The 282,024-nt window shown below is 40.2% G+C and overlaps 29 protein-coding genes, 1 long non-coding RNA gene and 2 other non-coding genes across 49 annotated transcripts in view; 15 read left to right on the forward strand and 17 right to left on the reverse strand.

Moving 5' to 3' along the window:
- The window catches only part of LOC104426503 (hypothetical protein), a 5,429-nt gene extending 4,104 nt beyond the window's left edge, over positions 1-1,325 (forward strand). The window contains exons 4-5 of the mRNA XM_010039577.3: positions 1-54; positions 622-1,325. The exon at positions 1-54 is cut by the window's left edge and continues 133 nt beyond it. Coding sequence (XP_010037879.2) covers positions 1-54; positions 622-1,235 — 668 coding nt within the window. The 3' untranslated portion in view covers positions 1,236-1,325. The remainder of the gene's footprint in view (positions 55-621) is intronic.
- A 344-nt stretch (positions 1,326-1,669) lies between these two features.
- Positions 1,670-3,735, reverse strand: LOC104426504 (protein SODIUM POTASSIUM ROOT DEFECTIVE 3). Its single transcript, XM_010039579.3, has 3 exons — positions 2,449-3,735; positions 2,095-2,170; positions 1,670-1,966 (listed from the first exon to the last, which is right to left on the reverse strand). Exons 1-3 carry the CDS (start codon positions 3,001-3,003, stop codon positions 1,803-1,805), a joined length of 795 nt encoding a protein of 264 aa, XP_010037881.2. The 5' UTR covers positions 3,004-3,735; the 3' UTR covers positions 1,670-1,802.
- Positions 3,736-7,764: 4,029 nt separating this feature from the next.
- On the reverse strand, positions 7,765-7,867 carry LOC120290100. Its single transcript, XR_005547973.1, has one exon. It is a non-coding gene; the product is annotated as a U6 spliceosomal RNA (small nuclear RNA).
- A 3,594-nt stretch (positions 7,868-11,461) lies between these two features.
- Positions 11,462-13,870, forward strand: LOC104426505 (exocyst complex component EXO70H1). Its single transcript, XM_010039580.3, has one exon. The coding sequence runs from the start codon at positions 11,732-11,734 to the stop codon at positions 13,604-13,606; it is 1,875 nt and encodes a 624-aa protein (XP_010037882.2). The 5' UTR covers positions 11,462-11,731; the 3' UTR covers positions 13,607-13,870.
- A 9,892-nt stretch (positions 13,871-23,762) lies between these two features.
- On the forward strand, positions 23,763-27,592 carry LOC104426506 (ankyrin repeat-containing protein At5g02620). Of its 2 annotated transcripts, XM_010039581.3 has the most exons (4): positions 23,763-24,163; positions 24,367-24,914; positions 25,248-25,657; positions 26,355-27,592. In XM_010039581.3, exons 2-4 carry the CDS (start codon positions 24,581-24,583, stop codon positions 27,246-27,248), a joined length of 1,638 nt encoding a protein of 545 aa, XP_010037883.1. In that variant the 5' UTR covers positions 23,763-24,163; positions 24,367-24,580; the 3' UTR covers positions 27,249-27,592. The 2 variants fall into 2 exon arrangements, with proteins under 2 accessions (XP_010037883.1, XP_039160814.1); XM_039304880.1 differs by lacking the exon at positions 23,763-24,163 and having other exon boundaries at positions 24,170-24,914.
- Positions 27,593-28,882: 1,290 nt separating this feature from the next.
- On the forward strand, positions 28,883-30,668 carry LOC104426508 (protein CANDIDATE G-PROTEIN COUPLED RECEPTOR 7; the record flags this gene model as incomplete). Its single annotated transcript, XM_010039584.3, has 1 exon — positions 28,883-30,668. A coding segment is annotated over one exon (1,326 nt), but the record flags the coding sequence as incomplete, so codon positions are not given.
- Positions 30,669-33,242: 2,574 nt separating this feature from the next.
- LOC104426509 (hypothetical protein) lies at positions 33,243-34,307 on the reverse strand. The gene has a single exon (XM_010039585.3). The coding sequence runs from the start codon at positions 34,033-34,035 to the stop codon at positions 33,574-33,576; it is 462 nt and encodes a 153-aa protein (XP_010037887.2). The 5' UTR covers positions 34,036-34,307; the 3' UTR covers positions 33,243-33,573.
- A 4,440-nt stretch (positions 34,308-38,747) lies between these two features.
- Positions 38,748-39,233, forward strand: LOC104427905. The gene has a single exon (XM_010040915.2). The coding sequence runs from the start codon at positions 38,748-38,750 to the stop codon at positions 39,231-39,233; it is 486 nt and encodes a 161-aa protein (XP_010039217.2).
- Positions 39,234-72,044: 32,811 nt separating this feature from the next.
- Positions 72,045-77,311, forward strand: LOC104426510 (calcium-transporting ATPase 1, endoplasmic reticulum-type). 3 transcript variants are annotated; one of them, XM_039304391.1, is made up of 9 exons: positions 72,052-72,193; positions 72,403-73,826; positions 74,082-74,139; positions 74,236-74,357; positions 74,612-74,893; positions 75,000-75,377; positions 75,794-75,903; positions 76,138-76,366; positions 76,448-77,311. In XM_039304391.1, the coding sequence occupies exons 1-9, from the start codon at positions 72,067-72,069 to the stop codon at positions 77,039-77,041; spliced, it is 3,324 nt and encodes a 1,107-aa protein (XP_039160325.1). In that variant the 5' UTR covers positions 72,052-72,066; the 3' UTR covers positions 77,042-77,311. The 3 variants fall into 3 exon arrangements, with proteins under 3 accessions (XP_010037888.2, XP_039160325.1, XP_039160324.1); XM_010039586.3 differs by having other exon boundaries at positions 72,045-72,182; positions 74,082-74,357; XM_039304390.1 differs by having other exon boundaries at positions 74,082-74,357.
- A 1,806-nt stretch (positions 77,312-79,117) lies between these two features.
- On the reverse strand, positions 79,118-81,672 carry LOC104426511. Its single transcript, XM_010039589.3, has 4 exons — positions 81,296-81,672; positions 80,738-80,913; positions 80,144-80,342; positions 79,118-79,570 (listed from the first exon to the last, which is right to left on the reverse strand). Exons 1-4 carry the CDS (start codon positions 81,357-81,359, stop codon positions 79,347-79,349), a joined length of 663 nt encoding a protein of 220 aa, XP_010037891.1. The 5' UTR covers positions 81,360-81,672; the 3' UTR covers positions 79,118-79,346.
- A 3,058-nt stretch (positions 81,673-84,730) lies between these two features.
- On the forward strand, positions 84,731-85,513 carry LOC104427906 (pathogenesis-related protein 1A). The gene has a single exon (XM_010040916.2). It carries the CDS (start codon positions 84,731-84,733, stop codon positions 85,370-85,372), a length of 642 nt encoding a protein of 213 aa, XP_010039218.1. The 3' UTR covers positions 85,373-85,513.
- A 656-nt stretch (positions 85,514-86,169) lies between these two features.
- LOC104426512 (protein ALUMINUM SENSITIVE 3) lies at positions 86,170-88,434 on the reverse strand. The gene is given in 4 exon segments (XM_010039590.3): positions 86,170-86,969; positions 87,076-87,272; positions 87,275-87,320; positions 88,138-88,434. Coding segments are annotated over 4 exon segments (855 nt in total). The 3' UTR covers positions 86,170-86,654.
- A 26,328-nt stretch (positions 88,435-114,762) lies between these two features.
- LOC104427907 lies at positions 114,763-115,383 on the forward strand. Its single transcript, XM_010040917.2, has one exon. It carries the CDS (start codon positions 114,763-114,765, stop codon positions 115,381-115,383), a length of 621 nt encoding a protein of 206 aa, XP_010039219.2.
- Positions 115,384-125,991: 10,608 nt separating this feature from the next.
- On the forward strand, positions 125,992-130,737 carry LOC104426514 (hypothetical protein). The gene is made up of 6 exons (XM_010039591.3): positions 125,992-126,334; positions 126,972-127,107; positions 127,405-127,489; positions 127,582-127,629; positions 129,102-129,202; positions 130,183-130,737. Exons 1-6 carry the CDS (start codon positions 126,139-126,141, stop codon positions 130,313-130,315), a joined length of 699 nt encoding a protein of 232 aa, XP_010037893.2. The 5' UTR covers positions 125,992-126,138; the 3' UTR covers positions 130,316-130,737.
- Positions 130,738-131,999: 1,262 nt separating this feature from the next.
- Positions 132,000-134,243, forward strand: LOC104426515. 4 transcript variants are annotated; one of them, XM_039304384.1, is made up of 5 exons: positions 132,000-132,305; positions 132,497-132,563; positions 132,638-132,779; positions 132,986-133,362; positions 133,662-134,243. In XM_039304384.1, exons 2-5 carry the CDS (start codon positions 132,508-132,510, stop codon positions 133,894-133,896), a joined length of 810 nt encoding a protein of 269 aa, XP_039160318.1. In that variant the 5' UTR covers positions 132,000-132,305; positions 132,497-132,507; the 3' UTR covers positions 133,897-134,243. The 4 variants fall into 4 exon arrangements, with proteins under 4 accessions (XP_039160318.1, XP_010037894.1, XP_010037895.1 ...); XM_010039592.3 differs by having other exon boundaries at positions 132,001-132,305; positions 132,494-132,563; XM_010039593.3 differs by having other exon boundaries at positions 132,003-132,305; positions 132,494-132,563; positions 132,647-132,779.
- A 693-nt stretch (positions 134,244-134,936) lies between these two features.
- LOC104426516 (nuclear pore complex protein NUP43) lies at positions 134,937-138,126 on the reverse strand. The gene is made up of 5 exons (XM_010039594.3): positions 137,421-138,126; positions 136,678-136,747; positions 135,813-136,038; positions 135,542-135,615; positions 134,937-135,458 (listed from the first exon to the last, which is right to left on the reverse strand). Exons 1-5 carry the CDS (start codon positions 138,044-138,046, stop codon positions 135,405-135,407), a joined length of 1,050 nt encoding a protein of 349 aa, XP_010037896.2. The 5' UTR covers positions 138,047-138,126; the 3' UTR covers positions 134,937-135,404.
- Positions 138,127-139,319: 1,193 nt separating this feature from the next.
- On the reverse strand, positions 139,320-142,386 carry LOC104426519 (pentatricopeptide repeat-containing protein At2g37320). The gene is given in 2 exon segments (XM_039304842.1): positions 139,320-140,129; positions 140,132-142,386. Coding segments are annotated over 2 exon segments (1,584 nt in total). The 5' UTR covers positions 141,624-142,386; the 3' UTR covers positions 139,320-140,037.
- Positions 142,387-142,614: 228 nt separating this feature from the next.
- LOC120289629 lies at positions 142,615-143,140 on the reverse strand. The gene is made up of 2 exons (XR_005547737.1): positions 143,050-143,140; positions 142,615-142,901 (listed from the first exon to the last, which is right to left on the reverse strand). It is a non-coding gene; the product is annotated as an uncharacterized LOC120289629 (long non-coding RNA).
- A 1,818-nt stretch (positions 143,141-144,958) lies between these two features.
- On the reverse strand, positions 144,959-149,408 carry LOC104426518 (protein MODIFIER OF SNC1 11). The gene is made up of 5 exons (XM_010039595.3): positions 148,946-149,408; positions 148,031-148,111; positions 147,809-147,937; positions 147,532-147,660; positions 144,959-147,331 (listed from the first exon to the last, which is right to left on the reverse strand). Exons 1-4 carry the CDS (start codon positions 149,275-149,277, stop codon positions 147,579-147,581), a joined length of 624 nt encoding a protein of 207 aa, XP_010037897.2. The 5' UTR covers positions 149,278-149,408; the 3' UTR covers positions 144,959-147,331; positions 147,532-147,578.
- A 2,533-nt stretch (positions 149,409-151,941) lies between these two features.
- LOC104426522 (thylakoid membrane protein TERC, chloroplastic) lies at positions 151,942-174,126 on the forward strand. Of its 5 annotated transcripts, none has more exons than XM_018865246.2 (15): positions 151,943-152,280; positions 152,373-152,453; positions 152,944-153,065; positions 153,147-153,223; positions 153,756-153,843; positions 153,969-154,049; positions 154,151-154,207; positions 154,663-154,744; positions 156,806-156,855; positions 157,088-157,144; positions 157,314-157,392; positions 157,795-157,853; positions 159,667-159,724; positions 159,805-159,930; positions 173,970-174,126. In XM_018865246.2, the coding sequence occupies exons 1-14, from the start codon at positions 152,142-152,144 to the stop codon at positions 159,894-159,896; spliced, it is 1,122 nt and encodes a 373-aa protein (XP_018720791.2). In that variant the 5' UTR covers positions 151,943-152,141; the 3' UTR covers positions 159,897-159,930; positions 173,970-174,126. The 5 variants fall into 5 exon arrangements, 3 of the variants coding, with proteins under 3 accessions (XP_039161613.1, XP_018720791.2, XP_010037904.2); XM_010039602.3 differs by lacking the exon at positions 173,970-174,126 and adding an exon at positions 160,260-160,677 and having other exon boundaries at positions 151,945-152,280; XR_005547898.1 differs by lacking the exon at positions 159,667-159,724 and having other exon boundaries at positions 151,942-152,280.
- On the forward strand, positions 161,696-164,515 carry LOC104426521 (glutathione S-transferase L3). 2 transcript variants are annotated; one of them, XM_039305680.1, is made up of 10 exons: positions 161,696-161,809; positions 161,936-162,010; positions 162,402-162,462; positions 162,576-162,662; positions 162,997-163,095; positions 163,212-163,314; positions 163,431-163,507; positions 163,657-163,764; positions 164,094-164,174; positions 164,264-164,515. In XM_039305680.1, exons 1-10 carry the CDS (start codon positions 161,796-161,798, stop codon positions 164,285-164,287), a joined length of 729 nt encoding a protein of 242 aa, XP_039161614.1. In that variant the 5' UTR covers positions 161,696-161,795; the 3' UTR covers positions 164,288-164,515. The 2 variants fall into 2 exon arrangements, with proteins under 2 accessions (XP_039161614.1, XP_010037903.1); XM_010039601.3 differs by having other exon boundaries at positions 164,276-164,515.
- Positions 174,127-177,382: 3,256 nt separating the features above from the next.
- On the forward strand, positions 177,383-180,237 carry LOC104426520 (glutathione S-transferase L3). The gene is given in 11 exon segments (XM_010039600.3): positions 177,383-177,484; positions 177,610-177,684; positions 178,076-178,136; positions 178,246-178,332; positions 178,683-178,781; positions 178,899-179,001; positions 179,113-179,135; positions 179,137-179,193; positions 179,334-179,441; positions 179,773-179,853; positions 179,956-180,237. Coding segments are annotated over 11 exon segments (720 nt in total). The 5' UTR covers positions 177,383-177,470; the 3' UTR covers positions 179,968-180,237.
- A 465-nt stretch (positions 180,238-180,702) lies between these two features.
- Positions 180,703-185,588, reverse strand: LOC104426523 (probable serine/threonine-protein kinase PBL7). Of its 2 annotated transcripts, XM_010039604.3 has the most exons (5): positions 185,261-185,588; positions 184,568-184,755; positions 183,896-184,085; positions 183,363-183,754; positions 180,703-181,567 (listed from the first exon to the last, which is right to left on the reverse strand). In XM_010039604.3, exons 1-5 carry the CDS (start codon positions 185,358-185,360, stop codon positions 181,244-181,246), a joined length of 1,194 nt encoding a protein of 397 aa, XP_010037906.1. In that variant the 5' UTR covers positions 185,361-185,588; the 3' UTR covers positions 180,703-181,243. The 2 variants fall into 2 exon arrangements, with proteins under 2 accessions (XP_010037906.1, XP_039161612.1); XM_039305678.1 differs by lacking the exon at positions 184,568-184,755 and having other exon boundaries at positions 185,261-185,587.
- Positions 185,589-187,798: 2,210 nt separating this feature from the next.
- On the reverse strand, positions 187,799-193,169 carry LOC104426524 (WRKY transcription factor 44). The gene is made up of 7 exons (XM_010039605.3): positions 192,834-193,169; positions 192,363-192,445; positions 190,127-190,582; positions 189,916-190,047; positions 189,025-189,746; positions 188,616-188,771; positions 187,799-188,281 (listed from the first exon to the last, which is right to left on the reverse strand). Exons 3-7 carry the CDS (start codon positions 190,343-190,345, stop codon positions 188,122-188,124), a joined length of 1,389 nt encoding a protein of 462 aa, XP_010037907.2. The 5' UTR covers positions 190,346-190,582; positions 192,363-192,445; positions 192,834-193,169; the 3' UTR covers positions 187,799-188,121.
- An 8,023-nt stretch (positions 193,170-201,192) lies between these two features.
- LOC104426525 (adenylate kinase 1, chloroplastic) lies at positions 201,193-205,449 on the reverse strand. Its single transcript, XM_010039609.3, has 4 exons — positions 205,022-205,449; positions 203,942-204,082; positions 203,350-203,622; positions 201,193-202,907 (listed from the first exon to the last, which is right to left on the reverse strand). The coding sequence occupies exons 1-4, from the start codon at positions 205,349-205,351 to the stop codon at positions 202,764-202,766; spliced, it is 888 nt and encodes a 295-aa protein (XP_010037911.1). The 5' UTR covers positions 205,352-205,449; the 3' UTR covers positions 201,193-202,763.
- Positions 204,406-204,489, reverse strand: LOC120290091. The gene has a single exon (XR_005547965.1). It is a non-coding gene; the product is annotated as a small nucleolar RNA U30 (small nucleolar RNA).
- Positions 205,450-206,549: 1,100 nt separating the features above from the next.
- Positions 206,550-210,863, forward strand: LOC104426526 (thioredoxin-like protein AAED1, chloroplastic). Its single transcript, XM_010039610.3, has 9 exons — positions 206,550-206,991; positions 207,086-207,227; positions 207,383-207,428; positions 207,947-208,006; positions 208,435-208,471; positions 209,359-209,438; positions 209,575-209,666; positions 210,035-210,095; positions 210,442-210,863. Exons 1-9 carry the CDS (start codon positions 206,778-206,780, stop codon positions 210,499-210,501), a joined length of 792 nt encoding a protein of 263 aa, XP_010037912.2. The 5' UTR covers positions 206,550-206,777; the 3' UTR covers positions 210,502-210,863.
- Positions 210,864-212,562: 1,699 nt separating this feature from the next.
- LOC104426527 (40S ribosomal protein S23) lies at positions 212,563-214,687 on the reverse strand. Its single transcript, XM_010039611.2, has 4 exons — positions 214,582-214,687; positions 213,221-213,376; positions 212,991-213,117; positions 212,563-212,903 (listed from the first exon to the last, which is right to left on the reverse strand). Exons 1-4 carry the CDS (start codon positions 214,584-214,586, stop codon positions 212,763-212,765), a joined length of 429 nt encoding a protein of 142 aa, XP_010037913.1. The 5' UTR covers positions 214,587-214,687; the 3' UTR covers positions 212,563-212,762.
- Positions 214,688-216,074: 1,387 nt separating this feature from the next.
- LOC104426528 (cell division cycle protein 123 homolog) lies at positions 216,075-219,191 on the reverse strand. Of its 6 annotated transcripts, none has more exons than XM_039304053.1 (3): positions 219,067-219,191; positions 216,728-217,842; positions 216,075-216,439 (listed from the first exon to the last, which is right to left on the reverse strand). In XM_039304053.1, the coding sequence occupies exon 2, from the start codon at positions 217,740-217,742 to the stop codon at positions 216,741-216,743; it is 1,002 nt and encodes a 333-aa protein (XP_039159987.1). In that variant the 5' UTR covers positions 217,743-217,842; positions 219,067-219,191; the 3' UTR covers positions 216,075-216,439; positions 216,728-216,740. The 6 variants fall into 6 exon arrangements, with proteins under 6 accessions (XP_039159987.1, XP_039159986.1, XP_010037915.2 ...); XM_039304052.1 differs by having other exon boundaries at positions 216,075-216,584; positions 219,067-219,190; XM_010039613.3 differs by lacking the exon at positions 216,075-216,439 and adding an exon at positions 218,755-218,954 and having other exon boundaries at positions 216,532-217,842; positions 219,067-219,143.
- A 94-nt stretch (positions 219,192-219,285) lies between these two features.
- On the forward strand, positions 219,286-220,861 carry LOC104426529 (DNA topoisomerase 6 subunit A). The gene has a single exon (XM_010039620.3). It carries the CDS (start codon positions 219,339-219,341, stop codon positions 220,617-220,619), a length of 1,281 nt encoding a protein of 426 aa, XP_010037922.1. The 5' UTR covers positions 219,286-219,338; the 3' UTR covers positions 220,620-220,861.
- A 191-nt stretch (positions 220,862-221,052) lies between these two features.
- On the reverse strand, positions 221,053-226,457 carry LOC104426530 (pentatricopeptide repeat-containing protein At5g02830, chloroplastic). Its single transcript, XM_010039622.3, has 12 exons — positions 225,853-226,457; positions 225,457-225,544; positions 225,100-225,304; positions 224,379-224,486; positions 224,100-224,264; positions 223,386-223,976; positions 223,016-223,081; positions 222,826-222,906; positions 222,234-222,331; positions 221,947-222,157; positions 221,621-221,681; positions 221,053-221,477 (listed from the first exon to the last, which is right to left on the reverse strand). Exons 1-12 carry the CDS (start codon positions 226,376-226,378, stop codon positions 221,221-221,223), a joined length of 2,457 nt encoding a protein of 818 aa, XP_010037924.2. The 5' UTR covers positions 226,379-226,457; the 3' UTR covers positions 221,053-221,220.
- A 15,455-nt stretch (positions 226,458-241,912) lies between these two features.
- LOC120289946 (pentatricopeptide repeat-containing protein At5g02830, chloroplastic-like) lies at positions 241,913-257,729 on the reverse strand. The gene is made up of 5 exons (XM_039305351.1): positions 257,594-257,729; positions 244,037-244,124; positions 242,549-243,122; positions 242,163-242,228; positions 241,913-242,077 (listed from the first exon to the last, which is right to left on the reverse strand). The coding sequence occupies exons 1-5, from the start codon at positions 257,727-257,729 to the stop codon at positions 241,913-241,915; spliced, it is 1,029 nt and encodes a 342-aa protein (XP_039161285.1).
- Between the last annotated feature and the right edge of the window lie 24,295 nt (positions 257,730-282,024).

The raw sequence follows: 282,024 nt of genomic DNA on the forward strand, positions 1-282,024 counted from the left end.
ACGATCTCTCATCGGGTTCTGAATGCTTTGAGAGTCTCAGTGCTGACCTTCATGGTAATCAAATAGCTACTCATTTTTTCCCCGTTCTTGGTACTGATGAAATTTTTCAAGTTATGTTACCTATAAGAGGACTTTTGGGCTGAGAAATATGTGCATTTCTCTTTTTATTTTCCACCTATTTTAGAGGCTGTCATGATGGCGTGACAGTAATTGTTGTGGTTGGCAACCAGTGGAAGTGAAACTGATTTGAGAGTTAAGTAGTTTAAGATGCTATCTACTTTGTCCAGTTTCAAATTTTATCTTTCAGCGGCTTCCGTTCGATAAATTTGTGAGTCACTGGTTTGGTAGAAATGTACCCACTGCTTTAGCCCAATGCTTTTAACGGTAGATTTGATATTTGAGATCAGCATTGAACTTTTCCTGGTTTTGCTACTTCTGTAATTCCAAGTAAATGTTTTTCCTCCAGCTATCGGCTATAATGCTAAAATGCTTCACAACAATTACTGGTCTTAGCCATCAAAGAAAATAGCTAGTTTTTTTTTTTTTTTTTTTAAAGAAAAAAATAATTAGAATTCTTTTTTTTTTAAACTTATTTCTTTCTCATTGTCTACTCTTTTCAAGGTCTTCGCATGCAACTGCACCTACTCAAACTGGAATCTCAAGCATGTACTGAGGGATCAATGCTTATCTCAAGTGATGAAGATGCTGGGGAAGGATTGATGCGTTTCTCAGGAGATAGAGGACTGTACAGAACTGAAGAGAGCTGGGAATCTTCCTACATTGTCAATGTCTTAGTGAGCTCTGGCTACGACAATTCTGATCCTGAAATGTTCATTGCAAAGTGGCACTCTCCTGAGTGCCCCGTGAATCCATTGGTGTTTGAAGAGCTAGAGAAAAGGTACTGCGATGAAAGTTCCTCAAGGTCTGCAAGGAAGCTACTCTTTGACCGTGTTAATTCGGCTCTTGTGGAAATTTACCAGCAACTCATGGATCCGCACCCATGGGTCCATCCACGGGCAGCGAAGTTGGATTTTAATTGGGATAAAGACTCTCTCCAGGATGGTCTGATCCGGTTTCTGACAGGCCAACGGAAGAAGGGCTGCAAAGGCATGCTCGATAAGTTGTTGGCGAGGGAATCACCGTGGTTGAACTTAGGAGATTATATAGATGTCATAGGTAGGGACGTTGAGAGGGTACTGATAGATGATCTTGTAGCTGAAGTACTGTCTATGTAAAGAACTTTATCAGCTTAGGGACTTCCATGTATGCAGATCAAGCTATCGTTCCATGCCATAATAAAGTGAACAAAATTTGTAAGTTCTAAACCCATGCGTGACTGCTTATTTTGGATATTCTCAAAATCAGACAGAATATGAAAATTACTGGCAGATTCGGGATCAGAAATAAATGTTTAGATGTAATGTTAACGGAGCCACCAGAAAAAGCGGGTGCGTGAACAGAGAGCATGTTATATGATTGACTGAAATAAAGCATAACCGAGTCACTTAATTGGATGATGGGCAAGCGAATGATCATGGTTCCTATCTGAAGAATTCTTTGGATTGGTTTTGTTTTGAACCTGGAGAATCCATATAAGAACTAGGTCAGATCGGTCTCTTGGTGCGAAACCAAGCAAGTTAAACCCCAAATGATTTTTAGGACGGCGGAATTGAGTGATGCCTCCAGTGACTTTCATAGAGAAAAATGGGGCAAGTCCATTATGCTTAGCGCAATATACAGTGTACATTTCATCTCGCTTTGGGCAATTTACAATGTAGGAACACTGTTATTTCTTCCAGCATTCAGATTCTGCCGTCCGATCCATTGGTCGAGGACACTGCTGGGGCAAACGGCCAGAACCTAGCGGTTTTCACCTTGGAAACACTTGCCAGGACACTCAAAGGCGTCACATCTCCTACCACCGTCACTTTCTTTGCTGCAGAATCTATGTTGAAGGATGTCACTCCTGCGATTATCGTCACAAAATGAGCAGCTTTCAATCAGTTTAGTTAGAATGACTCCTTAAGAGAACTATGAGACACCGGGAGGGTGCTCCTTGAAAATTTGAAAAGGAGTGATTGCACATGCTCTTACCGGCCATCTTGGACAGATGTTTTCTAACTTTTCCTTCGCACCCTCGACAGTGCAGCGAGACCCTCAATACGACAACCTGCAATTGTAGATCATCACACCTCTCGTCAGTATTCTGTAGAAGGGAATCTGATTCTTAAGTTTCTAAGCTGTGCTCTGAAGAGAACCTTAATAATTCATCTAATGTTTGGATACGAGGGATTATGATTGGTCGAGACAGTCTTAGAATAGTATGACAAGGTGGAACAGTCGTCTTGCTCATCAAATTTGCTTAAAGCTCGTTTCCACTGCATTTTTGTCTATTTAAGATACTTCATACCTCTAGGAAATGTATGTCCGAAGAGAGAGACAGATTACCTGGTCTGAAGTGGGTTTTGAGCGAGAAGAGGATGAGGGATTGGAATTGACGAATCGGTCAAGTTGATCCGAAGGCTGGCTCTTCTTGTGCTCATCCAAAACCGAAGTTAAAACCGAGTCGTCACTGATTAGAACGGTGTCACTTAACAGATATCTGGAGGAACTAGGAGGGGTGCAAAGGTCACCGGGAAGGGCAATTGTCTTTTTGATAGCATCCTTCTGTTTCAAAGATTTTTCCTTGGTGAAATCTTTTCGGCCTTCATTCGATTTTGGTGACGTCTTGCTTTGATCACGAGGAGTTGGCTTGGAAGAGCCTTTCTTGCCGATGTTCTGAAGCTGATGGTGGTGCGGCTTCAGCTGAATTGGTGGTTCATGAGAAGCCGCATGTGCTGCAGAAGCGGGCGATTGTTTGGAGGTCAGTCTCCTCGAATCGGCGATGATGGGGTTGTGGCGGTCGATGGCTCGGCCTCCGAGTCCAGCATAGGAGGATTTATCCATTATGGTGGCTGTGGAAGTCGAAGCTTGGGACGTACAGAGGCTTTGTATTTCCTTCATGTCTTGGGGGGATTGAGGAAAGAGACAGCCAGGGAACTAAAAAGATGATTTGGCCTTCCGCTTCAAAGCTCAAGGCTTCTATTTATCTCTGTCCTCACGGGGGCATTCGAAAATCCTATTGCTCCTTATAAAACTGCCTAGGTAGGACCCGAGTCGAGGTTAAGGTGGTAAACCGCGCCGATCAACGAGTCGAACGGCAATTAGTCCTAACCCCCTAGTGATTCGCCATTGTAAGCCGAAGCACCAGTACCTTAGACCTCGTTCTCTGACTATATTAAATAAAGCGGAAAGCAAACCGAAAGGAGAAGATCCTGGCGCGGAAGTTCAAAAGCATTGATGGGAATAACAGAGGAAAGATGGGCCTGTAACGTTTCTTTTTGGCCAGCGAAAGAGCTGCAACTTTGAAAAGGGGAAACGAAAAGAAAGTGGATAGAGAAGGACGCGGATATATTCTTATGGAACATATTCGGCCAGATAGTGAGCCATCTTCTGGAGAATTTCTTTTCACTGGATTTGGCAAAGATACAGAGCCCACTTTCTTTTTCTTCCTCTCCTTTTTCCTCCCCCCATGAGCTAAGCTCCAAACGCATCTCCTTCACAAGCTTGCAGAATCAGATGCTTCCATGGCTTTCTTCTCTCTTCCTTTTCATTCCTGGGCCTGCCGCTTTTTGAATGCCATCATTATGGCATCCTTGCCGCACTTGAAAGAAGGGTTGCAGTCCTGAGCGTTTGCTTGTACCACAAGATAAAGGAATACATTATTTGCATAGATTGGGTTCTCTTTTGGAGGTATTCTTGTTGCCGGAAACCGCAACAATCAGCTTTGATTCCATTTTGTTAGGAGTACACGCCAGAGGTTCGATACCTTTACTTGGGAAGACCAATAAGAGAGAGCATAAGCCCGAACGCGTTTATTCACTCAAAAGTCTAAGTTAATGACTTATATAAGCTAACTAAGATATAATAATTGCTCTATACTACACTAATTCTTCGGTGTGAGATTTTTCTAACACAACTCATTTACACATGCATCCTAATACTTCTAAATCATCTCTGGTTCTAAACCGATAGGGGAATCACGCAATAAATTTTTTCGAAATATTGATTGATGTGACATTGTCTCACCGGATGAATCAAGCCTTTTCATTTTGTGAATGAAAAAGAATACTCATCTTCAAGATCTAATGAGTGTTTAAGCAAGCGTGATATTTGTGCGTGGAGCTTTCTTAATTATGATTAAAAAGAAAATTGGTGGTTACATCAGGAGGTGACAATAGTGGGAAGTTATTAGAAATGTTTTTTTTTTTGGTAAGGAAGTTATTAGAAATGTTGATTATATCTCTTTTTGATCTTTTTATTATTCAGTGCATGAGCAATTTGAGAAAGTCTCTGAAAATTAGACAAAACTCACTTTTACCTATGGCCAATGGGCCGGCACATTGCACGGCCCGTCACCCTGATGGGCTGGCTCGAGCACATTATGTCGGGCCTAGATTTTGTTTTGTTTTTTTTTGTTTTTCCTTTTATCTAGAAAATTCTTAACAAATTCAAAAATTCAATCTTATTTATACTTCATTCATCATAATTTTGGCAACGAGAATCATAGCAACACAGAAATAAAATTTTCAAATGTCAAGCACAAACTGTGACTTCAATACATCAAATTAAATATATTTATGACTATGTTTGTTCTAACGACTGGGATCTACATACAACCCTTCTCGATGGCAATGACACTTTTTGCCATTTCTTAACACTGTTTGCATACTATGTGACCGTTTATATCTTTGAAGAATTCCCATATGTCCCCTTTTCACCATTGCTTACCCAAAATGGGCACAATGTGGTCAAAATGGGCCATATCTTGTATGGAGAGAGGGAATTGTATACACAGTGTGTTAAACAATCAAATTGTTGAGAACTTTTGAAAGAGGAATACAGGGCGAGAAAAATGAGCAGGAAAAACCTCTAATTTTAAAGAAAATTCTTAGATTTTTTCTAACACTCACGCTGCATCTGTGTGAGGTTTACCTTACTTCATTCAGATGTATTCTCTCAAACGTCCCATCTCCTTTGCTTATGTCCATATATCACTAAACTATCGCATTGATGAAGTATATATTCATCAGCTTCCCCACTCCATTTCCATCTTCTCACCACCATAAAAAGGAGAATGAAAACTTCAAAATTAGACAGTTCGCAAAATTCAGAACTTTCTTCCATTAATTGCATTTTACTGTGGATCAGTCACTCTTCAATGTCAAAAAAAACGCCGCTTTTAGAAGGGTCGAAATGAGTGCCCTTGATAAGAGTCTTTGGTCTGTGAAGGTCCACGCTAATTAGCCTTATGCTTGGAAGAGGATGTTGAGGCTGCCCTATCTGTGTTAAAGCCTTGTATTAGGTACTAAGTTGGCAATCGGTCACGACCCATTCTCATGGTTTCATAATTGCCTAAGGTCTCTTTCGCACAAGTATTCTCATAATGTCTTGAACGGTCCATTACACGGCCAGAGTTTCGGCGCTGTTGGTGAGGGAAAACGACTGGTTTTGGCCAACATCTACTGAGAGATTTGATGCTATTGTTCACATTCAGTATAGGGAGTTTCCACCAAGCAATGAATTGGTTTTCTCAGTTGCTGTTCGTGAGATGCTTGGCATGAATTCAGACATTGCTCGTGAAGCCTCTCGGCATCAATGTAATCTGGTTTTCATGCAACAATTCTAGCCATGGTTCGTAAAGTGGATGGCGATTCTTAACAGTTTGCCCACTCGTGAGTGAACGACTAGACGGGAGGCTTCAGGTTTCAATGTCTTGTTCGTTACGTGCATCTCCTGATGTCTCGAGAAATCATCTGAACTTCAAATTTCCTCTGCCATTTGAAGCACTCCTCTGAAGGGAAAGTGTCTTGATGTTGAAGATGGCTGCAGATTCGTTGTATATATCATCAGCCATTTGCATCAAAATAGCTCTTTATAACCGGATTCCACTGTAAACTCATTCATTTAAAAGTTAATGATCCTCAGATCCATGACCATTAACGCCCATTAGTTAATGATCCTAACACATACTTCAGGATTTTCCTTGAAAAGGCTAATAGTATTCTATGGATCCCTAAAGAGTTGGTCGAGTGGTTAAGTGCTTGAATCAGATATGATAAATCTCGTGTTTAATCCACCTTCAGATTAAACTTGAGGATGAAGCTCACCGTTTTACTGATGGAGCTGAACCTGATGCGTGTGGATGGGTTGATCTGCGTGTTTGCGTGAACATTAATGCGAGGCCAAAGGTTGAATATCTCGTGCTGATGACTTCTTATCCTCTATGTCTGTTAGAGGTGATGGATGCTCTTTGAAAAACTAGTGTAAGTGGCTCGTGGGTGTTGATATAACCTGAAGTCCATGGGTGCTCTTTTCGCTTTCTCTGTGTATTACCGAGACATAACACCTTTATCAACTCTCTTTTGTCGGATATTAGGGATACATGATCAATTCTAATATGAGACACTTTCGCTACGTTTGGTCGTCCAGACTTTTAATAATCATAAGACTGGATTTGATAAGATATGAAATCTAGAGGATTTTGTTATATCTTATTCATTGTTTAATGATTATAATAATAAAGTCGATATATTCACATCATATTATATATATTATTTGGTATAAATGCCATATGAATCACAAATTTAAAAAATGGAGATGGTAAAAATTTCTTATTATGAATATTAAAAATCCTATTCACTTTTATTCCAACTCATTATAAGATAATTTTATCCTATTTGTATCTCTTTTATATCCCACTTTGTCATATTTTGATTAATGACCAAACGCGGGATATGATAAATTTTATTATATCATGAATTTTATCCCGACCGCCAAACATAACCTTTGAGATATTTGTATCGTTGTTGTTTTAAAATAAGACTCAGTATGAATTCTAGGATTTTTAACAATTATAATAAATTTTGGAATTATCCCAAATAAGATTGAAATTTAGGAGATTTTGTTATATCTTATCCACTATTTAATGATTACAATAATAAAGTCGATATATTCACATTATATTATATATATTATTTGGTATAAATGCCATATGAATCACAAATTTTAAAAATGGAGATGGTATAAATCTCTCGCGATACTCTTATCTACTTTATTTTTATTTTATTTTCCTCTATTTTAATTTATTTCTTTTTTATTTCTTTCTTCTCCTTCCATCATTCTCTAATAAAATTTTATTATATAGAAAATTGTACAAATATACCTAAAATACTAAACCACCTAAAATATGTAATAAATATATATCTATATATTGAATTTATATTATAAGAAAAAATAAATTCGAACATATAAATAAAAAAAAATTCTTATTTTTCGTTATTTTGAAATACTATAATTCAAAAATATTATTTATATTGAGATATAATTTTAATTTGTTAATTTAAGAAATTTGTTATTTGACAAAAAAATTTCTTATTATGAATATTAAAAATTCTATCAACTTTTATTTCATCTCACTATAAGATAATTTTATTCGGTTTGTATTCCTTTTATATCTCATTTTGTCATATCTTAAGTAAGCACCAAATGTGGAATATGATAAATTTTATCATATTCTGAACTTTATTCTGACCGCCAAATGTAACATTTGAGATATTTGTATCACTGTTGTTTTAAAGTAAGACTTAGTATGAATTTTAGGATTTATAACAATTATAATAAATTTTGGAATTATCCCAAACATACAAGGAAAAAAAAGGAAAAAAAAATTTGGACCATTTCTCGATTTGTGCGTGTCATCCTTGCGCAGGGGCCATGCTAATCTTCTCTGTATCGTTCCAATTTTAGCGGATGTCTCCGAAGAGACAATCTCTTCCCCCTCGGTTGGACAATATAAACTGAGGCACATGAGTGTCGACGGCCGATGTGGGACTCGTCCTAGCTTTTTACTTGGCCATTGAAGCTTCCTTCGCTGAATTTTCTTTTATTGGCCCACGCCAATACAGACAATGGGCTGGGCTTAGCCCAATGAGTAATCCACTTGAAAAGGGAGGATTTTACCGACCGTGAAGGAGGAGATGGCGGACAAGAGTGGACGGTGCAGAGAAAGAGACGCCTCCTTGGCTTTTCGAGAAGTGGGGTTGTTGTTTGGAGAGAATAAGGATCACATTATGCGGAGGAACAAAAAGGGTATCGGGTCGATCCAGCATATTTACAGGACCGAGCCTGTCGTGTCGATGTTGTCCCTGCCAAGAAGATGAGACGTCGTTGAATTGTATAGGTAAGTGGCTCGACTGTGGGAATGAATGAGACGTCGCAGTTTATGTCCATCAAGATCTCGCGGTTGGTGTGATGTGATGTTCCAACATTTTGACTCGGTCCATCTGCCTTTTCCATCTCTCTTTGAATGGAGATTAATGGCTCACAGCGGGGGACGATGGCTTTGGCATCTCAGATATTATTTTCACGTGGAAAGAACGGGACATTTTGTAAACATTTAAAGTTTTCATGGCGTGCTTCCAAGCATGATACACAAATTCAATTTTCAGAATTGGGATAAGTGTACGGGAAATTTTAAAGTTTGCTGTGAAAGTGTGCTAGTCCTAAAAGTTTCAAAAAAATATAATTAAATCTTAAAACTTATTAAATTGATGCAATTAAGTCGTTCCGTTGATTCTGTTTAAAAGAAAATGATGACGTGTAATTTTTTTTTATTTTCTTTCTTTTAAGTAGCATTTTTTTATTATTTCACTCCCCAAATTTTATATAATTTAGATTTAAAAAAACTAAAATTTCACTAAAGAAATGAAATAAAATAAAATAAAATAAAGAGCCATAAGGCCCTTTGCAGGCGAAGGTCCTTGGGGTCTCGCCGATGAGCATTTTGTTTGCAGAGGATGGTGGGAAACTTGTCAAGAGAGGCCTGACCTCACTTCGAAGACCATTCGAGATCGATTGTTCCGATTTCGAGTCAAATTCGAACACGAGCTATTCGGCTACTCGAACTCATGCTCGCCAGTCGCCAATGCCCAGTTTTATAGGCTCACGAATCTAATCGAGTTTCTATAGATTTTTCATATATATATATATATATATATATATATATAGTTATTAATTAAAAAGTAAACGCAAAGATCCTCCAAGCTACATAACATATTCACAATGTCCAAGCCTTTTAGAATCGAGTTTAAGCTTCTTTATAAATTAATTAACAATCGAGTTTTTTTTTTTTTTTCGTTTTTACTCTATTTTTATTCTAACTCTTACTCTCTAAATTTTGCATTGTCTCATTGCGAGTGTAGGAGTCAAAATCCATACTTGAAACTAAATCGTTTCTATCACAATTCCTCTAAGAAGGTAGAGATTCGAATCTCCCAACTCTCTTCTATGTTGGAAGGGTGGTCACACCTGGGGTAAACCCTAATGGTTAATTAATAATTGAGTTGAGTCATGTCAATTTTAAGTATCTTGATTTTTTTATTAATCAAGTTGAGTTCGAGTAGAAATTTCGACTTGAGTACACCTGCAGGGGAGAACGCATTTGGTTGTCACTTAGATTTGAGCTCATCCTTCCACTTTTTAGTCCCCTTGCGAGAGAAAAGCCTACTAATCACTTACAATAAAATCATACAAAAAATATATATTAAGACTTCGTTCATTTCGTAAAAAATATGACGTTTTTAAAAAATATTTTTCAGGAAATTATTTTTCAGAAAAATAATCATATTTTCCGTTGTTCGGCCTAAATCTAAAAATGAATTAAAAAATATTTTTCATTGTTCAGTAAAGAAGATCTTTTTCTACATGCACCCCTTTTAATACATTTTTTTTTTGAAAAATCGATTTTTTAATTATTTTTATTCAATTTTTTTTCTTCTTCTTCATTGGCCACAACGGCGGCCAACGATTGGCCATAGGCAAGCTAGAGCCTCGCCTGATAAGGTGAGACCGAGTTCACCCGATGCTGGGAGATCGAGTCTCACCAGATACGGCCACCTGCTTTGGCGACCTCGGGTGAGGCTCTAGCTTCGCCCAGGTAGCTTGAGCAAGCTTGGGCCTCACTCGATTTGGACACTTGGAGGGGCTCGAGCCTCGCCGAAAGTCGCTAGAGCAAGTGGTTGGATCTAGTAGGGCTCGAGCTTGCCGGTGTCAGGTGAGCTCAACCTCACCACAAGTCGGCGGCTCAAGCCTCACCAACTTGTGGTGAGGCTCTCTTGCTTATGGCCGATCATTGGCCACCAACATGGTTGCCGACCGACCAAGGCTAATGAAGAAGAAGAAAAGGAAAGAAAGAAAAGAAAATTACAAATTCTATTTAAAAATAAATAAAAAAGATATTATATAAATAGAATGAAGATTAGTTTGGTTAAAGAAAGTGAGGCGCAAGGTGTTATAAGTGGAAAATATTTTCCTCAGTTTTGAGAATATTTTTTCTAATAACAAAAAACGTTTTCCTTGACTAGTTTATTTTCCATAAAACGAATGTTGAAAAATTCGGAAACGTTTTCCACGAAGTTATTTTTCATGAAATGAATGGAACTTTAAATTTACCCTAAACTCCGTGTTACGCGCTATGGGCAAACAAGTAATATTTTAATTTGTGTGATTAATTGTGGCTGCGAGTGAGATATGGAATGAATATATTACCTCCATTTTCAAAATTTTCTCTCCTCATTTATTTTGGCTATATAGAGTGATAACCCAACTATATGGAAGCAATTCTTTTCTTCCACGTTTTCTCAACCTCAACTCTTTTAAAAACACGAAGTTGGAAACGAATTGCAAAATGACCACCATCCCTCAATCCCTTTACTAAGTTAGATTTATGCTTGATATGGAAGGCACGAATAGAAAGAAAAAGAACGAATCCAAACAATTATGAAAGGAATAAAGAGGAATGATTTAAAGTAATTGAATTATACATTCACTTTTAGATGGATGCAAAATTTCAAACTGATACATGTATGATAATTTTTTTATTCCAAATTAATTTTTTAAGTACTAAAAACTCCAAATTAGTATATATGTGAGAAATTCATCTCAAATTAATTTTTTAATTGCTAAAAGCTATAAACGGGTACATATGTGATAAATTTACCGTTCGTTAATTTTTGTAAAATTCCATTAATTTTTGTAAAATTGAATTAATATTACCAAAAATTATAAATTAGTACACTTATAATAAATGGAAGGTGAAATTTCAAACCGGTAAACTCGTCAACTGCGCGTGTCAGCTTGATAAAAGAGAAAAATTGCCAGGATTTATTCAATTCAATAATTTAACGGTAATTTAGTGTGCGGAAGATATTTGGTGGTATTAACCGTTCTTTATTTGTGTGCATCCGACTTTAATGAAATCTTCATTTCCGTCCGGCCACATCCCAGTGCGAGTTCCGATGTTCAACATCCCTCCATCCATCGGGGCAAAACGCGTGGAGACTCTACCGTCGTACCATGACGCATTGACTTCCGAAGTCCTCGATGCGAGAGCCCACCAGACGAGACGGTCCACATACGACGATAAAAATTCCCCAACGACTACGAAGATTCTCCCGGCGCAGCGCCGTTCGACTTGGTTCGTCGATGCTGCCAATCATATGGACCCCGACGACGATTTTACCAAGTCAAAGACATGGTCCAACAAACATGCACACCAACGGTCCCTCTCCGGCAAGACTTTTCCCGACACACCCCGAGCAGAACGCAGCTCCCCTGAATCCGCGCCTAGGCCATGAGGAGCCTCTGCCTTCGCTCCCGGACCACCTCCTCCTCCTCGCTCCCGCCGCCGTCGAGAACCCCCCGCGGGCTCTCCGGCTCGCTAACCGAGAGGATCTTCGAGTCCTCCGCCGCGGCGATCGCGAAGTGGGACCCGGAGTCGCCGTCCCCTCGCGCCAGGGTCGCCTCGGTCTTCCTCGAGGACAGAGCGGAGGCCCTGCGGTTCCTGCAATGCGTCCACGACCTCCGCCAGGAATTGAACTCGCTGGTGTCGGAGAGCCCCGGTTCCGAGATGCTCTTGCTGGGACAGAGGTCGATGCAGACTGCGATGAAGAGGCTCCAGAAGGAGCTGTACCGCGCGCTCTCCGCGGATGCAGCCTGCTCGGACCCCGAGTCCGTTTCCGCGAGACTGAGCGGCTCGGTTCGCATGGACGACGGTGGCTCCGGCGGTGAAGGGTTGCCGCTGCCTCCGACGGCGATGATGGATTTGAGATCCATTGTGGAGTGCATGATCTCTTCGGGCTACGCCAAGGAGTGCATTGCCATATACACGGTCGTCCGGAAACTGATTGTCGACAAGGCGATTCGTCGTCTTGGGGTCGAGAAACTCAGCGTTTCGCAGGTGAACGCGATGGATTGGGAGGTTCTGGAGGTGAAGGTGAAGCTTTGGTTGGATGCGGTGAAGGTGGCGATGACGAGCCTCTTCACCGGAGAGCGAATTCTCTGCGACCACTCTTTCTTTGCCTCCGATTCCCTCGGCGAGTTGTGCTTCGCGGAAATATGCGGAGATGGTGCCGCTCGTCTGTTTAAATTCCCGGAAATGATCGCGAGGAGGACCAAGAAGTCGCCGGAGAAGATATTCTGCCTGCTCGACATGTACGCGGCGATCTCCGAGAACTGGCTGGAGATCGAATCGACGTTCGCGTTCGATTCGACCGCCGGAGTCCGGTCGCAGGCTCTTGCGTCGCTCGTTCGGCTCGGCGAGTCGGTGCGTGCGATGCTGACCGAGTTCAAGTCGACCATCCACAAGGACTCCTCCAAATCCGTCGTCGCGGGCGGAGGAGTCCACCGTTTGACGGTCTACACCATGGACCACCTCTGCCGCCTCGCCGACTACGGCGACACCCTCGCCGACATCGTCACCGAGTGGACGACGCCGGCGAAGCCTTCCCTGCCGGAAGAATACTTCGATGGATCCGACTCCGACGACGAGGAGGCACCGGCACCGGCGATCTCCCTGCAAGTGGCGTCACTGATCCTCGTCCTCCTCTGCAAGCTCGACGGCAAGGCGGAGCACTACCGGGACGTCTCCGTCTCGTACCTGTTCCTCGCGAACAATCTGCAGCACATCATATCGAAGGCGCGAGCGTCGAACTTGCGGTACCTGCTCGGCGAGGAGTGGGTGGCGAGGCTCGTGAGGAAGCTGAGGCAGTTCGCCGAGAACCACGAGCGGATCGCGTGGGGCGACGTGGCGGCGTCGCTGCCGGAGGACCCGAGGGCGGCGATCTCGCCGGCGGAGGCGAGCGAGCGGTTCCGGCGGTTCAACGCGAGGTTCGAGGAGGCCTGCCGGCGGGAGGGCACGAGGGTCCCGGCGGACCCAAAGCTCCGAGAGGAGATGAGGGCGTCGCTGGAGAGGAAGGTGGTGCGAGCGTACGGGGAGTTCTACGACGCGCACTGGCTCACCGTCGGCGGTGAAACCGGCGGGGCGATGTCGATCAAGTATACCCCGGAAGACGTCGGGTATTACCTGGCCAGCCTCTTTTCCGGATCGCCGCATTCAGGGAGCGAGTCGTCATCGTCGTCGTCGCCGTCGCCGTCGCGGCCGTCGGCGGCATTTTCGGCTGCTTCGCTGTCGCCGTCGCCTCGCTGGTGGAATTCGAGGTCTCATTGAGGAAATCATGCGCGACGTGGCAATCGACGTGGACGCCACGTACTCGGTCAAATGATTTGCTCTAAGTAGTGGTGTGTGGTGTACGATCTTTTTCGACACAGGATAAGGGGCAGTTTCATTTAGCACTGTAGATATTTTGACTTGTCCCGGTTGATGTGTCCACCGATTTTTCCTTTTTTTTTTGGAAATTGCTACTATCCCTCGTCGCTCATAAAATCAAAACTTCTTTTATGGGTATATATATGGGTGAAATTCGTGCTGCAATTTTGAACACACATCACAATTCATTTCCCCTTGAATAAGATAATCGAGTTACCAAGTTTTATGGAGAAATTGAATGACGGAGATGGTTCCATTGCTTCATCAAAAGCGACAAAACTATTATATACTCAATTTTCTCGCGTGATATATAAAAAATGTTATATAATATTTCATTATCATCATAAATAAAACATCATAGAATATGGAATTTTAATTTTATGGCATTGTACAAGTGCTTACTACATCTAATCTTACTCAAGTTCAAAATGTTCTAAAGCGCAAATTTCTAATTTACTACAGTTTTGCCCATTGAAACAAAAAAGAAAGGTGTTTTAAGATCATTTTTGTATTTTACGATGTCACAATGTCTAGTCTTTATCTAAGTGCAAATAGGATTTATGTATGTGTTTTACAATATTTTACAAAGACTCGTGGCATTTTTGCCTTGAGTAAGTGCAAAAAGTGGTAAAATGAATTATTTTATTATTGAAGATGTCATGACATTTCGTAATGTACGCAAAATATCAATCTTTTTAATTATACGAGACCATGGTAGTTTGTCATAGTTGTATTGAAATTGTCTTAAAACAATTATAAAAGATTCTATAGTACAACAATTTATTATCTCCATCCTCCGCTTGTGCGATCTTTGAAAAAGTTTTTTGTGGTCATACTTGCACCATTATTAATTGAAAATATTGGTACGGCCTTTCTAGCAACGTTCCATTGACTATTATATGAAATTATCAACCTATCAATTCTCATTTGAATTATTAACTAACCTTTAATTATTTTTCTAAAAATTTACCAACCTTTTAATTGAATGGCCTCTTTGTTATCTGGTTATCAACCATTTTTTACAATCAAATTACATACTAGTTTTTGATTATCAATACTTATTTTAATTAGTTATCAACATTCATTTGATTTATTTTTACAAATTACCTACTTCTCTTGGTCACTAAAAAAAATGATTAAGGATGACAAATAAGCTAAAGTTTATAGTTTAATGAGTGTAGAAAGCCACAAAGCCAAAACGAAAGAAAACAACACTTTATCAAGACACATTTAGAATTAGGAGAAAATTCGAATTATGTTTTTTACCACGAAACAAAGAAGATAAAAGGCAAATTTAGACTTAACTGATTATTTGCTGAATTTATCAGAGAGTTTTTTTTTTCATTTATTAAATTTCAAGAATTCTTTTCGAGATTGAGGATGAATTGTCTAACGTCAAATTAGTCCAATCAAACTATGGGCTGAGAAAAAGTTGTGGAAAAAGACTTTTTGGTCTCTACTCCTACTGACCAATGTGTCGAAATAGGCTCATAAAATTCCATTAAATATTTACAAAAAGTGGACTTACACAAGGTTATGACTTATAAATGAATATTTGCAAATATTTTTCTAAAATTCTTTTATATTGCTTATAATAATGAATGGACAATTTTTTTTTTTCATTTTTGTACAAAAATATTTAGATATTAATTATTGTTGATAATACAAATATTTTTTATTTGCTAACTATTTTAAACGATACAAAGATTATTTTAGAAAAATATTTTTAAATTATTTATTTTATGAAATAATTAGAGAAATGTAATTTTTTTTTTTTGCAAATCACTAATTAATACATTTAAGCACTTCCTTTCGATAATTCTATTTTTTTTTTTTTTGGAAATACTAAGGCATTGAATGGCAACGTTCTATTATTTTTTTTTTTGTTATTTTGTCCCTTGGAATGAAAACAAACAAAAATTTGTTTGATAACGTCAATTATTTTTATATTCCCTGGAATAGAAAAGTGGCCAAGAAATAGATTTGGAATAAAAATAAGAAATAAAAAAAGTAATTTCTTGTTCTCAAAAATAATCTCTGAAAATAGGTTCTTTTCTTTCTTTTCTTCTTCTTCCTTGCCACCAGGGCGGCGAAAAATCTCATAAAAATTATTAAAAAATTAAAAGAAACTATACGTCGCAAAAAAAAATTTGTGGATCATACTAAACACATTCCCTTTTATTTTATTTTATTTCAAGAATAAAAATTTCGTGCAGTTGATAAATGCGTCGTTTTACTTGGAAACTGTTATAAGAAGTAGAAATAATAAAGAACTATTTTTGAAAATAAATTATTTTTGAGAATAGAAATGTTATTAAATGCACTATAAAATTTTGTTCCTACAACGTGTGACGGTAGATGCGTGTTCACTGCTCACAACATGACATCCGATAAAGTTTGTGCATTTTTCAAGATGTTCAAGTCACAACTTGCAGGCACTGTCATTTAATGTGGAAATTTTAGCAATTAGCTGAGAGTGATGACGTTCCCATCATTTTATTCGTTATAAATATGTCTCACTTTGCGAGTCAATGGCAATATCAAATTGTTAATGCCTGTTTCTTGATTGCTACAATAACGTTTCAAATTGTCAATGCATGTTTCTTGATTGCTACAATAACATTTCAATATGAATGATTAGTTAGAAGAAAAGCATACAATTCCGTTTTGCTGAAGGTATTGACGAAATATCTTTGAAAGTATAAATTGATGAGTAAATTGACAAATGTTGTAAATGGTCATTTGTTGATTTTTGGATAGTAAACATAAACAACAAAATTACAAATATTGAGATTGGATGCAATCGTAGCCAACCAAGTAGAGGTATTGGAAATGTAAAGATAAACAAGAAAAAAAAATTGAACAATTGGTGTTCTTTGATTGATTAGCGATTCATCTTACAAATTGGAATTCAAAGCATTTATACCAACTTCGATTGTTGGCAACAGTTACAAAGAAAATAAGCATATGCTAAGTGATTCCTACAATTAAGCAATTCCTATTTACAAATGATTGCTTCGCAATAACCAACTCTACTATTTGATGATTATATTTTATCCAACTCCTTCACGATTACCATTATCAGTCATTTTCGAGATAGTTGACTCCACTACTTGACGATTGCATAATTTCTATGAAATTTCATGAGACTACTGCTAACTGTTTTAAAAGTTTAAGTTGGTAGATAAATACATGACTTATTATATAATTATTTTAACAATCCCCCTCATGCGTAGATTGGACTTTAACCTTAGCCTAAGGCATGGAAATATGTAATTGGAGAGGCATAGGGGCTTGAAAAGATTTGAACTCAGGACTTCATGTTATGATATCATATGAAAGTATTATTTAAATATTCTAACATCCCCGATATCATGTAATAATGTTATTTAAATATTCTAACATCCCCTCTCACTGTTAAAATATTAATCAACCTCTTACTCTGATATCATGTGAGATTTTAAGATTAAATTATTAGAATTGAAATGTTTAGGATTGAATTGGCACAAATATAATATGTTTATGATTTTTTGGCACTTTTTCTAGATTTTCATTATTAACAAAAACTTAAGCAAATATTCTTTTTAGTTGAGAACAAAAATAATTTCCGTTTATGATTAAGTGTTATAAACAATCAAAATTTGAAAAAGAAATTTTTATCATTTTTTTTTTTTTTGCGAAGCGGACAGAGTGAATGGTCAAATGAAATTTTATTAAATCTGAAAGTACTTCAAACACCAAAGCTCACAATTGGGCCATCAAAGCAAAGAAGATCTCAAAAGGGTTGAGAGGGATGGATTACTCAATTAGAAGGTGGAGTTTTTAGTCGATAAGCCTTACAAATTCAGTCTGCCATGCTACTGGACTCTAGTTTGTAATGGACTAAGGAGATATGCTTGAACCGGCCTATGATCTTGTGAGCTTCCATGATAAGAGCACGTGCTTCCCAATTACATTAACCTGAGCTATATAAACCACGTGAACTAAAGATTTTCAGTCAGACTCAAGTACAATGGTTTCTTCCTATTTTGCTTTGAGGAGAGAGAGAATTGTGAATAATCCTAGGATTTAGACTTGAATCGCGGATGATGTTGGTATCAATTCGTCCACCAATGCTCTTGAAGCATCTTGGACAACACGGGCGACTACTCCTGTGTTCGATCCTTCTATGTAAGAACTGCCGAAATTCGCCTTTAAAGTTCATTCCCTTGGAACCTTCCAACATCGAGGTGGGTCTTCTCCGACATCGTTTCCTGTTCTTTGTGATTTCAGTTGCACCAATTACTGAGCATGTTGTGTGCCGCTTCAACAAAAATTTCTCGATTTGGGCGTCTCTTTTTGAAGATGAAGTCGTTTCTCGCCCTCCAAATAAACCACAGGTCCTCGCAACAACCTCGAAAGAAGGTAGATCTGCTGATTTTGCCTTGAATTTGAGCAACCATTCTTTGATTCTCAACAACCCTACTCATGAAATCTTAATTTGCAATACAGGATTCGCCCAGATCGACGAGGTCCGACAGCAGAGCAAGACCAGGTGTTCAATTGTCTCGGGTTCTAAGCTGCAAAAGGGACGCGAGGCTTCAGGTAGTATGTTTCTTCTGCATAAGTTGGCCCTGTAGGGATAGCATTCTGACATAGACTCTAAATAAAGATTCCATTTTTTTTTTTTGTTGAGGGTTTTATATGCCAAATTATATTGGGTTAATACCTTGAAAAACTCCAAATTGGTACACCTGTGACAAATTTACCCCAGACTATTTTTTTGATCATCAAAAATCCCAAACCGGTATATCTTTGACAAATTTACCTTAAACTGGTACACTTATGACAAATTTACCCTCGTTAAATTAAGTTAAATAACACGTGACAATTGACCGGTATATTAATTTGGGATTTTACACTCTGTTTGTCATAGTTTATAATTTTTGTGATTTTTTGTGGTATTAATCTAATTTTTCGGAAGGTATATTAGTCACAAATTTACCAATTTTGGGTTTTTTGTGGTCGAATAAATTAGTTTATGGTAAATTTGTCATAAATGTACAAGTTTAGGGTTTTTTATAGTTAATCGGGATAAATTTGTTACAGATGTACAAGTTTGGGGTTTTTTATGATAAAAAAAATAGTTTAGGGTAAATTTGTCACAAGTGTATCGATTTGGGGTTTTTTAAGGTATTAACCCAATTATATTTCATAACTTACGAGGTAGCAAATATGATGTTGATGGGTACTTTTCCAGAGCCACTTTTTGATCTTTATTATTGGCACTCTTAACGGTGAAATGACCTGATTCAGTCATGTTCAGGCTAACCTATGTCAAGCATTCAAAATTTTCAACGGAATCGCCGGTCCTTCATTTTCATTATCGCAACTTTACATCCTCCCTTTTGTAATTGGATACCGATTTCCAACTATTAATAAAAATAATTACTAAATCACCACTTTCTTTCCCAAAATATCTCTCCCGGTCAATTTTAGATGTCCAACCATCTAGAAACTTTCTGAAAAAAAAGAAAATGAAGAAAAAAAACCACCTAGAGACTTCATACCCAATGTCCAAACCCTAGTTTAGTCACCAAAGCCACCATTGCGCGGCCCACCGCTGGTACCCCTCCCTCCCTCCCTCCCTCCCTCTGTCGGTCTGTCTGTCTGTGGGGGCACGGAGCACCATGACGACGTCAATCTGAGATCTTAAACTGAGGTGTTGGGAGCTATGGAAGACTTCGAGATCTTAAATTGAGGTCATCCACGGTAGCTGAATTCTATATCGATTGACGACCATGACAAGGTCACAATGGTGGCTTTAGAGAGAGAGAGAGAGAGAGAGAGAGGAGTCAGCCTGGTGGGGATAAGGGGCGGCAACGACATCAGGATCAGGCTCGAGGAAGGATGGGTGGCAGCTGGCGGCAGCAGGCGATAGTGGGTGCGTGGCGGGAGAGATTAGATTACGATGCGTGAAAGATTTGTGGACACTGGAGATCGAGAGATTCTGAATGGTTTTTCCAAAGATAAAGGGCCTTTTCAGTCTTGGATTCTTATCGTGTTTAGTGAATGCAATGCATAATAAAGTTGCAAAAGACAAGTAAATGATTTAACTTCACTTCCATAGTTTTTCGTCATAAGTCGTGTCAATAATAAATCACATTATATATATGACTAACCACCTAGATATCTTATTATTTTATATTGAGAAAAAATGACATAAATAATATATCAATTTTGACTTAACGTGTAATGTTGTTCTTGAACTTTAAATTATTAAGTATAATTTATAAACTTTAGCTCAATATGCAATATAATCCTTGAACTTTTAGTACATGTTCAATTTAGTTTCAGAATTATATGAAAATATTAAATACTATCCAAGATATTGAATTAATGTAAAGAATACATTGAACACTTTCACATAGTTTATGGATTAAATTGGACATGTGGATTAGGCTCGACGAAGGATGGGTGGCAACTAGTGGCAGCACGTGATGGTGGGTGCATGGCGGGAGAGATTAGATTATGATGCGTGGAAGAATCCTAGACGTTGGAGATCAAGAGATTCTGAGTGGTTTTTCCAAAGAAAAAGGGCCTTTTCAGTCTTGGATTCTTCTAGTATTTAGTGAATGCAAAATATAAATTATTTAACTTCACTTCCATAGTTCGTACAAATAGTCATTGAATTTTCAATTTATTCAATTTAGTTTCTAAACTTTTGATACATATTCAATTTAATCCAAGACTATATGAAAATGTTCAATATAGTTTTTCCATTAATTCAAGATCATGGATAACATTGAATATTTTCATATAATCAAATAACTAAATTGAACATATATTAAAAGTTCATGAATTACATTACATATTGAACTAAAGTTTATCGATTATACTGAATAATTTAGAGTTCAAGAACAATATTACATGTTAAGTCAATGTTCATGCATTATTTATGTCATTTTTCTCAATATAAAATAACAAGATATCTAAGTAGTTAGTTGTATATATCACATGATTTTTTATGTTGTGATCACAAGTTTTTTTTTTGGGTAATTCAGGGAACCCTATAAGCTCGACAGTTGGCGAGCAAATCTTTAGGGAACGACTGTAAGATCCACCACTATAGTACTCTAGGTATATGATCGCAATTTTTATTATTAAGAAAGAAAAGAAAAACTCTCTAAACTACTTAAGACTTATGAGATTTTCTTCATCAATCGCAAATTTACGTGAATTTAATTTCTTTTCCAATCATGTACAATCCTTTCTTTCCCATTCTCTTTACGTATCACGATTGCAATTGAATTTCAATTTCCTACACGTCGAGTCAAGAGATAATCAGGACGGCACGCCTAATTCGTGTCTCGTGAAAAATTCTCAAAGGGCCCTACGGTCAAAAATCGAGCCGAGCTTTTGGCGGAACCCGCGTGGCCAGGAGCGACACGGCATTAGTACAATCGATCATTTGGCGATTGAAATTCAATATCCAGAGGTCTAATCAGAAAACTCCACTCGGAAATTCACCGGGGTCGACAGAGCATCCCGGCAGTCATTCCTGGTGATGAATGTTACTTTTAGGTTCGTGGGGGCCTTCTTAACGCGTGGGACGCCATTCCTACTGGCTCATGCAGGTCCCGCGTGGGAACGGGAGCTGAAAAGAAAACGCGGCGGGCGCTGCTCCCTTTTTTTTTTGTCGCGGACCGCCCCGAGCCGATCGTGGTTGTCCGTCGTCCGAGAAAACCTCATCGTGGAGGGGCCCCGGTGCTCGATGATTGAAGGCCGCCTCGGCCCGACTGGGTCAAACCGAGGTCGCTGTCCGCTCGGCCCAGCGATCGCGACATCCACTCCTGACTTTGGTGGTGCTCGACCCCATCACCATTTCGGCTTCTGGCATCTGCGTCATGCTCCTTCGCTGTCGAAGGTAAAGATCTTGTGGTGCTCGTTCCAAGAGTCGAGTGGTGCTGGACATCCACCCCTGACTTTTTATTTTTTTTAAAGTAAAATTTGTTTCGCTGGAAAGGCTCCGGGCACCGAAATATCTTTTATCAAAGGGTGGGTCTTTGATTTTCATATGAATCGGGTTTCACAACGAATTCACACAAAAAGTGTTACATAAAATATTGCAAATTACTGTAAAGGAAAATAGGCACGAGAACTGGAAAGTTAAATTGATAAATTGATAACGATTGTGCAGTCGCCATTTTTTCCATTTGAGAAGGAGAAGATGGGGAGTTCGATTTTCCATCTTTTTGAGAAGGTTAGGGTGGGGACATGTGAGTGAGGGAGCATGTTTTACAACCCACACATAGCACATACATTGGCTTGTAAAATGAATATAAAATAGCATTATGCAAAAAAAAGAATTAAAAAAATTAAAAGATACATTGTCTATGTTGTTAATCAGGGAGAGCCTTCTATAAATGATTCAACATGGTGGTATTATGTAGATTTTCAGCTCCATGATGATGCTTCATAATTGTACACTTATATTATATATAAGGGATTACAACTCTTCGGTTATTATTAGACTTAATTTTAGGCTCCACGATCACTATCCAAAATTACACATCAATCTTCTCTACAAACTGTTGTAACTTTTGGATTCGCCTTTTCATCGCTTTTGGTTTTCATCCTTTAATACTTAGATGATTCTACTAAGTGTCAATCGCCAACCAATCATCATCGTATGTCGATGACAATACTTGATGATTGATACTCATCGACGAGTTTCCTTACCCTCAATATCCTATCAATAATTTAATCGATCGACGCCTTTCTTTACATAAGTGTTATGTCGATTATTAATATTCACATTTATTGCCAGGCTTTTCTTCTCATAACCACTGGTCAATAACAAAATTGATTAATGTTGAACTCTGTATCAAAATTGTATGAATTAAAAAGACTTGGTCATTCTTGGGTGTCACTAAATTCGTCACTAATTGAATAATCTTTTGATATGTTTGTAGGACATAAGTTTTCCATGGATAGCTAGTGTTGCCAAAATGAAGATGGGCCTAATGCTAAAGTTGGGATCATTTCATCTATGCCAAACACAATACTTCTCAAGTTTGAGCATAATCATTCGTCATTCTTTTTTTTTTTTTCAGTAAATTGTAAATCTTAAATTTGGAAGGTTTTTTAACTTAAAATTTCCTAATAGTACCTCCTTAAACTTTGAGTCCAAATAATTTTCGTGCGTATTAAATTATTTGACGTGTGAGAGTTTAGTCGAGGAGTTGGACGTCTTGATTATTGATTTGATACATGGTGACTTGTGTTACGTCAATCAATCTAAATGGCCTGCAAATTCAGAGCCACTAGTTAGATATAAATAAAAACAACTTATTTAAATGTGGGATGCTTGCCAACAAAAAAAAAAATGTGGGATGCTTGGTTTTCTTTCTCATTTTTGCAACAAGTTATTGTGCACTTCAATGTGACCTAACTCAAGTTTTTTTTTTTTTTTTTTTTTTTTTGGGCTTACCAACTCTATATCACCATAAGCTATAATAAAGTCAATAAACGGTGGTCCCACTATAAATGCGAAACGTCAAGAACAGTAAATTTGAGATATTTTGGGTATGCTGGGAGTATAGTCAAATCGAAATTAACTATTAAATAATATTTCGGTTCACCTTCCCCGTGTCCTCATTCCAAGGGGCCTCTTGTTAGTATGTACCGAAAGAGTGCGTGCCATGTAGTCAACTTTCCTTTTTTTTGAAAACTAATAAAGGCATTACTAATCGACCGGCGAGGCCGGATGTAATTACCGTTTTAAGTGAATTTTCAAGAACTCTTTCAAGATAGTAACTCGAATTCGACGAGGCAATCTGAACATCACGACACGTGGATCCTATAATTTAAGCTCCAAATTTCGATGATGCCCGGCGTCGGCGAATCCTGATCCTCCGCCAGGCCTGCACGAGTGCCGTAAGGAATCAATGACCGTTGGATCTCCCGCGAAATACCATTGGACCGGTGGGTCCCCCCGCCTTCGATAAGCTTGCGTGGCAACGTGCGGCCGCTTCATAATTTATTCCGCAAGAGACAAAGAGCACGTTTCAGCTTGCGTCTCTCTGTTTTTCTCCTCCATTATGCTCTTTTCTTCCACTCTCTCTCTCTCTCTCTTTCGCTCTCGCTCTATCGTTCTTCATCATCTTCCTTCTTCCATCTTCATTAATTATTTGAAAAAGGTCCATAGATTCATGGCTATGCGACCTCGCTGAGCTCTTGCCCACGAGTCACCAGACTTCTTTTTACGACCTTCCTGCTTCCCCTGTTTGTGCACAAAGTCTTCGACGTCACAGTTATGTGGGCTCTTCCTCTTCAACTCCCCAATCATTAACATCAGTTTCTTTTTCTTTGTTTCTTTTCTCTCTCTCTCTCTCTCTCTCTCTACCCACTTCTTCATCTTCTAGATTGAAGATACAAGGAGAAAAAGAGGGAGACTTCCCGTATTCAAAAGCTCAGGTGAGCCTTTGACCGTCTGAGTTTTTATTGGGTTCAGATCATGTTGCTACGTTCAATGGTCATGTTGTTTACCAATTTTCTCTCTCTATCTCTCTCCCTCTCTCCACTAATTTGTTGTCCGGGCTCATCTCAAAGTAGAGACAAGTGGTTTGTCCTTGTCTCTGAGTATTCATCAATTTAGTCCTTTTCTTCGTTCGGTGCAGATTGCGTGAGGGCATCATTTGGGTGTTCAAGCAATCCGAATCCCAGGTCTCTATAGAAACACCGAAAGTTGATTTGTTCTGGGGTTGACAAATAGTTCGGAGTTCCACTTACCATGTGAAAGAATCAAGAGTTTGATACCTCTAGAAGGTGAAGAGAGAAGGGGTTTCTCGATTTCCACCAGTGCTGTGTCAGACTCGAGAGCGGCTGACTGCGATGGAGGTACTGGAGAGGCAAAAGAGCTTCCCCCGGAAGAAGATGACCAAACAGCCGACGGTGAAGCGAGACGACACTCCGTTGCACTTGGCGGCGAGATCTGGGGATACGGAGGTCTTGTTGGACGCGCTATCCATGGCTGGAGTGGAGGAATGGAAGGGCTTGTTGACCAAGCAGAATCAATCTGGTGAAACCATACTATATGTGGCTGCCGAGTGTGGCCATGTTGATCTGGTGAGGGAGTTGATGCCGTACTATGATATCGGTTCAGCTGGAATCAAGGCAAGGAATGGATACGATGCGTTTCACATAGCTGCAAAGCAAGGAGACTTGGGTGAGGCTCTCATCGGCTGTGCTTTTACTCTATGATTGCTGTGTTTCCCTTGGCTCAAAAGCCATTCATCGAAGGAACGATATGGGTTCTTTTTTTTTTTAACATCAGCAGTGTCTGATGAAAGTTGTTTGGTCGTCTTTGTGTGGAAATCTTTTGCGTTCTCCATGTATGATGAATAAGTTAAGGGACAAAGAAGAAGAGGAAGAAATAGCGTAGGTAAAAAGCAATGATTTTTGGTTCAGATTGAATACGTTTTGCTTCACCATCGTCGGATGTTCGAATTAATGAAGGTAGAACTTCAGTGTTGACATTTCTCGCTTCTTCCTCTTGCAGATGTGTTGAAGATTCTTATGGAGAAGAGTCATGAGCTTTCGATGACCTCCGACTCTGCTAATACCACGGCGCTGCACACCGCTGCTGCACAAGGCCACTTCGAAGTGGTGAAATTCCTCTTGGAGGAATGTGGAAACCTGGCCCTGATTGCAAAAAATAACGGGAAAATGGCCTTGCATTCAGCTTCAAGAAATGGGCATTTGGAGGTTGTGAAGGCCTTTCTAAGCAAAGAACCGGGGTTAGCAACCGTGTGTGATAAGAAGGGCCAAACAGCTCTTCACATGGCAGTCAAGGGACAGAGTCCCGATGTTGTTGAGGAGCTCTTGAATTTGCATCCTTCTCCACTTAACATGGTTGATACTAAGGGGAATACTGCGTTGCATATAGCAACACGAAAGGCTCGAACTCAGGTATAAAAATTCTGCCCGACTCTTTTTCTGGAATCTCTTTCACGGGAAAACTAAGCAAAATATGTTTAGCAACTGCACTTAGATGAATGTATTGCTCAGATCTCTTCAAGTTTCTTGTCAATTGTCTAAGAAGTGCCTCTGGCTTGATTTGTACTTTATAGAACTTGGAAGGAGGATGTCTTAGAAAGAAATTGTATTCGTTTGATGCCCATAATTATAGAGCTACTCCTGTCAATGCTTTAAAGCTGCAAATTTTTGCAGAGAGATGTGTGTTTATCAAAATTTAGCATTCGCATGGTACAAATTGCAACCCACAGCCCTTTAGAAATCATGGGATGCGTATGGTCGTGCTGTTTACATTCCTAAACTGCATAGAGGATCCTCCAAGATTGCTATATTGAGAATCTTTCTTCTCTGCAATGTAACACAGCTCGGGTTGGCTTTTGTACAATCCTGGGATTCTAGGCGACAGACTTTTATCCAATCGGTTGTAGAAGTCCTGTAGGTTGCCATCTCGAGCAATGGAGAGGCTAGCATCCGTTAAATAAGCGTCTTGGCTTTAGGCAGGCTAACTATAAGATTATCTTCTGTTCTTGGTTCTCGTAAAGCATAAAAGCATGAAATGGACCGGATAATGTGATCCATTGCCTCAGTAAGAGTTCTATCTTATCAACTCGTGCTGCTGCTACTCTTGCAGATTCTCTCTAAGCTTTTGAATCACTCGGATCTCGACAAAACGGCGGTTAACAGATCTGGAGAGACCGCCCTGGACACTGCCGAGAAAGCTGGCCAATCCGAAATTGCTGCTGTCCTGCGGGATCACGGCGTTCCTAGTGCTAAATCGTTGAATCCACCAACACCGACAGGGGCCCGGGAGTTGAAGCAAACCGTGAGCGACATAAAGCACGAGGTCCACGACCAGCTGGAGCACACGAGACAAACGAGGAGACGAGTGCAGGGGATCGTCAAGCGGATCGACAAGATGCACTCGGAGGGCCTCAACAACGCCATCAACTCCACCACGGTCGTGGCCGTCCTGATTGCCACAGTGGCTTTTGCTGCCATCTTCAGTGTCCCAGGCCAGTACGCCGATAACCCCAAAGATGTCCCAGCTGGGCACTCTCTAGGAGAAGCAAACATCGCTCCGAAACCTGAATTCATCGTCTTCTTCATATTCGATTCCATCGCGCTCTTCATATCCCTGGCAGTCGTGGTGGTGCAGACCTCGGTGGTGGTCATAGAGCGGAAAGCGAAGAAGCAGATGATGACGGTCATCAACAAGTTGATGTGGTTGGCGTGCGTGATGGTGTCGGTGTCGTTCCTCGCGCTGTGCTACGTGGTGGTGGGGAAGCGCGATTTGGCGTTGGCAGTGGGAGTGACCGTCGTCGGAGCCGTGATCATGTTAGCCACTTTAGGGACGATGTGTTATTGGGTGATCATGCACCGGATAGAGGCTTATAAATTGAGGAGCGTCCGGAGGTCGTCGATGAGCAGTAGGTCGAGGTCGAGGTCGATGTCCATGTCGATGTCGATGATGATGTCGGATTCAGAAATTTTGAACAGTGAGTTTAAGAAAGTCTATGCTCTCTGAGACATAAATCTGCCGGCAAGTCCGACGATGCCGATGATGCCGGAGATCGGGAAACATTAACACGGAGCTGTTGTTGTACATATGAATCGTAGGCTTTTGTAGAATAACCTGCTCTCTAGTCTCTACCACTTATTTGCAGAAGATATCGACTGTAGAAGTTGATGAGAAGATGATCTGCGGTATGACACGCAGGGTTTTTCTGTCAATGAGGGGGTCACTTTCTCCTCAATTGATGTTCCTAGAGTTAGGTCTATGATCATTAATGAATTTGGCTATTGTTGCTGTGAATCTTCTTGAAAATGATGATAAGTAGTGGAAATGATATGAGGAGTTGACCGCGAAAATTCTACATGGAAAATTTACTATTTTGTCAAGAAATTTTGATTGAATGATAATATTGAAAGGCACTTGAATGTATGACAGGTCATATTTTGATTTAATGGATAGATGATTTAAATAAATTGTCACTATTTTCGGGGTCGTATAATTTTAGGAGCGTTGGAACATATACTTACACAAATACTTGATTCATAGTAAATTGAAACTATTTATCCAAGTCATTATGGCTGTAATTAAAAAGAAAAGAAAATCATAAGATGATTCTTATCTTTTCTATAAGTATATTGCCATTAATAGGCATGACATGCATTTATTAATGATTTACTATTAAAAGGAGGTTGGACTTCGTCTCAGTCATAGCTTTCTACGAAGTCATAAATGGACTACCTAATGAGACTTATTAAATCAATAAATCTATGGACTTTAGGTTAAGGATGTATGTCGACATCTTATTACATTTACCGGCCCGCATACAGGCAAAGAGGGCAATTAAATAGTATGATAAGTCCCTTTTTTTTGTCTTATTTGATTTTGTTAGTTTGGTGCGAGATGACAAAAGATAACGGTGATCAAAGGAATTGACCACGAGAATAAGATCCAACCCATTGGAAGAAATCAAATGAATCACGTGCTTTTTTACTATTACGAAAATAAGACTTTCACATGTAAGAAATATAAAAGATAATGAATTAATTTGTTTATGGGTTTTGTAAATTCAATACAATAACATAGAGATTTTTATCGGGTCATATGTGTGAAGCACGGGTTAAGTAAAATCCTGGGAATTGGATGATCAGAGTGTTTTAATTGACCTGTGATTCTTTGAAAATTTTTGGAGAACTTGGGTCATTTTTGTCCGCATTGACTTTCGGAAAATTGATTTACCATTTTTCCGTCGAATGGAATACATACGTGGAGTTTCTGAAAAAATGTAAAAAAAAAATGAAATTCCAGTATTGAGATCCTCATTCTCGTGCTATATAACGTCAGGGACGTGCTCATATAATAATGCGTAGATTACAATTACAAATAGAAGCGACAAAACCCATCTCGAGAACTGTAAATAGACCCGGGAAGGGAGGGTATTTCCGGCAATTCATCGACCATAGTTCGCCCCGCCGGACAAGTCGCTGACTCGCTGCCTTGTATTCCACGCCCGGCGAATACATTTATCCCCACACCGAATCGACAATTCTTGTGCCGCTCCACCACCGCCGCCGCCACCGCCGCCGAGGGCTCGATCTCCGCCGCTGCGATCTCTCCGATGGCTCGGGCCAAACAGCGACACGGCATGATGCCCCTCCCTCCTCCTCCTCCTCCTCCTCCCTCTCCTCGCCTCCCTCCTCATCTCCCCCGCCACCGCCGAGATCAAAACCCTAACCATCTCCGACGACTCCCGCCCCTTGATCCTGTTCGAGAAGTTCGGCTTCACCCGCAGGGGCAACGCGTCGATCTCCGTCTCCGCCGTCAACGTCGCCTCCGCCACCGCCACCGCCACCGCCACCGTCGATTCCTCCCGCCTCGGCTTCTTCCTCCTCTCCGACGAGGCCTACCTCCAGATCCTCCAGGAGGCCCAGCAGAGCCCCGACTTCTGCGTCCTCGACTCCAAATACATCTTCTTCCTCTTCAACTTCCACGACCTCTCTCCTCCGCCTCACGCCTCCTTCAACAAGTCCTACGCCGTCGTCTATCCCAACGAGTACTCCCTCGCCTTCGCCAATTGCCTCGCCGGCGCCTCCGTCTCCATGAAAGTCCGCACCGAGCTCTTCAATCTCGAGGCTCACGACTCCAAAGATTACCTCTCCGCCGGTTTGACGCAGCTCCCGTCTCTTTACTTCGTGTTCTCGCTTTGTTATTTCGGCTTCCTGGGCTTCTGGATCTATTATTGCTATCATAATAAGCGATCGGTGCACCGGATCCATCTCCTGATGGCTGCATTGCTCTTGATGAAGGCGCTGAATCTGATTTGTGCCGCCGAGGATAAGCATTACGTTAAGGTCACCGGCACGCCTCACGGTTGGGACGTGTTGTTCTACATGTTCCAGTTCATTCGCGTGGTGCTGTTGTTTACCGTGATAGTGTTAATCGGCACGGGCTGGTCGTTTCTGAAGCCCTTCTTGCAAGAGAAGGAGAAGAAGGTGTTGATGATTGTGATTCCTCTTCAGGTGTTGGCAAATGTGGCCTCGGTCGTGCTTGGTGAGACGGGGCCTTTCATTAAAGATTGGGAGACTTGGCAGCAGGTGTTCTTGCTGGTGGATATAATCTGCTGCTGCGCAATCATTTTCCCGATCGTGTGGTCGATCAGGTCGTTGAGGGAGACCTCAAAGACTGATGGCAAGGCAGCTAGGAACTTGGCGAAGCTACAGTTGTTTAGGCAGTTCTATGTGGTGGTGATTGGTTACTTGTATTTTACGCGAATTGTGGTTTACGCCTTGGGGACGATAGCAGCATATAAGTATAAGTGGGTGAGCAATGCAGCCGAAGAGATTGCCAGCCTGGCATTCTACATCGTGATGTTTTATATGTTCAGGCCTCTGGAGAGGAATGAGTACTTTGTTCTTGATGAGGAGGAGGAAAAGGAAGCAGAATTGGCTCTCCGCGATGAAGAGTTCGACCTTTGAACTGAAAACGTCGGAGGATTTTTACCTGCTGATGCTAGTGGCATGTTATGCAGAGAACTAGATAATTCAATTTTGGACCATTCACGTAATATCAGGTCTGGTGCTACTGCTCCTGTTAATCCTTTTTATTCCAATTTACACTTTTGACTTTCCTGCTTAAGTATATTGGATTCAACAGTTGCTTGTATCTCTAACTGGTGGAATGTTCACATCATTCCCTTATGAGATGTAGACTCTGGACATAGAGATCATGTTGTCCCTGTGGTTTATTCTCTTGGAATGAGCTCAATGGGGTCTTTATTCACTTGAGTCATTTTTTGAGTTTTCTTGTTTGTTCTTGATGTAAGACAAACTTACAGGAAATTAGGCGAGAAATGTCTTTGGATTTTCTACTGTCTCCTTTTCATGCATCAAACGCTTTGCGGATACAAGGAATGGACTGATATCTCAAATTTGAAAATTTCTTGATGGGGTAGTTTGAGTATAATGCTTTTAATTTGTGGATTTTGAGTCTGTTTCTTTATAGTTCAATGATTCTATAATGTTGATCAAGGCTGTTAAATATTTCTGAAAGATTCATATAGTCGGCAATAGATGCCAGATGGGATTGAGGTGGTATGTACAAAATGTTTTAAATGGCCTGTCCTGTTATAGGACATTGTACTTGGAAGTGATATCTGAAACTCCTTAGATTGGATTGCACTTATAGAATTCCACAGTTAGCTTTTCCATTGTGACTGCTTACTTACGGTGAAGAGTAGAGAGCAGTGTATATGGGCATGAAAATTGCTTTTAAGGGACACAATGTTGTTTCGAGAAAGTGATAGCCTGAAAGCGCCATTGGTGGACATTCAATTATTCTATCCTGCTTGGGGATTCCTATTGTTCTTGATCAAGATGTATCATCTACTTAGAGTTGATTTAGCGGTATGCTGCTGTAGATGATGACCAGATGACACTAATTTCTTTTTACTGGTGTCTCTGGCGAGATTTGCCTTGGTACCGATTACCTGAATGCTGATTAGTTGACCCCATGAGGTGTTTCTCTTTACTTCATTGAAATGTGCCACTGAACTCTTGCATCAGTGAACTCTTGAGGACTTAGAGTGGAAGTCTTGAGCTTCACATAGATAACTACAAGAAAGAGGCAAAACTTTCCTGTCTTTTGACAGAAGTACGAGAGCCATGAGAGTTTGGATGAATCGTGTTATTTCTAGTCCGTCTTTTTCACAAAGCCATGATGGTTTTCAAAATTTCAGCTAGATTCTTCTAGATTAGAACAATATTAAATAGGCACGTACGTAACAAATTTTCTCTGAACTTGGACGTTTCAGTCTTCCTATGAGCAAGGTTGTGTCTCTCAGGGTAACTTTTCTGGACAATTTTAGTTTATCTCCCAATAACGTAGTCATAATGATATGCTCTATGGTTCGATAAAAAAACACTTTTTGTCTGTTTTTGAAAGAGGATCTATTATCCTCCTCTTTTTTGATCTTTGTTGGGAAGTTAGCAATTTTAAAGTTTATTTGCAACTTGCAAGCACTATATACTATTAAGATGTCGCGTGTATTGGAAGTGAGGGACATTTACACTCTCTGTCCTGTGGAAGCTTGGTAGCTTCACCTTCACTATTAGAGCGCCAAATTTGAGACAAGATACAGGTTGCTTGGTTCGAAACAAAAATGTTCAGTGATTACATTCAGCATTAGTTTGGATCAGATGTCGTAAGAGAGTGGAAAATCTAGAAAACCAAATTTTCTCCTTAACTTGGACTTGTAGGTTCAAGAATCTTCCTCGACCAACAAACGTGTCGTTACTCATTGATGTTTAATAGTTGTAGAACACGAAGGTGATTTTAAGTCTCTGTATCTAGTGGCTTATGCTTATATATAAATGCTCATATCTTACATGTTTCATATCTTTTGGTCAATGGAACTTGGGAATTTATATTCGATTAGCTCTTATTGATGATGCCATTCAAACATATAACTAACGATGTATGTACGAGAAATCCCTTGGTGGTTTCCAATTTCATACTTGGGTCCGGTGCTCTTCGTAACGGGAGGGATTTTTGCATTTGGATTGATTGTTATAGATTTGTATTATTGCCCAACTGAAACTCGGGGTGATGGACGGAATCGAGTTTCTTCATTTAAGCTGGACATTTTTTCAGTGACGACCTCCCTCTTGACACCTTTGCAAAGCAATAATGCCACAGCCTGAGAAACGTATTGTTCTTCTGGAAATTGTGATTCAGCTTTTCTATTTTTCCAAGTCGGTCTCATAGAAAAGACGGGTTGCTTCGATTGCTCACGTGGCTACATCACAGTATACTAGGAAATAAATCAAGGTTTGTGCCTGCAATCAGCATGGTTGAGACCATGCAAAGATAGGGCGAGAATAGAGGAGCTGTTCTCCGTGACAATAGGCTTTACAGCTCAGTCCTTGGCGCGTTTTCTTCTTACCTAACGATCCACACTTACCTTTTCCGTCCATCATTTGGTCAATTTGCATGAACGCATTTTATATATTTCGAGAACAGGGTATCCAAAGCAAGTGCAGTTCAGTATAAACTGGGAGATTGAAAAAATTACGTTCTTGAATTCGCAAGCTCTCATGTTAAAAATGGTAGGTTCTACCGGATTCAATTGTTTGTATTTGTATGTATTTCGAGGTCATGGCCTCGGCCTCAATGGACCTGAGCCCAGGTGCCGGAGACTTGGTCCCGGAAGCTGGGGCCGGGAACTAGTGTTGGGTTTTTCTGTGCCTAAATGCAGAATTTTGGATCAAAGGGCTGATATCTAGTTGTATGTTGGAGAATAATTTTTGATTTTTTTAAAAAGAAAATGATTTTTCATGAATTTAAGTGTAGGTTTTCTGATGAAATATTTTACATTAATTTATTTTTCTTAAAAGATATTTTGTGAAATGAATGGAGTTTCAATTTATCCAAAAGCAAGTTGCTTTTTTCCCCGCATGCCACTTGCGCTCACGACACAAAAAGTAAAAGACCAAAACAAGATGGAATTCGATGTTTTCACCACAGAAGTTTCTCTCCCAAATGCGAAACATATACAAATCAAAGTCTCCCTCCATTACTTAAGTCTAACACCATACCTTCACTCTCCTTCAGGTATCCATCGATAAGGAAACAACGAAAGAGGATAAACAAGAAAAACAAGAAGAGAAACGAATAAACTTCTTTAAATTAATATCAGGAAGAAGCACCAAAAACAAAGGCACAGAGGGAAAAGAAAAGCTCCAAGCGTCCAAAGCTTGATACACCTATCTTCTTCTCCTTCTGCTTTTATATCATAGACAAAAGCTTCAAAACAATTAAAGAACGGAAAAAAAAAAAAAGTTTTTCAGTCAACAACATCTACACTGGCGGAGCAAGAGAGCAACCTGTGGAAGATCCTGAACAGAGCAGTCCAAGACGCTTCCTTCACTTTCGTCAACGCCACGCACTTCCTTCTGCGACGCCGTTCCTTCCTGTTCTTGTCGCCTTCGGTTCCTTTTGCCCTGCGACGACGGCCGAAGCACCGGGTCTCGTTGTCCGGCGCGGCGTTATCCTCTCTGGAAAGCGGGTAGCTCCGCAGGTACATTTGCCTGCAGGAGATGCTGTCCACCACCCTGGTGCGGATCACGTGGTGATCGACGGTCCTGCCGCCGCTGCCGCGGTCCCCCGCGCGCCCATTGGAGCTCACCGACCTCACGAACTCCGCGTCGGACTCGGGCCACTTGTAGAGGTTCACATAGGTGGCCCGGACCGGCATCTGCAGGCCGCGCGCGTCGTTGAGGCAGCTCGATATGCAGACCGAGCTCATGCTTTGTTCTTCCTTGAGCTCTCTCTTCTTTGTTTTTGGGTATATGTGATCTAGCGTGCAGTACCGGGCTGATGGGTACTTGTGTTTTCCTCTTTCTCCCTGCCGTCCCTCTGTGAAGTCGTATTAAAGATGGAGGAGGCTTAAAGTCGAAGGAAAGACAAGTGGTGAGTATGAGTTGGGGCTTGAGAGGGAGAGAGAGAGAGTGACAGGATTTTTTTTAGTGGGGAGATGATCATGTCGCGGGCGTAATGCCGCGAATGATGAAGCATGAGTAACACTGAGTATGTTATCCCCTCTTTAGTTTTTATCTCATGCTAGCTGTTTGGTGAAAAGCATTCTAGGCACCATCATAACTAGTCAGAATGGTCCGAGACTTGTTTATGACTGAACCTAATAAGTTCCATTTGTCAATCCACCCTTGATTTCATGAAAACTTAATATATGCCTAGATTTACCGCCATTGGTCTGGGGCGGCTCACTCACATCATGGTGAAGTAAGAACGACGGACTTGTTCGGTGAGCAGTGGTGTATCAACTTAATCTGTGATCTAGATTTGAACTTTCTCCTGTAAATGATTTATGCATGGAAAAAGGTTAAGTAACCGTACCACTATATGGTGTGTTAAGCATAATTGTATTCAGAAGATATTATATTGACTCTACCTTTATATTGTTTTTTAGTGGTCTTTTATACATATATCGAGCGAGATAGTCCCATCACGTTCTGAAAAGTGATGATTTGTTATTGACCGCGTAAACATTGTCTAGAATTGGATAACTTGCTCTACTAGTCCCACGTAAGTTGTGTTCTTTTAAAACACTATATGCCTTCTAGAAGGATATTAAGTATTAGGTTACACACTTAATCAAGCAAAAATCATTAATGATCATTGCCAATCCACCTACATATTAATGCATTACTATTATAATGAAAATCTATCAAAATTAACAATTTGTGACATGTTTACGATCATGCACATTGTAAATAATGTCTTATTTTATAGCATCAACAAAACATTTCAAGGCTCAATATGTGACATTGTCATTTAATTGCATGAACTGCAATTTGTAAAATCGATTGATCTCATTTTTCATCTTTTGAAATCGATAGCTATAAAATTTTCTCGTCTTACCCTTCAAAATAATTCTCCATAAGCTATTGTTGTGTTTTCTAGAATTTGTCTCGTTCAAATAGACTTATATAAATTCTCAGTTATTGAGTTAAACTAAATTATTCAATTCCCTCTAGCATAAAATGCCTACAATCTTTTACTAATTTATTTTAGTTAGATATTAGAATGAATTGGATTTGCTAGGCCGACTATATTTCAAACTCGAGATAGTCCTAAATAAAAATTGAGGCTGTACCAAATTCGAGTTGGGAATCTCACAGACATGCTACTTTAATGTGCCGGTGCACTGGAAAATTAACAAATTTATATAATTTTTTTTTTGTATATTTTGAATGAATAAATATCATCTCAAAAGTAAATTATTACCAAAATAATTTAGTATTGTGGAATCCAACATCCAAAAACCAATTATGTCCTCATTCAGAAGGAATTCACAGCACCTTTGCAGATAAACTGAAAGTTCCAGATGATGGTGCTTGAAGTGTGGAGGAGGAAATAGGGATAAAACTACAATTTTTTTTTTAATTTTTTAATTTTAACAGAAAGAACGGGACCAATCAATAATTACATATATCTGAGAATATTTTCTAGAACTCTTTCCAAATTTGCTCCATGTTCCTTTGTTTTGTAGGCTCCAGTTGCCAATTTCATTTTAATAGAGGGCGTGGTAAAAAAGGAACCATTATTCACAAAGGATAATGATACTGTTAGCTTAGCAGCACTCTTTAAGCATTGCCGACATTGGACATTCTTTCGGCGAGCAAAACGAAAGAATCTTAGAAACTATGTCGAAGCTACAAAAGAATGTAAAAAAATGTGGGTCCTTTTTGGGATTTATATAACTCTTACTGTTTATTGTTGTATTATTATTGGCTTGGCTTGAAAACATACAACCCACTAATTTCTCTAAGTTAACCTCGAGAAATTAACTTATAGGGTAAGGAGTGGACTGGTGTTTACAGATTAGACGCACGAATGTTCAATTCCTCACGCAGCAAAAGTGCAAACAAATAAGATTTGGGCTTTTCCCAAACCGGATTTAGTTGACGTTTTGCCTGATTTCTCAGGCCGTTAAGTGCAAACGATTAAATAAATGCATATAGAAAAATGTTATTTCTCTCTCCTCCAGATATGCCACCTCTCAGCACCTTCTTCGCTTTGCTCTTTCCAATTTAGGGTCTATTTGGGGTGCTTTATTAATTTGTAATTTTTCACTTTTGTCAAATCTCAGAATGCACACACTTTAATTTATTTTAATTTTAAGCACATGAAATTTTTATTGCATATAAATTGGATTTATATATAATTTTTTAAATTTTGTTGAAAAATTAGAAAATTTGCTTTTTTACTTCTGAAAAAATTCAAGCAAACAAGCCTTAAATTACGCACAAGGTGCGTGAGTGATTACTTTTCATTTTCATAACAATTATAAATGGATAATTAAATTCATAACTATAATTGGATGGAGATAAATACTTGACATTTTTTTTTAATCACCATACGAATTTTTTCTTAGAAACCAAATATTAGATAAACATGTTTATATTCTTTTAGTAATAAATAAAAACATACATTAATCTCAGTCGAAAGTTGGTAGTTTACTTTTTTCTTTTACTTTTTTATCCTTTTTCTTTAGCAAACTTTTCTTTTTTAAAGCTAAATGGCATTACAATATTAGAAATTTTGCACATGAGGGCTAATTTTGATCAATACTACTATTCACGCATGCACGGTTTTGAATCTGCACCATGACTCCTTGTGTCCTCTAGCTTTGTCCAGGGTTATGAGGTTTATAATCCTTGTCTTAGTGCTGAATAGGGTAATAAGGTTGATATATATATATTTCATGAGAAGGAAGCCCATCCTCACTCCTCAGGTAGGTCTATCAGATCTTGCTTGTCTATAAGCAAATCTAGCTGCGAGAGATTAGCTACTTCGTATTTAAGTTGACCTTCACCGAGTCAATTGTACGACTTGTAGTCTCCAAACCCCATCACTGCAACTGAGTTTAATTTAATTCTTTCTTGCTTGCATGAACCGTATTCTGTGGAAGTAAATCTTGATCGAAAGAACTCATTTTTGCCATTGGTGCCTTGGTTGGAGCTGGCGCTTCTGTTGATCGTCTTTATGCCATTATTCAGTGATCACTTGAAAGCTAAGCTATAGGAGAACTCCTTAAATGTGTATTGTATATCCTAAAATACTCCCTGCGCATGAAGATTAGAAGAAAGACGCAGGAGCTCTAACATTTGAACTACTTGATGCATAGCGCGTTTGAAAATTAAGGAAAGGGAGTGTGGGATTCGAACACAAGATCCCTTGGCTTTGATGGCATTCATAAGCGGATGTTCATGAATATTGTCTTTGATATTTCTTAGGTTTTCTGAAAGGAGAAATTATTCTTAAACTTCAACTCAACCTACCCTCGCTTCAAGCAACAAAAACAGGATAAGAAAGAAGCACTTCCCAACAGTATAGCAGCTTTCTTTCCAGTCTATCTTCCCCATATCTCAAAGAGAAAAGAAATAAGATATCTGATCACTGCAGTTGCTCACATTATTAGGCCTGGACGTTTTCTTTATCCTTAAATACAAATATCTGAATCTCGAATTATTCTTCAATTGTGGTTTGATGTAGTTGAGAACTGCATTAAGTTTTGAAGAGATCTTAGGTTTGGGCAGATTGAAGTTGACTTTCTTGGACTTGGGGTTTCCTTAGCCGAAGTTGTTTTTTTTATCTTGTGCTTGATGTTTAGAGGTCTTGCTTCTTAGTGATGGTTGTTTTCCACCAAACTCGTGGAGTGAAAAGGGGAGAGTCATTCCTCGTAGGTGTTCATGATTTTAATCGTCATGTGAATGCTGCAGCTTTTTCGATAAAGAAAGGATTGGCTATGGCCCTGGCTGGCCGAGCATGAATTCGGTTGCATTGGGTAATAATTTGCTTTCTATGTTGGAGTTCATCTTCAAATTGCGTTCATTAGTTGTGTAGGACATTGGAGCTTTAGAGATGACTTCAGTGTATTTCTGACAACAGATTATAGAGTTACTCATTTGATTCTTCACTTTTTTTGGCTTCTGCTTTGCGCTGACATAGCCACTCCGTGGAGAACAACACGTCACTTCTATTCGTTACAATTAAGAAAATGAAATTAAAAAAAATCTTCTCTAGGACATTCCCCTATCAGAACCAAATTTTGGTTTGGTTTGCACTTAGACGAGTTTTTAGTTGGTATAACCAATATCAGGCTGTGCAATTGCCAAGTGACAATGTACTCATACTAAGGCACAGGAAATATAATTTGTGAATTACCATCTGATAGCTTAACTTCATTAACACAAAATAAATTGTCCTAGTACCACTATTAACACACTTTTTTGTTAACGGAGGCAATCTTTAATGTCTTGTTTTGGTTTAGGTTGCGTTCTGTTAGATTATGGAGTGAGATTTTTTGATTGAGTATAATTAAAAGACAGTCTGTTTATGTTTTTCCTGTTATTAGAACGCTAGATTTTATCTAGTTTCTTCGTTGTGCATGCATTTTACAGTGTAACCAGGTCGAAGCCACTTCTCTTTGTAACCATGGTGCCTGGCCAGCATTTGGTGAAAGAAAGACAGTATGCCATTTTGAGTGTCAAAGAAAATGAAAGCTGTGAAGAAATTCGCGCAAGTTATCAATCTTCCATCCTTAGTTATCATCTGGATAAACTGCAGACGATTCTGAGTTGGGTGGGTTGTTCTGACAGTAGCAATGCAGATAAGTTGCTGAAGATACAAAAAGCTCGGGAGGTCCTCAGTGATGCCAAGTTTGGAAGCCTTCATGATAGTGAGCTGCTGGCTTCAAGACAAAATAGCAGCAGAAGTCAGCTTAGAGGAGATGGTTTGAAGATTCTGGAGATGTCTTCCAGCTCTCTCATCAATGATGATGTGGGAAATATTTCTTTGTCAATCCTCGAGTCAGAAGAAATGGGTTGTTCAATTTCAAGGGATGGGAGAGGAATGATTGCACCGACAGCAGATAACTTAGCAGTATCTGACAGTTCTTCCTTGTGGTTCTTATTCTCTTAGAATTCTGCTTTTAATTGAGTCCGGTGCTATGGTTTCTGTAGGATGATCAACTTTCTAACATCTCAAGAGCATTTTGCAGGCCTTCATTCGATTCAACTGACTCAATATTTCTTCTGCTTTTATCGGTTATCGTTGTTTCTTTCTTACTCCATTGGGATTATTCACGTCCATGCGCATGTTAAGCATATAAATGTGTGCTGTTTCAACAATCCCTTGATGGCTTTATGATTACAGAACACTTCTATGAATGATACAGTATTGTACCTTACATCATCATCAATTATCAGTCGTTAGATGACATTGCTCGATAAGAGAGTCAAAATAGTCGACAAATCTCAGTTGCTGAACGACAGAGTTGTACCCTCTGTCAAAATGTTTCTCGTTACTTGGACAAAATCCAACAGATGACTAAGATCATGTACATAGAATGGAGAGAGGGAAACGATAATAACTATGTACACATTGTCAAAGAAGATTAAGAAAAATCTCGACTTGCAAATGTTAGGATATAGGCAATGAGAAATAAGCTGACATTGGTTCCAATGATTGAGAAGGCATAAGTTGACGATTAGCTTTAGATTGAAGAAAACAACGCTGCAAAAAAGGGAAAGAAATGAAGAATGTCTTTCTAACCTCGGAAGCCGTTCCCCTCTAAACCTAACTCCCAAATCCCTGCATTCAGGGACGATCCAGATGAAAGAGGACACATGAAACATGGACATCTATAAATCCTTTATGCTTGAAATGAGACGTATGAACGTGCCGAATTCCATCTCCTGTGACACAGACTTATGAATGGAGGGAGGACAGGAGGAAGAAGGTGTAGCCGCACCCCTTGGTCTAAGCAAACTGCCGTTTTATAGATGTCTGTGTCTCTGTCTATGTTCCTCTCTTGGGTCTTGTTTCGTCTGGATTGTCTGGTGAGTAGGGTTTTAGAGAGGGAACAGCCTACAAGGTGAGAAGGACGACTTTGCCTCTTGATTCGTTTCCGCATGTCACAATACGATTTCCATTTCTTCCCCTTCTTTGCATGAAGAAGATATAGTTGCGATAATAGCTATCAAGCTATTTGCTTCAGCTACCTGTTATGTCGTTTAAGTTCACGCATAAAATTTTTGCGAAAATTACTCTAATGTCAGAACTACATGACATAGGGGTAAATATCACTTTAATGGTAAGTTTCATTAACTTCTTTTTTCCTAATGACTAATAAAATGGACGTAATGAGAAAAGAATCTGGTCTTCATTCTTCCATCACACATTCATTAATATGTTTTATTATCTAGATTATAAAAACAAGATAATAGTTTTAACATTATATGTATTATTTATTGCATTTGAAAATATCAATTCTATATATTTACATATGATACTAATTAATCGATTAATGATTAAGACATTTGTGTTATTATCTAATTATGAAATATTGGTAATAATGTAACAACTCAACTCGTTTCACATGGGTCAAGCCTTCAAAATGAGTGCATGAAGTAAATATTCAAGGTGGGGATCATTTGTAGGCCAATCTTATTTGTGAATAATATCACAAGACCCCACTCATTAGATGTGGGAGTTTAGATATTACAAACCCTCTCGCTTAAATCACTTGCGTCCTTGTCAGTTTTGGCCCACATCGCTCAACAATATTCTTCCTATCAATGGGTGGCCCAATCTACTCTTGTCCCCTCCATCATTCAAGAAGGCTGTCAAGAGTCGTATCTTGTCTAAGTTTTCTCGTCTCGATAATCATTTCATATCTTTATCAGATTGGGAATAGGCATAATCCGTTCACAAACCATAGACATACCATACATCTACTGGGCCCTACTCTACCATCTTTTGGTGCTTAATTGAGTTATTTGGTACTTGAGCGCTGGCAAAGTTGTGGTACCAAAATGTACTCCATATCATAATATTCGGACTTCTAGTTTATTTTGTCAGATTTTGCATACTGGCCTTTGAAAATAATTTATATATAAATCATTGCCCGTATAAAAACTGATGAGGGCACTTTTTATCCTTAAGAAAAAAAATTCAAAGATCCACTCAACTTTTGTATTTTGTAGAGAGAAACAGTTAAGTAAAAATCCCTTGACCGGCGAAATTAAACATTTGAAATTTTATCAACATATAAATGTAACGCAGATTCAAATACAATTTGTTCATAATTTTCGAAAATTAAATAATATATTAAACTTTGGTGGGAAAGTAAAAGGTTATCTTTAAACAATTTCCTTGGAATTATTCCATTGGGGTAAGTTCGGCCGTTGCATTTTATACAGTTTCCCCAAAGGGGAAAAATCGATTCAAAGCATTGAGGAATCTTTTTTTTCACCTTTATCTTTATTTGCATGTTAATTCATGGAACCCAATGTCCCTTTCGGTCACCTTATGCATAGCTTGCCAAATGGCGAAATTGAAGAACTTTTAGTTTCACATTTATTTCTTTCTTTGGTGAGATTTTTATCGTGTTCACGTGCTACTTCGTCAGGCTTAATGTCCCTTTGGGTCTTTCTAGTTTGCTTGTCCCATTGAAATTCTACTGGAATAGTTTCAAGGTCTAAATTTGACACTTTCATTTTGTAGATTTTACGAAATGGCAAATCAGTGCGAACCGAGTCTTTTTCTTTACTAAATTTAGCATTGATGAAGCATTAATCTTATATTATTATTATTATTATTATTATTATTATTATTATTATTATTATTATTATTATTATTATTATTATTATTATTATTATTATTATTATTATTATTCTTGTTGTTATTGTTATTATTATTATTATTGTTATTATTGTTATTATTGTTATTGTTATTATTGTTATTATTGTTATTATTATTATCATTATTGTTATTATTATTATTATTATTATTATTGTTATCATCATCATCATCATCATCATTGTTATTATTATTATTATTATTATTATTATTATTATTATTATTATTATTATTATTACTACTACTACTATTATTATTATTATTGTTGTTGTTGTTATTATTGTTACTATTATTACTATTTTTTTATTATTGTTATTATTATTATCATCATCATTATTATTATTGTTATTAGTATTATTATTATTATTATTATTGTTGTTGTTGTTGTTGTTGTTGTTGTTGTTATTATTATTATTTATTATTATTATTATTATTATTATTATTATTATTATTGTTGTTGTTGTTGTTGTTGTTGTTATTATTATTATTATTTTTTTTTTTTTGCAAAGTTCTTTGATATGGTGTTTGGGAAGATGGAATTCATGACTGAGGAAATGGAATGAAAAAGAAATAGTTACGAATAGAATGGAAAATAACAGAATGAGGATTCTTTTGGTTGGTAGCTAAAATAATTATGAAAATATGGTTCTAAGCATGACCTTAAAAGGCTTCCCATTTCAATGGAATCCCCTTCGGGTTGAAAATGGGTATTTCCCACGGGACTCTCCACCACATCTCTTCGGGGGGTGTAAGGATCCCACCCTGGATTCCCGCGATGCCTTTCCCCAATGAAACACCTTGGCGTGGTATAGGAAAATGAAAGGGGCTTTCCCCATAAATGAGGATTCTTTTGGTTGGTAGCTAAAATAATTATGAAAACGGAATGGAAAAAGGATTTTAATAACTTCAAATTATAATTGTGACCTCCTTGCTTAAAATAAAATTATGAATTTACTAAAGTACCACAAGATAATTGGATTATAAGAAAATTTACCAAATATTACTCCACAGTCATGATTAATCAATTAAGCTAGTAACAGTAAAATTGGCGTTACGCTTGTGTTTCACAATATGTTCTTAAACCATGCTTATAATTTATTTTAAAATAGTCTATAATGTCCATAGTAATAAATATACTCATTCAATAAATTAGTTCTTCCAATATAATAACTAATTTTGGTGTTCTCATTAGTTATCGATGATCAATTTATCACCTTATAATTGATTCTCTTTGCAAGAAGTTAATGGAATGCCGAGCGAGCGTGAGAGGTACCGCTTCGCACAGGACTCTTTGAAGCTGCAACGATAGCAATTTTTTTTTTTTTTTCTCTATGATCAATTTATCACCTTATAATTGATTCTCATTCCAAGAAGTTAACGGAATACCGGGCAAGCGCAAGAGGTAGCGCTTCGCATAGGACTCTTTGAAGCTGCAGCGGTAGCAACTTGTTTTCTCTCATTGATTCATTTTATTTCTCTATTCTTCCATTTTTCTATTTTTGGGAACAGCTTTTAAACATAATTCCGTTTGAGAATGAATGGTAAAGCATGGGAGATCGCTTTACCTTTACGAACTAGAGAATTAGGTATAGAAATTTGATTACACTAGATTAAACTATCATCCTTTGATTGATACCTTTTTCCTCTTTCTGGAAAAGCCTTTAACATGCAAATTTTAGTTCACTTTTATTTCGTAAGATGCGTCTACATGTCCTTGCATTTACGAAAAAATAAAATAAAAAAATAATAAATTAAAGAATTTACAATGTGCCGTAGGCCGTTAGAGAACGAAGGAAGAAAAGAAAAAGAAAGAAAAGAAAGAAGGAAAACATAAATAAATAATTCAAAATATATTACAATATCATTAAAAATTATCTCACCGGTTGTGCCACATAATGGGCCCGTTTGGTTCGGTTTTGGAAAAATGCTCTTAGGAGAATGCAAATATCCTTGAGATAAAAGATGTTTTCCGAAATGCTACACCATTTGGTAGTTTGTAGTCTCAAATGGCATTGAAATGCAACTTTAGCATAAATTCCGTTTGGCAAATTTTATATTACAAATGGGCTTTTGCTTTTATTTTATTTTTAAAAAATTGAAAATTAAATCCGAACCGCCGACCAACTCCGGTAGCCAAATCTGGCTGTCCAGCCGCCAGAGGTCGCAACCTCAAGTGACGCCGTCGCTGCTTGGGGGCGCGACCTCAGGCGCCTGGAGGCGCAGAGGCTAGATCTGGCCTTCCGACGGCTAGATCTGGCCTTCGCATCTCCAGATCTAGCAACCTGAGGTCACACGAACCCAGGCGGCGCGACCTCAGGTGACGTTGTCGCCGCCTGGAGGTGCGACCTCAGGCGCCTAAGGCCAGATCTGGCGCCCTGAGGTTGACATTGCTTAGGTCTGTGTGACCTAGGCGACGCCGCCTGGGTCGCGGGTTGCGCCACCCCCAGGCGGTGGTCACTGGGGAAGTGCGACCCTCAAGCGACGATGGTGGCTGCCGAAGAAGCTCGATGGGCGGGGAAGAAGAAGATGCCGGGAAGAAGAAGACGCCGTGAAGAAGGAAGACGAATGTCACGCCCCAAACCCCGAGACATGTGAACAACCTGCCATGGTCATGTAAATGCAACATTCCCAGGTAGTGTCGCCGACCCCATTTAAATTATTATGCGCATGCGGAACGAATTACGAAACCCCTGACAAATAAATTACGGGATAGTACAACAGGAAAATCAAATCAAAATCAAACAAACATACTTTCATACATCATCATCATCATTCCAGGGTTTACATACACCAATAGGATCTAGTGAACTATATTGACAAAAAATGGGTCAGAGTTTATGTGCATAAAAAATGGTCAGTCTACATAGCATGGATCGATCCGCTAAAAAAAAGGAACAATCCTAAGACTACTGGTCGGCCCCGTTCGACGATCCCACATCCTCAGGATCTGTCACCCAAGAGGTCGGGAGTGATGCGTTGATCACTCTATCGTCGTGAAGATCCGCCATGCCCTCACCCAAAAGGGCGTTCATCACAGCCAACGGAATATCCATGCTATCCAGTGGTCCAACCCTAACGCCATCGACTCTAAAACGAAACCAAGCCCTAAACATATAAGGTACCCTAACATCCACGGTCACCTGGACCTAGACAATGGACCTAACCAACTGATAGACCCAAGGACTTCTAGGGTCAGGAGTAGTTTGCGTCATCTGGTCAATCTCCGTTGACATGCCACTCTTCTCTAGGGGGTACCGCCATCTACGGTCTTGTAATATTTTCCCCAAACCGAGATGAGACTTTGTCTCAGCAAGTTCACCCCTCCTAAACCCCTATTAGAAAGTAAATACACCCCAGAGTAGTCTAGCCATGACATCAAGAAGACTTACCTCGCATTAGCCTTCATCTGTAGGTTAGCACAATTTATATAATTCAACCACGTGCAATTCTGATAACCAAACAACTGAGGCACAATTACATTATCAGAACAATTCAATCACTTGGATCGTCTCAACGATCAATCAACTCAGCCGATTACATGTCATTCTAGCAATCAATAATTGCTTTCAATCATGACCTTATAGGAAGGTTTAACGACTAGTGGCAATCACGGCCCCACTCGGCACAACCTTTAAAAGGTGGTAGATCCCGGCCCGATGGGCACGACCTCTAGTAGGTAGTAAATCACGGCCCAATTGGGCGCGACCTCTATCAGGTGGCAATTCACGGCCTTACGAGGCACGACCTCTAATAGGTGGTTAATCACGGCCTCACTGGACACGACCTATAATAGGTGGTCAATCACGGCTTCACTGGGCATGACTTCTAATAGGTGGTCAATCATGGCTAATCGCCCATCAATTTCCACATTTAGGATTTTATAAAGAATCTCTATTCATCGCAATCACACTCAATTTGCCACAACCAATCATCAATTTCAAATTCTAAATGCACAGCAGCGATCGACACAAAATTCGAGCAACCGGGTCAAAAATAATTTTTCTGTTTTTTTTAAAATAATATTTTAATAATTTCGGATTATAATATAATATTATATTTTCCAGAATTTCGAAGCAATTAAATAATTCAAAACTAAAATCCTATTATGTCCCATCAAGGCTTAACATTAAATAACCTCTTTTAACCTTAATTAAATATACTTTAACATAAACCAACCTCTTAATCCAATTTATAATTAAATATACTAATCTACCCACCTAACCTCACTTAATTCAAACTAAACATACTTAGAGCATTATTAACACTCTAATTAGGGTTTAGTGAGGTAAACTTGATTAACTCGCCGCTTGGACCAAAACGACAAGGGCGACGCCGGGATCGACTTTTCCAAAGGCGGGCCTAGCTTCCGGGGCCGGAAAGACGGCCAAAACGGGCCTTAAGTGGGTTGTGAGACCCACTTTTCTTGCTGCACGACGGGCCGGAGGAGAGGAAGAATGGCGACGGCTAGAGGCGGTAGTGGCGGAGGAGAGGCGGGCTATCCAGGCGGTGGCTCACGGCGACGGCTGGCGGCGTGGCTGACGGAGGGCGACGGCGGCAAGCTGCTGGGGATGGCCGAAGCTGCTGGCGCGGCGACGGAGGGCTGAGCGGAGGGAGAGATGGTCGCGGGGCTGGCGGGCGCGGGACAACGCGGCGGCAACGGTGGCTCGGCACTACGACGACGGACGGCGGGGAAGTGGCACACGGCTGCTGGTCGACGGGCGAGCTCCTCCTTCGCTGGTTTTCTTCTCCCCCAAGTCCAAAGGAAGAAGATGATGTTGATAGGTGAGAGGGAAAATCCCCACTTTATAAGGGCCAATGGGCTCTCGCCACTTGTCAACACCCCCATTCACTTGGCCCCCATCAGCATGACATCACCCCTACGATGTCATCTTCCATTATCTCCTCTCCCACAACATTCTTCAATGGGTGAAATATCATTTCCGCCGGGGTCCAAATCCTTGTACATCCAATTTCTTCAATTTTTCTTTCAATTCTCTTCTAATTATCCCATGATCCTAATAAGATGTGTGACATAATCGGGCTTTCAACTTCTAAATTCAATCCAAATTTTTATGGTTGAATTCAATCTGGTGCGATTCCAGCGCGCCTAATCCACTAAGTAGCTTTTAGGGAAATTTTCTTGCATCCGACCCGATGGTGATCAGTCCCCAAGTCTCACGCGGTAAAATTCCTTAATTACTTCACTCAATAGACTAGTTCGCTCGTGAGTGGCCAACTCTGAGAGACGAACTACATGCACAGATGAATTACTCGACTCAATTGACTGAAAATAAAATTAGGAAAAATCGGGATGAATCAAGTTCCATTGTTATCAAAGAAAGGCTAGATCAGATGATGCTATCAAATCCATTAGAATCTTTTCTAAAAGATTTAGGCACCCAGGAACCTGACCCTATTATCCAACAGCCTGAACAGCCTGAACAGCCTGATCCTGTCATTCCAGAAAAACATATTTTGCTCCTTGTAGAGCAAACTTCTCGTGATACTGAATCAGATTCTTCAGTATCCCTCTCTTCTTCTTCATCATTCTCAATTCCTACAGTTGATTCCCTCCCCATTGCACCAGTAACTTCATCAATATTCATGGCTGACCCCCTAGATGATGATATGGAATCCAATTATTCTGACCCAGAAATTGGTCAGACAAGCAATCCTACTCAGCATGTGTCCATAGCATCAAAACAATTCTTCACCATTGATGATATTCCTTATCACAAATGGCTGATAAGGCTTGAAGAATTTCATACGTGGTTGAATACCCGCCTATCACTAACCATGATATGAATGACGTCTGTACAACTTTGTTACAAGGTTCACGGGAAGCCTCAAACTCGTGGCAATCAATTTCGAAACAAGACCGATCCATTTTTTGATGTCACCTAATTTCAGCCATGCCATCACTCTCTTATATCATGTCTTTGTGGGAAAACCCACTGATCTCATAGAGATAAAAAGAAGAGAGTTTTTCGAAAGAAGATGTTGCTCCCTCCAGAAAAACATCTTGATAAGCATTATCGAATAATGCTTCAACTTTTTACCAAGTTGGAAGATAAATGAACATGTTTTCCTTACTTCTATCCCTAAAGAACTATCCCAGATGGTTGAAAGATATTTCTTCGGAAAACAAAGGAGAATACAAGATGTTCCCTTAGGCGAAATACAATAAGAAGTTCATTTATGTCTTGAAGAATTGTGCTTAAAGCGCCAGATGGTCCGTACTTACATCACAGACGACAAGCGTCTTGAATCAGCTTGTTCTCGCCAGAAGTTAAAAATCAAATGTTCCAAGAAAGACTGTGATGGTACATGTGGCAAGTATTCCCGGAAGAAAAACCACTACAAGAAGTTTTGGATAAAGAAATCCAAACATGGCTCCAAGTATTTCCGAAAAAAGAAGAAATGGCGATACCTACGCAAAAGGAAGGATTGCACAAGCCACAAAAAATCAAACTGTTGCTACATTTGCAATCAAAAAGGACATTTTGCCAAAAACTATCCTCAAGCGAGAAAAGGTCAGAATCATCTAATTCATCACATTGAGAACGAAACGGGTATTTCTCTTGAAAATGATGATATTGAATCCTTATTCTCTGCTGATGAAGAGCCATCTGAACAAACTCTTTGTGTCATCCCCTCTTACCAAACTTCCAGTGAAACTAAGTTAGACTTAGAGTTTGAAGATATTTTCCATATATCATCATCATCCCCAGAACCAAACCTTGACATATTTTCAAGTCAAACTCACTGTCCCAATTTCCTTGTAAAAATCATCACTTCAAAGTTTGCCAAACCCATCATTGTTATTGCTCTCATTGACACATGAGCAAGTTGTTCAATATTAGACACCAAAGTTCTTCCTGAAGAATTCTGGACTCCTTACATCCGATATTTCAATTTTGCTTCAGGAGATACTTTCTCCACAAATTTTAGAACCACTCCTGTAACTGTCCAGTTCTTCCCTCAGTGCTCTATAACTGCAAAAATCTTTGGATCAAACCTTCCCAATAAGGACCGATAATTGGGTGGGACATCATGACTCAAATCTCTCAGCTTCGCATCATTCTTGGAAAATGTCTTAAATATAAAGATCAATTCTCTGAGTTCGTTAATATTCAGAGACTCTTTTCCATTCAGATGAGTCTACTAGATCCAGTTATGCAAAAGTTGCTAGAATCTTGTTCAGAATCCCATTCAGAATTCGCTCAAAAGTGTTCCCATCCTTTATGGGTTTCAGAGTTCTTTGTTCGCCTTCCTTTCAAGAAAATGAAGATATAAACCCAACCAGGGCGAGCCACATGGGAATGAAGCGAACATCTGGTTTTAGCTCAAAGGGAATGCTCGAGAACTATTGCAACAAGGCCTTATTGAAATCTCCGATTCACAATGGGCTTGTGAAGCCTTTTATGTCAATAAGTGCGCCGAGCAAAACAGAGGAAAAATAAGATTGGTGATCAACTATCAACCTCTCAATCTTTTCCTCCAAGATGATAAGTTCCCTTTACCATCTAGAGATTCTCTCTTTAGTGGTCTAACTAAGGCCACATCTATTCCAAATTCGACCTCAAAGCCGGATTTTGGCAGTTGGGCATCCATCTTGAAGACAGATCTAAAACAGGATTCTATATCCCAAACCAGCATTTCCAATGGAAAGTTCTTCATTTTGGCTTAAAGGTAGCACCATCTCTCTTCCAAAAGGCCATGTGTCGTATTTTCCAACCGATCTTGTCAAGTGCAGCCGTATACATTGACAATATTCTGCTCTACAGTCCCGATGAGCAGTCACACTGTCAACTCCTTGAACAGTTTGCAGAAATCGTTAAAAAGCATGGTATTATGCTTTTTCAAAGGAAGATGAATATTGCCCAGATAGAAATCGAATTTCTTGGTATGCACCTTAACAAAGGTATATACTACCCAGGGCCACATATCGCTCAAGAATTATTGAAGTTTCATCAAGACAACTTCACAACAAAGCAAGTTCAGCAATTTCTTGGGATAATTAATTATCTTAGGGTTTTTGTCCCAAACATTGCAAAGCTTCTGATTTTTTTGCAATCCATGCTGAAGAAGAATTCCCAACCTTGGGGAAAAGCTCAGACCAAAGCAGTCGCTGAACTTAAGGAGATTATGCAGAATCTCCCACCATTACAAATACCATCAATAGGCAAAAGGATTCTCCAAACTGACGCCAGTGACGAATACTGGGCAGCTATTCTTTTTGAAGAAATTGACAGAAGAGACACCTCTCGTGCTCATAAAAGTGGAAAGTTTTCCCAAGCTAAAATGTATTACCATTCCACTTTCAAAGAAATCTTAGCAATGAAAAATGGAATAAAAAAGTTTGAGTTTCATCTCATCGGCCACCACTTCCTGGTGGAATTAGACATGGCATCTTTCCCTCGATGACCAAGTTTAAACAGAAATGATTCCAAATTCCCAACCGCTTGATGGGCTGAATGGTTATCAAAATACTCCTTTGAAACTAAGCATATTCCCGGAAAGAAGAATGTACTTGCTGACTTCTTATCAAGGCCAAAAGCACAAGCTGAAATCAACATGTACATCAAGAGGCCTGCTTTCCATATGCTCAATCATGGAATGAAATACAAAATTGAGAACATCAAAGATTCGCAAAGCTGGAAATACCCCAGAGATTATTCAGCAAAATCCCGAACCATTGACGCCTTGCCGAGAACCCGGAGAACCTCATGTGGCAAAGTCACACGTACCTATTCGATTCAACGGAGGTTCGATTCTTTATCATTTTGGGTTAACTATGAATTATCCATTCATTCATCCTCTTATCTAGAAGGAAGATGATTTCCCTGAACAGCTCAAAACGTTATTGTGGTACTTAACCAATAAGTACCTAATAGCTTTTGAAATTTCAACCAGAAGATTCATTGCCAACCTCACAAGGATATTCTTGCTCGGAAGAAACATCGAAAAAGAATGTGATAGAAATCTTTTAGATTTTCTAAATTGGTTCTATCATCCTACATGTTGGAAACAAGATTTGGAAAAAGAACTGAGAACCATGATACCGAATCCTGAGGTCCACACCATCCTGTTTTTCCGACGTCCATGGAATTTTTGCAGAAATAATGGAAGTATTCTCGATGCACCACTAGAAATAGGAATCGCATCATATAAACCTGACTTGAACAACCGAGAAGCCCGGATTCACAAATCTTATCCAAGATCTGTTAGATTGCGCAAACACGAATACCGAGAACTCCAGAGAATCCTATGCCAGGAAAACAAGACTATTCCCGAAGATGTTTGGAATAATGTACCCACTACATGGGATTATTATGACCTAGCACCAAGCTAAGGAAGCACTCGGACAATACAAACAAGCCACATCGTCCCAAGAGCTCGAAATGACAAACGAAGATGACATTGTCCAATCCACCCAGACCCCTATGCACGCTTTGGAGGACCTCTGTCCCAGGATCCCTACGAACAATTCCAAAGCATGGACACATCTTTCTATGCACAACCATCCAACTGGCCTCAGCTAAGAATTCATACCGACACTCAGGAAGATGAAAATACAAACTGGGCTGAAGAAGAAGCATCACATTGGGCACATGAAGAAACATCCTCATCACGAAGGCTGAACCAAATCCTCTCACCTGAAGACCTTGAAGCCCTTGAATAGAAATACGAAGCACATCTCCTAGAAGACGCTTCGGAAGACTCGGTTTGTAGCTACAATGCTCGTGACGGACGAGACCGTTGAGTCTCATACAATTTCACCGTAGCAAATCACTTTGTTCACTTTTTACCGTAGCACTAGGCTAGGGAAAGTACTGTTCACAGTACAGTTACTATTCATAGTGTACTAATAATTTCCTCCCGGAAGTTTCCGATGCCTCTGTTTGTTTCTGGACCCGTGAGCTAGGTCCCTGTGTGTGTCCTTGTGACCTCTTATTGCCTATATAAGGTAAGGAGGGTGTAATGTGTTGGGCAGAGTCCCCTGAAGTAAAGTGTGTGCTTTGTTAAAATCTCTCTATGGCTTTCTAAATTCCTCTTCTTCTCCAACCTAGTAGGATCCTCCAAGAAATGTAGCTTGGGTAGGTTAGAAACGTTTCTATTCTGGCATCTCTAAGTGTCTCTAGGCTCTGAACTAAAGGGTTAAGTGGTTTTTTGCTAAAAGGCTATCCCTGAAGGGCTTGAACGGGAGTTGTTCGCCCACTGTGGGATGCATACCTGCAGGAAATTTACTCTCCTTCCCTGGTTCTAAGTCTAGGTCCATTCATAGTTGCATTTGGGAAATGCCGAATGCTCAATGCCGCCCCTCCCAAGCTTTCAGCATTTAGCTTTCGGAATGCTCATGTTTGGGCAAATGGGCTTTCAAAATTTTTGCCAAACACCTAAAATTTCCCTCAAGGGCTTTGGGGCCCAAAGCCCATTAGGAATGCCCAACCAAACACCCCCATAATATGGTCATTGGCCACAATAGCGATTTCCAATCAAATTTGGTTGGATGGATTCAATTGGGAAAAATGTGGAAATGTTAAGAATTAATTAACAAAATTAAATGGTTTATGACCGAATTACCAAAATTGCAATATGTTTAAGATTTTTTTGACAATTTCCCAAAAAAAAATTAAGGTAGAGTTGAGATTGGATTTAAACTTAAGAGTTTTTCAAAAACCGTTCATCTTTTTGCCAAAAAATTAGTATTGAGAACCAAATTCACCCTTTTTTGAAAAATATTTTAAATTATTTATTTTTCACAAAACAAATGAAGTCTAAGAGTTTAATATATGGATGCCCGGTAACCAGAATTTACACCTAAACGCAAACTGGAAGAACAAATCACACGATAAATGATTTTTTTTTTTTGTGTGGACTAAATCCAATTTTCTCTTTAAATTTAACAATTAAGTCAATTTAGACTCAATGTACATACCTAATTCCTCTTTAAAATTATGTGCACGCTATCAATTAAACTAACGGATGTCGTCAGGTCAAATACTCAGCCTGCTCCACCCTACCTCACCCGAATTTAAAAGCTTCTATATCGATATATTCTAATTTTCTGTAATCATTCCGTGGAAGTAATTTAATTGAATTATAAATGAACCTGTTTGTATCTATGCGAATACAATTTTTTACAAATACCCCGTGAAATTGATTTAATGATTAATTATTGCACTTGCTTGTATGCGGACAGATGCTTTAATTCCCCAATATCACCAGCACGAATAACAACAATGTCATCGTCCATATTTATTCTACTCATATTATGGTCGACAATCCTATATTTTATTATCACTTTTTTATATTATAACAAAAAGCGTAGATTGATCTGAGGCCTGAGGAGAGAATTTTAATATTATTTTTATTTAGTTGTGGTGGAATTTTTTTATGGGGTGCACGCTCGCATGGGCCATTTCATCATTGTAGTTATTTAATTCGAAGCGACTAGTAAAAGTCAATTATTAAGACCTTATTATTAGTTTATCCTTTACAGTCAACCTTTACGAAGAGGAACCTTCGCGGAAACCTTCCGATATGCACTGGGGTCACCTCGGCAAAAATAAAGAATAATTTACAATGCAGAATAAATCGAGAATGACCTTCATCGCTATGACGTCCTCAACACATCATGGCTAATGCGGATACTAAAATTTTTCTCACTTGTAAGCGTGCAGAAGCGTATTTGGACCAATAACAACCCAGGACATACGAAATTCGAAGAACGCATGCGGACTTATAAACTAGACTAACGTACCGCATTTCTTTATTTATTTACATTAGCTGACATGATCGATATACAGGGAATTCCAAAAAACGATCATTTGAAAATACATCAAACATCACCCCCGGTACCATCCCGACCCTGAGATAACCTGTACATGTCTAGTCACCTATTCTCTAATACTAGTATGCCCCAAAGTTGTTGCCTGTATCAAAAAATGTGACTTCACCTTCCTACTCTTGCCTTAGTTGATTGTATTGCCACCATTGTTGTCTCCATTGACACCCAGGTGTGGGATCGACCCCATGGGCTACCCACCTACCTGCACGTAGACCGGGAGGAAAGCCAGGAGCATAGGACTCGTCGGGATCCCTATTTCTATGAAATGGTGATGCATCGGATAAAGGTGATACCTAGAAAATCTAGATCCACGAAGTTGGAAAGTGCCAATGAGGTCCACAGGTACTCCATAACTAATGAAGATAGAAGCATGAAGGATTGGCATAATTTCAATTGACCTGAAAAGGTAAAATCAACAACCAGTGGGTCTAGACCTAGCAAGTAGAAAGTCCACCTACATAAACAGATCATTGTACTAACAAGAAAAATCTCAATATAAAGAATATGGAGTCATTTTCAAATCAACTTATCTGAGAACCTTTTTCAAAAACAACATAGCATATTAATAAATGTAGTAGCTTTTCCAAACAGGTAATTAGTAGCTCAATTAGAATTCAGAAGCACTAAGGCCATACTCAATATGAATTCATGTTGCCATCATCATTCAAGGAATCTCGTTACCCTCTGAGCATCTCGCACTCATCTGGCATCGCGAGGACATTTTGGGGAACTGTGTTGCACCCCTAGGCATTTGAGGAACCTAGTTATCCCTCTAGGCATCCTTACTACAACCCCGGGTATCATTATTCCAAGGATCAACGGTATTCCCAATCACACATCTATACCATAATGTAGCAATTTCATAATTCAATTTAAAATGACATTGATGTTATTATTACTAAGCAAACTTGTTTCACTGGTTTTTATTTCCTTGAAAATCTTTCACCAAATGTTGCATTTTGGTTTTATTATAAGAGACTCAGGTTTTGTGTGGAATTTGGATAGAGAATGTCAAATGTAGGGGGAAGTTTTATTCATCAACTTGTGTATACAATCTTGACAATTAATACCTAGGCGACTCGACAATTAACTAATGTTGGGTACAAATTACACCATAATTTAATCAATGATGCAATCTAGACATCAGTAGCTAGTTAATCTATACTTTGAACTCAAACTATGTCGGAATTTAATCTACAACACAACTTGTTTTAGGGGTAAAGCTGGAATTTAATCAATAGCAATAGTCTTGGACAAAAACACAATGCTGGAATTTAATCAACAACGTTGGGCTTACGGAATTCAATTGACGATATTGGAACATATAGAGATGCACGCCGGAATTTAGTTAATGACGGGAATCTAGAAAATTACAGTTAAAATGCTATAAAGTAAAGACAATTGTTGTGTTGTTGGGGGGCTTCTCAATGGTAGGGCTGCGGTATTTATAGAGTGGACTTGTTGTTACTCAGTTGGTTGCTCTTCCTTGGGCACTGCTCCTCACATTCTCCACGTTTTCCATTTCTACTTGATGATCTTATCCTTCAATAACCGCTTCCTGCCCCATCAACGATGCTTGTGCGGCTCGTTCCTCAAGCAAATAGCTACTCCCTATTTTTATGCGCATTTCTCGCAACAGTTATTCTCTCTCAAGTTCTAGTGCTAATTTAGCTTTATCTTAAAATCTGGTGCACTATCCCTGTGGCATGACATGTGGCAATTAATCTCCAGGCCATCAACTCTAGAGTTGGCTTCTAGAAACCCGTTGAGGCTCAACTCAAGTAGCCTTCACGAAAATTATATTACCCTTAACTTTGCGAGTCAAAACGGAGCATTTAGTCCATTGGTTTCTCGTGATTGGCACGTGGTTCCCAGCGTAAGTTTTGGTGTCAACAGAACTCAAGGGTAATCTATTGGATCTTCAGTTGTTTATACTCCCCTAGACTAACATGAACTCACTACCTATACCTGACAAATCGCTAGGAGGATTCCACCTCAAAGTCGCCAAACACGCCTTATAAAGGCGTTCCCTGCCACTTTAGAAATGGTAGCTATTGTCAAGGTAAATAGGTTTAAAAAATTCCAATTTAAAAAAATATTAAACTTTAACATAAGAGAGAGAAGATCTAGAGGGACAATTTTCATGAAGGAATTGAAGTCAAATTCGTTTTATACAACACTACATAAATTTTTGGAAAACCAAACTTAAAAAGTAGGCCTTCTAGCAGCTAACAAGACTAAAAAGAACATTGTTTTGCCAACTAAATGATTTCGGAAAATTCTGAATTTTTCTATGTGCTAGGTTATCATGTATCTGCAACTTTTGTGAAGGTTGCTTGTTAAAATTCTTGCTCAAAAATTCTGTGGAAAATGAAAAGGAGAGGAAGGTAGGTTTAGTAACAGTAAAAACATATTGCATACTTGATAGTTTTTCAAATATATTTTTGTCATAGGAAGTCCAAAAAATCTAAATTTAAAGTATGTCATAGAACAACCAATAAGGATGACTACATGAAGACACCCCATGAAATTCACATCAAGCAAGTCAGTACCAAATTAGAAAGTTCGGAGATCTTATCGGAACTAAACCTAACTTAGACCCCTTAACTAATTTAGCTTAGGTTTTCGGTATTTCCAGCCCTAGCATACACACATCAACAGACCATACTCCTATGATCCAACCACGAACTCAACATTTTAGCTGGGTAACTTGGTTGAAACTTTCAACTAGATGGGGATCTAAACAATGTTTATGAAAATTTCTAGGAAACCATCCTTACCAAACATAATCGATCGACATTGGATAGAACAGAGGATATCCACTTGTCTCGAGTCCTAAAGGGTTGCGGTCACGGCTCGGTGGAATGACAGCGTGGTTGATAGTGGCGGCGCAAGCCCTGAGTTGAAGAGGGAGCGAGTGGCGGTCTTCTCTGTCTTCTGCAAGTGAAGATGGAAGGAAGACTAGAAACGTTGTTCGTTGTCTTTTGGTCTGGTGGTAGAGACGGGAATGAAGGCAACTGAGGAAAACACAACAAGATTGGCGATGAAGGTAGAAAGAACGCGAGCGGTCTCTGTTAAAATATGTCTCGAGTTTGAGTCCAATGTGAAATTCTGAATATTCCAAATTGGATATGTTGCGGACATTCGAAATTGAGCAAAGAAGATCTGAAGATCAACTTCCCAAAATTTGAATTTGTGTTGGAGAATTTGCCCGCTAAAATAGGAAAGTCCAACTTTGACTAGGATTTGGATTTTGTTTAAAATATACAGAGATATGTTTTGGTTCAAGATAGGAAACATAATCCTATGAGAAGTCGGCAAAGGAATAAGGGTCTCACATATATATATATATATTGACTCGTGGCTATGGATGAAAGAGTGTTGATCATGAAGAAGTGTTCTTGAAGCGCCGTCTTGTCGTCGAGTGCTTGGGAGGGATTTTCTTTGTCGTTATTGTTCGTGAATTACATCCAAGAAAGATTTAGTGTTCAAGCCAATTAAATCTTGTAGTAAGATTTGTGTGTAATTCCTTCGTGAGATTGAGAGATTATTTCTTGAGTAATTTTGAGAAATTTCGAGGCTAAACATTGGTGGGTTATTGGGTGTAATTAGAGCTTGGGAAACACCGATAGAATGTTTGAGTGACTTGAGTGTGTAATCTCCTTATATCACTTGATCTATAGTGAAATTCGTTACTGCTCTCCCCGTGGACATAGGTCTTTATGACCGAACCAGGTAAATCCGATGTCTGATTTATCTTCTTCTTTTGTCTATATTATTGTTTGATCGTTTGCCTTATCACAACAGTCTCGTCCCTCTCTTTTCCATTCAGCCCTCATCGTTTCCTTTGTTGCTGATGTGTCTCCGTTTGCTCGCATCTGGTTGAGGAGGGAAGTGATATGCCTCCCTAGGTCGCCGTCGACTTCCATTGCATCACAAGGCTTCGTTGGACTCAGCAACTGGTGTTGAGCGGCGCCGAGGAGTTTGGTGCATGTGGAAAGAAGGCCATCTAGTTGCGTGTGTCGCTCTCTAGTGCCGCCAGGTGGCGTCGACTGAGCTGGCTGACTCGATGCCAGCTGGAGGTGGGGTGGTGTCGTCTGAGAGCTAAGGTGGTTTGAAGATGACGGGGACGGTTGACGCGAGGCATGGTAAGGTTGTGCCGGAATTCAATGGCAAGCTTGGAAATGTTAGGTGGTGGCTAGATATGGTGACTTGTTCGAATGGCAGCTTGATGATGTGGCATTGGGCGATGGAGTGGCGGTTGGCGAGTTACGACGGTGTCGACTTAGCGGACTGAGGTGTCTTGATGGTACTGAAGGTAGGCTGAGACAGCAAGTCTTGTGGTGATGTGAATGGCGTAGCTCGATGATGAGCTTGTTAATATGGCGTGGACCATTAAACATTTGAGGCTCACAATCTATTGAGCGAAAAATTTGGATGTCACAATCGTGGGATGATCATTTATATTCTCAATTTATTATTATTATTATTATTATTATTATTATTATTATTATGCATTCATTTAACAATTTCTTTTTTTTTTGGGTCGGGAATTCATTTAACAGTTTAATCTTATAGAAAGTTGATAATGATTTCATAAAATCTTACATGATATCGAGCAAAAAGAAGGTGCTGAGTTTGAATTTTTCTAGACCTCTATTTGCCTCTCCAATTAAATATGTCAGATTAAGGGTGAATCAAATTGTTAGAATTTTCATTTAAAAAGTTAAGCTTTTAGGTAGTGGCCCTACAAAATCTTACAAACCTAAAGAGATGACTAGGCACAACATATCATCCCGACAGATTGTGTGATCTCTCTCTCTCTCTCTCTCTCTCTCTCTCTCTCTCATCTAATTTTTTTGCTCAATAACTCAAAATTTTAAAAAATGATCAATAAAGTTTCATGAGATATCTGATAATAAATTAAAAATCAATAAAAATAGTCCGCGATTATTTTCGCAGCTCCAATTGCATAATATCAACAAGTATATAAGATTTTTTTAATATCGAAAACTGATTGTGCATATATGACACAAAAAAAAAAAAAACGTACATTTACTAATAATATAAAAGATTGAAATTTAAAATGCCATGGCTATACTAGGTCTGGTGACCCGACTTTACACACGGCCCCCTTTTGTTGGACATGGACGCCCCTCTAGATGGCAACAACCTCATTGGTATGATAACAAATATCTCGTCCCGATCAGTTGGTCACGGTGATAGCTCGTTGCACGCTTAGGCTTTAAAATCGAGGAAATCCTATATGTCTTGTCTCGTCACTTGGTCATCCAAATCAAGTACACTGTTATGGGCACAAGTCATATGTCATATTATTGGAGTCCGCAATGTTGTGACTAAAGCTGCGAAATCAGGAACAAGAATGACAAAGGCTCGGTTGCTTGGTGGATAAACTATGGCGGACATTGCTCGGTGGCTCTGTTGCATCATTGAATTCCTTCAAGAACTCCCTAGAGACTTCAGCTACCATCCAATTTCTATCGTGTCAATGGCCGTAGACCGGTAGTTTTCTGCCATAGTCGGTGGAAAACAATATCGGCATCTCATCTGATCACATGCCTTCCTCAGCAGCATCAAATAAGTGGAATCCTACCTTGGTTTCCACGTCTATCGGCAGCTTCTCGTGTTCCCTTCCACTTTGCCTCCGCAGCTTCCGTATCTTGTACCCTTGAGCTAATGTACTGAGCCAACCTCAATACACATTTTACATCGTCGTCCATCTAGCATGCGAAAGATTAATTAAGTGGCACAAGCATCATACATTAAAAAAAACACCGGTGCAAACTCGCATAATGGATACATATAAGATCCTAGCAATGAGGTCATTCGCACTCGCACTGTTTAAGATAATGGAAATGACTTTGCCCAATATGCTAAAGTCATTGTTTGCTCTTCTGATTTCCGGACAGATATAATCAGAATAATGCAAATATGGTGACGTTTGAGTTCGGTGGTGCAACTTTCTATCTAGTAGCCCATGACACAGTAATATGTGAAATTGGTGTGATCCGTCCATAAATCCAATCGAAAGTTACCCGTGGGAAGAAGTTGCACCAATATCCCTCTTTTCTCGCTGTAAAGTCCCTTACAAATCCTCGTGTTGGTCGGTCGAGAAATGGGCCTAAGATACAGTCGTAGCCTGCCTTGCACGTACCGTAAGCACCTCAGGCTTTCGGCAAACCCGGAGGATTGCTTGGCGGCGATTGTATTAATGTGCAAGTAGCCATTGGTTCCTCGCCTCATCATACTTTGATTAAACTGCAATAATTAAACAGATATATTCATGTCGAAAGACATTTGTATAATTTAATAAGAACAAAAAAATAAAATGAACTAATCTGGTGAAGGGAACTGAATTTTATTGGTAGAATACTTTCTTTTCTTTCTTTTCCTTTTTTTTTTTGCTCTAGTTGTTAAAATTAATTGGTTTGATAAGAAAAGGCCAGTTATATAATAATAAAAACTAATATCTACAAAAATATGAGCGTTATATTAGTATTTAGACCTAATAAAAGAACAGATAAGCAATTTATTGTTAGCGGTGTTTTAAGAGAAGTAACAAATTGATGCGTGAAAATACATGTCATCCCCTTTTATATAGACCCATTAGCGGGACACAGATTAATTGGGATGAATGTTATCGTCATAGTGATATTAAAATATTCTATTTTTATTGTCCTAAATTTGATAAGTCACATAACAAGTACATTCAAGAAAATTGACATGGGTTTTTCATATTTGTCAATTGTAAAAGAATTGTAATCGCATAATCAAATGATAAGCTGGAAAAAATAAAAACAAAAGATAAATTTGTCTTTGATTGGATTGAAAAAAAAAAATAAAGAGGAAAACAACAATAAGTAAAAAAAATTGTAGGAAATCTTATGTTAATTGATAAAAAAGAAAAGAAACAATTTTAGTAAAAAGTGGTCCAACAATTTTGATGATGAAAATTTTGCCGCCTCACCCATCACCACTTTTATTAACAAACAAATAATAAGACGGGACGAGCCAACCATAGCCGACTTTAGTGTTATTTAAAGATTTTCTGTACTTGATATTATTCGTTTTTATAGTATAAAATAATAGTAGATCGACCTGGGGCCAGAGGGGACAAATTTCTATAGGTCCCGGGTTTCTGATCGTTGTTTTAAAATTCGAAGTCATGTCCCTGAGGTTGCACACATCAGATTTATTTAATTGGGTTGGAATATTTTGATGTAACTTGGCCTTTCGTTATCATAATTATTTAATTCAAGGCAACTACCGAACGTTTATTTAACAAGAACTTATTGTTAGGTTATAGGCGAACCTTAAGGAAGAGGAAGGTTCGCGGAAATCTTCAGATATGTGCTGGGGTCTCCCAAAAATTCAAAACCCTGAACCAATCATATTAGAAATATCATTTTCTATTACAATTACAAATATAAACCGTACAAGCATGCACTGTTTTAGCCCCATCAATGGACCACTAATTTAACTTTCTCCTAAATAAAAATAAAAATAATATGGTAATAAAAATTGAGGAAATGACATCACAAGTGTTATTTCACGTCGTATTTTTGCATTTGGGTGAACGTTTTAAAAAGTTACGACATTTAAGTAATTTTTTTTTTTGGTTAGAAGTCATAACACTTTAGTAGACTTAAGAAAGCGCCTCACACACACAGACATGTATAACTGAAATCTTGATTTAAGATGATCTAATATTATTTGACTTCAAGATATTTGAGAAATATTATATATATATGTATGATATTTAAATTTTAGGATGGTTTTAATGGAGTTTTTTCTTCCATGTTAGTAAATTTTGAAAGAGCTGGCAAGTTAAGGATGAATCTAATTTCCCGATCGTCTGCGCCTAAATCATTGTATTAATGTGCACTTTGATCATACGCTAATTCATTGCTTGAAGAGTGGAATTTACTTTAACTTATAGTTGACTTTGAAGAGGAAGAAGAAGCGTTCGACCACAGTATTCCGGTTGTCGAGGTTCCAGCGAACTGAGGGCGATAAAGTTAGGTCGAATCTTGGGAAATTTGACCTGATGGAAGAGGACAAGGTCGGTCAGTTCGTGAAGAGAAAATGGGACAGTTGGCAAGTGTTCCATTCTTTGAACCCTTGATAAAATGCCATCACAATTTCTATGAAAACATGATTTCTTGTACTCGAATATCTCCAAAGCTCCTCATTTGTCTCTCCTTGAATATAATCAAATCCCAAACTACGCATAAGGAAGATTTAAGAATATTTAAATAATAAGTCTCCCCTTCATCTATAAAGGTAAGTATTTAACAATTTGATAATGCATCTCACAAATTCTTCACCCATTGGTCAAAGTTGGTAAGTACGAATGTTTTCATCATCATATTCCACTCATTTCTCTCCCTAGACATAAAGGAGAGAGTTAAGTAGTTTCGAATCATAAGTCTCCCCCTCTGTCTATAAAGTTGATGCTTTTCGAACGATTGGCAATATTTCTTCCCCATAGTCTTATCATCAATATCAACGGTTTAAAACAACTTGCATAAAATGAATGGAATTCTTAAGTAAGTAATGCTTTCATTTTATGAGAAAATGATCCTTCAAAAGACAATATGACATTGACGGATAAGTGTCATGTTTTCCACCATTTTTAATTGGAAGGAACTTTCACCAATTAGGTTTTTGATTGTTGAGTTATAAATACAAACATCACTCGCATTTCCAATTAGAAGGTTGGGTTTTTCTTCATCCTTGGTTGGAGGAAACTTCATTTAACTAGAGCTTTAATTGATGGGTTGTTGTAAATAGAGACATCTACCACATGCAAACTCAGCTGGAAATAAGTGTGGATGACATTTTGTAATTCATCAATCAGAAATCTAGTTAAAGAAACTTATTCTTCGGGTAGGGATAGAGGAAAACATGACCCACCTTTTAAATACAAATTTAAACGTGGGTTGATATCTATATTCATATTCACCAATTAAAGGGCAGTTTTCACCGACCAAGGATGGAAGAAAGTATAAACCAATTATAAAAGGGTAGTCTTTTCTTGCATCATGGTTGGACCATGTCGGAGGAAATTTCATCCAACCAAATCTCTTACTGGTAAGTTAACTCACGCATGAACTTGAGAAAATAATAAATATGGATAATATGTATATACCACCAATAAGAAATCTTGTTGGAGAAATATCCTCTACCTAGAGATGAAGGAAAACGTGGCCAATATTAAGATAAGTTTACAAGTACATGATATCCATATTTTTAACCTACGAATTAGAGGCTAGCTTGCTCCAACAATAGAGGGTGGAGAAAAATATAGTCCATACATAGAAGGATCGTGTTTATCTCTATTTATGATTGAAGGAAACGCAAATCTCGTATTGGTGGTCAATTTTTTTTCCCCCTTCTCAAATGGGGTCCTCCCATTATACCTCTTAAGTGGTGGGTTGCAAGTTATGGAATTATCCCCCTACGAACTTAACTAAATATAAATGTATGTGACGATTGTTTTTAAAACAATAAAACAAAAAATTGGTGGGAAGAAATTTCCTCCAACTAAGGATAAATGTAAATATGATCATTTGTGGTTTTCATTTTTGTAATCCATCAACTAAAGATAGTTGGATGAAGTTCTTACCAATCAAGATGTGGGAAAATTTGGCTCTAGATAAAATAGTCGCCATCATATGTAGGCTTCGAAAGAGAGAGAAGGATAAAAAAAAAAAAAGTATCTGAGGTCAAGCGTGCACAAGGCGTTCTCTCTGAAGTTTCCTTTATTACTTGAAAAAGTATCTGAGGTCAAGTGTGCACAAGGCGTTCTCTCTGAAGTTTCCTTTATTACTTGTTTTCCCAACATAAAACTTTCGAGCCGGTGGGAAAGAGACCGGATAAGCAACTCCCTTACCTTTTTATGTAAAGAAGACGTGCAAGTAGACTCATCTACTTACCATGTCGAGTAGACTGCCTTATGATTGGCAAATGGTAAACTGATCACCTTCCTATCTTGGAGTTTGTCATACCGATAATTGAATATAAGTTTAGCGAAAATCATTCATTTGATCATCTCTTACGTTTGTCCTCGATGACAACAACCCAAGGGTAAGTTCAAATTAGGGGCGTTGGTCATCAGAGTGTGATCGAGCGTTGACGTATAAAATGGTATAAATCTTTAGAAAAGTACATGAATTCATAAGGGAAAATTGTCCAAAAAGTCCTAAAGTTATTGTACGACAGCCAATTTCGTCTTACATCTTTCAATTTTGCAAATTAGTGCCAAACCTTTGATGATTTGTTAATGTAGTCCTTATGACTCATTTCGGAGAAAATTTCTAACTTGGTGGTCCAATTAATGTTGCCCATCTTATATGGCATGGCGGTACTTACATGGATGATGTTTACAATTTTTTAGAAAATTTTATGAATGTTTTTTTTCTTTTTATTCTCTCCCTTTTCTTTTTCCTTTTTTGCCCCCTATTTCCTCCATTAGCCACCAAGCCTTGGCAATGGCTAGTGGAGGTCACTAGCCATCAATGAGAGTTGCCCAAATCTAGCGAGGATAGCTCTTGCCAGTTTGGGCGAGGGCAGCCCTTGCCTGGGGGAGGGTTTGCCTTGCCAAATTTGGCGAGGCATCCTTCGTAAGCCTTTGGCAAGGGTCACCCTTGCTCACCTTGCCAGATCCCGCGAGGGCCGGCGAAGGTGTCCCAACCCTCACTAGTGGTTGGCAACCTCCATTGACTATTGCCGAAGCCTAATGATAGGTAGAAAGATATAGGAAAAAAAAAATAAAATATTAGAAAATATTTTTAAAAATTGCAAAATTGTTCATGTCAGTGTTGGTTGTGCCACATAAGACGGTTACGTCCGTGTTAGTGATTTTTGGCCAAAATTAGTTGAAACGACAATGTTAGGAAATCATCAAAATGTTTAAGATTAAATTGGCATAATTGAGATAATTAGGACATAATTAACCAATGTACAATAGTTTAAATATTTTTTGAACAATATTCCCGAAGTCATAGCATCCCATATGCTTGCTGTCTTCATATTAGGCAAAAAAAAGAAAAAAAAGAAAAAAGAAAAGAAAAGGTCACTATGAATCGTTGTACTTGGTTTGGATTATTAAGTGTAATCTCAATTTGCCTATAAAGAGAATAGAAAGATATCCTTTTGCCATGAACAACAAACAATAACAAAAGATCCATGAAATATATAAAAGCAATTTTATCTTTTTTTTTTTTTTTTTTTTGGGTCGAAAAAGGATAGATTTCTATTCAAGTAGGGAAGAAAGAACAACCCTTAACAAGGGCATCGGTACATATCATATCCAACATAACTTGAGGAGGAGAATGAACCCAGTTTGGTGAAAGGAGGCCTCAACCGTGGGCCTTCGCTCCCAATAAGCTAGGGCATTTGCCTCACGTCGACAGTGCTTCACTGAGAGATTTGGAAAATAGAGCATTAAGGCTGCGCATTCGGCGAACAGAGCACGGCAATCCCATGGTGGCAGATGGCACCGGTTTATGTTCTTGACAAGAATGAGATTATCGGATTCAAGCAGCAGGTGAGATTCGGTTTTTCCTTTCTGCAATAGGTCCTTAAGTGTATACAAAAGGGCTTGGGTCTCCGTCTCGAGTGTAGAAGATACCTGAATGCTGCGTGTAAAACCTTCGATCATTCTGCCGGTGTGATCTCGAGCTATACTTGCGATCGCTCCCATATGATTGGCAGTAGGAAAGGCGCCGTCCATATTTACCTTAATAACACCTTGCTTCGGTGGTTGCCAGATTCGATTAGGGTTCAGTCCGAGTCGTCCCTTTACTCGATTCCTGCTTTTGATTTTGAGACTGAACTAGCAGAAGCATCTGAGGACATTGATGAGAAGATGGAACAAGAAATGTTGGGGATGAAGCAATTCGTGGCTGACCAGGCGCTCCACGTGAAGGTGGCGGGGGAGGAGATCGCTGTAGTAGAGCAAGGTGGCCACGGTGGTTGCCGGCTGAGCCACCAGCCCTGTCACCAGCCTCACCAGCGAAGCCATCATCAACAGCCGGAAGGACATGATTGAGGTGGAGGAAAATCATGAGATGCTGCTGCTGCTGCCGCTGCTGCTGCCGCTGCCGCTGCTGAATTCCAGACTGCACAGTTCTTTCATAAAGATGCAAAGAGGGGGAGGTTTGACTCTTGACGATTTCTGTCGCGTTTGATTTGAGCTTGTCGCTCTTGGGCTGGTGATCTAAGCAATTTTATCTTGAGTTGTTTCAAAGTTGAAAGGGAGTGGAATTGTTTTGCTCTAGTGTGATGTTTGCATCCGAATCATGTGAGCGCTGAAAGAACAATATTTCAAAAGTAGGTTCCCTCGTAGGGAAATTGCCAATGACCATTTCCTCCTTTTTTTTTTTTTTTTTGTCTCGATTTTTTGGAATGAAAACACGGATATCTCCCCAACATAAGCTCTTTTTCTTCGTCACCAACACTACCTACTTCTTCTGTCAGTGCATGCTCCTCGCACACCTTCGAGCAACCCATGCTAGCGTTTACTAAGCCTAAACACATTGTAAAACATTATATTTGGTAACTGCAATGTCAGGTTTATTAATAAAGAAAATCGAAGATGGTTATGTTTTCAAAAGATATGTTTGATAATCATGTCGTCATTGGCATACATCTTAGATCAGCTCTCTTGCTTCTCCGTCCACGTGAACTCTCCTGCAATCGCCCGTTTTCACTTCAAAACTTATCAACTGCACTCCTGGATGATGCACAGATGATGACTCCACGGGATAATTCTATCGGTTTTATTAAACGCTCGAGGAGTGGATGCTCTCGTCAATGATTTCTTCTGCTATATTAAGAATAAGTTATTTGAATGAGGAAAGGATACGTATGACCCATTGCTGATAATATTCACAATATAATGAGTGAAAGGCGTATGATGTAGACAACGAAGCTCGCAAAAAGATGAAGACGGTACTTCTTTGGAAAGATTGAGTTATATATGTTAAATTTTGATATTACTATCAAACTTCAGATTTAGTTATAGTACACTGTTGAGAAGAGCATTGGAAATATAGTTAATAACACGCAAGGAAGGACCACACTTTGAGGAGGAGAATGAGTCTTACTGATCGAATGAGACACCACAGTTCCTCTCCATAACATGAAAAATCTACCAACTCCTTGCTAACCTCTTGTATATCCACTTGAGGATTAATGACATCAAGATACGTAAAACTCCATGCTTCTAATTTGATTATGTAATGACCTAGTCTGACGAGGGCGGAGAGCGATTGCTATGGCTAGAGGGTCTGGACAAGGAGCGGCTCTTGGTAGACTTTTAAGGATAGCGAATGGAGTAGGAATTAATTGAACCGCACACCAAATAGGGAGAGAGTTGCATGTGAAAACTGAATTAACTCATGAAGGTGCTTCTTGATATAACGGTGACCTCCTGAAAAAGTATCTGCCTATACGCCAAAGGATAAAATCGTGAAATTCAATATGGGACAGGCCAAAATGAACAATACCTCAAGTGACTTAATTCGGGGATGTCACGTATTATCTTTTGTACCTTTGTAAGGTGACTTTTGTGTCTTTTCAAGGAGAGTAAACCGAAAGACACAATTAGTATCATGTCAAATGATAAAGGATACGTATCGATTTGTGTTCTCTCTTTGATGTTATGAGGTGGTTGGCCTTTTAAACCGTTAAATTATGTTTTGAGTTTGAACCATGTACAAAACTTGATCCATTGGAAGATTGGACTTATTTGAAATCTGGTATGCCCTGTATTCGAATTAGATTTGTTTAATGTTGAGGGTAATATCAAGATTTAGCAATGGGCGATAGTCTCTTTGTAAATATCCAAGAAAATCAAGAATATAACTTCAGTGAGAGGGACTCTTCTGATCGCACAAAGAAGGTGCTCACTATCCTATAATATAAAAAGTGAAAAGGGTTTGCTTTTTCGGGTTCTCTCTTGGCCAGTGGCCACGGCGGCACGAACAAAGAACAAAAGGGAAGAGGATCTCTACACGAAAAAGCGACGGACGGTCAGAGTTCTTGTTTCCTTGGCTGTGCGTACGTGTTTGGACACAGGTGATTTGTGCTGTGAACTTTACAACCAAATCAAGTTGTTTATATAAAGATTCGAGCGTGTGAACTGTTGTGACTATGATTCTTTACTTATTAATCAAGCTTAACCAAAATGTACAAGTAAATGGCACAAAAACTTATTAATGAATTATTTGTTGTTGGCTCTCTCCATAATATAGGTACTGATACTTGAATCGAACCACGTAAATTTCTAATATTCTTTATTGTTCAACATTTATTTTTCTATTGATTTCACGTTGATTTATTGCAAGATGCATTAATATTACAACATTAACAATCATCAATCATAATATATAAAGCTCTCCACCTGATTCTTCGCTGTTTGCAATGTAGTTCTCTTTCAGGGACGACAACATCTCATGAAAGACTTTCCTCTGATGTGTTAAAGAGATCAAGAATAACTAATACCACAAGAAATTCATAAATCGGTTGCGCTCCTTTTTTTTTTTTATAAAGAAAATTCTGTCGAATTTTGAACTAAAGATCTTGCAATAATGATATTAAAGTATTATCACAGTACACGAATTTTTGCGATTCCTAAGGGTTAGAGGCTCATCAACCACTAATTTGGAAGCAAAGAGTCGAATGAGATTCTTCCCTTGCAATCAAATAGTAGATAAAGCGAAAAGGAATAATATCGTACCATATTATATAAATAAGGGTTTTATAAGACGCATCATCTTCTCACTTGCCAATTTTTTTGGAGGTGGTTTAGTGAACTATCATCCTCTTATTCTTTCTTATGGTATTTCTTTTTTTCTTATTCACTGGATGTGAATTTTCATTTTCTTAATGTGAGAAAGCTAAAAAGCTTATCGTTATTTTATGGATATGGCTCATCTATTTTACAAAATTCTCAACGAGTAGTTATTTTTTAAGAAACTTCATTCACTTACTTAACCATTTCCAATAAATATGCCGTAGTTATGTAATTTGCATCTTTAAGTATCAAGCAAATTGTTTTGCTAACTCTAGTTTGAATTTTATCTCCTTATTTCATCATTTTCAGGTTGATGATTGTTTTCGGGAGTACAGTGTAGTGAATATGGTATTCACTAAACTTAAGTATGTAAATAAATAAATAAAAGCCCCATATTTCTAGTTTCTCACGTACTAAAAAAGTTTTAATATTGAGAGCTTCTCATAAAACTGATAAAAAATTGTTGGTTATTTTAAAGCTGCGATACATGAAATAATCATAAGAAAAAAAATATCCAAGTCCTATGCCAACATATTATATTTTTACTCGAATAAGAAAGATCGGAAGGGATGCTAATAAATACATTATATCGCTTGATTAGATCAATGGCTCTTCTTAACACCATTTTCACATGAAACAAATAGGATAAATAGCCATTACGATATAACGAATTTTCATTACAATAAAATGGTGAGAAAAAGAAAAAAGAAGCAGTCCACGACAAAGCGCAAATCTTCGATTAGTAGATAGAAGAATTCGCATAAATAAAGCATCGATACGAAAGAAAAAGGAGGCTTAGGTTTCTCATTATTCCTCATTAATTTACTAAGCAAAAAAGCATGCTACAAGAGAGAACAGAACCCTAGCTTGAAAACGTAGGATATATAATGAAGCGTAATTATGATGTTTCCTTAAAAGATGACATTGAGAAAAAAGTAAAACCATTATAAAATGGCACATCGATACCATCTGCGGCCTGTTTGAACTACACAGGTACGCGATTTTTTTTTATATTATAAACAGTATCTTTACACTTATCATTTATTCGATGCACATACAGTCATATTATATATAATCATTATTAGTAGTTAATATATAAGGCAGTTGCTTAGGGCCAGTCGTTATATTCCCCCACACATGATAAATTGTACGGATGCGTGGAGGGCCTCAGATTTGACATAAAAGGTTATTTGTATTGTACAAGCAACCTGCAAATCGACCCAACTTATATATGCACGTCATAGCTACATATGGCATGAAATAATTATCAATTAACCAGCTTGATTAATCAATTATTGAAAGATGTTTCAAGTAAAACGTAACCTTATGTATATATTAGTGGTTTTGGCCGGAAGGAGAAAGAGAACATATAAGCTGGACCAGTTAAGCTGGACCATTAATATTGAGAAAATACCAGCTATAGTTATTTTGGTGATTGGTATTGGTATAAATTAGATATAATCATCAGAGGATATGATATAATATATGAACTTCTCCATAGCTGAAGGTCCGGATCATGTTGAGGCAAGAAAAAGGTCCTCTCTCTACCATCTTTTAAATTTGAGACTAAGCTCTTGAAGCTACCGGGCTGTATTTTGTATTAACTTGGAAAGCATTGAAGACAACCGCATTATTTAAAAACATGCGCGGAAGATGATCTATGATCTCTGAATTTTAGTAGAATTTGGAATCAAGTCATGGGGTTGATATATATATATATAGTGGCATGTGTTACTAAGAAAAGTAGTGTTGATGAGGGTAATGGAACCAGGCTCACAACAACTGTGGTGACTCAATTGTCACTGCTGCGGCTGGTACTCAGGAAAAGTGAAATGAAATGGTAAAACATAAAAAGTGCAACGGTCGAAAATTAGGGTTTCTTTTGGTAATAATTGTTCGTTTATGTACAACTATACGAAAGACATGAATGAAAAACGTAAATATTCTTTCTAAATTTAGTGGATCAATATCATGAATGTAATAGAAGTCTTGAAATCTCACAAAACCTTTCTTCGCATGATTTTTATTTCAATCTGAAACCGAAATCGAAAAAATACAAACAGAACCCTATATATAGAAAATTAAAAATAAATAAAAAAACTTATTGTCGTATCTCAGTTTTCCTCATAATTGACCTCACGTTTATGTTAATAGTGTAAGGAAACGTGAAAAATAGAAATTCGTGCATAGATGGGCCTTAACGTGATTGATATATATATATATTATATAGATAAAAGACAAATACTATAATTTAAGTAAATAATTCAGAATCGTAGAACCGTGATTTAACTCCGTAACTCAATAGTGACACTTCGATTGCGTTTCTTGCTAATGAATTAGAGTTTATATCTTTTACCTAAAAGATATAAACTCTAATTTATAAAGATTAATAAAGCAATATAATATCTTTTCATGAGAATTAAATACGAACCGATCAATTGAAACGATATTGACATCTCTAATTAATAAAATTATGAGAATTTCTATAATGTCATGATTTTTTTAACGCTGTATTAGAGATGAAAATAAGAGAGCATAATATAATAGGCCTATTAAATCGTTTAAATGTGTAATAGTTTTCTTTAGTGTGAAAATGTGTTAAAGTCGAATACAAAAATTTAACGTTGTAAATTTATTATTCTTATTTTATTATTTAATAAAATATTAAATAACTTTTTAAGAGATAATGAAAAGAACTTACTATCCAAGAGCTTATCGATGGTAAGCTCAGCAACTCAATCAGCAGATAAAATGCAATAATAGACGCTACCTATCATTATGCTCTTCAAAAAATGCCAAAACAAATTTGTGGAAACATTTGACTTTTGAAAAATCCGTTTAGAATTTAAAGTCAGATCTATATGAGGAGACAATTGACATAGACATCCAATATTTGATTTGACCCTCGGACAATTCTGCTCCACCTTACCCCACCTATTCTTTTTTTTAATTTTTTGGTCAAAATCACCTATCAATGATTCAGATTAACAAAACTAATTAATTAATTAAATGATCAAGTAGGCCCGGGGAGGGGCGGGGAAACAAGTACAGTCGAGGGTACTATTGTAAAAATAGAAAGGCTGCTGCTGCGGTCGCTCCTCTGCCGTGCCAGGGCAGTTGGATTCCGGAGGGAAGGAACCACGTCAGCGTCGGGAACACAGCGAAAGCGACATCGGGCCAATGGGAAGAGTCGAATCATTTTCTGATGCAATGGGAGGACGCCGCGTCGGCCAAGTTGACTTTTTTGTTTTTTTTTTGAATTCCCGGCCGCCAGTTCCAGTTCGCCCTGGATCGCTTTCGAAAGGGCGCGCGCACGCAAGCACAGCGGTTTCTTTTTCAAAAGGAATAAGGAAAGGAAACGAAAACGGTCCCGCCGGTTGAATTCTGCCTGGGATGAATTTCGAAGGAAGAAGTTGCGACGAAGCTTCGCGGGAATGATTAGTTTAATCCGCGGTGGTGTCGTTATTAAATCTCCCCCCCGTCCTGGCGATTTCTGCAACACTGGACCGTGCAACGGAGAGGACCCAGCGACTTGTTCTCGAAGTCAGAGGTACGCAGTTGATGAGTTTAAGGTTTCTCTCTCTCTATCTGTCTGTCCATCTCGACACTGACACCGCATCAGCGGTCTCTTTTGTTATCTAGTTCTGTCGAGTTTCTTTTATTTTCAATCCCGTTTCGCTTTTCATTTGTGTAATGCAATTCGTGATTGGAGTTTTCGTCGCGAACTGACCACCGAGTTTGATTCCTCTTAATCTATTGTCTGTAACTAGAGATGGGTCAGGGAAAACGACAGAATTGTGAAGGCATGGAAGCCATCTCGAAGAAGTTGAATGACCGCGAGGCGTCGTTCCCCGCTTGGGCGAGAGATATCGCTGAGTGTGAGAAGCACTACCGCACCAGCAGGGCCTCGGGGCTGAAGTCCGAGGATGTCGAGAGGAGGCGCAAGCTGTACGGCCTCAACGAGCTGGACCACCATGAGGGGGCCTCAATCCTGAGCCTCATCATAGAGCAGTTCAAGGACACGCTAGTCCAGATATTGCTTGGTGCCGCGGTCGTCTCCTTTGTCCTCGCCTTGTATGACAGCGAGGGAGGAGGTGGCAAAAAGGAGATCACTGCGTTCGTGGAGCCGCTGGTAATATTCCTGATCCTGATCTTGAATGCAACTGTCGGGGTGTGGCAGGAGAGCAATGCCGAGAAGGCCCTGGAGGCGCTGAAGGAGATTCAGTCTGAGCAGGCGACGGTAGTGCGAGATGGGAAGAGGGTTCTGAATTTGCCGGCGAGGGAGCTCGTGCCGGGTGATATTGTGGAGCTCAAGGTCGGAGACAAAGTGCCTGCAGATATGCGCGTCGTGGAGTTGATTAGCTCCACGCTGCGAATGGAGCAGGGCTCGCTGACCGGAGAGAGTGAGGCTGTGAACAAGACGAGCAAGGTTGTTGCGGAGGACGCCGACATACAGGGAAAGAAATGCATGGTCTTTGCAGGGACGACTGTGGTGAACGGTAATTGTATCTGTTTGGTCACCCAGACTGGGATGGAGACCGAGATTGGGAAAGTGCACGAGCAAATCCAAGTGGCGTCGCAGTGCGAGGAGGACACCCCATTGAAGAAGAAACTGAACGAATTTGGGGAGGTCTTGACGATAATAATCGGCGTGATTTGCGCATTGGTCTGGCTTATCAGTGTCAAGCACTTCCTAACCTGGGAGTACGTAGATGGGTGGCCGAGGAATTTCAGTTTCTCCTTCGAGAAGTCCACGTATTACTTTGAGATCGCTGTGGCATTGGCTGTGGCTGCAATTCCTGAAGGTCTGCCTGCTGTGATCACGACTTGCCTGGCACTCGGGACGAGGAAGATGGCACAGAAGAACGCCCTTGTTCGGAAGCTCCCGAGTGTCGAGACATTGGGATGCACCACGGTGATCTGTTCAGATAAGACTGGCACATTGACCACTAACCAAATGGCTGTGTCGAAGCTGGTTGCTGTTGGTTCGTCGTCTGATAAGTTAAGGACCTTCAAGGTTGAAGGGACAACTTACAATCCGTTTGATGGAAAAATTCACGACTGGCCGACTGGCCAAATGGATGCTAATCTTCAAATGATAGCACAAATTGCTGCCGTATGCAACGATGCTGGTGTTGCACAATCGGAGCATAAGTTCATTTCCCATGGAATGCCCACCGAGGCTGCTTTGAAGGTAAACGCAATTTTTTTCTTAACCTTTTGGTCACCTTACTTCATCTTCTTTAGTGAAATAAGCTGTTACAGTTTGTACACGCAGCTGTTTTTTTATTATCGAGTTGTGGCAGATGATTTTTGGGTGAAACGTGCACTCTGATTAGCAAGTTTCCACTTGCATTCTTGTGAGCTTTGCTAGTATAAAAAACTGATGCGGATGCTTACCTTCAAATCTACTAGATGTTTCAATCAGACATTCTTCATTTTCTATCAGGTCTTGGTCGAGAAAATGGGCATGCCCGAAGAGGCTTCTGAGAGCAACGAACTTCTGCGTAAGACACTTATCGACCTACTTCAATTCTCTGTTTCTTTGTCTATTATCAGAGATCTTGTAGTAACTAAAAATGTTTTGTTGTTTGCTTCTAAAGGTTGCTGCAAATGGTGGAGCGAATTTGAACGTCGAATTGGGACACTGGAATTCGACCGAGATAGGAAGTCTATGGGAGTTATTGTGAATTCCCGTTCTGGAAAAAAGTTGCTGCTTGTGAAGGTGCATTCCCTTTCAATCCGTGGACATCCAATATTTTCTAGTGAATTGTTGGATTGATAATTATCCATGCACTTTTTACTCTCTTTCTTCGACTGCTAGAGAATGTGAAATTTCAATGACAAAGTCAAAAAGAGTTAAAGTTTTCCCAGAGATGGGTACTTTGAACATTTATTTTATTTGCCGAATCATTTTAAAGTTGAAATGTTATTTCGACGTGTACATGACTAACAAATGAACCGCTGCGATTTTGACAGGGTGCTGTAGAAAGTATATTAGAGAGAAGCAGCAAAATTCAATTGCTCGATGGCTCGGTTGTGGAACTGGATCAGACGTCAAGAAACTCCATCTTGAAATCTCTTCACGAAATGTCGACCGGCGCACTGCGCTGTCTGGCTTTTGCATTCAGAGACGAGCTGCCCGAGTTCGAGGGCTATGACGGTTCTGAAGATCATCCTGCTCATAAACTTCTGCTCAATCCATCTAATTATTCAACAATAGAGAGTGGATTAGTTTTCACTGGCTTGGTGGGATTGCGAGTGAGTCCTGTTTGTGTTTTGAGTATCCTTTCCTAAGTTTGAAGTAGTAATTTTTTTCCCACTTCTTTTCACGAGCTAATCCTGCATCTCCATACACTCCATATAGGATCCTCCCAGAGAAGAAGTCCATCAAGCCATTCAGGACTGCAGGGCAGCAGGAATCCGCGTCATGGTTATCACTGGGGATAACAAGAACACAGCGGAAGCGATATGTCGGGAGATAGGAGTTTTCGCACACAATGAGGACATCAGCTTCAAAAGCTTGACAGGAAAGGAGTTCATGAATTTGCAGAACAAGAAGGATCACCTGAGGCAAAGCGGAGGCCTCCTGTTCTCCAGGGCTGAGCCGAGGCACAAGCAAGAGATAGTTCGGTTGCTTAAAGAAGATGGTGAAGTCGTTGCTATGACAGGTGATGGAGTGAACGATGCACCTGCCTTGAAACTGGCCGATATTGGCATAGCAATGGGCATTGCCGGAACTGAGGTACTCTTTTGTTACCGCATTTGCTGCTTGAAGTCGGCAAAATCCATAATTGACAATAAATAACATGTAAAGAAAAAGGTGGAAGAAGTCGGTTAATAGTCAAGTACAAATCGATGCAACATCTAAGTAGATCTGGAGGGACCCAACTTAAAGCAATTGAAGATTCGAACCTCAATAAAATACTATGAGAGTCCGTAAATCTTGAACTAAGGAAGTTAAAAGAATTATATGAAATTTGCCTGGTCTGATCAAGTCAGCAGAGTTATCGGCTCATTTTTTTGCCCCTTTATTTGCTGAAGAATCCTAAGCTGGGCCAACTTTCATTTTCAGGGTATCACTTGTCAGTTACTTACTACTGCGCCTTCTATAAATTATTCGTCCTGCTTGATTATCACAGTATTTTTCATCTGCTCCAGGTTGCAAAGGAAGCTTCCGACATGGTCTTGTCCGATGACAATTTCAGCACAATAGTCGCAGCTGTTGGTGAAGGAAGATCTATCTACAGTAATATGAAGGCCTTCATCAGGTTAGTTTCTCTAGGTCCTACTTGGTTTCGAAGTACAAATGTTTGCTGAGCATGTTTTAGGCTAATAATTTGTGGTGACTGACAAATGACGGGATCACTATTGTTTGAAAAGCAATCTGAGCTTCGCTTTCTAAAGCATGAGAGCTGAGCGTATCTGATGCGCTTGCTACTGATAAACAATCAGTGGACATATTATCGTGATTACTGATGTGCTTTTTTGAATGAAATTTTCAGGTACATGATCTCTTCAAACATCGGCGAGGTTGCTTCCATCTTCTTGACAGCGGCTCTAGGAATTCCTGAAGGTCTGATACCTGTTCAGCTTCTGTGGGTCAATCTTGTGACCGATGGACCACCTGCGACTGCCTTGGGATTCAATCCTCCGGACAAGGACATAATGCAAAAGCCACCTCGCAAAAGCAACGATTCTCTCATCAGCCCATGGATTCTGTTCCGCTATCTGGTAGTTATTATTCGCTGGATTTAATCCTTCTAACGCTTCCTAATTGTACTGTGAATTGACCAGCTTGACTACTCTGGACAGGTCATTGGGCTCTATGTAGGGATTGCAACGGTGGGTGTGTTTATCATCTGGTACACACAGGCCTCCTTCTTGGGCATTGACCTTAGCAGCGATGGACACACGCTAGTGTCGTACACTCAGCTTGCGAACTGGGGTCAGTGCTCGTCCTGGAAGAACTTCACCGTCGCGCCCTTCACTGCTGGGAACCAGGTCCTCACCTTCGACAGCGACCCATGCAACTATTTCCACGGAGGGAAAGTCAAGGCTACGACTTTGTCTCTCTCGGTGCTGGTCGCAATCGAGATGTTCAACTCTGTCAATGCTCTCTCTGAGGACACGAGCCTGTTGGTTATGCCCCCCTGGGTTAACCCGTGGCTCTTGTTGGCCATGTGCGTCTCATTCGGGCTTCACTTCCTGATCTTATACATCCCTGTCCTCGCTCAGGTCTTTGGCATCGTGCCTCTCAGCTTCAACGAGTGGCTTCTGGTACTCGTGGTCGCATTTCCGGTGATCCTTATCGATGAGGTTTTGAAGTTCATTGGGAGGTGTATGAACACATGGAGCAGGCTTCAACGATGCACCGGGCAAATACCAGTGAAGCCAAAGACAGAGTGAGACAGCTTTGTTTTCAAGCCTCTAGCTCTCCAACTGTTACTGCTTAATACGTCGACGAGATGCCTGTATAGCGGATGTGCAATATGCATCTCTTTCTGGGTCCTTCCTCTGACTTCCTGTATCGCGGTTCTCTGGTGTTTTTGTTTCGCTTTGGAATCTTACTAATGATGCAATATCGTACCACATAGCTTCTGATGTACTGGCCTTTTACCCAAAAAGTGATCCTCCGCGCACTATGAAATAAAAACGTTAATCAAATTTTGGAGATTATTTTTTCTCGTTTCGTTAGAATCTTCATGGCCTCATGCTGGCAAGTTTGGCCCTGCACGAGCAAGACTAGAGACAGAGACTTTTTACCAAGGCCTCTTCGTGAAAACTATTAAACAAGTCAATCTTCACTTATCTGCAAGCCAAAAGATACTGTACCCCTATCCAACAAATAAAGATGAATGCAGGAACAGAAAAGGGTGATAAAGCACAAGAGTATGGTATTCCCTTATGATACGGGTAGGTATAGGAGCAATTAGGACAAAGAAACTCCTAGGAATCCTTAGGCCAATGTTAGAGAGGTATAATTTCAGCCAGCAAGATTTGACCTTCGAGCTGCAGATATACAAGAGTCACGAATCTCCTCTGTAAAAATTCATCTGAGGACTTATTTCTTCTCCTTTTTTTTTTTTTTTTTCTTTTTTGCGGCTTTTCTCCAATTCAAGCCACGGTGAAGAATAAATTGTTCTAGTGAGAAAATGCGAGAGCTATCCTGCCCTAAAGGACATTCGATCGTTAGTAGCTTTTATCAAAAGGAAAGGTCCCGCACCGACCACCGAGGAGATGTGGTAGAAGAGCAAAAGAAGGAGAGCTTTTATCAGCAACTGAAAGTAGTCATATTGTTTTGGAAAAAAATTTCACGTTAGTGCAGAATCAGATGCTTGTGTGACCGAGCATGACTCGTCTTTCTGCCCAAATGGGCATATCTTCTCACCCCTTTTCACCAGGAAAAAGTTGATTCTAGATGATAACGGTTGCCATGACACAGTGACTATCTACTATATTAGGATGATCTCTCCAGCCTCCAGTACAACATCGCTGCAAGGCCAATTCTCTTTGCGCTGGACTCAGTGATATAGCCTCTCTCTCTCTCATTCCCGATTGGAATAAGGTTGCCCTCAAGCATACGTTCATTCCTGTGTGGGTAAAACAACAGGAACAATTCAATAGAAATTTTCAGGCAGCAACATATAGCTCGGACTTTAGTACCATGGCTTGCAAAGTTCTCAGTCCCTACGAGCCACACTTCACAAGTCACCTCATATGGCCGACTTTGAATGGAGAGCTCGATGATGCTATTGGCAGCGGATCCTCTGAGGACTCTTTCTCATTCCTATCTGCTGTATGTTTTCCCGATGGTAGTTGGAATCCCTCTTATTTTCCACAAGAAGATTTCTCAGGAGGATTCCAGAGCGAGCATCACAGACGCGATTATTTTTATGAACGAGAGGAACTACCTTACGGCAAATATGGAGATTGGCCTAGCGATCATGAGCCCTGCTTCAGCAGTTGCTGGGAACGTTATTTCTTCTTACTTCGAGATGATGATTCCAATGATGATGAACAATGGAATGGCCGACAGAAGGAGAATCTGTATCAGAATGAAGAAGAAAGCCACGATTTTTACCAAATTGGAGAAATGCAATCTTCTGATGAACATGATCTGGCGGCCGGATACGGATTTTGGCCAGAACATATATGGGGAGAGGCCACTCCTGAAACTAGTCAGCAAGAGCCAACAAGCTCCTTCGTTGAACCGACTTTCTATGAGAGTTTCTTTGGTTACTGGCCCTCCTTGTTTCAGGAAGAACCGGCAAAACTTTATGATGATTGAAGAACGAGCTTCGTTACAGGGCCAGGACAACTAACGGTGACCTCCTGGTACCTTTCGGCAGTCCATCTCAGAGATATTTCCTGGCGAATTTCGTCCTCCATTACTATTTTCATTGTTTAATCGTACGAAGTTGCCATCCATAATCAAAGATATCTGACTCCAATCGAGAAGATATTGACGTTTAGTATGAATAATTTCTAAATGCCAAGGAATGGCAATCTTTATTTCCCCAAGCCAACTGCTTTTCTTGTACATACATATGCACCGAAGTTACACCCGCTGCCTTCAGCAATTGTCAAAACAGTGCACAAATATACAGAGTGTGTTTCGTACTGTACTCTATTTCAGGTCCAACTTCACAAGCAAAAATTTTCGCCATTAAGAACGAGCTGTACAATAAGGTTATGAACCAGAATACTAAAGTCATATCACAGTACCCAGTCCTAGCTCATCCTCAATGTCATCACCATCTTCAAATAGCTTCAGAAATCTGGCCTGCTCCTGCTCCCTCTTCTTTTTCTGCCAATACTTGTAAGCTGCTACCGACCCGATGAGCAGAACAGTCGAAACTAGAATGCTAATCATTATGACAAGAGCAACATGCATTCCTTTCCCTTTTTTATGAGCAGCAGTAGCTGAATTGGTATCTGCAAAGACACGATATCCAATTACGGAAATCAGCATGATGATAAGCAGCCCATTAGTAATAGACGAATGTAATGTAAAAGAAGGTAAACTTTCACTATTCATTTTGAATACCCACTGTTCTAATCACAAAAGATCTCCGACACATTTGGAAATGAAAAATAGTGAAAGAAGATACTCTTGTGATCCATCATAGAAAAAAGGAAGAAAATCAAAATCACTAATGATGACTTCTGCAGTTGTTCCATTCTAACAGCTACAGATGCAGTGTTCCTATAATTGACAAATATTCATAGTTTCCTCATGAATTTCCTATCTCAGTAGGCGAAGTTTGGCATCCTAGAATACAGACTTTTCCATACAGAGTGAGATAGATCAGTTAACTATTTCCTGATCTTACAACAATTAAGGTCACACAACACCCACAAAGAAGTTTTCGCAGTTCATCACAAAATATCTATTGACATTTATGACCCAATGTCTATTTGGCCACTATTACTTTAAATCGTAGGAGACATAATTGCTTGCATTAACAGGCTTAAAGTAGAAAAAAAGCAGGGAACATTTAATCTCACCAGCTGTAAGAGGTACACACTGTGGACATAGAAAAGTAGCAGTAAACTCCTTATCCTTGATTCTGGTATATCTTCCATCTGAAGAGCTAAAATCTGAAGGACAGAACTCCCATTCTTCAAATGTATCATCTGATTCTAGAATGTCCTCCTCATAAAACCCACATCGCTTGCATTTTTCATTTGAAAAATTTGTAAGAGGCTGAGAAAATGGAGACCATTTAGCATTAGCTGCCTATATTACAGAATTAACACACTAGCCACTTAAATTGACTAGAATCTGCCCACACCAGCACTTTTAAGACGAGTAATAGAGAGTTAATTCTACCGAAACTATTTATCACTGATCAACCATGCCGAACCACAGAAAAGAAACTTGTCCAATGAAACATCACCGCTGACTGGTAAAGTAGTGCAAGCTCATAAAATCAAACAATAGTACTACCAAAGGAAAAACTCACGCTTCATACCAAATAGGAATTCCAGTTGCAAACTTCAAGTTCCCAACAGTTATATATGGATAGATAGATACTACAATCCGGTTCCAACCAATTACACATCGTCCTACGATAGTCAGGTTATAGAAACAATTCATACCTGCCAAGATTCTTGACCTTTAAATGAGTAGGAGACATTTGCTTCCTTCACATCCGGCAACACAGCCTTGTTCTCCCCCTTACACCTGAAATAAACCGTCGGCTTAGCTTTGAACCACTCATGGGTCCTATATATCTCGATAGAATCGAGCGAAACAACCGCCGCGGACAAGTATCCTGCAAACAGGGGACGCAGTGTGAGACAACCAATTCTGAAGCGGGCAGATGAACAAGCAGCAGGATGCAATTCCAACGCATCGAATCCGGAAAAAAACCCGGCTTTAATCGACGGGAAGAACCGCATCACGAAACCCTAATTCAAAATTCACTACTTCAAGCGGACTCTTCATCTTCCCTTCCTTTCCTTTCCTTTTTTTAACAAGCGGGAGCTATCCCCAGCATCCACCTATCCATCAAACGATCTCGTCGAGCGAGCTGCAACCCATCGCGCATGTACTCTCCCCGATCAATCCCGAAGGGAACAAGCCACAAATCGGACCCGGAACAAGAAAATCAGCTCCCGGATGGAGCCAAACCCGGGACGGATTCCTTTCTTTACCTGGAAAGAAGCCGAGGAAGACCCAACAGAAGAGAGGCGCGGCAGAGACCCTCGGGATCGTCATACACGCGGGAGATGCGGCAGGGCAGGGAGATCGGCGTCCGGTTCCCGATCTCGCGGACCGAAACCAGAGAGAGAGAGAGAGAAGCGGGCGGAATATCGAAAGGAGGGAGGACGGTGGCGTGTCGAGAGGGGGTTTCCCGGGGACGCAGCTCGAGGGGCGAGATTCGACGGGGATTTTGGTCGATGGCGGTTCGACTTCGAGGAATGATGACGACGACGATGATGATGTTGCGAAGGTTCGTCGCGTCAAGAAAATGGCGGTTGAACGAAGCGCCCGCTTTGCGAGGTTTTAGGTAAAGAAGATGCTGGACCCAGACGACGACGGGAACAGACGTTAGCATGGCGTGACAAGGCGGGGCGTTTTTATTCCATTTGCCCGATGAGCATGCGCATTATTACTTTCTAATGTCTAAATTTGTTGGACGGATTAGAAAAATTTTTTTATCGAATGTGTCGGTGCATTTAGCCGGCATTTATTTAGCGAAAATTTAATAATTTGAAAAAATATTTTTCCACAAATAATTGCTTTTATCGCCTATATAAAAGAAAACTATTTTTTTTTTATGACCCGGGAACTCCCGTACAGCCGGCAGCCAACGAGGTAAACCCGGGGTGATGTTAGCATATGATCCATCATCCTGACGTCACACTTAAGATTCCGTGCGGCCAGTGGGATTCAAACTCCTCTCCCCCTAACAAAGGATCACGGGAGCCTTATCCAACTGGGCCACGTGATAGTAAAAGAAAACTATTTTAATAGTCTACAAAAACAATCTAGTGATGTAGACATATTTGATTAACTAATTATTCGAATGACATATGATATCATTTTTAGAAAATATTTTTTAGACTGTTCATTTTTCGCGTAGTAAACAGACCGTAATTAGGATTCTCTTTGGATCCCTTTAAAGGGAGAAGAACACTAAAAGTGTTAAAAGTTGTGGAAGAAACTCACTTTAGTATTAAAAAAAATTTCAAAATACTTGCCACTTTTTTGATAAAAAAATCACTTAAGTACTAACTCTAATCTGAGTTGCTGGAAATCCGATATAATAATATTTGATTAATTTCTCTATGACCCCTAAACAATATTAGTGCTAAACTTTGTTTGAAACTATTACTTATTGCCATGCATCCCACATAGAAATGCCACCGACTAGATTTTTTAAATATAAGTCATATATTATTTTTGGCCGGAATTTCTAATTGTTGGCAATTAAGTGATCATATTTTCTCTAATTTGACAGTCTAGCGAAAACTTTTAACACTAAGCGAGTGTCATATATAACTTTTAGCACTTCTAGTAATCAGAAGTCGATTTTACGATATTAATCTCAACATTAATTAAACCATTTTGAAAAGTCACCGCCTTGACCTAATGGACAAAGTATGATCAAATGAGAAGCTGAAAAAGTGACTAATTGTAAAAAGGCAATAATTGTAAATTTCCATGAAGAAAAAGTTTAGAACTCAATAGAAAGATAGTGTACGAAATTTACCACTTCATGGGAATACCATCTATGGAGGAATGACCTAGCAAAAGCAAAATGATCAGTTGTCCACTAAGTAATGTACTTTTACGTCTGCTATGATGTCTATATATTTGTTTGTGTTAATATTATGAAAAATTCCAAACTGTTATATTTTATAATAAATTTATCATAAATTATTTTTTTTATTATAAAAAATCCAAAATTAGTACACATATAACATATTTATAAAAAATTAATCTTTTAATCATAAAAAACCCCAAATTGATGCATTTATGATAAATTTGTCTTTCGTTAATTTTTGTTAAATTAAATTATTATAACGAAAATCCACAAACCGGTACACTTGTTATAAACGAGAGGGTAAAACTCCAAATAGATTCAACCATTAAATGCCATGTGTCATTTAATGCATTTGGTATTATCCTTGCATGTATTCATCGACGATTAAGGCCTGTTTGGTAACCATCCAAACAGTGCCTGATTCTAATTTTTTGTTCTTAGAATCAGTTTGGGATGAGAATCGCATTTGATAAAAAATTTGTTCACAGGACCAAATTTGTTCTCGAGAAGAGATTGAGAAGAGAATCAAAAAAAAAAAAAGAAAAAAAAATTAATTCTTGTTAGGGAACAAAATTGAGAATCAAAACTCTTATTCTTCTCTTTTTTTCCTCTTCATCGACCGCCATCCCGCGACTGCTACCTACTGCCGCTCGCTGCCTGTCGCCGCTCGTTGCCTGTCGCCACCTGCAGCCGTCCGCTGGCACCGGTCGTCGGCAACTGGTCCGGTGAGCTCCTCGCCGGTGGCCAAGTGGGCCTCATCGAGGCTGGGTGAGGCCCACCTAGCCTTGGCGAGGCTCGCCCCTCATGACGCCCAGCCTCGTCGGTGGCCAGGTGGGCCTCACCTAGCCCTGGCGAGGCTCGGCCGACGAGGGCCGGCGACACTATGGTGAGGTCACCGAACCGGCCTAAAGAAGAAGAAGAAGAAGAATAGGAGAAAAAAAAAGAAAAAAAAAAAAAGGAAAAAAATTATATAAATTAAAATAAATTGATTTAGAACATAATTAATGAACACAGTACCAAATGCAATTCTATTCCAGAATAAAAAAAAATTGTACAGTTATCAAACGCATTCTTTTACTCAAAATCAGTTCCCAGAAACAGAATAAAAAATAATTATTTCTGATAAGAATTTGTTTCCGGGAACAGAATCGTTACCAAACGCGTCCTAATTCAACAAATGATTATGGTAGCTAATGCCAAATTTATGATAAGTTGAACTTAAGTAAGTCCTTAAATTGTTTCGTCTGAGTTTTGTGCAATAGGACTTTGAAGTCCTTGGACATATAAGACCACCTTGAGGATAGAGCCGGAAATAGGACTCAATAAATAAGCCATACCAAATTAGGAGGCTGAGGTGTGCATGCACCAATACGTTTATATCCATTGGAAAGGCGAAGTGGGCCTCAATTGGTGTCGATAGACACCTGCTCCTTGGTGAGGAACCCTGGAAGCAACCAAGGATCCAAGGAGTAGCTCAATTTCATTGATGGACGTGGTATTAACCCTAGGCGTTTTGACCGACGGTTACTTCACCAAATGATTATGGCGGCCAATGCCAGATTCCTAATAATTCAGCAGAAAACGGAGCTGCGCCATCAATCCTGGTGCTTCGACCGCAGGCTCAAATTGGAAAGGAACCGAACGTCGTGACCAGGAAATCAGTAACGACAATTACCTAAAAATAACGATGGAGAGTGTAAAAGAGACGAATCCGATCGCGTAAAGAGCCCCCTTTGTGGGCCCTCTTCCCTTCTTCCTTAGCCCGCCGCTCTCGGCTCATGAGAGCAGCAACAACATCATGACCTTCCCAATGTCCAGAATGCGACACGTCTTCGTCGCCGCCGCCCTCCTCCTCGTCTCCATCGACGTCCTCGTCGTCTCGACCGATGTCCCGAAGCAGGCGGTCGCCGCGTCGGCTCGGATGCCGGGCAAGGGCGCCTCCCTCGGCGGCGGCATGGCCGTCAACCTCAAGAGCGTCGGCGGGACCCCGCGGCGGCCCCAGGGCGCGAAGCTCGGGGTCCCTGTCCCCAGCGCCCGCGAGTTCGTCGAGGCCCACAACAAGGTCAGGCTCGGGCACGGCGAGCCGCTCCTGAAGTGGGACAAGAACCTGGCCAAGTACTCGCGGCGGTTCGCGTCCAAGCGCGCCGCGGACTGCAAGATGATCCACTCCTACGGCCCGTACGGGGAGAACATCTTCTGGGGGGCGAAGGCCGAGTGGTCCCCGTCCCAGGTCGTGGACTCGTGGGTCAGCGAGAAACAGTTTTACGATCCGACGCACAACTCGTGCACGCCGGGAGAGATGTGCGGGCACTACACGCAGGTCGTTTGGCGGGACACCGCCCGCGTGGGCTGCGCCTGGATCCCGTGCCTCAACGGGGGCATGTACGCCATCTGCTCGTACGACCCGCCCGGGAACTACGTGAACGAGAGCCCGTTCGTGTCCACCGCGGACCAACGGTGATGATCTCCATTAGTAATATGACCTGAACTCAATTTGCAAGATTTGGTATACATATGTTTTAATGGCCGAGGTGTTTTGCTTCCGGTACCAAATCGTTTTTGCTTAATTTGGATCTGACGACGACCATGTATCTTTTAGTGCTTAGGCCAATGACATCTCGTGGCATCAGATCCGCATTGCTCGAACTCGAATCAACGCCGGCGTTCATCTGTGATGTGCATTTGTATCTTGTTTCTGGGTATCAATTTTCAGATTCTGGGGATTGCACACCTTCAATCAATGTGTGAACGCATCTTTCTCGAGAATGTCACCGTTTCTTACCGCCCACTGTTTCGTAGTTCTCTCTCTTCTCCATCGAGCAGAAGCCCGCGTTTGGGTTTTTTGAGTGCAAGGTGCGACGAACTAGTCGAGAGCAAAACCGATGCAGATGGATGCAGGCATTAGTTGATCCTACACATGGGGTATACCAGAGGCATCCTTATTATTTCCTGAAACCTGACTTGGGGGATGCATGTACAGACCATTAGTTTGCACCATTGCCTTTAGAAGCATCTCAGACACCCGACCGCTTTTGACAAGTAACAGGAACGGAATCGAAATCGATCTGTGACATTCGTTGCGGTGGCTTGTCTTTGAGTAGTGCATTTTGTTTAGACTTTCCGTTGATGTATAGGATGCTGCAGCCGGATCATATCATTGTCCGAGCACAGCCATGACTAATCCCAAAAGGGCAGAAAATGTGTGCCATAAGAACGTTATTGAAATCCCCAGAACAATCTCTCTACAAACTAAAAACCATGATTCCAACAGACTTACTTTTAATCAAATCGACCCGTTTCTAGGAAAAGACAGAAGAATCAGCGATTGAAGTTCCACAAAAAAAGAAAAAAAAAGAAATCTGGAGATAAACAACAATCTGTACCACTATTGCTGGATTCATGGCATCAACTGTATAAGCATGGTACGAAGCAGACGATTTGGAAACATCTGCTTTATTCGTCAAAACTTGCCGTCGCTCACTCTAGTATGTTCCTGCTGCATTTTGCTGTTTTTTGAGACCAATTGTGTTGTGTGAATCCAGTGTGCGCAACATAGGAGGTTGATTCTCGGCAAGCAATCAAAGCGAAAATGTCGAAAACTTTCCACTTGACTAATGATTGATAACTCAACATGGTGCAAGAAAATGAAGTTGTACAATTTCTGCAATCCATCTTCTGAAGTCCTCCTTAATCCCGAACGTGTCTTGGATTCGAGTTGTGCTAGGGTTATTTCAAATAAAACATCACTCAGAGGAGAAGACCTTAGATTCCAACTGATAAGCCTTGGTGAAGAATCCCGGCCAGCAGAGGTAGGTGGACATGATGCTGCTGACGGTGGACGCACCGATTAGCATGTTCATTACCACAATCTGCAGCTGGATGGCTTCAATTGGAGAAGCCCCTCCCATTATCAGGCCCGTCATCGCGCCCGGAAGCGAGATGAGGCCCACAGTTTTGGCATTGTCGATCACGGGGGAGAGTGCTATGACCAGCGCCCTCTTCACTTGTTGATGCGTCGCTTGGCGCGGGGTTGCGCCAAGAGCCAATGCAGTCTCCACCTGCAACAAACGGAAGCACAAATTCGCATAAATTTCAGAACTTGGAAATGAATTAGTCATTTGTGCTCAGATTGTGGAACATTAGCGGATTGAAATCAAGACTTACCAGGTTCATTTGCGTCCTGATATCATCCCTAAGCCTTTTCATGGTGACACCAGTAACCGTCATCGCATTCCCCACCATCATTCCCGCGACAGGAATGATATACCGAGGAGTGAAGGGGAACACGTTGAGCAGGACCAGCAAGAACATCGTCACTGCAGTTCCGGTGAGGATCGAGGCTCCGGCTATGTATTTGCCCCAGGGACGTGTTTCGCGCGTTGACCAGCCGTGTAGCCAGCGACCGAGACCTACAGGATTCAATAATTAAAGTCAACCAAAGGATTAATGTAAATAAAGGACGGCCAAGAACTTGCGCCTAAAACGACCAAAAGAGCCTGTATTCTTGTCAAGAAAGGAGGCCAGATGCTATGGCAATCGACGAGTAGCGTAACATTTAATCAAAACAACATGTTGTAGAAAGCATTCTTTCATCTTTGCATACGGTGACCTTTTGTCATCTGGTAAAAGGTTAGAGGAATCCTGTAAGAAGCAGGTTGTCCTGAAAATTCATGGGGACTTCCTAAAGAGGAATCCGGGAAGTCTTGAAAGAAGTTGGTGGGTTAATTACGGGAGGACATATTCATTGCTGAAAATTCCTGGAAATCAAAACCAGACAACGTGTCTGCATCTCTTTCTCTGGAAAAGCTATGAGTACGATCATCTGAAGACTAAAGGCGAACAAATAGAGAGGATAACTTTTCTGAAATTTGAATTTGAATCGAGAAAGGTAAGAAAAGGAAGGAACATTCTCTCCAGTTTCCAGCTAATGTTGGCAAGACATTAGCTGGAGCTGGAGAAAACCAAGAAAACAGGGGAAGCTGAAACTTTATGAAAAGTCATTATCTTATCTCACTTCATGATCATCAAGGTCATGAGTGCTTTGATGAATTACATACTAAAAAGTTAAAACTTTTTCAGATGAATTCTTCAGGAGAAGCAACAAGAAACCAAGAAAGCAGAGACACGCTCTGCTTCTCTATCTTGTCGCTAAAACTCCATCCAAACGTAAAAAAAGAAACTCTAAAAACACGAACAGGAGAGGGAGAGGGGGAGAGAGAGAGAGACCATGAAAAGGTAAGCGAGGATGATCCAGAAGCTGTTCTCCCGGTTGAAGATGAACTGGAGGACGAAGCCGATAATGGAGAGCTGAAGGAAAGCCCTGGAGATGGCGTAGACCATCTCCCGTTCAAGGCGGAGCCTCTGGGTGTAGGAGAGGGCCGCCGCCATGAAGACCACCGCGAGCGCGGCCGCCGGCTTCACCATCCCCTTCAGGAACTCCACCATCCACCCCAGGTGCTCCACGTCGAACACCCAATCCCACTCCAGGCCCAGCCCCGTCGCCGCTCCGCTCACAATGTCCATGGCCGCGAGACCTCGTTCTTGAAATCTTGACCTCGTGAAAGACCTCTGAATCTATGAGGGCGGGAGAGAGATGGGACGTGGAGGGGTGGTGTGTGCAGAATTTATGGTGGTGGGAGGCCGGTCAGAGGCGGAGAGAAAGAGAGAGAGAGAGAGAGAGAACCGTCCCCAGATGGAATTTGGCGTTGCGGAACAACTTGGGAGGTTTCTACTTGAGGAAACTGAGAGGAAGAGAGAGAGAGACCACCTCGCTGGCTTACGGCAACGTACGTACGACCTGATACGAAACCGCGAGATCCATATCGCCGTCACGGAAGGTTTTTGTCTCGGTACGCGCAAAGCGCGTGCATGCGCGTACCGTCGTGCGTGGGCCATTCAAAGTCCGCAGGGGTCCATCGAGGCGACTGGCGTTGGTGGAGAGATCGATCGTTATTTCCGCCAGGCATCACATGTTTTACTCGCGCGGCGGCATGAATGTCTGAACAGCTCGTGTGTGGTGTTGTCTAGCCGGGCGCATCTGGTGTGGAAAGATTTCTCGATTGCTATTGTTTTGGTGGGACGACCGAGACAAGTCAAGCTTTGTCAATCTCAAACGTTTGAGTCTATCTGTGGCACAAAATAGTTGAGGTTCAATTTTGATGATTAGTCTTCCCTTATGGTAATGTTTTGATGATTAGTCTTCCCTCTCGACCCTTTTTGCTTATGAAGGAGAAAGTCCGGTGGGGTCTTTTAGACAAGTAAAAGTGGAGTTCTTCGTGGTAAAATGAGATTTTCTGCGTGATGAACTTTTTTCCAAGTAAGGTTTGAAGCTAAAATAGTTAGTTTTATAACAAGAAGCCTGGAGCAAGCCTCGGCACATATTTCGCATGAAGAGAAGTTAGAAATTCGCCATGATAATGCTTTGTTTCTTTTTTCAAAAAGTCAAGATAAAAATCTAGATTTCAGAAATGGCACAAGTTCTGATCCTTCAAAGGCGCGTACAAAAGTTGCAATGCATCTTCGAAATTGCCCCGATCTATTTTTTCAGTGTCAAAACAGCGGTTGCATGGATCGTTATCGATTTCTTTTTGGCAGTATTCTAAGGATGCACGGCTAATAATTAATGAGTAGTCGAACACGAGACATGTCATACCTCAGCGATTACATTCACTCGCTATTTAGATAGAGCTCCTGACGTCGCGAAAGACAAGGGACGATCTCTTGTCGCATGACCAGCGAAAATCGGTGGACCTAATTTTTGGGAAATGAAGAATATGCGGGAGGCGGGCCCAGGTCGTGCGGGCGCGACGTGGCAGGGACCAAGAGATGGCTTGTACCTGTACTTACTTGTCGTGGCAGTGGATTCCCAAAATCACGTGTGAAGGTTGGGAAGGGGTGGGGGACCACCGCTTTAGGAGTTAGGCGGGGACGGGCTTTTTTTTTTTCTTTTTTCCTTTTAACGGGAAAGGATTGATTGCCCAATTAATTTGACGATTAGGAAGGAGTCCTTCGCCGTACTAAACTGGACAGGTGCCCATCAATGACTGGACCCCACTTTTCCATTACTTGCCGATCTTTCTAGAGTGAGCATTGGATCGATGCAGGACGGGGGCTATCAATTTCAGAAAGGACCGATTTCATAAATTGCGCATCGGAAACCACCAGCTAATTCTTGGGTCCACCCGGAAATTAGTCCACCGATTCCAATTTAATTTTTTGGTGGGGTCTAGGAACCTGCAATGGGTACTCCTACTCTGCATTTTGGACCGACAACGATGGCGACCGTAGCAATTTGCAACTCCGGTGAAAGGTGAGCGTGTGGGCTCGGTAGTCTTGAAGGAAGCAAAAGGGCAATGGCATGTGACGGCATAGGCCAAAAACGTCACAGGGATTTGTTAAAGCACTGTGGTGCGTTGAAACATGCAAGGAACTGACTGAGCTAAGGACTGGAGTTTACGGAACGATGCTTGGGCAAAAACCTCCAAAAAAAGGTTTTTGGAGGTTTACTGAAGTTGGGCAAAGAAGTCCAAGTGCCGGTACTTACTGGAAGTCATTCAAAAACCTCCGAAAAAGAGCTTGAGTATGACGGCACGATAATGCTGTTGTGGAGGCATTGGGGACTAGGAACTAGCTAGAGTTTATGGAAACGATGCTTGGATGTTTATTGAAGCTGGGCAAAGAAGTCTAGGCACTAGTACTTATTGGAAGTCATTCAAAAACCTCCAAAAAAGAGCTTGACTGCAATGGCACAATAATGCTGTTGTGGAGGCATCGAAGATTGGGGACTGGCTGGAAATTACGGAAACGATGCTTGGATATTTACTGAAACTGAGCAAAGAAGTCTAGGCGCCAGTACTTACTAGAAGTCATTCAAAGAACTCCAAAAAAAGAGCTTGAGTGCAACAACATGACAACGTTGTTGTGGAGGCATCGAGAATTGGGGATCGGCTGGAGTTTACGGAAGTGATGCTTGGATGTTTATTGAAGCTGGGCAAAGAATTCTAGGCGTTGGTACTTATTGGAAGTCATTTGAAAACCTCCAAAAAATAGCTTGAGTGCGATAGCGTGATAATGTTGTTGTGGACTATGTAGCACCAACATGAATACGCAACACACCACACAACATGCCAACACGTCTTTTCTTTAAAATAGAATTCCGACATATTTTAACAAGTTCCGACATTTTATTTATTAAATTTATGTTTATATATAAATACATAAATAAATAAATAATAAAAGAGCCTAGAATTAATTTATACTAAAATATTAATTCAACATTTGTTAATATCATCTATTATTTTGATTGACAAATTCAACTGCACCATTACAATAATACATAAAACTTAGAGGGAAAAAACATTGTTTAAAGGAAAATACTGAAGTGGTATTTTTAAATTTATTTATTTATCCTATGTGGCATTTTTATTACATTTTTCATAGTAAAAAACTTTTTAAAAAGCTAAAATAATTCTTAAAAAAAAACAAACAAAACTAGAAAAGAAGAAGAAGAAGAAGAAGAAGAAGAAGAGAGGCATGGTCGTGGTTGGGCATCTTTGCTCTGCTTGCCCCCATTAGCGGCGTGCCAAGCCACCTTCGAGGGGGCTGGCGACCTTGCTAACCCTAGGTGGAGGAGGGGTGACCCTTGTCGGCCTAAGCAAATCTAAGTGATGCTTGCCCCAATTTGGGCGACGCATCAGGTGGGGCTGACGAGCTTCCCTAGCACCAGGCAAAGACCGGCGACCCTCATTAGGCCTAAGCGAGCGCACAACATCGCCCAAATCTAGGCGAGCCTCACCCGAGCCTTGCTGGCCCTTGCCTGGCTGACAATGGCAGCAACAATGGTGCCCTGCCACTAGCCCTACCTCTTTTTTTTTTATTTTAATATATTTATATTTTGACCCATTAAGTATCGAAAATGGTTAAAATTGACCCCGTGCGTGTCTAAGTAGCATGTTAGAATTTCAAACTTGTGTGTTGGAGCGTGTCGGAGAGAGTTGACCACGTGTCGGATTTTTCGACACTCGTTGATCGTGTGTTAGAGCATATCGGACACGACATGAAAGCTCTTAGAAAGTTTCGGTGCTACAGTGCTACATAGGTTGTGGAGGCATAGGGGACTAAGACCAAGGGACCATCACTCGAACTACTAGAAGAGGGTTAGAAGGCACTAGCTAACTGGAAAGTATTGGGAGTGCGCAATAAAAGTCCAATACTAGAGGTCGAAGAGGGTTGGAAGGCATTGGCTAACTGGGAAGTGCTGGGAACGCGTAGTAGAAGTCCAATACCAGAGGTCGTTAAGAGGAAGCCCAAATCCAAGTCCGTTAATAAATCCAGTTGGAGCTACCTTCACTCAAAATTTTAAGCCAACGAGTTACAAGCCAACGAGGATATATTAACTACTCTACACAACATCAATTCTTTAATGTTGGATTTTTCTAATACAATTAACTCAAACATGCATTCTAACACCTTCCCCCTCACATGTGAGCTCAGTATTGGCTCTACTTCCCCCTAATTCAAGTATTCTTTTGCATTAACTTATCATATATTGAATCTCTATGGGCCCACATTGCTACACTACAACACCCACTTGTCCAGAACCTGTAACCATCAGCTCCAATACTATTTGCTGGAAGCACACAATAAAAGTCCAATACCTTCTCATGAAGAGATTGTTAAGAGGGAGTTCAAATCCGAGCTCGTCAATATATCCAGCGGACCCACTTTTACTCAATGGCTTAAGTTAATGAGTTATGGGATAACTAGGATATATTAACCATTATACACACTATCAATTCTCCAATTTGGGATTTCTCTAATACAACTTACTTACACATGTGTCCTAATCGGAATCTCCATAGAGAAGGTGAGGACTCTCCTGAACAAGTTGGAATTGCTAGATGTTTGCTTAGGTAGTGAAATGATTAGGGAAGGCCTAAAGGGTACCTTAATTGGAGTTTTGAAACTGTTATATTTCGGATAGTTTGCCCATGATGGAGTGTGTCTAGGGGGCACGGTTTGCCCTAATGCGATGTGCATCCAAAAGGCACTTATTGCCTATGCTGGGGTGTGTTTTGAGAGATACCTTTTGAAGGGGTACGAAGGATTGTCTCTTAAAAGAAGTTATTATAACTTCCTCATTATGCAATCTCGATACAGAAAAGAACATTAAACAAAAAAAAAACGAACATTCCCCACTCTCCCCTCTCTACACCAAAGAATAACATACAGAAGATTTTCATTACTACTTTGAAGAGACAATCGACATTAACACTAAAAAAAATGTGAATACTTTGCTTGAAATTGTATTTGGATCATCGTGAAGTTGTAAATTCGTCTATTGTGTGCTGGTGATTCTACGTATATTTCTAGATAATTGCTTCTTTTGTGCATCAAGAGGTTAGTTGATGCTTCTTCAACTTTTCTTCTAAAGAAACATAAGAGATTGTGTGTGTGTAGTCCAAATGGTGGAACTGGCGGTCGAGTCCTTCTACTTATCCCAATATAAGTATGTGTGAACATACTCCATTTTCATCATATCTGATCATGTGAATCTTGTTAAAATGTAACGATCTCACATGTTCTGAATGCATGTAAGAGTTTTTTGCAATGTTTTACCCTCACCTCTAATGTCTAAAAAGCTGGCACCATTGTTTTCTCAAAAAGATAGCTTCAAAAAATTCTTGTATGGACTCAAATCTATATATATCGAATCCACTGTAGCCATTGATCTAAGTAGGCTTACGTATGGATCTTACACGGCGACAATTGCAATTGTATTGACTCCATATAAGAGTTCATCTGTAACTGCTCAACGGTAATTCCCTAAACCCGCTGGTGACGCGCCGAATTTATAATGACCTTGACTGTCCGAGTAGCTACAGCGGCCATTATAGCTTTTGATGTAAAATTTGGCGACGTTGGGGATGTAATAATCATTTCTGTAAAAAAAATACTTGTGATTGTCGGTAAACATGTAACAGGATCTCTCATGTAACAATCATCGTTGTAATCGAAAGTGTCATAGGTAATCAGTAAAAAGAGCATCATCACCGTCGTCGAGGGGCCCATCTGTCCGTCCTGGCAAATCATGTCCCGAGCAACGTAGGTAGGTGGTAAATCTCGTCAAAGTGATTTCCTTTTTCTCGTGTGGTCGAATCAACTGTTAAGGCGCAAGTGTGTAGGAACTTCTATAATTAAAATATCTACTTAACTCGTGGCTTGATATTTTAAGTTTTTTTATTTTTTTTGAATATGCACCTACGACTATATTAATTAGCTCGAACTTAAGGTTCCTATTGGCAATATCCCCATATGAGGCATCAAAATTTTCTTGTGTTCTGCGGTTGAGTCATTCAACATACTATAATTTTTAATCTCTCTCTTTATAATGGAAAGATCTTATTAGTATTTTTTACGTAGACATAGGTCTAATTGATCCAAATAATGTCAATAGAATGCTTGATAAATATATCTATAAAGTACCTCAAGGAGCATGACAATTACCCTGAATTAGATCCATCTTGGTAATTCATTGTGCGAGTCTTATGTTGATTTTGCATGTCGGGCACACATGATCAATGACCAAGATTTATTCTGCCCAATTAATCACGATATATTTTTCCGGTATCTAGGATATAAGTGTTTGCCAAAAATACATATCAACCTATCTCGGGTACGAATAATGCCGAGGCAAGAAAGGCCGAAACAATAGTTGATTTGAATCTGTCTCGTTGTTTTCTACTTTAATGGTTTGCAAATTGCAATTCGGACCATCCAATGAGGACCATGATTGATACGGGAATCGAGCGAGATGGGGACCACGGCATTTTTGGTCTCGAGTCATTCCGAGTGACGTTAAGCTGGGGAGGTGTCGCGGGAGTGGTCACGGCGATGGCCCTTCTCCTAATTTTTTATTTTTTTGGAATACGGGTCTTACAATAGAAAATTCGAAATTAATGACTTAACACGGAGTAGCATTGCGAGGTTTGTTGAAGAAAAGTTTGTGCCGGAAAGGTAATTAGATGAGTTCATATGACTCAGGATAATTGTCCGAAAAGTGTTAAAGTAAAGGTAATAAGATGAGGTCATATGACTCAGGATAATTGTCTAAAAAGTGTTAAACTTATTGTAAGGTCGCCAATTCAGTTAAAAAAATTTAATTGGTTAGTTTAATTATAAACTTTTTAATAATTTGACTATGCAACCTTTTAGGTCAATTTTGTTTGGAAATCATTGATGTTGACGTGGACACTAGCCATTCTATATGAGACGGTATTGTTATTGATGATTTTTTTTTTAATTTTTAGAATTATTTTCCCTTTCTTTTCTTTTTTTTTTTCCTATTTCCCTTAGACATTGCCGGCCACAGTAAGAACTAGTGAGAACTTGCGGGCCTTCGGCCAAGTCTAGGTGAGGATGTCATGGTCTTCACCTATGGTTAGTGACCTTTGCTAACCATCACTGACACATGCTAGCCCTCTTAAGTCGGCCTTTGATTGGAATGTAAAAAGCTTATGACCAGCTCATTAGTTTATGATAATGATGTATCTTTTCAAATTCTCAAATCACATTCTAAAAAGTCAAGTGGTTTATAATAACCATAGCCGTGGATCGTTTTCTACTAATTTAGAAGGTTAAACGTATGGAGGGACATTTGTGGTATCTACCTAATGTTCACAAAATCTAAGTTATGGAGAATTGAACTCCCCCATATAGATTGAGCAATAGTCGACATTTTAATCCCTCTTAATTATTTCCTCTAATTTTCTTTGTCTATTTTGATTATGTATATCAGATTTGATTTTTTAAAGTTTTCTTAGTTAGTCATCTATTAAAACCTTTTATATACATTGAAATATACACAAAATTTTACAACTTCTCTTCCGCATTATTATTCTCAACTCGATATGAAAGCAAGAGGTCTTGAATTTAAATCTTTCCAAACTCTTACTTGCCTCCTCCATCATATATTTCCACATTTTAAGCTTAAGTCAAATTCCAATCTAAGCATGAGGGGGAGTGATAAAATATTTGAATATTAAATCACATATTTATCTTACAACTTGATAGTGGTCTTGTGAAGTCTCATGATAAGAATTTATAAAAGAGCACAATTCAAGAGTAACTACATTAGATGAACTATGGACGAGGAAAGGCACAATGATATGACACACAAACTAGGTGTCCAGTAGCTAAAATCATAATGATTATACCGATTCTTATACAATCTTAAGCATTCCTTAAAGCTTGAAGCTTAAATTGTTAAAGAAAAACGGTTCTAAATACCCTATCGAGCATATTTCATAGCAACTGTTAACGAAAAGCATGCCATGGATTGTGTCTTTTTCTGTGCTAGAAAATTGCTTAGGATATATTGGACATGAAGGGATCTGAGGAGACTTTTCTCGAACGAAGTGGAAGTCCACTTCGATATGTTTTGTTCGAGCATGTAACACGGGGATTGCGGTGAAGCAATGGCTGACTTATTATCTGGAAACAGATGTGTGGGATGAGGAGAGCATATCCTATGTCTCATGACAAAGCTGATCCAGTAAGTTCGGCGAGGTTGAAGCAAGAGCACGATACTCAGCACGCAGAAGATCTGCTTCTTGTGTGGTCTGCTTCTTGGCTGCCCAAGAAATAAGGTTGGAGCCAATATAAATGTACTGAAGCACATAGTTGATCTTGAGTTTCAGTACATCAGCCCCGTCAGCATCTGAAAAACCATACGAGATGTGGAGAGCTTTGAGAATGAATGAATATGCCAAGGCGATAGTACCTTTGATATATCGCAGAACCCTTTTAAGTCTATAGAGGTCTGCATTAGTTGGTGTATGGTAATTTTTGACCAGTAAATTGGTAGCATAGGCAATGTCGGGCGTGTTAAAGTGAGATCTTTGAAGAGCACCAACCGGGCTGCGGTACTCGGTAAGTTGGATAAAGAAGCAGAATCATTTTGCGAGAATGAGAGGTCTTAGTGGCGAGAGGAGTGGGGTGGTTTACATTCGGACATTTGAGCTCGAGTGAAGATCCACTAGCATATTTGGTCGACACGGGAATAAATGATTAGAATTTTTGTTTGACTTCAATGCCAAGGAAGTAATGTAGTGGGCCAAGATCTTTCATGTGAAACTCGGGCGAAGAGTGAATCAAACCGAGAGTAGTTGAAAGGAACTTCCGTTAAGACAATGTCATCAACATACAACGGTAGAAGAATGGTATCTTGTTTATGATGATATATGAATAAAGATGGATCTGTGGAGCTGCAAAAGAATCCATATGCCGAAAAAAAATCACATGAACTTATCAAACCATGCTCGAGGAGCTTGTGAAGACCATAAAGTGACTTTACTGAGTAAACATACATGAGAAGGTTTACGTGGATCTTGAAAGCCAGGAGGTTGCTCCATGTAAACTGTTTCATTAAGAGTGCCATGTAAAATGCATTCTTAACATCAAGTTGATGAATAGGCCTTTGTCTCATTTTTACTACGAGATAGAACTATTCTAACGGTGGCATGCTTGATTCTTGAATTTGAGAAAGTCTGTGAAGTCAATTCCTTCTTCTGATGAAAGCCTTTGCTTACTAGCGAGCTTTCAATCTATCAAGGCTACCATCGGAGGCAAGTTTCGTTTTAAAGACCCACTTGCAGCCAATTACATTCATGTATTTAGTTCGAGTTAAGTCCAGGTTTTATTTTGATATAATGCATCCATTTCTTGTCATTGCTTTATGCCAACCTTCATGTGCCAATGCTGATTTAATTGACTTTGGTTGGAAGGTACCTTATAGACAGCAAGACATGCATGCAGGATTAGGCTTGATAATTCAGATTGGATCGAGTGCATTGGATGATTTGGAGGTTGCCTCATGTGTTGAGAGAGGCGGAAATGACCCCTTGTGATATATGAGAAGGGATAATTTGTCCAGATCAATACTTGTATTATAGGGTATTGTTGTATCGTTAGTAGACATGTGTTCATATTGTATAGGTGAAGGTACTTCATCGTGTGGTGTTGTTGTAGAAATGACATATTCTTGTGTTATTCTGTTTGTAGTGATTGAAGCGGTATAAGGTACGGCAATTTCTGTTGAGTAAGACTGTGAATTTATTGCTGTATTGTCTTCATTGAGCTGAGATGGGCTGCACACGTCGAGAAAAGTAGAAGGTATAGTAGAAGCTGTTTTCTTGCTTGACTACATTAATTATCGTGTATATACATAGCTGATATAATGTTGTGAGAGATGCATACTTTGTTAGGCACGACTTAGTAAAAGGAAAAACTTCTCATCAAACTTCACATGTCTGCGATATATACTCGACTGTTGAGGGCCAAGACATCTGTAGCCTTTATGGTGTTCACTATAGCCAATGAACACCGGGTGAGAGATCTTGGATCAAACTTGTGCTGAGCATAGGGTCGCAAGCATGGATGGCAGGCACAACCAAATACACGAGGTGATCATAAGTTGGTTCTTGGTGATACGACTTTGTAAGGTGATTGCATTTGCAATTTTGGTGTTGAAGTAGATTGATGACATAGTTAGCTGTAATAAAAGCATCAACCCAATATTTCAGAGGAACTTTACCATGATATAACATGGCAAGACCTAATTCAACAATATGTCGATGTTTTCGCTCAGATGCCATTACGGCGGTGTGTAAGGGCAAGAGATTCTGTTTGATACCACGAGTCTTGTAAGTGAGCTTGAAATCTGTGACTAATAAATTCTCCTCCACCATCACCTTTGAAAGATCTTGATTTTGACTCAAATTGGTTCTCTACTTGCTTTTGAAAACGAGACAAAATCTTATAAAGTCTGACTTCAATTTCAATGGATATACCCAACTAAATCGAGAGAAGTTATCCACAAACGGAGACATAGTATTTGAAATTCTGAAATGAAGTCACGGAGATGGACCCCATATATCACAATGAATTTTCTGTAGGGGCATAGTTGCTACGGGATTCGGATGATGGAAATGGTAAAGCTACAGTCTTAGCAACTTGACAACTACTACATACATTCAGCATTCCACTGCTACACTGAATGAGTTTTTGATTATGCAAATACTTCAAGATATTCAAATTGGTGTGTGCTAATCTTTGATGCCATGTGTCCTCTTCTACTGCTCTATGTCTATGAGCTAGAAAGGCTTGTGTTGTTTGTGAATTCACTTGATATAGCCCTTTAGTTTTCCTTCCGAGCAGCAAAGTTGTGTTGGTCCAGTTGTCCTTTATATATACACCAAATTTGTCAAAAACAAATGAGCAAGGATAATCATCTGTTAACTTGGATGCGCGAGAAGATTTTTTCTTTATATCAAGGACAATTAGGACATCATTTAGTGGCAACAAACTCTTTCCAGTATGTAGCAATGTATCGCCAGTACATGTAACAGACAGGTGTGATCCATCACCAATCATGACAGTATCATATCCAGTATATTTAGAAGAGTTATGAAGTATACCGGAATTAGCTGTGATATGTGCGGTTACGATATCTGGATACCACTCGCTGCCTTTGGCATCTTCAAGATGTATAGCTGCCCAGTGTTGGTATCTCCTCGGCTTGATACGAGTTATCAAATCTATACCAGCGGTGTAAGGCATCATGACCTGTTTCTTGCGGATTTGACACTCTAATTTTATGCTACTAGATGCCTTCTCATCCTGCACACTCTTGGAAAAGAGTTAGATTAGAAGGATAAGACTTCACTTCTTGATATCTCTGTGATGGGCCAGCATGAGGGACGAAATCACGAAGTGAAACCGAGAATCGAAAATTTTGATAAGGTTTGGTTCTCGTTCTCTTGCATATAGCTGAGTATTCTGAATAACCCAATTATTGACTCCTAAATAAGTTTAAGCGGGCAGGTGGGTAAGTAGAATTAGGAAATCTACCTAGTCCGAGCAACTTGAAATGATTCGCGAACTTAGCAATAAACACCGTGACGATATACCTATGCAAACACAAACCTTGTTCGATTTTGAGGACAACCAAGTACCCTGGTTTGGAATTACTTTGTCCCATCAAACAGTCATGAATCAAGTCAAGCTCTTCGATCTAGAGCATGTCAAGGATCAAAGCACAATTCCAAAAGGCCAAGCAACATGATTCGAGAACCTAGTTTAATCCGTTCGACGCTAACTACTCTCCGGATCTAGGGCACATTCGGGTTGTCATTACGTCATATCTGATCCCCAAAATCGATGTGATTATCGAGTTTCAGCATATGCTGCGTGCCCTAGCTTCCTAAAACCACGTGCCTATATTTCATTGTGCTTGCGATGGTGTAATCGTGGCAGGGAATGCTGCAATCAGCCTGCCCGGGTCGCACCCTGCACTGGAAGGGGAAGAACCCGAATCATAGCAACAGAAATATTATTCTATAATTAGAAAGAAGTACTAGGAAAAAGACGCCTGATAAATCTCAATTAATCACACATTTTAAGGTACTGTAAATGGGCGACCTTTGTACCTCTTTCTGGGGTGACCTTGGAAGAATATAAACGACTGCTCGATGAGCACTATTTGAACATACTTGATGAATTGGGGTTTGATTTTTCGAAAAATTAACTGCAAATAATAAAAGATTCGATCTATTGGAGATTGCAAGTTTATTGATAGATTAACTCATTTAATTTTTTTTGCAATAAACCTCTGCCTTGTTTTTTTTTTTTTGTTAGTCCTACTCTATTCCTACTCTACACTCACTTTCACACTTTTGTCTTGTCTCTATATGAGAGTCGAAACCAACTCCTGAAATTTACGTGTCCCCGCCTTATTTGATTATTAAACAAGTGTGGTGGCAAGTGGCAACGTTCTTGAATGCAACGACGACCGAAATTACGCGGATGAAAGGGATCCATGACCGACAGTACCTACCGATCTAGGGGAATTATTTTAATCGAAACGGCTTATTCAATCAATTAAATTTAATGGGTTTGTCAACTCGGAGAGATCCCATTTTGGTTGCTCTAGTGCAATGATGGAATATCCGCGTATGATTGCGGGGGGCATTATCAGATATTGCCTGGCTGGTCCGAATTCAGCTGAAGTCTCCTCGCGTTTTTTGACCAGGTTTTCCTGTTTTCAAGTTTCAACCCCATCCAGTGCAAGAGCGTACTGGGCTGACTCGCCTGCCCTCTCTGTTTCGACCAGTTCAACACGCAGAAAAAAAAAAACAATAAATACAATAATAAATTAATAAATATCATGTTGCATTACCTTCGGTCACCGCAAGTCTCATTTAAGAAAAGTGGTTGGTAACATTAGCTCCAAGATCCGGTGGAGCCACATGAATCTGGACTGATGGAAAGATGGATTAATAAGAAATTGTCGTCATTCATCATCGTGTGTTATCTTGGGACAGTAATTCACCCGGGATGATATATATACACACAAAAGCATAGTGACATATGGGCCGAGTAATGCATACGATAAAGTTTTTTTTTTTTTTTAACATTTTGAAGGACTTTACATAAAATAACACTTCTCTTCCGCACTAATTAATTACTAAATGTCAGTTCAAACAGGTAGAAAGAGCAAACAATACATGCCCACTTATCGACAGAGACTTCGACAGATTTGAGTCTTTTTCAAAGGACGAATCACGAAGGTAGTTAATGAGTGATTTAATTAAAAAAAATAAATAAAGATGTTAATCAAAAAATAAAATAAGGTAGAAATGAAATGAATGAAAAAAAAAGTATTTGGGCACCACATAATGTTTCGTCGCACAAAGATATCAATTTTATTTAAAAGAAACCAGTTTTAAAATTGCTCTAGAAGTATGTTGGACTCGATTCGCATATAACATAATCATTAGAAAAGAATTATTGCTTCCTTATAGTAGAAAACCGCATGTTAGTAGTCAAGAGAATGATATTAAGCGCATAGTATATGTTCAATTATTCACAATATCAAATGTAAAAGAAATATTAGACCATCTTAGAGGTGAACACTAGTCCTATTTAAACCTGAAAAACAGACTTCACCAGCCAGCTTTGGACAGTTTTCTGGTTCATAAAATTTGAAACCGGTGATGATCACGTCAATTGCCAATTCTCGCTGTGGATTGGACCGCTCAAACCAAACCGATATTTTTTTGAAAATTTTTAATTATTACAATTGCCAAAGATGATCGGGGTGCAGAAGCCTCAAAGCCCAGAAAAAGCAACATTATTTGAATATCCATGAGTTTATATAAAATGAACTCGAGACCCTGCAATAATTGCACAACTAATTCCTTTTTTGATGCTTATTTCTGATCATGTGTTATGTTTTTACAACGGTTTTGTTGAAGTGTACTTTCAAACAAGCATGAAACATGATGTTTGCACAGGTAGGATAACTACTTCAAGAATGGCAGCTTGCATAGAGCGAGATGCACTAACAGCTTTGCAATGAATAGAACTGAAAAAAAAAATCATCTATCAATTCTTGACCCACCCGGGAACCGGACCAAATTGGTTTTAGGATCAAATGGGCTGTTTCCCCATTCCAGGTTCTGAGATAGCTATCAACTCACTCTGAAATCAATCACATATATCATCTAATTAGGTTTTAATTCGCATATTACATGATTTGTGAGGTTAGTAAAGTTTTTTCATAATATATATCTATATGAGCAACAAAACGCATCTTTAGGTATTATTTTGAATTACTGAATAAAAAGTAGCTCCACGCTTCTTCTCTCATCATCGATGTTGTCCTTTTTTATTGAAGCAATTTGTTCTTTTGACTTTGCCGAAAAATTATTCGGCAATATTTTTACTATGCGATTACTACTTGATTTGTATGATCATAAGCGAATATATTCGAAATGTATTTTGCTATTCTAATTTTCTTTTTTGCTCTTAGTAATAATTAAGATATAATTTACAATGCATAGTCTCAAAAACATATCATGCGATTATTATATGTAATCATTTATTATCTGGATAACGACATCAATGCGACTGCCCTAATAACTGTTAATGAATTAATAATGATTCTCTATTTTATTAACCCCGACTACCTAACTAATTGTAGAAGGGAATCTTATTATTTTTTATTTTTTTGCTCATAGCAAAAAGAACTTATATCTTTTTTTTTGCTGGATCGATGTAGGGAGATATAGAGTTAGCGCCTCCCCCAGAACAAAACATGCAGTAAGCCCCATCGATGGAGAGAAAGAGGAGAGAAAGTATATAAGCCACATTGATTATCAAACAAAACACCCACCAAAACCACTCACCCATGTCGAAGAATCCATCAGAGATCCCGCAAACAGCAATAACACATGGCCAAAGCACGAGGAATATAAATCCACCACATGTGCTCTTTGGGGTCCTTTTGCCCATGCCATGAGCTCTTAATCTATTGGGGGGGGTCGGTGCGAGTACATTTTCCTGTTGCAGAAAAACTCCATATCTCGCAATTAAAAATTAAACCCATAAGTTTACGTGGCTCGGCCTGAATATCAATATTTACTTCACCCGATAGGTCGATCGCAAAGAATCAACTGTCGAGTTTACTGAGTTGCAATCAACCGCTCAATCACTTGTGTTTCCTTAAACCTCAATCTCTATTAGAATGTTAAAATATTAAACCACGCATTGGTTCTAACCGCTTAAACTTTTACAATAATTGACAATAATAACACAAGCTATTGGATGAAAGAGTGAGCATTGGATGCATCTAATACATGCGAGTTTTACTCTATCTCTATCATTAGATTATGTGGATTCCATATTCAATGGCTTAGATGAAATGATCTCGCCTATTTTGAATTTTGTTAGGATTTTCATTTTTTTTTTCTACCATCCTCTCTAATGTATGAAAGCTAGCACAATCATTTTCCCAAAAAGATCACCCCTAATCGACATTTTAATATCGCCAAGAATTCTTATCTAGACTCACAGGCATAAGAATCAAATCCACAATAACCATTGATCAAGTACGCCCCATATAACCATTGGGATTCGCCCCAGTGGCCACCTTTCCAACATGGAAAGAGGAGGTGAGGGGTTCAAATCTTCACCTTCTCAGGGGGGATGGGGTGGGGACGAGTAAGTTTCAGGAGTAGGTTTCGACTCCCACGCCCTGCAAGAGATAGGGCAAAAGTCTGAGAGTGAGTATAGAGTAGGCATAAAGTATAACTGACCCAAAAAAAAAAAGTACGCCCCATATGGATCCTACATGATTAACAATCACGATTGTACTAGATCCATGCAAAAGTTTCTCCAAATCACCCAGCAATAATTTCCTTGACCTGCTGGTTCTGCGTCCAATTTCCATGACGATCCGAGTAGCAACAACAACTGTGATAGCTTTTCATGTCAAATATGGCTGTAATAGCTGTTGCGATTAAATATTGCGACCCGAGCAATGTGCCTTGCTATTAAATCTTCTCAAAATGATGTTTTTGCTTATGACGGTGATTTCAACTGTTGAGTGTACGAGTAAAAGAGCCTTCCCTAAAGTAATTTATGAGGACTTCACTTCATGATTAAAAATATCTACTAGGTCCGTAACTTGATATTTTAAGTTTTTTAAGTAAATAACTTAGGCTCCTTAGGATTACGTATCGGAATTTATTATGTTCCCTAGTTAAGTTATTCATAAGATCATAATTTATTATCCCTGTCGATCAATCTTTTCATGTCGACATCGGTGTTTTAGGCTCTATAGCCCAGTCCATGCAAACTACCACATTTGTTTTTGGTCGTATTACGTGTTTCTTCCGTACTTTGGCATCACGAACAAAATTGGCAATTATATCCATGAAAGGATCTGGTGGAACAATATGGGGTGCGTTTGGTTGGACTTTTGAGGAAAGCCTTTGAGAAAATGTAAAGAACTTTGAGATAAATGGGTTTTTCAAAATGCAAATTATATTTGGTAAATTGTAATTTGAAAGTCCATTATGAAATACATTTGCATAAAATAGTGTTTGGAAAGATAAATTTACAAATGACTTTGGTGATTAATAAAAATATATATATATATATGAGGCATGGTGGGCACCAGATCGAGCCCCTTCTTTCACCTCCTCGAAGGTCTAGAACACAACGCTGGTGAGCGGCCGGCTGTTCGACTCCTTGCTCGCGCAGACCACCAGAGGGCCTCCACGCTCGCCGCTCGAGAACCGAAGCGCCGTCGGATTCGCCCCCATGGGGGAAGACGACAGCGGCGAGGAGAGGCTGTCGTCAGCGGGGCTGAGGAGCGAAAAAGTAGGGGCGGCGCGGAGGGATTCTTCGATATGGGTGAATGGTTATTACCCCCAACGAATTAATAATGATTCTCTATTTTATTACCCCCAACTACCTAAATAAATTTTGTAGAAGGGAATCTTTTTATTTTTTTTATTTTTTTGCTCATAGGAAAAAGAACACATATTCTTTTGCTCGATAGTTGTGGGGAGATATAGAGTTAGCGCCTTCCCCAGGAGAGCACATGCAGTAAGCCCCATCGATGGATAGGAGGACAAGAGAAAGTATATAAGCCACATTGATTATCAAACAAAACACCCACCAAAACCATTCACCCATATCGAAGAATCCCTCGGAGATCCTGACAACAGCAATAACACATGGCCAAAACAATGTGCTCTTTGGGGTCCTTTTGCCCGTGCCATGAGCTCTTAATCTTGCATTTAAATATGGCTTGGCCTGAAGATCAGTATCTGCTCCAACCGATAAACTGGTGGCAAAGAATCGACTGCCGAGTTTACCAAGTTGCAGTCAGCCGCTTGATCGCTCTTGTGTATCCTTAAGCCTCAATAATCTATTAAAATGTTAGAATATTAAACTATGCATCAATCTTACTGTTTAAACTTTTATAACAATTGATAGTAGTCACATAAGCTTTTAGATGAAAGAGTGGGTATCGGATGCATCTAATACATGCGAGCTTTACTCTATCTCAATCATCATATCATGTGGATTTTATATTCAATGACTAAGATGAAATGATCTCGCTTACTTTGAATGCATTTTAGGATTTTTCATTTTTTTCTATCCTCCTCTCTAATGTATGAAAAGCTATCACAATCATTTTTCCGAAAAGATTGCTGCTGATCAACATTTCAATATTGCCAAGAATTCTTATCTAGACTCACAGGCATATGAATCGAACCCACAATAACCATTGATCAAGTAAGGCCCCATTTGGATCCTACATGATCAATGATCATGATTGTACTAGATCCATGCAAAAGTTTCTCGGAGTCACTCAACAATATTTTCCTTGACCTGCTGGTTGTGCATCCAATTTCCATGACCGTCCGAGTAGCAACAACAACTATGATAGCTTTCATGTCAAATATGACTGCAATAGCTATCGCGATTAAATATTGTGTCCCGAGCACTGTGCCTTTCTAGTAAATCTTCTCAAAATGATGTTTTTGCTTATGACGTTGATTCAGCTGTTGAGGTGTAAGTGTACGAGTAAAAGAGCCTCCCGTAAAGTAATCTATGAGGACTTCATCAATTAAAACTATCTACTTCTCCCATGACTTGATATTTTAAGGTTTTTGAGTAAATGTGCGTCCCATAAAATTTGCTAATTAGCTCGAACTTAGGCTTCCTAGAATGACGTATCGGAATTTATTATGTTCCCTAGTTAAGCTATTCATGAAATCATAATTTCTGATCTCTGTCCATCAATCTTTTCGTGTTGATGTTGGTATTTTAGGATCTATAGCCCAATCCACGCAAACTCCGCATTTATTTTTGGTCGTATTACGTGTTTCTTCAGTACTTTGGCATCACGAACAAAACTGGCAATTATATCATGAAAGGATCTAGTGGAACAATATGGTTGCCTGGTCGAGGATCATCGGTCTAGTTTTGTTAAAAATATGTCTTGAGTTTAAATTAAAAAAAAATTCCTAATTTGATTAAGTTTCTTAGTTAGAGTTGATTTCCTAATTAAGTGGTTTCCTATATTGGATCCAATTTTTGTAAATATATGAGAAGTTTTACTTCTTGTGAATAGCATTCAAGAGACAACGTCTTGTAAATTACGCTCTCAGAGCTCTAGTGTCGAAGATAATTGAATCTTGTGAGTAAGATTGGTGAATTTATTCGTGAAATTGAGAAATTATTTTGTGAGAAATTGTGGAGCTAAACATTGTATAAGTTATTGGGTGTAAAAGTGTTTAAATAACTAAAGTGTGGTTGTAATTTCTGTTGTATTACTTGATTTATATGAAATTTTTTACCGCTTTCCCTATAGAATTATGTCACATCAACCAAACAATGTAAATTTAGCATCCGATTTATTTCATTTTTTTTGTCTATTTCATTGTTTTTTTTTTTTTTTTTTTGGTAACCGAGGATTTGCCCGAGCCCCATTTCACTTACACTAGTCGGGGTCACAAGGCCCTCCGATACCCGGTGGCACCGGCGAATCTCGCCGAAGCTATTTGGACGACTATACCTCAGGGAAAACTGGCCCAACAACCCACCGCCAGGGCCCCCACTTAAATCACAATAGCAACGCGGGGATTCGAACTCTCGACCACATCGAAGCAGGAGAGAACGAATACCAACGCAGCTGCCCACGGGTGGATTTTGTCTATTTCATTGTTCGATTGCTTTTCTATGCAATAATTGGTATCAAAGCTAGGATTAACTAAGTTGAGGTGAATCGATGGCGATAGAAGAAAGAAAAGTGAGAATCGACAATTGTTGTCATGTAATTGACAACTTCATCTTTGAACTTGAATTCGGCTTTTATTTGCATGAATAGTGAATGGGTCGATTCAATCGATGAAGTATGAGTGGAGTTTGAGGTTTGATCAATAGAGCCTAATGCTCTCGCATTATACCATTTGTTGGAAGCATGTAACAAAAGCTACACATCTTTACTTGGAGAGATTGCCAAAAAGAAGTCTAAGTCTGAGCCCATCAACATATATAGTTACAATCACATCCACTTAAAAGTTTAACCTAATAAATTATAAACCAACTTGGATGTGGTAAATGCTTCACAGTTCACACCACACTAATTCTAACGCGAAATTTTTCTAACATAACTCACACGTGTAACTCAAAACTAGTCCTCTTGGGTCAGCATCAAACTCTTAAATCATGCACTCCAAAAAGCTGGGTGATCTATAATAACCATAGCCTTTCACCTATTTCCACTGAATTAGAAGGTTAAAGTTATGGAAGACATTCATGGTATCTACCTTATATCCAAAAATTCTAAATTGTGGAGAATTGGACTCACAATATATATCAAGCAATTAATTCCTCTTGATTGTATGATTGACCTAATTAAAACGAGAATTAATAGAAGAGTGTGAAGTGATTGCATTAGATAAACAATGATAAGAGACGCAAGCTTGTTGTCCCATGACCAAAACCGTAATGATTACACAAATTTTGATTTAACGCTACACGACTCTTTGAGCCTGAAGTTTAAGCCGTAATAAAAATGTTTCATACTACTTATCGAGCATATTTCATAGCCGTAGTTAACACAAAACGCACGGTAGGTTTTGTGCCAGAACCCTCGTCACCAACTTTTAAATAAATTGGAGCGGACCAAATGGTAAGTAGAGACCTAATGCCAGTAGGTTGAAATGGTTCGGGAACTTGTTAATATACACCTCGACCAAATATACGCGTGCACACAAACCATACCCTAGTTTCGGTTTACTTTGTACCAGCCAACATTCATGAATCAAGTCAAGCTCTTTGATCTAGAGCGTATTAAGGATCAAACCACAATCCCAAAACCAGCAACATGATTTGAGAACCGAGTTAACTCATTTTTATTCTAACCCAATCTTTGGATCTAGTGCGCATTCGGGTTGTTCATTATCATGTCAAATCTGATCCCAAAATCCATGTGATTAATAAGTTTCAGCAGATGTTGCCAGCTCTTCCTTCTTGCTTCTAAAATCCATCGAATGATAAGACATTCACTTGCTTACCTTAAAAGGAACGCTATAATCAACCTGCCCGCGTCCAACCCTCCACTAGAAGATGAAGAACCGGAGGCATAGCAATATAAACATTTTCTATTATTAAAAGAAAAAAAAATCAGAAAAAATAAGCCTGATGTATCTAAATTAATTATATATAAATGCACATGGCGGTGTATAGTTAAGAGTAGATATGGGGTACCTTTGTACCTCTTTCTCGAGTAAACCCCAAAAGATATTGTCTTTCCTTAAAAGTGATGAACAGCTACGACTTTATCATGTTCAAAGAATTATTCGCAGATGTCAGATGATATGTACGATGCACGAACAAACTTTGGAATTCATTTTCCATGAAATTAATTGCAAATAGTTAAAATCCTAACTTATCAAATATTACGAGTTTTCTTATCGAGTTCACTTATGTTCATCATCCACAAAATATTTTTAGACATAAAATATTATTAGAGGTGAAATTTCGAGTGATACGAGTAATCACTTTTAGAAAAACTATTTTTTATATAATTCAATTTTGCGAAACAAACATGCCCTCTAATTGAAACAATTTATTCAATTAATCAAATTAATGGGTTTGTTAGCTTTGAGAGATCCCATTTGGTTAGCTATGTCGCAATGAATATGATGAACTACATAATTAGATAAACGAATGTCCGTATGTATATATTATATCTATATATCAGATAATGCCTGGCTGGTTGAATTCAGCTGAGAGCGCCTTCGCGTTTTGACCAGCTCCAACGTACAAGCTCAACCCCATCCAGTGCAAGATCCTACTGGGCTAATTCATCTGTCCTATGTTTCGACTATCTCAACACGCAAACAATAATTTAAATAACAAAAAGAAAAAAGAGTTGTTTGTAACATCAAATTCAAGATTCGAGGAAAGTCACCTGGATGGGATGTGATTAATGTACGGCTTAAGTAGTCGTCTTCATGCATGATCGCGTGCTTGATTGGCTCGCAAATCTGTTTTTCGGGTTTCTAAATAAAAGTGAAAGGGTGCTCGAGCCTTGACCGACCCAAGAGAGCACGGGAGCGTTGTCTGGGGACGGCTCTTTACTAGGGATGGATCATATAGACTATGCTTTCATGGTCCGGTCTTGTACTTGTGCTGCACGTTCTTTTTCCTTCAACTTTTTGATTGGCTTTACTTGATTGACACTTCTCTTCCGCACTAATTAATCACTAAATGTCGGTTCAAATAGGTAGCAACAAGCAAACACACCTACCAACTTGCCGGCCGAAGAAACTCCAAGAGATTCAGGTCTTTTTCGAACGATAAACCCTAGAAATTGTTGATGAGGGAACCAATAAATTGAAAAGGAAGAAGTTAATCATAAATTAAATAAGGCGGAAATGAAATGAATGAGAAGAAAAATTCGAAAAAAAATTAATTAAAGTGCAAAATATTTAAAAAGCTCCACACATTTTATTTCATCATCGATGATGTCCGCTGTTATTTAAGAGATTAGTTCTTTAACTTTGCAAAAAAAAATTTTGCTCCACAATATCTTTAGTATGTGACTTTTATTTACTATGTATTGTCATCTATTTGTCAAGTAAGTTTGTTTGCAATATACATTGCTTTTCTAACTTTTTGGGCCTATAGTATTAGAAAAAAATAATTTATAATTACACAACTTCAACGTCTTTCATGGAATAATCTAATATAATCATTTCTATATGGATAATGACATCAATGCAACTGCATCAATGATTTTTTTCTAAACAAATAAGTAATCATTTACTATTTTATTATTGCAACTATTTTTACAAGTTATATGATTAATGCTACCAAAATCTCAAATTAGTATATCCATGTCATATTTATCTTAAACTAATTTTTGTATTACAAATAATCTCAAACCAGTACCCTCATAACAACTGCACCCCCCTTGTCTCTGTCTCCCCTTCCTCTTTACGTGCTAGAACCTCTTTGAAAATTTCACATAATCTCTCCACTAGTGCATTTTAATTACACATTTCCTTATGATCTTAAGCAGCTCCTGAGCATTTGCTCATTCTGGTACTTTGGTGATGCACATCAAGTTCAAGTTCAAAAGCTCAAGGAACTTGGACTCGGTCGACATCAAAGACGACCAACCTTCTGTTTTGGTTCGTGATCTTATATTAGGATTCATCATCCGAAGAAACTCAATATTTTGTCCGATTCCGGTCTTCTGATCTCCAACACCATCACCGATGAAGGTAAGAGCCTTTTGTGTCGGTTTCTTTTCATAGAATCACATCATTTCGGCTTAACTTAAGCACTTTGAAATGGGATGTTAATTTGAGATGAAATGAGAACTGATATTAACACTATATGTAGATTTGTGGAAGAGATCATATAAGGGAAGAGATCATATAAGAACTAAACATAAATGACAAGTTTGGGGTAAATATGGCATGAACATACTAGTTTGGGAAATTTTATAATACAAAAATCGGGTTGGGATAAATTAGTATACATGTAACAATTTGAGTTTTCCAGCGCCATTGATTCTAAATCTTATAGAGGAGCTGAAACTCCCACAAGAGCCTTATTGGCCTATTCATTTGATGTATAAGGACGGCAGCCTTCACGGATGCGTTTCTTATTCTAACGTGTCGCTACCCTCACGTCTAATATTCCTAATTGAAATAATATCTTTTTCTTGCCTTGTTTTTGGCAATATCTATCCATTATTCTATATCTAAGAGATCTCGAGATTTGAAAAAGAACCTAAACGAAGCCTTTAAAGGAATCATTTAGGTCCAATAAATCTAAATCTGATGGAAGGGAGTTATTCTTTCCATATAGCAAAAAACCGAACTTTAAAAAAGTTCCCACTTTCTAGCCATGAGTCCCACGAGAGGTTGGCCTCACTTCTTCCCTTCCCCACCTCTTCTTTCTTTCCAGTATTTCCTTTATCTCTCTCGCCTTTCTCCCGACACCACCTTTTCCGAAGATAAGTGCGCGCAAGCGGGCCGCGGACACCCACGCGCGCGAGTAACTCGCAAATGCCGATCGCGCGCTCCGTGGATCGCGGAAAAAAAGGGTGGACGGGACGGGCTCGATGTACGGAGATGTGGACTTTCAGTCCAGTAGCGCCTCCCCCGGAAGAAGACGTGCGCAGTAAAAGCCGCATTGATGGAGAGAACGACAAGGAGCGAAAAAGCGAAGAGGACGCGTGTGCATATAAGCGCCGTTGTTTATCTAACTCCCACCAAAACCGCTCACGCACGCATATCAAAGAATCCCCCTCGGATATGCCGAAAGCAGCATTTCAACACATGGCCAAAGCACAAGGGAATATAAACCCATGTGCTCCGAGGCGTGGCTATTCCTTTGGATCCCATTGATTTTTATTTTATTTTTTGAAAAAGAGTATAATACCATTCACTTAAAAAAGTTTAGTGCATACAAGTCTAAACTTTAAAACATAATAAATCAAACATAATAGATGGGAGATTCATAACCCAATTACAAGATGGTCCGTTTATCTGTTGGGTTTTGACAATCTAATCCTATTAATTAAAATGCCCTCTTCTTTAATGTGTTTACTAGAGACTTTGATCTTGCCCTTACCAATTTCCACATGGTTTAAAAAATTTAAGGCTGCATTTAATCATCGGGACTTTTTGGTGGGATGGGATATGGTCACTGGGATAAATGTTAGATGGGATCATGAAGACATTGGTCAAGTGAAAATTAAATATAGGTCATATATGGGTTAATTGAAAGTTAAATATGTGTTAGAAATGAATCAAGTGAAAATTAAATATGAGTTAGAAATTGATTTGAGAAAGTAAAACACAAAAAGAAATGGATCTAAATGAGTTATTAGGAAATCCACTTTAAAATTTAAATCCATGGCCTTTTTTAACTTCATAAAAATGTTTTATTATATAAAAAAATCGAAAGTATAATTATTTTTCATATTTCAATTTTTTTTTTTTTTTTTTTCTTTTTCTTCCTTCCTTACCAACGACCGGCAAGGCGACGGCCAGCCACTGGCCAATGACAGGCGAGGCGAGGCTCGAGCTCGCCAATAGGTCATCGACGATTAGCGAGGCTCGAGCCTCCTCGGATCTGGTGAGACTCGAGCTCGCCAGCGTCGAGCAAGGCCTTGGCCTTGAGCCTCACTTGACACCAGCAAGCTCGAGTCTCACCAGATCTGCTTTGCCTAGCCTCACCAACGACTAGCAAGGCTTGAGCTCGCCGGCATCGGGCGGGGCCTCGGCCTCACCCGGATCGGTGAGATCGAGCCTCGCCGAATTGGCAAGACTTGAGCTCGCCGGTGTCGGGCGAGGCTCGATCTCACCAGATCGGCCAGATCAAGCCCCGCCCAACACCGACGAGCTCGATCTTGCTTGTCGCCGGTCGCCACGGCCGAAGAAGAAGAAAAAGAAAAGAGAAAAAGAAAATATAATTATTAAAAATTTTAAATTATATTTAGAAATTTTAAAAATTCGATTTTTTAAAAATACTTTTAAAAAATTATAAAAAATTTCCATTAAATTTGTCTAATTTTTTTTTTAATACATATTTCAATTTATAGGTTTTGTTTTTAATTTTTTAATTTAATTTAAAGTTTTAATCCAATTAGCACATAACATAAGTGGGTTTTCAATAGGTTTTAGCAATACGGGTCGGGTCGGATCGGATATGAGTTGGATCGAGTATGGGTCACTAGATTTAGACTACAAGAATATGAGTCAAAACGAGTTAAATGGGTCAAATATGGGTCGACTCATTTTCGACCAAACCCATACCCGACCCAACCCACCCATTTGCCATCCCAACTTCTAACATCATGTTTAATTTGGCCTTTTTGCATAAGATTATAAGTTACCAATTTATTGGAGTGACTGTGTAGTTACATTTATCTATTGTGAAAAAAACACATTAAACAGGTAAGTTCCGAGCTCTCATGAGATATTACATTAACTTCATAATTAGCGAAAGTTGACTTATCTTGCAATTAAATATGGAACTCAAGTGGATGGAAATAAGCAAATAAATTAGGAATAATGAAGAACATTAGAGATTTACGTGATTCGATTCAAGTGATGGTAATTGCTCCACAAGCTGGACAACTACGATTAATTAACCACTAAGTTATATAGCTGCAATCAATCGCTCAATCACTCGTATGTTTCCTTGAATCTCAATATTGAAGTATGCCTTAATCTAATAAGTTAAATTTTTAGAACATTGTGCAATGGTCAAATAAGTTCGTAGACGTAAATTTCTTTGAGACTGCTACAGGCTATTCCAAACACTTAAATTGTTAGATGAAAGCGTTGTTAGATATAAATTATTAACACAATCAAATCCTCACAAGCTACATGTGAACTTCAAGATACGGTCAGAGCCATTCGGGTACGACTCTCTCTTCATTGGAAGAGCTTCTCTCTCCTTAGGGCAGAGCTTTCCTCCATGCCTTCAATGGCTGCTTGCACAAATCGACTTCTGAAACCACCATGATTCTGGCTTCGATGCTCTCTCCGGATGGCTTTGAGGCACTCTAAATCTGGTAAGTTGATTCCCGAACCCTAACCCTAACCCTCTCTCTTCCGAGCCTTCCCCTCTGTAATCCACTGAGCCTTCCCCTCCGTAATCCACTAAGCCTTCCCCTCCGCAATCCACCGAGTGTTCCCCTCCGCAACCCACAAAACCACCCATGACCCAAAGCCGAGTGGCCTTCTTCTCCATCAACTGCACCGTATTATACACACTTTTCCCCACAATTGATAGCAATGGCATTCTCTGTTCTTCCATACCAGCCCCACAGAGCCCCCTTCAATCTAACCCCAAACCGTTACTCCCTAAAACTTATAGCACCAGCAAAATCGATAACTCCAACCTTTGCACTTTTGCGGAATACAATCACAAAAAAGCGAGCCCCTATACAACGGAAAAATGGAAGGTGAGAGCGATAATGATTTGAGATTATCAGCATTATGTAAAAGCCTAGGTTCTCTTTGGTTAGCAAGTGATGTGGTTGAGGTCTCCACCGAAATTCCTCCTACTAAAAGGCAGGAATGCAATCTTACTCTCTTTGGTAAGTTGTTCTCTAAACCTAATGTTAATTTCCAAGCCTTTACTAACACAATGAAAAAGGCATGGAAAACAGAATCAGTTGCTTGTCTGCAAAAAGAATCAGGGTTATTCTCCTTCGTTTTCCAGTCTGAAGAGGATAAAGATAGAATTCTAAAAACAGGCCCATGGTCTTTCACAAATAACATTTTAGTTCTGAAGCAATGTGAGCCAGAAATACCAGAGCACTGTTATGAGTTTTCTTGCTACGCCTTTTGGGTTCAAATGGGAGGGATACTTCCAGGGTGGTTTAGAGAGGATGTGGTTGCTGATTTGGCCGAAAGAATGGGCCGAGTAGTAGAGATACAGATGGAGGCTAACGGGAATGGACCACACAAAGCAGGAAAGGTGAGAGTCGAGCTGGATTTGAATTCACCCTTAAAATCAGGAGCTATATTGGACATTGGGACTAAAAAGCTATGGATGAAATTTAAGTACAAATGACTTCCACATTATTGCTACTCATGTGGGAGAATTGGCCGCTATGCCACCAATTTTGAGGAAATCCCTTATGATCAAACTAAATGGGCAGAAAATAAGATAGGGAAATACGGACCTTGGTTAAAGGTGGAGGTACGTGACCACAACCCTCATTGGGAAGCCTTCTATGGAAAATTAGAAACGAATTCAAAAATTGATGAAGTTATCTCGGAAACACATGCGACAGAAAATGAAATGGAAAGGGGCGTGAGAAATTAATCGAAGACAAGGGCTACTGCTACTCGCAACAAGAAAAGACCAAACTGTTATTCTTCAGATTATATCCAAGAAGATGTGGTTATAGACCAAAGTAAAAAAGATAAAGGGAAACATATTATGTGTCTTGATCTTCCCAAAGCAAACTTTCAGCTAGAAGACAGCAACAGAATGAAACTTCTGAAGACCTGGAAAACTAAAAACAGAGGTGATTAGCAGAAAATGCCCTAATATTTGTTGATGATATGGAGCTATTGGAAACCCCTATTCATATGGTAAACGAAGAAAACGATTGGGTTTTGGTGGCTAGCCTTAATAAGCCACCGAAGACATCATGAATATCATTAGTTGGAATTGTCAGGAGCTGGGCAACCCTCTGACGTTCCAAGAGCTGAGAACCTTAGTAGCTCTCGAAAGGCCTACTATGGTTTTTTTTAATGGAGACAAAGAACGAGGAGATGATGGTTGAGGGCGTGGTAAAACGTCTAAAATTTGCTAATAAAATTGTAAATAATCCAAAAGGGATCGCAAGAGGCTTAGTACTAATATGGAATGAAGATGTGGTGTTACGAGTGATTTCCAGCAACAACAACTTCATTGATGTTGACTGTTATAATCCGAATGTAGGTAGCAATATGCATATAACTTTTCTTTATTCTCCTACCAATTATGGGGAGCGACTACTCTTATGGCATCAATTAAGAGAAATTCAGGCACAAAACACACTTCTATGGATTTGTATGGGGGACTTCAACGAAATTTTATATGCTTGGGAAAAGGTAGGAAAAAGGGCAGCCGATTACTACCGAATGGCAGCTTTTCGAGATTTATTGAATGATTGCTCTCTAATTGATATTGACAGTAAATGATGTGCTTATACATGGGCCAACAACAGAGATGGAGAGGAACTGGTTAAAAAAAGATTAGATCGCGCTCTATGTACCATGGACTGGCGAGTGACCTTCTCAGATGCTGAAGTCCAGGCTCTACCAACTATTGGTTCAGATCATAGCCCACTCCTTATTGTGCTTCACCCTGAAAATCCAAAAAGAAAAAAACAATTCAGATTCGAAGCATATTGATTGGAAGAAGCAGAATGTAGGGAGATCATCAAGCAAACATGGGATGGAAGTCTCTTCAACGAAAGTAGCTTCATAGCCAAAGTGCATAATGTGTCAAAACAACTCGAAAAGTGGAGCAAAAACAAGTTCCCAAACGTAGCCACACGCATAAAAGAGTTAAAGCGGCAGTTAACAGACCAAACAAATAGACATCCTGAAAGCAATAGCAAGGAGGAATACTAGCAGGTGGTGGATCAAATTGAAAAATTATGGTGACAAGAGGAAAAGTATTGGGGGCTTAGGGCGCGCATAAGTTGGCTTAAATGGGGAGACAAAAATACGAAGTATTTCCACGCCACCACAGTACAGAGAAAGTAGAGAAACAAAATAACCGTGCTGAAGATAAATGACGACACTTGGTGTAGGGAGCAGAATATGCTTAAGCAAAAAATCCTGGAATTCTATCAAACACTTTATGAAACTGTGGGCCCAAGGAACTTCCAGCCGGTCCTAAACCAGTGTCCCAGTCCAGTAAATGAGGAAATGAACACACAATTGATGGAAAATGTGACAATTAAAGAAGTCCAAGAAGCGGTGTTCCAATTGGGTGCACTCAAAGCTCCGAGTCCCAATGGGTTAAATGTGCAATTTTATCAGCATTATTGGGAGGAACTCAAAACTAAAGTCTTTCAATTAGTACAGCGGTTCTTTGAAATAGGTATTTTCGACCTTACCCTAAACCAAATGCATATTTCCCTCATCCCGAAAGTTAAAAATCTAGAAAGCATAACCCAATTCAGACCTATCAGCTTATGCAATTTTAGCTATAAAATCATTGCTAAAGTGTTGGTGAACGGATTAAAAAGATGGCTTCCAAAACTTATTACTTCTGAATAAAGTGCCTTTGTACAAGGGAGGCAAATTCAAGACAACATCTTCATAGTTCAAGAAGTTATCCACCAGCTCAGAATCAAGAAGAGAACAAAGAAGTTCCAAGCCATTCTGAAATTACATATGTAAAAAGCGTATGATAGAGTGGAGTGAGACTTTCTAAATGAATGCTTGCTGAAAATGGGATTTAATACAAGATGGATAGGGATGATAATGCAATGTGTTTCAACAGTAACTTTTAGTGTGAAAGTAAATGGGGAGCCTATGGAATATTTCACACCATCATGGGGATTAAGGCAATGAGATCATCTATCACCTTATCTGTTTATTCTTGTGTCGAATGTGCTATCATGATTAATGCACAAGGCTATGGCAGACGGGAGTCTAAAAGGGATAACACTGCATTCACATTGCCCTACTCTATCACATCTACTTTTCGCTGATGATTCTATTTTCTTCTTGGATGGAACTATATTAGAATGTCAAAACATAACAATTGTCTTAAACCAGTATTGTTTTGCCACGGGTCAAACAATCAACCTAAACAAATCAGGAGTAAGCTTCAACAGAGGCTGTCCTTTAAATCTTCAGAGGAATTTGGCTCAAGAACTCAAAGTCCCGATCATAGACAAGACAGGAAACTATCTTGGCATCCCAACGAATTGGGGCAGGTCAAAAAAAGAGATGTTCGCCTGGATCCTAACCAGAGTAAATATGAAGATGGAGGGTTGGAAAGAGAAACATATGTCCAAAGCAGGAAAAGAAACGCTGATAAAAAGTGTAGTCCAAGTACTTCCTCAATATGCAATGTCGATATTTAAAATTCCCATCTCAATATGTAAATCGATTGAAAAGAGAACTACATCCTTTTGGTGGAAGCAAAATGAAACCAGTAGTGGATTGCATTGGAAGAAGTGGGAAGATTTGAAAATGAGAAAGGATGAAGGAGGGCTTGGATTCAGAGATTTAATAAACTTCAACAAAGCAAAGCTGGGAAAACAAGCCTAGAGGTTATCTCAATCCCCCACGGTCTTATGGAGCAGAATCCTTAAAGGGGTCTATTTTCCAAATGGAGATATGTGGATGGCAGGAAATGGGTAACGTCCATCATGGGGTTGGCAAAGCATTCTGGTGGGAAGAGAAGTTATTGAAAAAGAGGTCCAATGGCGAGTAGGTGATCATAGACAAGACAGGGAACTATCTTAGCATCCCGACAGATTAGAGCTGGTAAAAAAAAAGAGATGTTCACCTGAATTCTAGCCAGAGTAAATATGAAGATGGAGGGTTGGAAAGAGAAACTTCTGTCCAAAGCAGGAAAAGAAACGCTGATAAAAAAGTGTAGTCCAAGCACTTCCTCAATATGCTATGTCGATATTTAAAATTCCCATCTCAATATGTAAATCGATTGAATTGCATCCTTTTGGTGGAAGCAAAATGAAACCAGCAGCAGATTGCATTGGAAGAAGTGAGAAGATTTGAAAATGAGAAAGGATGAAGGAGGGCTTGGATTCAGAGATTTAATAAACTTCAACAAAGTAATGCTGCGAAAACAAGCCTGGAGGTTATCTCAATCCCCCACAATCTTATGGAGCAGAATCCTTAAAGGGGTCTATTTTCCAAATAGAGATATGTGGTAGGCAAGAAAAGGGCAGCGTCTATCATGGGGTTGCAAAGCATTCTGGTGGGAAGAGAAGCTATTGAAAAGGAGGTCCAATGACGAGTAGGTGATCATAGACAAGACAGGGAACTATCTTAGCATCCCGACAAATTAGAGCTGGTCAAAAAAAGAGATGTTCGCCCGAATTCTAGCCGAGTAAATATGAAGATGGAGGGTTGGAAAGAGAAACTTCTGTCCAAAGCAGGAAAAGAAACGCTGATAAAAAGTGTAGTCCAAGCACTTCCTCAATATGCTATGTCGATATTTAAAATTTCCATCTCAATATGTAAATCGATTGAATTGCATCCTTTTGGTGGAAGCAAAATGAAACCAGCAGTGGATTGCATTGGAAGAAGTGGGAAGATTTGAAAATGAGAAAGGATGAAGGAGGGCTTGGATTCAGAGATTTAATAAACTTCAACAAAGTAATGGGAAAACAAGCCCGGAGGTTATCTCAATCCCCCACAACCTTATGGAGCGAGAATCCTTAAAGGGGTCTATTTTCCAAATGGAGATATGTGGTAGGCAAGAAAAGGGCAACGTCCATCATGGGGTTGGCAAAGCATTCTGGTGGGAAGAGAAGCTATTGAAAAGGAGGTCCAATGAGGAGTAGGTGATCATAGACAAGACAGGGAACTATCTTAGCATCCCGACAGATTAGAGCTGGTCAAAAAAAGAGATGTTCGCCTGAATTCTAGCCAGAGTAAATATGAAGATGGAGGGTTGGAAAGAGAAACTTCTGTCCAAAGCAGGAAAAGAAACGCTGATAAAAAAGTGTAGTCCAAGCACTTCCTCAATATGCTATGTCGATATTTAAAATTTCCATCTCAATATGTAAATCGATTGAATTGCATCCTTTTGGTGGAAGCAAAATGAAACCAGCAGTGGATTGCATTGGAAGAAGTGGGAAGATTTGAAAATGAGAAAGGATGAAGGAGGGCTTGGATTCAGAGATTTAATAAACTTCAACAAAGTAATGCTGGGAAAACAAGCCTGGAGGTTATCTCAATCCCCCACAACCTTATGGAGCAGAATCCTTAAAGGGGTCTATTTTCCAAATGGAGATATGTGGTAGGCAAGAAAAGGGCAGCGTCCATCATGGGGTTGGCAAAGCATTCTGGTGGGAAGAGAAGCTATTGAAAAGGAGGTCCAATGACGAGTAGGTGATCATAGACAAGACAGAGAACTATCTTAGCATCCCGACAAATTAGAGCTGGTCAAAAAAAGAGATGTTCGCCTGAATTCTAGCCAGAGTAAATATGAAGATGGAGGGTTGGAAAGAGAAACTTCTGTCCAAAGCAGAAAAGAAACGCTGATAAAAGTGTAGTCCAAGCACTTCCTCAATATGCTATGTCGATATTTAAAATTTCCATCTCAATATGTAAATCGATTGAATTGCATCCTTTTGGTGGAAGCAAAATGAAACCAGCAGTGAATTGCATTGGAAGAAGTGGGAAGATTTGAAAATGAGAAAGGATGAAGGAGGGCTTGGATTTAGAGATTTAATAAACTTCAACAAAGTAATGCTGGGAAAACAAGCCTGGAAGTTATCTCAATCCCCCCACAACCTTATGGAGCAGAATCCTTAAAGGGGTCTATTTTCCAAATGGAGATATGTGGTAGGCAAGAAAAGGGCAGCGTCTATCATGGGGTTGCAAAGCATTCTGGTGGGAAGAGAAGCTATTGAAAAGGAGGTCCAATGACGAGTAGGTGATCATAGACAAGACAGGGAACTATCTTAGCATCCCGACAAATTAGAGCTGGTCAAAAAAAGAGATGTTCGCCTGAATTCTAGCCAGAATAAATATAAAGATGGAGGGTTGGAAAGAGAAACTTCTGTCCAAAGCAGGAAAAGAAACGCTGATAAAAAGTGTAGTCCAAGCACTTCCTCAATATGCTATGTCGATATTTAAAATTTCCATCTCAATATGTAAATCGATTGAATTGCATCCTTTTGGTGGAAGCAAAATGAAACCAGCAGTGGATTGCATTGGAAGAAGTTGGAAGATTTGAAAATGAGAAATGATGAAGGAGGGCTTGGATTTAGAGATTTAATAAACTTCAACAAAGCAAAGCTGGGGAAACAAGCCTAGAGGTTATCTCAATCCCCCACGACCTTATGGAGCAGAATCCTTGAAGGGGTCTATTTTCCAAATGGAGATATGTGGATGGCAGGAAATGGGCAACGTCCATCATGGGGTTGGCAAAGCATTCTGGTGGGAAGAGAAGCTATTAAAAAGGAGGTCCAATGGCGAGTAGGTGATCATAGACAAGACAAGGAACTATCTTGGCATCCCGACGATTAGGCTGGTTAAAAAAGAGATGTTCGCATGAATCCTAGCCGAGTAAATATGAAGATGGAGGGTTGGAAAGAGAAACTTCTGTCCAAAGCAGGAAAGAAACGCCGATAAAAAGTGTAGTCCAAGCACTTCCTCAATATGCTATGTCGATATTTAAAATTTCCATCTCAATATGTAAATCGATTGAATTGCATCCTTTTGGTGGAAGCAAAATGAAACCAGCAGTGGATTGCATTGGAAGAAGTGGGAAGATTTGAAAATGAGAAAGGATGAAGGAGGGCTTGGATTCAGAGATTTAATAAACTTCAACAAAGCAAAGTTGGGAAAACAAGCCTAGAGGTTATCTCAATCCCCCACAGCCTTATGGAGCAGAATCCTTAAAGGAGTCTATTTTCCAAATGGAGATATGTGGATGGCAGGAAATGGGCAACGTCCATCATGGGGTTGGCAAAGCATTCTGGTGGGAAGAGAAGCTATTAAAAAGGAGGTCCAATGGCGAGTAGGTGATCATAGACAAGACAGGGAACTATCTTGGCATCCCGACAGATTAGGGCTGGTTAAAAAAAGAGATGTTCGCATGAATCCTAGCCAGAGTAAATATGAAGATGGAGGGTTGGAAAGAGAAACTTCTGTCCAAAGCAGGAAAAGAAACGCTGATAAAAAGTGTAGTCCAAGCACTTCCTCAATATGCTATGTCGATATTTAAAATTTCCATCTCAATATGTAAATCGATTGAATTGCATCCTTTTGGTGGAAGCAAAATGAAACCAGCAAAGGATTGCATTGGAAGAAGTGGGAAGATTTGAAAATGAGAAAGGATGAAGGATGGCTTGGATTCAGAGATTTAATAAACTTCAACAAAGCAAAGCTGGGAAAACAAGCCTAGAGGTTATCTCAATCCCCCACAGCCTTATGGAGCAAAATCCTTAAAGGAGTCTATTTTCCAAATGGAGATATGTGGATAGCAGGAAATGGGCAACGTCCATCATTGGGTTGGCAAAGCATTCTGGTGGGAAGAGAAGCTATTGAAAAGGAGGTCCAATGGTGAGTAGGTGATGGCAAGAAAATCAAAATATGGGATGACAAATGGCTGGAATCTGGTGTGATAGGGGGCCCGGTTAACAGAGACGAACCCACAACATTTGCTGAACTAATAAATGAAATAAACAGGGGATGGAAAGAAGCAGAGGTCCAGCACCACTTTGAAAACATAATAGCAAATGAAATCCTCTCTATCCCGCTAAATCCTAATTTGGAGGAAGATACTCTAGTATGGCAAGGCAACAAGTCGAGAAAGTACACGGTGAAAAGCGGATACAACAAAATATGTGCATACAACACAACAACAGACCAAAGACAAAGCATCAACCTCATTTCAACCCCCCGAACCCTATGGACAAAGATCTGGAATTTATCTATTCCCCCAAAGATGCGCATCTTTAGATGGAGTGTTTGTCATAATGCAATCCCAACAATAGAGAATCTTTATAAACGAAATGTATTACCTCATCCCATTTGCACGCTATGCAACAACCATTTGGAGACTACCGAGCACCTGTTTCTTCTCTGCAAATGGACGAAGGAAATATGGACAGATCCACGGGTCAGACTCAAGTGTGAACCTAATAGTATATCCCGCTTTAATAAGTGGCTCATGGACAGGTTTGAAGAAAAAAGGAACCTATCTGAGAAGGAGCTACTGGTGACGATCCTTTGGTTTGTCTGGAAAGCCCGCAACAACTCAATTTTCAGAGCTCAAAAATCGGAACCGAATACTATTGTTGACCTGGCGCAAGCATATCTTCAAAATTTTAGCATATGGCAAAAAAAAGAAGCTATGGAGACTTCAGATCTGCACTCATCGAACCGTTGGAGACCGCTGAAGGAAGGACAGTTGAAGTTAAACATTGACGGCTCATGGAAACAAGGCGAACAGGCCAGATCAATCGCCAGCATCTTGCCAGATCACGCTGGGCAAGTGATTGATGGCTTCGTGCAGCAGGTCCGAGCTTCCTCCCCTGTTCAAGTTGAAACCCTAGCGATTCTACATGGGCTGAAGTTTCTATAGTTCAGAGCAGTTCTACACGAGGGAGAAACAGAACTTGGTAAAGTACAACAAAGAGGAGTGGAGTGCGAAACTGATTGCTTAACTGCACACCAAAGTATTATGGGCCGGGCTGAGACTCCTTGGTAGGTGAAGCCCATTATAGAGTAATGTACAAGCCTGCTATCTCGCTCAACATCGACGACGATGGTTAAATGCTCACGGGACGCCAACAAAGCAGTTGATATGCTTGCGAAATTGCACCGAACTAACTTTTACTACCTCAAAATTGGAGGTCCTTCCCTCCTCCAGCTCTTTCGGAGATTTTATGTTTGGAATCTTACCTATTATCTTCTTGTAAGTCTCGCATTTCATGAATGAAAGTATCTATCATTCCCGACCAAAAAAAAAAAAAAAAATCCTCACAAGCTCTCCTGTTTTTGTCACCAAGTTTCGTTAGAAAATCCTAAGAGGAAGTCTCACAAAGTTGTGTTCGTGCGTTTGAGTGAAATAAGTCTGAAAATTGATTATTATTATCATTATTATTATTATTATTATTAAAAAAATAAAAAACAAAAAACAACAACAACAACAACAACAACACATGCTTTGGAGGGTTGGCGTGAGGCAGAGTTACCCGCTCGAAGTGAGTCAGGTGCTTGGAACATGGCCAGTATTGTACTGGTGTCTCCAGGCAAGTCCATCTCCAACTTGTCCAAACACATCCTTGACTTATCGTATTCTGCGGGCTCTGATCCAACTCAGATTCCACAAGAACTTGAGCCACAACTTTTTCTTTTGCTGTTGATTTGACAATTTTTACTATTTCTATCCAATAAGCTCACGAGTCCCGCAATTTTCTCCTTCAAAAATTCCCTGTAGTGAGACATCGAGAGAGGAAAACACACCATAAAGTTCATAGATCATATAAACTAGACCCATCTTTACCGTCGATCATATTGCTGGCGGAACAAGAATGGCCTCGGGGCTGCTTTCGAACCAGGCCCACCGGATCGACTTCCAGCAAATTAAAAAGGCCCTCTGAGCCTCACAGCTCGTAACCTGCCAACCAAATGGGTGGTTGGAGGGAAAAATATAGAACTCCAGGATTAGACCAGGCTAATTGCTTTAACATGCAAACCAATGTAACTCCTCCTCGTAAAATCTGCCGGATCATTTCTCGGGTCCAGCTCGAACATCTTATAAATAACCAGAACAATCTGTCCTCGCTCGCTAGTATGAGCCCATGGACCGACCAACCACGTCAAGTCATCAACACAAAAGGCCCTTCTTAAATACAATTCGTGATCCGCCAATGGCTACCCAGCTTGGGCTCAACTCATGGAAACGGATGGGCCGCATGGACCCGCTCAAGTTAGATCGCAGGGCCAATAATCAGGCTCTCTTGATTTTTTTAAGAGCTTTTAAATATTCCACACGGGCTTAGTCATAATCTCACTCTCTTTTTTGGGAAAAATTATTCTACATCGCTTGATAACGGATTTTATATACGGATTTTATATATATATATATTTATGTACATGTTATTTCTCTTCACCCTGAATTGAACATCAAAAGGGGTATTAAAATATTATTTTCTATCGTTTGATAACGGGTCTTTTATATTGTATACCCTACCATTCAAAATTTAAGCACATAAATATGACATGTTTACTCAACCAACTTTCCTTTCGTCTTAGCTATCAATTTATTTATATCGATAACTCGGGTCATTGATATTTGACATGTATGATAGGAGAATTAATAAATGCAAAACAAATAATCAAACTAAAGTTGGGTTAAGACGTGTGAGTTTCAAAATAACTATGAGCTTATCGCAACATATTCAAATCTCAAAATAAACTTCTCCCATGTTGTATATCGTGAATTGCTGTTTTTTTTTTTTTTTTTTTTTAACTTAATGATCATGCAAGCTATGTCTTGAACATCCAAAGGGGAGTTGGAAATTGTTGAAGAATAGTCCTACTCTAACCATTTCATCCATCATATTCCCATATCATTAACAAAATCATATTCCCGAGTCAACCTTAAAAAATCTTCATTAGGATGGACGTTCAGTTATTAATATTAGAACTTACAAATATTTTGTCTACACACTCAAATACACATAGTAGCTCACACATAATATTTCGTCACTTTTCAATATATTTGATAGACTCATCATATGTCTGATTTCCCTTTTCTAGATTTTTCTTTCCTTTTTTTTTTTCAGATAACCATTCGTTCCAAAATTTCGTAAACAGGTTTGTAATTAAATTGCCACGTAGGATGCCACCTACGGTGACACGTCAGCATTTAACGGCTACGTCGAGAGCCCTTCTCCTTGGCTAAAGCGTCGTTAAAATAATATGGCTCGGACCCAAAAGAGAACCCGACCGACCCGGACCGACCCGCCGGTTCTGTTTCTGCGTCCGAACCATCTCGAGCAGCTTCATCAGCTGCCACTGCTAGCCTACTGCACATCGTCTTCTTCTCCTTCGAACCCGAAGCGACCTCCGTCGATCCGATTCCTCCCCCGAAGCGTCGAGCATGAACCAGCTCCAGAGCGCAATCAGGTCGACCTTCGCTCTCCGGAGCAGGGGGGGCACCGCCGCCGCCGCCGCCGCCGCCCGAGGCCTCCCCTCGCTTCTCCGGGACGCGCCGCGGCCTTTCTCGACGGAGCCGGAGCAGCCGGCCCAGCCGGAGGACTCGTCCGCCGATCCGTTCCTTCGGCCTCCGAACACTGGTCGCTTCACGTGCTCTTTATCTTCGATTACGTCTCGATCATTCCCCGTCGTGGTTGATTCTGTCTTCTCTGCTCTCGCGTCTGCGTTAGGGTTTATGCCTCCGTTGTGACGAGTGGCAAGTGCGGGCGTGTTTAGTTTTGAATGGAGAAAGGAATTAGAAACAGAGCACATTCAAGCAAATAGTTAGCTTTCTTAGAAGCAATGAGATGGAGTGGTCAAAGTTATGCTCGTCTGATTTCCATTTTGCCTTTTGATCTATCTGGACAGCGGTTTGATAATGGCCTCCTTGGATTTGTATTGATCGGTTCGATGAGTTTTCGCATTGAAATTGGTGGTGGTTTTGGTTCCTCGGTCTTTAGGAGGGAAAAGATTGGATTCATGAGGGGTAAATTTGCAGTGCGGCCTAGTTATTTCAATAAACACACCGAGCCTTTCCTAGAATTTGGCTTGTTTATTTAAAAATAAATTTTGTCTTCCGTCACGTTTTCTCTGAATCTCTGAGAGAAAATGGATGTTGAGTGTTTAAGCTCATTATTCCTCTCATCCATGCAACGTGTCATTGGACTTTGGACGTGCAAATGCTTCCGATTGGTGTTTTTGGTTCATTCTACTAATACTCGGCGCTCCCTCCCTCAGGTCCTGTTTATGCAAAGTTATTTGGAATGTCAAGGCACACCTTGAAGACTGATATTGTAAACCTGCTTGAAGGTTGTAACCTGACCCCGGATGATGTCAGATTCAACTACAACCGGATGTTTGTCCCCATGGGAATGTAATGTTTCTCTCTGTTGTACTTATACTTTCGGTTTTGGTACGATCTACAAACTAAAAGATGCAAATACCTTGTCCTTTTTTGTTGCACACTGGTCAGTCAAACACCTCATTTAGGTTAATCTGGATGTATGTGGGGGTAGAACAGGACAGTTTTTGAACTCTGCCACCTCTTTTGGCAGCTTGAGTGATTCCACAGATCCTCTCCAATCCTTCATGAGTTCTTTCATTGTGTTTGAGGGGATTATATATCAAAGCTTGAAATGTTCATCTTCATCTATATTATTGTTGCATTCAGGATGGTGCAATTTCCGTCTCGGTTTCAATTTGATCAGGCTTTTAAGGTGATTGGTAGGAAGGGTCGCTTGTACAAATTGGAGAGGGTAATTCTTCTCATTGATGTCAGTTTTCCAAGTGTCCTTAATATTTTTCATGATTTTGGCATTTTGTTTAATTGTTGACTCTTGCATCCCAGGCTGATCGTTCGCAGTGGGATCTTCTCATGAATTATGATGGGAAAACGGTAAGCTGAAGCATCAATTTAGAAACAAGAGAAAGAGACATTTAATTAAACTTACCTATATTGATGTGCATAGTAGAAGCCTATTGAGAAGTTGACATGCGGCACTCTCATTGAATGACACATATTCCTACTTCCAACTTTTTTTTTCCTTCATTTTATTTTCCACAAGCTTCCAAGAAATAGCTTCAACCAAAAAAAGTTGTTTCTTAGCCCCAAGGTCTAGTTTTGAATCTTTCACTTCTCAAAGATCATATCTTAATTAGATGAAAAACCCAACGGATAAGACATAAAACTACATATAAAAATTGAGAAATGAGACATGAAGGCATATTGATACCATTCCTTAATGTTTCATAGCATAAGCCAACATATTGCAATCCAAAACCATATTGATTTTTTCTATATTGTACAATAGAGAGAAGAGTGCAGCTGTTAAATATCTCACTTACTAAAACCAATAGACTATCTCATACACATGTGGGAGGGGGAAATTTGATTATTTTGTGCCTTGAGTATTTAAGTAGATAATCTAAGGCTCTTTGGAAGCTACATTATGAGGGGGAAAAAAAAGTCATAATTTTTTACTATCTAAAAGAGCCTGTATTTTGATAAATCCAGGTTAACCAAATTATTTGATTGTACTTGAATTGAAAATTGTGCATTCACTTGTGTGATGCAGGGGCAAATAAATCTAGTGATAGAATTAGTTTGATTCTTTAAGGCTCTAGTTTTTTTTTTTTTTTTTTTGGTGAAAGGTAATCATATTAAGCTAAAACCAATATGTAAGGCTCTAGTTTTTTTTCTTTTCTTTAAGGCTCTAGTTTTCTTCCTTGATTAACTTGTTATTCGTTTGCTTTATCATTGTATGTTGTTCACTGTCATGATTGGCATGCAGGTGCGCTCTTCATGTACCTCTCTCTCTATTTTAAGAAATTCTAGTGTTTGTTCTTCAATCATATAACTATATTTGTTTAGTACATGTGCTTGATTAAATCTTTGCAATTTCTTGATTTTCCTTATGTCTTTAACTGAAGTCATTGAAATGAGGAACTTTTTTTTTTGGTCGAAATTGAAATGAGGAACTTGAATAATTCTTTGTTATATGATATGATCAGTAGAACATGTTCTTACATGTTGTGCTAAGTGATTTGTATGAGATATAGTTAAAACTCAAAGGATACAGAGCTTCTAGGGATTCATTAAATAATTTCCGTGGGATAGATTTGCTACATGTGGTATCATCCTTTGTGCATATGTGTCCATTAAGTGAATTGTTGGTTCGTTATTTCTGAGTGGTTTGGTGCTGGAGTTGCTCTCTTTGGGACTTGAAATTTGCTGGTGAAAAGCAGAGATTGCTTTAGTTTGTTCTTCGTGCATTTTGTTTGCTGGAGATAGGCTCTCTTTATGCGGTTAATCAGTGACATGAAAACATGTGGGAATTGATATGAGCTGATTTCATTTGTCTTTGTTAGCTTTTACTGCAAGGAATCCCTTTCTCTGCTAATCCAAATGATGTGGAACGGTTTATGTCCGGATGTCAATATGATGCATCCTCCATTCAGATGATGGTCAGGTTAGCCAAATAGCTCTCTGTAAAGTATTTTGCTTGATAAAAAACTAGAACAACCTTTCTCAGAGATGATTTCTTTATTGATTATTGTTACTTTTATCGATGTTGTGTGAATAATCCTTTGTTCTAAGAATTTTCTATTTCCTACAAAGCATACTGCACCTATCCAGGAGAGAGATTATCTTGGAGGGATTTATGAGACAGAATCTTCATTTGACATGTCAGCGTATGAAATTTCAATGGAAAGCATGAAATCCAAGTGCCAAACAATAATGTCTTTTGGCACCACTCCCTAAATATTCAGTCATTTGTCTTAATTCTTGCTATTTGTCAACAATCTTGCTCTTGCTGACATGGCAAGAGCAAGATTGTGGGTTAGAAGATATCCATATTCTTAAGCTGGAGTAGATATCCATATTATCAGTCTGCTCTTCCTAAGAAATGCCATAACTTTTTGTTGAATGGCGATGTTATGCCATTGGTTCCAACTAACCTGAGCTATGTGGGTTAGAAGCATGGTCATGATATCTGGCTGCACCTTTGCGTGGGTTATGAGGAAGATGAGTGTGTTTAACCCCTTCCTTGCAAGGAATTCTGAGGGTAATTAGCAATTTCAAGTTCACACAATCTTCTCGTTTCTCCTAAGGCAGCAAGGCTGAAGTAGTACTTGAGATATATCCTTGCATGAACAAAAATGTACTAATGGTGGCAACAGACCGATTAAGCAGTGCCATCATAGCATCAAAGTATGAGAGGCACACTAAATGGAAGAGTTCATTATCTTTGTGGTGATTGCATGAACAATTTAAATGGTGAAATAAAGGATTTTGAAAAACTAAAGATGGAACTATAGGTCTAAAATTTAAAGTCATGAGATAATGACATTGTAAAGCGGCTTATAAGTAATGGTAATAACTGAGCGTGGCTGAAATTTTCCAGAAACATTGGTTTTATGCCCCCCTCATGTTTTAATGCATTTGCAGGCCAGCAAACCCGGATCCAATCAAGATGGCGACTGTGAACTTCCCCTCGCAGATTCAAGCAATGAATGCGTTCATCACCAAGAATAGAGGTTTCTGCCAAAATAGTCAGGTTTTGTTGCGAGTTCTGCAGTAAAGGAGCTTCTCTTCATGTTCCCTTTTCCGATCCATCCACAATGGTTTTAGATATAGTCTGAGGAACTGGGGTATCAAAAATGTTGTTTTTTCTTTTCGGCTCTTCTTTTCTTTGGTTAGGAGCTTTTTCAGCCATTTATCCTCGAGAACGTCCATTCAAGCTGGCCGTTTTAATGAGATTCAGGTTCCATTGGCCCCTCCTATTGTGGAAGTTTTTTTTTCGTCTGTCAGAAAAATTGTTACCATTATCCCCCTCTCCCCTCCTTTCTCTTTTTTTTTTTATTCTTCTCACTTCTTTTTATCATCTTTGAAGTCCTCTTCCTTTGGATTATGAGCTGTACTTCATGCGGTGGAAATTCCCCCACTGTTTGGAGATAAATGGCCAGTGATGCCACATGGTTTATCCGATAGCATGATTTGTTATGGTCGATCCAGAATCAATTGTTGGAACTTGCTGTAGCTTGGATGTGCTTTGCCTCTGGAATGGGAAGAGAACGCTTACCTTTCCTGGGCACATTTTGAAAATCAAATCTATGGTAAGAGTTCGCCGAATGTATAAAGAAAGCATTGACAGAGCGTGCGCGCACTTGCATCTCTTCAATTAGTTGTTGGTGCCCATTTGGTCCTTCTAGCAGCTGCTCGAGTAATCAACAAAAAGGTTCTTCGTAAGTACTATCTGGACTTGGGAATACGCTTGTTGCTCCCATCTTTAGTTCATGATTTAAGCAGCTTGGGTGGGTGGGCGCATTGATTGTGCGAACTCATACGAGGTTGCTTGGCGGTTTCTTAGAGTGAGGTCCAAGGTGTCTTTCAACTGGGACGCAAAGTTTGCAATCATGTGTAATGATAAGAATCGATGATTAGTCGCGACATATTACAAATGCCAAGAATGATAAGAATCGGTGATTAATCTCTTACCTTTCCGTTTGTCTTGGGAAATTGTTTACATGATCTATGAAGCAACAACGAAGTATAGAAAGAACTGTTTCTGGTCAGTCCACTTAAAGCTTTTCCCTTTTCGCGGGCGTCAGATGATGTCGCGTGTGGAAAACTGGTCGTGGTCGGTTCGCTGATGCGGTGCGGTTCATGGGCGTCTTTAATTCCCCGGGCGAGCGGTGTCTGGTCTCGGCCATTCTGCAGGCTCTCCTTCTCAATCTTCCAAAAATTGAATCCGGACCATTAAGGAGACGAGAGGGGACAGGAGCGGTTCAGAGGCATCACGTGACAACAACGCCCAGAATTTACAACACCTCTCTCTTGCGTGGTGTTTGTGGGGGATGGGTCAGTAATTGCATAATTTAATCCAGCTCGGTGTCGCCACTTTTGGTTTTTGGATTTTGTTAACGGGCATCTTGATATCTATCGAGCAATAAAGACGAAGAAAATCTACGGTTTTCAGCGCATGGGTAGGGTCGAATTATGTATACTCGATATCTTGAGAATCGAAACGACATAGTCTTCCTTTCGAGGAAATATTCAGTAGTTGAGGGCTGAGTCTGTGTAAATAAGCAACTACACATTCATTATTCCCGATGATAAGAAAGGAGTCATAATTAGGATTTAGTGTTTGGTCGGTGAAGCAACATGGTTAAGTCACACAAAGAGAGAGAGAGAGAGAGAGAGAGAGATTTGAGGCGGTCTTAAATAAAAACGAGGCACGCTGAAGTGGAAGAGGACAACAAGGTTATTGTCCTTGACATGAAAATCGCCGAGGAAAATGATGGAAGCAGCTCATATAAACTCATTGCTTTGGACAGACCACTGCCGTAAGAGTACAAATAACACTCACAAGGCTCAAAACTTGTGTGTCCCTTGTCCCTTTACCAAACCAACCCAACTTCCCTCCTTAAAACAAATCAAACCCCAAGAAGAAAAAAAAAAGTGAAAAAGAAGACAAGAAAGTGTTGATCTTACGAACGTCCACCACCCAAAGGCTCACATCGCCCAAAGAAGAAACAAGAGCAACAAAAACAGCTAGCTCTACCTGCCAGGTGTGTCACCTCATGAGTCATGGTCACAATGTCTTCCAGAAAAGTACATTGAAAGCTTCATCTTGCATCTTGCTGCGAGACCTTCTCTGAATCTAGATAGGCGTCACTCTCTCTGAATCTTTGAATCTCTGATTTTCCTCCTCTAATGCTGATATAGAAGTGCTTGGTCTTTTCGTCTGAGTTATCAGTAGGAATTTGTGTCATGTGCATGGGTAGAACAGGAATGGCAATCAGCTGTGTAGAAGAGAAAATATGCAGGTGGGCTTTCGATCTTTCATCCCCCCTTTTCTGTTGTCTGTCCATCGGTCTCCTTTTTAGTGCGCTAACATTAGAGTGGCCAGTGTCAATACAATGGAGGACGATGGTGGTGACAACAGCAGTTTGACTCTCTTAGAGTGCCTGAGAGGAAGATTGCTGGCAGAGAGACAAGCCTCTAGAGCAGCTAAAGACGATGCAGAGTTCATGGTTCAAAAGGTTTGATCTCTTCCTGGGATTTTATTCATTTCATTTATCTACGCAAATCTCATTCCTACAAATGTGTGCAAAAGAAAAGGGGTTTAGCGTTTTTCTCTGGATAACAACAGAACCGAGTTTCGCCTTCTAATGTGGCTTGGCTTGTAATGGTGAAATTTCTCTTAATATGATGCCTGTTTCTCACTTTCTTATTTGATGTTGTGAAGTTGACAGAGCTGGAGGAGAAGCTGAGAGAAGAGATCAGATTGAGGGACAAGGCCGAGAAGAGGCTTAAATTCCTTAGGGGAAAGCTTGAAACTGCGAACATCCCATTTTCACCTACATTGGAGGAATCAGAAGAATCTTGCAGATCACCCATTGCTTCAGGCCCCAAAGACGCACGATTAGAAAGAGCCAAGAGGCAGATCTCAGAGCAAGAAACTTCCCAAGACTCGAAAACCGATTCTTCAAATCACCTCAAGTCAAGTGATCACTCTGACACCCATGAAGCTCATCTTGATTGGGAAATTGATGATTTTCCTGCTGAAAAATCTGGCCAGCAAATCACCCCCAGTGATGAAGAGTTCAAGATTGATGACCCCAGGCATGTGTTCTAACTGACACTGTTCTCCAACTAAATATTCCTAGTGATATCACTTCTGTTTTACTACTGCATGCAACTTCAGTGGCCTAGAAAATTATGTGCAGAATTTCTGATTATCACCACTTATCCTAGTATCGATAAACAATTCAATACGCATGATCTTTTTATCTGGTCAGAACAATAAGCATGTTGAGTAATGCTAATTTAATTCATAGGAAGTGTGATCATATGTCAGATGTATTCCATGTTTTGCGGTCAACAGAGTTAATTAATTCAATTTCTAATGTTTCCTCTTCTAGTTCTCCCATGTTGAAAGCTTCAGTGGCAGAGCCAGAGACACGGAAAGGGATTGACAAGCAAGCTCCCAGCTTACTGGCACCGGTCCCAATCAAGCTTCCAGCAAAACCTCAGCCGAGAGAGATGAAGATAACGAGGAAAATCACAAGCCAAGCCCTTGATCCTCTGATCCACGCCAGAGTAAAGACTCGGAGTTCAATGGAAAGAAGGCATATGTTTAAAGCTCTGATCTGTTAATACATGATAGCTGACACCAGCGACATCTTTCTCCGCCTTTGTCCTGCTTTTTCTTATTGTCCTTTCTAGAGGACAAGTTAGGCAATAATATGTTCCAAATTGTGCTTGAAACCTGAGATATTTAAAAACTGGAGGTGGTTTTTCCGGGACGCCTTGATTCTGAACCCAGACCTTAGATATTTTTCCCTTCTTGCAGTTTCGCTGCTCAGTGTATTTATGAAGTCTTATTGAAAGGAGGTTGTCAGTTGCTTCTTGTGACTCAAGTCATGAGCCTAGGATGAATCATTGTACTCCCTTCCTTCATGTGAATTGACGGGAAAGTGTTAAATGTATAATCTATTGGTCAAGCCCGAGAATGAGTGACAAGATAAGACCGAACCATCACCATTACTCACCATGGGGTTGCCAACATAAATCGTTATGTTCCCAATTTAACCGCCTTTAGCCGTAAACGCATGGTTAGAATGTCTGTGTATGCCACAGATCAAGTGGATGGTGCTCACGCAAAAATCGCGGTAAGCATTTAGGGAAGGGGGTTGATCACGACAGCATATAGGCCGAGCATGATTCTTTTGCTATCGATTTTTCAGCTAGTGGGGGGTTCTTTAGGTCGCACCGGGGAGGATCGCTGGTGTTCCTACCCTATGGTTAATTCAGAAAAAATAAACCCTGAATACCGAAACAAATTAACCGCCCCAAAGTAGCAACCGACATGCATACGACCAATTACGCTTGAATAAGCTACTAATGAGAGACAACTGATGTTTTGCCCATAGGAGCAAAAGTAGAAGCTGGTGGTAGAGCTCCTCTATAAGTTTTTCGTTGGGCCAGTACTAGTTGAGCTATTCAGAGAAACCAGTCACTGCAGGCCAATTGCTGCATGAAACAGGGTTTACAATACTACTTTCCGTATTCATGTTAAGATGATTATTACTAGTTTCCTCTCAACACTCTGACAATTAGTTATTACTGAGGGAGTTCCATGTAAACATAATCCTTTATCTTGTTCAGCGGCCCATAGGTGATAGGCAAAAGCACTCTGAATCCAGAACAATCTTTTGGAATTTCTTCACGGTTGAAATGAATTTAGAAGCAAAATGCTTTCACAGGTTCACAGTGACAACATCACTCTCCAGTGTCCCTTAAGACAGTAGCTGTCTAAGATATAGACAGCACTCTGAATCCACAGCAAAAGTAGGCATCACTTCAAAATTCTTGATCTGAATCAGATCGGCATGTGTGGAACGTTTAAACAAGAATACATCCTCATACCCTTCTCAAAAGTCCAAATTGATTTATCCTGAGTTCTGCAAGAACACTAGACACAGAAGAAGAACACAATTTGCTCTGCAAGTTGATGTCGCTTGTGATGTTGATTTGTTGCCCAATAGGCGCATCCTCCTTTCTTAATAGCCAATTGAAGTTTTTGACAATAGATTAGAACTTCCACGCCAACACCAGTGTCTATTTGTTACTTCAGCTTTGACCTTGAACAAGTTCATATCCACCTATGGCCTTGACAAGATGGCTATAGATTCCCACTCCAAACTACAGATTACCTCCTAATTGATGAGAAATGACAAGTATCAGGAGAATAGATTGAACAAAAAAGATAAAAACTTATGACTCTGGGGAAAGCACTTACGGAGGGCTTTTGCGGGTCAAAGTCAAAGCTATTGATGGCACAGGGTTCAGCCAAGAGCTCCACCGGTTCTTTGCCTGAGAAGTCACCAACAGGAATGCTACCATTAGTACACAAGTCCTACTATAATTTAAGAAACACTGGGTCAGCCATTGGATGAGTCCCCAGACTTAAAATTTGACAGAAGCATTCCTTAGTTTTTTGTCATATCAGTTCCACAAGCAATCATCCTACAAAGGGTCAATCATTTTTATCCTGGCCAGACAACTCCTACCTTCTTCCACAACAGCTAGAATCCCATCTTCTGAGCAGATCATGACAGGTAACATTCGTGAGCCAACATTAGAAGGCTTTATACTGCGATCATATTGGATTTCCCAAATCTCACTCTCAGACACCAAACTAGTCACTCCCTCACCCATCCCGACTCCAGATAAAATAATTGGCTGTTGTTGCCGCCGCAGATCCCAGGCAAATATGGTCCCCGATGATCCACCTGCCTACAAGTACAGAAGATAAGTGAAACAGCCATAACAGGGAAGTTGATTATAAGTTGAGCCAGGTTGCCGGCAAGTCAAAATAATGTGTCAGGAAGAAAATTCTATCTGAACCACCAGGTAGAACATTGCCTGCGAGCAAAATTGAATCTAATAAGAGAAGATATCAGAATGATGAAAATAGGTCAGATAGTTTTGGTTAATTGCTTTTTCCCTAGAGCTTGGTTCCTGGCTGATATACAAGCAATATGCATCCTCTGATTGAAAGTTAGGAACACAGAATTGACCTTGTGCCAGGCTAATTTCCTTTGCCATTCCATCGAACAGACCAGAAACAACTATATCGTCCTTGCAGCAGCTAGGAACCTCATCAAATGACTAATGCCACAAAATAGTCTGGTTATTATTGAGAGAGACGACAGGAGGTAGAAGCCAGAGGATGCTACAAGAATCCTGTTGATCCATTTTCTTCCCCAAACAAAACTAATCTTGTTCTCCACTAGCCTTCCAACAACACATACAGCTGGACACTCAGAAAAGGATTGGTAAACCTCTTTTGTACTTGAGAAACAGAAATGAAGAAAGGGACATCCTTGTAACGGAATAGGATATGAATGTGAAACAATGCACGATCCATCATACCAGACAAGTGTGCTTTCGAGATGGATGAATATCAATAGAGTGAACTATCCCAGAAGCCTTCTCTTGGATGCTGCAAAGTTTCACCAGAAAGACCTGCCTATTAGAAACCAGCACAAACCAATCTAGGGTATTGACAAACAAAAAACTGCAATTTGCTCGAAATTTATCGATTTTCTATGAATAATCAATGTTCATTTTCCACTTTTTTAAACCAAATTCCAAACATACTTCTACACACCCAAGAGCACCACTCAATATCTAAGACATAAGCTGCATAAGTGGATGACCCGACCCCACTCTGAAAGAAGCTTTCCATACAAAAGAAGGCAACAGCCAAGTAGTTCGGGATTTAATTCTACGAATCTTGCAACACTAATTCCAATGTGGGTGTCCCTTTGGATATCTAAACAGCAACATCTGTGCCTAGATTCAAACCACCAAATTGAGAAAACCAGAAGGCGGAGGATGAAACAAGCATGGAAGCAACAAACTCAATTTTCCGATGCTCGGTTAGGCAATTCTCCGACCACAACATGCACAGACTGCACGGCAGATTCTTTTAACTCGAACACACTGGCACATCGATCAGTAACACATATCAAGACATCTAAGATACTCTTTCCCCTTATCTCAAACAATGAACTAAACATAAAAATCGAGAGAAAAACCTAGACAAATACACCAGCTAAACTAAAATGACAAACTTGATGCACTACCAACATCAAGTCCACCAAGCCTCTCACCGATCACACTTGAACTGCGAGACCGGCCCTCCGGGCGTCCTCCGATCCCACCAGTGCAGACTGAACCCGTAACCGCCGGTCGCGAACTCGCTCGGCGACGCCCATTTCGCGGCGGTGTACGAAACCAGCCCGTTCGCGTCAAAAACCCTAGCTTTCCGGAGCCGACCCTCCCCGAGGCTCACCAGATTCACCCTCCCGTCCTCCCCGACGCTCACGCAGTCCGATCCGCCGTCCGCCAAGTCCACGCACGAGGCTCCCCCGGCGTGCAGCCCCTCCGACGCCGCCGCCGCCGGCTCGATCGACAGGTCCATCGGGTTCACGGCCATGACGTGGAGCGACCCCGCGCGGGTCGAGGCGGCGACCACGGGCCGCTGCGCGAAGCTCGCGGACTTGAGCGAGGAGACGCGGGAGGGCAGCGGCGCGGGGGCGGAGGCGAGCGCCAGGGCTTTGGAAGGGCTTACGGAGTGGACCTCGAGGGACGGGGTGTCGGAGTCGGAGTCGAAGGAGGCGATGACGGCGTAGCGGTCCAGGGCGGAGAAGGGAGGGAGCCACCGCACGCCGTCGACGTACTTGTACAGAGGGAGCTTGCGGATTTCCGGCGACGGCGGAAGCTGCGTGACCGCCATTGTCTTCTTTCTGTTGCAGTGAAGAGTTTGCAGGGATCAGTCGAAGGAAAGGAATGCGCGGGCCTGTTTCCTTTTTCTTTTTTTTTTCCTAATACATTTCTGCAAATTCTAAAAGTTGCGCATAACCATGTCGAAAATTATTAAAGCGTCGCGTTTAGTCCTAAATTTATCATTTTTCACATTTTTTTTCCCGATTCAAGTGGCAGCTGAACTTCTTTTTAATAATCATTCAAACATATTCAAAGCATGTAAGAAATTTTTTAAGATTAAGCTAAAAGGTCACAATATTTCAATATAACAAGATGTTCATTGTGCCATTGTTCAAGTCCATATAAACTTTATCTTTAACACTCAAGCTAAATGAGTGAGGGGCAGGGATATTGTCTTTGCATAGGTGGTTCTTAGGAACCAAATCAACCCTATTTTAGCCGGTTTTGATCTAGTTCCAAGTGTGGAACTTAATCGAGAAATCCTAATTCTTTAATTTTAGTTTTATCTTGTATTTTGTATTTTTGTTGTTGCTGTATCAGTCTCTCTTATATAAGTTGATGTTTTACTAAAATTTGTCATTTCAAGAAATAGAAAAAATGAAACAGAAAAAAAAAGAAGAAAAAGAATTGTCCTATTCTCAAGTAGATAATGGACCAACTTGATAGGATCGGTTCTAAGGTCCACAGTGTATGTTCATAGATTCTCAGGTTGTTGTGTTAGTCCTTCTTCACGTAATTGGATAATTAGATCATGCCGCTAGATTATATTTTTTTTTAAAAGTGTCAAAATTTACTATTTACGTTTTAATTTTTTTTTCAGCTCGTTTGTCCGTAAACATATTCTTGATGCCCTCTAATTATGTAAATTCATTAAAAAAAACGTTTTGAATAATAAAAAATTATTAAGACTGCTTTTGCATTTATTTTACTTAGGCTTTTATTTAAGGATGCAAATGGTTCAAAAACCTTCATACATGCTCCAATCATCGCACGAGGGTATATGTGCATAATTTAAAAATCTACAAGTGCTTATTCAACTTTAGTTAGAAAATTTGTTTTTCCTATTTGCAGATGAAATTATGCTATTGATGTGGGCCATAATATATTGGCTCCATATCAAGGTGAACGTTACCTTTTAAACGATTTTTAAAGTAGAGGCCATTGAAGAATTAAGTTTGACTTGTTCAATCACACCCGAAGTGATAGAAAGTTGCTTGAGGGTATCGCAGGTTAGATATCTAATTTCTAAGAATGCTGCGTGATCATCCACTAAGAAGGCAACCTGATCACGAAAATGAAAGAAGTTGTCTATAAAAGTTTATCTCGACTGTCGACACTCCGGGCCCTATGGCCCTCGAGGGGTCGATTTCCGGTCGGGCGCACCGTACCTGACTCCATTTTACCGTAACTCCTATTCAAAGCGGCGTACCGCACAAACACTGAGAAATTCCCATTGAATAGTCCTCAACTTCAGACCATTTGCAGCACGTTTAACTAACAACCACATGCTGCATTATAGATGAGTGAACAACTTCTTGGCTTCAGATCATTTGCAGTGTATTTGAGTAACTCGTAAATCCCCGGTCACTCTGCATCCGCTATTTGATGTGCCGTAGTCCTCAACTTCGGACCATTTGCATCGTATTTGAGTTATTTAACCAAGCCGATTGTTGCTCTCTCTCTCTAAAAAGAGCTAAAAGTCATTTAGATTAGCTTCCTGAATGCAATCGCTTGTGCATCAGCAGTAACTTTTATCCCCATGCGTGAAGGAGCAGACACTAACAGATGCCTCTTCTGATCTTTTCCCTGACAGAGTTGGGCCATTCCGGACTTTAAAAGGACGCAAACAGTTCACCCAATCGATCATCCGACCAGGGAGGCTCCATAAGTTCCTCTAAGGAAGAGATTTCTCCTTGAGAAGACAAAGCACTTTTCCCATATGTGATCCCCAAAAGTGATTGTTCCTCATACTTGAAAATAATGCATAAGCCACATGCTATACTATACTGCTGCACATGACAATTCCTCCTCCTCATGCACCTCAGGCACATAACCATGATTTCTCATATGATCCATCAAACAACCAAGGACATAAAAATCTCAGTAACTCGGTCATTGCGCCAGTCCTCTGCTCTGAATCTGTGAACTACATTACTGATCTCAATCCAACTATATCCAGGATAAGTCTTAAGGCATTTATCCTTCATCAATTTTCGCACTTGTGCTGCTTCATCCCAGAGACCAATACTGGCATAAAGATTTGCCAGTTGAATATGTGTAGCTGCACATCCTGGTTCCTGCACCAACCTACTCTCTGCAGCCTGAATACCAAACCAAATATTCCCATGAAGACGGCAGGAAGAAAGTAATGAGCCCCATATGACTGCATTGGGCTGAACAGGCATTCTATTTATGAAATTACGAGCCTCTTCCAGCTTACCACTGCGACCAAGGAGATCCACAACACATGCATAATGGTCTAGTTCTGGGATCAACCCGTGATCAACCATCGAGTCAAAGTAAAGCTGCCCTTGTTTGACAAGACCAGCATGACGACATGAAGACAGAACCCCAAGGAAAGTAATAGCATCTGGCTTGACTTTTTGCAGCAGCATCTCCTCGAAAAGATCAATTGCCTCATGCACAAGCCCATATTGAGCATACCCAGCAATCATCGAGTTCCACGACACGAGATCTCTCTTGGGCAGCTCGTGAAATATACACAATGCATCATCCATGCACCCACACTTGCAGTACATGGAGATAAGAGAATTGGCAACGTGAATGTACGAAGCAAAACCCATTTGGATCGCCTGGCACTGGGCACTCTTGCCCTGTCCAAGAGCTCCACTACCCGTGCAAGCACTCAAAAGACTCGTAAACGTGAAATCATTGGGTTTTGAAGCTGAACACCTCATCGAATGATACAGCTCCAAGCACTCGTCGACCTGCCACTCTTGTGCAAAGCCAGCTATGATGGCTGTCCAAGACACTACATTCTTCACAGACATTTCTTCAAACACCTTATAAGCATTCCCCAGCTCGCCGCACCTACCATACAAGGTTATCAAAGAACTCCCCACATAAACATTGGCAAGAAACCCAGTCCTCATCGCCAAACAATGGAACTGAACGCCACCTTCGAGATCACGCGCGGACCCACATGAACTCAAAGCATGTGACAAACCAACCGCACCATCTCCGACCCTTTCCTCTTTAGACGAACGCTCCCCGGAAACGGAACCCTTCTCGTCAGATGCAGCGGATTCGAGCATTTCGTCGAACACGTTACGCACAGCGGCACTAGATGAACCCAGAGAAGCGAAGCCGTTAGCGAGCTTCTGGGCATTCGAGCTCGTGTCCAAGAAGTCCTCGATGAGCCGGAGATGGCTCTGGCGACTGGAGTTCCCACCGGTTTTGGGAGCGACGAGGCTCAGGATCCTGAGGGCTTTGTCCTGTTTCTTGCTCCGCGATGGATGGTGCTGCGTCAGTTTGCGGGAGGAGAAAGGCCTGAACTGGAACTGCGTCGCCGTTAAGAGATGGTCGATCTTGCGACAAGCTCTCCTCTTGCGCAAAACAGAGTTCATTCCTCTGCAGAGCGCCAACGAGGAATCGCAGTTTCCTTGCGGTGTCTTACCTTTGAATGACGAGAAATATTTTTCACATGTGAATCCATGCTGTCCACTTTTCAACTAATAGCGTCTTAAAAGCATGAGAAAATGCACAAGAAGTCTTAAATCTTGTGTATTGAACGCGGTTAAATTTTAAATGTTTTGATTGATTTAACCAACTCATGAATCTTTTTTATAAAAGTACAATTAAGTTCTTTAAATGCACAATATCCAAAATTACTTACGTGACACTTAAATATTACGATTTTTAAATCATTTATCAGGCAATTGAGCTAACAAGCCTATATAATTTCAATGAAGTGATACTTCTTGTGATATATGTCGTACGATATTATTTTGTAAGCTCGGAATTTTCTTGTCTATAGATTTATATGTAAACAACAGCGTAGTGCTGTCGTTGAGCTTATCCCCCAGTCAGTCTATAGCTCATTTTCACATTGTTTGCCCCTCGCCTCCACTTTCCATTAGGGATTGCAGAGTTTAGGCGATGAATCTTCTTCCATTTCAAATTGGAATTCGATTTCAGTAGAAAAAAGGGGATATCGAGTACATTTGATAATTTCCTCGGGACACTTGTTATTTGTTAACATAATTTACATTCATTTTTAGCTTTAATTTACCTATAAATAGCAAAATCTATCAAATCATGCAAAAATTTTATTGGGATCGTCCACCCATAGGCCTCCCCACCCCCAAAGAAAAAAACAAACAAACTCAACGTTTGTTATGTTAAAAATAATTAATTTAAAAATATATATTTGTGAAAATAATCGCTTATATTATTTTAAATAACTAATAAATAAAATATAATTTTATCATCAATAACACTTTATGTATAAATATTTTCGAGTATAATAAAAATACTTTTGAATTAATTAATTTTTTTTTTTTTTTTTTTTTTTTTGTGAAATGTAAGAAATATATTGATAACTTTGGACAAACAAAAAACGGCGCCAACTTACACTCTGACTGCGCATTAGGAAGAGTGGAAGGGAGTCGAAGGGAAAACAAAAGAAGAAGAAAAACGCCCACAACCCGGGCCGAGGCAAAACCAAACCTAGCAAACCTCTACTACACGCTTAAAAGCAGGACGAGAGAAACTAGGATAGTACAAAGACAAGCACCAACAGCAACAAGCACAGCTACCGAGAAAAGACCGAGGGGTCAAAGCCCCAATTCCTTTGAAGTCTTCTATTTCTTGGGGTATGAGGCACATTCTTGAAGGAGAGAACTCTGTCATTGACAACTTTGATCAAATGATTTTTGAGAGCCGACACGGAAACAGTTTCACCGTAAAAGATGATACAATTTCTCTTCTTCCAAATTAGATAACACAGAGCTCCAAAAGAGAACATAGCAATTTTGTGGAAGAAATCCTTACCCGATAAAAACTTTAGAGCCCAAGTGGAGGTCTCGGTACACGGTCTGATTCTCCAAGGTAGGTTGCATCTAGAAGCCCAGAAATAAGCTAGGTAGCAAGAGTTTGACAGTGAAAGAAAAGGTGATCAATAGAGTCCAGCTGAGTTAAGCAAAAGGCACAGACCGAGTAGTCAATCCTACCGTAAGAAAGTAGGAGTGATTGAGTCGGTAGGCGCTTCTTGTCAATAAGCCATAATATAAATTGATAACGTGGTGCCAAGGCATTATCCCAAACCAGAGTCACCCAAGGAACTCGATCTTTTTTAACTCTGATTAAATTCCAGGCCGAAGCAACCGAAAAAAGGCCCGAAGAATCACTGCACCAAAAGAACCGGTCACAAACATTAGAAAGCACCAGCAAGGAGAAGCCCCACCTTTCTAGGCAGGATTTAAAGGCTGGGGTAGAGGTGTACAATTCGGAGACAGCTGCCATCTTAGATAAACCCGAGTCCTCCATTACAGTGGAAGAAACAATTGTGTCCAAAGGACCACACGGAAGCCAGTTATCATGCCATAAAGATGTCTGCATTCCATTGCCAATTTTCCAATGAAACGACTGGCGAAAGTAGGGCCTGAGCTGCAAATTTTTTTTCCAAGCCCACAAGCATAAGGTTGGTTGAGGAGAAATCAAGAAATTCACTCTCTTTAAGAAATTTGAGTGAATCCAACGACACCAGAGTGACTCCTTATCAGTAAATAAGAACCAAATGTATTTGAGCAAGGAAGCTCTATTGCAATCTTTAAGGTTTCTAATAGCCAAGCCACCCTCAGATTTTGGCATGCAAATATCTAGCAACGAGACCTTGGCCCCGCCTTTTCCTAGGGCAGAACCTTTCCAAAGAAATTGTCTCAAGATGCACTCAATATTCAGAAGAACAACGGCAGGTAAAGAAAAGACACTGGCCCAAAACGCCTGAATGGAATGGAGAACAGACCTTATAAGTTGGAGTCTCCCCGCAAAAGAGAGAAACCTATGAGTCCAAGATTGGACTCTTGCTGTAATACGGTTGATCAACTCAGTGCAATCGGTCTTGGTCAATCTAGAAGAGATGATAGGTACCCCTAGATACCGAATAGGGAGTTTGCCTTCTTGAAAACCAAATGTAGATAGAATATTCCTCTGAAGGGAAGAGGAGCCTCCCAATAGGAAAACATCACTTTTGTTTCTGTTCGGTACAAGACCGCTCCAGGAGGAGAACGTGTCAAGGCTCCTTTTAAGGACCACAGTCGACTTCCGATTCGCACGGCAGAATAGGAAGACGTCGTCAGTGAAAAAAAGATGGGAGAGTCTCGTAGATTTACATCTCCAAAAGAACTTGAAATCTTTCACGAAGGTCCTCAGATTGATGATGCCCGAAAAAACTTCCATCGCAAGGGTAAATAGATAAGGAAACATCGGGTCTCCTTGCTGGATGCCTCTGCCACTAGCAAAGAAGCCGTGAAGTTCCCCATTGATAGAGATAGAGAACATAGGCATGCGAACGCATACCATGACCAGTTTAATAAACCACTCCGGAAACCAAAAGGCTAGAAGGATTAACTCCAAGAAATCTCAATCCACAGTATCATAAGCTTTGCGGAAGTCAACTTTAATGGCACATTTCGGAAGATAAGGATCACGGTGAAAACTTGCAAATAGCTCCCGTGCCAATAAAATGTTGTCTCTAATCCTCCTACCTTTGGCAAAGGCGTTTTGAGCAGATTAATAATACTATTTAGAACCATAGCAATCCGATTTGCCAAGATTTTTGTAATGACTTTATAAATAGTATTGCAGCACGCAATAGGTCCGAAATCGCAACCTCGCAAGCATTAGGTACCTTAGGTATTAACGCCACAATTGTAGCATTAACTTCTTTTAGGAGATGACCTAAGGAAAAAAAATCCTTCACAGCCCGAATCACCAAAGGTCCAACAATTCTCCAATTGTTTTTATACAATTCGGCAGTAAAGCCGTTAGGGCCCGGAGCTTTACTTCTTGGAAGAGAAAAAATGGTGTCTTTAATCTCAGAGTCCGAGACAGGTGCAACAATGGAGCAAACTTGGGCATCCGAGAGTGGACTGCAAATAACTTGCTGCAAGTCTTCAAGGGACAGCTTGACAAGGGTATCATGGGGGGATAATAGATCCGAGAAAAAAGAGATAAAAACCTGCGGCACTCGAGTTGGATCGGTGATAAGAGAGCCAGAGGAGTCCTTAATAGAGAGGATTCAATTGGTGAGGTGTCTCGCCTTCACAGAGTTAAATTAATTTATTTTTGTAAACTATACAAACAATCATTTTTAAAAAATAAATTTTCAATCATCGAAACGATGACAAGCATAAAAATTGCGATTAACAAATCAACTGATATATCAAGGCAAATAATTGACCAAAAAAAAATAGAAGAACGAAGTACCAATGCCACGTTTTTGAGATTTTCTGTTCGGGAAAATTTCCGAAACAATCTCTAGTTTCTGTCGCCATGACAATTTCCAACCTCAGTCTTGAAAATCGCCAATTTGCATTGACATAAAAAAATCCACAAGCTAGAAGACCTAATTTACCCCTCAGACACATTCAGACCCAAATGTGAGAAAAGGAACTCGAAATGGGCAATGCTGGACCGGGAAAAACTAATTTGTAAATAGGACCGAGCCTTGGATACAACTTGAAATTGAATGACAAAAGTAAGGACATTGATTGTAGGTTTGTAAAACCAACGGTGCAAATTGATGTGTGAACCCAAATGTGAGGATGGCTTATGAAATTTTCCATATGTTATTCGACCAACTATGTGAGAGAGAGAGAGAGAGAGAGAGAGAGAGAGAGAGAGAGAGAGAGAGAGCTACTTAGCCATGTTTCCATCACAAGTCAAAGAAAGTGCACATCAGTTACCATCCCACAATACATCTAAAATTAAAAGTTTAGTACTGCTAGCCGTACAAGACAAAGATCTTTTTCGAGTAATACACCTGAAGGCAAACACACTACCCCAAAGTAAAACCTACATATGGCGGAAACTGAAACTGAGTGACATTCTAGTGCCCAAATCTTACCTGGCTGAATCTGCAAATCACCCATCGAGACCTGCAATATCAACAAAATCCTCCCACGTGCCAACTTATCTGAATTAACCATTAAGATAGGTCACAAAATCAGGAAACATAAAAAACCTCATAAAAGTCTCAGACCGAAGGACAAAAGTCACTTGTCGGCTCTGCCTTCAGCTTATCCCACTCACGTTGGATGTGCCTCTCATTATCCAAGGACAGCAGATCAGGACTTCCAACAAAACAAGATGAAAAAGCTTCACCTTAGAAAAATGAAAATTGAGTGGATGTGGATCTAGAGATTTTCATGATGATAATGCACAAGCAGGTTTCAATTAGCCCTGAGACCTCAAATTTGAAAAGATGTTGTACACGGCATCTAAAAATGCAATGTATCATTCACAAAATACCAAAAATGAGCGTCTGCATCTTCAGGTGAAAAAAACAAAGCTATAGCTAGTGCAATCCAATCAGCTAGGAAAGGTGAACCGTGAACTAAATCTCATCTGCTGCTTGCATCATGATTCTAAAGATTGGAGCATCTCCACACAATCAAGGCCATCAAACATGAGCATGAGAATGAAAACACTGAAAATCCAAAAGACACTGAATCCAGACTCATTATCTAATTGAACTTTTAAGGACTTTTAGATGCTTCGAGGAGGCCACAAATGCCTTAACTATCACCGCTGGCTTTAGCATATGCACGTTACTTCTAAGAGTGACAAAAATTGACTCAATACATGAGAAAAAATAAATTAGTCGATACTGAAGCTTCACACTTAAAGCCATACTAAGCTTGGATATGAGAGGCTACCCATCTGTGTACCAGTTCGTTAGTAGAACAAGCTGATCTTTAGATTTTGAAACGAAACAGTTATAACAGCATATTTTCCACTGCTGCCAGCCTATAGAAAAACCTTCAAGACAAAAGTCAATGTGCTTGTAAATAGGAATATCTGATATTTTGAGAACGGGTGATAAGTTGACACTGAGGGGGAGCTTTGTGATTCCACTGGCCTCAATGGGTAAGTGGGTAAATTGATTGAGACTTAAGAAAAATAAAAGAACTTCCTTTCATTCTGCAGAAACCTTGTTATGCCGCTGCACTATAGCCATTTCGAGGATAAGGGAGAATTCGATCTGGAATTTGTTAGAATAACTGGATGCCACTTCAAATGTCAGATGCAACTAACTTTGCAACTTCTACACCTGGCAAATTGAAAAAAAGAAAAAAAAAAAGAAATATTAATTATCATAGCTCACTTTATTGAAGGGAAAAAAAGGAATGAGAATGAGAGAAGCATGTTCAATGAAGAATAAGGACGTATGATGGGCAATCCTATGAAAACAATAAATACAGCATGACCAGGCTGGCAACAAAAGGAAAACATGGGTAAGAAACTACTCACAAAAAAGGAAAAGTATAAACAAAAAGGGTTGCTGCTGTCATCTTTCCTCATGCTCCTCCAGTGGCCTTGCCTGCAATCACTGCCTTGCCATTCCCTTGGGACAGGGAACCTGATGGAAGATTAGAGAATCTAGAGAACAGCAGAAAGGCATGTCAAATCTCGGCTCCATCCGGTATTCACAATCCTTAGCTCTTAATCAACTGGTGTCTTTCATTATGATTCACTTATTCATTTTACTTTATTCTTTTATTGCCAAAAGAGGAAAAAAAATGAAAACCTGATTGCCCTGGCTTTCCTCTTATCTTCCTCATGAGCATCAGTTTTGGACCCCGAACCAAATTTAGCAAGCCGAGCTTTCTTCTTTGCCTCCTCGTCTGTGACCAGTGGTGAAACTGAAGTACCAAACCTGAGAAACAAGGGATGATAGAAGATCAAACAGTGAATTCCTCAAGTGAAGTAGCCAGAATCAAATAGACACTAGCGAGTCAAGGAAGCAAACCTCTCTGCTCTAGCTTTTCTCTTCAGCTCCTCTGATTCACCACGAGCTTCTGACTTGTTCAGAACAGATCCAGTGCCAAACCTAGACCGAGATCATCCCAGATTTAGCGTGCTAATTGCAAAAATAACAAAGAGAAAAGAAAAGAATGAGAGTTCCACAACAAAATTGGGGCTGAAAGGCCACATTACATTCCAACTCAGAAGACTAAACCTAATTTTCTAGCAGACTATAGAACTTCCATATGAAGTGATGCGCTGTTGTGAGTTTTGAATCATCCCAAAAAAGGCAACATAAAGTTCATGTAGTTGGAGATTATAACAATCAATCTGAAATTTCCATAACAATGTGTGCCAATGATAGACATGACTATGGAGACTTGACTTTACTTCATGACAAAGAAACGCTAAAGACTTAAAAATCCGCAAAAGGTAACATGTCAGTTCCAGGTCCTGCATCTTAAAGGTTCATCTCATTTCCATGACTGGACGAAGAAAGACATGAAACCGGCAATACTAATGAAGAAGACAACAAGCTACATAAGTGGGGTGACCAAATTACACTGCGCAGAAATATCAAAAGGCTTGCTGACGAAACAAATCCATTCAAGCGATGACGCGACGGCCACCATCGCTTCTATCCCTAAGAAACAACTACAATGAGACTTCCCTTTCGCAATTATGAGCAACTATTCACCTTCAACATCGCGCCCTTTCCCAAAGATACAAAGGGCAAATCCATGCTCTAATAATTGGACATTTCTTGACCTGCCTTTGGATATTAATGCTCAAGCAGCTCTCACTTTCCTCACTCTCTCCCGGAATCAAAGGGAAAACGAAACCGCATCGACCAATGAAGAGCAACGCCCACACAGAATAACTACACAGAGGACGAACAAGCATCGCAGAAATGTCCTACCTCTCAGCGCGCGAATAGCGCTTCTCTTCCTCGGACAGCTGAATCGGCATCCCGAACCGCTCGGCGCGTCGGATCCTCCGGTAGATGTCGTTCACGGGGCCGGTGCCGCTCGAGACGACCGTCGCGGTGGTGCCCTTCGCCGGCGGCCCTCCCTCGCCTTCCTTGCTCGGTTTCCCGGGACCCGGATCGGCCGCCGGGGAGGGGGCCCGCCGGCCGGGCTCCGGGGCCGGGGGCGGGTCAACGGGGTCCGGGGCTCGCGTGGGGCTCTCCGGCTCTTCTCCGTCGGAGGGGATTTTCTCGTTGAGGTTGATGAGTGGCTTGGTCGCCGCCATTTTTTGGGAGGGGAGATGACTCGGACGATCGAGCGCTTCGCCGGCTCGCGGAGGAGAGAAGCCCGAAACAGAGCGAAGTAAGCAGCAAGAGGACCTTCTCCGTTGGCCGGGGACCCTTTTAACGACGAGCCATGATCGAGCGATCTCCACCGTCGGAATTTGCTCGATTTATCGCAGATTGAGGCTCGGCAAGGAGATTCACTTTTCTATCGGAATTGCTCATTGATTAGTTTACTTAGAGCGCGTTTGATAATCATTCTGCTTCCGAAATTAGATTTTGATCAGAAATTATACTTTTTTATTCTATTTCCGAGAATAGATTTTAAGAATTTCAGTGCAAAATTTCTAATTTTAAAATAAAATTACGTTTGGTATCGTGTTTATTGATTCTGTTCTAAATCAATTTTTTTATATTTTTATATTTTTTTTCCTTTTTCCTTTTTTCTCATATTCTTCTTCTTCTTTCCTAGTCACCGGACCGGCAACCAGCTAGACGAGCATCACTGGCCCTCGGCGAGGCTAGCTCTCATTGACCGAGCCTTGCTGGCAGCTAGGCGAGGCTCGTCCAACCCTCACTCAGCCTTGTTGAGCCTCGCCGGTGGCTAGGCCAGCCTTCTTGGAGCTAGGTGAGGCCTACCTAGCCACCGACAGGGCTAGGCGAGCCTCGCTAGGGCAAGGCTAAGCTTGCCCATGCATCATGAGCCTCAGCCCTTGGTGCTCCCTCAAGGCTAGTGATCGATTAGAAAAAGAAGAATAAGAGAAGAAACAAATAAAAATCTTAAAAATTATTAAAAGTTAAACGAAATTATAAATTACAAAAAAAAAAAATTGATTGCCATGATAATCGCATTTTTGTTTAAGGAATGGATATTTTGTGCATTTACAAAATGCATTTTAATGCTCAAAAAACTGTCCATAGAATAAAATTAAAGAAAAACTATTTATGAGTAGAACGTTCCTTGGAACAAAATAATTATGAAACAAGCCCTTCGATTACTCCAATAGCTTTGTTTGAATTGATTTTTTTTTTTAATTTAAAGCACTTGAATTTTCTTAATATGCAAATAAAAATTAATGTTGCACTTCTTTGGTTATATTTTGAAAATTAAATGACTTTTTTTTTCGCGAGAAAGAGAAAATTTGTTCCCACCTTTCAATAGTTAGATTTCAATAGCTCTATCTTGATTTTGACTTTTTAAAATATCTCTATTTGACCGCAACAATATGTACATTTCAATATGCAATGGAGAAAATATACCTGTAATTACTAGCATGGATCAATGGAATAACATAAAGAACTAAATTACTTGGATTCCATCAAACGCAACGTGGCAAAACTCGAGATCAAAGTAAATGCTACTAATTGAACGATAATGATTTTCAAAGGAAAATAACCGTTCAATCGTGTCAAGTACGGGTCAGGATCAATTTAATTTTCGGTAAACGACACACATGATCTCTCAATTGTGGTCTAATGGGTGACGTAATCCTTTAACTTTAAATTTATTCCAAGTAGTTCATGAATCATTTTTCTTATTATCTCTTCAATTTTAGCAAAACACGGTATATAAGATTGTCAATGAGTACATATCAATTTTGTATACAAAGAAATAAACCCACCATATTTAATCATATGTCAAAATCATTTATATAGTCTTACTATAATAATTCTTCTATTTCTTAAATTTCATGATGACTGTTACGTTTATAATTCCAAAGATCATATATTTTCTTCCGAATTTACTAAGAGTGTAAAAGGATTTCTAATATATGCATATAATATAAGGCCATGTTTGGTAACTATCCAAACATTGCCAAATTATGATTCTTTGTTTTCAGAATCAGTTTTAGCCTAAAATCGTGTTTGGTAAAATTTTTATTTTCGGGAACAAATTTTTTCCTGGGAACAGATTGGAAGTGGAATTAAGAATAAAAAAAAAAATTGATTCTTGTTCCGAAAACAAATTTGAGAATCAAAACCAACAACTCTTCTTCTTCCCTTTGGCCATCTCGCGATTGCCGTTTACCACCACCCGTGCACCGTCCACCGCCGCCACCCGTCGTCCGTCGATTCAACAAGCTCGCCGGAGGCAAGCCCGCCCACCAGAAGGCTCACCTCACTAGATTTGGCGAGGCCGAGCCTCACCGGTGGCCACGCGAGCCTTGCCGAGGCTGGGCGAGGCCCGCCCATCCCCGGCGAGGCTCGCCTGGCTATCGACGAGGTTAGGTGAGCCTCGCCTAGCTACCGACGAGGGTCGGCCTCACCGAGGGCGGTGACGCTCCGATGAGGTTGCCGACCCTCATCTCGGCTAGTCATCGGTCCGACAATCGACCACAAGAAGAATAAGAAAAATAGGAGAAAAAGGAAAAAAAAATTATTTAAAAATTTTTAAAAAATTGATTTGAAAAAAAATGAATGAAGACACTACCATACGTAATTCTATTCCAGAATTAGAAATTTTGAACTGTTACCAAACGACTACTTAAAATCAGTTCCTAGGAACAGAACAAAAAAAAAAAATCATTTCTAATCAAAATTTACTCCCGATAACATAATCTTTAGCAAACACGCCTAAATTGTGGATAAACAAACTTCAAAATATGAACGGTCGTCCTCTTTACCAAAAAAAAAATATGAACGGTCGTCCTCGTTCAATTCTCCTTTAGGCCGCAACAGGACAGAGCTTCTCGTGCTGGCCTGGCCACTGGACCCTGCGACTGCGAAACCATAACCTGCGCTGCGCGGTGCACAGCATCTCCCGTCGCTCTTCTCTCTCGCGGAATTCTATGGATAAGAACGGACTCCGACTCGTCTCCACCTCCTCGCCGTCGAAGCTCTGACGACGACCCTCCGATCGGAAGCCATGGGACTCGCTTCGGCCCTCCAGAGCTGCGCGCGGAGCCCCCGTCCCTTCTCCTCCCCGTCGCCGTCGCCGTCGCCGTCGCCGTCGCTTCAGCTCTCGTCTCGGTCCCCCTGCGCTCGCGTTCCCGCTCTGATCGCAGGTCTCTCCTTCATCGCTACCCGCGCCCGCGTCAGCTTTCTTTGACTGGTCTCAATTGGATTTGATTTATCTTCTTTTTTCTTGGTTTTGCAGATATTCGAACTCGCCACGGCCACTGCGCTCCGGTCTCTTGCTTGAAGAAGACTGAGCAGGAGGACGATTTGTCCACCTCCGGTGAGATTTCGGTGTTGCGGCACTGGCTCCTAGTGAATCGCTCGTGTTATGCGCGTGTTCTGTGTACCTACCTGTGTCGATAAGTTTCCTAAATAATGATGGCCTTGAACTGTCCGACTTGAGAGTACTACTAAACTTGTGTCGTGAATTTTGATGTGCCGTGTGTTATATTATGGAAGAATTGTGCATCACCCCAAGTTCCCCTAATTACACGAGTATTTGTTGGGGTGGCTGCAGAAATGGGCCCTTTCAATATATGTTTGATTTCCTCTATAGTGCTTACTCCTGGCACTGGAGGCATTTCGAGAGTATAGGATACTATCAGATGTTAATACTAGATATTATGGAGCTATTTGTTGTGAAGGGCACTTGGCCGGGTTCTTCTAGCAAAGCTGATATGTTCAATGTCCCTGCACCAAGTCATGCATTTGTAGCCAGTTCAAAAAGCTTTTGTTCCTAATTAGCAATCTCCCTTCATCGAGCGATGCAGGAGATGCAAAAAAGAGCGAGTTGTACAATGACATAAACAATGTCGATCAGCGTCAATTGCCAAAGAAAAGGGATCAGGAGAAAGAAAACTTTGTCTCATCTGTCAGAACTGTTGCTCTATGTGTGAGTTTGATTCAGTTTCGTTTCATAGTCAGTTTATGCTTCTGGAGCTCCTTTGGTCAATTCATGATATGCATTCTACAGGTGAGCACTGCAGTGGCTTTTGGGGTTGGTCTAGGCCTGAAGGATGGTGTTGGCAAAGCATCTGAGTTTTTCGCTGGGTATGCACAAGTATACATTTGACAAGACTAGTTTTCTTGTAGCCTATCTGAAGTGTGACCACTTAGGGCATTGCACATTTTTTAGTGCTCATAAAAAGTACATAGATAGGTACCCATTAGCATCTAGAAGAAATACTGTGCAAAGCAAGAGCAATTTCCTCTTTATTGTTGATTACCTAAGAACTCAGCCTTCCAAGCATTTTCTCCTTTTTTCTCAATTTTGTGCTATTCCTTGTTTCTTCACTTTACTGCCACAGGTCTCATGGTTTTTTGCCTTGCTTTGAAGCCTTATTGTTTGGATGACATTGGCTTACTTCTGAATTAATGACACCAAGATTGAAGAGACTTCATTCTGATTTTGAAATGTTGGTCTGCTGTTACCTTTAGTTGACTCTGAAAATCTGTTATATTCATATGTCACTCCAAGCATCTTCACAAATCATAGTCTCAGCACGCATTCCACTAGTTCAATTAATTTTGTCTAAATTTCTGAGTTCTCTCCACCTTGGTAACATGGATGCACTGATTTCAGGTACATATTGGAGCAGAGTTTGTCTGTAGACAATCTGTTTGTCTTTGTTCTTGTTTTCAAGTACTTCAAAGTGCCAATCATGTATCAGGTGCTTTGTTAACCTCTGACCATTCCCGTTCTCGTTCTACGGATGGTTTAAGTGTTTGTATTACATTCCTCACTTTGTTCGTTACCCTGATCATCTCATCATTTGACCTGCATTAATGAAAGCAGAACAGGGTACTTTCCTATGGCATTGCTGGGGCGATAATTTTTCGTCTGACATTAATATTACTTGGGTCAGCCACACTACAGGTTATTATTTATCGGCCCTATACTTGGGTCCCCATGCGACTTTTATTACTCAACAAGATTCTTATTGGGATGATTATTGATACTCTACAATGTTGTTCCAGAGGTTTGAGGGAGTAAACCTATTTCTGGCTGCAATACTTCTGTACTCGTCATTTAAGGTACCTTTTTCATCTTGAAAATTCCTGCAATGTAATCATGACATGCCTTTTTCACTTTTCTGTCACAACTGTTGATGATCCATATAGGTTTTTTATCTGAACAAAAAAGAGCACAACTCACAGTTGTGAATTCTTTAGGTTCTTGTCAAGGCTGAACTAGAGCTCAGCTATTTCTCTTGTGAGTTAGGATTAAGCAAGAGAACCAATTCTGGATGTCGTTTGCAAAAATATCTGAAGAAACTTGGTGACGACTACCGTCTTTCTCTTGAAAAACAGCTAATTAAAAGAAAAAAAAACGACTTATTTTATTCTGTTTTTTTTTGCTGTAAGGCCCTCCTTCGCCTGATATTGTGCTATTATATAATTCCTTTCACACTTATCTTCTAGTGCATTCTTCCTTACAACTTTTCATCCTCAGTTCTCTAACCAATAGAAATTTCTCTCTTCCATGATAGCTGTTCACCAGTGAAGAAGATGACAGCGACCTATCTGACAACTTTATAGTGAAGACATGCCAGAAATTTATCCCGGTCACAAGTAATGTTTTGCCTATCAGATAATTTCCTTTTTTCCCCTTAGTGTTACTCCTGATACTTGAGTTTGCTATTCTTGACTTGTGCTTGCCACTAGTGTATCAGTGGTTTGTTCTATTTTTTTTTCTTTTTTTTGAACTGAGTGAAGGCCTTTTCCATATTGTTTGGTTCTATATATTATTTTATGAGTATAATTGGCCTTATCCTTGAATTTCATCTGCGAGGAATTCTAGCTTTATCTATGAATTAGTAACCTACTTATAGTCTAATACCCTTGCTACCCTATGAAAATTTTCCCCTCTGCGAAAACTTCTTTTGTCAATTCATATTTGCTCACCTGTTTTTTTTCTTTTGTTTTGTTTTTTTTTTGGGAGGGGGGTTGATGACAAAAATATTGGTATAGCAAAACTATTAAAATGATTTTATGGGTAAAGTCATATTTTACTTTCTTTTTTTTTTTCATTCCCTTTCTTTGTTTTCTTTTGCAATTAAGTCTTCTGGCACTACTTATTCACGCAATTAAGTCCTTCTGTCGATGTTCATCTATATCCAATCGCTGACATGTTTAAATTGTCATGTTAAGTTGAGGCACCATATTCACAAAGCACAGAGCAATAGAAAGAAAAAAAGGAGAAAAAATGAATCTAGAGAGAGGGATTGGGTGAGGATCCGTGACCCTCCCTTGGTTTTTAATATTAACCCTTGCCTGAGTCCCTCAGGGAGGGTCAATGACTCTTGCTGGTAGCTGGGGGACAGTTAGTTTGCGACCAGCCTCTCTGTTGGGTTTCATTTTTTTCTTTTAAACATTATTTTCTGTTTTCTGATCTCCACAAGGAAATCTTTTGATATGCTTGTTAGTAATGTCACATTAAAAATTTGACAGTGTTATTAATGGCTAATTTCTGAACAATTTCACTGCACCAATATAAAGTCCAAGACTCAATTGCCAAAATATTGACATTTCGGAGGACTAAAATTGGACCTAAGCATTTTTTTTATCATAAATGTTGAACAAATAGCTGATAGACCACACTAACCCATAGATATGAAAGTCTTGGTTAGTGAAGTTTTACATTTTGAAAGTCTAGTCAAGTTTACATGGAAGGTTCTTTTTTTTGCTTGGGAAGCTGCTTGGGGACGTTTTCTTACTTTGGATAATATTCAGAAGAGAGGAAATAATACTGGCTGTTAGGTATTTTTCTGTGCAAGACTGAAGAAGAGAGTGAATTACTTACTTTTTTCATTGTACCTAGATCAGAAAGATTGACACTACAGTTCTTGAAAGTTTTGGAGTAAATTCAGTGGTCTCAGGCTCAGTGCGACCCGAAGTTTGGGCTTGGAGAGGGACTGGGTTTGTGCATTGGAAAGAAACAGATTACTGAGACAATTCCTCTCCTTATTTTATTGGAACAATAGTGCATTTCAAGGAGTTGAATCCTCTTGTGATTTCTTGTAGTGATGATTGGTTTTACTCTTTTCACTTTTGGTATGGCGGGAAAGTTACATTTGTTACATCTGTTTTGTTGAACATGTTAGAAATTGTCTTTTGTGTATAATTTTGTATATGTGTAGCTTCAATCTGAAGCATTTTGTATTGGGCTAGTACACCCTCGGTACCTTCTTGGTGGCACCTTCTTAGTGAAATCTTATTTATCATTAAGAAAAGTCTCACTTTTTTAACTTTAGGGATAAAATGTAACAGCCCTTATAGGTCAGGGATGATACTGCATTTTTGCTGAATTTTAGTATGTCGGTGTATATGAAGTCTCTCTTTTCCTTTTGGTAATAGATCATGATCCACCATCTGTTTAGTTTACCAATCTCTAATGAAAGATCATCAATGCATCTCTCTATCTGAAGAAGAATTTCTATAAAAATCAACAGTGCACGTTCTGCACAATAAAGTAGTAGATGCAATTCTGTAGAAGACTATATTAAGTCTTAAAAGAGCATATATTTGAAGATTTTTCGTGAACTTAAGCTAGTTTTAGTTTTGTTCCTTTGATGGTTTATTTTTCTATATCCGCTTGAAGAGGAGCTTAAATTTTTTTGTTTCCTCTTGTAGGTAGCTATGACGGTGACCGATTTTTTACAAATCAGAATGGCTTGTGGAAAGTAAGTCTTCATAACATCTGCAGTTAGTTGTGCTAGCTTTCGGTTGTTTGTTGGCATCACTTGGTAACTATGCCAGTATTTGCTGTGGAACATTCCATTCTTAAACTGTGTGAGATGCATAAGCAGGTTCTTAAAATGTATATCTCTGTGGCATCTCTAAAAATCTATAGACATTTCACAGGATTTCTTAATCTGGATTCTATTATTAACAGGCATCACACATTTTGGGCAGGCCACTCCTTTGCTTCTCACAGTAGCGGTCATTGAGCTCAGTGACATAGCATTTGCAGTATGTTTCCTTCTCTGTTTCTCTTAGTAGACATGCATATTTAACATGTCTATATCCTCAAACAATGTATATGCATGCAGCTGGCAGTGCAGATTGTATGCACACTTGCACGCATGGGTTTTCCCACTAAATGTTGTGTGGAAGCATTGATGGATTTAATCTCTTTTAGGTTGACTCAATACCGGCAGTTTTTGGTGTTACACGGGATCCTTTCATTGTGTTCACATCTAATCTGTTTGCAATATTAGGTAATTCTGACAGTATCGACTTTTTGTTGATTCTTGTAAATGCTTATTGTTTTATGTGAACTGCTCTTGCTGGAGCAGTAAAATATGTGCTCTATCCAGCATGTATAGATAAAACCTTGTATTTTCAGTCTTTTTCTGAATATTTTGAATTGGATGACTGTGATGACTAAAAGCTTTTACTCAAGCTTGATTTTCTTAGCTCCAATAGGTACCATGTTTACTTCTGAGCAAGGATATCACTATACGCAGTTTGATGTATACATATGTGGAAAAACATGCTTAAAAATATCTCTACTATTGACTGGATGAGAAAGGAGGATAACGTAGTGCATTGTTCTTTGAATGAACTCCTTTATGGAGTTTTATGGCTGGGAAAATAATTTTTGTTTTTATCAATTGTAGGTTTAAGGTCACTTTACAGACTCATTTCTGAGGGTATGTCAGACTTGGAATATTTACAGGTAAAGATATATTACTTGTCTGCCTGGATTTAGTGATATCTGCAAAATTTTCTCATTACTTAATGTCCTACATATTTATCAGGATGTAAGTTGTGTGCTTGTGTGATGCTTTCTTTGAAGACACCTATGTATCATCGTTAAAATAGGTGTACTAAGAATTCTAAAACTTGTGCATGACAGAAAACAATTCAGCCTTCAAATTTTTTTAATGGAGCGATTTATTCCTAAAACTCAAAAAATTTTCAATCAAGTCCTTTGCAACTCCATCTATTAAACTTGAGGGAATCATACATGGCTGTGCGGAGCAATGCTGGAGTCAGGATTTTTATCAGATTTTTAACAGGTATCACTTGATAATATGTTAAAAGATTTAGCAGTTAATTGCTCTGCTGGAAAGTTGTAGGACGGAATTACACAAGTATTAAGACTTCTCAGGTATTAATCCATGCCATCTTCACTTCACAATAGTTACTTGTCCACCATCGGATTAGCAAGACTGAAGACAAGTTTTTTTTTTTCTTTAATTTATTTATTTATAAATAACTCAATTAATGTTTCATGTTGTGAACTTCCGTGTAATCATTGGGGCCCAGACTGCACCATAAGCTAGAAAAGTTTATGTAAAATACTCCTAGGACAGAGAACTATTGAGCAATTGCTTTCTCTGTCTGATGAATGTTAAGAAACCTTTATTTTGTGGTATGCGTTATCTCTAAAAAATAAATTAAAATTCTTCTTGGAAAGTGTGAATCAATGTTTCACATTAGGCTGCTGGCTCTACTGTCCCGTGTGATCACCTTGTGATGGTAATCTTATCATCTAAATCATGTGTTGTCTAATAGCCAAGGCGCTTTATTTGTGATTCTTGCTGGATTGGTGCATATTATGCATCGCTATCCAAATATAGTGAGCTTCTGCATGTCCTGGTTGTGATTCACCTTCAAGTTGGTCTCTTTATATGTATATCCTTCAAAAGAGATAGTTGATCTATTCACATGTCAGAAAGCATGCAGACTTGAATAACCTTGAGATGTGTATTTAATTACACATTGCTATGAGGATCAAGGTGCGTTGAAACTTGAAAGCGTGATTTATGCTACTGAGTTCATTATGGAGTCTTTACTTTGAGGCAATGGAATACCGATCAAAGTTATAGGATCATTTTTATTTTTGGGTTAATTTCTGTGTCTTTAGGGTTGTCTTCAATTGCCACTTTGGTGGATAGTTTAAATTAGCTTACTGCACTTTTGGTTGCTGTACTGCCTTACATGCTTATTATGGGTTATTATGTATTGGAGTATTCACAAAATATCCCTCTCCAGTAGTGGGATAATATTAATAATAGTGAACAAATAAGAATTAACGATATCAATAATTAATGTAATTACATTTTTAATAAATTGATTATACTATGATCAAAGGCTTCCTTACAAGATTATACTCATTAATAATTAATAATTCTGCTCCCTTATTTGAGCTAGAAAAAGGATTGCATATGACTTGGTTATTCTCCTCCATTTTTCTCATCAAGCTGTTCTTTGTGGTTCACTTTTCACCATCCATAGGGCCACTTATATAGTATGATAATTACAATAGTTAAAATGAATATCATTATCTAGTATGATAGTATTATGTTATTATACTAATTGTTTGCAGTAATGTTAGATAGGAAGAATGTATGGCATCCATGTTCTGTGAAATTTCTAGCTTGATATTGTGTTTTGCAACAGCTGCATTTCATACAATATATGAGTTTCTGTGCTTTCTCTTTGAGTTAGTTCATTTGGGTTTCTTTTGAATTTTTTTCTTTCAGCCATCCATTGCCGTTGTGCTGGGCTTCATCGGGTGTAAAATGATCCTAGATTATTTTGGTACGCCTTTTTGGGCTTCTGTTTTGTTTTCCATGTGATGTCTGCTATTGAGAGGAATAGCTAAATGCTTTACGTGGCAGGTTTTCATGTTTCGACAGAGGCTTCTCTTGGTGTTGTAGCAACATGCTTAAGTGCTGGAGTACTTTTAAGTCTTCTCAAGAAATCCAATTAGCCAAAGATGCAGTTTAAGTATACAGCTGCCTCAGGTGAGAAATCTGCTTGTTAACGTTGCGTCTGAGTAACCAGTGCTCCTTCATTTCACACATCCAGCCATCCTTTGTTTATTGTGACATGAGAGTCGTGACTTTATGCATCTCCAAAACTGTGCTGGTCATTGCCAAAGAACGGATTACTTTCAGTCTCTGGAGAGCAAGATTGTTTTGAAAGAGAAATTTCTTCCACATTCTTCACCCTTCGGAGGCAAGGTGCACTTGGATAGTGGCTAGGAGACTTTACAGCCTCATCTTCGGCTTACCTGCTGTATGTCCACTGTCATTTCTCATGAACATGATGGTGATAAGATGCTTGTCTTCAGGCTTTTGTGCAGTGCGGTGACTCTCCAACATTCTCGAGCTCCTCTGGAAGTGGTGGTATCTTTGGGAGGCATCCAAGAATTACATGACCCTGCATATATGAATACGCATCAGTACCACCGGATGTCCACAGATTGCCAGGAACTGCTATTGCCATACCAAGAGGGAGAATAAGTGAGGAAGTGAAGATAGAAAACATAGTTGATAAGTTGAATTCACTTGTGTAACTGGCTCAATGCTTCAAATTGCGAAGTAGAAGAGCGCTTTTACACTGATTGGTGAAGCGTACATGAAGCCTTCACTATACAATGCGTTTCTTGGTTACTGTTCAGGTATTTGAATAAAATGTCTAGAGAACTTTGTGTACTGCATGCACAATTCTTTTTAAGTGTTGATGCCAAGAAATTTGTTGCTTTGCTTTATGCTGAACCCCAAGCTCAGGGAACACTTCCTCGTGGAAAAAAGTCGAGATGCTTCGTGTTTGGAAAAAGGTTGAATTAATCCTTGGGGAGGTTGTGCCCACTGGATCGAAGGAGAGAATCTCACCCGTTGATCATAAACCTTGTAACCATTTAATATGACGAAACTTTGCATAGGAATTACAACAACGATGCTCGTGATATCGGTGGACCCCCAAGAACCCCCTTTAACTGTGGCTTGAGCTGTAGAGGTTTCTGCGACTCCGGTGCAGCCTAATTGCTTTAGAAAAAATGGCATGCGTTTATTCACACTTACTTAAATTGAGTGCAAATTGAAACTTTTTGGCCAGAGGAATGATGTTAAAGTATAAGGTTGAATGCTGAATATTTCACGTGCGGATGGGGCGAATCGTGGCATGGGTTCGAGGGGTTTCCCTTTGAATCAAAAGCTGGGGGCGTTTTACGTCACCACTGACGAAATCTGCAGCATCTGCTTAATGTTTTATATTAAGCTGGGATCTAGAGCAGCCCTGACTTTTGAGCACAAACCGATGAAAGTTCTTGTTTACGTGCTTGAATGAAAAACCATGGCGTTAATCAATCAGACTGCCTGCTTTGAGTTTTGATTACTTCCAAACGTGTAAAAGTCATTGAAATGGTGATTCGGTGAACATACTCCTGGTGTGTAAACTGTGCGGCCATAACAAAACTTTTATTTTTCAGTTGAATACACTATGAAATTTTACGAAATTTCGATATGTGATTTATTAGATCCAGTAAAATGAGTCTAGACAAAGATTGTTCATACTTAGACTATAAAATCAAAAGGAAAGGTTTATTATATATGGACCAATTGTAAGGATACCCATTATGGATTGAACGGTAACTGTTCGGGTGTGGACAATAATGTCTTGAAAACACACCTGACCTCATTGCTTACCAATTCGCAATTGCCATACCTCATCAAAGTAAAAATCAAACCAAACACTTCCTCAAGTGATATGTATAAATTAGATGCAGACACACACTTCATCCTCGCAATGATCTTGTATCGCGACCACTATATCATTCTCCATAAGCCCTAAACCTTTCGCTAAGACTTCACAAGACAGTGCAACAATGGCCACTGATCTGTAAGACGACCCACCTTCATCTCACCTATTTACCTCTTTTGTTCTATTTTACTTTACTTTATGGATCTGGTTACCAACATGGACTTCTACCTTTTCCTTTCTTTTTCTCTTGATGCCTTAATGCAGAAAAGCGAGAGAGACTCTCCCTCCACCACTGGATTCTACTTCAAACCCACCTCCTCTTTTTGATGGAACCACCAGGTCATGCTCACATTGTAACTCTTAACATGTCCCATCTTTCCTTAATCTTATTTATCTAGCTTTCATCCACATCACATTGGGCTCAAAAACTTTTCTCTTTGAAAGTATGTCACATTCATGCATTTTATAGATGATGGGGTGGTCGGTCGGAACCAATAAAAGTGCAAAAACTAGATGAAAACTCGTGTTTTTTAATGGGATGTAATAGAGTCCTATGTACTCTTGATGTGTGATTAGCTTGGATCTATTAGAATTGGTGCTTTCTATCCTTTTTTTGGTAGATCTCTTGACTGAGTACATTTATGCAGTATCTGCAGCTCTGTTTACACTGTACTGTAGAACACCCAGCCATTTGACAACAAGATTCTAAGGCTTTCTCCTGGTCTTGTAGGTTGTATATAACTTACAGGAGCCCTTTTGCCCAGCGTGCATTGATCACTAGGAATTGCAAGGTCTCTCTCTCTCTCTCTCTGCGATTGCTTTTCTTCTGATTTCTGTCCTTTATTCTGTAACTCCTACATGGTTACTATAGTGAATGTATGCACTGACTGCTGAGTCGTTGCAGGGACTGCAAGACGAGATCAAGTTGGTCCCTCTCTCTCTCACCGACAAGCCTGCTTGGTATAGAGAGAAAGTTTACCCCGTCGACAAGGCACTGCTCTCTCCCCTTCTCTTCAGTCAAGTTTTCCTGTACGGAGCTGTCATTTTTTGTACTCTGTTAAGAATTCCACTGAGAATTGAACTAAAAAATTGGACTGTGCCATGCACTGTCCTACGATCCACTCACATTCATTATGCAACTTGTGCTTGCATTTGACACTACAATGTTCGGCAGAAGATTGCTCTTAATAACTGAGGATAAATTGAAAGAAGTAATGAAAGGGATCCAGTTGTATTCAGCGAGAGTGCTTATTATTATGACAAGTTGGTGATTAATTTTCTGTTACTCCGATGACACATTTCTTCTCTTTCATTAATTGCATTAGGTACCATCTCTGGAACATGACAACAAGGTCATGGGAGAGTCTCTTGATATAATGAAGTATATTGATAGCAAATTTGAAGGGCCATCTCTTTTCCCCACTGTAAGTCTACTCACATTCTTTTTCTAGGGCTAAAAATGTATGGATGAGTTAAACCCGCATTTTATTTTCATCCTGGATTCTATTTATTTAAATTTGGGTAAAATGTCATTCTGCAGGATCCTGCGAAAAGAGATTATGGTGAAGAGTTATGGTCTTACTCCCTCGAGTTTGTTGAAACAATGTATTCAGCATTGAAAGGAGAAACAGTCAAAGAACTGGGTAAGACTTAAGAATAAAAAGTCTTTGCTGAGGAACTCAGAGAACTCCAGACTAACATGGAAACATATGTTGAAGAGTCCATTTTCAGATGAAACTGATGTTGAATTTCATGGCAGGTCCTCCTCTCGATCACTTAGACCGTGCCCTCCAGAAATTCGACAACGGGCCATTCTTCCTTGGCCAGTTCAGTTTGGTAAGCCACCCCTTTTACAGATTTAATTTGCAGCCAAAATGATTAAACAATACTATCAACAGTATAGTACACATCCTTCTTGCAAAAAGAAAAAGTTGCTTTTTGCAACTGAATTGTATCCTTATTTCCACAACTGATTCACGATTTAGGTGGACATAGCTTTCATACCAATTGTCGAAAGAATCCAGTTACTCTTATCAGATGTGTGGAAGCATGATATCACGTTGGGAAGGCCAAACTTAGCTTCCTGGATAGAGGTAATAATTCGCCAACTTTTGTTCATATAAACTTATTGCACTCGGCACACATATGACTTCCTTCTATCCAAAAAGGCAAGCAGCACTTAAATGAGAAAGAAGGCCAAGGGCTCTATATATAAACCATAAGCCCTAAGCAGTCCCAAAAGCCGAACTCAGCAACAATGCGACAAGTTACCATGGATTCTGAAGTTCTTGTTCACCTTTCTTGTATACTTGGATTCATGCACTCACCGACTTGAACACGTGACTGCTTGTGCTCATACATGGACAATGTGCTCAACTTAATAAGCTGAGAGATTCTCACCAGACCAAGTGATTTTGTGCAGGAGATGAACAAGATCGACGCATACACGCAGACCAAATATGATCCTCAAGACATCGTTGCATATATCAAGACACACTTCTTGGTATCGTTCCTTCTGATACACCCACATTTGCCAACAAATCTTCTTGTCAGAAATTAAGCAACTCATAAGTGTCTACTTCTCACAAGAAGTCTACTTTGCAGGTGAAGCATTGAGACCTGAGCACACCAGCTGTAATTCTTCTGTGTCTGGTGGGTGCGAGAGTTTCAACTTTGCAAGATGCTGCTGTACTTTTTGCCAAGGTCGTTATAAGTCTTGGTCCTATATGTTGTATAGCATTCTTACTGGCTTGAATAATATTTGGATAAATAATTGTACTGTATCGGTCACTTCTGCTTTAACCTACGAATGTGTGCAATCAAAGACTTGAGATTGCATCATCATTTCTTCTTTAATTTGGTTATTGCTATCTTTTTTTCTCTTCTGATCACTTGAGACCACAACAAGGCTGGCGATGGTTTTCGTCTTCGACATGAATACATTACACAAGGAAAGTATGCGGAGGAATGATTAGTAGGGGAATGAATGATCACTTTAGAAATAAAGTAAGCGAAGGGAAGATTGATCACTTTAGAACTCAAGGTAGTATGACGAAAAGCCCTGAACCAAATTGGCGTAACCCACTCAGATATAAAGACAACCAAGGAAAATTCCGATGTAAATGCGAGGATAATCACGAATAGCAATTGTTACTGAACATGAAATGATTGATGCTCGAGCCATATAAGCAAAAGCAAACTGTAGACCAAATACTAAATGCGTGCATGCAGCTTGTTGAAACCAAATGAAGCCAAAACGAAGATATTATACATGAATACAGATCTGTAATTCACTCCAGTGCCATTGAAAAAGAAGTCAGATTACATTCGAAGTGTACTCCTGACAGATAATGTTTCCTTGCTCTCCAAAGTACAAGGCTAACGGGTATCAAACACATGATGTATTTAGTAAGATCAGGGTCATGGCCGCACCACAGCTAAAGGAAGAATAGCAGATCTGTGAGAAAGCCACAAAGAAATATGTAGGCTATATACATGGGGCAGAGAGACTAAGGGCCGAGAATGTGGTAAAACTACTTACAAGGCCACTTGCATACACTTACGGCAGGGAAAGTGCAGAAGCCACCCCCACGGGAAACCATAAAAAATCTAATTGATGGCATCGATTAATAAGGAGTTAGGTTTGATCGCTAGAATGTAATCTGTAGTGTAATCGCTCCGAAAGTAAACAGAGCGCTTCGGACCAGCAGCTGCATTGGTTGGGTCAAAGAGTGACCCTCAGACCCCTTCTATCTAGAAAAGTTCTGTCCTGAACCAGATACCATGGGACTCACTTAATCTTCTTGGTTTTCTCTCTATCTGATATTTTACCACCATTCAGCTTCTTGAAACTTTCTTTCTTTCCTCTAGGAGGGGTAAGAGGAGCGAAGTGGTTGCCCAGGGTTGATTCGGCATCAGGATCAAATTTTTGGGAAGCAAGATACGTCAGAGCCGTGACGACATCAGCGATGACTGGACGCACATTGCAGCAATTGCAAGAGCTTGGTACTACCCCCTTGGAGGGTATTGACCTTGGAGTGTCGGGTCAGCCATGAGCACAAACTTTCTTCGATTTTTGAACAATGGTCTCGCCTGCAGTTTTTCAGATGAAAATTGCATTAGACTAATCCAACATGAAGTCACCAGGAGTAATAAAGAGAAAGTTGCATAAGCTTCGACAAAGCTGCCCCCGATAGCTTTGAGATGATGTAGCTTTTAAACCTTTTAAGAGAGACTAATAGCAATTTTTCTAGAAATATGAAATCATAATGATACTAACGCTACCGAGATAATTTTACAATAATGAAAATAAAAATCATATTAAAAATAACATATGAAATAATTATTATAATAACAAGATACCGATAGAAACAATTATAATACAAGATGCTTCAATTATAACATTATGATAATTATATATAAATGTTATAGTCATCATTATAATTTCTCTAGTAATAATTAAATATTGTTGCTATTACTGTTGTTGTTGTTGTTATTAGGATATAGAGTGAATATTTGATGATGATGATAATCATTACTAGCAGCATCATTATTATTAGGGAAAATTATCAAAAAAGTCTTAAATCTATTACAATTATGCTAATTCAATCATAAACTTATTTTTTTAGTCAATTGAGTTCTAAATCTTTTGTAATTGTGTCAATTCGGTTTATCCAAATAAAATTGGCTAGTCGATGTTCACGCCGACAACAATTTTTTTTTAATAAAATTTTATTTTTCCGATTATTTTATTAATTTTTTTTAATCTTTTATTTATTTATTTCTTTCTTTCTTTAACTTCTTCCTCCTCCCTCCTTCTTCCTTTGGCTTCGGCGACCGGCTAGAGGGGAGGGTTGGCCGATCAGCGGACTAAGACAGTCGAACGAGCTCACCTCACTGTCTCTAGGTGAGGGTATAAGTGTCAAAATGGGTCTTAAACCCATACATGACTCATTTATGATTTAAATGGATTACATATGAGCTACTTACATTTTGAAGTGGATTATATATGAGTCACTTATATTTTGAAGAGACTAGTTAAATAGGTCTTAAATGGATTGGACTTAAAAACCCATTTCCATTATAAGCCTCCCACTCTCTCTTTCCCCTAAAATGTTTTTTTTTTTTCCATAAAAATCAAAATCAAAATCAGAATTATATTTTATATTTTATATTTCATTTTTCTTTTCTTTTCTTTTTCTTTCCTTTTGTTTCTTTCCTCTTCCTCCTTCCTTAACTATGGATGGCCGGCAACCAGCTGGTGACTTAAGTTTGCTAGCATTGTGCAAGCTTTAGCTTGCCAATGTTTGGCGAGGCTCGAGCTCGCCTATGACCGGTTCGACCGTTGTCATGGCCAGTAGCCACTAAAGAAGAGGTAAAAGAAAGAAATTAAAAAGAAAAGAGCAAAAGAAAAAAAAAAACAATTAAAAATCGATTTAAACAAATTAAAAATTAAAAATTTGTTTTTATGAAAATTATAAAAATTGTCTATTAAATTTGTATTGCATTAAAGTGGTTTAGTAATACTATTTTTTTAAAATCATAAGAAATAAGTTTTCTTAGGTTTAGTTAAAGGTTTTTCACATTTTTTATTTTTTATTAATTTTTTATTGTTTAATTTACTTTTTAAATTTGATGTGAAGTTTTTATTCAAGTAACATATATATGAAGAGCTTAAAGTAAATTAAATGGGTGAAATGGATTGACCTAAATTGAGTTAAATATTAATCTGTTTCGATAATATGGATTGAGTTGGATATGGGTTATCAAATTTACATTTCATGAAAAATGAGTCAAACTATTTTCGACCCAACTTTGATGACCCTTTGCGAGGGCGAGCTTGCCCAACCACTAACGGGCGACCCCTCGTTGTCGCTAGGTTTGGCGAGGTGAGCCCTCACCAAATCTAGTGAGTGCTTGGGCGAGCTAGTCCTCACCCAACAACCGCAAGGTGAGCCCTTGCCAGATCCGGTGGAGGCTTGCCTCGCCAGACCTAGTGACGGTGAGGCAAGCCCTCGCCAGATCTGGCGGTGACTCGCCCCACCAGTGGCTAGGTGAGCTTAGCTCGCCTAATGATGGAGAGGTGAGCTCGCTTGGCTGCCTCAATCTGACGATTGACCAACCTTCCATTCTGGCTGGTCGCTAAAGCCAAAGCATGAAGGAGGGAGAAAGAGGGAGGAGAAAAAAAGACAAAAAAAAAAAATACTACTAAAAAATTATCGTCAGTGACCGCATTACGTTAGCGCCTACCAGCTAATTTTGGCCGGATGAACTGAATTAATATAATTGCAAAATGTTTAGAACTCAATTGACCAAAAAAATAAGTTTATAACTGAATTGATATAACTATAATAGGTTTAGGACTTTCCTAGTAATTTTTTTATCATTATTATATGGTGAAAATGGTAAATACCAAAAACTTTAATAACATGGACAAGATATATCCAACAACGTTATGAGTCATTTTTTCATCATTTGGATAGTCTCGGCAATCTCGCACCAGCTATTGTCAAACGCATTAATCGTCGTAGGACAGCACCTTTATGCAAAATGTTGCCAGCACATAGGCTACTACAGCATAGTTACATCACAACTGCAGCTGTACCAAATACATTTGTACGCATGTCACTTCACTGCTTCTATATGTCATTCAACTTTTAATTATGTGTGCAGACATTAGAGATTTTCTCATTGAAAATTTCACTAAATGGCAGATTTTAAGTAGACTCCATACATGGAAACATCATTTTGCAGTTTGAAAAGGAAAATATAGGTATCGACTATTAGCATCTTTTACCCATGCAACCAGGTTTTGTTCTTCCGCAGCTCTTGAATCGTCAATTGCTTTCCCGCCAGTTATAATTTCCAAAAGGATGACGCCGAAGCTATAGACACCTGATTTGAGCGTCGATGTAATTCACTTTCGTTTCATAGTCAGTTTACGCTTCTGGAGGTTCTTTGGTCAATTTATGAATTGCACTCTACAGGCAAGCACTGCAGTGCCTTTAGGTGGTCTAGGCTTGAAGGATGGCGTCGGCAAGGCATTTGAGTTTTTTGCTGGGCATGCACAAGTGTACACTCGACAAAAATAGGATTTTTTTAGCCTGTCCAGTGTGCGACCAATTTAGGGCATTTACAACTTTGTCGGAATTTAATCGATAACAAAACTTGAGAACATGCAAAGATGTAACGCTGGAATTGAATCGACGCCAATACAACCGAGATAAAGATACGCGTCGAATTTAATTGAAGGTGTGAATCAAAAAGCCATACCTAAGAAAAATAAAGTGCAATGCATAAAAGTAAAGATAATTGAAAGATTACATTTTGATTGTTAATGTGCCTCTTCAATTGATGAGGACTTGGTATTTATAAACCTTCTATCATAACCATTTGAGAGTAGTTCCTTCGTGATTGTAACTATAAGTCCACCCTTCCAAAAATCCTGTCCCCATATTCCCACATTGTCGATTCTCTTTCAAAGTAGCTGTCCTTCAAAACAGCACCTAAATTTCTCCATGTTCGTTTCCCATTGTAACTGCTCTCCACGATCTTCCCTAATGGGTCTACACATGCCTGAGCCTTGATTTAATCCTCGCTTTGAATCGATCATCTTGTTGCAAAGTCAGCACACTCATCGACGAACTCTTGTCTAATAATTGGCAATCATTTGTCGTCACTTGTCCACTTTAATAAGAATGCAATAATGCATCATTTTCATATCCATTCGGTCTAATAATTGGCAATCATTTGTCGTCACTCGTCCATTTTAAGAGGAATGCAATAATGCATCATTTTCATATCCATTCGGCCATTAGTCCCATTGACCAAATAATGCCAAGAAAGACAATCTGCCTTCCTCCTCAGATGACCAAACATACCCATATGGCATATTCACCGCCTTTTATTTTTCTTTTCATTGCTACGCTTTGACGGTTGCATACGAAGCTGTCGAGTCTACTTTTATCGCTTCTTGTCGATTATCGACGGTTACATAAACTCAATTACGTTAATAATTTTTCTCGACTCCATTATCTTGATTATTGTATTCAAGATTGTCGACTTCACTTCCGTCGACTCCCTTTCCATCAATTCCTTCACATTGTCAATTACATGCCAATAATCATTAATGATTGGACATTTTTTTGGTATAAACACACTCCAAGTATCTTCAGAAATCACGGTCTAAGTACACATTCCGCTTGTTCAACTAATTGTCTAAATTTCTGAATTTTCTCCACCTCCGTGACATGGAATAGTTGGGGGCATCCTTCGTCACCGCTGATGAAATCTGCATCATCTACTCAATGTTTTATATTAAATCTCGAGCAGAAACCGATGAAAGTTCTGTTTTCGTGCTTGAATGAAAAACTATGACGTTAATCAATCAGACTACCAGCTTTGAGGGTTTTTTTTTTTTTTTTTTTAAGTTTTGACTACTTTTTTTTTTCAAAAGCAGAAATATTTCATTATTTAAGCAAAAGATGAGAGGCCTGGTAGATGAGCATCATTACATAAAAGGTCGAACAGAGTTTGATGAGAGGATAAGACCCAATTTAGAGATAAGTAATTTTTCTTGTGGGCTTGGGCTATCTAATCTGCAATATGGTTGGCCTCTCTAAAGCAGTGTACTATTTGAATATTTGATAATGCCCTCATTCTTTCCTCACACTTACTAACAAAAGATTGAGTCTCCCAACTCAACTATTCGAACTATTTATGACTTTGACTAGTTGCAAGTTGTCTGACTAAAAAATAAACACTTCGTGTCTTTTAGAAAAGAAGTAGTTGAGGACTTCTCATAAGGCTAGGGTATCAATCATCAAGGGAGAGGAAGCTGACCGATTCAGCGACTCCTCCCAGTAGCCTCCCACCTGAATCTCGGCAGATGCAAGCAAAGGAGTGCTTCAGCGAACCAGGCGCGTATGTTCCATCTATGTTGATCTTGTAAGCTCCTTCCGGCGGTGGAATCCAGATTTGAGGTGTTTCAACTTCTCGATTTTGAGATCTGCTGTTTTCGCTGTTCCCCGAGCTAGCCACTCGGCGATGGGTCGATCCTCCATCTACACGGTGCCCAGGTTGCAGCTCCGGTAGACCTGCTCTGCTTCCTGATTCAGCATCAGCTCTGGCGCCCGGAGCTCTTACTTCCAAACGTGCAAATGTCATTCAAATTTAGACCCAAAAAAATGTCATTTAAATAATGGTGTGTGAAAAACGTGCTCCCGGCGATTGAACCGTGCGACTATACAAGAACTATTTTTCAGTGGGATACAATATAAAATTTCACGAAATTTAGATATATGATTAAAATCTAGACAATGGTTGCTTAGACTTTTCGTTTAGATGGAAAGGGAAAGTGTATTGTAAGATATGTGTACCACAAGTTCAAAACTTATTGCGAAAGTGTAATTAAGTCATATAACTTTCAAAAAATGTAATCAAGTTCTAAAATTTATCAAATTGGTGTAACCGAGTCATTCTATTAATACCGTCAATTTGTTAAAGTAAAAATGCTTGACGTAGTAATTTTAAATTAATTTCTCTTTTTTATGTGACATTTTTATTAATTTTTTTCTAATCTTATTTAAATAATATTAACAAACTAAAATATTTATAAAAAAAAGGAAGAAAAGAGAAAAAAAAAAAAAAAGGATACGGACTAGTGTGGACGCTTCTGTCTTCGCCCATTGCCAGAGGGGCTAACTGGGATTGCTGACTCTAGGCAGATGTCATTATGGCGCGACCTGGGGGGGGTCGCCGCCCCTAGCGAGTGGCCGGAATGGCGAGTGGCCGGAATGGCTCACCCAAACTGGGTTGAGGGCACCTAGATCTGGGTGAGATTGGCTACGCCTTGCCCAGGCTAGTGAGGCTTGCCAAGGGTGACGCCTTGCCAAGCCTTGCACGGGGCTAGTGTGGCTCCCCTAGATCAATGCCAGCTCTTTTTGTGGTCGGTAAGTCTCAATAATCCCAGGCAAGGGCTGTCATCGTCCAAATCTAGGTGAGCCTTGCTTAGGTCTAGCGAAGTTCGTTGACCCTCGCGTGGGGACGACAATGGGCAGCGATGGCCATTAGTGAGTCCTTGCCTTTTTCTTTTACTTTTTTTCCATTTTTGTTTTAATTATTTTAGTTGTTTAATAATATTTAAATGAAATTGGAAGGAAAATTAATTTAAAAAAATGCCACGTATGAGACAAAAATTAATTTACAAATGCAATGTCTGCATTTTCCATTGGACAATTCAATAGTATTAATAGAAGGACTCGAGTGCACCAATTTGATAAGTTGTGAGACTTGATTATACCTTTTGAAAGTTTTAAAATTCAATTGTACTTTAGTAACTTGTAGTGCAAACATCCCTTTATCATATATGGACCGAGTGTATGCCCTATGATCGCATTGAATTATTGAGGATACCGATTGGATTGAGCAATTGATATCGGGCATGTATGATAATGCCCTGGAAATAAAACACGCCAATCAAAAATAAAAAATAGAACAAACCTGACCTCATTGCCGACCAAACTCTCTGTCGCCATACATCATCAAATTAAAATCAATCTGAACGCTTCCTTGTGTGATGCATAAATTACATGGAGGCACGCACTTACAACCTCGCAATGATCTTGAATTGCGGCCATTATCCATAAGCCTTAGCCTTTCACGCAAATTTCACAAGACGCTAGGCCAAAGTTGCAACAATGGCCACTGATCCGTAAGATGAACCCCCCTTCGTCTCACCTGATTACCTCTTTTGTTCTATTTTATTTTACTTCGTGGATTTGGTTTCCAACATGAAGTTCTGCCTTTTCTCCTCTCTTTTTTCTCTCGGTGCCCTGCTTAATGCAGAAAAGGGAGAGAGACTCTCCCTCAACCACTGGATTCTACCTCAAGCCCACCTCCTCTTTTTGATGGAACTGCCAGGTCGTGCTCACATTGTAACTCTTAACATGTCCCATCTTTCCTTCCTCTTATTCATCTAGCTCTTGTCCACATCACACCAGGCTCAAAAAATTTTCTCTTCAAAAGTACGTCAGCACAATCAGTAAAAGTGCAAAGATTTGGATGAAAACTTGCGCTTTTTAATGGGACGTAATGAAAAGTCCTACGTACTCCTGATACGTGATTAGCTTGGATATATTAGAATTCGCGCTTTCTATCCTTTGTTTGGTAGATCTCAAGAATGAGTGCATTTATGTAGCATCTGCAGCTTTGTTTGCACTGTACTGTGGAACACGCAAACATTTGACGATGAGATTCTGAGGCTTTCTCCTTGTCTCGTAGGTTGTATATAACTTACAGAAACACTTATGCCCAGCGTGCATGGATAGCTAGGAATTGCAAGGTCTCTCTCTCTCTCTCTCTCTCTCTCTCTCTCTCTCTCTCTCTCTCAAGCTTTGCTATTGCTTTTCTTCTGATTTTCTGTCCTTTATTCTGTAACTCCTGCATGGGTACTATAGTGAATGTATTTCTGACTGTTGAGTCGTTGTAGGGACTGCAAGACAAGATTAAGTTGGTCCCTCTCTCTCTCACCGACAAGCCTGCTTGGTACGCAGAGGAAGTTTACCCCGTAAACAAGGCACTGCTCTCTCCCCTTCTCTTTAGTCAAGTTTTCCCGTACGGAGCCCTGTGTCATCTGACGAACTCTGTTAAGAATTCCCCTGAGAATTGAACTAAAAGATTCAGCACCGTGCCGCGCGCTGTCCCATGATCCACTACCATTCATTGCGCAACATATGCTTGCATTTGACACTGCAACGTTCAGCAAAAGATTACTCTTAATAATAACTGGGGATGAATAATCTTTTGCACGGCCACGTCTAGGGGTAAAGAATTGAAGGAAGTAATGAAAGGAATCTAGTCATATTCAACTAGCGTGCATCTCATCATGACATGTTGGTGTTAAATTTCTGTTGCTCTGATAACATTTCTTCTCTCACTAATTGCATCAGGTGCCATCTCTGGAACATGACAACAAGGTCATGGGAGAGTCCCTTGATCTGATGAAGTACATCGATAGTAAATTTGAAGGGCCATCTCTTTTCCCCACTGTAAGTCTACTCACTATCATATCTGGGCTTAAAAACATAAGGACGAATTAAACTTGGAATTTATTTTCTCTCTGGATTCTATTTATTTAAATTTGGGTAAAATTTCGTTCTGCAGGATCCCGTGAAAAGAGATTAGGGCGAAGAGTTATGGTCTTACTCCCTCGAATTAGTTGAAACAATGTATTCCGCGTTTAAAGGAGAAACAATCAAAGAACTTTGTGTACTGATGGTGATAAGATGCTTGTCTTTAGGCTTTTGTGCGGTGCGGTGACTCTCCAACATTCTTGAGCTCCTCTAGAAGTGGCATCCAAGAATTACATGACCCTGCATATACGAATACATAATTGCATCAGTACCACCGGATGTCCACAGATTGCCAGGAACTCCTATTGCCATACCAAGAGGGAGAATAAGGGTCTGCATGGTAACCTTCCCCAGCCCAAAAATTTCTATTCTTCTCTTCCCCAGAACAAAAAAAGAATAGAAACCTGTTTGATAACAAAGAAATTAGTTTTTATTCCCGAGAACAAAAAGTTAGCCCGGGAATGGTTTTGGAATAGAAATGAGAAGTAAAAAAAAGTTGCTTCGGTTCCGGAACAAGTTTAAGAAATAAGTGAATTTTTTTCTTTTATTCTTCTCTTGCTAACCACCATTGACCGCCGTTGACCACCACCCGCCGTCGTCCGCCGCCGCCGGCCGACCGCCGCCGGCAACCGGCCGCCGAAGGCCGATCGACCGTCGCCGGTCACCGCCGGTCACTGCCGGACGCCGCCGGACGCCGCCGGACGCCTTGACCACCACCCGCCGTCGTCCACCGCCGCCGAAGGCCGATCGAGCCGTCGCCGGTCACCGCCACCTTCTGGACGCCACCGACGCCGCCGGACGCCGCCCAGACGCCGCCAGACGCCGCCGTCGCCGACCGACCGCCGCCACCGTCACCGCCGGACGACGCCGCCCGTCGCCAACCGACCGTCGCCGCCAGTCACCGGGCTGAGACGCCGCCGACGCCGCCACGGCCGGAGGCCGATCGACCGTCGCCGCGGCCGACCGTTACCGCGGCCACCGCCGGAGCCAACCGACCGCCGCCGCCGCCGCCGGTCGACCACGATCGCCGCCCGACGCCGCCGCCCGCACGCCGCCACCGGCCAAGCGCCCCGCCGACTCCAGCGCGATCGCCAGACGCCCATCGGCCGCCCGATCGCCACCGGTCACCGCCCGGACGACGCCGGGATTGTCGCCGCCGGCCGGCGGTCGACGGCGGCCGATGGGCCGTGCGGCGGCGATCGGCGACGGGAGTCGGCGGGAGCGCTCGGCCGGCGGTCGACGGCGGCCCGATGGGCGTCGGCGGCGATCGGCGGGGGAGTCGGCGGGCGGCGCTCGGCCGGCGGCGGCGTGCGGCGGCGGCGGCCGGCACGGCGTCCGGCGGTGGCCACGGTATACCGGAAAAAATAAAACACAAATAAATATAAAAAATAAACTGTTTTTTACCAAACACATTTCTATTTTTTTCTATTTCTAGAGTAAAAATTTTGTGTAGTTATCAAACGGGTTTTTTTACATAGAAATTGTTCCCCAGAATAGAAATAGAAAAGAACTATTTCTGAAAAAAAAATTGTTCCCCAGCCAAGAAATGTTCTCATGCGGACCCTAAATGTCTGTTTGGTAATCATCCCAACAGTGATTGATTCTGATTTTTTATTCCCAAGAGTAGTTTGAAACAGAATCGTGTTTAGTAAAAATTTATTCTCGGGAATAAATTTCTATTTTTTTGTTCCCGGAAGTAGATTTTGAACATAATCAAGAATTAAAAAAAAAAATTTGATTCTTGTTTCGGAATAAATCTAACAATCAAAATCAACTCTTCTTCTTCTTCAATTTTGTCTTCTTCTTCTCTTTTCTTCTTCTTCATTGACCGCCATCCCGCGGTTCTTTGTCCGCCGCCGCCCGCCGCCGCTTGCCGCCTGTTGCCAGCAACTGATTCGACAAGATCACTGGAGGCAAGCCCAGCAACTAGCGAGGCCGAGCCTCAGCGGGATTGGGCGAGGGCTGGGTGAGCCTCGCCCGAGTGCCGGCGAGGCTCGGCCGACAAGGGCCGGCGACGCTCCGGTGAGGTCGCGGACCGCGATCCGCCTAAAGAAGAATAAGAGAAAAAAGAAAAAAATATATAAAAATTATTTAAAAATTAAAAAGAAATTGATTTGGAACATAATCAATTAGCACGGTACTAAACACAATTTTATTCCATAATCAGAAATTTTGGACAGTTACCAAACGGCTTAAAATGCTTAGAATCCGTTCCCAGGAACAGAATAAAAAAGAATCATTTCTAATTAGAATTTACTCCGGAAACAGAATCGTTACCAAACGCACCTTAAGCGAGGAAGTGAAGATAGAAAACATAGTTGATAAGTTGAATTCACTTGTGTAACTGGCCCAATGCTTCGAATTGCGAAGTAGAAGAGCGCTTTTACACTGATTGGTGAAGCGTACATGAAGCCTTCACTATCCAATGTGTTTCTTGGTTACTGTTCAGGTATTTGAATAAAATGTCTAGAGAACTTTGTGTACCGCATGCGCAATTCTTTTTAAGTGTTGATGCCAAGAAATTTGTTGCTTTGCTTTATGCTGAACCCCAAGCTCAGGGAACACTTCCTCGTGGGAAAAAGTCGAGATGCTTCGTGTTTGGAAAAAGGTTGAATTAATCCTTGGGGAGGTTGTGCCCACTGGATCGAAGGAGAGAATCTCACCCGTTGATCATAAACCTTGTAACCATTTAATATGACGAAACTTTGCATAGGAATTACAACAACGATGCTCGTGATATCGGTGGACCCCCGAGAACCCCCTTTAACGGTGGCTTGAGCTGTAGAGGTTTCTGCGACTCCGGCGCAGCCTAATTGATTTAGAAAAAATGGCATGCGTCTATTCACACTTACATAAATTGACGGCAAATTGAAACTTTTTGGCCAGAGGAATGTTGTTAAAAGTATAAGGTTGAATGTTGAACATTCCACGTGCGGATAGGGTGAATCGCGGCATGGGTTCGAGGGGTTTCCATTTGAATCAAAAGCTGGGGGCGTTGTACGTCACCACTGATGAAATCTGCGGCATCTGCTGAATATTTTATATTAAATCTAGAGCAGCCCTGACTTTTGAGCAGAAACCGATGAAAGTTCTTGTTTACGTGCTTGAATGAAAAACCATGGCGTTAATCAATCGGACTGCCTACTTTGAGTTTTGATTACTTCCAAACGTGTAAAAGTCATTGAAATTGTGATTCGGTGAACATACTCCTGGTGTGTAAACTGTACAACCATACCAGAACTTTTATTTTTCGGCTGAATACACTATAAAATTTTACGAAATTTCGATATGTGATTGATTAGATCCAGTAAAATGAGTCTGGACAAGGATTGTTCATCCCTTTAACTTGGCTGTAAAATCGAAACAAAAAGTCATTGTATATGGACCGATTGTATGCCCTCTAACTGATTTGAACCAACGAGGATACCGGTTGTGGATTGAACGGTATCTATTCAGGTGTGGACAATAATGTCTTGAAAAATAGAACACGCCTGACCTCATTGCTTACCCAACTCTCAATCGCCAGGCCTCATCAAAGTAAAAATCAAACCGGACACTTCCTCATGCAGACACATTTCATCCTCACGATGATCTTGTATTGCGACCACTATATCATTCTCCATAAGCCCTAAACCTTTCGCTAAAAATTCACAAGACAAAGTGCAACAATGGCCACTGATCCGTAAGACGACCCACCTTCATCTCACCTATTTACCTCTTTTGTTCTATTTTATTTTACTTTATGGATCTGGTTACCAACATGAACTTCTGCAGTTGCCTTTCTTTCCTCTTGATGCCTCAATGCAGAAAAGCGGGAGAGACTCTCCCTCCGCCACTGGATTCTACTTCAAACCCACCTTCTCTTTTCGATGGAACCACCAGGTCATGCTCACATTGTAACTCTTAATATGTCCCATCTTTCCTTAATCTTATTTATCTAGCTCTCATCGACATCACATCAGGCTCGAAAACTTTTCTCTTCGAAAGTATGTCGCATTCATGCATTTTATAGATGATGGGGTGGTCGGTCGGAACCAATGAAAGTGCAAAAACTAGATGAAAACTCGTGTTTTTTAATGGGATGTAATAGAGTCCTACGTACTCTTGACGTGTGATTAGCTTGGATCTATTAGAATTAGTGCTTTCTATCTTTTTTTGGGTAGATCTCTTGACTGAGTACATTGATGTAATATCTGCAGCTCTGTTTGCACTGCACTGTAGAACAACCAATTATTTGACAACAAGATTCTAAGGCTTTCTCCTGGTCTTGTAGGTTGTATATAACTTACAGAAGCCCTTTTGCCCAGCGTGCATGGATCACTAGGAATTGCAAGGTCTCTCTCTCTCTCTGCGATTCCTTTTCTTCTGATTTCTGTCCTTTATTCTGTAACTCCTACATGGTTACTATAGTGAATGTATGCACTGACTGCTGAGTCGTTGCAGGGACTGCAAGACGAGATCAAGTTGGTCCCTCTCTCTCTCACCGACAAGCCTGCTTGGTATAGAGAGAAAGTTTACCCCGTCGACAAGGCACTGCTCTCTCCCCTTCTCTTTAGTCAAGTTTTCCTGGACGGAGCTCTGTGTCATTTTATGAACTCTGTTAAAAATTCCACTGAGAATTGAACTAAAAGATTGGACTGTGCCATGCACTGTCCCACGCACTGTCCCACGATCCACTCACGTTCATTATGCAACTCGTGCTTGCATTTGACACTGCAACGTTCGGCAGAAGATTGCTCTTAATAACTGAGGATAAATTGAAAGAAGTAATGAAAGGGATCCAGTTGTATTCAGCGAGATTGCTTCTTATTATGACAAGTTGGTGATTAATTTTCTGTTACTCCGATGACACATTTCTTCTCTTTCATTAATTGCATTAGGTGCCATCTCTGGAACATGACAACAAGGTCATAGGAGAGTCTCTTGATTTAATGAAGTATATTGATAGCAAATTTGAAGGGTCATCTCTTTTCCCCACTGTAAGTCTACTCACATTCTTTTTCTAGGGCTAAAAACGTATGGACGAGTTAAACCTGCAATTTTCTTTTCATCCTGGATTCTATTTATTTATATGTGGGAAAAATATTGTTCCGCAGGATCTCACGAAAAGAGATTATGGTGAAGAGTTATGGTCATACTCCCTCAAATTCATTGAAACAATGTATTCAGCGCTGAATGGAGAAACAGTTAAAGAATTGGGTAAGAAGAAAAACCGTCTTTGCTGAGGAACTCAGAGGACTCCAGACTAACGTGGATACATATGTTGAAGAGTCCATTTTCAGATGAAACTGATGTTGAATTTCATGGCAGGTCCTCCTCTCGATCACTTAGACCAGTGCCCTTCAGAAATTCGATGACAATGGGCCATTCTTCCTTGGCCAGTTCAGTTTGGTAAGCCACTTTTACAGATTTAATTTGCAACCAAAATGATTAAACAATACTATCAACCGTATAGTACACATCATTCTTGCAAAATGTTGCTTTTTGCAACTGAATTGTATCCTTATTTCCACAACTGATTCACGATTTAGGTGGACATAGCTTTCATACCGTTTGTCGAAAGAATCCAGTCACTCTTATCAGATGTGTGGAAGCACGATATCACGTTGGGAAGGCCGAACTTAGCTTCCTGGATAGAGGTAATAATTCGCCAAACTCTTGTTCATATAAACTTATTGCACTCGGTACCCATTTGACTTCCTTCTATCCAAAAAGGCAAGTAGCACTTGAATGAGAAAGGAGGCCAAGGGCTCTTTATATATAAGCCATAAGCCCTAAGCAGTCCCAAAAGCTGAACACAGCTACACTGCAACAAGTTGCCATGGCCTCTGAAGTTCTTGTTCACCTTTCTTGTACACTTGGATTCATGCACTCATCAACTTGAACGGTGACTGCTCGGGCTCATACATGGACAATGTGCTCAACTTAATAAGCTGAGAGATTCTTACGAGACCAAGTGATTTTGTGCAGGAGATGAACAAGATTGACGCGTACACGCAGACCAAGTATGATCCTCAAGACATCATCGCATATATGAAGACACGCTTCTTGGTACCGTTCCTTCTGAGACACCCACATTTGCCACACAAATTTTCTTGTCAGAAATTAAGCAACTCATATATGTCTACTTCTCACAAGAAGTCTACTTTGCAGGTTAAGCATTGAGACCTGAGTACACAAGCCGTAATTTTTATGTCTGATGGCTGCGAGAGTTTCGACTTCGCGAGATGCTGCTGTACTTTTTGCTAAGGCCGTTATAAGTCTCAGTCCCATATGTTGTGTTGCATTCTTACTCGCTTGAATAATATTTGGATAAATAATGAGTGTACTGTATTGGTCACTTCTGCTTTAATCTACGAATGTGTGCAATCAAAGACTTGAGATTGTATCGTCATTTCTTCAATTTGGTTATTGCCATCTTTTCTCTTCTGAACACTTGAGACGTAACACGGCTGGCGATTGTTTTCGTCTTCCACATGAATACATTACACAAGGAAAGTATGCGGAGGAATGATTAGTAGGGGAATGGATGATCACTTTAGAAATAAAGTGAGCGAAGGGAAGATTGATCACTTTAGAACTCAAGGTAGTAGGAAAGTATGCGGAGGAATGATTAGTAGGGGAATGGATGATCACTATAGAAATAATCACTATAGAAATAAAGTAAGCGAAGGGAAGATTGATCACTTTAGAACTCAAGGTAGTAGGACGAAAAGCCTTGAACAAAATTGGCGTAACACACTCGGATACAATGACAACCACGGAAAATTCCAATGTAGATGCGAGGATAATCATGAAGAGCAACTGTTACTGAACATGAAATGTGTACAAGCCATATAAGCGAAAAGCAACTGTAGACCAAATACTAATTGCGTACACGCAGCTTGTTGAAACCAAATGAAGCAAAAAAGAAGATAATATACATGAATACAGATCTATATTTCACTCCAGTGCCGTTGAAAAAGAAATCGATTACATTGAAAGTGTACTCCTGACAGATAATTTTTCCTTGCTCTCCAAAGTACAACGCTAAGGGGTATCAAACCCATTATGTATTTAGTAAGATCAGGGTCAAAGCCACACCATAGCTAAAGGAAGAATAGCAGATCTATGAGAAAGCCACAAAGAAGTATGCAGGCTATATACACGGGGCAGAGAGACTAAGGGCCGAGAATGTGGTAAAACTACTTACAAGGCTATTTGCATACACTTGCGGCAGGGAAAGTTCAGAAGCCACCCCCGCAGGAAACCATAAAAAATCTAATTGATGGCATCAACTAACAAGGAGTTAGCTTTGATCACTAGAATGTAATCTGTAGTGTAATCGCTTCAAAAGCAAACAGAGCACTTCAGACCAGCGGCTGCATTGGCTGGGTGAAAGAGTGACCCTCAGACCCTGAATATCTAGAAAAGTTCTGTCCTAAGCCAGATACCGTGTGACTCACTTAATCTTCTTGGTTTTCTCTCTATCTGATATTTTACCACCATTGAGCTTCTTGAAACTTTCTTTCTTTCCTCTAGGAGGGGTAAGAGGGGCAAACTGGTTGCCCAGGGCTGATTGGGTATCAGGATCATGTTTTTGGGAAGCAAGATATGTTAGAGCCGTGACGACATCAGCGATGACTGGCCGCAAATTAGGCTGGTCCTGGACGCACATTGCAGCAATTGCAAGAGCTTGGTACAACCCCCTTGAAGGGTACTGACCTTGGAGCGTCGGGTCAGCCATAAGCATAAACTTTCTTCGATCTTTGAACAATGGCCTCGCCTGCAGTTTTCAGATGAAATTTGCATTAGACTAATGCAACATTAAGTCACCAGGAGTAATAAAGAGAAGATCGCATAAGCCTCCACAGCAGCTTCCACAAAGCTACACCCAATAGCTTTGTGATGCTCCAGCTTTTAAACCTTTTAAGAGAGAGTAGTAGCAATATTTCTAGATATATGAAATCATAAATTTGACAACAATAAAAATACAAATCATATTATATGTTATTATTATTATTATAATAAAAGATACCAAGAGAAATAATTATAATACATAATACTTCAATTATAATTATTTCCATAAAACATTATTATAAGGATATATAAATGTTATAGTCATCATTATAATTTCATAGTATAGTAATTAAAGATTATTGCTATTATTATTGTTGTTATCGTCATCGTTGTTAGGACATATAGATGTTATAGTTATCGTTAGATGATGATCATAATCATTCTAGTAGCATTGTTTTTATCAGATGGTGAAAACGGTAAATACCAAAAACTTTAATAACACCGACAAGAAACATTCAAAAATGTTATGTGTCATTTTCATTATTTGGATAGTCTCAACAATCTCAGAACAGTTTTTGTCAAACGCATTAATCATCAAAGAACACCACCTTTAAGCAATTTGTTGCCAAGCACATATGCTGCTACAGCATAGTTACATCATAACTGCAGCTGTATCAAATACATTTCTACGCATGTCACTTCACTGCATCTATACTTCATTCAACTTTTAATTATGTCCGTAGACATTAGGGCCCTGTTTGGTGACCATTCTCTAAACAACTATTTCTGCTCTTTTGTTCCCCGGAACGAAAAAAGAATAAAAATTCATTTGGTAAAATTTTTGCTCCTAGGAACAAAAATCTATATTTTTATTCTTGGGAATACATTTTGAATAGAATCAAGAAATAGAAAAAAGTAATTTTCTATTTCCGGGAACAACTCTTAGAATCAATTCATTTTTCTTCTTTTCTCCTCTTTTCTTCTCTTTTCTCTTCTTCTCTTCCTCTTCTTCTTCCTTTTGGCCGGTGACCTCGCCGGAGCATCGCCGAGTAGGCTCAGCTTCGCCAGGCCACCTCCAAGCCAGCGTCGCTTGACAGTGGCCTGGCGAGGCCGAGCCTTGCCATTGCTATGTGAGGCTCGGCCTCGCCTTGGCTAGGCGAGGTCAACCTCACCGGTGGCTAGGCAAGCTCGGCCTCACCAAATTAGGGCAAGGCAGCCAAGGTGAGGCCGAGCCTCACAGAGCAACAGCAAGACCTTGGCCTTGCTAGCCGGTGTGAGGCCGAGCCTCGCCGGTGGCCAGGTGCCTAGATTTGGCGAGCCTCCAGCGAGCTCGCTGGACCTCACTGTTGTGGCCAGCAACCAGCTACAAAGAAGGAGGAAGAAGAGAAAATAAAAAATAAAATAAAATAAAAAAATAAGAAAAATATAATAAAAGTATTAAAAAATTTAAAAATAAAAAGAATTTAAGAATCTACTAAACACATTTCTATCCCAGGAATAGAAATTTTGGATAGTTACCAAGCGCATTCTTTTGCTCAAAAATTGTTCCCGGGTAAAAAATCATAAAAAACCATTTATGATAAAAAATTATTCCAAAAATAGAATAACTACCAAACGTGCCCAAGAGAAACCCTCATTTTTTCTTCTTTTTTTTTGGGTCGAAGAGATGCCCTCAGTTAAAAGTTCACTATATGGAAGATTTTTGGTAGACTCCATACATGGAAACATCATTTTGCAATTTGACAAGGAAAATATAGTTATCAACTATTAGCATCTCTTACCCATGCAACAAGGTTTTGTTCTCCCGCAGCTCTTGAATTGTCGATTGCTTTCCTGCCAGTTATAATTTCCAAAAGGACGACGCCAAAGCTATAGACATCTGATTTGAGTGTCAGTTGACCAGTCATAGCATACTCTGGAGCGCAATATCCATAGGTGCCCATAACCCTGGTAGATACATGAGTGTTATCCCCTACAGGCCCAAGTTTGGCTAAGCCGAAATCAGATAGCTTGGGATGAAATCCCTCATCAAGCAAAATGTTGGAACATTTCAGGTCTCGATAGATCACAGGAGGGCTAGCTCTGTCATGTAAGTATTCCAAACCTTTTGCTGCCCCAGCTGCTACTTTCATTCTAGTATTCCAGTCAAGTTGTTTCTTACCAGGTGAAGCGTCTGCAAGGAAAAGCATGAGAAGTGAGAGACAGTCAAGCAGTTGAGAGAACATAACCAGCTGGAGCTGACTCATTGATATGGATAAACTTAAAACGAGATTATGCCCATATTTCTACATATCTGTGGTGCATATATCAATACCATGTAGATGGTCTTCCAAAGATCCTAAAGGCATATATTCATAAACCAGAAGCCTCTGATCTCCATCAGCACAATAGCCTATGAGATTGACAAGGTTAGGATGGTGAAGCAGACTCAACATCAGTACTTCAACAAGGAACTCCCTGTTTCCCTGCAACCCATTTCGATCAAGCTGCTTGATAGCCACAACCTACATCAACCAAAAGATGGTTCAAATTGCCTCACAGTGTAGGTGGCAGACTTACAAATCTTCAGTGAGTAGAAAATACTTATATCTAGGCTTCCTGTAAAATAATACACATCAAGTTAAATCAAGGATTGTTTTTATAGCTGCTAAATGTTAAGAGATAGTGCATTAGCACTTCATAAATAGCTACAACCTCGACTGTGCAGAGATGATGGTTCAGATAACTATTAAGATCGTGGAAATACAAAGGGCGAAACTCTTTAGAATACCAGATTCCTGTTTCAAGTGATCATCACAAGAAATAAAAAATTTGAAGAAAATATGATGAAAAAAAAAAAGCTGAGAAAACCAAGCTTCGCACAACAAGCACCACGCTAGCATCAGAAAAGGACCAACCTCGCAAACAAAACGATGCTTTTACACCCAGAATCCTAAACATGGAAAATTGGAATAAACACTTGACATGCGACTTCACTTCTATGTACCTGGTTAGATTCCAAACGGCCTCTATACACTCTACCAAAACCTCCCTCGCCCAAAAGACAGTCCGCTCTGAAATTCCTAGTCGCAACTGCTAGGTCTCGGAAGCTAAAAGTCTGCGCTGCAATCTGGTCAGACCCACCCCCTCGCGATGCCTCCGTTCCATTCAGCGAAGAATTCGGTTTCAGTTTCTCTGAACAACACAGATGGCAGTCACCGCATCAGGAACCAGAGAAAATACAATACGAAACGGACTACGGAACGAAATCAATCACACGAGGTTGAGCAGAAGCAAACGCAGATGACAGAGGACCAGCAATCCAAGGCAAGAAGCGAAATTCACCATCAACTCCGCATTGTATCACTAAATTTAACGAAAGAACGCGTCGATGAGCAACTTTAGAGAGGATTTTTGTCAATATCCTCGTTAAAGCGCCTCCATATCACGTCCACCGACAAAAGGGGGAAAAAAACACGAGCTTGAAGCACACCCGTGAGCAGGCGGTGATCTTTTCACTCTCCTTTACCAAATGACGCAGCGCGAAAAAAGCAGGCGAATCCAGTTGACCACAAAACGAGACCCGATTCTCTCGACGACGAAACCACGCCCGCCGAAAAAAAAAAAATCCTACCGCGGCGCTGTTCGGAAATGCGCTTGGCGCGCTCTACCGGGGAGACGATGGGGGGGGGCGCGTTACCTGAGGAAGACTTGCCGCCGTGGTGATCCACCGGCCGGCGCTGCGGGCTCATCTGCTTCTTCTTCGACTTCGAGACGCCGGAGCACGGAATCCAACCCATCGCCCCCTCCCTCCGCACGCACCGCCGCCGCCGCCGCTCGAGCAGCAGAAATACGCCGAACTCCCCAATCGCAGCCGCCCTTCGGCTCCGGCCAGAACCGCCGCCGCCGCCGCCGCGCCGCGCTTCCCTACCGAATCTCGAACCGCGGACGCTAGAGAGAGAGAGAGAGAGAGAGAGAGAGAGCGCGAGTGATGAAGCTCCTGCTTTTCTCTGTCTCCTGCGAGCTCTGTCTTTCTCTTTCTTTCTTTATCTTTCGCTCTTTCTTTTCTTTGTTCCGCGCAGGAATCGTGCACCGAAACGGCCCGGAATAATGGAAAGCGCGGACGCGGACAAAAGACGAGGTGTCGTTTTCGGGCCCCGGACGGGCAAACGGTGTCGTGTCGTGGGATCGCCACCCCCCCCAACCCCTCTGTTTGGTGATCTTTTTCCCCCTTTTTCCCTTTTTTTGATTTTAATATTACGAAAAGCTTTGACCGCGAATCGACTTATTTATTTTTACGCCCTGGTGGGGCCCGCCCTGAAGCCGGGGATTTGATCGTGTGCACATCGGCGGACGGTAAGTGGACTCTTTCAAGGAGAACGGACGGCCGCGATTTCTCCGTCCGCGGGAGCGGATGTTTGTGGGGACGCACGATCGGCGCCGCCGTGGGGCCACGTGGGCGGGTGGTGACGATCTGAGATTCAGAGCGATTGTCTTGTGCTGTTGAGACCGAATCTCCTCCTTTTTCTTTTTCTTTTTTTTTCTGTTTTTTCCCCTTTTTTTTGGGGGGTCTCTTTTTATATTATTTAATATGTTCTTTTATTGCGACGCTAGCCAGGTGCTCCGAACGGACGGCTATCCTTCGGCGTGCCATTTGGCCCCACCGTGTTGTCCCGCTTTTTGAACGATCCACAGCCGTTGATGACGCGAAACGACACTACTAATAAACCGGGTAATAAAATAAAATAAAATAAAATAAATTATCGGTTAGTTCAATTATATCTAGGGGACTTACCTTTAATACCCAACTACGGCTTGTGAACAGCAAAAGCAATTTCCAACTACCCAGTCTAGAATTATTTGCCGTACTTTAATTTCATTAAATGTATATTTATATTTAAATGCTAAGAAAAATAATCTCCGTAGGCCCCAGTGGAATTCCTTCTAGAGCCCACCAAATAATTTCTATAGATTCTGTCATCTCACCGATTCGGACTAAATAATAAGCTAATGAATCTCCTTTTGGCCAATAATTTTATCAAACCAGCTTGGCCTAATATTGATATGGCCATCTTCTCTCAGTTAAATGGAAATTTAAAAAAAAAAAAATCATCTTAAGTGGTCAATTGGCTGCCTCTCTTGAAAATTGATAAGTGCCTCCTTGTGACTAGGCCCGTTAAGAGGAGTCGAGTTTGGTCGAGTTCAGTTCGAAATTTTTTCGACCCATTTAATTTATATTAATCAATTTTTACGCAACACAATTTCAGGGATCCATGCACCTCCCAAATCGACCCTAACTCGACACATATAACTAAATTCAAGAAATCTCTAGAAAATGAATTAGGTTTCGTACGAATCGAGTTCCCTTTAGATCCCATTTTGTCCCTTCAAGTCAACTAGATCGTGACTGATCTTCCCGATGCGGATCCAATTACACACGCAAATCCCAATTCCCTGCAACATTCACTGCTCTTGCAGCTCCGGCCCGTGGTGATTAAAGCTTTGTTTAACGCGACAATCACGCGGAAGAAACGCGAGTAAACGGTCAACGTGCTCCTCCCCTGATTTTCTCGCCCGCAATCCACGACTTTTAGATCCCGCAAATGGTTGACCGCGGTCAACCAAAAGCCCGCGGGGAAGGATCCACCAGCAGCGACGAAGCGGTCAAGATCAGGGACCACCGGGACATTCTACCGGCGACGCGTGGGCGGTCTCTAAATTCCTCCTTCGGACAGGAACACGAGCAGAGGACGAGGCATCCCACGACGTATAAATTTTTGATGGTCCGAAGTGACGTTCGAAACGGAGGCCCACCTGACCAGTACCTTCAACCAACCTTCCTCTTGAAAAGAACTTAGAGAAAGAAAGTAGCGCATGAAGTCTTGGTGGGGAGACGAATTCGTGCTCTGTCGAGACATGGGCAATGATGGCTTTCGAAATTGGCGAATGTCATCTATCTAAACAAGATTTCCTGTACCATCAGTTCAGTCCCGTACTAGCGGTTGGGCGTGGATCGAGTCGAAATTCGCTTCCGCACGGTTTCGATCCCCCGCTTTCGTTGACGATACGGTGCAATGGAATGATGGGTAGCAGCCCGAGCTTAAGTATGGTGGTTGGGCGATTTAGTCATGAGTTCAGTGCGTCGACAGGATCGCGCCGCGCGAGTTGTTTGGAATCCGAGGCAAGAATAAACGAAAGGGAGGGGGGGCTATCGATCTTGAACTGCATGGAAGTCGAATGAATTTTATGTGCTATACGGCAGCAGCAAGCAGTTCAGTACCGCCCACAAAAATTTCACCTTAACTTTGAAGAAGGTACAAGTGCACATGTTTACTACAATCAGTGTGTCCCTAGGCTGTCGATCATTACTGAAAAGGGAAAAGTTAACCCTGTCCAATGGCGGCAGCGTGGCTGCCATCGAATGTTGGAAATTACCTGCGAAATGCTGTGTTCGTTAATGACGAGACAAAATGGAGATCATACAGTGTTGAATTCGTCAATCTCCGGTCAAATCAGCTAGGGAGGCAAATCGCGCATCGAAACGTTGTGCCTCGGCTTGGCTTATTTGTTGGCCTGGTGATCAGCTGGACTTGTGGTCTTGAGGGGCATTTCATGGTTATGCTTCCCCTCATATGTTGTTATGAAAGATTTGGGATCCTCCATTGCTCTTTCCACGTACTTACGCACGCTGCACTTGAGACTCGTGCATCTATAGTAACTCCTGCAGAACATGTTAAACCTCCAATAAGACAGATTCAGGGGAAAACACTATGCACGTTGCTAACCATTTCTCTCTTATACAGCATCATGTGAGGTTGCTTTCCTGCTAGAGAATTCAAAGGTTATCACCATTCAATTATCCACTGCGTGGGTGGGGTTCTGTTTGTCTATGCTGCCCTAGCATGATCAACGTCCAAGATCACGTGTGAGGTTTTTCCTAATTGAACATGAGAGTGTCGAGTTTCTAATATTCCTTACTAATGTGGTTTAACTAGAATCTGAAAAGTTCTTTGCTACCCGACCCCTTAAGCTATTGGGTTAGAAACAAGTCTCACCGGGGATGAGGGTTTCCCTTGACAACCTTCTGGCCATATTTCCTCCAGCGAAAGCCATCACCCAGAATCTCATCAGTTGAATTTTGCCGATCAGTGGAGGGCTCTTGTACCCCTTCAGTGGCGATGCCTGCTTCACTGGCTCCACTTTCAGTCCTCCTGGAAGAGAGATCACACGTGATTTCAAAAATTGCAGAGTGTTCACATCAACAAAAGTTGCTATCAATTTCACAAGGACAAACATAGATAAGCATCAACAAAGAATGAAAGAATGTTAACAGTTGGTCATGCTATAAGCATTCAAGTTTTCTCGTTGCAAAGCTACTTATTAAATTGACGAAAACCTGAGGTACCCCACTTCTGAGTAACCTGAACACTAGCAATTTCTGATTGTATAGTACTGGTCTCTCACCTTCTCTTACTCCTTCGTTCGTCATTACGCACTTCCTTTGCCTTGCTTCCATCCTCTGCCCCGCTAATATTACACGAACTGTCAGGAGTCCCCCCAGAAGGAGCAACTGCTTCAGTTGCAGCAGCTCGGTCATGAACCATCAGGCCCTTGCCTTGATAAGACGAATTTGCTGCTAATCCTACCTCAGTCTGATTTTCGACTCTACCAAGAGAACCTTCATTCTTTTCGCCCGGTTGGCTACCCCGGAGCTGGTTGCTATTGTCTTGTTCTGTTCCATCAGGTATGGTCCCAAGCCCTTGCATCCCTGATGAACTGCGTTTAGGAGGCTGAGGCTTTAAATGGTTATGCTCACCCTTGTAGACTATTTCTGCTATCTGCCCGTCAAGTGATCGCTCAACCTTCTTCTTCACCGGACAGTTCGGGTGGGTGCACTTGTAATAACTTCGTGGGTACTCACTCCCTTTTACTTGTTTTTGTCCATATTTTCTCCAGTTATACCCATCGTAAGAAGGACGATCCACACTAGCTGTGGATGGTAAAGCTCTTTGGTCCTCCTCAATGTCCTGAGCTGCTATTTTCAAGGGTTCGCTCATCTGTTTGGTCTCTGCAGCACGTGGTATAATTTGACGAATATTTGAGCTCGGTTTTGATTTCACATGGCGTTTTTCTGGGGGCGGACCTTCAGATGGTTGTATGGCTGGTTGAGTAGCATTTAAGTTCCCCTGTTGAAAATAGAGAATTTCTTTTTCATGGATCTAACAGGAGATTGGAACTAGATATCACCCAAAAAAGTTGCCTGTATTTGGGGACATTACTTACTATTACTATGCGATTCTTACTGAAAGGAGAACCATAAGCATGAAACGGCAATCATAGAGGCTGAAAACTTACTATATTAGCCAAGAGTGAAGCAACGGCTTTTGAGACCGGCTTTGCCAAAGGTTTATATAATACAGTCCGCTGACTGTCCGAATTCGAAAGTGTATCCACTGAATTGCAGATTGCTGTCCCAGAGATTTCAGCCTGAATTTTTCCAGTACACTTAATGTTAAATGGGAAAAGATTGAAAAGGTTTAAATAAGAAAATGACTCGAGGAGTCACCTGGGATGAAAACATGGCAGCTGAAGTGCGACTCACCGCAGGCTTGACCCTCACTGTCTTAGGTTTAATTGGGGCAACACCACTTTCAGAACCTACTTTAGGGGCTGAATCATTAATTGCACCTGCAAGGAGCTCTGAGAAAGACCTAAAAGTGGAAAAGGTAGGCCGTGATGCAACTGGTTTTGCGATCACTGTTCTCTCTGTCTCTTTAGTCTCCATCCGTACTTGTATAGGCAAATAAATATCAAATTCACTCAATGCATGGGTAGCTTGTTCAAGATAAAGGATGATCAAGTACTCTAATCTATCTTGTGCCCAGAATGCTCCGTAGTCTTAGATTCAGGTGGCAGAAGTTCGGTTAACGTGACTGGAGGGGTAGAACAATCCTCCGAGAGCCTCCGCACTCAACCAACTAACAACTTGAGCTTAGTAAGTGCAATATAACCATCTTCTAACCTGCATAACATTGAAAATAGTAAGTATATTGTATTTTCCCTTAAAAGAGGAGAAGAAAATGTAGAGCTTGCACAGTCATGTCGCATCTTAGAATGATTAAGTAAATTGCATATGTGGATTCAATTGGTCAAACAAGTAAGATCCCACATAAGAAAGAGAAGCAACAGATCTCAAACTTTCAAGAGCTTCTTCAACAAACAGAGGCCCCAATAAAAAGTTGCAGCAACCATATATTCAAGGATAGTTTAATAGATATACAACCACTATCAGGAGATTCACAGAATATGCAAACTAGAGAAGGCACTGTCACTGGTATTAGAATATGTAAAATACAATATGAATCATTTTCTGATGGCTTAAACTTTAAGAAGAAATGGTTGCACACTTAACTTTTGTCGTAATATAGTTCTTTGGTTTGATTTATAGAAGAAATGGTTATGCAGCAACTTTAAGAATATCTAAACAGCTATCATACAGTAATAAAAAATATGCAAATCACCAAAAAACACACGTTACGAAGAAACATCAGGAGTGAGGACCCAATAAGGGATAAGAATGATGCTGCAACAAACAGTAACTAATGAAATATGAAAACTTGTTGAGATATCAAGTCATCACCTTGCTGTCATGATCTATCGAACCAAAAGCAAAAAGGTTAAGTTGCCCCAATTCCAAAATTAGATGCATAAATTCGCACCATGAAGGATTTTTTAACAAATACAGCGCAAAATTTTCATGTGCTTTTTTAAAGAAGCCCCACTGCCCATCTACAGGGTTTGACTAGGCCTCTCTTTCCATCCGATTATTTAGAAGTTCTGAGTTGGAAATTTAAACATTGTATCGAAGTCAAGTTTCACTTGTCCATGCCCCATTTAATGTTCTGGTTAGCATGGGGTTCTTGTTCATCTTGTTCCTTGTTTGTCAATTCTTTCAAACCCTATACATTATGTAATGCACGAATATCATAGGTGAAGCCGAAATAAGAGGAATCAGGTGGTCAACCAAGTAACAGTGCAGCAAATGAAAAGCAAAAAGAGCAAAACAATAGTTTTGTGAGAGTTTTAGCTCTCTACTCGAGCACTGCACACAGCTTCGCTTTGTCATTTTCTTCACTACTATAATCAGGAAGATTAGTGTAACGAAAGATACAATCTCCATTTCAACTTTTTATCACCAAATTGCGAGTTAAAGACAACATATAGGAGGAAGACTGCATTTGTCTGTAGGCTGTGAACTAACAAATCAGATCCTCCAACCCACCTCAATGAAAGTGTAGATGTTGACTCGTTATTGTAAGGACAGACATTCTTCCTTTCCAAGAGTTTTAGTTTTTTCACCAGCAAACATAATGGGACAGATTGAATCCATTTCTTTGAACCGTGTCTTATATGAACTACAGTTTTAGCTAGCAGCTTCCGATGAAAGTTGCTTAACTCACTCTAGTAGCCTATGATTTGGACAGATTAGAAAACCTCCCCATATAATCATCAAATGTTCCCCTGCATCATTACCCCTACGAAGCTCAACAGAAAATTTCATATCCAAAGATATAGACAAATCTAATTCCATAAGATTAAACCAAAGGTTCAGTCAGTGCCAGAGAGGTGCGCAACAAGCACAATCTCAACTTCCTGGATACCCAACAATCCACAAGTCGCACCAAATGAAACAACATGGAACCACCAGCAATATCATTAAAGAAAAAAGAACACCGAATGAAGCAAACTAGTTCATGAGTCATCACGGCGCAAGAAAACACAGGAAAACGTAAGCAACTAACCAGAATGTCAGTCGCAACGAGCACGAAATGGAATTGCTCGGCCTCCACGATATTCCTGCAACTAATTGCGAGTCCACCTTAATCTGCATTGCAAACCGAACAACGTTAAAAACCATAGACAATTCAACAATCCGGAAACCCAGACGAGAAAAGAGAAGAAATCTGGCGTGCAAGAAAGTCAGCAACCGTGAAAACAATCAAACTTTGACATCGGACAGACAAGAAACCCGAGCCCATTTCACGCGAGAAAATCAGGGAGAAGCGCAAAAGGAAACAGTGTAAACCCAAGCAACCTGTCTCTTCTCAAGACCAAAAACAAAGACAAGTCGTGCAGAGCGGTTTGACCGGTCGGGAGCCTCAACCACTCCGCGGAACAGCGAACTTCTGCATCTGGGCACTGTTCCCAAAGTCCCAAAAGCCAAACCAGAGGGAGAAGAGACAGAGAGAGAGAGAGAGAGAGAGAATTCACACCTCGAGAGAAGAAAAGCTGCAAGAAGAAACGATGCCCAGAAGAAAGCCAAGAAAGAACCGACGAAAACCGGAGCAACTGCCCCCTTATCTTTTTTCCTGTTCAAAATGGTACTTCTTCTTTTGCTGTCCTTTCTTCCCCCAGGCAGAGGGGTAGGGGATGGATATGGAGGTTCTGAATCTTGTTGCTCGACGGTCAGAGGTTATCGGAAGAGAAAAAGGGGTAATAGTAATGGCTATGGCGTTTGCTTTGGTACCGGGGAGACTCTCGTTGTCCTGGACCGACCCAGTCCAACTACCTGTCTCTGTGTCGACTTCTGAGGTTTGACTCTCCGATGCCGAATAGGAAGTGAGAGGAGGAAGAAGAAGGAGATGACGACAACAACTAATGTTGTCAGTTTTTATAAAAATTCTAAATGGTCTTGATGATCTAAATGGACCCGATGGCCCCTAGCACTTGAATGGAAAATAAGCTCAGATTTGTCGAAACTATTCATTTTGCTGTCTTTATATCATTTGGTGAATTTCAAGTCCTAAAACAAATCAACTTACGTAAGGGATAATAGGTTCGATAATGAATCATTGTCAGTTCCTAATTTGTGGAATCGGCTCATTTGATCTTGGAATTGGATTAATAGATCTAGATGGGTTTGAAAGTTGGCTCTCGAATTAGTAATTGTTCTTCTTCTTTTTTCTTTTTTTAAGTATTTCTTCTTGTCTTTACAATAGGGAGTTTCCCCACACTAAAAAGTAAAAAGAAGGAGCATAATTTTCGGTTTATTCAATAAATAAGTGTTTACGTGATCCGGGTGCAGTGCCAATTGACAGTCAACCAAATCTCCTTCCACTAGATTTTGTTGTCATTAATCTATTACATGGCATGGTGTCAATTCGTGTTAAATAATAAAAGAATGCAGATGTATGGACAAACAAAATTATGGAGAATGAGTAGGATTTGCTTCTATAAATATGGAAGTCATTATTGTATTTCTATAAAAATTGAAATGTAATTTACTAATTTAATGGGCCGATTCGATTTCTTACGTGGAATCAAGAATTGAACCGGTTTCTTCGGAAACCAATTTGAACCAAACAGATGCACACCTCTATAATCGGCTACTTTAGTTCTATTAGGTTGTATCAAATAGAAAATGTTGTAAGGCTTAATAACGAGGGCCACGTCGCATTTTCTGTCCACCTAAAACCACACTTAGATGCACGAAATGAAATTTAAGGACTTGAATGTATTCTCATGACTAATTTTAGTATCTTTCAAATTTATCTTCGGTAATTTAGATAGTTGGTCAAATTATTAACTATCTAATATGAATATTGATAAAGGTGCGTTCTGTAAGTACAAAAAAAAAAAGAAAAAAAAAAAGAGGGGATGTGTACCGTGTAAAGATCCAAATAAAAACTCTATAAATAAGACAATTGCACGTTAGGCTAACTAAGAAAGAATTTATAAATTCGTCCAAGGTCAAACTTTTTTAAAATCTAGAGACGTACATGCTTTGATTTTCTTCATACAGCTACAGCTTTCATAATATATTAACACATTAATTTGAACATCATTATTATTTAAAATGCAAGCAATATTTTAAATTTTGTCGGAGAAGTAATATAGCACTTAAAAAATCAAGACAATCACACAAACCCTCTGTACGTTCACTTTTGAGTGGAAGTCTTCTAAGGTGCACGCCGGTAGTACCAATCAATCGGGCTCGTCTCATAAAGAAATCTCTAATGTCTCATTGATAGAAAGCAAAGTCATTGTCCACGAGTACCACACGATAAAGATTGTTCGATTTTCGATATGATCCCACCTAACACAAGAAATTCGACTCACTTAAATATTGACAATAAATGCAAGAGTTCATAGCCTATTGTTATAAAACATAAACTATTAAATGAAGACATATTTATTATTTAAATGTTTTAACACTCATGCTCACCCTTTGTAAGGTTGACATATTTCTAGTATTTGACGTTAACATATTTAATTGGTGAGGCAAACGGATCTCGAAAAATTTGAACTCAAGATTTTCACAGCTTTGATGATATAAATGAGATTTTGATGAAATTACAATCAATTATTTCTTAAGCTATTATTTAAGTTATTAAATGAAAACGTAATTTATTATTTAAATATTCTAACAATATTATTTAACTAGTATCGATAATAATCCATTCTCTTAATACTATTTAAACTTTTGAGGGTTTTTTTCATTACATTCGATCACTATGTCGTCTCTAATCGTCTCGGTTTCTTTTATCATTGGAAGGTTGCGACTAAAATTTGCATATCGATGATAAGGATTTTGTACAGCTATGCGCAGTCTAAGTGAAATTTGATTTATTGTGCATGAATTAGTCTCATAAATGCTGGACGAAGTCTTGGTACAGTGTACCCGGGGTCGCGTGCCCTATTAATTTGGTCAGTGACTACTGACTAGTGAAGCTCCAGACCACGGTGCTCTATTTAATAGAGCAGAAACCTGTCCAGTCAAGTCACATCACGACACGGCTCGCTCTCGCCGATGTGGACACACGACTAATACGCATCATCCTAAATTTAAGGTTACCTAAGACTTCTTTTTCATTAGAACGGCAGCTCGAATGCGACTTGACCAGGACATAAATGACACCACAAAATATCCGTCCCGACTTCGATAGATGCCGTAGCCATCACCGCACTGTCCGCTTTCATCACGGCTAATCAGGAGCCCCCGGGACTTTGAAATGGGGTAGCACCGGTTCGTTCGAGATCACACGCGAGAGTCGTCTGCCAACGAAATGCCTCGGCCCGAGCGATGCGACATTGGAAGTACATCCGACTGTGTAGGACTTAGTCAAAACTGGAGTTTGGATATCCTACATTGTCTTAGAAAATTTGACATTTGAGATGTGTAAAATTGTCTGGACAGGTACGAAAAAATATATCAAAATCCCAAGAGCAAAGGGAACGATGTCACGTATTCAATCAATCGCCTTTTGAAGCTCGAGATTGTCAACTCGGACAAGCACCTCGGAGGTCGATGTATAAGAAGGAAATGGCATATCATCATCAGGAGTTGAAAATGAAATCTGACGTACAAGAACAAAGGGTCGTAGAGGAGCTTATCGCTAAGTGGGGCTCGACCCTCAGGAGCGGAAACCCTCATCTTAAGTCGGCTTAATCGGAGGGGACAACGGTCTAACCGCCGCCCGACAGCCTACCTATCGGTCTCCCGTAGTAGCCCGGCTGCTGCCCCCAGGCGGCAACCGACAAAGCCAAGTCGAGAGATCGTGAGATTCGTGGTAAATCACTTTACTGTAACTTTTAAATTGGAATGATCGCGCCGTGCTCGTGCATGAACCCATCGGACTCCCCATTTACCCCTCTCTGCCGTTTTGTGAAATGCGACCTGCAGAAGTCCTCGTTGCGTCGATCGGCGCACTGCGACGAGACCGTTCTTTGGATAGGAAAATATAGCGGCTTCTCCATTTCGATGATTCTGTTCATTTATTGTTGTAATAAAAAACATTCCTAATGGTTAGGATGACGTCGTACTATATCTTTACTTCTATTTTTCCTTTAATCCAACCGAAACACATATACTTCCTGTTGTAGTTCATCATGAATCGGGTTTATCACAGTCATTAACTAGGTTCATTTCATGTAGGCCTTAAGAAACTAAATCGTCGCGATCTCAACTTACCCACAAACCATGGTTCGGGCAAGTCTTTTTCTTGAACCAAACTCCAAAAGCGAGAGAATTGAGACAGCATTAGTGTGATTTCTTTTCCTCCCAACATGAGATTGGTGATTTTTCCCTAGTGTCTCTCTCAGTAGAAGAGGAAATTTCTATATAAGATATCTCTCACAATTAAGTACGCATAGTGTACAAAAGCTATCTCAAGTTAGATCAACCTTATCTAGTTCAAAATTTCAAAATCAAGATAATGCATATTTGTGTGCATTGTAATATCCAAAATCAAGACATCATGCTATAAATCTCTACACGTGTCGTATGCATTTTAATAGGATATTAGACAAAATGCTGGCACATTTAAATAATAGGCATTGATTTGGAATTTCCTATGTGACGAAAATCAATTTGGGACAAATATATATCGCGAGGGAATTGATTTAGAATTTTTAATGATATTAATGATTTTATTATATCAGAGGTGATTCAATCAAGGCCGAATCGAAAGGTCATCCAAAGCTATTCTATCGGAAAGAGAACATGGAGCTGGGTTTAGTCTATCATGTCATAAGGGCATCATTCTCTTACAATTTAAAACTGCTAGGTCACCCTCTCCAATGTGAACTTAGAAATTTGCAGAACTCTAGCGTTCTCTTTGGAAAAAAAGAAAAAGAAAAAAGAAATCGATTTATATATGGTCAATTTAAATGATTTAGTACATCGCCTATCCGATAACTTATTTGGTAAATTAGATATTTATTTGATTATCTATAAATTGCCAAACGGTTTCAACAAATTACAATTTTTTTTTCCATATTTTTACCAGACGAAATTAGTAATTGGTCTTAGATTTTACCGGCACTTGTATGAGCCACCCACCAAACTTTATTTGATCAATTTTCTCTAAATTGACCATCCGGTGCTTCTTGCGATTATCTACATAAACACTAACTTTTTAAATAAAAATTCACATAAAATACAATATTCCTGCTCTCTCAATTTAAGATTCAACAAAGTTTTCCACCTCTCTCGGTTAAAAATTCCGGGTTAATTCACGATAATAAGAAGAATTTAGGAAGCGAAATTACACACAATTGATGGCTTCTAACCTCTAGATTTCAGTTTATCCATATGTAGTTTCGGACATATCTTTTAGCTGTTCTTTAATTTTTCTCAAAATAAAGAAGAAGAAGAAGAAGAGGAAGATAACCGAACTTCTGGAATTTTACGGTTGAGGAAGTGTGGACTTAGGAAGGTTAGTTGGGTTGGGAACGGCGGTGCACTCGGCAGCCAAATTAATTAATGAATAAATAGATAAATTGCTTAAGTATTCACAAGTAGTCACGCCTATCTTAATATAAATAATTAGTACAAATATCTTTTTTTATTTTCTTTTAATATCCTGCGACTAATGTATTTCTCCACCAGAATGGTAGTTGGATCCCCCAACGACAAGAACGTGTGGCTGTGAAACTCTCGGACTTCTCGGGGTTCTCAATTGGGAAACATTCGGACTTAGTCCTTGCAAGTTGAGGAGAGACAAAGGAGATTATTGACTTTCAGCATTGGAATTTGTAACCCTAATTAGGCCCATCTGTTTCACAGAAAGTAAATAGAGTGAATATACAATTTTCTAAAAATGATTAATTATATCACTTGAAATAAATAATTAATGCAAAACATTTTTATAATCGATAACAATTTATGTTAAAACGTTATATTTTTTAGTTGTTCATTTTTATAAGCTTTTTAGGGAAACGTTTTCTAAATTTTTCATTTTCCACAGTACAAACGTGTCCTTAATATTAAATGACATTGCCAATTGTTTTTGGAAATAGCAAGTGTTGAAATAAGTTTTCCGTTTTTTCCAACTGTTTCGGTTACTAGGAACAAATTTTTTTGTTTCTGAGAACTAAAAAAACGCATTTCCAAGTGCGTTTTTATTCCAAAATGTATTATTTTGTTCCAAACTTTCAACAAAACGAAAAATTTCCCTGTTTCTTGTTTTTGGAACATTTTCCAAAACATTTTCTTTTTTTCTCTATTTTTCTTCTTCTTTTTTTTTCTTTTTCTTTGGTCGGGAGGGCCGGCGACCTCGCCGGAGCGTCGCCGGCCCCCGGCGAGGCCGAGCTCGCCCAGCGGCCGGGGAGCGGCTGCAAACGGCGGCGGGCTCCAAAAGGGCAGCGGCGGAGTCGGGGTTGGGTCGCGGGTCGCTGGGCGGCGGCGGCGGCTGCGTTGCGGGGCTCGGCCGTATCTCGAGCGGCGGACGTAAAAATAATTTATAATTAAAAATTTTGAATTTATTATTATTATATATTTTCCTTTCTTTCTTTTTCGATTTCTTTTTCTTTTTTCTTTTGGGTTCGGCGGAGGCTTCGGGTTTCTTTCTTTCGCGAGTAAACATAAACCCAAACTGGGGACGCTCCTTCGACATCGTCCTGCGGGTCCAGCGTCGCCCCCTCCCTTTGGCTCACCGACGAACGGCCGGTACGGTCGGCAACCCTCGAGCCCGGTCCTGCGCTGGAGGGAGACGACGGTGTGGCTTCACCGTCGGCTCCTCTTCCTCTTTGTCAGCATCTTCACGGTCTTTCAATCATTTTTTAAATACAATCCAAAAGAAGAAAAAGGAAAATAAAAAAAGGAAAAATAAATAAGAAAATAAGAAAAATAAAAAAAAATAGAAAAAATAAAATAAAAATATTAAAAATTAAAAGAAAAAAAAAAAATTATACAAATTTTCCAAAAATATTTCTGTTTATTTTTTTCGTGAAACAAACACACCCTTAGTGTTAAATGACATTGGCAATTGTTTTTTTGGAAATAGCAAGTGTTGTTGAAATAAGTTAGTTGACGAAAACAGATGAGGGAGAATACTGATAACAATTTGTTCGATGACGCCTATATACCTCTATTTTTCGTAGATACTATGTATATATCTCTAAGTAAAACCCAACATTGAAAAGCCAAATCGCCCCCTCATTGCAAGCTCATTATAATCATTTGGCTTAGAGTTTGCGTTGTTTAGGATTTAGCTGGAATTAAATAGTTTGAGTGCATATGAGAATTTAGGATTTCATAATAGATATTTTTGGAAACAAAATGACATTTATGCGAATAAGGACATAAGATAGGAATTATTGATGCAGAGGTGCAACGTTGTCTAACATTTAAACACAAATAGAGAGTTTTTTTCTTTTGCACTATCATTTATCATGAGTAATTTATTTACATATTTTCATTTTTATTACGAAAAAAGTCACAAGAAACATTAAGCTATGCCAACACATTTACCCTAAACTTTTTTGTATGACAATGCGATACATTTATTCCAAACTTTTCTTTTTTTTTGTAATACAAAAAAAATCTCAAACTTATACTTAACTCGTTTATCCCAAACTTATTCTCATGTGACATAATTACTCTCCATTAAAATTCCATTAACGAGCATCGCTAAAAACCTTATATGGTTGCCTACATGAATGGTTGAAAGTAAGTAATATTGACTTGTTAATATGTCAATTTATTGTACCTTGTTCTTTTCTCGTTTTCTTTTCCTTTTTAAATCCTCCTTCATTTTCGATGGTGACGAAAAGGCCAGTGGTTATAAAGGCAGCAATGAAGATGGAGGAAGGGAAAAATGAAAAATGAAAAAAAAAAAAATCTTGACATATGATAAATGTGCAGCGCAAGTCTAAATTTGGGATTTTTTATGTAATAAAAAATAAATTTCGTACAAATTTTTCACATGAATAACAGTTTGCACACGAATACAAGTTTGAGGCCTTTTTTAGTTTTATTAAAAATTTCATAATAAAGGATAAAATTCTTCACGAAAATAAAATCATTTTCAAGGTTTCATTTATTCAGTAATTTTAGTAAATTGATTTCCTACTTGCCAAAAGGAGAAAAGGAGAAGTTGTTTCTCCCCAAATGAACCTTATTGTTTTAGTACATGGAAAACTAAATCCAAACAAGACGTAAATAATATCCCGAAAACAATTTTCCTTCAAATAGATGGACAACTAATATTTAAAAGACAGCGCTTAAGTCCTTTCATAACAGGATGCCGCTCATGGTAATTGGTATGACAAGGCCCCGTTCTTTTCCTTCTAAGGAAAATAATGATTTACGGATCGATCATATCAAGCACTAGCGAAGGGCAAACGATGAATTGAAAGATTTTAGCTGGACATCTGTGGCTACTTACGAATACATACAGGGAACTTGAGCCTAACTCTGTATGTAAGAATCGACCAAGCTGCATGTAAGCCGCTAAGCATTGCTCTAATCTTGTTTCTATTGCTAGCCTTGTTCTTCTGTGGAATGAGCTTTAATTTGCACATCACATTCTCATCAGAACAAACATCATTTCCATCGGCGTTCATTCCTTTGGCTAAGAGTGACGCATTCAATGCAATGAACAATGTTCGCATTAACGAAAATGCCCCGAAAAGATTGCAATACCAACCATTAGATCACTTTCACTTCGATATTCAATGTCAAATGACCGAAGCATGAAATTTTTCTAAGTGTCGAAACCGATGACGTGAAGCTGCTGCAACAAGAAGCGAGTAAAAGAGAAGTTCTCTCGTCATGCACTGAATCGGAAGGGAACATTGTTGCGCAACAAACTCCTACTGGCTTAAATACAGACATAGTACAGTTCTAAATGCAAGACAACGCAATATAAATTGCATCTATGTTACTCCATCGATATGATCATCCTTGTTACACCTCCAAAAACACACACGTCAATAGTCTAATTTCCAAACCACCGCGACAGTATTTTGTGAAACTGTCATGGTTGGGCAACAGCGACTTGTTAAAAAAACAACAACCCTAACCCCCAGACATTCCCACGAGGGGACCTGAAAATGTGACATTATTGTGACTAACTAGGAAAGCAAAATGAGGCCGTAAATCTACAAACTCTGCAAAAGTGAAGGTCAATAAACATTTTAGTAAGTGTGTGGAGTAGGGGGGAAATTCTTTCAAGGACCTAATTCATCATGGACCGAGTCAATCACAACCATTGATCAAACAAAGTTCACATGGAACCAACCATGATCAATGGTTCCGACTAACCCGGTTCACCGTGGACTAGATCCTCGCAAGTATTTTGCAGTAGTGTAAGGCACCATCTATCTTTGCACTGCTTGAACTCTTGCAGTAAAGAGCTGGTATTTGTGCCCATTGATTTATGCAGCTGTATTAACTTACTGCCTGGCCATACTAGGGCCAACCAGCTCGGCCAGCTGCAATGGACTAGATCCTCACAAGTATTTTGCAGTAGTGTAAGGCACCATCTATCTTTGCACTGCTCGAACTCTTGCAGTAAAGAGCTGGTATTTGTGCCCATTGATTTATGCAGCTGTATTAACTTACTGCCTGGCCATACTAGGGCCAACCAACTCGGCCAGCTGCAATGTCCCCCACTCCCTTAGCGGAGTATTCCCAGCACACTAAGCAGCTGCAACGTCTATTCTTCATCAAGCAAAGTACTATAATGGGAAAGTGGTTAGGGGTAGAGTATCGTTAGCATTGACATAGCCAAAAGAAGTGGAAACATGACAGGAAAAATGCCATAACTGACCTACAATCTCTTAATTCTGCTTTATCAATTAAAAGCATACCAAAGGATAAAATAAAATGCACTGTCTAGAAATAATTATGTTACTTGCAACAATTATTACATCTGAGACTACAGATATATGAGAGAACATTCATCATCATCAAGAACAATTGCTTATAGCAATGTTTAACAAAAGATGCAAAAATAAAGAGCAATGCATCTGACAACATGCATGCTATTGCTTTTTTATTTCTTCTTTTATAAAACTAGACAACATGTTGCATGTCTTAATATACCGTTGTAATGAAAACAAACAAAAAATGAAAAGATTACATGGCTTTTGGCTATCTAAGGTACAACTTACCTTCATAGGTCCTTATCTAACCTCTCAAAGTCAATGAAAAAAAGCCTAAGAACTTGAGTTTCAGCCTCTAAGAACTTGAGTTTCAGCCTCTCTCTCTCTCTCGCAGAGAAAAGAAAAAAGGAGAAAGACCATCCCTACAAAATCCAGACCTAAAAAGGCATTTGAAAAAGTGAACAGGTGAAATTTTTAAGTTCCTTTATTCTAAAGAAACAAAAAGGGAAAAAGATCTCCCCACATAAAATTGCTCAACAGGCACAATGTCTGTGCAAAGAATGGTACTTAGAATATTTAAGTGTGCAACGCACTCACGCTGTGGCAGACTGTTTTTCCTCATAATCATCAAGATTAAGAGCTTCCAGCAACTTTGGCCATGATTCTGGAATCCCGCCTGGCAGGTCAAACTCCAGAAGCTTTCCTTGCCTCCGGTAGAAATCTTCTACAGGTTGACTCTGCACTCAACCAATTACGTGAGTTAGTTACTCATGGACCACAACCGGATGAAAACTACTCTAGAAAGGGCGTCCAAAAACTAAAACTTGTCCCAACAAATGCGAAAAATAAAAGACTCTTGTACAAACAAATAGATAATTTGTGAAAACTGAAACAAACAATTAAAATCAAAAGCACTTTACCATTTATCCACTACCCATAAGCTTTTCAAGCAAGTTCATAAGAGAGGAAAAAATAGATAATCCAACAAGAAAAAAGAAAACTCCAAATGCCCAATGACACGGATCTCAGCTGTTAATACAGACTTTTTCTGATTTTTTCTTTGTGGTGGAGATATCCATGAAAAGAGCTAAAAAATGAGATATCAGACAGTAAGTCCCTAAAGCTTCACCACGTTCAGATTCTGTGTAAGAAGAATGAAGAAAAAGCAATAATAGATACCTTTTCATAATAGATCCTAAGCCGTTCTTTCACTACTTCTTCAGTATCGTCAGCCCGAGTAATGAGCTTTGTCATGCAATGTGGAGGCGGTGGAAGAGGATCCATACTAATTCCAGGTTTCCCATTCTCACCCTTGACATTAATGCTGGCCACATTAAAATTCTTGCCACACTGACTGCATATTCTTCTTCCAAGACATTTCTCCAGTAAGACATCTTCACGGAGTTTCAAGTTGACCACCAAGTCAATGTCCATCACCCCTTCCAGAATTTCCTGCAACAAAACAGAAAAATGAGTAAATAATGATTTACTACCAAAACCAAAATAGACAGACATCAGAACTTATGATTACTCTTCAATCACCCTCATTTTGGATATTTTGATAAAGGGCTATGCAAATTAACCACAAGATACAGTCAACACATCATATACACGCTCCAAAGAATCTATTTAAATAATATCGGAAATACAAGCTGACCAACTGTAAATCTCGCATTGCAAGTTCTGCAGAAAATGCGAAATCAAGTCAAAGAACAATGAAGGGCAGTAAAACATTTTCTTTTCGTTTTTCTTCCAGGACCATGGAGGTTACCGCTTGCTTTGTCGTGCGTGGGAACCCATCAAGAATAAATCCTGATTCACCTTTAGCTTCTCCAGCCTCAAGCCTCTTGGACAATAAGCTTATGATTATTTCATCAGATACCAATTTACCTTGATTCACGATCTCCTTGAGCTGCAAGAATAGTAAAGGAAGTGAGTTGTCTGTAGAGGAGCGTTAGAGATAGACGATAAGATATCAATTATCTACAAGTACATTATTTTCTCTACATAGACCAACATATCACAGCTACCCAAGCTAATTAAACCCAGTAGATGAACCACAAGAGCAACATTTCAATAGCGACCAACAACTACTGATAGAGGAAAATGGAAACACAAGAACCTTTTTCTAATGGTCGTGCAAGAGCCAAAAAGAGAATTTTTTTTTTTTTTCCGAAAAAAAGCAAAAATCTCACAAATTGCAGGCATTTCCTGCATGAAAAAGAGAAAGGAGGTGCTCAGAATGAGCATGAATGGAAGACTTTTTCGTCCTCAGGTTAAGTTCAGATTAACGAGATAGATAATCCCATCATCACTGCACCTCTCAAAAACTGAATTAATACCTGATATGTAACGATACAAAATCTCACAATACGATTTGACATGACCAATTGAAAGAATAAAAAAAAGAAGCATCGATTTTACCAAGCACTTCCAACTCCCTTACCCATTCATAATCCTATCTTCTTCCTAAGTCGGCGTTGGCCAAGATTTACATTATATCCACATTTATCCAGCAAAACAGTAATAGGGCGCGCCTTCACTTCGAGAGCAATAGCTATACCCTAACGGACATAGCTTCAATGCTAAAACTAGCAGAACGTGTAAAATATGCTGAAAGAAAAAAAGTCAAAATTTTTCCACAAGAACAGACCAGAAAAAGAATGCCACCAGAGCATATTCTCGAAAAATCACGCTACACACAGAAAAATCAAATGAAAAGGAAGTTCATAATACTAGACCCAATCGGCCACTGCAGCTCGGATCACCAAACAACTCCAATTCAATTACTACGAAAAAGGGATGCCAGGACGAAACTCTCAGCAGAAGCTCAGAGAGAGAGAGAGAGGACCTGAAGAGAGAGAGGGCCGGAGGAGGAGAGCTCCTCGCGGACGAGATCGCCGGTGGCGATGTGGGGGACGCCGAGGAGGACGGAGAGGCGGCTGGCGTAGGTGCCCTTGCCGACGCCGGGGCAGCCGAGGAACACCCACTGCACGTTCCTGTGCTCGGCATCCTTGCGGCCGGCCGAACCAGAGCTCGCCGAGAAGGCGAACAACGGAGCGGAGGAAGAGGTAGGCGTGGCTTGGGATGCGGAAGCCGAGGCGAAGCATCGGGCGGCGACGCGGGAGGCGGCGGCGGAGAGGGCGGACGGCCGCGAGGAGAGGCGGATCAAGGCCGCCATCGGAGGCGGCGCTAGAGAGAGAGAGAGAGAGGAGAGAGAGAGAGAGAGATGCAGAGTGCAGAGGAGGAGACAGGAAGCTTTGTATTTGGGGAAAAAGGAAGAGGAGAAGGAGAACCCTAGCAGTGAAGAAAGAGATGGCGTTGTCTTGCGGTCCGTCTCCTGGGCCCCACTCCCCTCCCCTCCAAATTTTGCCCAGAAATGAGAAGAATGTATCGTATTAAAGATGGGTTGTAATTGACTATTAAAACCTAATTGATTCGATTAAATCAAATAAGAAAATATAAATGTTTTAATTGATTCGATTACATTGTAATATAGTCATGCCTATGCCACCGTGATGAAGTTGGGTAGTAAGTAAAATAGAGTGAATAAGAGGGGACAGGAAGAGAAAGAATCGAGAGGAATTGGAAGAATTACGGTTATCAAGAAAAATGCAATTTTTTAAAATGATTGAGAGTCGAAATGGTCTCTTGGGAGGCATGACGAGCATGCTCTCGAGAAATTCTTGTGAGTCGATAGCTTCGTGCACTTCAAATTGGTTTCAAACAAGAGATTTTTTCTTCTTCGATAATTTTTTAATTTCAATCTTTCTTCAAATCGAAAGAATGAAAGTATATATTTCATTAAGATTGGGTGAGTCTTCAGTGACCGGCCTTTCTCTTGTTGTCGAGTGCCTGTAGTTGCACTTATTTCTTTATGCATCTTTCCCCATGCTTTTTGTTGGTCGACAATCAAAAAAAGTTATCTTTCTCAATTCGATTTCTATGCTTGTGTGAGACTTTCTTCCCTTTGTTTGATCTCCTAAGGTAAGTTCGGTGGCTCCATAGCACTTTCATAAAAGGGATGACATAGCCTTACTAAGGCAACAAAGAAAAGGGAAAATGGTAACAGGATGTTTGTTCTCGTGACCGTGTGGGGGTAAGAAGCTGCTGTTCTTGGTCTTCAAACGAGAGAAGAGCCGATGGAATCTCTTTCCTAGCGAGGGTATGCATGGTAGGGAGTTATTGAGGCTGCTAGCCGTCCTATGGCTTCATTTGCTTAGTATCGTGTCATATTTCGTATCGTGTCATCATGTGTAGCACGGCTATAAACACGGAGCTACATCGGCTATGAGCGGTCCAAAATCAAACATCAAATTTATCTAAGTACATCGTTAGTCTATCCGCGCTCTTCCGTTAGTAGCTTGGCTAACAGTCATATCGCACGTGGTGCCGACATATAGTGCGAAACAGTTGCTGACCCCAAGCAGAAAACGTTCGAGGCTCGTCGCTGGGACACGTGGACGGCCCACGCCCCCGCAGAATACCGTCAACGCCCGTTTGGCCCCGCCGCCGTCTGGAAGCGTCCGGCCGGCCTCCCTCTTCAGTCCTCTCCCCGCGCATCCACCGGCCAGCCTCTGGCCTTTTCAACTTCACCGGAGCCATCCATGGCGGCTTCCGTCTGCGGCGCGGCGACGCTCCTCTGCGACCCTCTCCGACACGGCCGAACCGCCGACCGGACTCCCGTTCTTTCGTTCCCTCGGCGGTCCGAGAATCGCCGCTCCGTCCGGGCCGGCCGCGATCTCCAGAGCTCGAGGGAACGTCTCGGGCTGTCGTGGCGGAGGAGCCGCGTCGCCGTCTCCGCCGTTTCTGGCCCTGCCGGTGAGTTTTCAAAGCGATTTTCGGTTTACCTTTCACCTTTTTTTTTTTACTGGATGAAACTGTTCTCCGGCGTGTGCTCTGTTGTTGGCTACAGGCGCGGAATCGTCGGCGGTTGGTGGAGATACGGTAGATTCATTGGATGATGTAAAGGTGTTTGATTTGAGCGGTAACGCCGTTCCGATATCTGATCTGTGGAAAGACAGGAAGGCGGTGATCGCATTCGCTCGCCATTTCGGGTGATTTCATCTTCTTCCCGTTCCCTTTCTGGATGAATTGGGTTCTCATTCGTCTGTAGAACAGATTGTGCCCCTCTGGCTTGTGCCTGGGGATTCGGTATTAAGCTCTCTAATGAAAGTTTCATTGCATGCCCTGATTTGGCATTTGCTAACAGGTGCGTGCTCTGCCGGAAACGCGCCGATTATCTAGCCGCTAAGAAGGTGACGTGTATTCTAATTCCTGTACTAATTGCATGAAGCTTATAGGCAAAGAAACCGAAAAAGTAGAAAAGAAAACTTTGAGCATTGACTGAAAATTACTGTTAGCTGATGGATTTGCGTGTCCTTTCCACTGCCTGAACCTGTAGATACCTGAGGGATAAATGAATTAGAAAGACTTTACTCTCAAACAAAGTTAATATTAATGTGAACACACATTTCTTTCCTCTTTTCCGACCTTGGCATTTATTTCTATATCCAGTCTCTATCTTTTAAGTAGATTACCTGATTTGTTTGAAGTGTGGATGGGATATCTGCAAGGGAAACCTGATGTAACTTCTCTATGGAGAGAAGATGCTGATCGATCAATTCAACTATGATAGCTCATGTATTCTTGCACATGACTCCCCCCTTAATTGCTAATGTTGGAGAGACACAATCCAATTTGTCCTCATCATTGTGATGAAATTGCCTCTTATGATTGTTTGTTTGTCAGTAAGACCATTCTGATGTGCTAACAGGATATAATGGATGCATCTGGCGTGGCACTTGTGCTGATTGGACCAGGAAAAGTTGAGCAGGTACTTCTGGAAAAGGAATTGGTTAGGTTGTGCTGGTATTGCATGTCTGAGTTGTAATTATGCTCAGTCAAGTGACTGTCAATAATGCATCCGGTGATTATGCCTAGTTCTCTCTTTCAGCTTTTGAATATCTTCTGCAAATCTGTTTTTCATGCTATCTGTCTGGACAATGGTGCGGCTAAACGCCTCAGGGCTTATGGAGTTAAAACTGTTCTTCTACACAGGATGCCAATGCCAGTGCAATCTTTCTTCATTTGATTACAAAAATTGGAAAATGCACTTCATTTTAATCTTTGATTCGAAACTATCAATATTTTTAATTTTCTGTTCTTTAAACTGGTGGGCTCCTGCTGCAACTTACTTTCAATGATGATTCCTTGTTTCCTTATGCTAGACTTTTAGTTGATCACTGGCTTAATGTACTGCAGGCAAAGGCTTTCTCTGAGCAAACAAAATTTCAAGGAGGTGAGATCCGACTAGAGTATTTTATATTGTGCCTGCATTTGTCAGCAGCAGCCTGTGTCAATGGTTTAGATAAATGTGCATGCAAGATAATGGAAAAATATTGTGTATGATAAATGAATGAATGAAGTGGTTTTAGCAAAAATGAAAGTGTAGCAGAATTTGGTGAAAAAAAAAATGAAATTGGGAAGAGATTGTTGAAAAATGAGGGTTCGCATTTAATTTTCTTGTGAATTTTGAAGATATTTTAAAACATTGCGGTTATTGTTAGAGGAAGTAATGCAAGAAAATCATCATTCATTGTAAATTGTAGAAGTGGCAATATATGCTGCTAGTACTAGTGTGATGAGGTGTAGTGCCACAAAAGTGCGTTATTTCTTTGAGAATTTAAAAGGGCAACGTGCATGAGTATTCATTTTCTGCGAGGTGAGGTATGAGTATACTCTCTGGTTCTCAGAAAATGGTCAAAATGCCATTGAAATGCTACAGAAGTTTAATGCATAGTGTAGGGTAAACTTTGTCACAGAAAGAAGAAGAAGAAGAAGAACCGTGTTGGAATGGAGAATCATCATTAGTAGAAATCCTAGGGAATAATATGGTGAAGGGCATTCTTGAGTTGTAATATTCGAAGTGCTTAATAATGCAGAATAAGGTAAAGAGCATTTGAAAGTACATGAAAGACTACCTTTGGTAATCATTTTTGCTCTGACAGTCTGCAAAAAGAGACGATTTCCTGTTGGAAGGTTTTATCAATAATATGCATCAGTAATTTTTCCTGAGATGTTCTCTTGTTGGACATCCTTTCGGTTTGTTATCTTTGGCTTCATGCAGCTAGACACTATGCCTATCTTCGGTTCATCTTATAAGGTAAGAACTTTTGTTTTCTTCAGAAGTGTATGCAGACCCTAATCATTCATCATACGAGGCATTAAGATTTGTCTCCGGGGTCACAACAACCTTTACTCCTGGGGTATGTACAGGATTGTATTTATTTATCTGATTTCCTGATTTGCTTTCACTCCTTCATTTTCATGCATCTGTGATGCAACTGCACTTGCATGTGTTAATAGAATTGAATGGATCTAATTGCTTGTACATAACACTAGGCTGGTCTCAAGATAATCCAGTCATACATGGAAGGTTATCGACAAGACTGGAAGCTTTCTTCCGAAAAGGATACTGTGTCTAGAGGAGGCTGGTATGTTGGATAAACAGTTTTACATTATCATTTGATCTCTTAGATGTTAATGCTCACAGGATCTCCCAATTTGGCACCTCAATATAAATTGTTGTCTCAATGCTATCTGCTCGTCGTATCAACGTGTTTCAATATATGTACTTAGTTTTAATTAGTTCAAAATTTAAGTTGAGGCATCTTTCTCTTCTGGGCTATTGTTCAATGCTGGCATATCTCGTTATCAGGCAAATTGAATTTAGGAGATTTCACATGTGCACATCTCTAATGTCCTAGCATCCTTTGTCCGTGTCTTTCATGCACTCTCAGCTTTCATGAGTAAGCAAGCTTCTAATTCTTTCCCTGACAAGCTATTATGGTGACTTTGTCAGGCAACAAGGTGGAATTATCGTTGCAGGTCCTGGGAAAAACAACATCTCTTATATCCACAAGGTCAGAACCATCAGATCCTTGTCCTCTTTTGCCGTAATTTCATCAGTAATTCTAGTATATCCTCTAGTAAATTCGCATCTAGCTCAAGATCTTTTGCATGTGTCCTCATCCATATTGCTGTGACCTCAAGCATACAATGCATATCAACATGCCTATGATTTAGTTACAGTGGTGCTAATTCGGCTCTCTGCTAACAACATAGGATAAATAGAATGCCCTCATAGAGATAAAGCGTAATCAAATCATTGTTTGTGAAGTAAGATGATGAATTTTGAATAGTAGTACTCACAAAGTTTCATCTGATTCTGATTTAGTAATATCATTTTATATGTTGTATCATGAGTAGGATAAAGAGGCAGGGGACGATCCACCCATTCAAGAAATCATGAGAGCATGTTGCTCCTAAACAGAAAGGCGGGTTCTTGCTGTAAATGATGTCTCTCTGACCTCGAGGCATCTACCCGCTTATATCTAAGCCATACCAATCTGCTTCAAGCTTCCAGAAATAGTAATTCTCTGCCTTCAAAATCGAATAGCAGCATGCGGGTATATTTTAGTATATCCCGACGTGAATCCAAGCATTCTCTCTTAGAAGGAAATCGACATATACCCAATGTCATCTTATATTACTAGGAGCTTTCTTTCTCTCTACTGTACGAATGCCAACTTATTCTATATCTTGGAGGAATAAAGGGAGTTAGGAACCATCGCGTTGTTGAAACTTGCAATGATACAGGAAAATCTTGAATGGCTTTCAGCTTAGATTAATTGCAGCTCCCTGATATACTTCTCGAATACTTGTCAAGCATTGTACTTTTACTAAAGAGGAAAAGTACCAAAAAAGTTATAAATCTATTATATTAGTATCAATCTAGTCATAAATATTTCAATTTGACCAATATAGTCTTAATTTTTTTAATATTGGTACTAATTCAATTCATTCAGCTAATTTTGATTAGCCAGCGTTGATGTGGATGTTGGCCGGTGACAGAATACTAACGTAACAATTTTAAATTTATTATTATTAATTTTCTTTTCTTCTTCTTCCTCCTTGGTTTGTCCTCATGGTAGCCGGCAAGCCTCCCATTGGTTGCCCTCAAAGCCCTTGCCGCTCGCTACTAGCCACTGGGTGAGGGCTGTGAAACCCTCATTGACCGCCTCCCTCATCCAGAGCCACCTTTGCCTAGCCAGGGTGAGGTTGGCCTTGCCTAGATCTAGGCGAAGTCGCCTCGCTTGCGGCCCTGGGCGAGAGCTACGCTGGTGAGGCTTTGCGACCCTTGCCAAGGAGGAAAAATGGAGAAAATGGTGAGGCTTTACGACCCTTGCCAAGGAGGAAAAATGGAGAAAAGAAAAGGAAAAGGAAAAAAAATTAATAAAAAAATTTGAACAAAATTATTAAAAAATTGCCATGTCGCTGTTCGGCCACCAACCAGCATCTAAGTTAGCACTAACCGACCAAAATTGGCCGGATGTACTGAATTAGTATCAATATAAAAATGTTTAGAATTAAATTGGTTTAATTGAAAAGTTTAGGACTATATTGATATTAATGTAATAGGTTTAAAACTTTCTTGGTATTTTGCCCTCTATCAAGAGTGTGCATGACAAAATTTCTAGAATAGAAATTGATTTCTAACCAGAAATTGAGAAGTTAAAAATTTTAGCTTATGATTTCTTCTTCAAATTAATTTCTGAAATAGAAATCTGTTTCAGAAATAGAAAAATCAAATCAGCATTACCAAACAAATTTCTGTTTTTTCGAGAAACAAAGAAATAGAGAAATAGAGAAGTATAAATTTTGTATGCCCTGCTAAGAGTTTTCATATGCATCTCCTTATCAGAAAGCGAGGCAACATAACTCTAAGGCCTTTACCACCCAAAAAAAAAGAAAAAAAAAAAGAGAAGGAAATGAGTTTTGTGGATTTTATCCAATTGAAGCTCAAGTGGATCCATGATGAAGCCATCGATCGCTGTACGGTGTAAACCATGACGTTGCATCTTTCGTATTGAGTTGCCATGGCAGCAACAATGACCAATCTCTTGGTGGCGCCACCGCCCCTGGATTTGGCTGATGATGGTTGCCCAACCCGAGTTACGTTGTGTCGCCAATGTATTGGTAAATCACAAACGATAACGTGGCATCAAGAGGAAGCGGATCGGCTAAGTGAGAGGGATTGCTACTCATATTTCGATTAGGGGCAGAGCATCCAAGGTCAAGTTTGGAGCCCATTCAACATGTCCGGGGTACGAGGGGACTCGTGAAATTTCTTGTATCTCTGAAGATAGAAGCAAAAAGTGCAAATTTGAAGAAGTTCACTCGTACAGAAATCCCATTCGCTACTGTGTGGGTAAGTCAGGAATCATTGATTTCGACTTTGAATTCTGTCTAAGTTACGTTCCCTTTTTATATTATAGCAGTTTGGATTTTGAAAGCAGTACACATAATTTAAAATGATCTAGAATCATATCATTCCCAAGAAAAAAGAGAGTAATGGATAAATTGATGGGAGGGAGACGCTTCCAACTCAAGTCACTCGAAGTAATCCGGTAGAATAAGCTACATAAATCATCACAAATTGTTTAAAAGGCCAAAATCAAAATTCAACATCAAAAAATGTGATGAAAGCTTCTAAACTGACATCATGGGGCAAAAGCCAGAATTCAAACTTAAGATCGAGGCTTCTCCTTCTTTTCCTTGAAAAGGGCAAGGAGGGACACACCGGAGACCTTCACGACCTTGAACCTGACACCAGGAATATCTCCCACAGCATGACCCTTTCGTCCAAAACCAGCAATCAAAACTTCATCCTGGTTTCGAAAATATAGTTGCGGTCAATACCCAGAAGGCAACAATAAGTGGAGAAAAACGGTTGAATACACTATGAAAGATCTTACATTTTCCTCAATGTAGTTAAGACAACCATCATTGGGCACGAAAGCAGCTATCTTCTTCCCATTTTTGATGAGCTGAACTCTAGCACATTTTCTAATGGCAGAGTTAGGCTGCTTAGCCTCAATACCTCTGCACATTACGATATTATCATTTAGCTCATTCTCGATCGTTTGCTTAATAAAAGAAGCATTAGTTTTTTTTCAGTCCAGTTGAGAGAAAGACAAAGCCTTACATCTTCTCAAGGACAATGCCCTTGGCATGAGAAGACCCAGCAAACGGCTTCTTCCACTCATTGCCAAGATGGGATTTCTTGTATGACTTGTCAGCCCATCTCTGCCTCCTCCTGTGAGACTTCAATTTGCGACCAGCTCCCATACCACGTGTCTTCCTGCAGGGAAATGTCCGCTTAGCATCTTTATAATCATACATCAGCATCTCCCATAACGGGTTATATACCACCACAGGTCACCTAGATTTCATGATATCACCACTCTAATGGAAAATGGTGGAAAGAAGCATCACTTTTACCGGAAGACATTGACTACCTATCTCCTCATAATTCGACTGATCCTCAAAAGTATTGCGGCACACTCTTTAAGGATAGAGAACGTACTACTATTACATCAGTTGAAGAAGACATGATCTCATGACGCTATGTCAACCATATTTTGTTCTAATCACTTTCATCTCCACTATCCTTTGTCAATCACCACTCGTCTTTGAACCCAATGGAGGCTATTGCTTCCCCAAACAGAAAGCCATTAACAAACTCCAATTATAGTGTTGTTCCAGCTTAAAATTTGCTTACCATTGACATTGGAGGGCGTAAAAGAATCTACAGACAATTTAAATTTGGCATAGTGTCCCAGAGCAGTAGATGTAATCTCGTATGGCTTTACTGATCAAAAGTGCAAATTTATACCCCAAAACCCGATATCCCTCATAGGAGGTATAAACCTGAGCGCATCTTTACAAGAGTTTCAGAAGATAAAATTTTGAAAACCACAACAGGACAGCAGAAGTGAACATTCACCCGAAAATAAGTTCACATCCGCATACACTCAAGCAAAAGCATTTTATAACGAATTAACAGGATTATTAGAATCAACAAATGCCGAAGAACTGAAAACCAAGACCCACGTTTTGGAAATTACGGAGATGCTCGTAGTTATTTAGCCATTAAAGTGATAATGAGAAAAACTCAATTACAAAAAGACGTAAAAATTCAAATTCAACATTAACATCGCGACCAGACCAGATCATCGACGCGTGCTAAAATCAGATGGAGTGCTAGACTTCGGTTATCAGAAACCGTCGCCTTTTCTTCACTCAAAGGGAAAAGGAAGAAGAAATAGAAAAAAAAAAGCAGCAGCGCATCGATTTCATCGCATCGACTTCATCGTCTGCTTCAGCACCAACACAACCTCAAGAAACCTCAAACCTTCCACTACTCTAAAGACGAGAGTAACGCATGTCTAGCTCTCAATCTACAACGAGAACGCAAACCGCGAGAACCCGAACCCCACGTTCAACAATCAAAAGGCTAGAGCAAGATCTCGAAAACGAGAAGGTCGAGAGTCGCAGTATGGTTACCCCATGGTGACTGAGTAGGCGTCGGGCGGCTTCGGCGGATGCTGGAAAGGTTGAAGACGGAGTCGGCTGCAGCGACGATAAAACCCTAGGCCTCTGCCGAGACGCTTGTCGAGGACTGTATATATATGTGCGCGCGCGTGTTTGTGAGTGTGGGGTCGGGCTTAGCGTGGGCCTGTTTCCTGATTGGGCCTTGAAACGTTTTGGGCTCTCCATGGAGCCCACGTGCCTCCGCTTACCGAGGGCGGACCTTTCCTCGTTTCGCATCGTGATTTTTTTTTTTGGGGTCAAAATAAAATAAAATTCCAACTCTTAGAGCTTCAAAACAAACAAAAAAACCAAAAATCAAGACGTCAAATAATCACAGGCCCGTCCTTTAAGAATAGATTTGTAATTAGATCAATCACATATTCACATAACACCATCAATGATAAACACATACTGAGATCTCTATCTGTACTTACGACTTTGCCTTTCGGCGATGTGTGTCTAGGTTCAGTGTCCCCAACACCATCACCGTACAAAAACAACATGAATATGTTGAAAAATCTCAGATCTGAAAACTTTGTAAATAATATGAAGTGCCAAAGCTTTGAACAAAAAAAAAAAGGTTTTTATTTTTTTTGAATGTAGCTATGAACACTAGAAAGAGGCGGAATACTTATTCATTAAAATTACAAAATTTAGAATTAGATTAGAGAGAAAAGCTCTTTGATAAAGGGAGCAAAGCTCTCAAAACAAAAACTAGATTGGAAAAATTAGGGAAGAATCAAAAGGAAATGAAAGGAAAAGGAACTAGGAGGGTTGGAGGGATCCAAGTCAAATCCCTCCACTTTAGAGGGAAAGAGAGAGTTCTCTAATTGTTTGATATGGAGAAAATGACAAGAGGTTTGCAACTTGATTGATTGGCATGATATTGTAATAAATCTCACATTGGATATATAAAACTGTAATCAATAATATGGAATCTTTACTTTGAACGTCGTAACATGATGAGAAAGCATTTTATGTGATGACTACATGACATGAAAAAGTAATTGTGTGAAGCAAACGATTAGTCATTCGATCGACATGGATTGATAACTTGTCTCGGTTGTTCTAATTTTTCCCTCCCCGTGATTTTGAGCAAATTTCGGGATTTTTTTCGACTTGGCTTTGGAAGAGTGAAAGTGATGAGGAAACACAGTGAATTCCATTTCCACGGCGAAATTTATCGTCTTCCTGTCGCCTTTTGGATTGGTTTTAAGGGTTTATGGATTCTGCCGCGTGATAAAACATATAACCGACGGCAACACATCGTCAAAAAAATTGATTGTCTCGTGCACCCAAAGTATAATATTTCAAGAAAATAAGGATATATTTATTTCGCAAAAAATCATACATTAATCTTGATTCCATAAAAAGTTCATTAACCAAGTCATCAACGAAAATGTTCATATTAAATTAATGATAACAACATAATTATATTTTATAACAATTACTTTTAGGCAATACAACCAACCATTAAAAAAAAAAAAAAACACATGGTCAAATAAATTTCCTCTGGCTTCTGGATGAGTAGAGTACATTCGACGATGTGTTCCGCCTGATTAGCGTCCTCTGGACGACAACGTCCTTTCCAAGAAGGTTCAACTTCTCCAGGATTTCTCCATTCCTCAATCCTCATCAATCTTTCAGTTTAATCCTGAGCTTGGGAAAGAAATCTATCTAGAGCGCAGTCGGCGTTTCACCAGCGGTCATCGAATGAGAGGTTTCAATTCACTCTATTGAGCCGACTGTTCTGTCAGGCCGTCAGCTTTGGCGGGGTTAATGGCATGATCAAAGTGATCGCCCCTGGCTTGCTCACGACCGGTATGTCTTCCTAGAGAAGATTAAATCAGAAGTCGATAACAGCAATTATAGGTGTTGGAGGATTCCTCATATGGGATTATTCCCAATCCGGCTGAAACACTCACAGAATCCTATGGGCATGGATAATAAACTTTATGCCAGTTGTTGACTGCATCCTATACCAAAAGAAAGCGATAGAAAAGAATTTACCATACTCACAACCAGAACCCAAGAAGGAACAACTTCAAACCTCCAGGCATTACCAAAAAAACATGCCTAAGAAGGAGCAATACATTATTATGTGTGCGTTCAAACTGACCGAAATTCAATCGCTAAGCACCAGCTTGTGGAGACTCCTCAGTTTGTCTCCTCAGCTCCTCATCAGCATTTCTCAGGAATTGGTCCCAACCACTCCCAGGACTTGTATCCAAGTAATCATATGGCACAGCTGTTTTCAAACCGGGTCGGACCGCACACCGGCTCTCTACAGTTCTGAAATCCACGACTTCATCATCCCCTTCACTCAGTTCCTCCCATGAAAAGAGGAGTGGCAGTGTAAAGGCCCCCCAAGGGTTAAAATCCAGTACCTTAACCCTCCCATCCTTTGTGACATAAATATCAAACGTGTAATTATCCGATTCAAATTTTGGGCACACTTCACTTTCGAAGAAATCCTCAATCAAAACCTTGAGGTGGTCCTTCTTCTCAAGGAGGACGGGATAAAATGTTGTAACCTCACGTTGGCAGATCCCAACCAGGAGCTTGTTCCTTACGAAACAACGGAATTCCATCTCTGGTCGAAGCGCTGGCTGCCATTTCCGTAGAGCAAGGAAAAAGCTCTGTGGCCTTGATGAGGTCTTGTCGCTGCAAGAATCATACGCATGACAGAGATCATGGGTTGATGAATCGGATGCACGTAGCAGGAGCGTGATCTCACTGAGAGACGTGCACCGAAGGTTCCCACTGCCACTAATCCAAGCAGCGTCTTTTGGCGAGCTCCAGTTTAGTTTAGGGAAAATAGCACCCCCGAGCGATGTGATTGACTCTTTGACCTTCAACTCGAGTTCTGGAAAAGATGGAGGTGGGAACTCCTCAGACTCGTCTCCAGATCCTTCTGGAACCTCAAGATCATCTTCATCCACAGGATTATGAACCCTGTTGGGAAGGGCATCTTCGCCTGTGATAGAAATGGGCAGAACAAATGGTCCAGAGTCACCAAGAAGGTACTGGACAAAGGACTCCGGAAGCTGATGAATATGCGTTTTGATGGACACCGACTTGAATTTAGGATACCACTCTTGGATCTGGCATTGATCCACTTCTTCTTGCCTCATTTCTTTGTAACTGTCAAAAACGCTCGTTCCCAAGGCTAGAGAAAAAGCAACAAGTACTAGGGCAATTTATTGACTTCTGAAGCTGATGCCTGCAGAGAGCCTGAAGAATACGCAAACGCATTGTTTACGACCAGCAAGCACAAATTAGGTATGAAATGTGAAAAGAAAAATTCAACCAGATTGATCGCAGAAAGAAAGACATTGTTAAGTGTCTGTCAAACATCTCCCAGACCAAACAGAGGTGCCTAAAGAAACAAAGTCTTCAATTTCTTAAGCTCAAAGAATCTTTATACCTCAGTAAAGCAAGACCAGCTTCAGCAGCTGAGCACAAACTAATTAAGTTGTCACGATTCATGAAATCAGAAACACCACACAAATCTAAGACAGAATCATAAATATTCTATCAGAATTAGGGTATGTATCCAGCCTCAGCTGTTCTTGAGTGACTTCTATAGATAATATACACTCTTGTACAAAATTACACATCGCAAGAGGAGCCAGAAGCAAGCTTAAGCAGTAAGGAAGGAGGGACCAACACAGAATGTATCAGATGTTGTCACATTTGACTAGAGATTTGCATATGTATTAGCTGGTTGGGAGGACATTGCACATGATTCGAGTATTTCATCATATGCACTTTTAAAGCCAAATGGATGAACAATCCTGGAGGTAAGAAGTTGTGTTCTATAATGACATTTGAATTGAGTTTAGTATGTTAGTGACAAACTCGTTTATACCTTGTAGGAAAATATTATCTTGCTGGTGCTGCTAATGGAATCTAAAGTGGGATCACCTCTCCCTATCGTGGAGTTCAGTGATCACTCACCTAGAAATGAGAAGGAACCATTCAATTTGCGCCACAACTGAGGCAACCGAACTGACTATACACCCACAAAGAAAGGTCGCATCAGTATGCGATCGATCAAGATCATTTCATGAGCCAATATCTTCTAATTGAGAACAACTCAATTATAAAGATGTAATTTTTCAATTTCGAACCAAACGTTATTACCCTAATCTCCCAGATTATTGACTTCAGCTATCAAATTCTGTTGCTTTCTCTTGGCTCAAAGAGAAAACAGATGAACAGAAAGGCAGCGGCAGCAGCAGCAGCATCGATTTCAATGCCTCCTTCGGTGCAACACAACCTCAAGCAACCTCAAATCTTCTACTATTTCAAAAGACAAGACGAAAACATGTCCAGCTTTTAACCTAAACCGAGGAAGTAAACCACAAGAAAAAAACCGAACCGAATCAAACGTTCGACAGTGAAAAAAACTAGAACAATCCCAAAGACAACAAGGTAAGAGTCGCAGCATGGTACCCCCACGGTGACGGAGCAGGCGCTGCGCGGCTCCGGCGAAAGTTCGAGAGGTTGAAGACGGCGGTGGGGCAGCTGCAAGAACAAACCCTCGCCCTAAGTTCAGATCCAATCGGGCCTGTTTTGGGCCTGATTTCTGACTGGGCCGGGCCTTAAATTTTTTCAGCCCAAAGGCCTAGTTTTATAAGCTGTTTAGCTGGCTGCAGAACTCCGCCCCTAACCGCGAACATCCACCCATTTTCCCGCCACTCCTTCTCCCTCCTCCTCCGTCCCAAATGGCCGAGAGGAAGAAACGCCGCCGCGCCGACGCCGACGCCGACGAGGACGAGCTCCCCTTCAAGAACCGCCTCAAGCCCGACTCCGTCATCCTCCAGATCCTCCGCTCCCTCAGCGCCGCCTCCTCCGCCGCCGCCTCCTCCTCTTCCTCCGCCGGCGGCGGCAAAACCCTAACCCTCGCCGACCTCGCCCTCTCCTCCACCTGCCGCGAGGTCGCCGACCTCTCCCTCTCCTCCGTGCAGTCCTCGATCGAGGCCCTCATCCTCCGCGTCGCCCGATCCATCCTCGGCGGCGACGGCTTCGCCTTCGACGTCCCCTCCCGCTCCGCCGCGAACCAGCTGTACGTCCCCGAGCTCGACCGCATCGTGCTCAAGGACAAGAACACCCTCCGCCCCTTCGCCAACGTCTCCAGCGTCCGCAAGTCCACCATCACCGCCCGCATCCTCCAGCTCATCCACCAGCTCTGCGCCAAGAGCATCCACGTCACCAAGCGTGACCTCTTCTACACCGACGTGAAGCTCTTCCAGGACCAATCGCAGTCCGATTCGGTCCTCGACGACGTGTCCTGTATGCTGGGGTGCACTCGGTCGAGCCTCAATGTGATTGCTGCTGAGAAGGGAGTCGTCGTGGGCCGGCTCATTTTCAGCGACAACGGTGACATGATCGATTGCACGAAGATGGGGATGGGAGGGAAGGCAATACCCCCGAACATTGATCGGGTCGGCGATATGCAGAGTGATGCTTTGTTCATACTCTTGGTGGAGAAGGACGCTGCCTACATCCGATTGGCAGAGGATCGGTTCTACAACAGGTTTCCGTGCATCATCGTCACGGCTAAGGGCCAACCAGACGTAGCCACGAGGCTGTTCTTGAGGAAGATGAAGATGGAGCTGAAGCTGCCAGTGCTCGCGCTCGTGGACAGCGACCCTTATGGATTGAAGATTCTGTCAGTTTATGGGTGCGGTTCAAAGAACATGTCATACGACAGCGCCAACCTGACGACCCCTGACATCAAGTGGTTGGGGATAAGGCCCAGCGACCTGGATAAGTATAAGATACCAGAGCAGTGTCGGCTGCCCATGACAGAGCAGGATATAAAGACGGGGAAGGACATGTTGGAGGAGGATTTCGTGAAGAAGAACCCGGGGTGGGTTGAGGAGCTGAGTTTGATGGTGAAGACGAAGCAGAAGGCTGAGATTCAGGCTCTGAGCACTTTCGGGTTTCAGTATCTGTCCGAGGTGTATTTGCCCCTCAAGCTTCAGCAGCAAGACTGGCTCTGAGGAGAGTGAAATCAATTCTCATTTGGTCTGGTAATTATAGTGTTTGCTTCCTCAGGGACAAAGTATAGTCTTGTTGAGAGGCTTATCCTTCTGTATGTCTTTGAGATAATTCAATTTGATTTCGTAATATTGTGTTTAGTTTGACTGGAATAGGAAGAGAAAATCAATGGGAAGCTACGCAACTTCTTTTGAGTCTCTTGAAATCTGTTGTTGAACTCTCTTTTGGTAAAGCCAAAAAAAAAACACAACCTTTCTGCAATGTGTTCGATTGTGAGTATGAGCAATGCCCCCCATGCGCTTATGCAGCATGGTCAAGTTAATGAGGTTTGACAGTTCAATTTTTTTGCAAAGACAATCACTGATAAACTATAATGGTATGTCCGATGATTACAGCAATAAAAGAGCTGAGCAAATGGAAATAAGCAGAAAAAGGTTGAGCAGAAGGGAACTTTCTTATTGCATATTTTGGGAGCTACACTGTTATTGATCTTACATCCTGACTCCTCACTAAGAGCACAGACAAATGGAGGTGACATGAATATGATACACCAAAAATTCGTGATGCTACAAAGAATACATCTCACTTGTTAGTGGCTACTGCTCATCGACGTAACCAGTCATGCAATGACTTTCTAGTCAACTTTAGTCTTTGGAGAACAACTGGTCTCCTAGTGGAGGTTTCTGACTCCCTTGAAGGAGTCCTGCCTGACCTGGGTTCTATCAAGAGAACATCTATCCCCAATTCATTCTTTAGTAATTTGACAATTGCATCTTTGACCTCGGATCTTTGATCGGTTGGCTTCGCATTTATCTCACTGACTCCTACGACGATCAAAACGTCATCATTGACTTCATTCCCTGTGGATATCGAAGTTGAAGAAGGCTCAGGATAATTAAACTGCTAATGGTATTGATCCCCAGTATTGGTTCAGCTGAAATACCTGATCTCATTAAACCAATGTACTTTCTAAAGAAATATTAAGGGAGAAGTTGGCTCATACCCATACTGAAGTTTTCCTTGATCATTCGCAGAACAGCTAGAACGACTATTCGGGCTTCAACCTGTCAAAAATTATTCCACACTTCGGTGAGGAGAGTTCAGAGGCCACTTCTCTTTGTCGACTGAATAATCAGTCCAAGCAAAGAAAAGTAGCTGAATAAGTATAAGCTACTTCTAGGTGTCCCAGAGTTGAAAGTAGCACTGATTGATTGATTCTCATATGCTTCAAACCAATAGTACTACTACTTACCATTGCTTGAATATGTCAAAGAAAAAAAAGAATATTGCTATGGGTGTTCTGGTTTCCTTGGCAGTTTTAGTTTGTACCTTTGAAAGTCCCTGGAGATCAATTGCTAAGCTTTCAGCGATGCTCCTCTGCACGTATACTGCAACCTTTTCAAGAAGAAGACTGTTTGGTTTACTTAAGTCAGTTCCATTCAAGGAACTGACTTCTCCTTGGTTCATATCATTGTCTTGGATCACTCCTTCACACCACTCCTCAATTAGTGCCTTAAGATAATGATCATTGGGCTTGTACCTACAGTATGCATGTTCAATCAGATGAAATAATGAGCTTCATATCACCGGGAAAAAACAGAAACAGAAGAACATACCCTGCTTTTCTCATATCCTGATATATTGCCAGGCATTGCTGCACTTCATGCAAGGAACCATATCTACTACGAGCCCTTAAAAGTGTGTTATATGTCACCTGAAAAGCTCACAGCAATTTACCTAACAAGACAAAAATAACAGGAACTAGCTCGACAGCTATGTGAGCCTGAGCTGCACTATCAATTGAACAACATGCTTATTGTAATATGTAGCTCCAAAACAATACGGTCAAGTTGGTAGTTGTGCCACATTCAATTTTTTTTTTTTTTTTTCTCAGAGGAGTTGTGCCACATTTAGTAGGTTGCTTTGAAACTTTTTCCTTTGCCTATGATTGATTCAACAGAGTCCTCATTTCTACTGACACATCTGAAGAAAATGATATGAGCATTGAGATGTTAATTTTCATCTCAACTGTCAATCTTGCAGCATTATGGGACAGCTAGTCTTGAAGTATCTTATCTCTTCTTAGACCTGCTCAATCAGATCAGTCTTCTGAATCATTTGAAACTTGTTAATTTCAGCAGCAGGACAGTGAATTGTTATACTGGAGAAAAGACACGCATCATCATCTACCAGCACAAAGCCACTTACCAAATTTGGCTCAACTTGATACCTTTTCATCTCTTCATATAAAGAGAATGCCAGCTTTAGCTGTCTACCATCCACGCAAACCTGTGGAATGTAATGCATCAAAGTCTGGGAGTTCAAAATCAAATAGAGCATTTCAAGGTGCAAACCCATTAAGGATAACAGTTTAAACATAAATGGAGAAAAGACTAACCTTAATAGCTGTTGTATAGGCAATCACATCAGGTTGTATTTTGGCAGCACGCATCATTTTCAAGAGCTGCATCATACACAGAAGACATTAGTCTACCACTATAAGTATGCGAATCAGATCAGTGTCGACTGAATAAACAGAAAATTTAGCACCGTGATATTTAATAAACATTACGATAAAATATTGATTGGAACATCTATTGCACCCAATTAGCATTGATATGCAACGTTTAATAAAATAGACACACAACAAGAGGTTAATGGGCTCATCAATGCTCAATTCTAGTCCCTACCTAACATTTAGTACCCTGCCAGCTATGGGAAAGATCATGCATCAGCACTCGAGTACATCAGAAGAAATGATTCCCTACCTGCAGTGCACCCTCCACATTCCCTGAGCCTCCACATAAATCAATCAATATTGACCAGCTTATGTGATTAGGCGTAAGTCCAGCTGCCTTCATTTCCTCCATCAGAGCTTTTGCACGGTGGTAGTCAGTTCCACAGGCTTTCATCAAGATATTATATGTGGTTGTTGTAGGTGAAAAGGGATATCTCTTAACAAAGCTCGTATGATGTGTCTTGCATGCATTTTCTGGTGTATGACTAGAATTTTCTTTCTGGCGAACCTTGCTTAATAGGCTCTGTTTTCTGCTTCCATGGTCTCCAATTGAAGTCTTTGCCAATTTCCTGTCCTTCCAGGCCTGGAAAAGACGGAAAGCCCTATCAAACTGGCATGCCTCAACACAAGCATGTAAGAGGACGTTGCAACACTGTGAATTTGGTTTACAACCAGCCAGAAGCATTTCCTCAAACAACTGAATTGCATGGTCTACCAGACCCGCTTTTGCACAGGCACTAATCAGAGATGACCACGTGACTGTATTAGGAGTAACGCCGGCACGAAGCATGTCATCCTTAATCTGCAGAGCCATCTGCCAGAGTTTTGCATCTGCAAATACCTGAAAAACTTAATAATCCAGATATCAGATACTTAATGGAGAATCGAGCATAACAAATTTCACTATTAATGGCTGGGAACCTTTGGGGAAGACTCCTAAATTTAGTCATTTGAGAAGATGGACCTTAATAATAGTGCTGTATGTGAAAACATCCAACTTCAATGCCCTCGTTGATTCTAGGTCTCGCACTTCCTGATATATTTCTTTGGCCAAATCAACTCTTCCAGCCAGGCAGCATGCCTTCAAAAGGATATTATAGGTTGCCATGTCCGGAGTGACACCAACATTCTGCATTTATAAATTTGGTCGGTAGGATTTTCCATTGGTATGACCAATAAATTTCATGTCGACTTAATTAAAGAAAAAATAGCTCTCTAATAGATTGAGAGAGAGCAGATTTACCTGCATAGTCTTGTATATGTGCAACGTGTAGCTCAAATCATGGGCATTGACATTTATTAAGCTGTTGAAAACATAGATGTTTGGAACGATACCCTGATTAAGTAAGTCCTGCAGCAGAATGGCAAGCATGAGAAAGCTGTGTTTCATGGAGCACACATTGAGTTTGGATGTGTTGGGGGAATTCCAACTTAAAAGATCATACAGCAAAACTTTGAGTGGACTTGCAATTTTCCAATTGCACTTCCATCACTCTGAAAACTACACGAATCCTTAAATCAACTGCCTTGGTCATTCTGGGTGTGCTCATCAGCTTAAGTAGTTATGTAACACCATTAACAACTACGGAAAAGGTTGCCCTAGCTGTAGTCTGATACATGACCAACTTGTAGTTTTTCTCATAACTCATGTCACCATGAGTACTGTTGCAATCTTATGAACCTCGCTCATGTTATTAGAAGCTCTTCAATTCTAAGCTCTTGATATCCTTTCTGGATCTGGCATTAAAAAAATCCAACCATCAATGAGCAAAAACTCCTCAAGTGGATATTGAAAGAGCCTTTGCCTCAGTCTGTATCTTATTGATTGAAAGCTCAAAATGCTTAAAGTGTAACTGTTTATGTCATTTAAAGAGAATATAGATCATGAATAAGAAGAACCATTAACAAGAGTTTCCCAGCACACACGTTCAAGTAAATTTCATAGGGTAAGGCAAGTCAGTTACCTCATAAATATGCCTGGATTCCTCAGCATCACCACATAGACCACAAACATCAATTATCTTGCGGTAGACAAACATATTTGGGCCATTTGAGCTTTTCTTGCAGGCTTCATAGGCTTTCAATGCAGATACCAGATCCCCTTTCTTCCCAAATTCGTGTATGATAGTGCAGAACAATATTTGTGCATGTGGAAAGATGCATGCATATCTGCAAAATGGCAGTGGCAGAAACATCAGACCAGCCAATTGAGTTATAATAGAGTTCCCCACCACGAAAATGTCACCCATCACATAGCATATTCAAGAGTTAAAGCTCGAACCTTAGAAGAGCGCTGGTATGGAATAAACTACAAAACATACCTAATGGCCAAATTCGGACTCCGTTGATCAATTAACACTCTTATTACATTAGCAGGTTTCGCTAGCTCTCTGACTGGAAATTTGAAACCTAGCAGCGAACAAAGAAACATCAGTCACTTGATGACAAGAGTTCAACTTGACAGAAAATTAACTACCCGAATTGCGAGTGGCAAAGAATTTTACAAGTGCAATATCTCTGAGTCTACTCTGTTCAGTCAATCTCTTCAACCAACACTCTCTCATTCTCAATTAGTATCAGAAACTACAGCTTCCAAAATCCAATTTATCAATTCGCCTCAGTAGAGGCAAGCAATGATTTCACTATCCAAAGCTAATTCACCCCAAATCCACCTTCCAGAATTAACTAAAATGTGTCATGATGACCTAATTTATCACCTGCGAGAATCTCCATCACCTGAACCAATGACTTCGCATCGCCGCAGTCCATCAACCGCTCACACTCCTTTCCCAGCAAATCCATTGCCGCGCCGTCAACGACCTTTGCCGGTGCAATCCCCAGCTTCTCCACCACACGCAGCGCCTCGACGAAGCTCCACAGCCTCCCCTCCCTGAGGCCCCGAGCCAACCCCTTCCCCACGAGCTCGACGTCCAGCTCCGCGACGAACAGCGAGACCTCGGCGCCGGAGGCGACCACCTGATCCGCCACGGTGGCGAAGTCGTCGAGGCGGGCATCGCCGGCGAGCCCGGAGGCGAGGTCCGCGAGGGCGCGGAGCTGGGGCTCGGGGTCGCATCGGAGGGCGGAGAGGGAGGCGGCGGGGAGGGAGCGGACGGTGGAGATCGAGGGAGGGGGCGTTCGGGAGAGGGAGGGAGGCCTGGTGGAGCGGTGGTGGTGGTGATGGGGAGGAGGTGGAGATAGGGCGGTGGCGGTGGTGGAGGAGCGGAGGATGACGAGTGCTATCATTCTAGGCCAACCGTTTTCCGGTGGTGAAGAAGTGAGCGTTTTTCAGTCGTTGGAGATGCGCGCTTCCGAAACATTTTTTGGGATATTTTGGATCGAATTTGAAAGGCAGGTGTTCCTTTTTGCCACTACCCGAAGGTGATAAACTAGTAATTGTGTTAATCAAGGCTTTCTTTTTTGGGTAAAAATTAATCAAGGCTTTTTTTTTTTTTTTGGGTAAAGGTAATGGATAAATAGCTAAAGACAAATACAAAAGCGGCACCAAAGACTTACACTCTAACTATAGTAAGTAGAAAGAGTGGAAGGAGCCGAAGAAAGAGCCAAAGGCAAAGAGAAACAAAAACAAGAAAAACAAAAAGCGACCAACAGGGTCACTAAACAGAAGTCACGGCAGCCAACACGAAACCTTGGCAATTCAAGAAACGAAGAGACCAAGAACGGAGAGCTGAAGTAACTTGAAGCAGGAACGAGATCCAAGCAACAACCTAAAGAGTCGAAGTACGGCCTGAGAAAATGGAGGGATGAAAGCCCCAGTTCCTCAAAGACGCCTATTTCTCGGGATATCGGAACATTTGAGAAGGTAAGCGCTTTCTCCTTTACAACTTTGATCGGTGATTTTTCAAGGCGGGAGACGACCAAGGCTTCCCCATGGAATATAATATCATTCCTTTTTTTCCAAATCAAGTAACATAAGGCAGCAAAAGAAAATCTAGCAATACAGTAGAAGAACCCTTTACCGGATAAGAATTTAATAGCCCAAGATAGGTTATCCACCCACAGTCTCGCTCGCCAAGGTAAGTTACACCTTGTCGCCCAAAAGAAAGCAAGAGAAGCCGAGACATGGCAATCAAAAAATAGGTGATTGATGGAATCCGGAACTTCATTGCATAACGCACAAGTGCAAAAGTCGATTCTTCCATGAGAGAGAAGGAGCTCTGGGTAGGCAATCCGTTCCTCGTAATCAACCACAAATTAAACTCGGAATCTAGGAGCAATATCGAGTTCCCGTATAAGAGAAGCCCAAGGCACTCGATCTTTTCTGTTACGATGCAATCCCATGCGAAGCCACCGAGAAGGATCGGAGGGATCCCGACTCCAAAAGAAACGGTAGAGGATGAAACCGAATGGAGAATCCCAAGCTTTGAAGGAAAAGCTGAAGGAATCGCCCATAGGGGATAGAAGATCCGCGACTGCATTTCTTTGGAAGACCCGATGTTTCAATAAGAGGAAGAGGAATAAGGGCGATCAAGAGGGCCCTCCGAAAGCCAACGATCAAACCATAAGGAAGTCGAAAGGCCATTTCCAATTTTCCAGAGAAATGATGGCCTAAACTCCGCTCTTAGAAGTAAGATTTTTCCAAGCCCAAGAGCAAACGAAAGGTGAGGAAGAGATCCAAAAGTTGTCCCTTTTAAGAAAGTGGAGTGAATCCAACGACACCATAAGGATTCTTTGTCTCGTGAAAAGAATCCAAATGTATTTAAGCATCGCTGATTTGTTACAATCTTTCAACTTACGAATACCCAATCCTCCTTCATTTTTAGGAAGGCACACTTCATCCCATGCAACCTTAGCCCCGCCTCTGCCAAGAGTGGCGCCTTTCCATAGAAATTGTCGCAAGATTTTCTCAATACTATTTAGGACCAAAACCGGCAAAGTAAAGACGCTGGACCAATACGCTTGAATAGAATGAAGGACTGACCTTATAAGTTGAAGCCTACCCGCAAAAGAGAGGAAGCGTTGAGTCCATGACTGGCCTTGCGCAAGAATGGTCGAACAATCAAGGCCACGCACCTGCTTTCCCAAGTCGGAGGAGATGATCGGTACACCTAAGTATTTCACGGGAGCTTTCCTTCTTGAAACCCAAATGCCATAAGAATATAGTTGCGCGCGAAGGAGCCCCACCCGATAAAAAGATTTCGCTTTTGTTCTTATTCGGAAGGAGCCCGGTCAAAGAAGAAAATAGATCGAGGCCCTTTTTCGAAGAGTAATGGAAGGCCATCGCACTGACGAAGAGGAATACATCATCGGTGAAAAGAGATGAGAAAGACGGACTGTTTACATCTCCAATAATACTTAAACTCCCTCCGAGCAGAATTTGCATTCAATATTCCAGAGAAAACCTCCATTACAAGGGTGAAGAGGTAGGGGGACATCGGATCACCTTGGCGAAGCCCCCTCCCACCCGGAAAGAAGCCATACAGTTCTCCATTAATAGAAATAGAGTATTTCAGGGTCCGAACACAAACCATAATGAGTTGAGTAAGAGGTTCAGGAAAGCCAAATGCCAACAAAGTAGTTTGAAGAAAGTCCCAATCAACAGTATCGAAGGCTTTCTGAAAATCAACCTTTATTGCGCACTTGGGAGTATAAGGTTCTAGATGAAAACCAGCAAAAAGCTCTTGCGCCATTAGTATATTATCCCTAATCCTTCTCCCTTTAACAAATGCATTAGGAAGAATCAACCAAATCGTTCAAGACATTCAAGGCGGCTAGGCGATTAGCCAAGATTTTTGTGATGAGCTTGTAAATAGTATTACAACAAGCGATAGGTCGGAAATCAGTCACAGCACAAGCATTAGGCACTTTAGGTACCAAGGTAAGAATGGTATTATTTACCTCTCTCAAAAGACGGCCTGAAGAGAAGAAATCAGAGACCGCCTCCGTCACCAACGGGCCAACAGTCCCCCAGCAAGTCTTAAAGAACTCAACAGTAAAGCCATCAGGACCTAGGGCTTTTCCTTTCGCGAGAGAAAAGAGCGTATCTTTAATTTCAGATTCCAAGACCGGTCTAGAAAGGAGAGTACTTGATCAATCGACGAGAGGTCTTGAATGAACTCTTTAACGTCCTGCAATGAAGGCTTGGATAGCATCGTTTGAGGAGATAGGAGATCATCGAAGAAAGAGACAAAAACACAGTGGAACCACTAAAGGGTCAGCGATCAAAGCACCCGAAGAATCCTTAATGAGAGGATTCTATTCTGAGCTGCCTTCTCTTGACGGAATTATGAAAAATTTAGTATTTCGATCACCTTCCTTGAGCCATGCGGATTCTTGATTTCTGCACGTAAAAAGATTCCTTATCTCTACGCAAGTTCACAAAGAGCTTACGGTGCACCTTCTCAAGATTAGCAAAGTCAGAGTTGGTCGGATCAAGATGGAGATCAAGCTGAGCAAGACGAAGAGCTTCTCTAGCTTCGGCTGTCCTCGCCGAAATATTGGAGAACTCCTCCCTATTCAGTTGTTTGAGCCGGTTTTTTAGCACCTTCAGCTTGGATACTAGTTTGAACATAGCAACCCCAACAACCGGAGTATCCCAAGCTTGCTGTACGATGGAAGGGAAGTCAGAATGTGTAGCCCAAAGATTAAAATATTTGAAAGGCCTTCTTTTAAAAAACGGGTTGAGGACTCTGACAACCATGGGCGAGTGATCCGAGATGCCCGGATTCAAGAACGAGGCCTCAGAGAAGGAGAATTCCATATTCCATTTAGAATTAACCAAAACGCGATCGATTTTCCTCATTTTTCTAGAAGTACCAGCGAGAGGTCGACCAAGTAAAACCGAAGGCCAACATACCTAAGATCACCCAATTCGATCGAGCTAAGCGGTTTCCAAATTCATCAAAATAAGGAATCCATAAGCTGGAGCCACCAAACCGGTCCGAAGGATCTTTAATGGCATTAAAATCTCCAGCTACCAACCAAGGCATATCTTGCATAAGATTATTCATACGAAGCAAGTCCTCCCAAAGAGGCGGCGGCGAAAGAATGTTCTCCATAAACAATAGACACGCAACAAACCATACCAGTCAGGGAGTATGTCAGTCGACCATGTACAGCTTGATCACTGATCAACAACATATCATAGCTAACATACTCAGGGTTCCAGCCCACCCAAATTCTTCCACGAGGGGAGAAATCATAATTTGCAACCCAATTCCAACCATTCAAAAAGGAGGAGGATATAGATTCAAAAGAAACTTCGGGGACTTTAGTCTCGATAAGGCCAATAAGGCACGGTTGTGGGTGGAGACAAATCTCTAACTTCGCCCGCCCCGATAGGGTTCATGAGGCCTCTTATGTTCCAAGCACCTATATACATAGTTAAAAAGAAGAATGAGAAGATTACCTCTTCTTGGTGGCCCTTTTCCGACCCACAGTCGGATTAGGAGCCACGGAAGGAGGAGGATCCGGGCATATAAGCAGGAGCTTATCTTGTAGTGTCTCAACCGGAACATTTTTGTGAGGAGCTTTCGGAGAAAGGCATCCAACCGACAGCAGGTCCTCATTGTCCGAAACAGCATGGATGCTGGAGTTACCAATCTCATCCGAACAATCAGGTAGAATCAAATGAGGAGAGACGACTTTCGCTTTTGCCAAAGAAGAGCTTTTAACAGCCTTCGAGGAAGATAAAATTCCAGGAGTCTTGTGAGACAATGAAGCAGAACCAACTTCCTTAGATGCAGGGCCTTTTAGTTTTAGCTTTAAAGAATGCCCTCCTTTAGTGGGCAGGGCTAAACTAAAAGATGCAGCTCTTTTCTGGACCACCTTCTTATTTCTTTTTACTTGCTTCCACCCCTGGGTCGGCGAAGTATGAGGGATAGCAAAGAGACAGTAGGCAAAGGCAACTCTGAGCTCCTTCGCATCCGAGGCCATAGCGGTAGAATTGAGAGAGCTTGGAGATTTATCAGCAGGTAGGATTTGTAATTTTATGCATTCCAAGATGAGGGTCTCCTCTGTTTGGAATAGGTCCAGCAGAGCTTCTTAATAAACAAGGGGTTATCATGCGTTTTGTCCGAAGACGAGCGGGCGAGGATGCGAGCTTGCTTGAACTGCAGGCCGAGATGAAGGGTTAGGAGATGAAGTCCCATCTTGAGGAGCATGGGGTCTAGCGATCAAAGATCGTTGAGCATTTGCAGTAGAGATCTAGGCAACACCAGCACTGCATTTGTGGCCAAAAACACCACAACCTACACAAGCCGTGGGTCTCCATTCATATTCTACTTCCACGAAACATGAATTGCCTTGGTGAACCAATTCAATGGACTCACATGAAGGCTTTTTGTAATCTCTACATACTCTAGCATAAGCCCGAGCTTTCATTTGATCAGTATTTCTGTCTACATAAAGCGGTTTACCAACCTTACTTGCAATCTTACTGATAGCCTGAGAAGACCAGAACACGGGAGGTAAGTTTTTAAGCCTTACCCACACAGGGACCGTAAGGTGGGAGTCCTTCCGCAAATCAAGGCCGGTCTCCATTGTTGCGGACAAGAGGTACCTTCGAAACGGTAATAAGGCCTCCTTCCAACACTTTTCTCCTAACTCCCAATCCGAATATGGAAATAGAAAAACCCCTTCCCATCAGCCATTAGTTCGACCAAGTTAGGCCCCACGCCTTTTTGAAAGCTGCTTCGTAACTTTAAAAGGAATTCTTTTGCCCGAGATAAAAATCAACGAGACACTCTTGAAGTTTCGGTCGGCGGCACAGATCATCATCTGTCATTTCCACCAGATGGCCCATCATCGACCTGGAGGAATGAACTCCAAGTCGTAGCCTTTGGTGGCTACTGCCGCCCACAGACCACACTAGCCCAATTGCGCTGGTTTGAGCTTCTCGAGATTGCTCGCTGAGGTCGCTTCGAACCTGATCTACCTCTACTTCTCCCCCGCGGCCCATCTGGATCACGAGAGGAACGGCCTTGAACAGAAGGCTGCTTTGGACCAACAGGGGGCCGAACAGAATCACCCAAGTTCTCATTAGCAACACCGCCACGAGAGGAGGGGCCATGGTCAAGAACGGGAAGGCTACGAACAGCCCTTTCCCCCTCAATTTGGGCCGAAGAAGTTCCAGGATCCATAACAACAACGAATTGCAGAGAAAGGGCGAGCAAACCCTAACCAAACTCGGCCATTTGAAGCCCAAGGAGTTCACTTACCAGGGCAAACTTAGGGGGGGTTGAAGAGGCCTACCAGGCGCCCCAAGTCCAACAACTAGCTTCAACGATTGACAGCAGAAAACAGGGCTTCGGATGCCCTTTAAGAGAGCTTCGGAGAACAGGGCTTCAACGAATTGTCGGCGAAGGGCGAGAGGTCGGAGACGGATGCGCGGGCGCCGGGGGCGGGAGCAACGAAGGCAACGATGCTCGGAGCTCCGGCGACGGAGCCGCTGGTGGCTCCAGCGAGAGAAGCGAGGCTCGGCGTCGGTTGAGAGCACTCGAGTGGAGGGCAGGGGCGGAGGCGCGGCGGCGGAGGGCGGATGGAGCGCGGCAAAGACGGGCGAAGGCAAGCGCGGGCGCCGGACGGCGGCGGAGCCCCAGGGAGGGGCGGCGGGCGCTCGGCGGAGCGACGAGCGAGCTCTCCGTCGAGTTCTCTCTCTTGCTTTTCGCGTCCGATTAGGTCCCACATTAATCAAGGCTTTTGTAAGACGTTTGGTAACTATTTTATTAAGGGTGTTTCTTTTAGGGGCGCGTTTGGTAACATTTTGTTTAAAAGTTATTCCAAGAAATAGAAATAGAAAAAAAAACGTTTCTATTCCGAGAAACAATTTTTGAACAAAAAAACGCGTTTGGTAAACTTGTTCGGAAATAAAAAATGAACACAAACACGTTTGGTAAATTTGTATAATTTTTTTATTTATTTTATTTTTTAATATTTTATTTTTTCTTTTTTCTTCTTTCTTCTTTTGGTGGTTGTCGGCCTCGGCCATGGCCGACAAGGGCGTGGCCTCGCCTAGCCACGGCGGATCGCCCGGCCCGGCGAGGTCGAGCCTTGCTGTGGGGCGAGGCTCGGCCTCGCCGGTTTGGGCGAGATCAAGCTCCCCCGGCCCGGCGCGAGGTCGCCTCGCCCGGCTATGATGACGCTCCGTGAGGTCGTTGGCCCGGCCGAGGCCGGCGACCAGCCAAAGAAAAAGAAGAAAAAAGAAGAAAGAAACAGAAAATGTTTCTAAATTTTGTTTCGAAAACAAGAAACAACTTTTTATTTTATTTCTTGTTTTTACATTCAGGATGTGTTTAACAGGAACAAAAAATAATTTTGGAAAAAAAACACACACAAACACATTTCTGTTCATTTTTTGTTCCTAGGAACAAAAAAATAAAAAAAGTTGTTTAAAAAAAGAAAGAAACGAAAACAAACACAGCCTTAGCCACTACATTAAGGGTCCATTTGGTAACTATTTTATTTTCAAAAATAATTTTTGTTCATTCTGTTTTTTCTAAATAGTTTCTGAGTTTTAAAAAGGCGCTTGGTAACTATTCAAAATTTCTATTTTAGGATAGAAATGCATTTAATAAGATTCTTATTTTTTTAATTTTTAATATCTTTATTATATTTGTATTAATTTTCTCTTCTTTTTTTTTTTCCTTTTCTCTCTTCTCCCTCTTACTTTGTGGCCGGTTGTTGACCACTTGTTATGACCAACGATCGTTAGGCAAGATCCGACTAGGTTGGGGTGAGAGCCAACATGCTCGCCGGATGCTCGCTTGGCCATGGCGAACCTTGGCCTCGTCGGGTTTGGGTGAGGCTAGCTTGGTGAGGCTTTGGTAAGCTTGCTAGACCTTGCCTAACCGATCACTGGCCACCATTGCGAACAAAAAAAAAAAAAAAAGAATTTTTATTCCTAAGAACAAGAAACTATTTTTTTTTCTACTTCTTAATTCTTTCCAAATATATTCTCAAGAACAAAAAGATAGTTTTTTGTTCCTAGGAACAAAAATTTATCAAACAGATTTTTTATTCTTTTTTTGTTCCAAAGAGCAAAATAATAGAATTAGTTGTTCCCAAGAGTGTTACCAAACATGGCTTAGTAATCATTCTCGTTCTCAAGAACAATTTTCAATTGGAAATGATTCTTTTTTATTTTGTCATCAAGAATAATTTATGAGCATTTCTAGAATATAAATGCATTAGGAAGAACTCTTAAATTTGTTGTTTCTTTTAATTTTTACTACTTTTATTATATCTTTTTTCTTTTCTCTTCTTCTTCCTCATTTTTTGTGGCTGATCGCTAACAATGGTGTTGGCTGGTTGGGCGAGGTTCGGTGAGCTCGTCTAGCCATCGCAAGCCTCGATCTCATAGACTAGACTAGTTGGCGAGGCCGAGCCTTGGCGATGGTTGGGCGAGGCTTGCCCACCATCGACAAGGCTCGGCCTTGCCTAGATCTCGTAAGATTGAGGCTTGTGGTGGCTAGGCGAGCCTCCAACAAGCTCCCGAGACCTTGTCTAGCCAGGTTGTTGGCCATCGGGCGGCGGCGGCGGCGGCGGCGACGGCGGCTTGGTAGTGGTTGGTGACCAATTGAGGGAAGAAGAAGAGAGGAGAAGAGATAAGGAGAAACGAAGAAGCAAAGAGAAAAATAAGCTTAGACATGATCATGGAATTATTTCTAGGAATAAAGAATTTTCTTTTTTTGACTTCTTGATTCTATTCCAAATTTATTATTAGGAACAAAAAATGGATTTTTGTTCTAGGACCAAATAATTTACTAAATGGATTTCTGTTTCAAATCTATTTCCAGGAACAAAATAATAGAATTGATTACTATTTGGTCGGTTGCCAAATATACCCCAATTCTACTATTCGAATAATGTACATTCACACTTTTTTTTCTAATCGAGTCCCTATGCTTTTATTTTATCCAAGTTTGGCCGATGTTGCCATCACATAATAGCAAGGTATGATTCCAAAAGAATGATGCAAATGCCTATGCAGGCGTGTGTAGAAATTTTTACTCGATACCGATAATGTTAGAGTATGATTAAACCGGTCAAATGAGAGAGTTGGGTTAGATTATAAATTGCCCAATCCAAATAGGTTCATTTTGGCCTGCCCCCAGTATTAATCTAGTGATCAATAACTCAACGCATATGTGGATTCGGCTCATATTGCTAAAAACCTTCATATTTAACCCAATTTACAAAAAAATCATAGTTGAGGGAAATGTACCGAAAAAGTCTTAAACTTATTACACTGGTACCAACTTAGTATTAAATATTTTAATTGGATCAATTTAGTTATAAACCTTTTCGCATTGGTACTAATTCTGTCTATACGGCCAATTTAGGCCAGAAATTATTAACGTGAATATGTGACACAATTGGCATTGACCTGAATAAATTTTATAATTTAATTTTTTTTCAATTTTTTTCTTTTATTTTTTCAGTATATTGTGACCATCGCTGACCATAGGCGAGTGCATTGACCCTCGCCCAAATCCAAGCAAGGGCCAAAACCCTTGCCTGTTGGCCGGCGAGGGCCTTTGTGCCCTCATTGCCCATAGGTGGGGGCATAGAGGCCCTTGCCCAAACTAGCCTATGGTTGGCAACCTCACTAGGCAAAGGATGTAGAAAAAGAAAAAAGAAAAGGAAAGAAAAGAGAAAAATGAAAAAAAAAATACTAAAAAATATAAAAAAATTCACTAGCATCGATCACGCCATATGGGACCACTAGGGTGCATATCAGTAATTTTGGTCTAAATTGGATAAATTAATTAAATTTATACTAATGTGAAAATGTTTATAACTCAATTGGTCCATTTGAAATGTTTAATATTGAATTTGTACTAATGCAATAAATTTAAAACTTCTTTTATACTTTTTTTCATAGTTGAGAGCACGGAGTAAGTGAAGGTGAGATAGAATGTAGAGATAGTGTAAATGTCGGTTGGATTTAAGTAAGTTGTAAATATATTTATGATCCATTAACATCCCAATTGTCTTCAAATCTATTTATGACCCATTTTTTCAATATAGCTTTTCCACTTAACATCCATATGAGTTAATAATTGAGTTTATAATTCATTTTGATAGGTTTAAGTATGACGTGAACATTCACATTAGAAATAATTTTATCCACATCATTCGACGATCACGTCTGGTGGCCATCTCGCTTGAATTTGGTATAGGACGTATCTACTTCTTTGGGTGTTTGTTGTTCATTCACTTTACCGATAGGACACCTATTTTTTTTTTTTTTTTTTTTTTGGGTAGCACTACTACCGAGATGGCCAACCCAACTAACGATGGAGCACTAACATTGCGTTTGATCGAGTGAATGGTATATATTATGTAGAGTTGCCTAAAATATTTAAAACGTCTATGTATCTAACTCGCAATTTCGAGTCATTATAAATCTTGCCTAAAATGTTTAAAACTGTCTTATATTCCGATGTCGTCTAGTCGCAAGTCGTCACCACTCATTTTTAGGCTATCGCAGTCCCAGTTTTCCCAAGCGGTAGCCAATCCATGTCGATCGGCAGAGAGCGGACTCGAAGTTCTTGAAAATCAAGCCTCGTCAACACCTCTTTGTCCTCTATTGAACCCATCCGAACTGTTTTCCTACCCGTTGTTCTATGGTTGCCGCTAGCCGATGCTCCATCCCCACTCGTTCAAGATCAGTCAATCTCAGCCGACGGACAAATCACCGACCAATTCAGATCATCAATATCGATTCGAATTGGTCATGGGATCTTAAAACATCATTTTGCCATCCTAGTGTTCGAATTCGAGTCGGTGGAAGACGACTTACCTGATTCCGATGCCCAAACAGCAAATAGCCCCGAAACGAACATTGAATTGCGAATAAATCACGAACAACACTACCTCACATTAGTCTGGATGCAATCACAAGGAAAACACCCGATTTCCACGGCATAAATACGGATTGTTCTTGCAAAGATGAAATGGAACGCTTTGATCTTCTTTGATGGAAATGGAGAGAAAATTTGATGCGAATGAATTGCCAACTCACCCAACGATTGTGTTCGGGAGGCTTTTATACGTCTCCCTTCGTACCCCTCCACTTGTGCCTTTCCATCGTAACATATTAAGTCCAATTGGTGCGGTCCAATCGCACCCCATCATGGACGTACTAGCTAACTAGCTAAAGTACAACACCTAGGGATCATCATTCATAATGGGTCAATTGACAATCAATCCCAGTGGTCTTCCTCTTGCACTTCTAGACGGTCTAGCTAGAGCCGGTGCAAGTTTAACTTACGTGATAGCAAGTCAATCCCGAATGATCGGTCATCTATCATCAATTGGTCGATTGGTCTCGATTTCAATCACTCCAAAGCATGTGGGTGACGAGATATGCTTTGACAGAGTTTAGGCACTATTAGTCTAAAAGTATATGATAAAAAAAAAACACAAAATCTAATCATACCTAAAAATGTATCTTTATCTTAGTATTAATTGACTCACTTTTGAGACTTTGAGAGGATAAATTGACTAAAAGAAAGATCTTCAGTAAACATTTTGAGCTAGGAGTCCAAAGTAGAGAGGACACCCTAAGATATTACCTTTTCAAAATTCTAAAGTGTGGCAAAAAAGAAGAAGAAGAAGATGTTCTCCGCAAAATTAAAATAAAAAATGGTGAAACCTCTATTATGGAAGGAAAAGGAAAAGGAAGATGCAGCTGTAATCCTGGTCCACAGCCAGTGACTCAGAACAAAAGAATCTCATCTCCATATAAGTCGCTCCAAGATATTACCTTTTTGAATTATATAGATTGTCAAAAAAGCCGTTCTCCGCAAAATAAAAAAATGGCGAAAACTTCTCTTTTAGAAGGAACAAGAAAATGCAGCTGTACACATTAACGAAATATTCCAAAATTGCTAGTACGTGGGTTTATATAATCTTTATACAAATGTGGCTATCTACTCCATTTATAAATTTAAGATTTTGGATTCGACCTTTTAATATGACATTAGACTAGATTCTGCCCTTGAATTATTTGCATGTGTAGTTGTCCATTTGTTAAACTCCACATGTCATCCCTAATCCGGCTTGTATGTCAAAGGGGGTGTTAAAGTATTGTGTACAGGATTTATTTGCTCTTTATATACCGTTTGCTGTACTTGTCCCATGCACGCAAAGCACACGAAGTTAACTAACAAACAAGGGTGCATCCGTCATAAAAAGCCGACTGTCAAGATACACTTTTGGACGCCTTGCAAATGATTATTGTGACTCGCCTATTCAGTAACATGCCTATGGAAATTACATTTAACTGCCAATTGATGGATCAATTGTATATGCCCTCATACAAGTTAGTACATGGATTCCGTTCATGTGTGCAGGCACTCAAGGGTCTAGAGTCCTATCTTTTCGAGTGCCAATGGACTCGACCAGGCAAATCGATTTAGAGATGGCTGTTGACCAACCATGAGGCCCAAGAAGCTTGCACTTTTGCATAAACGGACAAAGGCAATAGAGTAGAATACGAGGAAGAAGCAAATCGAGGCAATGCCAAGGAAGCATCATGGTCTAGTTAGACTATACATGGACCAGAAATCCATGATGCAGTAACTACATACGTGTTTGAGCTGTGCCATTCGCCTGGTTGCAATTTTCGCGGTCGGTGCCGCAGTTGGCGTCATCTTCTTCTTGTTTCTGTCTCCTGTCTCTCCTGAAGAACTTCACAATAGAACCAAAGATCCTCTTCTTGATGAGGCCTCTCTTAGGGGGTAGCCTCCTCTGCTCTTCTCTCGAGCAGCGGTGCTTGCTTGATCGGTCAGGGTCGGGCATGGCTGACGATCTGCTTCGCGTCGGAAATAATCGGGAAGTGTTAGAGAGACAAAACATTTTGCCAATGTGGGTGTGGGGTTGCGGGGTAAGAGGAGATTCTGAGGAGGACACTACAATCGATTTAAGGCGGTTGCTCTGTTATATCCGCGCGCACGGAGATCCGGTGAAGACTGGAGCTTTTTCACTCATGGTGTCCTCGCTTTTTTGGATTATTAAGGGACGGTAGTGGGAAGCAAAGATGCAGGAAGCCCCACACGTCCGATGGAGCAAAAAAAGTGGGGCAGCAGCAGTGAAATCGACGATGACATAAGAAGAAAGCGAGGTGAGCGGGATTGTCAGAACCTACGATTGACTGGGGAAGGAAAAGACTTTCTGCAAAAGCATTTGCCCTTTTGTGTCTCTTTTGTATCGTAAACAGCTGGGAAATCGAAATCACAAGTGCTATGATTATCGTACGACGCATACGCTGCTTGAGTTCCAGGTGGCTTAAAAATCATCACCATGTACATTCTTTATTTCCATCTCCCCCTTCGCATCCGCCAGCCAACGCAAAAGTTAAAGTTAACGAGGCGAGCGGGATTGTCAGAACCGATAATTGGTGGGGGGTAGGAAAATACTTTCTGTAAAAGTATTTGCCGTTTTGTGTCTTTTTCTGTACCATTAACAACTCGAGAAATTGACGTATCGAGTGCCATGGTTATCGTACGGCACTCGCTTGAATTCCGGGTTAAAATCATCTCACGTACGTTCTTCATTCCCAACACCTCCTTTGCATCCGCCAGCCAACGCTTGCAGAACCGGGAAAAAGCGATCCGCATGCCCTCTCCCTTTCGCTCTCTCTCCTCTCATTTACTCTCTCCGTATCTCTCGAGAACGACCACGACGAATAAACACGTCCTCTCCCTTCGTCCTTTCTCTTCCCAGCTTTGAATCTCTGAAAACAAAAATGAAAGAAGGAAAGCCACCACCATTACCTGTACATGTTTTTGAAGTTTACCCACAAAAGCAAGAAAACGAAGTTTTGATTCGTCGTCCCTTTTATTAATGAGTAACTCATTCTGTAGTCTCTCGATATTCTATTACAAAAACATTGAACCAAGTTCCCTTTTTCATTTCCTTTTTCTTTTCGGTTGCAGGTTCTTACAGTTGCAGAGTTTCTTTGTCTCCATGGCCATTTCAATAGGAAGTATCTCACTAGGAGTTTTGGGACCTGTCAATTTGTATATCGTACTAGAACTAGTAAATTTAGTGTTTAAATTCGTTTTGATAATTCGGGTTTTGATTGACATTTTGAAGTAGAGAAGATTTGGTGGTGGTGGTGATACAGAGTTAATCCTCATAGTCAGAGGGGTGAGAAAACTCATGGTCTCTTCAATGGTGATTTTGATCCAATTTCTCAATTTGGGATTAGGATTCGATAAACATGGTTAATTTAGCCCAATTCATTAATTTGTGACAAACAAATGGATTGGACGGCATTGTTTAAGCACGATCTAGCTGACTTCATTTCGCCTATAAGCCACATCCGATAGGTTTATATTAAATAATGGTCACGCTGGGTTTTTTGACGTTGCAAATCATTGACGTCACTCAATTGGCGATTTTTAGAAGTCAAGTTGCTTAAGTGATTGTTCGAAAAATTACGGCACTCAAGTACAAACACTTGTGGCGTCTTTCCTCCTAATAAAGGAACTTGGCGATTGTGAACATTTTTATTTCGCTCAGTGTAGTTGCCCATTCACAAACCGTCCAATTAAAATGTCTACTTACTGTCACATCATAATATTATGCAAATCAATCTTCCTTTATCTGGCATCATCTTTGTAAATTTGTCATGGGGGAGGAGAGGAAATGGGATTTCCCCACTTGGCTGTGCAATGACAGTAAGGCATGCGCGTGCATGTTCAGGGATGTAAAGTGTCTGCCCCGGTCAACACTCCTGTCTCGGCCCTTTTGTTCTATCCCGAAAGTCATCAACAAGGAGATGATGGTGGTGTTGTCTTATTAGACAATTTGTATAAACTACGAATGCTTTTGCATTGAAAAAAAGAGTGCTATATGGCTACCTTTAGGATCGAGCATCAATCCCAATTCAACTTGAGAATTGGATCAGGCTGATCGATTCCTAATTCGAAAAATTTAGAATTGACAATGATTGGTCCAATTCTTGGTTCTAGGAGCCGAATCGGACTGATGGACCAAACTAGTAGAACTGTATACTATATAATGAGTATTGCTTTGTCTTGTCATATGTGGGATGGGGCTTGCTAGTGGAGTTGTAACTTACCAGATAATGAGTCAATTGGGTAGGTGTGTCACTCAACTCTTGACGTGAATACCTTAATTGACAAGAAGACGTGCGGCACCAGGATGAAAACTTATGAAATTCAATCCAAACCAACATAAAGATGTGTCACCATTAATACCTTCTGCTTCACACCTTCATATTAGACAAAACAAGTAATTTATATACTGGGCTTCGCTAGCAAAACAGTTTTTGAGGTACTGTAGGAATGATAACTTGTTGTGAATCACAAATTCTTGAATAAATGTATCCCACAATAATTTATAATTATTTGTTATTTTGTTTTTTGTGGTTCAAAACATATTATTATTTTCACGGTAGACTAAAGGTTATCACCTAAACATTTCTCTTATATTTTGGGCGGTCATGACTCATGACGAGGAGACCTGGTTTCTATCAAGAGAACATCAATCCCCAACTCATTCTTTAGTAATTTGACAATTACATCTTTGAACTCGGATCTTTGATTGGTAGGCTTCGCATTTAGTTCACTGACTCTTAAGATGATCAAAACGTTAACCTTAACTTCTTTCCCTGTAACCACGATTTCATAGTTGAAGAAGGGTCAGGATAGTTAAACTCCTAACGGGATTAATACCAGGTGTTGGTTCAGCTGAAACAACTGATCTTTTTCAACTACGGTGCTCTCTAAAGAGGTATCAAGGAAGTAGTTAGCTCAAACCCAGACTGTAGTTTTCCTTGATCATTCACAGGACGGCTAGAACGACTATCCGGGCCTCAACCTCTCCAAAATTATTCCACGCTTTGGTGAGGAGAATACAGAGACAACTTTTAATCTCTTCATATAAAGAGAATGCCAGCTTTAGCTGTCTACCATCCACGCAAACCTGTGGAATCTGATGCATCAAAGTCTGGGAATTCAAAATCAAATAGAGCATTTCAAGATGCAGACCAATTAAGGATAACGGTTTAAACATAATTGGAGAAAAGACTAACCTTAATAGCTGTTGCATAGGCAATCACATCAGGTTGAATTTTGGCAGCACGCATCATTTTCAAGAGCTGCATCGTATGCAGAAGACATTAGTGCTGTCACTATAAGAATGTCAATCAGATCATTGTTGATTGAATAAACGGAAAATTTAGCACCGTGATATTTGATAAACATTATGATAAAAGATTGATTGGGACATCTATTGCACCCATTTAGCATTGGTATGCGATGTTTAATGAAAGAGACACACGACGAGAGGTTAATGGGCTGTCAATGTTCAATACTAGTCCCTACCTAACATTTGTACCCTGCCAGCTATGTGAAAGATCATGCATCAGCACTCAGAGTATATCAGATGAAATGATTCCCTACCTGCAGTGCACCCTACATTCCCTGAGCCTCCACATAGATCAATCAATATTGACCAGCTTATGTGATTAGGCGTAAGTCCAGCTGCCTTCATTTCCTCCATCAGAGCTTTTGCACGGTGGTAGTCATTTCCACAGGCTTTCATCAAGATATTATGTGTGGTGGTTGTAGGTGAAAAGGGATATCTCTTAGCAAAGCTCGTGTGATGTGTCTTGGATGCATTTTCTGGTGCATGACTAGAATTTTCTTTCTGGCGAACCGTTCTTACTAGGCTCTGTTTTCTGATTGCATGGTCTCCAATTGAAGTCTTTGCTACTTTCCTGTCCTTCCAAGGCTGGAAAAGACAGAAAGCCCTATCAAACTGGTATGCCTCATCACAAGCATGCAAGAGGATGTTGTAACATTCTGAATTTGGTTTACAACCAGCCAGAAACATTTCCTCGAAGAACTGAATTGTCTGGTCTACCAGACCCGCTTTTGCACAGGCATTAATCTGTGATGACCACGTGACTGGATTAGGAGTAATGCCCGCATGAAGCATGTCATCCTTAATCTGTAGAGCCATCTGCCCAGAGTTTTGCATCGGCAAATACCTGAAAAAAATTCAATAATCCAGATATCAGATACTTTTGCAGAATTGAGTGGAACAAATTTCACTTTTAATGGCTGGGAACCTTGGGTGAATGCTCATAAAGGTCAGTGGGGAGGCGGCGGTGAGGGCCTATGAGCCCTCACCCCTAGGTGGTCGTGGTCCTCCTCGAGATCTGGAGGGTTGCCGGCCCTCACCTAGCCGTGCCAAGGGCTGCTGCCCATTGGGTAGTCTTGCCCTAGATCTGAATGAAGGCTCATAAGCCCTTGCCGCCGGTCGGCCGGGGTCGTCGTCTCCATTTTTTTTTAAATTTAGTTTTAAATTTATTTTAATTAATATTTATATTAGTTATCTACCCACATTAGTAGCAAAAAGATGTCATTTTTGCACTTATCTAGCCATATAAGCTTACAAAATGATGTTGTTTTGGTATTGTCTCGTCGGAAAATCGCCACACTAGCATTTTGACTGGATTTTTTCGCCGTTGGCACTTAATTAATTCATTTTACGTCGATTTTGGCACTTAAGTGTCATTTTCGTAACTTTTGGTACTTAAGTGTCATTTTGTGTCAAGTTTTGGCACTTCAAATGTTCTTTTGTCATTATTTTGCAGTAGACAAACATATTTGGGCTGTTCAAGCTTTTCTTGCAGGCTTCATAGGCTTTCCATGCGGATGCCAGATCCCCTTTCTTCCCAAATTCGTGTATGATGGTGCATAACAATATTTGTGCATGTGGAAAGATGCATGCATATCTACAAAATGGCAACGGCAGAAACATCTGACCGGCAACTTGAGTTATAATAAAGTTCCCCACCAAGAACTAAAGCAAGAAAATGTCACCCATCACCTAGCATATTCAAGAGTTAAAGCTCGAACCTTAGAAGAGTGCTAGCATGGAATAAACTACATAACATACCTAATGCCCAAATTCGGACTTCGTTGATCAAGTAATGCTCTGATTACATCAGTGGGTTTCACTGACTCTCTGACTAGAAATATGAAACCTAATAGCGAACAAAGAAACATTAGTCACTTGATGACAAGAGTTCAACTTGATAGAAAATTAACAACTCGAATCACAAGTTGCAAAGAATTTTACAAGTGCAATTTGAGGGTGGCTAGTAGGAATCGCCTTGAGGGGGCTGAATAGGTGATAAAATAAAATCTTGATAGATAAATGCGAAATAAAACAAGTCAAGATCAAAGTCTGAACTAGGATCGGAATATGTTATGTGATGAAACAAATTTCTGAAATAACCTGTAAGTGTACAACAGACTTAAGTAAGATGAATTAAGGGAAGAGAAACTTGCACACAAAATTTATAATGATTCGACTTAAATTAAGCTTATGTCAACTCTCCCATGTTGACAGCCTACTAGTTGAATTCTACTAGATAATTAATGAAAGGTTACAGTCAAGTTGTGGTGCTTATACTTAAGTGCTTCCCTCCAAAGTTAGTGTTGCTTATATGCAAGCCGATAGGACTCACTATCTTACACCAAAGCACATACTTATAATACTGTTAACACCTCTCAAAAGATTACATAATTTAAGCTCACGAAAAACAAGTGTATATGATTGAAGTTCGCTTAGACTTTAGAATTCTAGATTCTACGCTTCATTTTTTACTTGCTCTTTGGTCCTTGATCTCCTTAAATATTCATCCACTTCCAAACTAACCGTTGGATAGTATCTAGAGGATTGTTTTCCAATCTACCCGTTGAACACTACTATATCAAGAAAATTAGGTAGCCGTTGAGCGATAAAAGCAGAACCCTCACTTGATTCTGATCATTTATACAAACAAAACCTTGGTTTCCATTGCCGCGACCTCTTTTTTTTTTTTCGGCGCCCGCAATCGGGTACGAGCGCCTAAGGAGGCTAATGGCTCGGCTGAATTAAGTTAAGCCGGACTCTCCCAAGTCTACCAATTCACGACTTTAATAATCTAAATTTTTAACCTGTAAATTAATTTTAAAACGGAGTCGCCACTAATCGGTTTGGGGTGAGTCGATTAGAAACCCAAGCGAAGTATCGGGAGAAATACTCGCTCTTGCGCAACTAGAGAAATTATGATCGGGGACTTGATTACACTAGTTAATCACTAATGCCCTTTCGGTGTCTAATCTTGTTTAAACCTAAGACTTTTTGGATTTTTGAGAGATTTTCCATGCATTTTTGGGAGGAAAAACATTTTTTTTAGTATTTTCTCATTTTTTGGTATTTTTTGGAAAAATACAAGTCTTTTGGCTTTTTCTGAAAATTTTTGTCCTTTTCATGAATTTTTGCCTTTTTTTGGGTTTTTGGCATTTTTGGAAAATATGGAATATTTTTTTTTTTTGATTTTTGAAAAATAAAATATCTTTTAATATTTTTTTCGATTTTTTTGGAAATTAAAACATTTTTAATATTTTAAAACATTTTTCGGTTTTCTGAAAATTAAAATATTTTTAATATTTTTATAAATAAATTATTTTTGATTTTTCTTTTTATTAAAATATTACATAAAATAATAAAAAGCCAACCGGGTCGGATCCGGGTTGGGTTTGACTGAGTCGGCGACCCAAACGCGCACGGGCCCCGCGGGGCCCAACTCAATTTTTGCTTTTTCTTAAAAACTCAGCCCCACACACACACGGAATTGGGCCTATTAAAAAGGATGCTCGGCCCGAGTTCGAAACGCTCGGCGAGTGCGGAGTCGGAAACCCTACCCGGCGGGAAGCCGGGTCGACGGACCGCGAGCGGCCGGTTCCCAGCCTCCTTTCTCCTTCGCTCACTCGCGGCGGTGAGGGAGAAGCGTCACCGCGCGACGACAGCGGCGACGGCGGCCACAACGGCGACGGCGACACGGCCGATGGCGCAGCGACAAAACGGTTCCGGCGAGGATGAGTGAGGATGGGTGCTCTTGGCGTGGCCGCGGCGGCACGGTTTGAAGGGGGCATGGGATCGCGACTACGCGACCGGAGGCGGCGGATACACAGTGGCGGCAAATGGTGGTGGTGACGGCACGACGGGCGCGGCGGCAGCGACCCCTCGACCCTCGAGATCCGGTGTGGCGTTGGTGGGTCGGGCGCGGCACGGCGTCGGGCAACGTCTACGGCAGCTCCTTTCTCCCCGAATCCGACCTTCCCTCCTCCGATTCCTCTTACTCAGGCTAGATCCGAGCCTCCACCGGCCGGATCGACCCTCTCGAGTTGTTCGCCGCCGGCCTTCCCCCGAAGTCTCTCGGTGGAGGGTGGGCTGAGCTCACAACCCTTGGCTCTCTCTCGCTCGCTCGTCGATTCCTCCCCCGAAGTCTCTCGGTGGGAAGATCTCCAAGCTTGTGATACCGTTCGTCGACGGAGGTGCTCCTCTATTTATAGGCGAGGAGGTCCGGTTGACGGAGCTTCGACCGGCGGTCCCCTTGCGCGGCGGTTTCTCCTTGGCCGGGACCGGTGTCCCATCCGAGCTTATCCAGCGAAGCGTGCTCGGCATTGATGGTGCTTGAGGTCTTATCCTCTCCGGCCAACGTCGGCCTACTACCCTCGGCCGTAGGCCATCCTTCGCGCGCGTCATCGTCGCTATGCGTGAACTACAGAGGCGGAGAAGGAAGGAGCGAGGAAGAAGAAGAGGGAATAAGAAGAAAGAAGAAGAAGGGGAAAAGAGGGGTGGGGCCAAGTCGTGCGAAAGGAAAAAAAAGAAAGAAAAAGGGGGCTGACTGCTTTTCTTGCTTTTATTATTATTATTATTTTTTTGTTTTTGTTATTTATTTTGTTTATTATCCGAAAAAGGAAAAACAAAGATTAAAAAGAAATTAAAGCCTAACTAACCAAAATTTTAGGTGTCAACATCCATAAGTAAAGCTTCTTCCTTTAGAAAGAACTTGTCTTCAAGATTCAATTGCCAATTAAGTTAATCAAATCTATCTTGGTATAAAAAATCCAAACCAGATCACTAGCGTTATGTGTTTTGGGCTTGTGTTTCATTACGAACTTACTCCATTATGAAATTCTTATGTTCGGGATCACGTTTTGCACTTGTGTCATTACTGAACCTATCATGTTACGGACTTATTCCGTTTGAAGTATGTTGGGAATAACGGATCCCCGAAACCGGATTCAACACTAAATCGAACCCCTAAATCAATGCGGAAGCGAAACCCGGAAAACCACGTATCACCGTCCTAAAGCACACCACGGATTCGAGCGTACCTTGTTAGCCACGAGATTAGACACCGATGCTGAAGAAGAGGAAGAAATTCTGATCGATGATGTCAATTGAAGGGAAAATAGTGCCGTTTGCCTTCTTGTTCTTTTGTCTTTTGGAGAGAGAGAACGCGGGAGAAAAGCGTACGTACATGTTTTTTCCAACCGAGTGTCTTCTCTCTCTCTCTCTCTCCTCCCTTTTATACCTTCCCCTTCCATGGGCCCTATTCCCGTGGGCCGGGCCTTTTGGGCCCAGCATGGGCGGACGGGCCTTAAGCCCATCTCATAAATCCATCATCTCCCACTCGCACATGGTGGTCCAAAACCAACATGGGCGGATAGGCCCTACTCAGCCCCATTAGAGAAAAATCCATCATAGACTCTCACTTAACATGATGGGCCGAACAGAATCCTCTTTTCCTCTCTTCAACATTCATACCCCGGTGAATAATCCGTGCGACCAGCATACTTTGAGCTCGTTGCTATACATCATCTTAGGAATATATAGCAGCTCATAATAGGCATCACATCCTGAGTAGATTTAGTATGCAGTTCCCTAGATCGATCGATCACATTTATATCTCTCTTGATCTCTTTTAAACAATGATATATATATTGTATTCACAATTATGATTATCACAAAGACAGTCATAATTGGTTAACTGGTGAATATAATAACTACAACGTGATTCTCCAAATTCGATCTTCCTCTTTCCTTCAAACTCTCAATTTCAGTTCAGCTTGCTTTTCTAGAAATGCCCCATTAGATCGAATCAACACATGACCATTGGTAACATCCTAAGATAGCAAACACTAAATAGAAATCTTGAGGATAAGTAAGAGTTATGAGGGGACTAAAAATTGAAGAACTCTTTTCCTCAAGAGCCTCACACGACATAAAAGTTGAGATCAAACTCTTGCCTCTCTTATTGGTCGTCTCATGCATACGTAGTATGAAACACGTATTACGGTATTAACTCCTTTCCCATGGAGCGTATGTCTATCCCTTTCAATACCGTACATATGATAGTTCAGACATACCCAATGTCTAACTTGAGTTCACTTATCTACTCAATCATAAAATTCATCAGAACTCACATCTGGCATCATAGACAGATAAAGTAAAATATGTGGGTTATTTTACTTTCGGACATAGTTAGTATTATGTCCTCATCTTAACACTTAGTTAAGGCAATATACGTATTTTAAGCTTGAGCTCTCGATTATCACCTAGATAATAAGCTTAAAAACAGTCTCATCTCTATTTATCACACAGTAAATAGATGCGATTACCCGTGTGAGTGGGCTAATCTTTTATCTGTCCGACATACTTTCTCAACTTAAAGTAATGCACTGAGCATTAAGATCCATAAAGATCAAACAAAGATTCATAGGCATTAATGATGAAAACACAAATTCATCAAATGTGAACACTTAGGAAATTATAATATTCAGGTACATCAGCCTCTACGCAATCCTAGAGATTTCATATGGCCACAAAACACATCTCTAGGTATTGGCTTTGTCATATGATCTGCTACCATTCTATGCGTAGTATGTACTCTAAGTTCACATCTTTTCGTGCAATCATATTCTTGACAAAAGTATACTTTGTATCTATATGTTTGGTTTTGCCATGATATTTTGGATCTTTGGTGTACGCTTTTGCTGCTTGGCTATCACAGTTAACCAACAATGAATCTACAGCACTTCAAATAACACCTAAATGATCCAATAATCTCTTAAGCCAAACATCTTCTTTTATTGCTGCTGATAATGCCACGAACTCAGTTTCCATCGTGGATAAGGCTATACACTTTTGTTTCTTACTGCTCCAACATATGGTGCCATTATTCGGGAAGAAAACAAATCTAGAGGTAGATTTTCTTTCATTTAAATCTCCTCCCCAATCAACATTAAAATAGCCTTAGAGTCGCAGATCTTTTCCTTAATAACTCAACGTATGATCAGCAGTCCCCTTTAGATACCTTAGTATTCTCTTAACGGCTTTCCAACGTGCTTGACTTGGATTGGATTGGTATCTACTCACCATTCCAACTACATAACATATGTCAAGTCTTGTACACATCATAGCGTACATCAATCTCCCAATAGCACTAGCATAAGGAACATATTTCGTTTGTTCCTTCTCTTGTGGAGTCCTTGGACACAGTTTATGGCTCAATCCTTCACCTTTTGCAATAGGAGTGTCAATGGGTTTACAATCCCATATCATTCAATTCAAAATTTGGAAGACAACCAACTTTTGACAGTATTGACTAGCTCCATATTACTTCCGGCAATTAGTATATCATCAACATATAATGATATGATCACGAATTGATCCTTGGATCTTTTGATATATACATAATGATCCTCATCTATCATTGTAAAGTCACATGCCATTATGGCATTATGAAAACATATATATCATTGTCTTGACTGCTTAAGGCCATATATCGACCCCAAAGTCGACATATCTTTTCTTCTTGGCCTTTCACTATGAAACCAACAGGTTGTTCCATATTTATTTATTCCTCTAATTCTCCATTGAGGAAAGCAGTCTTTACATCCATTTGATGTAACTCAAAATCCATACTAGCCACTATTGCCAGAATAATGCGAATCGAGGTAAATCCCTCTACAGGAGAAAATGTATCTTCATAATCAATTCCTTCACCGTTGATTATACCCCTTCGCCACAAGGCGAGCCTTATGCTTTCTATTGAGCCATCAGCCTTTGCTTTATTTTGAGAACCCACTTGTTCCCAATAGCTTTGCGTCCCCTTTTGGAAGATCAACCGGTTCCCAGACTTGGTTTGATTTCATTGACTCCATCTCTTCTTTCATTGCATAAATCCATTTTTTTTACTAGGGCAATTCAGAGCCTCATTAATATTTCTTGGCTCATCCTCATCTTGTGGAGCAATTATAAAAGTGACGACTTGTTCGCAGTATGGGAGATAGTACACTTAGCACATCATTCCCAATTATGCTCCCACTCGGATTAGATAATGACGATATCATCTCATCATGTGGTTGTAATTGAGAATGAGTTGAATTCAATTCATCACTTCTCATATTACTCCCACTTGGACGAACTCCACTAATATCATTATCTTGATCCAATGTTTCAAATAGGGAGTAATATTCCCTTATTTTGCCCTTCTTAGGAAATTCATCCACTAAGAATGTGACATCCCGTGATTCAAATTTAGTTATACTCTCACTTTCCTGCTCACCTACGAACACATACCCTTTCGAGTGTTCGGAGTATCTCATGAAAATACTCTTATTTCATTTGGGACCATATTTCCCAAATTTGTGAGAGGATTCATTATAGGCAGCATAACCCCATGACTTAAGAAAACCTAAGTCCGGTTTTCTACCTGTCCATAACTCATATGTAGTGGAACTAACTGATTTGGAAGGCACTCACTTCCAAAAAAGTGATATGTAAGTTAGCATGCGCCATCATGGACCTAACCATTTCCAGTAGGGTTCTGTTTCTTCTCTCTGCAACACCATTTTGTTGAGGAATATATAGAATAGATAACTGTCTTTCTATTCCTTTTTCATCACATAATTTTCTGAACTCATCAGATAAATATTCTCGACCTCGATCGGATCTAAATGCTTTTATTTTCTTGTCTAATTGATTTTCAACCAAGTTCATAAACCTTTTGAAACAACATAATGCTTCAGATTTATGAGAAATCAGATAAACATATCCGAATCGAGTATAATCATCTATAAAAGTGATGAAATAAACAGCCCCATGCCTTCTTCTCACATTCATTGAACCACAGACATCATAATGGATTAAATGCAGAGGAAATTCAGCTCTTTATCTTTTTCAAATGGTTTCCTTGTCGTTTTCCCTTCTAGGCAATACTTACATATGGACAAATCGACTTTTTCAATATTGCCCAACAAGCCCTCTTTGGCTAGTCTATTAATATGTTGTTGGCCAATATGACCAAGTCTAGCATGCCACACATATTCACATCATTATCATATAAAGTAGAAGACGTGAAACAAGGGAATAACATATTGACATCACCACAGTCAACATTTAGTACAATAAAACCATCCAGAAAGTGACCAAAATTATAGTAGTTTGTATCCAAATACAAATCTACACATATATTATGGAAGTTCATACTAAAACCAAGCTTAACCAACATCAAAACAGACACTTAAATTTCGACGAATCTCTGGAGCATATAGGACATCATGTAGGAACAAGGTGCGTCCACCACGCATATTCAATTGGCGGTGCCAATCCCTTTAACTTCAACTCTGAAATTATTTCCCACATAGATCCACATAGTTCCGGTTGGTATCGTCGGAATTTCACGAAGGATCCTCTATCCTTCCTTACATGGTTTGTCATTCTTGAATCTACAATCCACAAAGGATTGGATTCAGCCAATAATGCAGAACTCGACACATAAGCAAAGTTCTTAAATGTGCAAGAGGTGTTTATCTTCTTTTTTTTTTTTTGGCTCACAACAGTTGCGAACATAGTGACCTTTCTTGTCACAATTGTAACACCTCACCCTTGACATTTTCTTTACTTGAGGACATTTTCCTCTCTTGTGTTGGTTAACTCTTGATTTCTTGCAATAAGGACTTGATCCTTTGCATTCCCACATATTAAACGAATCAATACGCTTGTGCTTAGAGCACAAAGCCCTTTCTGAGCTAGAACCAGCATTGCAAATATCTATTTTCTGCTCAAATGCTGTTAGTCGGTCCTCAGCTATCTCAAAAGTGGCGCACATCATTTATAAGATCTTCCATAACATGGTCAAGAGCTTCTAGTGCTTCTTGCTTTTTCAGCACATATTGAATCTTCATATTCAATATTTCACAATTGCTGCCGTTTATATCGGCAATTACGTTCTTAGTTGCTGAAAACATCGATCTGAACACATCAGACATTCATGCACGAATAATTAATGCCTATCATTTATGCATCCCTATTTGCACAGACCCATCATATCAATGAATAATTTCAAGTAAGGTTTCAGAATCAAAAGGTCACTACGTTTCCAATCATCCTCAAAAAATCCTAACTTAAAACTATCATTAATATGATTGTCATATGCAAAATCAATTCTATGAAGTTACAAAAACTTCTAAACTACCCATAACTAATTACCCACAGAAACCAGCAATAACAGAAATCAAATATTATCTAACATCCAATAGAATAACAGTGCTTTCACATAATACAACTATACATTACAATAAGCAATATATACAAAGAAAAATATCAACATGGAAAGAGATATTTACATCCATAAAAAATCTCACAATTAATCTAAGAAATAATTAGGGAATGTCCCTTCTAATCTGTTAGTCAAAACATCTGAGAAAACTGAAGGCACATTTGCCAACCATGGAAAAACTTTTCGAGAGCTTTCATGTCGCCACCAAGGCGCATTTACTCTGCGCCATGTGACGCTCAATCTAAGGGTTGAAGTTTTGGCCAATTCAATCTTATAGTACTCTCTTATAAAAGCATCCACTAGATTCCTATAATCCGGGACCATGTTGACCTCACATAGCCGATCTAACACTTGCTTGCCATTCGGGTGGAAGAGTGTTCATCAAAGCACACCTTATCAAAATCCGGCATAAGATAACCATTCCAGATGATTTCATGTATCATCTGATTGACCTTGACCATGTGTGATACTAAATCACCATCAAGTCACCGATAATCAGCTAACTCTTTCATCAGCCTTTTCAGTCTAGCTCTTCCTTCGTCCGTTCTTGGGATTGCAGGTATCCGTGCATAACGCATAATAGTTCCTGCAACAAATGCAGAACTAAAATTGATCACTTATATAATCCATAATAAACAAATGGAAAATACATAATTTTCCATGATTCATGCAACAAATGCATAATGAAAAATGGATTACCTACAACCCACACAGACATAATTGAAAAAGAAACAAATCTTTTTTTTTTTGGGTCAACGGTCTTCGGTCAACGGTCGTCGATCAACGGCCGGTCGAACCAGACGGACTGGTCAGGCCGGTCGGGCCGGTTCGCTCGAACCGCCCGCACGTGCCGCGCGCGTGCGCGGGCTGACGTCATGCAGACGTCAGCCAGCACGTGCCACGCGCGTGCCGGGCGTTCGCGAGTCAGGTCGGGCCGGGTTGCCGGTCGGGTCGCCGCCGGTGACCGCCGGCCAACCGGCGTCACGCTACGTCATCGATGGCGTCGGCCGCGCAGTCGGTCCGTCGATCGGCCCGTGCCGGTTCGCCCGCCCGGTGCCGATGTGCCGGTTCGCCGCCGGCGCGTGTGGCGCACGCTGCGCCGAAGCCAACGCCGGGCGCGTGGCGCCCACGCGCAGCGGCTGTGGCCGCGCGTGTGGGCGCGTGCGGCGTCGTCTGCGACGCACAACATGTTGCCGGACTCGTCTCGATGACCTCTTTCACCCGGTGCTTTCAGAATTCAATTTCGACTTACGAAAACTCAGAAAAATGGCCGAACAGCGCTTGGGTGTCGGGATTTTCGCCTCGATCCATACGGCCGAAGGTTTTCGCGAAAAAATCAATGAAAAAACGTCAAACAGGTCGGGAAAAACGTGAACTAGGGCTCTGATACCAATGTTGGGAATAACGGATCCCCGAAACCGGATTCGACACTAAATCGAACCCCCAAATCAATGCGGAAGCGAAACCCGGAAAACCACGTATCACCAATCCTAAAGCACACCACGGATTCGGCGTACCTTGTTAGCCACAGATTAGACACCGATGCTGAAGAAGAGGAAGAAATTCTGATATGATGATGTCAATTGAAGGAAAACAATGCCGTTTGCCTTCTTTGTTCTTTTTGTCTTTTGGAGAGAGAGAACGCGCGGGAGAAAAGCGTACGTACATCTTTTTCCAACCGTGTCTTCTCTCTCTCTCTCTCTCCTCCTTTTTATACCTTCCCCTTCCACGGGCCCTATTCCCGTGGGCCGGGCCTTTTGGGCCCAGCATGGGCGGACGGGCCTTAAGCCCATCTCATAAATCCATCAAAGTAAATTTTACAATCTAGACGTAAGTTTGAACATAGTCTGAGTAAGTTCAGCTCCAACATAGAATCTATCTTTTGGTTCTTCCAAGTATAATTCTTGATAATATTCTTTACATGTTCCATTATTTTCATAGTCTGTTAATCAATCATTAAACATGTTAGTAGCCTTTGATTTATTTTATCATCTTCAAAATATCATAATGGATTTCCTTAACAATCTTCCTCTTTTTTTGATAATGACAAAATAATATTTGAATATGCAGATGTGTAAACACACTTTTAAAGATATTAATAAATCATGGCAATCTTAAGCAGATAAGTAGTCTCCAAATTTGAGATATTCAAAGAATGTAATTCAAATCAAAAGATAATAAATGGAATGAGCATAACAATATATGAAAAGATAATCGCAGCTTAATAAAAAATATGAATACATATGCATATTTCTATTCTCTCCCTTTTTTTTGCCATAATCAAAAAACGATAACAATGGAAAAGGTATCACATAAAGAATATAAAATTCATCTCAAATTCACATAATATCTTCAAAAAATATTTTGCATGAAACACAATTAATAGAAATATCATCCTCTACAAAATAAGTCGAATATCAAAGATACGTAACACAACTCATGTTCATAATATATATTAGCAAATATTTATTAAAATTACGGATGCATTATTAAATTCACTTACCCTTTTTGTCATATAAAACGATAATGTAAATAAGATATTTGTTTATGACAAAAAGTAAGGGAAATAAAAGGTGCATTAATTGGATTTTGTAGAACTTAACAAGTTCTAACATATTTACCTTTTCCTTTTTTATTTATTTATAATAATCAATATTATGATCAATTCAAAAAGATTATCCCATACTTGATCAATGCCCTCCCTCAATTTGTTGCCTTTTTTGAGATAATCACGATTTGATTCTCCCCCTTTCTTTTGTATTGACTTTCTCCCCTTGTCACTATTTGTGAACAGCACTTATTGCGGCATTGATTTAAGGATGATCATTGTCAATCTTTGCTCAAGATATTCTTCTAATTGCACCATGATTTGTGTAGATTTGCAAATATTATTCCTTTGTAGAATTTCTTGCAATAAACTCATTTCCTTTCTGGTCTCCACAAATTTGGATCCTTTTCCTTTTATTAGACAAATGAGATATGCAATCTTCATAAATAACCAAAGATCTCAACTCATCTCAATATAGTATTTAAGGGAAAATATATTGCATAATAATATCTCAAAAGAAAAATTCCTGCTTTGTAAAGCAAGACAAAATCTTAAAGCATAAAATCAAATGAAATAAACTCAATTATCTCTAAGCAAAATATAAAAAACAATCACACATATTAACTCAAATCCCAACTCATCATAACATATCATTTAAGGAAAGAACATTATGCACAATAATATCTTGAAAAAGAAATTCTTACTTAGGCAAAGCATGATATAATCAAAAAGAATAAAATCCTTGAGTATTAATCAAATTAATCGAATTATTTCTAAATTGAAAGCAAGATATCAATTGATCATATTTATTCAATCAAATTCCGTCGTATCAATCACCAAAAATATATCACACAATTTTTCCTCCAATTATAGAATACAGTCATTATAAAGTTTGAATCAACCAAGGCACAAAGAGAATATATCGAATATCAAGTATAATAGGAATTTATAAAAAATTAAATTATATACCCAAACCAAATTGAGAATTTGAAAAATATACATTTCTTACAAAATTCTCTTTCTTCTTTCATTTATTCCCTGCAATAAAAATAACTCAAAAATAAAAACACTTCAATAAAAAACGAGTACCTTACTTTGATACTAATTGAGGGTGGCTAGCGGAATCACCTAGAGAGGGGTGAATAGGTGATAAAATAAAATTTTGACAAATAAATGCGAAATATAACAAGTCAAATCAAAGTCTGAACAAGTATCATGATTTATTATGCGATGAAATAGACTTTTGAAATAATCTGTAATTGTACAACACACTTAAGTAAAATGAGTTAAATGAAAAGAAAATTGTACACGATATTTACAATGGTTTGACTTAGATTGAGTCTATATCCTCTCCCACGTCAACATCCTATAGGCTGGATTCCATTAGATAGTTAAAGAAATGTTACAATCAAGTTGTGCCGTTTCTACCCAAGCGCTTCTCCCCAAAGTTGGTGCTGCTTATACCAAAGTTGATAGGACTCATTATCTTACACAAAGGGATACACTTACAACACTGTTGACACTTCTCAAAAGATTACACAATTTAAGTTCACGAAAGACAAGTGTATATGATTAAAGTTCGCTCAGACTTTGGAATTCTAGATTCTATGCTTTGTCTCTTACTTTCTCGGTCCTTGGCTTCCTGATATACTCCTCAACTTCCAAACTAAGCGTTGGACAATATCTAGAGGATTGTCTTCCAATTTATCTGTTAGACATAACTCTATCAAGAAGATTAGGTAGCTGTTGAGCGACAAAAGCAGAACCCCCACTTGATTCTGATCGTCCATACAAATAAAATCTAGGTTTCCATAAATAAAGTCTCTTCATTTAGAAAGAACTTGTCTTCAAGATTCCATTGTTAATTGCGTCTATCAAATCTATCTTGGTATGAAATCTAAACCAGATCACAAGCCATTATGCGTTTTAGGCTTGTGTCACATTTTGTTAAGTTGTCTCGTTCTAAACTTGTTTTGTTTTGAACTTGTCATGTTTAGGATCATGTTTTGTACTTGTGTCATTTTGAACCTATCACATTCTGGATTCGTCACGTTCTAGACCTGTTTCGTTTGAAGTATATTTTACAATTTGGACATAAGTTTGGACATAGTCTAAGTAAGTTTAGCTCCAACATAGAGTTTATATTCCCGTTCTTCCATGTGTAGTTCTTAATAATATCCTTTACACACTCTATCATCTGCATAGTCTATTACTCAATCATTAAACACATTAGTAGCCTTTGATTTGTATTGTCATCTTTAATACACCATAAGGGATTTCCCCAACACAATTTCTCTGTGTCTACTCCGTTCAATCAATTTCTTTGCTTGACATTCTCTCATTCTCAGCTAGTATTAGAAACTACAGCTTTCAAAATCCAATTCATCAATATTATAATTCACCTCAATAGAGGCGATTGATGATTTCACTATCTAAAGCTAATTTACCCCAAATCCACATTTCAGAATTAACAAGAATGTGTCATGATGACCTAATTTATCACCTGCGAGAATCTCCATCACCTGAACCAACGACTTCACATGGTTGCAGTCCATCAACCGTGCACACTCCTTACCCAACAAATCCATCGTCGCGCCTTCAACGACCTTTGCCGGCGTAATTCCTAGCTTCTCCACCATCTGCAACGCCTAAAAGAAGCTCTATAGCCTTCCCTCCTTAATGCCTTGAGCTAACTCCTTCCCCATGAGCTTGACATCCAACTTTGCGATGATTAGTGAAACCTCGGCGCGGGAGGTGACCATGTGATCCACCACCGCGGTGAAGTCATTGAGGTGGCCGTCGCCATTGAGCCTGGAGGCGAGGTTTGTAAGGGTGCGGAGTTGGGGCTCAGGGTTGCATCAGAGGGCGGAGAAGGAGGCGATAGGGAGGGAGCGGACAGTGGAGATTGAGGGAGGGAGGCCTAGTGGAGTGGTGGTGGTGGTGATGGGGAGGAGGTAGAGATAGGGTGGTGGCGATGGTGGTGGAGAAGGAGGGGGAGGAGGGAAGGATGATGAACACTCTCATTCTAGGCCAACCGTTTTCCGGTGGTGAAGAAGAAACAAGCGTTTTTCACTCCAAAAATTGGTGAAAGTTCTATTATGGAAGGAAAAGGAAAATGTAGCTGCACTCCTAATCTACAACAATTGACTCAGAACAGAAGAATTACATGGCCCTGTTTAGTTCAGCTTTCCCAAAGGGCTTAATATTAGGCACTTGACAAGCATTTTCAGAAGTCCATGGGCCGAATGTTAGCATTGAGAAGGTTGAAAACTCTAACCAAAAGCCAGTGGGGATCTACTTTGAGCTTTCAGCATTTTGGAAAAGCAAGTCCACTACTATTCACCCATAGACTTTTTTTTTTGTTTGATCGTTCATCTTCTCTAGTAATTGCCGAAGGCTAGCCAACTGCTAGTAGCTAGATTTGGTCACCGAACAACATAGCTTGAGGTTGTGCAAACCTAGGCAATGCCTGGGTCACACAACCTCAAGTAGCTCACCATGGTTGGTCGATGGCGGAGCTTCATCGGATTTGATTTTAATTCTTTTAAATTAATAAAAGCCCTTTGCAAATGTAGGGTATACCAAATGGTATTTATGCTAAAGTTACTTTCCAATACACTTTAAGGTTACAATTTGCCAAACATTAAAGTATCTTGGAAAACCCTTTTACCCCAAAGGTATTTGCATTTTCCCAAAACCATTTCCCCAAAGCCAAACCAAACGGGCCCTAACTCACTCCAGGATTTTACCTTTTAAAATTATAAAGATTGTAAAAAAAAAAAAGCCGTCCTCCGCAAAAGAAAAAAATGGTGAAAACTTCTCTTCTAGAAGGAACAAGAAAATGCAGTTGTGCACATTATTAAAGTATTCCAAAATCGCTAATACGTGGGGTTTATATACTCTTTATATGAATAAGGCTATCTCCTCCATCTATAAGTGAAATATTTTGGATTCGACCTTTTAATATGGTATCAGAGTTAGAATCTGCCCTCGATTTATTTGCACGTGCAGCTCTCCATTTGTTAAACTCCATATGTCATTCCTAATCCGGCTTGTACTACTGATGGGGTATTAGAGTATATTGTCTATAGGATTTATGTGCCCTTTATATACTGATCGTTTTACTTGTCTCATGCACACAAAGCACATGAAGTTAACTAGTAAAAAAGGTAGCGTCAATCATAAAAAGCTGATTGTCGAGATGCACATTTTGACGCTTGGAAAATGATTATCGTGACTCGCTCACTCAATACCATGACTATGGAAAGAAATTTTACTGCCAACAACAGATCAATTGTATATGCCCTCATACGAGTTAGAACGTACTTCCATTCATGTGTGCAGACACTCAAGGGTTTAGAGTACTACCTTTTCAGGTGCTAATGGACTCGACCAAGCAAGCCGATCTAGAGATGGCTGATCTACTTCCCTCTCTCATGGAGTCCGAAACATTTTCAAGTCGGTTTGACGGGGAGTTTTTAACTAGATGCCATGAATTCATGTGAGCCCAAAGAATCATAGCCGTTATAATTGAGAATGTCTGGGTAATGTACATGATCCTTCGCCAACCTTGAGGCCCAAGAAGCTTGCACTTTGGTATAAACAGACAAAGGCAGTAGAGTAGAATACGAGGAAGAAGCATATCGAGGCAAAGCCAAGGAAGCACCATGGTCTAGTCAGACTATACATCGACTAGAAATCGATGATGCAGTAACTACATACGTGTTTGGGCTGTGCCATTCGCCTGGTTGCAATTTTCGCGGTTGGTGCCGCCGTTGTCGTCATCTTCTCCTTCTTTCCGTCTCCTGTCTCTCTTGAAGAACTTCACAATGGAAGCAAACATCCTCTTCTTGACGAGGCCTCGCCTCGAGGGTAGCCTCCTTTGCTCTTCTCTCAAGCAGCGGTGGTTGCTCGATCCATCAGTTTCGGGCGTGGCCGACGATCTCCTTCGCATCGGACAAAAACGGGAAGTGTTAGAGAGACAAAACATTTTGCTAATGTGGGCGTGGGGGTGCAGGGTAAGAGGAGATTTTGAGGACTTGGCAGTTGTTTTTAGGCGATTGCCCTGTTATATCCGCGCGCACAGAAATCCGGTGAAGACTGAGGCCTTTTTTCACTCATGGTGTCCTCGCTTTTTTGGATTCTTAAGGGACAGTAGTGGGAAACAGATGCAGGAAGCCCCGCATGTCCGATACAGTAAAAAAAGTGGACAGCTGTGACTTGCACGATGACATACGAAAAATAGTAAGTTAACGCGGTGAGCAGGATTGTCAAAACCTACGATTGATTGGCGCAGGAAACACTTTTCTCCAATGGTGACATGCACGATTCATGTATTGATTTCCCTGTTTTCTTTTCGATTGCAGGTTCTTGTAGTTGCAGAGTTTCTCTGTGTCCATGGCCATCTCAAGAGGAAGTTCTGACTAGGAGTTTTGGGACCTGTCGACTTGTATATCGCACTTGGACTAGTAATTTTTGTGTTTGGATTCGTTTTGATAGTAAGGGTTTTGATTGACATTTACAAGCAGAGAAGATTTGGTGGTGGCGGTGGTGGTGATACAGAGTTAATCCTCATACGGAGTAATGAGAAAACTCAGGATCTCTTTAATGGTAATTTTGATCCAAATTCTCAGTTTGGGATGTTGATTCGAAGAACAAGAATAATTTAGCCCGATTCATTAATTCATGGCAAATAAATAGATCAAACGAGAATGTTTAAGCAAGATCTCACTGATTTCATTACGTCGACAAGTCATTATGTCGACGGGCCACATCTAACGGTTTATATTAAATGAAAGCCACATTGGATTTTTCGGCCACACAAATCACCAACTTTGGTCAATTGATAATTTTTAAAAGTTATGTCCTTGAATGATCGTTCAAAAGTTATAACGTTTGTGGTGTCATTCTTTTCATGAAATGAACTTAAAATGGTGAACATCTTTATTTCACTCAACATAGTCCGATTAATCAAATCAATACGTTAATTGATATATTGGATTTTGAGTAAAAACACATTCTAGAAAAACATCATCATCCGTCAAATTGTTCACTTATAATTTGTCGCATCATAATATTACTCGAATCAATCTTCATTTATCTAACATTATCTTTGTAAATGTGTCACGGGAGGAGAGGAAATGGGACGGTCCCACTAGGTTGTGTAATGACTCAGGGTAAGGCATGCACGTACACGTTCAGGGGATATAAAGTGTTTGCCCCGGTCAACACTCCTGTCTCGGTCCCTCTGTTCTCTCCTGAAAGTCATCAACCCATTATTGTCCTCCACGACAAGGACATGATGGTGTTGTCTTACCAGACAACGTGTTTAAACGATGAATGCTTTTGCATTGTTTTTCTGTTTTAAAAAAGAGTCCTATATGAGCACCGGTAAGATTGAACACCAATCCCAATTCAGCTCGAGAATTGGATTGAATTGGCCGATTCTTGGTTCAAAAAATTTAGAATTGACAATAATCAGTCTATTTCTCGGTTTTTGATGTCGAACCATATCGATGGACCGAACCAATGGAATTGCATATTATGAGTGCCGGACACTTGAAATGTCAAAATTTGGCATAAAAGAATACTTATGTGTCCAAAGTTAGGAAAGTGATACTTAAGTGTCAAAATCGGAATAAAATGGATCATTTAAGTGTCAATGGTGAAAAACTCCGGCCAAAACGCTAACGTGGCGATTTTTCGGCGAGGCAAGTGCAAAATGACGTCGTTTTGCATGCTAACGTAGCTAGACAAGTGCAAAAATGACGTCGTTTTATTGCTGACGTGGTAAATAATTAATATAAAATTTAATTAAATTAAATTTAAAATTAAATTTGTTTAAAACATTTAAATTTTTTTTTTTTAAAAGGAGGGAGGAAGTACGTGGGTTGAGGGCTGAGCCCTTGTTGCCGCCACCTCCCCGCCATCGACAGGAAGGACCGGCCTCCCGGTCGACCCTCCCCCATTGTTGCCGGCCCTTCTCGGCAAAGGCGGGGAGGCGGCGACGGCAAGGGCTCAACCCTTAATCACATGCTTCCTCCCCAGTTTTTTTTTTTTTAAACTTAATTTAATTAATTTTTATATTAAAATTCAAATCCGCACCAAAACGACATCATTTTTGCATATCTTTATTGAGTCAACTTTCTGGCGAGCCATGTAGGCGAGCAAAAATAATAAAAAATTATCACGTGGGATTTCGATGGAGTTCACCGGAAGTAACACTTAAGTATCCTACTTTTAAAAAAAAGTGGCATTTAAATGTTACTTTCCTAACTTTTGGTATTTAAGTCTCCCTTCCTGCCAAGTTTTGGCACTTGGGCTGTACTTCTTCCCGTATACTATATAATGAATATTATTTTGTCTCGTTTTGTCATTCATTGTATATGGGATGTGGGTTGTTGGTGTTGTAACTTACCAAATAATGAGTCAATTGAGTAGGCATATCACTCAACTTATGCAATATTTGCTCTTGATGTGAATGCCTCAATTGACGAGAAGATTGTGGCACAAGCATGAAAGTCTCATGAAATTCAATCCAAACCAATAGATAGATGTGTCGCCATTAATACCTTCTGCTTTCACACCTTCATACAAGATAAAATAGTGATTTGACAATTGCATCTTTGAACTCGGATCTTTGATCGGTTGGCTTCGCATTTAGCTCGCTGACTCCTGAGATGATCAATACGTCAACCTTGACTTCATTCCCTGTAACTAAGATTTCATAGTTGAAGAAGGGTCAGGATAATTAAACTCCTAATGGGATTACTACCAGGTGTAAGTTCGGCTGAAGCATATGAGCCATTGATTCTCATATGCTTCAGGCCGACAACACAGCTATGCCAGTGCTTGAATCTGTCGAAGAATAACAAGAACATTGCTACGAGTGTTCTGGTTTCCTTGGCAAATTTCGTTTGTACCTTTGAAAGTCCCTAGAGGTCAATTGCTCAGCTTCCAGCGACGTTCCTCTGCAAGTATACAGCAACCTATTCGAGAAGAAGACTGTTCGTTCTACTTAAGTCAGTTCCATTGAAGGACCTGACTTCTCCTTGGTTTATATCATTATCTCCTTCACACCACTCCTCAATTAGTGCCTTAAAATAGTGATCGTTGGGCTTCTATCTATGGTATGCACGCTCAATCAGATGAAATGATGAGCTTCATATCACGGGGAAATACAGAAGAACATACCCTATGAGTTCTCATATGCTGATGTATTGCCATGCCAGACATTGCTGCACTTCATGCAAGGAACCATCTCTACTGCGAGCCCTTGAAAGTGTGTTATATATCGCCTGAAATGCTCATTGCGATTTACTGAAGAAGACAGAAATTAAAAAGAACTAGCTGCACAACTGTATGTGAGCCTGAGCTGATTTATCAATGGAACAACATTCTTATTCTAATATGTAGCTCCAAAACATCACGGTCGAGTTGGGAGTTGCACCACCTTCAAAAGGTTGATTTGAAACTGTTTACTTTGTCGATGATAGGAGTCCTCAATTCAACCGACACATCTGGGGAAAATGATATGAGCATTGAGCAATTGAATTTCATTTCAACCGTCAATCTTGCGGTATTATTGGACAGCCTAGTTATGACGTATACCATCTCTTTTAGATATACTTATGATAACACTTGGACTTAAAATAGCAGGAATATCAACCTGATAAAACTCTAACTGAGTTTCTACTTTACCATTACAGAAGCTAAAATTTACTCAAATGAATAATATTCATATGAAGCCAAAGCTAGAAAAGGTTCGACCAAAAAAAAAAGCTAGAAAAGGTAATAAAAAGATAGCGTACTTTTTTTGTTGATGTAGGAAAAAGATTGAAATTAACAGATTTTTTAGAATCTATATAATAGTATTATTGTGAAAATTTGTGAGTAGTATTAAATAAATGATGTGATTTTATTATGGAAAGTTAAGGAACTAGATTGAACAAATTAGAATTTTGAGAATTACATTGAACATTTAGGAATACTTTTAAGGGCGTATTTGTTCGAGGGAAAATTTCATGATAAAGGAAAATATTTTTCGGGAAATCTTTTTTCGGGAAAATGTTTTCTCCTTTTCAGATTAAAGAATTCACTGTTCTAACTTTAAACATGCATATTTTGTTTGACCATAAATGATTTTCCATTAACTAATTAATTTCAGCAAACCAAACATGTGAAAGTGGAGAAACTAATTCATAGAAAATTCTTTCACTTAAGCAAATACTCTTTACTACCACATTAAACAAATTAAAAGTTCATGGATGATATTACATATTGGGTCAAAGTTTAGGGATCATTAATTGTCTAATTTCCAATTTGAAAGGCAAATGTTTTTCAAAGATTCGATCACTTGAGGGGATAAAATAGTAATTGTCCTAATAAATTTAAGGAGCTTTCAAGACACCTCTGTTGAATAACATAAAAAATATTAAAATTAATCTAAAAAATTAATAAGTTATTAATGTCGCCTATACATATCTACTATTAATTGTGATCTATCAATTCAATTTTTCGCACTTATACATCCATTCTGGAAAAACTTTATCCACTTCATTCAGCAATGTCGTCTAATGACTACCTCAACTGGAGTTGGCTAGATTTGATGCTGAAGACCATTAATTAGAAAATTTATGAAAATAGAAAGACTTGATTAGACAAATAAAAAGTATAAGGACTTAATTAGAAAAAAAAGCATCAAAGTAGGTTAAACGTTGATTCATATTCTTAATCATATTATGAAGCACCCCTCCAATAGCAAGACCCAACTAATTGTGAAACTCTGCTTCACCCTCTGTTGATGTACACATGATATTCTTTGTCAATATTACTTTATGACATTAGATTGAGAAAATTGTCGATAGTTTATTTTCTCTATTCCACTATGTATGTGCGCGCCGGTATGTGCATGTTATCCATGTTCATTGCGTCAAGCTCCTGTTCTTCGCTCATTGCTACCATCAAGTCTCTGTGCTGCCGCTTGCATCCTTCACCATTCTCGTCCTCCTCTTTCATCAGAAGACCTTGGCTCCCCTTTCCAGAAACTGCTCTCTCTCTCTCTCTCTCTCTCTCTTTCTTCACGCATTATTTTCAAATGCTGTATATCTTCACAGGAAACACGCAAACTTACCAATAAAAGATCAATATTGTCGGATCATGGCCTTTTGGGCTAAAGCCCACCTAGCACTTTGTACTATGTACTCGTACCTAGCGCCATGGCCCATTTGAGCTACATATCCAATCCCCACACAAGCCTCGACACCTACCATTGTAGAGCGTTTGACTCCCACACAAGCATCCACTGTCTCCCGCCAATTAAACCCTCGAGCCAAGCATTCACATTGCACCCGACAATCCCCACCAACGTACGGTTGTCCCTAGTACTGATGGTTGTACTTGTCCCGTGCATCCAAATTCACAAGAAAGTCCCCAAGAAAATACGGAGATAATCACCCAATTCGACCTAGCGAACTCACGTCACAAAAAAAGTCAAGGAGTCGACTTTTTTTTCTTTTTTTTTTTTCCGATAAATGTTTACTTACAAAAGTTCACGACCGAAATCATCACCGATCATGTTTACACGCACGAACCTTAATTAATGATGGAATTGTTCAAAATGATTAATAATCATTTCTGGAAGGATATTTTTAAAACTAGTCATCCTGCGCGTAATAGAAAAGGCATGGAAACAAAAGGAGTTGGGGCTCATCATGGGGGCGGCGTTGGCGGGAGAGGAAACTGATGGGGGGAAAGTTCTTCCTTGTGTCGGGTCGTGCCTTGTCCCCCCACTACCGACGGCACTTGTAACTCTTGCGTCCCCGCTTCGTGCGGAGTGGAAACATGACGCGTGCATTTCATCTCGTGGTGGAATCGTACTTGCAAACCGACCGCCATCGAGTCGGCCGGCGTCGGACGATGACAGGTTTTAACTTGAGAACGGTGAGTCAAGCATGATGGCGAAAATGACTTGGTGATGAAATATACAAGATATGAATGAAAAGGATTATGGAATTTAAAGAGCATTGAATGAAAAAAGAAATGACCGGCTCTTGATTGACATCGATGAGAAGCAAGCGCCCAGTCGATGAGAGCCAAGTATGGTTGAAGCACAGTCATTGGGGAACAAACCAATTGGCAAGCTATAAGCTCATTAGTAGCGCAAGATGCCAATATGACAAGCTGGTGTGATTAGTACGGAGGTTATCAATGAAAAGTGATTAATAACAAATAATTATAGATTTTGCTAAGTATTGAAACGGTGTCTTTAGTGAATAAAACAAAAGATTGGCTCACAAATCAGTCGAAGACAAATATGGTGGATTAAGACGAACACATTATTGCCAGGCGGTTACGTGTATAATCTCGGACTTTGTAATTTCTTGTGCTTTATTATTGGATGATGGAGGATTGCGTCTAAAATCTCGAAAAACATAATGCTTATCAATAATTATAAATGGTGCTGTGAAGTTATTCGTGAATTTAGAATCTATAATTATTTGTAAATAACTATTATGGTGGGATGTAAAAACCCGACATTATAATTTGTTGAGAAGTTCACCAATCAACAACAGAACATGTGTTCTTTCACACATGTCCTTTTGCCTCTACTAATCCTGCAAATTTACCTTTTCGGCACCTTTAAATTCGTTACCTTTTTAGCAAGTCTAGAAACTTTTAACTACCGGTGCATGCACTTTAGCATTTCTACTTTTACAGTCATTTGTATTCCTATCCGTAGTATAAAAAATGAAAATCAAAAGCCATTTTTATCACGTTTGTCAACTTCAATTACAAGGATCACCGATTTTCACATTTTTTGGTGAAACAATAACTATTACTAAAGAATATGCTCAAAACTTAGCAACTGGGGTGGGGGGGCAGTGACCAAGGTTAACCATGACTGAGCTGCCACGAGCGAACATCATTCTTTCATTTGGAAATTGTAAAATATCAAGCTAGATAGCATAGGTATAAGTTATAACACATGAGTTCCATACACGTGGGACCCGATGTTGGTTTACAACAATCCAATCAAGTCTACAAGTAGGTCAAGTCCCTCTCAAAAAGAGTATTTGAAATAGTGACCATTTGAGGGAGAGTTTTATTTATAAAACACTTAGCAATATCCCTTTTGTCGACATTTCTCGGGGTGTCATAATCTCTAAGGCCTAATCTTTAGTGATTCCTAATTATGAAAGAAAACCCCAGCAAATATAAACTGTCCATACGTGTTGAGGCTACGTTCGCACAGTCTGATGCTGCAAGGACGAAAAGAAATGAAGTAAGCGAATCATCTGCTATGCATATGCCTGGCGTTGCTGTTTCAACGAGGAAGAAAAGAAATGAAGTCGACGAATCCCCCAGCACTACGTGTCAAACTTAAGTGGTGCTCTGCATAACTGCTTCTCTGTTTTGTGCTCTTAACAGAGCAGACGTCCAGCAACAGACTGGGATCCCTAATCCTTCTTCTTTCATTCTGTTTTCTGTTATATTGTTTCTCTGGTAGATGAGCCGTAGAACTGTCATTGGCTGTTTTTGAATCTGAGCATGTAATATAAATAGAAAATAGAGCAAGCGAGTGTGCAAGCTCTAAGATGAAAAATTTTCTTCAAACACAGAGAGTAGTAGTCATGAAAGCTCGAAATCGTCCTCGTCCACACTCATCTCTTTTCTTCTCGTTCTTTCCATAACTCTTCACAATACGTACATAAGTTCTGACAGTGTTGTTCTGCCATGACAAGAGACTTTAAACACAATTTCTTGTTGGAATTATCCTAGGTGGCCTCAATATTATCAGAGAATTTACCAAGAGAAAACTCATATGAATAGCCATTTTCTTAAACTTCGTTGATCCGCATGGCGATATTTCAAGTTGAATAAGTTGGCTATTGTTTGTTAATGTGTATGCCTTTGCGCTAGCTATTTATTTGAATCGATCCCACAACTAACCTTAAGGCAGATGAAAGATTAGGCAAAGAAAGGCCATAATTTATACCAAACCCTAGGGCAACCATAGCTTAATAGGCGAATTAGCATAGATCGAATCACAAATGGACGAAGTAACTTAGATGGATTAAAAAGCTGTGAAAAGAGCTTCAGTTCTTTTCCTAAGGTAGTTTAAGGAGGAGGCAACTCAATATAGGTAGCTCAAGCCGATAAAGAAGCTCAAATCAGCCTCAAGAGAAATAGATAAATCGATAATAAAAGGATCCCGGATGCCATCCTCATGCCTGATGTTTGATCTTGATCCTCTAAAAGGAAATATAATGTATAGATTGCCGAAAGATCCCCCTTCTAAGTACGCCCTGTACGAATTAAAATATATGTGCATGCCTGTGTTCAGACGCTCTAGGCTTTGAGTACTCCCTCTTCAAGTGCTAATCGAATCAACCAAATAAACCAAGCTAGAGATGGCTGATTTCTTCCCTCTCTCATGAAGTCCAAAATACTTCATACCTATTCCGTCGACTGCTATCTCCGGAGCCGGTCCGACACATGAGTTGTAACTGGAAGCATTGAGCTCGAATGAGCCCAAAACATCATAGCTATTATTGAGAATGAGGGGGTAATACACATGCCCGAGGAGCTTGCATTGTGGCATCAGAAGAAAAAGTCACTAATGTACGAGGAAGAAGCATAAAGAGGCAATGCCAAGGAAGAATCATCGTCTAGCCAGACTATATATCGAGTAGAGCACCATGACGCGACAACTACACATGTATTTGGGCCGCGCCATTTTGCTGGATGCGATTTCTGCAGTCGTCACCGCTGTGGCCGTTGTCGTCCTCTGCTTCTTATTGTCTCCTGTTTCTCCTGAAGAGCTTCACGATGGAAGCAAAGATCCTCTTCTTTATGATGCCTCTCTTTGGGGGTAGCCGCCTATGCTCTTTTCCCAAGCAGCAGTGCTTTCTTGATCCGTTAGGTTCAGGCATGGTTGGTGATTTTCTACGTGTGCGACAGAAATGGGAAGAGTTAGAGAGACAAAACATCTGCAAAGGCTATGGGAGCAGGCAAGAGGAGGGTTTTGAGGACATGACAATTGATTTAAGGCATTGCCCATTATATACACGCCTAAATTCGAGGAAGAAAGCTTTCACATTGAGGTGGAAAATTCTCATAACTTTTGTGGGCTTTTATGGGAAGTGAAGAAACAAGAAACCCCACATGTCCGACGAGCTATTCAGCTGCGATATTGACAGGGACATGAGAAAGTAAGTTAACATGGGGAGAATTTTATCAATGTGATCGTGTAAAACGTTAATTGACATATATAAGGATAAAAATATTACATGTTTCATTACTTTGGTATGGCGCTTATGACTGCTAACACTTTTCAATCAAATGTTCACTTAAATGACATAATTTTCTAATCGATTACTTAAGTATGAAGAGCCATGACACATTGGGGAACTTTTTTTGAAAATAATGACACTCAAGTAATTAATTAAAAATGTTATCTCATTCAAGTAAATATTATATGGAAGTTATAACACTCAAGTGAACGATCAAGAAAGTATGATATTTAAGTGAATGCTATATGAAAATAGTGACATTTGTGATGTCATTTTACCTTATACACGTGTTTATTGTAATTGGCCATCGTCACACCTACAATTGACTAAAAATACTTTCTCCATAGAAATAGCCCTTATATGTCCGCTTGAGAGTCATGAATGAAACTTGGTGATTGCCAACATTTTTATTTCGCTCAATGTTAGTTATACAATCGTTCTTGATTTACCAAATAACCCATAAAGTGACGTGTCAAATTCTGAGTAGATACACGTTCCGAACATCACCATCCGATTGAAATGTCCATTTATAATCCATCGTAACATGGCACTAAATTTTACATAAATGGGTGACCGGGAAGACAGAGTAAATGGGAATGCCCCACAGTTGGTTATGTAAGGAAGCAGGATATGACCGCACGTGCAGGTTCGACTCATATAATTGTACTCTATTTCCGGATACATAATTATTGTTGTTTTCGGCAATTTCAGAAGTTGATTCCTCTAGACGAGAGTTCATTGTCGTATTCGTAAATTACATAATCCTAGCAAGCAAGGTTAGTTAGTCTAGGGATGGATTAACTTACATGAATTTCAACAGTACGATATTAAAATATTTAAATAATAAATTATGTCTTTTATCTGATAATTTAAACTTTTAGAATAATTGATAATAATTTCACAAAGTTTCACGTAATTTCAAAGTTGGAGATCCTGAGTTTCAAATATTTGCAAGTCTCATTTGTCTCTCCAATTAAATTTTTAAGCCTAGTTCTAGGTAAAAGACAAGATTAACGATAAGGGGGAATATTAGGATATTTAAATAATAAATCACGTCAAAATTTAAAACACTTACTCCTTTCATTTCTTCAATAATTGACACAAAGGCAAACGTGTCTTAGATTTTCCATATAAGAATATTGAACACGTCTCTTCTTCTTTTTGTCTCTTGTTTCTCTTGAAGAACTTCACAGTAGAACTAAAGATCCTCTTCTTGACGAAGCATTTGATACAAGCAAAAGTCACGCATTGAGCAACTAAGGAGATATTCCGAGATTTATAATGGGTTGGGATCCCTTTCTTGGTAAGCTAGTTTTTCGGGATAAGTTCTTTCAACACCCTTGTAACGCATCAAAATTGTATCAGAGTTACTCCTTAGACGTGCACCTCCCGGTACTGTAGCAACGCGAGGCCGTTCTGTGAGGTAAGAGGGGGAGAATGATGCGGGTAAAAGTCCCATATCGGGCAAGGAGAAATTATAGGACTTATAATGAGTTGGTTTTTCTCTTCTAGCCAACTAGCTTTTACTTTTTCTAAGCATGAGTTTTTTCATTCTTGGCGACGCATCAGTGATGATTTTCTTGGTGTCCGACAAAAACGTGGAGTGCCAGAGAGAGAGAGAGAGAGAGAGAGAGAGAGAGAGATTTGCCAATGATAGGCGTGCAGGGTAAGAGGAGATGTTGAGGAGGATATGATGATTGATTTGAGGTGATTACCCTTATATGCCCACGCAGACCCAAATTTGGTGAAAATCGAAGCCTTTACTCTAAGGTGGAAAATTTGAGTCTCCACATTTTTTGGTTTGTATGGTACAATAGAGGAAAAGCAAGAATCAGGAAACCTCACATGTCCGACAAGTCATTTGATGAAAATAGTAATGTTGATTGGGACGTATAAAAAAATAAATAAATTAACGAGTGAAGAATTTCAATAAAGTAAATGTAAAAGGTTGATTAAGATGTATATGTATCACGCGTTGATTGTGATTGGCGAGCCCTTTAAGGTCCCCTTCCACGTCATTGATGGAATTTGGTAAATGTTAATATTATCATTTCACTTGGGATAGTTATATGATCATAGATTGATGTACCAAATCAATCCATATAAAATGATGTGTCGAATTGTAAGCAGATATGCATTATGAATAACACTGGCCAACTGAGAATGCACACTTGCAATTTATCGCACCATATTATTAATTTCAGGTAGATCAATCTTCATATATCTTATGCATTACTCTTGCACATGTGCAATGGAAAAACAGAGAGAAAACAGAGGAAATGGGACGGCGCAGGCTTGGTTACACAAGGACACAGGATAAGGACCCGTGCACGCTGGAAGCACATAGTAGAACTGTCTTTTCGATGTTGATCCCCACTAATCTAGACATTCATGTGATATTTGCAAGCAAGGTCACTTAAGCTTTATTTATTTCATAAAAAATTATATGATTCAAAAAGTATTCACATGAAGTAATAATTTATATCATTTATAAAGATGAATGGATAAAAGATATTTTCGAAATAAACAAAAAAGGTGTCTCATATTTTCCACGCCAGAGAATTAGGACACGTCTCTGCACCAAAGTCCGAACGCACCCAGCTTTACGTGACAGAATGCGGTCATCTCTGATCCCTCGGTTTCTTACATGGCGTTTAGGGTCTGCCCCATTCCTGTCCTCCACGACAAGGACACGGCGGTGTCGTCCTACTAGACAAAGCCTAGGAGTAGTGGGGAATGATGGTTCAGGGACACAACGTTTGGCCGTGCGCTGGGCATCGCGCTGTGGTGCTTGGACGGTGAACAGATCGTGTTTCCTTTCCCGAGCCAATTGGATTGCTCCAACGATGGCTGCAAAGTGGAGGGTTCGGTCGGACGACGTGCTGGGATCGCAATTGTTCGCGGCCGGCCCCATGACCTTGCTCAAGGCTTCGCAGATCTTTCCATGTCGATTCAAGTGAGCCTACCGAAACTGTTGGGATGGTTATTATGATATTTTGAAACTGAGACCTGCTTTCCAGTTTAGAGAGAAAGTGACGTTTTCAATTATTTCTCGCATCGATGTAATGGAATGGCGTGGCCTGGATTGACCGCCGTCCTCCGTCACTCCCGCCCCGTTGTTGTCGCATGCAACCTCCATTCTCAACTGCGCAATGTCAATGGTTTTGTCACGTCACTCCCGCCCCGTTGTTGTCGCATGCAACCTCCATTCTCAACTGCGCAATGTCAATGGTTTTGTCACCCATATCTCTCTCTCTCTCTCTCTCTCTCTCTCTCTCTCTCTCTCTCTCTCTCTCTCTCTCTCTCTCTCTCATCCTAGTATCAACTGGCCTCCGGTTTAGGTTGCCTCAGGCAAGCGACTAGACATGCGGCGATTGTAATCTCAAGGACCACAATTATTCTTTTTTATGTTTAGATGGAGGGGAGAAAGAGAGAGAGGAAATAGTGGATGGCAAGCGACGGAACCGGGGCAATATGTGACATGTTAACGACGGAAATAGGTTGCTCCTTGAGTAGCGAGGGGAGGTGCGACGACAAGGCGGGAAGGGATAGATGGGGAGAGAGAAAGAGGTGTGAAGTTTCATGGAATGTGAGAATTTTATAAATAAGTTAGGTGCACAATTTCAATGTCTTAACCCATAGAGGATCTGAATATATATAGATAAACTAGCATGGGGAAAAACTGGGAAGTGACCAGCCCTTCGATTATCTTCAAGACCTCTTTTAAGGGAGACACTTCAAACATGTTTTATCAAGTAGGAGTGAGCATATCGGATCTTTCGAACCAAGAATCGCCTAGACCAAATCGGATTGGACTGGCCAATTTGGTCCGATTCCCGATTCTATAAAAATGGAACCTAGTGATTTTCAGTCTGTTTACCAATTTTGGAGTTTTGGCGCCTTAGAAAACAAGTCAATCAAGTTAGCTACTGAAAAGATGATAGTTCAAACAACTTAATCAAATCCTTGTTCCTAGAATTTTCTGATTGTGTAGAAAATAAATAAATCTTATTATATTTCACTCGACTTTTAGTTGACCCCAATAGGTTAGTAAAGACTCCTTATCACATAGAAGTCTTTTAGAATTAATCAAACTACAAATGGAAAAATCTCAACATGGTGCGAGGTAAAGATCTAGGAGAACCCGAGCCATTGGGGACTGTTGATCTCTTTTGGCATTACCTCTAAACTTGGAAACCCCCACGGAAGGGTCACAATGATGATATGATTTACTTGACATAGTGTTGGATTTTACTTTTTCTTGTACTTTACTTTCCGTCTTCCTAATTTACATGCTTATCTTGATTTAGTGTGTTGTTTATTCTATATGTTTGATGGTTACCCATTTTTGTAAGTAACCATGCATGATCAATATGTACCTCAGAGCTTTAAATTTGACAAGACCGTTTGAAATCACATGTTTGATAGTGAAGTGAGTTTAGATATTGAAAGGGCACTAATCAAATGATCAAAGTAATCAAGCCCTCATTTCTAGGGTCTCTGATTGATGGAAAGTTAAATAACCTCCTACATTGTCTAATCGGCCTAAATAGGTTAGCGATGACTCTAAAATGGAAGGACATATTAACCGTAATGAATCGAGTCAATCAAATGCCGCGGATTGGTAGGAATTAGAAGAACTTGCGGCGAGCATTAGCGCAACTTTGTAAGAGGCTCTACCTGCTCTCACTTGGCAAGCCATTGCCCTAAAGGACGCAATAGCGGTATACATCTTATGTGTTAAAAGGCTAATCACAGATAATGGCGTGGTTTTTTTCAATTTATCAAAAAGCGATAACCCTACAGACCGATCCTGTTGAGCTCTCCCTCGTGGATTGGATGTGCATTATGGGTATGGTCCAGCTCTGTCTTCTTTCTTTCCCTTTATTAATTTCTCTTTTCTATGAAGCACCTTCTACCACCAAAAGGCATTCTGACCGGGTTACGACTCCTATGTTAGAAATGATCCATATAAATGCCGAGTTGATCGAGATTAGATGCTATATTATTACATAATTGAGTTCAACGGATTTAAAGAGAATGACGAAGTGGCCCTTGTACTCTAAGCTCCAGACCAAAATGGCCCCCAAAGTATTTTTAGGTATCAATTTATTTCTAAAGTCTTAAAAGTAATTTAGTCCATCCTCATCTTGCTGAGGTATATTTGTGAGAGAGCCAACTAATGTTGTATAGCCATTAGTGTCCCCTGAAGATAAGTTCTAAAGGATTACCGTTAGATTTGTCGACACATTTTCACTCAAAGGCTTTTTATTCATTTCATAAAGAAACTAGAAATCAAATTCGTCGATATCCATGGAACAAAAGCCCTAATCAAAAACATTAATTTTGCATTTGCATTTCTTTATTTTTAGATATTGGACAAGTTTATGTTTAGGAATAGTATGTTCACATCAAATGAAATAGAGGCTTGACTAAGAATTTCAATTAGCTAGAATAGACGATCGGTCATTTGAGACGAACTTGAGTTTAAAGGAAAGGGGCTCTTAGCTATCGAATATTTATTATTTAGCCCAATTGAGCCCAGCCCTACTATTCAGTACAACCACACTCTTTTTTCTAAGGTCTCACCGAAAATTTCATTGTCGTGCATGTACTGTGCATTTGCGGTGCATGTGTCCTACTTGTGCCATCCGTGTGCCATATATTCGCCATTCATGTGTTATATATGTAATTAAAGGTGGCAAAATGGATCATGGACCCATATTTTAACTCATGCTTACTATATTGAGAGAAATATGGGTTGCATAAATTTACAATATGGGCTAAGATGGGTCTAAAAGCGACGTTTAAATGGTGATGGATTCTAACGGGCTTGCAAAGAACCCAATGTCAATCCATTTAATCAAAAAGCAATACTTTCCTGTGCCCTTGCGGCCAAACTCAGGAACTGCGTGCCCATGCTCATGCCCATCCCCATGTGCCCTGCTCCCGTGCCCAAGTTTCAGGTGCGCAGCCTAGGTCCATCGATGAATGGGCTACAGTTCACAGAGGTTGGGCCCAGGTCCCTCAAGGCCAAGCCTGAGGCCTTTGTATTATTGCTTAGTTTCATAGAGGCCAGGCCAGGTTCCGTGAGACCGATTCTAAAGCCTCTTCTTTAAAAAAATAAAATAAAAATCATGTATTAAGAATCGAACCATAGTTTTTAATGTGAAGCAACAACTTGTCTTTTAATAATATTCTCAACTGTTATTGCAAGGGCTGTGTATTTGAAGGGTTGAAATTTCATTGCTAAAACAAAAGCTATTATAGCCAGTTTGATGCATTTCTCCAATATTAGAAGAGAGAAGTTCGACCAAAAAAAGAAGAAGAGAGAAGATGTACGATGATGAACAAAGCAATGAACACAAAGAGATAGTTTCACAAGTTGAAGCAATATATATATGACAAGATGTGGAGGGACAACCACCGCCAACTTTCAAAATGGAAGTGCTAATGGTGGAGTTAGCCCCTAGAATTCCATCGAGGGTTCTCTCGTGATCACAGTTGGATGATTCAATTAGGCTTGCTTCGTGATTCTACAAGCAATATTTTAAATTTAATTGACATTCTCATGTCGAATCAGTAGGTACTTTTTAAGTTTTTCCGAATTTAATTTCTTACACTTTCAAAAGAGAAGCTTTTAGAAAACGACATGGTATACATTTTGTGTTAAAAGGCTAATTAGAGATATTGACAACACACTAATTTGCATTGCCATGGTTTTTTCAATTTCTAACGGGCGAGCCTGGAGGCGATGTCCGCAAGGGCGCGGAGCTGGGGCTTGGGCTCGCATCAAAAGAGGGCGGAGAGGAAGGCGGGGAGGGAGCGGGCGTTCGGGAGAGGCAGGGAGGCCTGGTGGAGCAGTGGTAGTGGTGGAGGTGGAGGAGCGGAGGATGACGAGCCCTCTCATTCTAGGCCAACTGTTTTCCGGTGGTGAAGATTCGAAGAAGAAGTGAACGCTTTTCAGTCGAGATGCGCGCTTTCAAAACGTTTTTGGGATATTTTTGATCGAATTTGAAAGGCAGATGTTCCACTGCCCAAGATTTGATGTACCCGAAAGGGAAAAAAATAGTACTAGCGTCAATCAAGTTTTAAGGCTCTTTCAAGACACCAATTCTACTGTTCGATTCATGCACGTTCACGCTTTTTTTTTTTTTTTTTTTTTTTTTTCTGATCGAGTCTCTATGCTTTTATTCCGTCCAAGCTTGGCCACACAACACCAAAGTATGATCCCATAAAAATATGCAAATGCCTACGTGGATGCATGTGGAAAATTTTACTCAACACCAATAACGTTGAAGTATGATTAAACTCATCAAATGATAAGGTCAGTTTGGATCATAAATAGTTTGACCCAAATAGATCCATTTTTACCCAATTTTTATCCAATACAAATTCAGTGACCCATGTTCAACCCATATCTAGATCCGACCCATATTGCTAAAATGCCTTCATATTTTATAACTTTAAATGTTTTTCAGAATTTTTTAATATTTTTTTTACCTTTTTATTCTTTCTTTTATTCTTTCTTTCTTGGTACACTATTGGCTGGCAAGGTAGCCAGCCGACCATCGTAACCATGCCCTTGCTTGTGATCGGCAAGGGCGTAAAGGCCTTCACCTAGACTAGCCTGTGGCCAACGACCTCACCGGCTAAAGGGTGAAAGAAAAGAAAAAAAAATATCAAAATATATTCACATCAGCGCTTGTCGTGTCATGCAAGATTGTCAGAATCCATATTAGTAATTTCCGATCTAAATTGACTGGATGTACTGAATTGGTATTAATGCGAAAAGTTTTATGATTAAATTGATCCATTTGAAAGATTTAGGACTGAAGTTGTGCAAATGCAATGGGTTTATGACTTTTTTTTGTATTTTTTCCCATAGTTGAGAGTGCTAAATGAATGCAAGATCGAGTGAACATGAGATAAAATGAAGAATGAAGAGAGAGTCATAAAGGTGGGTTAAGTTTAAGGGTCTATTAGTTTCGCAAAAACAACCTCTAGGAAACATTTTTCAAGAAAACATTTTATGTATTTTTTGGTGTTGGAGGGGTGGAGTATAAAGGCGCAAATGATAACTATTTGGGCCAAAATTTCTACTTTCAAAATAGAAATTCGTTTAATAAGGACATAAAATTTCTCCCTTCTAGATGGCAACGACGGGAACTGGTGGTGGCAGCAGCGACTAGTGGCAGTGGCGGCAGCAATTGGCGATTGTCGACCAATGACGAAAATTGATGACGATGGCCAACAATGGCGACGATGACCAAGGGCTAATGATGGTGACTGATGACAGACAATGGTCAGCGGCAAACAACGACTAGTTGGTGGGGATAGCAGCCTGTGGATGGTGGTTGGTGGCGGCGGCGGCGATCGGCGACTGCCGATGGACGGTGGTCGACGGCGGACATCAGGCTGTGGTCGGCAATGACGGATGGACGACCGACTAGTAGCAAAGACGAATGAGGAGAATAATTTTTATTTTTCATTTCTGTTTTAGGAATAGAAAAGTAAAAAAATTTACTTTTGATTTTTTTCCAAACCTATTTCTAGAACAAAAATCTATTCTGGAACAAAAATCTATTCTGGAAATAGAAAATGAATAGTTTTACCAAATATATTTCTCTTCTAGAAATACATTTGGAATAGAAAATTAATTATGGAACAGAAATAAAATGGTTATCATGCGCTCCCTAAGTGATCAAAGAAAATGTTTTCCGATCAATGGAAAATCTCCTTCTAAAACTGTGGAAAATGATTTCATTTTTTGAAAAAAGGAAATCATTTTCCACTCCCATGTCCTTGCATTGCCTCTTGCGCAAGAACCTTTTTCCCCTTCTTTCCTTACTTTATAGCTGCAATTTTATGCCCTCTTTCTCATGAAGTTTAGGGTTTCTCATCTTGTCCTCCTCCTCCTTTGACGTCGACGACCAGTAGCGGCCGAGCGCCCCCTTCATCCAGCAGTACTCAAACTCTGCCACCGCCACCTCCTCGCCCCTTCGCAGCACCCGCTTGCCGAGATGCGATTTTTGAAAGGTTACGGCCTTTACTTTGTCCCATTAAGACACGATTTCTGAGATAATCACCATAATTAGCTCTCATGTCAGTAACTCGATCTCGTTATATACTTTGCCAGTCCTTCATCCCTTGGGGTTTAGTGATGATTGACGAGTTTTGGATCGTGGCACTGCTCAATCAATCAAACCAATGCGCTAAATGTCTTTGTTAACTTGATTACTTGAGTTGAGGCTAATTTAGAGTATGAGGTTTTTGAATAAGCGGTTGCGAAGTGATTGTTGTTGAGCTTGTGTTCGGCATTATTTTGCACTATTTTTTTTGCTGTTTATAAATGGAAGTGATTAACTCTAGCAGGAGTGAAAGCATGATGTGGTTTCGGGTGAACCAATTAAATGCTAATGGCTAGGGAAATATAGGGCATGTTTGGTAATCATTTTGTTTCGGGAAACAATTTTTGAATCAAAAATTGTTTTTTTTTTGATTCTATTCTCGGGAACAATTTTTTAGCAAAAAAATGCGCTTAGTAACTTGTCCAAAATTTATATTTCATGATAGAAATGCGTTTGGTAAAATTCTTAAATTCTTTTATTTATTTTAATTTTTAATACTTTTATTATTATTATATATGTACACACACACACACACACACACACACACACACACACATATATATATTCTCTTTTTCTTTTTCTCTTCTTCCTCATTCTTCTTTGTAGTCGGCCATCGCCGTGGTTGGCGACTGGTTGGGAAAGGTTCGACGAGCTTGCCAGAGCCTTGTCTAGTCATCGGCGAGGCTTAGCCTCGCCTAGTCAACGCGAATTTGGCCTCGCCCTGGCCTGGCGAGGCTAAGCCTCGCTGGCTAGCAAGGTTGAGCTCGCCCGACCATTGGCAAGGCTCGGTCTCACCAAGCCAACGCCGGACGGCGTCGACCTAGAGGTGGCCTAGGGAGGTTGAGCCTCGCCGATGGCTGGGTGACCTCGGCCTCGCTGGGGCCAACAATGCTTCGGCGAGGTCGTCGGCCCTCGTCTGACCGGTCGCTGACAATAGTCGAGGTTGGCGACCGGCTAAAGGAAGAAGAAGAAAAGGGGAAGAGAAGATGAGAAAAGAAAAAAAAAAGAAGAAAATAAAAAAAAATAAAAACTGATTCTAAGAATTGTTCCCGAAAACAAGAAATTACTTTTTTTTTTTTTTTCTTATTTATGTTCTGAAAACAAAAAATAAAAACCTCGCGGCTAGCGAGGTTGAGCTCGCCCAGCCATTGGCAAGGCTCGGTCTCACCGAGCCAATGCCAGGTGACACCGACCTAGAGGTGGCCTAAGGAGGTTGAGCCTCACTGATGGCTGGGCGACCTCGGCCTCACCGGGGCCAACAATGCTTCAGCGAGGTTGTCGGCCCTCGTCTGACCGGTCGCCGACAATAGCCAAGGCTGGCGACCGACTAAAGGGAAGAAGAAGAAAAGGGAAGAGAAGATGAGAAAAGAAAAGAAAATAGAAGAAAAGAAAAAAAAAAATAAAAACTTATTCTAAGAATTGTTCCCGAAAACAAATTTTTTTTTTTTTTTTTTACTTCTTATTTCTATTTCAAATCTATTCCCAGGAACAAAAAAAATAGATTTTTTTTCCCAGGAACAAAAATTTTACCAAATAGGTTTATATTCTTTTTTCGTTCCCTAGAACAAAAAAACAGAAATAATTGTTCCGGAGAACATAATTTTTTTTTACCAAACAGAGCCTAAGTGGCTTGTATGAAAGACAGCTAACGGTAGATGTGAAATGTTGCATTGTTCTTGTCCACAACTAATCTTGGAGTTTGTCTCTTTGTTATAATGTTTGTCTATTTCTCTTGATACCCATTTTAACATGGTATGCCCATCTATAGTTATGGAATTGAGCAAAGAAGTTTCTTATAATTATCAATGACCTGGTTATTTTGTTCACATAGAAATATGATTGAATGGATGCATGAACATTTGCACACCTAGTATATTGAAAAACAACTTCTGCGGTCCTATGCGTTTCTGGCTCTTCTATCGTTACCCTTCGTGTATTTTACATGCATCTTGTGTTTTATCATCAATGTGTTCCAATATAGAAGGATGATAACAAAATTCAAGCGGTGGTAATGGGTGTGACTGCAGCGGTTTTGATAGTTGTCACTCCGGTTATAAATGATTATAATTATTCGGAGAACCACATACTGAGAGAACCTCATGTGAATCAAAATTATGAGAGAGAATGAATGAAGCTAGTAAAGGATAACTATGATCATTCGGATAACCACATACTGAGGGAACCTCTCAAATGATGAGAAGGTCAAGCAATTTAGATGGTTGAAGCCTATGGGTGTTTTAGGTGAAATTCTCGCCGATTAAGCTAGTAAATGAAACAAGTAATTGAGCACATTCAAACCATCTTCAATTGCTCGAGTTGTCAGTACAATAAATGAGAGGTTTGGTGTTTGTTGTGAACTCGACCATGTTGAGAACCATTTGAAGACAGTCAAAAGCAACTAGAAGATGATTCAGATTGTGCATGGCAAGAGTAGATTCTATTGGGATGACAAGTTGAATGTGGCCATAGCTGGGAAAAATGATTTGATCAATATGTGTTGGTAATTTTTCTCATCACTTACTCAATACATTCCCTTTAGCCAATGTTTCACAAAAATATTTCTATGTGTGTTCTCTGCTTATTGGTTTATTTATTGACCTCCCTCAAGCTAGTTGCTAGAAGCAATGTGATATAAGCAAGCTTTTCTGATAGGTTTTCATGTCAAGAGAAAACATGTATAGAAAAACTCAAAAATAAGTAAATTCAGTGAAGATATTTGATATATGGATGCATGTTTGCCACATAAAGTATAGTAATAGATATGAAAAAAAAAAGGTGCAAAAAATCAATAAATATTGCTCAAGTGTAGTTTTCTTTTGGATTGTGTTTTTGGACGTAAACATTTGTTGTGCCGGGTCATTTCATGGAATCAATTTTAAATAGATAATTTCCTAACCATTTCAACCAAAATTTTTAAACTCTAATGTTTCTGCTAACATGTTGGATTGAAGAATTGTATTGAAGAATTGTTTGTGGAGACTATTGCAGAAATCATTTTTCTGTTTAAAATAGAATTGCGTACCAGTTTTATAGGGATTTAAGTTGGTTGAATTGTCTAAAGATAATCCAACCATTCTCTATTCTAGTTAGATGAATTGAATTGCTACCTACATGTATTTGAATTTGATTGTTGAAGAGAGAGAGAGAGCAGATTGTTGACTTGTTAGTCAACCCTGTTTCGCTAAAGCCACAGGTTATCGTGTTGCCGTTGTTTCTAATTTTGTTAGAAGTGCAATGCATAATTTAATATTGACTTTCATACTAGTGACTTATATGTCTATTTATGGTCTACATTACATGATAGCTTTTGTTAAATGTACAAGCATTGTATTGCATGTATTTGTTTAGACACATGCATTTACAGTGCGGGGTAAAATCATAGAATCAATTTTAAAGAGAGAATTTCCTAACCCTTTTAGCCAAAAAAAAAACTTTAAATTATAGTGCGTCTACTGACATACTGGACTACAGAATTGTATGTGGAGACTATTGTAGAAATGATTTCTTTA

Source organism: Eucalyptus grandis, chromosome 11 (genome assembly GCF_016545825.1).
Source record: "Eucalyptus grandis isolate ANBG69807.140 chromosome 11, ASM1654582v1, whole genome shotgun sequence".
NCBI classification, from domain to species: Eukaryota; Viridiplantae; Streptophyta; class Magnoliopsida; order Myrtales; family Myrtaceae; genus Eucalyptus; species Eucalyptus grandis.

Bases quoted from the DNA above. Each gene is read 5' to 3' on its own strand.
- LOC104426504 (XM_010039579.3), bottom strand. From the start codon at position 3,003: ATGAAGGAAATACAAAGCCTCTGTACGTCCCAAGCTTCGACTTCCACA. The intron at 2,171-2,448 runs GTAATCTGTCTC...CTACAATTGCAG, and splicing joins CAAAACCCACTTCAGACCAG to GTTGTCGTATTGAGGGTCTC. The intron at 1,967-2,094 runs GTAAGAGCATGT...CGATAATCGCAG, and splicing joins ACATCTGTCCAAGATGGCCG to GAGTGACATCCTTCAACATA.
- LOC104426505 (XM_010039580.3), top strand. From the start codon at position 11,732: ATGAGGAGCCTCTGCCTTCGCTCCCGGACCACCTCCTCCTCCTCGCTC.
- LOC104426506 (XM_010039581.3), top strand. From the start codon at position 24,581: ATGGAGGTACTGGAGAGGCAAAAGAGCTTCCCCCGGAAGAAGATGACC. The intron at 24,915-25,247 runs GTGAGGCTCTCA...TTCCTCTTGCAG, and splicing joins TGCAAAGCAAGGAGACTTGG to ATGTGTTGAAGATTCTTATG. The intron at 25,658-26,354 runs GTATAAAAATTC...CTACTCTTGCAG, and splicing joins CACGAAAGGCTCGAACTCAG to ATTCTCTCTAAGCTTTTGAA.
- LOC104426509 (XM_010039585.3), bottom strand. From the start codon at position 34,035: ATGAGCTCGGTCTGCATATCGAGCTGCCTCAACGACGCGCGCGGCCTG.
- LOC104427905 (XM_010040915.2), top strand. From the start codon at position 38,748: ATGGTGCCTGGCCAGCATTTGGTGAAAGAAAGACAGTATGCCATTTTG.
- LOC104426510 (XM_039304390.1), top strand. From the start codon at position 72,067: ATGATTAGTTTAATCCGCGGTGGTGTCGTTATTAAATCTCCCCCCCGT. The intron at 75,378-75,793 runs GTACTCTTTTGT...CATCTGCTCCAG, and splicing joins TGGGCATTGCCGGAACTGAG to GTTGCAAAGGAAGCTTCCGA. The intron at 75,904-76,137 runs GTTAGTTTCTCT...TGAAATTTTCAG, and splicing joins AATATGAAGGCCTTCATCAG to GTACATGATCTCTTCAAACA.
- LOC104426511 (XM_010039589.3), bottom strand. From the start codon at position 81,359: ATGACGATCCCGAGGGTCTCTGCCGCGCCTCTCTTCTGTTGGGTCTTC. The intron at 80,914-81,295 runs GTAAAGAAAGGA...CCCTGTTTGCAG, and splicing joins CTTCCTCGGCTTCTTTCCAG to GATACTTGTCCGCGGCGGTT. The intron at 80,343-80,737 runs GTATGAATTGTT...CCATTTTCTCAG, and splicing joins AAGGTCAAGAATCTTGGCAG to CCTCTTACAAATTTTTCAAA.
- LOC104427906 (XM_010040916.2), top strand. From the start codon at position 84,731: ATGCGACACGTCTTCGTCGCCGCCGCCCTCCTCCTCGTCTCCATCGAC.
- LOC104427907 (XM_010040917.2), top strand. From the start codon at position 114,763: ATGGAAGGTGAGAGCGATAATGATTTGAGATTATCAGCATTATGTAAA.
- LOC104426514 (XM_010039591.3), top strand. From the start codon at position 126,139: ATGAACCAGCTCCAGAGCGCAATCAGGTCGACCTTCGCTCTCCGGAGC. The intron at 127,490-127,581 runs GTAATTCTTCTC...CTTGCATCCCAG, and splicing joins GCTTGTACAAATTGGAGAGG to GCTGATCGTTCGCAGTGGGA. The intron at 127,630-129,101 runs GTAAGCTGAAGC...TGTCTTTGTTAG, and splicing joins TGAATTATGATGGGAAAACG to CTTTTACTGCAAGGAATCCC.
- LOC104426515 (XM_039304384.1), top strand. From the start codon at position 132,508: ATGTGCATGGGTAGAACAGGAATGGCAATCAGCTGTGTAGAAGAGAAA. The intron at 132,564-132,637 runs GTGGGCTTTCGA...CGCTAACATTAG, and splicing joins GTAGAAGAGAAAATATGCAG to AGTGGCCAGTGTCAATACAA. The intron at 132,780-132,985 runs GTTTGATCTCTT...GATGTTGTGAAG, and splicing joins CAGAGTTCATGGTTCAAAAG to TTGACAGAGCTGGAGGAGAA.
- LOC104426516 (XM_010039594.3), bottom strand. From the start codon at position 138,046: ATGGCGGTCACGCAGCTTCCGCCGTCGCCGGAAATCCGCAAGCTCCCT. The intron at 135,616-135,812 runs GTAGGAGTTGTC...GTGACTTCTCAG, and splicing joins TCTAGCTGTTGTGGAAGAAG to GCAAAGAACCGGTGGAGCTC. The intron at 135,459-135,541 runs GTAAGTGCTTTC...CTCATCAATTAG, and splicing joins TTGACCCGCAAAAGCCCTCC to GAGGTAATCTGTAGTTTGGA.
- LOC104426518 (XM_010039595.3), bottom strand. From the start codon at position 149,277: ATGGCGGCGACCAAGCCACTCATCAACCTCAACGAGAAAATCCCCTCC. The intron at 147,938-148,030 runs GTTTGCTTCCTT...CTTGTTTCTCAG, and splicing joins AGAAAAGCTAGAGCAGAGAG to GTTTGGTACTTCAGTTTCAC. The intron at 147,661-147,808 runs GTTTTCATTTTT...GCTGTTCTCTAG, and splicing joins AGGAAAGCCAGGGCAATCAG to ATTCTCTAATCTTCCATCAG.
- LOC104426522 (XM_018865246.2), top strand. From the start codon at position 152,142: ATGGGACTCGCTTCGGCCCTCCAGAGCTGCGCGCGGAGCCCCCGTCCC. The intron at 154,050-154,150 runs GTTATTATTTAT...ATGTTGTTCCAG, and splicing joins TTGGGTCAGCCACACTACAG to AGGTTTGAGGGAGTAAACCT. The intron at 154,745-156,805 runs GTAATGTTTTGC...TTCCTCTTGTAG, and splicing joins GAAATTTATCCCGGTCACAA to GTAGCTATGACGGTGACCGA.
- LOC104426521 (XM_039305680.1), top strand. The intron at 162,011-162,401 runs GTCATGCTCACA...CTGGTCTTGTAG, and splicing joins CTTTTTGATGGAACCACCAG to GTTGTATATAACTTACAGGA. The intron at 164,175-164,263 runs GTATCGTTCCTT...TCTCACAAGAAG, and splicing joins ATATCAAGACACACTTCTTG to TCTACTTTGCAGGTGAAGCA.
- LOC104426523 (XM_010039604.3), bottom strand. From the start codon at position 185,360: ATGGGTTGGATTCCGTGCTCCGGCGTCTCGAAGTCGAAGAAGAAGCAG. The intron at 184,756-185,260 runs GTAACGCGCCCC...TGTGTTGTTCAG, and splicing joins CGGCGGCAAGTCTTCCTCAG to AGAAACTGAAACCGAATTCT. The intron at 183,755-183,895 runs GTATTGATATAT...TTTTCCTTGCAG, and splicing joins TTTGGAAGACCATCTACATG to ACGCTTCACCTGGTAAGAAA.
- LOC104426524 (XM_010039605.3), bottom strand. From the start codon at position 190,345: ATGGAGACTAAAGAGACAGAGAGAACAGTGATCGCAAAACCAGTTGCA. The intron at 190,048-190,126 runs GTGACTCCTCGA...GGAAAAATTCAG, and splicing joins CTGCCATGTTTTCATCCCAG to GCTGAAATCTCTGGGACAGC. The intron at 189,747-189,915 runs GTAAGTTTTCAG...TATTTTCAACAG, and splicing joins CTTCACTCTTGGCTAATATA to GGGAACTTAAATGCTACTCA.
- LOC104426525 (XM_010039609.3), bottom strand. From the start codon at position 205,351: ATGGCGGCCTTGATCCGCCTCTCCTCGCGGCCGTCCGCCCTCTCCGCC. The intron at 204,083-205,021 runs GTCCTCTCTCTC...CTATTCTTGCAG, and splicing joins CCGGCCCTCTCTCTCTTCAG to CTCAAGGAGATCGTGAATCA. The intron at 203,623-203,941 runs GTAACCTCCATG...GTTTTGTTGCAG, and splicing joins CACGCACGACAAAGCAAGCG to GAAATTCTGGAAGGGGTGAT.
- LOC104426526 (XM_010039610.3), top strand. From the start codon at position 206,778: ATGGCGGCTTCCGTCTGCGGCGCGGCGACGCTCCTCTGCGACCCTCTC. The intron at 207,228-207,382 runs GTGATTTCATCT...ATTTGCTAACAG, and splicing joins GCATTCGCTCGCCATTTCGG to GTGCGTGCTCTGCCGGAAAC. The intron at 209,667-210,034 runs GTATGTTGGATA...TGACTTTGTCAG, and splicing joins ACTGTGTCTAGAGGAGGCTG to GCAACAAGGTGGAATTATCG.
- LOC104426527 (XM_010039611.2), bottom strand. The intron at 213,118-213,220 runs GTAAGGCTTTGT...CGTAATGTGCAG, and splicing joins GGCATTGTCCTTGAGAAGAT to AGGTATTGAGGCTAAGCAGC. The intron at 212,904-212,990 runs GTAAGATCTTTC...TTTCGAAACCAG, and splicing joins TTAACTACATTGAGGAAAAT to GATGAAGTTTTGATTGCTGG.
- LOC104426528 (XM_039304053.1), bottom strand. From the start codon at position 217,742: ATGAGGCAAGAAGAAGTGGATCAATGCCAGATCCAAGAGTGGTATCCT.
- LOC104426529 (XM_010039620.3), top strand. From the start codon at position 219,339: ATGGCCGAGAGGAAGAAACGCCGCCGCGCCGACGCCGACGCCGACGAG.
- LOC104426530 (XM_010039622.3), bottom strand. From the start codon at position 226,378: ATGATAGCACTCGTCATCCTCCGCTCCTCCACCACCGCCACCGCCCTA. The intron at 225,545-225,852 runs GTGATAAATTAG...GTTCGCTGCTAG, and splicing joins GGTGATGGAGATTCTCGCAG to GTTTCAAATTTCCAGTCAGA. The intron at 222,332-222,825 runs GTAAGTGGCTTT...TGAGCTTTTCAG, and splicing joins ATCAAGTTGAGCCAAATTTG to GTGACATATAACACACTTTT.
- LOC120289946 (XM_039305351.1), bottom strand. From the start codon at position 257,729: ATGGTGGAGAAGCTAGGAATTACGCCGGCAAAGGTCGTTGAAGGCGCG. The intron at 243,123-244,036 runs GTATGTTATGTA...AATTTTTTTCAG, and splicing joins AGTCCGAATTTGGGCATTAG to GTATTTGCCGATGCAAAACT. The intron at 242,229-242,548 runs GTAGGGTGCACT...CATACGATGCAG, and splicing joins TATGTGGAGGCTCAGGGAAT to CTCTTGAAAATGATGCGTGC.